This window comes from Rattus norvegicus, chromosome 5 (genome assembly GCF_036323735.1).
Source record: "Rattus norvegicus strain BN/NHsdMcwi chromosome 5, GRCr8, whole genome shotgun sequence".
Taxonomy (NCBI): domain Eukaryota; kingdom Metazoa; phylum Chordata; class Mammalia; order Rodentia; family Muridae; genus Rattus; species Rattus norvegicus.
This window is the reverse complement of record NC_086023.1, coordinates 32819810-33051060: the sequence shown is the minus strand read 5'-3', so window position 1 is coordinate 33051060 and position 231251 is coordinate 32819810. Positions and strand designations below refer to the sequence as shown.

Sequence of the window (231251 nt, the reverse complement as noted above, 5' to 3'; positions counted from 1 at the left end):
AAAATAGAAGTCTGTACACCAGGCAGAGTGAATACAGACATATATTATAGAAGTTATTAAAATATGAAAGTCTGATGCTCCAGGCAGAGAGCTTAACAGATAGATGTATTTTGGGCTAAAGTCTTAATTTGACAAGTTGCTTAGTTCTTGTTGGTATTGGTATTAATAGAAAGGTGATTAAATTGTTTTTTAAATTAACCCGCTAATGCCATATAGTTCGACGATGCTGGCTAGCAAAGGGTTTGTGGTTATTTTTGATATTTACCACAACAGGAGGCTCATATTCTTTTAACGTGGGCTCCAGGGGAATTTGAGGTTAATTTCCTGGCATAACACATGAGAAAAGACTAAACAGGCTCATACAGTACTGTTTAGCTTACTTCTTTCTTGTAAATTGCTTTGATTTTTCATAATGAGTGTGATTTTGAGTCTTGTAGTTATATTATTTCTCTGGGAGAGAGTGCAAGATACAAGCTTTTCTGATTGCAGACTAAAAAACACAGTATTTTGGGAGAAAGGTTTTGTCTTTGTGTTTTCAAAAAGGGTGATGAAGCTTTGGACACCTTCAGAATTATACTGATTAGATTTGATAAAGGTAAACCTGAAAAATTAAATTCAAAAGAATCAAACAAAAAGATATCTTGATTCTAAACTTCTGTTTTGAGAATTATATATTGCAGAATGTACTGGCTTGGATTCCTGATCTCTGGGACTTTCAGACGGGTTCAGTCAAGACAAACATCAGACTACAACAGTCGTTCCATTTTCCCTAACCCCTGCCCCCAAGAATATCTCAACACCCATGTACATCTTGAAGAAGTTATTGACGAGTCATTGCCCAGATTCCCTAAACTTTGGGAGGCTAAAAATGTTTTTTCTAAGGTTGTCTTTCTAAAGAATTTAGAAATGGTCATAATTTAACAGGAGGAATTAGCTAAAATTGACTGTACAGCCATAATCTCATTTGGTAGAAATCCTTATTTTTGTTACTAAGCTAAAGTTGTTATCTTTTACATTGGTACAGAATTTACTTGATACAAGTTTAGATTTTCTTTGATATGAATTTCTTATTGATTTAAAATTAAAATTTAAAATTAATATTGTTACTCTCATACAGAGGCCTTGTGCCTCTACAACACATTTAAGTATACAAAGCTTATACCCAGTTCTTTACTGCTATTAAAAAAATTAATCTGAGATGATTAAACATGCGAGTTAAGGGCCAGATTCCAAATTCATGGCTCTAAATTTATTGTTAGAGTGCTTTCAAGATAATTTATTAAGATAATTAATGGACAACAGTCCAGGTTACTTACATAGTTAAATGGTTTTCAAAAACATCAGAAATCAAAAAAAAAAGTGACACTTATTGTTAGTTATCATTTGTTGAGACATTGTCTGCTTCTAACAGCTCCCCTTTGGTGGACTCAAAGAAGAAATTGAACATCTTCCCCTCCAGGTGAGGTAATAATACATTTGCTAGGTAGCTACTGGGCAGAAATTGCCGGTTTCTTCTACAGAGGAAATACTGTCCAAAGAAGACACATTGCAGAATAGTTGACTGATAATTTCTGCCCAGCCAGAATAATCAGCCCTGCGCAATTCTGCATTTCAAAAGTCTGTCAGATGACCCTAGGCCAGAAGGCTATACACGTGCTCTCATGTGTTACTACAGGGGACTGTACAAGTAGACAGTTGTCTCTTCAACATGTCTCAGTTTGGGAAGCTGTGTTAGGCTTCCTATAGTTTCAGACAATATTGGTCATTCTCAGATTTCTGACGGGATCGAAACTAGTTATAGTCTTATAACCTAGACAGGCTGTTTAACTTTGAAAATACATATTTAATTAGATAGTTATCAGGTAGTATACAAACTAGCCAGGACATGACATGGATTTTAAGCCTTTCTTAAGCTGGAATGGATAACTAAATGTTCTGTTTAACTGATAAAATGTTGGACTGGGTGTTAGGTGTATTTTATACTTTTAAATTACCAAATGATAATAGTTGTGTTCAGCTTACATTTGAGAGAAAAGTGTTGTTTTGTTTTTAATTAGACAGAAAGGGTGAAGTGTAGGTTGATATCATTTTGCAGGAAGGCAGGTGCAGGATAGAACTAGGCTTGTCATTGGATGAGATGGAAGGATGGGTGGAAGAAAAGTTTTAGAAAGGAGAGAGAAGGCTGGAGTGAAGAGGGAGGAGCTGGGAGAACATGGTGGCAGATGTTAAGATTCTTCTCTGCACATAGATACAAATTGTTATGACTATTTTTTTAAAGATTTATTTTATTTATATAAGTACACTGTCACTGTCTTCAGACACACCAGAAGAGGGCATCAGATCCCATTACAGATGGTTGTGAGCCACCATGTGGTTGCTGGGAATTGAATTCAGGACCTCTGGAAGAGCAGCCAGTGCTCTTAACCATTAAGCCATCTCTCCAGCCCCCTGTTATGACTATTTTTAAGGGATGGGTATATGCAGGATTTTGTGCTGTCTAGGTGGGCAAATTACATCTTATCAATTGGATCAGAGGATATTGTGTGGTGTGTTCTTTCATGTGGTGACTTAATTGAATCCACAGTAAGAAAGCCTTGAGATAGGCAGTCTCTGTGTGAAAATGGCATGGCAGTGACCCGCCAAAAGAGCTGTGAGTAAGGACAGGGTGGCTTGGCAGGGTGCTGCACTGAATGGCTCTCAGACCGCCTGGGTCAGAGAGTATTTGGGGGCAGCGTGGAGCCGCTGAGATAAATTAGCACGATTTTCTTTCTTTTTTTTTTTTAAAGATGTATTCATTTATTATATATAAGTACACTGTAGCTGTTTTCAGATACACCAGAAGAGGGCATCAGATCTCTTTTACAGATGGTTGTGAGCCACCATGTGGTTGCTGGGAATTGAACTCAGGACCTCTGGAAGAGCAGTCAGTGCTCTTAACCACTGAGCCATCTCTCCAGCCCAATTAGCACTATTGTCAATGTCCTACTGGAGCCAAAACTAGTGAGAGAGCAATCACCACTGTAGGTGCAAAAACTGTTCTGCCCCCTTTTCTATTTTGCCGCAACACCCTACTTTTTTGCTACATAACAAACCACATCGAAAGCCAGTTGCTTTACACAGTGTGACTAGTTGTTCATGGTTGTTTGTAGGTTGAGTAGATGACTATTCAGTCAGACTTGCATCAACTTACCCAGCTGAGCTTACCTGGAAAGTTTGCGTATGGCTTGTTCCAGCTGAGACGTCTGAGGCAGTTGGACATCTCCTCATAATCCTCCTATGCCTGCTAGTATTAAAGCTATACGCCAAGAGGAAGTCAAAGTGAGTGCAGAGTTTCAAACACCATCACTTTTACAGCATCCTTAGGCCATCAGCTGCTTTCAAAGCCTACCTTTGGCTCTCAGTTGGACAACTAGTGATCTCCTTTCCTCTTTGAAGTTGCGAGGCCAGTAGAGGGATGTGGGCCCCCACATGCTAGAGGTTTTCCACGGAGATCTCTGGCCCAGCTAGGTGTGCGGATTTGGGCAAGGGGGAAAGAACTCAGGCAGAGAGGGGGAACAGCTTTCGCCCCCTCTGCTACTGGTCCTTCTCCTTTCTACCACTGCCACTTCAGTTGCTTGGGCCCAGCTGAGCCAGCAGGAGACTGATTAGCCTGCAAGGGGTACAGGGGAAATTCTGGCAGTGATTTCAGAAGAGCTGATCTCTTCCCTAAGCGGCAGTGTTACAGCTCTTGTGACAGAAGCTCTCAGACAATGGAATAATTCATGCACACCTTTAATTCTTCTGAACACAATTCTTAAATACAGTTTTTGGATGGGTCAGTGTCTGACAGCAGGTAGGTACTTCCTATTGGTTTGGCCTGAGAGCTTGGGAAGACCCCATCTACACATTCGGGGGCGTGGTCCTGCTTCTATGACTGATCTGTCTTGTGCCTATGTGACCTGTGGTCATGTCCTCACCTGTGGTAAAGGGGCTTGGGGCATTGCCCTATGTGAATTGTCTGTCTCAAACCTTTCTACAGGAGCCTGTGGGGGGCTGCAGCTATGTGAGATGGTCCTGATCTCCTAGGAGACTGGGAATGTACCTGCCAGCCCTTTTAGGGTTCCCAGGGATTCAACCTATCTCAACCCGGAATCAGCGTATCTTTCACAGCCTGCTGCCATACAATTCCCCCTTTAACTTTTTTTTTTAATGGAAGGTGTCATTTATAGTGAAATTTTTGGGTGGGATTGAAGTATCAAAAGAAAACACTAAACAGGCTGGAGGGATAGCACAACTAAGCTATAGTGGTAATGAGGGATCAGGGTGGTGGCTGTGAGGACGAAGGATCATTGAACCAAGTAATTGCCCCATGGGTTGTACAGTTTGAAGGTATTAATGTTGGTTTTAAATAACATTAGATTAATCTAGCTATACATCATATTTTCCTTAATATCATGTAACTTTCCCCAAGTTCAGTAGCCATTTGGTTTTGGCAAGAGAGTTCATCTGTAGCTGGAGGCTCCCAAGTCTATGGGTTTCAGCTGTCATCTTGGATCTCAGCGTGTGTCTCGGGAGTCTTCAGTCAGGTGAGGTGTCTGGAGGAAGCCAGCTTTGTTGTCCCGGTCAGGTCCGAGGACATAACATTTGGTCTCAGCTGCATCTGTGAGAACGGTACTGTAGAAAAACCTGTAGGGTGATCACAACAGAGGAGCAGAACCCTAGCAGGTGGGTGTCTGCATAGGATGGGTGACATATCTTAAGCCTGTGTTGGTTTGCTTGGGAGCACATTGGTCTACTGTTGTGATCCTAGAAAAGCAAGAGTGTTGGAGGAGTTTAGTCATGGAAGGCATCCTTTAACTCTGTTTTGGATGGCCGAGGGAGAAAATAACAGGTTAATTACGAATCTAGGACAGTCAGGGACAGAGGGAGTTGTTGGGTTAATGGTGGGGGGGTGGGGGGACGCGTCCAGCGTCTGCTCTACTACAGCTGGTAGAAAAACAGCACCGCCGCTGGGGAGGCAGGAAATGAAAATTTTGACCACTCTTGGCCCATGCAGCCAATGGGCGGATGTTGGGCTATGAGACACCACTCTGGGGTTGGGGAAGCTCGGGGAAAGATAACTGGAGCTGGCTTGGGGATCTCGGGACCTGAGACCAGACCAGGGCGGTCTGGTTCCCAGGCTCTTGGACACCCAGGCCCTGCTGGATGCTTCAGAAGAGCTGGGGACAGAATGGGGGCCCGCGGGTGAGATTTGCCCGGAGCAGAGAGAAAATGGGGGAACTCCATTTGGTCCCGTGGCATGAGTCCTTGGCTTGTCAGTGGTTGGCTGTAGGCTTGGGATTAATGGCAGCCGCAGCAGGGAACATAAGAGAGTCCTTCCATGGGAGATTAGTACGAGGCTCTGTAAATGAAGGACTTCTCTACAGCTACCGACAGCGGCGGGACCTCTTAGGGCAACCCTGAGTTTAAAAACCTTTTGCAGAGAGGAGTGTATGGGAAGAAAGGCTAAGCTGAGAATTGGCTAAGCCTCTAGGCCTTTAGGTATCTCATTATAATGAAGACCTGTCTATTGCTAATAGCGGGACATTGGCAGAGATGGCTGAGATGTGTGGTAACCCTCTTTGTGGTGAACCCCAGACTTGCATGGTTTTGTTAATTGCCAGCAAATATTGTAGCACCAGCTGTTTTTCTACCAGCTGTGTAAGGGCTCTATGCTTTTCCCTTGATAGGGGAAATCGTAGGGCAGCAGGCTGTGAAAGGTACCCTGATTCCTGGTTGAGATAATTCAAATCCCCTGGGACCCGAAAAGGGATGGCAGGCACATTCCCAGTCGTCCAGGAGACCAGGGCCTTTTCATGTAGCCCCAGCCCCCCCCCACAGGCCCCTGTAGAAAGGTTTAAGGCAGGTCATTTACATAGGGCAACGCCCCAAGCCCCTCCTCCACAGGTGAGGATGTGACCAAAGGTCACATATGTGCAAGACAGATCAGTCACAGAAGCAGGACCACGCCCCTGAATGTGTAAATGAGGTCTTTCAGAGTTCTCAAGCCAAACCAATAGGAAGTACCTGTTGTCAGACACTGACCCATCCTAAAACTGTACTTAAGAATCGTGTTCAAACTGATAGAGGGCTTATATCCAAAATATACAAAGAACTCAAGAAGTTAGACCGCAGGGAGACAAATAACCCTATTAAAAATGGGGTTCAGAGCTAAACAAAGAATTCACAGCTGAGGAATGCCGAATGGCTGAGAAACACCTAAAGAAATGTTCAACATCTTTAGTCATAAGGGAAATGCAAATCAAAACAACCCTGAGATTCCACCTCACACCAGTGAGAATGGCTAAGATCAAAAACTCAGCTGACAGCAGATGCTGGCGAGGATGTGGAGAAAGAGGAACACTCCTCCATTGTTGGTGGGATTGCAGACTGGTACAATCATTCTGAAAATCAGTCTGGAGGTTCCTCAGAAAATTGGACATTGAACTGCCTGAGGATTCAGCTATACCTCTCTTGGGCATATACCCAAAAGATGCCCCAACATATAACAAAGACACGTGCTCCACTATGTTCATAGCAGCCTTATTTATAATAGCCAGAAGCTGGAAGATCCCAGATGCCCTTCAACAGAGAAATGGATACAGAAAATGTGGTACATATACACCATGGAATATTACTCAGCTATCAAAAAACAATGACTTTATGAAATTCATAAGCAAATGGATGGAACTGGAAAATATCATACTGAGTGAGGTAACCCAATCACAGAAAAGCACACATGGTATGCAGTCACTGATAAGTGGCTATTAGCCCAAATGCTTGAATTACCCTAGATGCACAGAACACATGAAACTCAAGAAGGATGATCAAAATGTGAATGCTTCACTCCTTCTTTAAAAGGGGAGCAAGAATACCCTTGGGAGGGAATAGGGAGGCAAAGTTTAGAACAGAGGCAGAAGGAACACCCATTCAGAGCCTGCCCCACATGTGGCCCATACATATACAGCCACCAAACTAGACAAGATGGATGAAGCAAAGAAGTGCAGGCCGACAGGAACTGGATGTAGATCTCTCCTGAGAGACACAGCCAGAATACAGCAAATACATATGCGAATGCCAGCAGCAAACCACTGATCTGAGAACGGGACCCCCATTGAAGGAATCTTAGAAAGGACTGAAAGAGCTTGAAGGGGCTCGAGACCCCATATGTACAACAATGCCAAGCAACCAGAGCTTCCAGGACTAAGCCACTACCTAAAGAGTATACATGGACTGACCCTGGACTCTGACCTCATAGGTAGCAATGAATATCCTAGTAAGAGCACCAGTGGAAGGGGAAGTCCTTGGCCCTGCCAAGACTGAACCCCCAGTGAACGGGATTGTTGGGGGGAGGGTGGTAATGGGGGGAGGATGGGGAGGGGAACACCCATAAAGAAGGGGAGGGGGAGGAGTTAGGGTGATGTGGCCTGGAAACCGGGAAGGGGAATAACAATCGAAATGTAAATAAGAAATACTCAAGTTAATAAAGATGAAAAAAAAAAAGAATTGTGTTCAGAAGGATTAAAGGTGTGCATGAATTATTCCATTGTCTAAGAGCTTCTTTCATAAGAGCTATAACACTGCCGCTTGGGGAAGAGATCTGCTCTTCTGAAATTGCTGCTAGAGGCCCTCCTGCACTCCTTGCAGTCTAGTCAGTCTTCTGCTGGCTCAGCTGGGCCTGAGCAACTGAAGTGGCAGCAGCAGAAAAAAGGACGACCAGCAGCGGAGGTGGTGAAAAGTGTTCCCCTCCCTACCTGAGTTCTCTTCCCCTTGCCCCAACCCACACACCTATCCAGGCCAGAGATCTCCATGGAAAACCTCCGGCACCGAGGCTCACATCAGTCGCCCACCATGTGGGGCCCGAATAGCAACACAACTACATGGACAGATACTGAGGGAAGGTGAGCCCCCCTCTCCCAAATCTGGAGACACGCAACCTATACTTTCCTGCTGTGCTTTCAGTCAGCTTAGATTGGGACAAGCTGAAGGGGCAACTGAATCCTCCTGGCCAGAGCTACTCTCTGGTGTTGGCAGAAGGTTCCTCTAGTCCCTGTCTAAATCCTGACAGCCCGCAATGTGCGTTGGCAAAGACTCTCTATCTAGTCGCTCCTTAAAACAAACAAACAAACAAACAAACAAACAAGCAAAAACTGGTAATGCAGCAGCCACTTAAAAGCCAGGGCAGCCGCCAGTTCTTAAATCTGCAGGAAGTCTTAGCGTTTTGTACCTCTGTGGAATCCTCCGAAACCAATAGGCGAAGGGAATGTTCCCATTGCACAAAGCATTTCTCCACTTTTCTGTAATGGGCAATTCACCACAACTTTGAAAATTCCCCCAGTCTGTGCTTCCCCACCCCTGGAGTGGTGTCCTCCGGCTTCCCACAGCCCAACACCTGCCCAGCAGCGGTGTGGGGTGTGATCTAACTTCCTGCATCCTGCGTCCCCAAGTGGCCGGTCTCTGTGAAGGAGCAGTCTTAGGACACCACCCCCACCACCCCAATGCTTCAGAGTAGACACTAAACGAACTGTCTTGCCCCTCCCTCTCCCACCAAAGGTCAGGGCTCCATTAAAAAACAACGGGCGTCCACTGCCTCTCCCCTATTCCACCTCCCCCCATCCAACTAGGGAGATAGATCTTAAGGTCTTAGAGGTAGTTCTTCCCATCCAACCAGAAAGAGACCACATTATTACCTACAAAGAAAGTAATATCCAAGGAGACCCTAAAATCTCCAATTCTAGGGGCCACTGTTCGATTTAATGCTCTCGGCCTTGATTGGCTCTCCAACGAAGCCATCTGTGTCCAACAGTGGCCTCTATCAAGGGAAAAGCTTAGAGCCTTCATGCAGCTGTTAGAAGAACAGCTGGTGCTACAAGATTTGAGGGCAATTAGCAAAGTCATGTGAATCCGGGGCTCCCTATAGAAAGAACTCATCCCTGCCTAAGTTCTCTTCCCTTCTTCTGAACCCGAGCACCTAGCTGGGCCAGAGATTGCCGGGAAAGCCCACCGTGTGCAGCACCACAGAGGAATAGACACCGTTTCTTGGTGGGAGAACCAGCAGCCGCACTGCAAAGGGGCGTGGCACGTAAGAAGACACGATTGTTGAAAGCCGTTGTACAATTTAAACGATTGTTTACCCTTTTGTTCTAACGGCCTGTGTCCCCTTTCAGGAAAAGACCATTAGATTTCAACTTAGGAAATTTTGCTGTGCCCATATTATATTTTGAAAGTCCTTAAATTACTATGAGATGTCATTAGTCCCCATTGTGAGGTATACAACTAAAAAGTGGAACATTTAAGACGTTATGTAAGAATCCACTTATGAATTAAGGAGTTAGTGCCTTCTCAGGATTGGATCCTCTATGGAAGCCAGTCTAAATCTATTGCCCGTGACCTCGGTGATACGTTGTGCCATTTCTTAGACCCCCATAAGTTCCCACCAACCACGTAATCCACACCAGATAAGGGCCCTCAACTTCTAGCCTCAGAAACATGAGCCAAAATAAAAGTTTTGCTTTTTGTTCTTATTTTTGTTGGTTCGTTTGCCACCAGTTTTCCAGGTCAGGGTCCTTTGTTATAGCAACAGAAAATGAACTAAGGAAATTACCCAAATCGACTTTGCATATCGTGTCGCCTAATTCAAATCCAAGGCCATACAGAGGTCTTTGATATGATTTCACATGTTCAGCCCCGGGGATAGAACAGAATTCTGAAATGTACTGGGGAATAAGTCACTGCTCGCTTGCGTATAACAGTACAGGATTCTGCTTCATTAGGACACAATTCTGCTTGTTTTGGTATCTCATTTTCTGCCCTCACTCTTGGCCTCCCACTGAATCCACGCTTTTCTGAAAGATACGCCACCTACTGACAGCCGAGTAGCTTTTTCATCCTGCCTTCTGTCAAAAGAGAGCTGGAATCACAAAGGCCTCTTCACATTTGATATTGTTTCTTTAAGTCCACATTTACATAATTTCATTGAATATAAAATTCCATCCTGGTTACAAGGGGGTGGTGTTTTTTTTTTTTTTTTGAGAACCTTGTTGCGTATTCAGGAGGTGGCTCCTTGTTGGAAGAATAAGTCACTGGGGGCTGGGGGGTGGGGGTGGGAGCTGGGGGGTGGGGGTAGGGGGCAGAACTTGATGTTTTATAAACTCATTCTATTTCCTGTTCACCTTCTTGTTGGAAGCAAGAAGAGATCCTTGCACCCGCAGGTCACCAGGGAAACCAGGAATGTTAAGCATGCAGGATTGTCCTTTGAAAGGAAAGCCTGTATAACCTGTTTTTTTTCCCCATTCTGAAGGCTGGGGATGGGAGGTGACTAACACCTGGTGATTTGTGTTATCTGTAGAGCTAGACCATAGCAAGTTTCCACAAACAGGACCAGAAGTGCCAAGTAGCCTAAATGACTTCCATTATCTGTAGAACCAGGAGCTCCCCCAAGCATTCCCAAGACTGGACGTAGCTAGTCGTCTAAATGACCTCTTGTGCTATCAGTATGACAGGTCATTTAGCTAGTCGTCTAAATGACCTCTTGTGCTATCAGTATGACAGAGACCAGGCCAGATCCTCCCTGGGCCCTTAAGCAAATACATGTAGCCTATCTCTAGAAACCAACTTCATGGAAGAAATTGCATGTACTTTGGGTTGAGTTTCAAAGTAATTGTGTCTCCTTATGTACCAGGGGTTGTACTATACCAGGCAAAAACGTTTCCCTCCAAATTGTACTGGGTTTAAATATGCTTGCAATAAATCTCCTGACATTAGACTCCAAAAGTTTGCCCAGCCTAGCTAAATCAGGCTGAACTCACTTTCCTTCTTGCCTCTTCATGGATCACTTTGCTACTTACTGGTCATGATGCCTTGATGCTTTTCCGAACCCCCACACCCTCTGCTTCCTGACCTCAGTGCAATGTGACAGAAGTCTCCTGTACCTGTTGCCCTGCTTTCCCTATCTTGATAGACTGTGTCCCCTTGAATTGTAACAAAGTAACCATTTGTGGTTAGAGTGAGAAAAGTATCCCAGCATAAGAAAGTATTATTGAAAGTGGGATCATTGTTGTGATAAACCTGGTTATAGGGTTTTTAGCCTTCAGAACTTGTTTGCAGGAGAAACATGGTAGACTTTGGAACTTCACGCTAAGAAGAAAAAGTCCTTCCACGGGCTATTATCATTGGAATTTGAAAGGCTTAAAGGCTACAAAGACTATAAATAGTAGAAGGCTGGTTCCTGAGGTTTCAGACAGCAACAAAGACTCGTCCAGCAGTCATATAGGCTATTCTTGCTGACCTGTCATGAGAACCAGAGGGAGGGAGGTTTAATGTGCAGGCGTATGGGACTATTTTGCTTGGCAGAGGAAATTTCAAAGCAGGGCAGTACTCAAGCTGGGGAATGGCTGTTGCTCACAACCATAGGTCTATCTTTATAGTCCACCCTTGCTTCTTACTCTTTGCCTTCTGAGCAGAAGTAACGTGTCCAGCCTTCTTCTCATATCATGTCTTCTATGCCCACTGCCATGGCTTTCTTTACGTGACATATCCCAGAACTCTAATCCAAAATTAACTCCTTATCCTTAGGTTGCTTCTGTCACGACATTTTATCATAAGTATAGAAAAGAAAGCAAGTTCTTATTTTTTTTTAAGATTTATTTATTTCTTTTGTACATGAGTACACTGTAGCTGTCTTCAGACACACCAGAAGAGGGCATCGGATCCCCACAATACAGATTATTGTGAGCCACCATGTGGTTGCTAGTAAGCAAGTTCTTGAGAGAATCTATTATTTACTGTATGGGCATACCACCTGTCAATAAAAAAGCTTATGGCCAATGAGCTGAAACAGGAAATAGGTGATGGGAGTTCTAGGAGAGAGGAACTCTGGGAAATAGGCACAAGAGATTTGCCCAGACAGAGAGGAAGACAGTTGAATAAACCTGATGAGGGGTAACTAATCAGTAGAGGACTTTAGAATAAAGTGAATTATTGAGATACGAGTTAGTCAGGGAACAGAGCCAAGGTTATTGGCTTAGACATTTGTTCATAGATATGATATATCAGAGTTGTTATTTCTTTGAACAAAATGGATAGGAGGAAAAGAATAGTTACAACAAATTCTTGTATAGCTAAGGAAATGCTCTATATCACTTCTTAGTTTCTTGGAGGTTACCCTCCATATGAATTTTATCCTGAGGCCTTCATCTCCATTTAGAACCTGCTACTAGTTGAAAGACTGTTTCGGGCCCTATATATTTATAGTCTCTTACAAATGTTTTTCCTTTAGTTCACTTCAGTGGTAGGCAAAATAATGCCAAAGACGTCTGCCATCTAACCCCCAAGATCTTGTATCTGTTTTATCTCTTAAAGCAAAGGGTATTTTGCAGATCTGGTTATGTGGTACGGACCTACAAAAAGAAATCTGATCTGGGGGCTGGAGAGATGGCTCAGTGGTTAACATCACTGACTGCTCTTCCAGAGGTCCTGAGTTCAAATTCCAGCAACCACATGATGGCTCACAACCATCTGTAATGGGATCCAATGCCCTCTTCTGGTGTGTCTGAAGAGAGCAAACAGTATATGCATACACATTAAACAAATAAATCTTAAAAAAAAAAAAAGATTGGGGATTTAGCTCAGCGGTAGAGCGCTTGCCTAGCACGCACAAGACCCTGGGTTCGGTCCCCAGCACCAAAAAGAAAAAAAAAGTCTGATCTGAATGGTCCCTCCCTGCTAAGTCTAACCATGTGAGTCTTTAAAGGCTAAGTACCTTTTCCAGACATGGCCAGCTTAGAAGATGAGAGAGGAGTGGAGAATAAGGGTGGCCTTTACAAGTTAGGATCGACCTTCAACTAATGACAGCAAGAACACAGGGTCTGTGCTCTCAAAGAACTGGACTCAGCAAAGTACAAGAAAGCAAGGAACAAGGTTTTGCCTTAGCCCCCCAAACACCTTGTGTTTATCCAACAGAGCTGTGTTGGACTTTCACTTACAGTAACAAATCTGTATTATTTAAACTGCTGTATTTTTGGACACCAATAGAAAAGGCAACTTTTTCTTTTATAATACTTTATCAAATGTCATTAAAAAGTTGCAAATTGCCACCTTTATTATTCTTCATGGAAGTAATTTTAATGAAATCAGCAAGTTCATCTGGTACATTTTTCATTTTCCAAGTTACCACAAGCAATAGTTAACTGGCCATCTTATCTCTAGACTCTGTAGCATTTTTTCCCACTGATCTCCTGGTGTTACTATCTCTTCTCCATTCCTTACACTATTGGCCTGCTGCCTACCATACCGCGTTCCATATATTATAGATTTTATCACCAAATACCAGTTTTGGTAACATTTATGTTTGTTTGCACTTTACTTTCAATACCAATTTCCATTGAAGTCATATGTTACTTGGAACTTTCAGGAGTAGGTTAGTTTACAGATGACTTTGTAAGAATCTACTAGTCTAAAACAAAATGGATTAAAATGTAAAGTATTACTAGCCAAATCCTGAGGATCGGAAGTTAGCTTCGTAGTCTTAGCTGCAGATGCATCGGCAAATGTCCATTGGCTCAGTTGGGATACTCAATCAGAAGACATGGCTGTTCTAGCTTCTCCCTCCAAATTTGAGATGGGGTCCCAGAAGGATGATTAACAAGTGCTGCCTAGCCTCTTAAATCTAATGTTCTCAACCATGTATGAGGTTATATTTTCCATATTCTTTTGTTTTTTGTAAGTCACAAGAGTCCATTCAAGTAGCAGAAGGATAAAGCCAGTCTCTTCATGGAGAGCTTGACAATGTCACACAAATTGCCACATCAGTGCAGGGAGGTCTTATTGATTAAGGGTATTATAGAGTGATCACATTCACATTTTCATATATATACACACACACATACACACACACACATATATACACACATATATAGTATATATACTATATATATGCATACACACATATATACACACATACACACATATATACACACATACACACATATATATACACATACGCACATATATAGTATATGACTATATATGCATACACATATATATGCACATACACACATATATACACACATACACACACATATATATACACACATACACACATATATATACACATACACACATATATATACACACATACACACATATATACACACATACACATATATATACACACATACACACACATATATATACACACATATACACATTTATACACACACATATATACACACATATATATACACATACACACATATATACACAGATATATACACACATACACACATATACACACATATATATAGTATATATACTATATATACACATACATATATATGTGTACATACACACACGTGTGTGTGTGTACGTATACAGTATAAAACGTTTTTCCCATTAAGTTGCTTCTGTCAGATATTTTGTCAGTGCAACAAGAGCATAAATGGTCATAGCTAAGTAACTAAGATAACACATTAATTTGGCTAAAAATTGTTTTGCCTGTAATTCCAGGGCTTGGGAGGGGAAGATAAGAGGATCAGAAGGTCAAAGTCAGCCTTGGATGCACAGCAAGTTCAAGGCCAGCCTGGGTTACATCATAAGACATTATATCAAAACAAATCAAAACCAAACATGAACTAAACTATCCATTTTGTATGTAATTAAGCATTGTGACAATACTGTTGGCCTGAAGGATGTTTGTCAGGCACACTTCACCCTCAAACAACTTTCTCTGAGAAATTTGTGTTTATGCCTTATAATTAAGAGAGATTTTTGTTCGTTTATGGTAAGATTTCACTATAATGTAGCCCAGGCTGCCCTGGAACTTACAGTGTATGTTAATAAACACTGAATGTCAAGTATACAAGATTTAGAATCAACTATGAAACAAGCCAGTGGACACTGAAGCAAAAATTTCTGTTTTCTTTGGAGACTCCATTGTGTCGTGTGAGCAAACACATCGAAGGATGTTTTTGCTGAGGATGGGACAAGTAGTGTTTTTCTAAAAGCAGCCTGGAAAAAGGGCATGTGATGTTTAGCAAGGGTAAATGCTTGAGCAAACATGTGATGTTTGGACGACACTGTGTGGTATTTGTTCGCCTTACCACTCTTTGCTGGTCAGAGTTTGTCATGACTTCATAGAGAAAGACACGCCAGAGAACTTCTAGTGGTATTCCTGGGGCTTCTTGCACTGGTTGGCAGAGTCTCATGGTTTCTTCCGGATTGACCTGCCATTGCTGATTCATGAATGGTGTTTGTGAGTGGATTGAGCTGCTGCTGCTGATTTGTATGAACTACACTGTGGATATCCGGAAAACAAAGGTTGGATTTTGCTCTAAAGAACTATTTCTAAACAGGTCCACATCCTCCTCCTTTGCCCTATTAACCTTTCCTTTTTTCCTACCTTTGGTGAGTGGTGGTCTAGAGGGGAGGTTAAAGCATTTTAAGAGCCTTATTAAAAGTAGGTTTTGAGGGGCTGGGGATTTAGCTCAGTGGTAGAGCGCTTACCTAGGAAGCGCAAGGCCCTGGGTTCAGTCCCCAGCTCCGGAAAAAAAAAAAAAAAAAGAACCAAAAAAAAAAAAAAGTAGGTCTTGAAAAGTATAAGACTACAGGGCACACATCTGAGGGGTCATGTTTTGATTGGTTTAGCCACCGTGAATGTCTATGAGTGATTTTCTTGACTAGCTTCATTGAAGTACAAGACCAAACCTAAAGTGTGGTCCAGATATCCGGAAAGCCTAAGGAAAAGCATTTGGATTTTGCTTGCTTCCCTTTGTATCTTGCTGATGGTTTTACATTCTCTGCTGCTGCTGCTGTTCTTCATAGGCATTTGAACCTAGATTCTTGACCCCTGACTGATGAACAGTGGATTTTCAGGAACCCTTATAGCCTTTGGCACCAGATTCGAACTACTGAGGCATTAAGTCTAGTAGACTGATCAACTACCATGTTCTTAGCCTTTCCAGTATGAAGATATACATTGTTGGACAATCCATACCATATTGTGTAAACTAATCTAATAAATCCTCCTTCAATATACATTCATTTTATTTGGTTCTGTTTCCTTAGAGAGTTCTGACAATACACTGTCTAACTGTGGCTGGCCTTGAACTCAACAGCATTCTTTCTGTTTAAGGTAGCAAAATGCTGGGATTGTAGACATGTGGCACCACACCTTGCTTAAAAGAAATGTTAGGAAGAAATATTTTTCTTTATGAAGTATTTAACTTTATGAACAGGAGTTGGGGTGTTTTTTTTGTTGTTTTTGATTTTTTTGTTTGTTTGTTTTTTGTTTTTTGTTTTTTCCTCACAAATTTGATGCATTAACCACTCGGCCTCTTTGCTAGTGCCTCTATATAAATGCTCTCGATTGGCTGATATTCCTGTTGGTTATTTGTTTGCTTTGTTGTAGTCTCAGAATCTTTAGAAATACTTGTGAATTGGAGTTGGGCTGTCTTTGATTCTGTTGCCTGCCAACAGATTCCCTTATCATAGCTGGACTGCCTGGTTGGGCCTGAGGAGGAAATGATGCCCTTAGTCCTGATTGGATGCCCCAAGGTGGGGTGGTACTCAAGGGGGGTGAGGGGAGGTTTCCCTTCTCTGAGGAGAAGAGATGTGGGTAATGGGGGGGGGGATTTGTGGATTAGGCTAAAAAATTGTAATGCTAGTCAAGGAGGCATAACATTTGTTTTTATATAACCCACCCAGATACACTTCTGTATTACCTTGATGGCAAACAAAAATGTGATGTCCTGTGCCTCTAATCTCAGTACTGGAAAGGTGGAGGCAGGTGAATTAGGAGTTTAAGGTTATCTTCAGCTATAGACAGAGTTCAAGGCCAGTTGGGCTTCGTGAGACTTTGTCAAAAAATAAAAAAATGAAGCCCAACGAAAACCAGAAACTAACAAAATGAGGGAGGCCCAGTAAAAATGGTACTTTTAAGGGGCTCGAGACCCCATATGAACAACAATGCCAAGCAACCAGAGCTTCCAGGGACTAAGCCACTACCTAAAGACTATACATGGACTGACCCTGGACTCTGACCTCATAGGTAGCAATGAATATCCTAGTAAGAGCACCAGTGGAAGGGGAAGCCCTGGGTCCTGCCAAGACTGAACCCCCAGTGAACGTGATTGTTGCGGGGAGGGCGGCAGTGGGGGGAGGATGGGGAGGGGAATCCCATATAGAAGGTGAGGGGGAGGGATTAGGGGGATGTTGGCCCAGAAACAGGGAAGGGGAATAACAATTGAAATGTAAATAGAAATATTCAAGTTAATAAAGATTAAAAAAAAAAAGGTACTTTGTCTTGACTGACGTGCTGGTGATCCAAGTGACAGTAATAATACATTTCATGTAAGTGCAGATTTTGATTTGAATTTTCACTTGTATAGTAGGCATTCTTCTCTTATGTGGTTTGACTAATTTCGGCCTGCATTTGAAAACCTAACAAAATAGGTCCATGAAACTTCTCCAGGACACCACTAAAAATAGGTTTTTCTTTCTGTATAAAGAAGAAAGAGCTGTGACTGAACAATCCTCTCTCTCCACCAAATTGCCTCAATCCCATGCTGTACGTATTCAAACGGAGGGCATTCAGGGTGTGACCAGGTTGATGAGATAAGAAAGGTGGAGCCCTAATTGAACAGCACTTGTGTGTGTGAGCATGCATGTGAGTGTGCACGTGTGTGTGTGCTCGTGAGTGTGCATGTGAGTGTCTGTGCATGTGTGCGCATGCACGCTTGTGTATGCTGTGCTTGTGAGCATGCTGTGTGCCTGTGCGTGTGCGTGTGTGTCTGTGGGGGGCGAATGTGTGGTGCCGGGATACATCTACCTATCTGTGTGCATGAATGTGTGTGTAGATTATCAATTACAGCAGTCAATTGCCCCCCCCCCCCCCAGAGGTCTGGGGATCAAAGTCAGGGCCTCAGGCTTCTTGGCCAGTGTCTTTTCTGCTGAGCCACCTCTCTGGCTTCAATTAACATTCCTTTAAGAAGAGGCTTGAAGTGCTAATTAGCTTACTCTCTCATCAGGCGTGGGAGGGATGCCTCTTATGGGTGTCCTAACCGTGATCACTTTCAAGTCAGGAAGAGAGCTCTCACCTGCCCAGAACCTGCTGCCTTTATCTTGGTGCTGTGAGGAAATACAATTGTATTTTGTAAACTCTGCAATATGTTTCCTTTTTTTATGGCAGCTTAAACTAAACAACAAATCCCCAAAACTAAGATTAACATTACAAATTGTTTTTCAGCACTGGAGATCAAACCCAAAGCCTCACGTATTCTAGGTAAGTCTAATGCTTACGCCCAATAAAACTTAAAAAAAAAATTTACCTAGCACTTTGAGATGTATATGCAGACTATCATAGCGAGATATACACACATGAATCATAGATAAAAGGCTTTTGACAAAAGAAACTAATTGGCAAGTATTACCCTGTCCTTCCCTGTGATTCCCTAAACTCCGCTCAAAAGCCTGTCACCTCTTTAGAAGCTGGCATTCTTTGGATTTCCTAACACATTTTGAATCACACTTTGGACTTATTTTCTGCTTTCCATGTTCTCTTGTGTAACTGAGCCCTTAAATCATCTCAGAGTATTTAGCCGGGCGTCTGCTTCCTAACGTTTCAGAACCTTTGTACCATTTTACAACTCATTTTTTCAGCAAATGTTTCTGGAGCACTTTCTACTTGCCAAGCAATTGTAGAGTCCCAAATGCCTGCCTACAGAACAAAAAAGATGGATGGTTTCCTAAGGTAGGAAGGACACACACACACACACACACACACACACACACACACACACACACACACACACAGAGACACCATTAAATAAATACATAAAACAAAACAACTGAGCCTAATTGAGCCTGCTAATTTGGGAGAGGTATTTTTGTTAACCATTAATATTTTATCACATTTATTATCTACTATTTTCATATGTAATTATTTGGTCAATAAAAAAAGACTAACCAAGTCAACACTTGGGACATATTAGATAATGTATGCAGTGTGATAAGCACTGGCCTAAAGAGAATGAAACTAATTTACATATGCTGATATTGAAAACCTCCTAAATCATTAGGTGAAAACATGATACAGAAACTATCTCACTTATGTAAAATTAAATATAAACAAACCTTGCTGATTTATTTGACACAGACTATATGAATGCTTTTTAAGATCTTTGAAAGAGCTGGAGAGATGGCTTGGTAGTTAAGAGCATTGACTGGTTTTCCAGAGGACCTGAGTAAAGCAGGTGTGGTAAGTCAGACATCATGCTAGCAGGAATGTATGATGAAGAAAAGTTACTTGTTTCCTGCTGGTCTAAAAGGAGAGAGAGAGAGAGAGAGAGAGAGAGAGAGAGAGAGAGAGAGAGAGAGAGAGAGAGAGAGAACGAACCACCACAAAGTATCACATCCCACTCCCACAAAAACCTCTGATTAATAAATGACCTATTTTCAGCTAGCCCCAACTCCTCTTCCTCTTTCTCCTCCTCTTCCTCTCCCTTCTCCTCCTCTCCCTCTTCTTTTCCTCCTCCTTCTCCTCTTCTTCTCCTCCTCTTCCTTCTTCTTTCTCCTTCTCCTCCTCTTTCTTTTTTTTTAAAAAGGATTTATTTATTTTATGTATGTGGGTACACTGTCACTGTCTTCAGACACACCAGAAGAGGGCATCAGATCTCATTACAGATGGTTGTGAGCCACCATGTGGTTGCTGGAAATTGAACTCAGGACCTCTGGAAGAGCAGTCAGTGCTCTTAACCACTGAGCCATCTCCAGTCCCCCTCCTCTCTCTTTCAACAAGTCATTATCGATTCTCTGAGAATTTCACATCATGGATACTGTGGTAGTTTGAATAGGTATGGCCCCCATAAACTCCTGTGTTTGAATGCTTGGGCCCAAAGGGAGTGGCACTTTAAGGAGGTGTGACCTTGTTGAAGCGGCCTTATTGGAGGAAGTGTGTCACTGTGGGGGCGGGCTTTGAGGCTTCCTAAAGTTATGCCCAGCGTGAGTCTCCTCCTGTCTGCCTTCAGATCAAGGCGTAGAACTGTTGGCTCCCCCAGCACTGTCTGTCTGCGTGCTGCTATGCTTCCTGCCATGCTATAATGGACTAGAACCTCTGAGACTGTAAGGCAGCCTCAATTAAATGTTAGTCTCTATAAGACTTGCCTTGGTCATGGTGTCCCCAACTAAGACACATCCTGATTACACTTACTTCCCAGTCCCTCCGTGTCTGCCCCTCCACCCTTGTGTTATCTTTATATTCATTGGAGCATGGTCAAACTCTCAGCGGCCTGCCCCTTTAACAGAACTGAGTCCTTCCCCTCCCGCATGCCCACCAGAAGCTATCAGTTGTGGATAGATACACTTCAGCATCCCCAAATCAATTTTATAAGTCCTCTTAGGTGCTTTCCTGTCTAGGCTGTTACTTTTTGGGGGAGGGGAGTGGCATCAGGCGTAAGGGTGGGGGTTGTTACAGAAACTTTCCATGTCCCTCCCTCTCAACTGTGCATCTGCTGTCATAGGGATCACAGCAAATGTAGCTTCTTGTTCCAGCAGGAGCAGGGATCATGTGTTCCACAGGGTTTCTGGCAACAGCACAAACCACAAACACAGGCCTTGGCTGCAGTGGGACCATGAAACAAGCAAGACTCTCAGTGGGAGCTCAGATTGTGGACACCATCCTGTGTGACCCATCTTCTAAAGTTGCCACCACCTTTCCCAATTTAGTGATACCAGTGAAGTCCCAAGCCCTCTACACGTGAGCATTTAACGTTAAAGCTATAGCAGTCACTGAGTCAAGTAGAAAAGGCATGGCTCCAATTTCCTGAATTGGCATTAGTTCCCTAAAGGAGTTTACTTAATGTTTAAAACATTTATTCTAGTCTCTGCATTTGGAATTCTAGCATGAGAGTCCACATTAAAAATAACCTTTTGCAAATAGGTCTTAAACTGGGTCTCAAGAAGGCTGTGCTTTGGGCACAGCATGGCTGTCATCCTTTGACTCTCAGTAGCCATGACTGCCAAGGCTGATGCAAGATTGAGCCCAATAACACCCTATCACAACGGAAGATAAGATGAGATCCAGCCCCTTCTTGGGAATATTAAGCAGTTAACAGTTACTGGGAGAGAGATACTTTTACAGTAGTGTAGCCCATGGTCCTATAGATAACCTCTTGCCTCATGCTCCTATAAGTAACCCCAATTAAACTCATTGGTGCACCTAGCTAGGCTTGGGTAGGATTATTTCTTTGGTTTTTACTGGTGTCCTCTCTGGGTATTTAGACATTTATTAATCTCTCCATCCAACATAGCACTTGGTGCTGGAACATGGGCATGAGAGAATGGAAGATAAGTTTGGGAGGAGCATTTTTCTTGTTTCTGTTGTGTGTGATGAGACACATGATTAAAGCTAAGCTGTCTGAAGGTGGAGCATTGGCAGGGGGACCTTTTATGGCTGTCTTTCCCCTTGTGGTGTCAACTGATATGCCTTCTAGTTGCGTTGTCCTTGCAAAGGCTGGAGAGATGTACAAATAAGACTCGTGAGTCTAGAGTAGAGCCTCCATGAGGAGAACGCCATGGTGGTTCTCTTCTGTTTGTATGTGTTAGCATACCTCATAGATGAATGGCGTCTACCTCGTGAGTATGGGGATGACCCATTATGTGACACCGTTCCTTGGGATACGAGAGCAATTTTCTACTCACCACCAATAGGGAACTGGTGACAGACCTGCAGAAGGACACCAAAAAGGTCCCACTTGCCAAGCCAGTAAGACATATTGGGGTTATTAGCAGGAATATGGATGAGGAGTTACATACAGGAGAACAAATGACTCAATGACAGTTGCATCAGCAAAAAACCAACCCAGCATGCATGGCAGCTCATGAATGCTGGAAACCTGGAGCATACTAAACAGTCTTCAGGTAGTTTGACAAGTATATCAGTTGGTCTGAAGCTTCCCAGCATTCCAGTGTGTTTCTGCATCATGCAGGTGGCTCAGTCAGTAACTTCCTACCTTCTAGTGGCTAGGCTTGGCTGAAAGTGTCTCTCAATAGTACTTACTGTATATGCTTAGGAAGGGGGGAGCCTAGTGAATCTGGTCAGTTTTGGGGACATCCCCAACGAAACCTTCGAGTTGCTTGTATTTTGAGCTTAGTGAGTTCTCCCAAAGGATGGAAGGTTTGCACCCCCTTAGAAATCCTATATTGTTAGAAGCATCTCTCCAAGATGAAAGGTTGTCTCTCAGTGAAAATTGCTATATAATTGCTCAAATGGCTGACAGGTTAGAGGGCATATTGCGAATCCTCCAAGTACCATACATGAATAAAATCATAAACAGATTGTGGCCTTAGTTATGTGGACTTTCCTCTTGACCATAAGATCTGCCCACTAAGAAGAGATTGAACTGCCCGTCCAGAAAAACCTTGTGTACAGAAGTTACAATGAGAGAACAGGCCTGTCCTCTGCACAAGCCTGAGCCACTCAGAAGGAAATGCGGGTTGGAGTAGAATGGAAAATACAAATGAGGTCTGTGCTAAGCAGCTGCTGCCAAGACCCACAAACATGGAATCCATGTGAACAGTCAGGCATTAAAGAGGGACAGTATATGTAGAAGCGATTGGAGAAACTTTTCAGGTCCCCTCTTTATTATACAGGAAGGCAGCTCCCATGAAACGGCATGCAGGTAAGTAAGACCTTAATACAGGCAACTATGATAACCAGCGATATTCTGCCTCTGAACTCTTTAGGTTGGGAAATACTTCATTCTTTAAATTAAAAAATAGATTTTCTTTTATCTTTATGCCTGCGTCTCTGTATGCAGGTGTCCAAAAAGGCCAAAGAAGGTATCGATGTTCTCTAGAGCCGTTTCAGGAAATTGTGAGTTCCTAGTATAGACTCTCTGAACTGATCTCAGATCCTCTGGAAGAACCTCTGAGCCATCGCAACAGCCTCTGAGCGATACTTTCATATAGGAAGTAATCAAGGGCTTCACAGCCTGGATCATGAGGTTGTGGAACATGGAGTCAGGACAAATGTGTGAAAAAGCAAGGGTTGTAGAACATCCTACTCCTTGTTAAATCTAAGACAGCATAATCCGAAGCAATCTGAGAGGAACCAGTCCCTTATGGACTGACTCATAAAAGTGATCAGCGACATTTGCTTATTGCTGACAAAAGTCCCCATGAATATAAGGTGCTAGAGGATATTAGAGGAAGGACAGGGAGCTGGGCATATGAGATGTGGCATTTGATGGCCAGTCACTAGATCAGACAGGACTGCTGACAGGAGACTTATGAAAGGTTGCCTCACAACTGAGTTCAGAACCAGTGCAGCTGAGCCCCAGCCTGAAGCACCATCTTTATGAGGGAGGAGAGATACTGGTGGACCAGAATGAATTAGGCCGGCATATAATCAAGTTTGTAAAGTGCTAACACCATCAGAAGAAAGAGAAAGCCCACATATGATACCCTGTCTAGGTCACAGGAAAGCAAATGCAGAAAGATTTCCAACGTGCTTCAGGAAAAAAAAAAAAAGGCAACTAGAGTATGTCAGTCTCTGGAAGGCTTCAGTCCTGAGCAAATATTATTGAAGGGGGTGACTGATAACACAGTAGGAGTAAAGATGACTAAGCTTCTTCCAGGGATGGGCAGTTATGACCACTCCTCTGCTTCTGCTCCACCAGCCAGTCAGTAAGCTGTGTACATTTCTGTCCTGCAGGAAACTGTACTGGTTGTGGAAATGGTTTGCTCAGCCCAGGGTCCTCTCAGCAGGCAGGTAATCAATGGAGAATAATGCTGTGGGGTACTCACCAGAGAAAACTGCTCAGATATCAAAGTCTTTATTAGCCGGCTGGTGACTACAATGGGTATTTGAGGTCCAAAGTAGCCTTTCTCATGGTAGGTTTTTTAAGCACAAAAACCATGCCTTGAATTGACATACTTCAGTTAACAGGAAGTTAGCCCAAAGCAGAACTACAGAAGCCAAAAAGCAAGATTAGTACATCTAGAGACATTTGCATAATTGTGGATTTGGATGGATTAAGGTTTTAATCTTAGGGTTATTTATTTATTTATCTATCTATTTATTTATTTATTTGTTACATATGAGTACACTGTAGCTGTCTTCAGACACACCAGAAGAGGGCATTTGATCTCATGACAGATGGTCATGAGCCACCATGTGGTTGCTGGGATTTGAACTCAGGACCTCTGGAAGAGCACTCAGTGCTCTTAACCACTGAGCCATGTCTCAGCCCTTTGTTTCAGTTTTAATAGGTGGTGCTCTCTACATGCTGAGGTTCATGGCTTGAATGGTACAATCTTTCATCATGAAGTTGGTTGTGCTAAATTCTGAGGCCCTGTTCCAATAACATCTAGTTGCAGTTCAAGCCCAGAGACTATCAGACCAGGAAGTCTGTGGGGACACAGCAGGTGAAAGTGTGCACGCACTGCCCCTTGGCCCTAGGCCCTTGAGAGCAAAGATGGCTGGATGTAAGTATATCCTTCAGTCTCAGTCAGCTGCTGGTAGGAACTCTCAGAGGACAGCCATGCCAGGCCCCCGCCTGTAAGCACATCAGTAATAATGTCAGGCCTTGGTACCCTCCTTTGTGATGGATCCCAAGTTGGGCCAGTCATTGGATAGCCTTTCCTTCAGTCTCTTCTCCATTTTTGTCCCTGCAGTTCTTTTTTTTTTTTTTTTTTTAAAGATTTATTTATTTATTTTATATGATGACACTGTCGCTGTCTTCAGACACACCAGAAGAGGGCATCAGATCTCATTACAGATGGTTGTGAGCCACCATGTGGTTGCTGGGAATTGAACTCAGGACCTCTGGATGAGCAGTCAGTGCTCTTAACCGCTGAGCCATTTCTCCAGCCCCCCTGCAGTTCTTTTAGACAGGAACAGTTCTGGATCAGAAATTTTGATTGTGGTTTTATAACCCTGTCCCTCCGCTTGAGGCCCTGTCTACTGGAGGTGGACTCTTCAACTGGAGGTTCCCTCTCCCCAGTGTTGGGCATTTTGACTAAGGTCACCCTTATTGATTCCTGAGAGTCTCTCACCTCCCTGGTCTCTGGTGCTTTCTAGAGGGTCACCCCCTCCCCCTCCCCCATGCCGCATACCTCCATTCATTCTCCTGGCCCTCTGGGCTCCTCTCCTGCCACCCCCATACCCGATCCTGTTCCCATTTTCCCCTTCCCCTGCCCTCTCACACCCAGGTTCCTCTCTCCCTCTGTCTCCTGTGATTATTTCCTTCCCCCTCTAAGTGGAACTGAGCTATCCTCCCTTGGGCCTTTCTACTTGTTATATATACTTCTTATGGTCTGTGGGTTGTGTCCTAGGTATTCTGTACTTTTTGTCTAATGTCCACTAGTCAGTGAGTACCTACCATTCATATCATTTTGAGTCTGGGTTATCTCACTCAGGATGATATTTTCTAATTCAATCCATTTGCCTGCAAAATTCATGATATCCTCATTTTTAATAGCTAAATAGAATTCCACTGTGTAAATGAACCACATTTTCTGTATTCATTCTTTGGTTGAGGGACATCTGGGCTGTTTTCAGCTTCTGGCTATTATAAATAAGGCTGCTAGGACAATGATGGAGCATCTGTTCTTGGGGTGTGGTGGGGCATCTTTTGGGTATATGCCCAGAAGTGGTGTAGCTTGGTCTTCAGGTAGAACTTTTTCCAATTTTCTGAGGAACCACAGGATTGATTTCCAGAGTACTTGTACCAGTTTGCAATCCCACCAGCAATGGAGGAGTGTTCCTCTTTCTCTACTACCTCACCAGCATGAGCTGTCGCTTGAGTTTAGATCTTAGCCATTCTGATTGGTGTGAGGTAGAATCTCAGGGTCATTTTGATATGCATTTCTCTGGTGACTAAGGTCTGAACATTTCTTTAATGTTCATTTAAGTGCTTCTTAGTCATTCAAGATTTTCTTTTTTGAATTGTCTTTTTAGCTCTGTATCCCATTTTTAATTGAATTATTTGGGGTTTGTAGGTTAACTTTTTGAGTTCTTTATATATTTTATATATTACCCCTCTGTCAGATGTAGGGTTAGTGAAGATTTTTCCCAATCTGTAGGTTTCCCAATTTGTTTTATCAATGGTGTCTTTTGCCTTACAGAAGCTTTTCAGTTTCATGAGCTCCCATTTAGCAGTTGTTGATCTTAGAGCCTGAGCCATTTGTGTTCCATTCAGGAAATATCCTTCTGTGCCAATGAGTTTGAGACTCTTTCTCACTTTCTCTTCTATTAGATTCAGTGTATTGGTTTTATGTTGAGGTCTTTGATCCACTCAGATTTTGGCTTTGTGTAGGGTGATAGATATGGATCTATATTCATTCTGCTATATATAAACTGCCAGTTAGACACAGCACCATTTATTGAAGAGGCTTTCTATTTTCCACTGTATGTTTTTGGCATCTTTGTCAAAGATAATGTGTCCAGAGATGTGTGCATTTATTTCTGGATCTTCGATTCTATCCCATTGATCAATCTGTCTGTTTCTGTGCCAATAACATGTGGTTTTTAATTCAATGAAAATAAAGACACATCATATCAAAACGTATGGGATACAATGAAAGCAGAGTTAAGAGGAAGATTCATAGCACTAAGTGTCTTCATAAAGAAATTGGAAAGATCCCATACAAGCAACTTAACAGTACCCCTGAAAGTTCTAGAACAAAAAGAAACAAACACTCTCAAGAAGGGTTGAGGGCAGGAAATAGTCAAACTCAGGATGGAAATCAATCAGTTAAAAACAAAGAGAATGATACAAAGAATCAACACAACCAAGAGATAGTTCTTTGAGAAAATCAACAAAATAGATAAACCTTTAGTCAAACTAAATAAAGAGCACAGAGACAGTATCCAAATTAACACAATCAGAAAAGAAAAGGGAGACATAACAACAGAGAGTGAGGAAATTAAAAAAAACTCATCAGATCCTACTACAAAAGCCTATACTCAACAAAACTGAAAACTCTAGATGAAATGGATGATTTTCTAGACACATACCAGATACCAAAATTAAATCGGGGCCAGATAAATTAAACAACTAAACAATCTCATAACCCCTAAGGAAATAGAAGCAGTGATTAAAAGTCTCCCAACCAAAAACGCCAAAGACCAGATGGTTTTAGTGCAGAATTCTACCAGACCTTCAAAGAGCTAATACCAATACTTTTCAAACTATTCCAGGAAATAGAAACAGAAGAAACAATATCTAATTCATTCTATAAAGCCACAGTTATTTGGATTCCTAAACCACACAAAGATTCAACAAAGAAAGAGAACTTCAGACCAATTTTGCTTATCAATATATCGATTATGCAAATATACTCAATAAAATTCTCACAAACTGAATCCAAAACCACATCGAAACAATCATTCAACATGATAAGTAGGCTTCATCCCAGAGATGCTGGAATGGTTCAATATATGAAAATTCATCAACATAATAGACTATATAAACAAACTCAAGGAAAAAAGCTATGTGATCATCTCATTAGTTGCTGATAAAGCCTTTGAGAAAATGACACCCCTTCATGTCAAAAGTCTTAGAGAGATTGGGAACTTATGGCACGTAGCTAAACATAATAAAAGCAATATACAGCAAACCAACAGCCAACATCGAATTAAAGGAAGAGAAATTAGAAGCAATCCCACTAAAATCTGGGACAAGATAAGGTTGCCCACTCTCTGTATCTTTTCAATACAGCATTCAAAGTTCTAACTAGAGCAACTAGAAAACAAAACGAGATCAAGGGGATACAATTAAAAAGGAAGAAGTCAAAGTATCAGTATTTACAGATGATATGATAGTATACATAAGCGACCCCCAAAATTCCACCAGAGACCTCCTTCAGCTGATAAACAACTTCAGCAAATTGGCAGGATATAAAATTAACTCAAACAAATCAGTAGCCTTCTTTTATGATAAACAGGCTGAGAAAGAAATTAGGGAAACAAAACCCTTCACAATAGCCACAAATAGTACAAAATATCTTGGTGTAACACTTACCAACAAGTGTATGGTCTATATGACAAGAATTTTAAATCCCTGATAAAAGAATTAGAAGGAGTCCTCAGAAGATAGAAAGATCTCCCATGTTCATGGATTGGTATGATTAACATAGTGAAAATGGCTATATTACCAAAAGCAATCTACAGGTTCATTGCAATCCTCCTCAAAATTCCAACATCACTTTTCACAGACATTGAAAGAGCAATTCTTGGGTTGGGGATTTAGCTCAGCGGTAGAGCACTTACCTAGCAAGCGCAAGGCCCTGGGTTCGGTCCCCAGCTCCAAAAAAAAAAAAAAAGAAAGAAAAAAAAAAAAAAAAGAAAGAGCAATTCTCAACTTCATATGGTAAAACAAAAGCAAAAGCAAAAAAACCCTCCAGGATAACCAAAACAATTCTTAACAATGAAATAACTTCTGGGGGCATCACCATCCCTGACCTCAAGCTGTACTACAAAACAATAGTGATAAAATTCACTTGGTATTGGTGCTAATAACTTTTAAATTCCCTTATCTGGTAACACCCGAGACCAACTGGAATTTTTAAGGAATGGAGGGTTGTGGGACTTCATTTATTATAGTACGTGTGTGTGTGTGTGTGTGTGTGTGTGTGTGTGTGTGTGTGTGTGTGTGTGTGTGTGTGTGTGTCTGTGTCTGTGTCTGTGTTTGTGTGTCTGTGCCTGTGTAAGTCAGCTTTCGGGAGTCAGTTTCACCTTCTGCAGTGTGGAGGCAGGGCCTTTCTTGTTTCTGTCACTGTGCAGCCTACTTTCAAGCTGGGTGGTCTTCAGGCCTCCACTTCTCATTCTTGCCCCAGACTTTCATTTCAGTCACATACACATTTCATTACAGACACCTATCACCCCATCCAGCTTTTTAGTGAGTTCTGGGGATCAAACACAGTTCACCACGCTTATGTGGTGAATGCTTTTACACAGGCTGCAAGGGTTAGGCACATTGGTAAAATTCTTGGTAACATTATGGATGGAAAAGGCACAGAGGATATACAACAAGGTAAGCAAGAAAAGTCATCCAATGACTGGTGCCTGAAAATACTGAAACAATTGTTAAAGAACTGAAAGAAGTTGTTTTTGAGTAGGTAGAGTAAAGATGTTCTCAGAAACCATAAGGTTACTGATAGAAGTCCCAGGGCCCGGTGGGCTACTTTCTCTAGAGGTTTTGGCCATTGAGGCTGCTGTAACCACTGAAACAATCCAGGCTATTCCACTTGGGTTTGTTGCAAACCAGAACCAGATACTAAAACTCCATTGCTGGAAACACTGCATGCTCTGGCTACAGGGCATAGAGAAATGAAACTGGGATTTAACTGGAATCTTATTATCTATTGGCTAGCCTGTGTAGTGCCAGAAGGTGTATGTAGTGAGTTGGGACAAACTGCCATCAATAACCCCACTCCACCATGGACCCACTGTAGCTTACTATAAACACAAAGGGCTCAATGTAATAGGTACAATTTATATGGATACAATCAATTGCTTTCTATTTGGATCTTTTTTTTTTTTTTTTTTGAGACAGGGTCTCTCTAGGTAGTCCTGGCTATCCTGAAATTTGGTATGTTGGCAAACTTAGCTTTCGAGCTCACAAAGATCCACCTACTTCTGCCTCCAGAGTGATGAATTAAGGGTGTATACCACCATACCACCACATCCAGCTCTAATCAGATTTAAAGTCGGTTCCACAAGAGCAAATTCTTACCTGGTACTATCAACCAGGGCAACGGCCAGAGGATGGGAAGCCATAGGTCCTAGTGGTAAATATTGTTGTTTGCTAAATGGCTGATGTGTTTGTCAGTGCTTTCTGACTGTCTTGCTTATGCTCATGGAGTATTCTTGCTATCATCCTTGGTCAAGAGAAAATGTTCTTTCGGCGAGTGGTGCACAGATTCAAAACCAGTCAAAGTGCTGAGAATGACTGGCTGATGGTACCCACAGGAAACTGTACAAGACGGAGCCTACCACAGAGAAGCCGGGGTTTCACAAGGCTCTGCCCCTCCTGGAGGATACACATGCAGTGACAGTTGTCTGGGACAGAGATACTGTTTCCAGTAGTTAAATTGATCATGTTCTTATAAACAACCCATTTTTCTAAACAACAGAAACCCACTTTTCAAGGTCTCTGGGCAATGCTGTGTGTACCAGGGCAGAGTCCAGCCTGAGCCAAGGCCACTCTGCTTGTCTTGATTGCAGTCAGTTGGCCTGACCTTGTGGGGTGCGTAGGGCTTTTCTGATTGGACCTAACAGAAAACAAAACAGAAATCAAAGTGAAGCACATATAGACATTTCTGGGATATTTAAAACAATTTTAAAAAATTCTCATGGAACTATATATATTTGAAAAGCAAATAGTCCTAAGTCAATAGCCACAGCTTCTACTCTAAGAAACTAGATGTAGCAAAGTTTAAAAAAAAAAGACTGAAGGTTACTAATGAACAATACATGTCAGACCTAGTGTTTTCAGAGGAAGCACAGCCTTGCCAAAACCTTGATTTTGGGCTTTTGTATTCATAATCATGAGGCAATATATTTCTTTTTTTTATTTAATCATCCAGCTTTTGGCATTTATTTTTGCAGGCCAAACCAATACAAATTAATATAGTTGATGAGACTACAATGCTGCTAGTCCTAATATAAATCGATTTACATGGATTTGACAGTGATCAATCTGGGGACTGAAATTGGAGAAAAGAATGTTAAACACCTATATGAACTTCATTTATGAATAATGTTACTAAAATAAGTACTATGTAAAAAATTTTTAATGTAGTATTTTTCTCTTTCAGAAATAGATTATTTTTCATATACTATATTATGATTATGGTTTCCCTGCTCCGAGTTCCTCCTCCCCTCCTCTCCCACCTGGATCCACCCCCTTTCTGTCCCTCATTAGGAAGCAAACAGGCTTCTAAGGGATAATAATAAAATAAAATAAAATAAACCAAAGCAAACACATGAGAATAGGACAAAGCAAACAGAAAGAAAAGAGGCCAAGAAAGACACAAGAAACAGATACATATTCAGAGACCCGCTTATTCTCACACTGAGGGATCCTATACAGACAAAAAACTAGAAGCCATAATATATACACAAAGGACTAGTGGAGAAATAAAAGAAAAATTAAAATAAAAAATAATAAAATTTAGAAGAGAAAAAAATCCCAAACAGGATGTTATAAGACAAGGACCCTCCAACCACGTCATTGAATCAATGTTCTGTTAGCCATCTAACACTAGCTTACCCTTAAGAGTAGTTTATTTCCCCAGTGAGATTTCCTTGGAAAACCTAATTTTCACTTGCAAGTGGTTATCAGCTGGAGATTGCTTCTAGGTTAGTGATGGGAGCCTGTGTCTACTTTTCCTTTCAGCTCTACCTAACCTGGGAAGGCTGTATGCATGATGCCCCAGCCTCTGTTAGCTCATGCCTGTCTGTCCTGCTATGTTTACAGGACCTTGTTTCCTTGGTGTCCATCCCTTCTGATTCTTACCCTCTTTCTGCCTCCTTTTCTGCAGGGTCCTCTGAAACCCTGGGAGGAAGGATTTGATGGAGACTGAGTGTTCAGAAACCTCTCAGTCTCGGATTATTGTCTGGCTGTGGGTCTCTGTATTTGTTCTCATCTACTGCAGGAGGATGCTTCTCTGATGATGGCTGGGCAAGATCCTGATCTATGAGTACAAAAGAATGTCATTAGAAGTCACTTTATTGCTACATTCCTTTAAAACAGCAGTATTTGGCTTTACCCTACATCCCTGAGCTATTGGTCATTCAAGTAGCCTATGATTTTCATTCCGTGAAGTGGGCTTTAAGTCAAATCACATATTGGTTCGTTACTCCCGCAAGCTTTGTGGCAAGATTGCATTAGCGTATTGGAGCTGGGTTGCATTTTTCATTCCTCTTTTGGAGTGTGCAGAGTACCTTCAGGACCCAAGACCACTAGCCTGTCAGAACGATGGCTCTAGGGAGGCACCAGCTCGACTTTCTTTGTGTTCATTGAGTTCCGTACGTATTATCTTTAGCAATGGGGACTGGCCATCAGTTTGTGCAGAGCAACCAATAGCTTCAAGAGCGGCCTGGTTGTTTGGGGATTTCCTTGGATCCCAGTTGTGGATTGCTGTTTGTATTTTCTGCTCCCCCAAGAGGGATGTCCACACTCAGGTGAGGTCAGGTGAAATCTTAATTGGTAAGATAAGGCTGGAGTCTGTGACTGGGCAGTGGACGGAAAGGCAGAGCTGAAAGTTTTAGAGAGGGCAAAGAGGAAGAAGGAGACAAAGTGACGAGACAGAAGATGAGGAGATGAAGGAAAAGGAAGATGGACCAGAACATGGACAAGCCGCGAGTAGCTAGGGATTTCATAGATGGGAAATAAGCAGTGTAGGGCACATTTGCTCGATCTAGGCATGCAGCTTGTATCTATATCAGTTGAGTTTTACGTTCTTTGAATGGGCATTTTGGGATTGGAGGTTTACCGTTGCAAATCTGGCTGGCATATCACAAGTCTCTAGTGCTATCTTCTTATAGGGCTAAGGGCATCCGAGCCAGCGGTAGCCGTCTTTCTGCAGGCTGGCTACAGGGGGTAGATGCCCTGGGAAGGCGAGTGGTTTGACAGGAAGCTAACCATGGGGGTTGGTGAGACCTCCGTTGCAGTCTTGTGGATCGTTTATTAAAACTACACACTATAGACCCCTTTGGCTGATTACCCAATATAACCTATTCCTGGTCCTGGAAGCTTCATTTGGTGGCAAGAGATGTCCAGGTGGGGCTCTGTCTCCCCTGCTATTTGGCTATTTAATTTAGATCACCTTAGTAGATGTATATATTTTAGGAAGTTTCTACTATGTTCGATTTCCATTTTACCTCTTAAATGGTCCTTAATTTTAGCTGTTTCTTCTCATATTTCCCTTCTTACTCCCTCCTCCTTTCTTCTCCCCACTTGATTCTCCCATTCCAGTCCCTCCTTCATTCTCCCTTACTATCTACTCTATTTCCTTTTCCTAGGGAGAGCTATTTGCCTTCCCTAGTCCCTTACTCCATACCTACTCTCTGTGGGTCTAAGGATTGCAGCTTGGTTATCATCAACAGCTAATATTCGCATATAATGAATACAGCCATTTTTGTCTTCCTGGTCTGGGTTAACTCACTTTGGATGATATATTTTGTAGTTCCGTCTACTTACCAACTTCCCTGGGCAGTGTGGCTGGTGGGTTCTCAGGGAATCTCAATGTAGCATTTTATAAATATCTTAAATATTAAAGAGTTACAATAGTGACTCCACAAGGATGGAGTATAGAGATTGTCTAAAGAAATAAGTATTAAGAAAGTATTAACTAGGGGGTTGGGGATCTAGCTCAGTGGTAGAGCGCTTGCCTAGCAAGTGCAAGGCCCTGGGTTCGGTCCCCAGCTCCGGAAAAAAAAAAAAGAAAAAAGAAAAAAAAAAAAGAAAGTATTAACTAGACAAGTGATTATTTAAAAAGCTAATAGTTTAAAATGGCATAATCTTTATTCTTGTGTTTAGTAATTTATAATGTGTCTCTAAAAGTTAACTACTGTAATTTGTTGCTTGATTTTATGAGATAAACGTAATAAAATTGGCATTTTTCTCCTTTTCTCTAGAGCTTTCATTCTTACCTCTATTTACCATGTTACTTGAAATAAAGACCACTAGTGACCCATTTCAGTCTGGGTAAAAATCTACTAGTGAAGTAACCTTATGAAAACTCATAAGATTTCCAAAACCTGCTACCACGATATTATTTTCACAATTTAAGTTGAAAGATTTTTTCCAGCAAAATGAAATAAGAGCATCACATGACACCCTACACAGAAAATAAGAAACAGACATAAAAATTGTATTAGTCAGTCCTTGTCCTTACTATTGTACTTGCTCCAGAAACGAAGGAACTATTACAAGAACAAGTGGTGTTGACGTCCAACAGCAATTCCTTATTTCTCGTTAGTACTTTGCTACAATTCACTATGCTCCAGACTATGTGATCTAATGAATTCTGAGTCATCAGTTAAAATCTCCCAGGATCTTGGGTTTCTTTTTAATCTTTGTTTTTACAGTAATCTTCTTTTTACTAAGTGCTATAGTGCGGATGAAAGGCACAAACAAGCCTTGAAATCAGTTTGGTTTTGCTATTCATCAAGGGGTGCTAAACCAATTAACATTCTGAGCCTAATTTTCATGGCTAGTGGTTTCAGAGTATAGATCCTTGTCATTGTGTTACTTTCAAGTTTGGTACTAATTGGCAGCACCAGCAACATGTGATCTTGAAAGAAACCAATCCTAGGCTTAATCCAATCAATACCTGCATCTTAACAATAATCTCTTGCTAATCAATTGCATGCTAATACAAAGGTGACATCATCTTCAAGAGAGATCACTAGAGAATAGTATCAACCCTCACTGTATTACTACAGCTTATATTCTACTGGCAATGTTTTTATTTATCTACAGAGCCCAAATTAAATGATTAGATTATGCTTTGGGTGGCTTTATAGTTGGGTAATTGGTTGATTAAAATGGTGCAGTTGCAACAGTTTGGTTTATGAGAATAAAAACATATACTATGTGTAAGCAAACTGTAATGTTTAGTAACTTTTATTGAGCACTCCTAACACACAAGGCCCCGCACTAAAGGCAAAGGCTTGTAGATGCTTAGTAAGATTTTACCCCCCAATTCCATGATGTTATTGGTTTTGAATATTGTTTATCTAAGAAGTTCCTAGGCTGTACTGAGGCTGAGTTTCTGTGGACTGTATTTCTTAACAAGACTGCAAATCAAGAAGTCATATGGGCAGGTTTCAGATGCATTTGTTATGGGACCATGGCTGGGTGACCATTGAGACCCTGCAAAATCCTCACCCTAGGCTGCAGGAAGGCAGAAATCCCACAGTCTTCTTTCTGTGTCTGTGTCCTTTATCATCCCTCTACCGAGTCTATTCCACAGGCTCCATAGAGCACAGAATAAATAGGCAGGTAAGTCATAAATATGACCTATAAATAAAAGCACACACATACTTACACACCAGCCTTCAGACAAGAGACGTTACCTGCTGAGCCAACTTACTGGTCCTCAGTTTGTTCTTAAAGAGATATTTATCATGTTCCCATGACCATGCCCACAAACAACATGAAGTGGGTAGGAAGCAGTATGGAGCCTGTAAACTTGGGAATTTCAATGGCCTCAACCCCACCTGAATACCTCTGTCCTTTCCCGCTAATAATTCAAATCTAACAAAGATATCTATCTATCTATCTATCTATCTATCTATCTATCTATCTATCTATCTATCTGCCTATCTATCTATCTAATAATATGTATGCCTATCACTACATCACCACATGGCAAGAATAAAAACAAATTTATTTATGAAATATATTGAATGTTATGATCTTGAAATTAGAAATATATGAACTGAAAAATTTCACACCCATTTGCATTTAGTTTTATTATCCTATATGACTAAGGCAGTTCAAACAGTCAACAGGTTCTCCAGGGCAAGAATGAGGAATAAAAAGAAAAAGACAATTAGACAACATTGTAACATGACCCCAGCCAATTCTGAGTCTGAGGTAGGTTTATTTTTTCCCAATCTGCTTTTATACAATTTTAATTACATGCAAGTAATCTAGTCAGTTCTAGGTTAAGGACAAGCAAGACAGTAAACAAAGTCCTGGGATCACTGTTTCTAAGGGCTTATAAGGATGACCAAGATCTGCTGAGGCTACTTCCCTGTCCTAGGCCAAGTCATACGCTCAACTGATGCCTACTTTGTTCTAACTCAAAATCAGATTCCTGCCTGAGCTTACTTCCCTGTCCTGGCCTAATGATCCCTCCTAGGATCTGCCCCACAATTACCTGGCCAGGTATGCCTAACTCACTATAAAAGGGGCTGTTTGCCCCCTATTTTCTCTCTTATCCCCTTAGTATCTTACTGTCTGTCTCTCTTGTCCCTGCCCCTTCTCTTCCCATCCCTCTTCCCCCTCTCTCCAAGCATTCCACCTCACCTGGATCTACCAAACATATCCTTGGCTCCTCTTTCTTTCTTTTTTATAAAACACAACCCTATATACATCAATGCAAGCTTCATTCCTTCAAATAGTTTTTATACCATTAAATTTTTCATGTGACTTCCCCCCGCCCCCACTCCAGCCATTTCCATCGGTATTCTCAATTGGCTGCATCAATTAGCACTTTCTATGGTCTGTCCTCAGTAGAGCTGTAGCCATTTTGTCTCATGTCTGGCAGCTATTTCATATCGTAATATGCCTGCCACTCATTGACACAGAGAAGTGACTTAGCTCAGAGCAAGGACATGCTGACCACATACCCTATTTTGTCCGGTGTGTTCTGAGTATTCGATGTGAGGTTTGCTAATCTTAAGAAATTCACAAAGCTCTTGGTAGGACCTATGAAATCAAAGGTCAGTATGAACTGTTATGTCTAAAGTGGTTGGAGATAGAGGGGACCACTGGGAAGGACTTCTTACACCTGTGTATAGATGCATTGTGGTTTTTGTGTTTTTTTTCCTTTATAAACTGACAGAGATAGATGTCCATTGTCATGGTTCTGGACTATGTTCCTGTTCTGACCAGTATTAGGGTGTGTGTTCAATAAACCATTGCTGTCTGACTGAGACCCTTATTCATGTGGATGTGGTTTGTGGAGGGGTTATTAGACCACAACATCACTAAGCAAAAACATTATAGAGAAAGTTCTTTTTTTTTTCTTTTTTTTTCGGAGCTGGGGACTGAACCCAGGGCCTTGCACTTGCTAGGCAAACGCTCTACCACTGAGCTAAATCCCAATCCCCAGAGAAAGTTCTTTACTGACATATTTTCTTTTTTAAAAATGACTTTGTAAGAGATTTTATTCATTTATTTTATGTATGTGAGCACACTGTCACTCCCTTCAGACACATCAGAAGAGGGCATCAGATTGCCTTGCAGATGGTTGTGAGCCACCATGTGGTTGCTGGGAATTGAACTCAGGACCTCTGGAAGAGCAGTCAGTGCTCTTAACTGCTGAGCCAGCTCTCTACCCCTTAACCCATGAATATTAAATAATTTCTTCTAGTTGCTGTATTAGTTTAGTTCTCTGTTGTTGTGATAAAATACCACAACCTACAAAATAAACAACTTATTTGGCATAGTTGGTTTCCACAGGATTGGACTCCATGATGATGGAGTGGAAGCTGGATGGTAAGAGCTGAATCCAAGGGCTTATGCCTCCAAACACAGAGCTGAATCAGAAAAACAACAACCACCACAAAAAATCACTAAAAACCCCAAGAAAAGTGGGATGGCATATTTTTGGAATCAAAAGGCCCATCCCCATAAGTGGCTATTAGCCCAAATGCTTGAATTACTCTAGATGCATAGAACACATGAAACTCAAGACGGATGATCAAAATGCGAATGCTTCAGTCCTTCTTTAAAAGGGAAACAAGAATACCCTTGGCAGGGGATAGGGAGGCAAAGTTTAGAACAGAGGCAGAAGGAACATCCATTCAGAGCCTGCCCCACATGTGGCCCATACATATACAGCCACCAAACTAGATAAGATGGATGAAGCAAAGAAGTGCAGGCTGACAGGAGCCGGATGTAGATCGCTCCTGAGAGACACAGCCAGAATACAGCAAATAGAGGCGAATGCCAGCAGCAAACCACTGAACTGAGAACAGGACCCCCGTTGAAGGAATCAGAGAAAGAACTGGAAGAGCTTGAAGGGGCTCGAGACCCCAAAAGTACAACAATGCCAAGCAACCAGAGCTTCCAGGGACTAAGCCACTACCTAAAGACTACACATGGACTGACCCTGGACTCTGACCCCATAGGTAGCAATGAATATCCTAGTAAGAGCACCAGTGGAAGGGGAAGCCCTTGGTCCTGCCAAGACTGAACCCCCAGTGAACGTGACTGGGGGGGGGCGGTAATGGGGGGAGGATGGGGAGGGGAACAACCATATAGAAGGTGAGGGGGAGGGGTTAGGGGGATGTTGGCCCGGAAACCGGGAAGCGGAATAATAATCAAAATGTAAATAAGAAATATTCAAGTTAATAAAGATAAAAATAATTAAAAAAAAAAGCCCATCCCCAATGACATTCTTTCTCTAGCAATGCAATACCTCCTATACCCACCCATACAGCACCACCAACTATGGTCCTCGAATTCAAATATCTGAGCTTATGAGGGTTCATTCTCATTCAAACCAACTTCCACTTACCTGGCCCTCTAGCCTGAGGTCCATATCACAATGCAAAATGTATTCAGTCCAACTCCAAAAATTTCTAGTCTCTAAGTTTGGCAGGGTATACAGCTCTCATATAAAAACCACTTTTCTTTAGGATTTTATTGCATTGCTTCCTGGCATTTAGTGTTGGTAGAAAAACAATCTTAGATCATAACTTGATGTCTCAGTTTAAATCCTTATACACCACCCCCAACCTTGAAATTAAAACAAAACAAAACAGGATGCATTTAGACGATGTTTTCTCTTCACCAAAATTTGAATGCACCCCTTGTAGCTTTATACAGTTGTAGACCCAGCTCTTATTCATATCTGGAAATAAGCCTTCATTGAGTTTCAGAAGTATTATTCCAACTTCATTTGTTTTTGATCTGTCCCAGGCATTCATATAAAAAAAGAACACTTTATTTACTGATCTATTTACTTATTCTTCATTCATTCATTCATCCATCCATTTATTTGTTTTTGAGACAGGGTCTCACCTATGTAATTTTCTGCTTGTCCTGGAACTCACTATGTAGACCAGGCTGGCCTCAAATTCACAGAGATCTCCCTGTCTGACTTCTAAGTGCTACGATTAAAGGCCTGCACAACTACGATCAGCCCTAAAACATAGATTTCTTTTATTTCACTGAACCAGCACTCTGGGTCTTCCACCCCCGACCTGCTCCACCATTCCGTGAGAATTCTTGACTTTCCTAATTTGGTTTTGTGGCACATATGACTTACATTTGTTAAGTCTTGACTCGAATCTTCAAAACACCCTGACATCACTGTTATTAATGAATCTAGGTCTTACCATTGAACTTAGCAAATGGACTTTACGACGCTTAGTCCTTTTTTTAATCTTTATCATCACTTATTCAAGAGTAAGCATTTCTTACTTAGCTTTAACCCTTTTACCACGTTGTTAAAAAAACCAATTCGCTACTGTATGATTGATGCAACGAAGAGATCCTCATTGAAAACAACCCATGCTTTTATTAAAATTAAAAAAAAATCTTTTCAATGTGTCTGGGCAAAGGGAACAACTACATAGCGTTTCAAAGAGCAAATTGAAAGCTGTGCCAAAGAGTGTTCGTGACGTCATCTCTGTGAGCCGGATCAGGGCCAATCGCCTGGCGCGTAGCTTTGTGCTGAAGAAGCACCAGCGCCGGGTGCCTGCCCAGTCGCAGAGTCCCAGCTTCCGGCGCGCCGCCCAGAGCGGTCCGAGCACGCAGGCGCCCTAGCCCATGTCGGCTTCTCCGGGTTTCAGTGGTTAGACCTGGATCCGGAGCCGCCTTGAGGCGGGGCTGGGCCTTCCCGGCGGCCAATGGCGCCCCGGGTGAGGGTTGAGGGGTGGGAGGCGCTGGCCTGCCTGAGGTGCCGAACTCCTCCAGCGCGTGTTCCCGGCCACTTGGTCGTCATGGAGGAGATCTTGGCTGAAGAGCTTGATGATGAGGAGCAGCTGATGAGAAGGCATCGGAAGGAGAAGAAGGAGCTGCAAGGTGACGGGAAGGGGGCTGGGAATGTAAAAGTTGTCCACAGCCAGGACTGGGACCGTGACTTGTGCCCTCGGGAACCTGGAGGAGCACAAGCCATGGCTTCGTCTAGGCTTCCCCTCAGATAACTTTTGGTCTGTCCTGTCCAGCTTTTCCCATTTCCTCAACCCTCTTAATTTGCAGTCCTTGGAGATGTCCCCGTATGCGGCCTGCGGTGGACCCCAAGCCGGTGCGGCGCACGTGCTGCTGCTTGCTGTGCCTGGAGGCCAAAGTCTTGAACCTCTTCTGCCTCCCTTCCCATTCCTGCCCCAGTTCCCGACGCCTGGCCTTAGTGGTGTGTTCTGAATTGCTTTACCTTGGCTTGACGTCACAGAAAAGGGTGGGAATTTTATCTTAATATATATGTATTTTAACCTTGGTTTTGTCCTGTCAAACCAAACAAATTCAAGGTTGTGTTTACATTGAGTCGCAAGCCTCATCCAGGCCATTCTCCATAGCTGATTGTTGTGTCATGATTAATTGCTTCTATAATTACATTACATTCTATAATCATACCTCTTCCCACCCTTTTACTGCACTGCTTTTCCCTCTGGGGCTCTGACACGTTGCTTTTGATGACTTTTTAGCTAAAATTCAGGGAATGAAGAACGCCGTTCCCAAAAACGACAAAAAGAGGAGGAAGCAACTCACGGAAGATGTTGCTAAATTGGAGAGGGAAATGGAGCAAAAACACAGGGAAGAACTGGAGCAATTGAAACTGACTTTCAAGGACAGTAAGGTATGGGGAGCAAAGCTTGTCTTTGAGTCCGTGGAAACAACTGTGTAAATGTGTTGAACTGCTTATCGATTACATTCTCACAATTGGTTCTGAAATCAAGTCATCATGGCCTTAGTTTTTGAGACAGTCCAGGCTGTCACCCATGTGGATTTGGAGCAGAGGATAACTTTGAACTGTAACTTCAAATTCTACCACTTTGGTTTCACAAGTGCTGGGATTATAGGCGTGCACCACCACACCTAGCTTTACATTTCCTGAATATTTTTGTGACCAGGCTCATGGCTGGATTTTTTTTTCCCTTCCTTTTTTTTTTTTTTTTTTTTTTTTTTTTAAGAGAGCACAGTAAAGAAGTGCCTACTTAACCTAATAAACATGTAAAGTATAACATGTACTAGGTAAGGTTTCTCATGAGTGAAAGGTGGATTTCTCCACATGGGACAGTAAATCTGAAATTATAGTTAAGTAGAGAAGGGCTGTATGAACCAGTTGTACTGAATGAAGTAGTGATGCTTTAATGGGAATATGCTTACATGCATCTTTTTCAGTGTTTATCCTTCTGCTCATGTGTGCACTAGCTACTTCGTTGAAGGCATGTAGTTGTCAGTAACACTGTAAGATACTAGCTCTGAAATAGTGTAGATTATCACACGTTTCCAGTCGGAAACCAGCTTAAAGAGATTAAGAACTTGGCCCTGAAGTCATAATAGTTATTGAGGTGACAAAAGCTAGAATTCAAAACAAGCCCCATCGTTAGACCAGATGTCGTAAAGTAACTTGTTGAATGTTTTTTGGATATGAAGGGGTCATATATTATTCTACATCCTCAGTTAACTGTTGATAGGAATTTCTTAGCTTTGTGAGAGATCTCATCTTCCATAAATTTTGATTCATTTTTGTTCTGTTTACACGGAAACCGTTTCTGTGTGTCCATTTACACAGAGTATTAAATATAGTGTCAAAGTCTTTAATTTCATTTCCTAGTCATCATGTTCCTGGCCTTCCTTGCTATTAATATACTATTAAAAATCTCCAGCGTGGCTTGGTGATACATGCCTATAGTCCCAGCACTCAGGAGGCAGAAGCAGGGAGGTTGTGAGTTTGAGCCCAGCCTGGGCTTTATAGCAAGACCCCTATCTCAAAGCCCAACAGCAGCAACAGAAAAGAGAGTGACCAGAAAACTTTTTGGGGCTGCCAGGATGGTTCACCAGGTAAGGTGATTGCTGTTCTATCCCTGGAACCCAGCCTACGTGGAAGAGAAGATTGATTCACACTTGTTGTCCTCTGACCTCTGTGTCCTATTGTGGTGTGTATGAACATGCACACATGCACACGAGCACACACCCCAACCAAACAAGGTGTGCTGTTGTGTTTAGAAATGTTAGCATTATAGCATTATGGTAATTGTGTTTCTAATTGTCTCCTGTTTTCTAGTAGCAGGGTGTTTTGTTTGCTCTTTTAGGCCTTCAGTTTGAAGATTTTCTTCATAGGTTTCCAAAGAGAAAGAAAAGTTTGGTTCATTGTCCTTTGTTACTTACCTGCTAAGATGCTAAGAATTGTTCTCTTTGTCATTAAACTTGTTTTATTTGGCCTTTCCCCAAATTCTTCTGTTTTTAATTTGGCTGTTAGTTTTTATCAGAATCCCCCCTCCCCCACAAAAAAGGGGAAAAAATCCATAAGATCCATAGAGTTTATTAAGTCTATTGGAAATATTAATAATTTTTTTTTAAAGATTTATTTATTTATTATATATAAGTACACTGTAGCTGTCTTCAGATACACCAGAAGAGGGCATCGGATCTCTTTACAGATGGTTGTGAGCCACCATGTGGTTGCTGGGAATTGAACTCATGACCTCTGGAAGAGCAGTCGGGTGCTCTTAACCGCTGAGCCATCTCTCCAGCCCCCGGAAATATTAATAATTTATCACCTGGGATATCGTCTTTGGAGACTTCTGTGTCTCTCTCAGATGCTTTGGGTTGTTTTATATATTTATACTAAACAGTAGTTTGACTTTCAGTTATATTAATGGTAACTAAATAACAGTTATAATAAGGAGCTAATTATCCAAGTAGAAGGCTAACTTCTTTAGCAGTGTTAACATTTGGATCTATGAATCATTGTAATTATTAGTGAAATTACCAGTTTGTAGCTGGGAAAAGATAGAAATTGCTCATTTGTTCTAACCTGAAGAGCTAGTGCTCATTAAGCTCTGGCTAATTAACATGGGGAAGTGACTTGTCAGAGTTAGGATATGAAGGAAGCGATGAGCGCAAATGATTTTATATGTGAGCATTTTTGGACAGGAAGGCTGTCCTTGAATGAATGAAATAAGGTATTTGGAATAATGGAGTAGGTTCAGGAAGGACAGAGGTATGCAGGGTGAGCCTAGTATTTGTAGAGCTACGAAAAGCTTGGTGATTTTACAGATCCATGGATGTAGAGAAAGGTGACAAAAGCATGCTGTCTAGTCCTGTGCCTAATGCTGCCGCTCAAACTGGAAGTAAGGGGTTGGATACATTTTTAATTTTCAGTAACAGTTTAGTAACCTAACATTTTTAATAAATTAAAACATTTTTTAATTGATTTTTCTCTTTTGTCTTCCTCCTTTTTTCTTTTGTTTTTTTAATGCTTTTGTTCTTTCAGATAGATTCTGTTGCTGTTAACGTTTCAAACTTGGTACTTGACAGTCAGCCACCTCGGATTTCAAAAGCACAAAAGAGACGGGTATGGAAGTCATATCACCATGTATATAAGCTGTTGTGTGCTTTAATACTTTCTTAGGTATCACATAAGAAACGAATAGAAAAAAATTGGAGTTCCTTGTCAGGGAACTTGAACTAATAAGTCTCTACCACATATCAGATGATAGTCTAAGCTATTTACATTGAAATCTCATGTCCCGACAGTCTTGTGAGGTAGGGTTTTATTTTCTGGCCTTCAACAGAAATTAATAGGTATAAAGAATAAAAAGTAAGATATCTAGTTTGCAAGTCTTGTAAAAATCAGGGAGCTAAGAACTGTATTCTTCTTAGACAAATACTTTATTGTAGAGTTAATTTAAAAATTTCGAAGAGTGGGGTCATATGACTGATGCAAAACCCAGTTTAGTGCTCAGGCTGAAGCAAAGACTTGCACTTAGAAATGCAAGAAAACACACAGAGATCCAGAGTTCTCAGAAAATTATGTTGGTACTTATGTCATGGTTAATATAATGGTTAATGACATTAAAAATGCAGAGAAGGGGACTTCAGTGTTAAGGATGTGTTATAATTTGAAGGGAAGATAAATGTTTAGATAAGATTCTATGCTGGAGCAATAATGTAATAAAAACAAATGTGGAATGAGATAGCATTAGAGTTATCAGAAAGAATGAATTAATGATCTTAGCATAATGAAAATGGCAGGAGGTAGCTAAGTCATTCGACCTTAGAAAAGGAAGTTTAAAATTCAGAATTTTGGTTCTGAATACTGTTTTACTAATTGTTCATGCTTTCTAAGTTCTAATGTGTGTTTCAGAGTGTGTTTAGTACGTAGCATAGTGGAGCATGGCAGGCGAAGGTCTGACAGAATGGGTGCCCCACCCTCTTTTAAATTGTGCTGTTGAGGGTCAGGCAGGGCCTTAGGCTGCTCCCCAACCCCAGGTATGGTTTGAATTTCGTGTACTCTCATGACTTGCCACTCAGTTTCAATAAGAGGTAAGGGAAAATAATATTTATGAAGACCATTATGGGTATTAAATAATAAGCTGTCCAGAACCATAAATATAAGGCCTGGATAACTGAAGTGTCAACAAATAATTATATTTACCATGGTAGGCGTATCATTCCTTTTACAAAGGCCTAAGACAGTCTCCTTTTGTATGATAGCTAAATTGCAAATAATTAAATATTATGTTTGTATAAATTTTACTGGTGACTGATACTGCCATTGTGAATTTCAAAGAATCATTTAGAATGCATGCTGTCATGAAGGGTTCAACTCTTTATTTATGATAGGCATCCCTTTGGTCGTGGTCCCCCAGTTGTCACCTTGTTTCTATACATCAACAAATGTTTTTTTGCCAGTAAAGTAACAATTTTAAGAATTTATTGGTACCTATTAATTGCAGCATCTAATGGTAGCCTATTCTAAAAACGACGCTACCTAGACCTATCTTTTTAAAAAATATTGTACTTCTTTCCTATCTGAATTTAATTTTCCAACTAAACTCAGAAATTTCGTATGATTCAGAGCTGACTGCTTTATCACTTGGCAGAGAAAATGATCACTTAGTTAATCTAGTGGGCTTTTGGAGTAGAGAACATTGAATGTTCATAATGCTTACCAGAGTGGAACCTGGATGCCAGATAGGCAAATGGGACATTAAATTATTTAGAACTGTTCTTTTTGCCAAAGCACTAAGGACTTAAAAGCAAGTTAACCACTGATGGTTGTTATTGGTAGTGAGACAACTCTGGAGGAAAAGTGTGACGTATTTGTGGTGATTTAACATAAGACTCTTATGGGGTCTTAATCTTAAACTGGAGAAACATGGGAGAATTGAACTCAGAAATTTGTGCCTAAGAAGATGGCTCAGTGGATAAAGTTGCTTGCTGCCTAGCCTGAGAACTTGAGTTCAGTCCCTGGAATCTACACGGTGGAAGGAGAGAGCCAGCTGCTGCAAACACCCAAAACAAACAAACAAATCCAAAACCAAACAAACTCTCAGTAAATATTGGGGGGAGGAAAGAACTCGGAAGCTCTTTGTATTTTGGGAAAACAAAACTAAGGTAGAAATAAAATAATTGATTTATAAAGTAAGGAATTTGAGAAGTAGAATAAAATGTAATTTTTTTATTTTATGAGAAAGATGGGAGGGAAATTTTTTTGTTTTTAAAGATTTATTTAATTTATATGAGTACACCATAGCTGTCTTCAGAAGAGGGCACTGAATCCCATTACAGATGGTTGTGAACCACCATGTGGTTGCTGGGATTTGAACTCAGGACCTTGGGAAGAGCAGTCAGCGCTCTTAACCGCTGAGCCATCTCTCCAGCCCTGAGAGGGAGGATTTAACACAGCCCTGGACTAGTGCTCAAATCAACATGACTAGTTTTGCTAGCAGTGTGTTTATGAGTTGCATGCTCCTGCCTTTTACCTCTTTTAGACCTGATTGCCATTCTGTCTCTAGTACTAAACCTGTAGAAAAGTACCTAAAGAAGGAAACTCCCACAGAGACCAGGCTCCAATGGATTTCACACACCCGATTTACAGGAAGCAAACTCAATTGCTTTTTAACTGAAGCAGATCATTACGAAAAATAAGTTAATGTTAGAAGTTAGTATTCAAGAGACTTACAGGGCTTGGAAGATAGAATGAAGTTCCATTCTGACAGTGAAAAAGTGTATGACATTAACTCCAGCTGCCATCTGCTCCAACCTTTATTCTGATTCAGGTGCCTGCATAGAAGGAGCTCTGTGTGTTGTCCCCGGTCCCGCTCTGCTCTAACCAGCTGTGTGGCCTTTGGACATCTTTCTGCGTGCTGTTTCCTCAGAAGAGGAAAGTGAGGGGTTTTGGATTAGATGATGTCTAAGGTGCTTATTCTTCCTTTCCCCGATGAAACTGTTTTTAGTCTTTTATAAAGTAACAGTGCCATCTTGTGTTTTGAGATGTATGACCCAGACCCATAGTTGTAGACACCAGCGAGGTACACCATGCTACTTTTCTTGTGGTTAAAGGTGGTCTCTTTGTTGGAGAGCTATTTCCGCTTTCAGCTACTTAAACCCACAAAAGAACATTTGAAGTTCTCTCGTGGCACATTGTGAGACTCAGTTTATTGAATTTACTTCCTCTGCCTGGGAGTTGAAATTAGGACACCGAAGTCCCTACCTTTTGTGAAAATTGCTTTACCACTTTTCCTTCCTTCTGCAATTTACTAAACCAAGACTTTCAGGTGCTGGAAATAGGATTTGGTGGTTAAGAGCATTGGGTACTCATCCAAAAGACCTGGTTTGCTTCCCGGGTCCAATATGGTGCTTTCAATCATCTGTAACTTTAGTTCTGGGGATCTGACTGTCACACAACACACTTTCTGGATTGCGGGAACCCCATGCATTTGTTGCACAGACATATAAGGGGGCAAATACTGATACTATACAAGAAAATAAAGTTTTAAAAAAATTGCAAAATTTAGTGAGGGTTTTTTTCTTGGGTTGAAAGACAATTTCCTTCCAACTTGAGCTTATAAAGTCATAAAGGCATAGTGACAACCATCCAAATAGACTGTTCTGCCATCCAGAAAGAACAAACTACAAATGCTGTGTTTAGACCTCTACTTCTTAGTACTATGTTAGGATGAACAATATTTATTAGTGACAGACCTGTCTTTAAATTTAGCCAGCTACTTCATCTCTTGAAACTTTTGTATACTAGTTCTGTGAATTGTTTTTGGCTGTTAAACATGAATGTCCGCTGGCTTATGGTTCTTAGTAGTTCACATATGGGAATGTGTTCCTTTGTCCCCAAATTTCCCATGGGGACAAATCTCATGCTGACTCCATTGATTCCTAACCAGGCCTGGATATACAGCCATGAGGAAATTTTAAGCATTTGTATTTTCTTATTTAAGTAAGAAAGCATATTGTACTATATAAAAATGCTATTTTATTACAAAGGATGTGTCACAATGTCTGTAATTATGTGTTTATTACCATTAATCAAAAGAAATTCTCGGAGGATATTTACTCTGAGCTCTAGAGAGTTATAGAGGATCATGTGACTTAGGGATTTTAGTATAACTGTAATACTTGGATTGTTTGGCAAGTTTTTTTAAAATCTATTTATTAACTAACACTTTATACCCACCTTTAAAAAATAGATTAAAAATAGTATCTGTCAGCATCTTTCTAGTTGTTTTAACATAGTAAATCCACTGTAGTGGAGTGATACAACCTTGGAGTATTTTGGGATCAAATATATTCATGTAGCTGAGGAGAACTGAATTAATTAAGTAATTAATTAATTTATTTATTTATTAGATAGGATCTTATCCTGTAGCCCTGGCTGTCCAGGAACTCATTTAGTAGACCAGGCTCATCTTGCACTCACAAAGATCCACCTATCTCTGCCTCCCAAGTCCTGGGTTTAAAGGCATTGTACCAGTATGGGAACTGGACCACTGAATCTTAAGACAGTACTTTGAAGTTGGCCAGTCAAGTTGTTCACATGTTTTTAAATTGTTCTTATGAGGATAGTTGCCAATACCATTAATCCCAACACTTGGAAGTCTGAGGTAGGAGGTTGGAGAGTATAGGCCAGCCTCTGTTACCATAGTAAGGCACTGCCTCAAATAAGCAAACAAATTAGCAGATTTTTTAAAGAAGGTATCCCTCCCTGCTTCCCTGTCTCTCCATTTCTTTCCTTCTGTGAACCAAGCTCTCATATTGTGGCCAGGCTGGACTAGAACACTGCAGCTCAAGCTGTCCTTGGCATGCAATCCTTCTGTATCAGTGTCCAGGTCCACTTAGAGACCTAGGCCACGGCACCTGGTTACAGAAAGTCTTCTTTCTTTAAATGTTAGTACAGAGCGAGGGGCTCGGAACATAGCAGCTAGATGAGTGGGATAATTGTGCTCTAAGGGTTGTAGTTAGAGAGTGCTACAAATGGGGAGATGATCAAAATGGCAGCTCTTGTGGGAGCAGGAAATGGCAAAATAGACTGATGACTCCATTCTCATCAGATGTGAATTAACCCTAACTATCATCATTAATTTTCCTGTCTTCTTGTCCTAGGAGAAGAAGGCTGCATTGGAAAAGGAGCGGGAAGAAAGGATAGCTGAGGCAGAGATTGAGAACTTATCTGGAGCCAGACATCTAGAGAGTGAAAAACTTGCTCAGATATTGGCAGCCAGAGAACTGGAAATTAAACATATTCCATCTGACGGTCATTGTATGTATGGGGCACTTGAGGATCAGCTAAGAGAACAAGACTCTGCTCTGACTGTGGCTACCCTAAGGAGGCAGACTGCTGAGTACATGCAGAGCCATTCAGACGACTTCCTGCCATTCCTAACCAACCCCAACACAGGAGACATGTACACTCCAGGTAGTTTAGCTTGCTCCACTACATTCTGTTAGTGTTTCTGGTTTTCAAATAAAGTGCTTCCTGGGTGTAGCAAGACCTTTGTTAACACAGACAAAAGATTGTTAACATTTAGACAGATTTATTTTCTATAACTCGAATAGATGTAGATATATTTTACTTTATCTATTAAGTACTTAACTGTATTGTAGTTAAAATATATTAATTGCTGTATGTAAGTCATGAAGAAAAATAAGAGAAGTAGGGTTAGTCATTGAACAAATAACATTTAGCAAAGTTAGAATGAGGTGATGATTTGATCAGTCTTTGTAAAAGTGTGTGTGTGTGTGTGTGTGTGTGTGTGTGTGTGTGTGTGTGTAGCATCCAAGACCATGAGCAGAATATGATTATGAAACCTAACTTACTCATACTCAGAGAAGTATGTACTTTCAATAAAGTATAGCCAGGAAGCTTACTAGTTATATGAAATTTGATTTTGTAAATCCCATGAACAGTATTCCTTGTTATCATAAATTAATGATTAAGATACAGTTTTTATGATGAAGTTAAAAAAAAATCACACCACTTCCAAACAAGAATGAAACCAAGTCAGTATCTGAAGGGCTTCTGTGCTGCTGAGAGTAATGAAATGGAGGGAGGATCTCAGGCAAAGCAGTGACCACTGGGAGGGCCACATGGACAGGTGGCTTGGAGAAGGGATGGTGTATGGAGACTCCTTGGAGGGCTCTGTCCTCCATGGAAGAAGTTAGCACACAGCACAGGATGGACAGGGTGAGCACTGGCATTGAGTTGCTCATTTATGGTGAGTGAGGCAGGCCTTGGGAATCTGAAGAGATCTCAGGTGCGACTTCATGTATCAGAATCCTTAAGTTTGTCTACCCCACTCTACTAGATGTAGAATATTTAATTTATGCTGCATCAAAGAAACAAACAAAAGGATTTAGTTCATCCTTTCAACCAATTTTTATTGAAGGCCAAGGTGGCAAAGTATTTTAGGGATTGTTTTGAGCAATGAAGATTTAGTAGCAATGGAGATTAACATATGGTGCATATTATTATCTTTTAGTTTTAGCTTTTCTTCCCTTCCTTGGACAGGAAGGATGTTGGCCCCATTTTATTTTACTTATTTATTTATTTATTTTTTATTTATTTTTTTTTCCCATTTTATTTTTATTTTATGTTTATGTTGTTTTGACTGAATCTGTGTGTATGTACTATATCTTAGACCTTGGGGACCAGAAGAGGGTTACAAACGGATGTGAGCTTTGCGTGAGTGCTAGGAATTTAACTCCTTTCCAGGTTCTCTGAAAGAGCAAATGGAGCCATTGCGCCATCTCTTGTTTAGTCCATTTGAATGTGCTGCATTTACCAGTGCAGTAATAGCCTATTGTAAGTTCAGAGAGTTACTTGTTAGGCCCACTCAGTAAAGTCTCCTTGTCCAAAACTGACATTGATAAGTTCATGCAAAGATATGTAAAAGGACAAGCAGAGAAACCATTTGCTGCTGCCCTGGGGAGGTTAGGTTCATTCGTACTTTGACTCTTTCAAGGCTCTTGCAGTCGGCCTAAATATAGAGGGACTGCATGTTTTAACCTTGTGTGGCGTTTCGAATGCAGTTTTGGTTTTAGAACACTTCTCAGGATGGTGAGTATTTGACACTTAGGAGTCATTGCTTTAGATGGTGAAGAGAGCAGTTAATTACACGTGTGTCTGCATCTCAGGTGGAAGAGCAGAAGCAAAAGTGCTTTGCTCTTCCATAGAAAGATGGTGGAAAGGTGGGGTGGCGTGTTTAGTGTACTTCTAAAGGAGGTGGTGCAGAAGGGAGATGTTCTTGATCAGGGATGGTGGGAGCTGCAAAAGAGTGTGGTTTGAGAAGTTATTCTGATCTGTTTCCTACAGAAGAGTTTGGAAAGTACTGTGACGATATTGTAAACACGGCCGCGTGGGGTGGTCAGCTTGAGGTAAGCTGGTTCACAGTGATTGTAGGCATTAAGTTATTTCTGAATCCCACTATAGTTTTTACATGTTTTTTAGCTAAGCCCAATTTTCTTTGAAGATGTCCTTTTCTGTCTATATTTGCCATTTTTGTCCTGACAAAGAAATAGAGAACTATAAAATCTTATGTCTGTGATTAAACCATGTCCCCTTAGGTAAGTGAAGTATGATTTCCTCTTACGTAGCCCAGAGTTGGATTTATGACCCAACAGAAGCTGGTGTTTCGTTGGTGTGTTGTCATGTGAGATCCCAATCTGCTTGATTTTTCTGTATTTAAAAAAATGAAGACAATAAAATGAAGATTTGCTTAGTGTGGTGGTGCATACCATAATCTAAACTGGTGAAACGCCGTCTCAGATGTTAGCCTGTGCCACACAGGGAGGCCCTGTCTTACAAAAAAAGAAAAGGTTTAGATTTTTATTCCCTGAAAGTGAATTTTAATCTAGTAGTTCAGTGGTGCAGAAATAACTTCTTTATATCAGAAATAGAAATGAACCAGGGTTGGACCTCCTATGTGCCTGTAGTCCAATCACTAGGGAGACAGGGCAGAGGAGTAGTTAACACCAGCCTAGGCTATGCAAAATAAAACTATTTTGTCTAAAACTTATTGTAACACATTTGTTACTATTATCTTTGAATCCCTCCTTGATAGTGGATTACATGAAGGCAATAAATCAGTGCATCAGCCTTCTCGTGTAAGAAAACAATATACTCACACATGGAGAAACTTAACATTATTTCTTTGAGCATTAGTTTTTAAAATTTACTGTTTACCATGTTTAATTGCATCAAAACATCTATTTACTATTTAAGTCTGGTGGTGACAAGCAGTTTGAGGTGTTAGAGAACGGACAAGAAGGCAAATCCTAGGCTCATGTTCTGACTTTTCCTCTGTGCCTTGGGTGATTCTCCAGCATCATGTCCTCTAGTTTTCAGATGATTCAGTAAGACCCCTGGTAGAATATGCGTCTGACTGAGATGCCAGGCGAATGGCTCTAGCAGTGTTAGTATTCTCTGAAGGCGATTGGCTGTCTTTAGTGGTCTGTGCTTCTGAAGACCCTCTACACTGTTAGAAGCTGAGATGGAAATGTTCCTTAATACAGTGCTGTAGTTGGACCTCTCCACCAGAGGGAACCATCCCCATTGTTTTCTCTCCTGATTCAGACACAGCAAATGTTCCCCTAGTAATGACAGGGATAAAAAGACTTTAACTACTTTAATGTGAAGGTTCCCATAACATGATGATGTTGGATGCTTAATTCTGTTAAACTGAGATATTTTGAGACACTTTTAAAAACCATCTTTGGAAGAATATTTGCTCAATCATTGCCTGTGAATTTCTTTAAAGTACAAGTTATTTTTACAGCTAAATAAATGTATATTTTTGATTAAAACCAAAGCCAAAAGACAATCTTACCCAGTGTGTGGGTGTGTGTGTGGTCATATGAGAGCCACAATGCACTTGTGGCTGTCTGGAGATGGGTCTCAGGAGCTGATGTTCTTTCTACCATATGAATCAGATTGAGTTGTTGGGTTGGTGGCAAGGGCCTTAACCTGCTGTGCCATCACTGGCCCTATTAAATGGCTTTTCGAAGACATTGCTATTGCTTTGCACACTATTCTCTGCTAGTTTTTAAGAAAATTTTAAAACTGTTTCAGAGGAATATTTTTCAAAATAGAATATGGGCTTTTATTTTTTCATGTAGCATAGAATCCATTGTATATTCTTGAAGTAATTTTGGACATTCTTTCAAAGACTCCTAAAGGTTCTATGCTTGTGGTGTGAATTTTGTAGTTGGGGCAGACATATACATTAGGATGTTGGAAGGCTAGTACTGATGGATTTGGTTAGGAACTCAGGTTCTAGACTCAGGCTCAGTTCAACTAGGTCCTGAGATTTTCTGTTTGACCCACAGAAGTCTTATATCATCCTTTTACCTCAGGTTCCAAGTGTTAAAAAGTAACAGTAAAGCGAGGATGTTCCTTACTGGAACACTAGTTAGTACTTGGGAGGCAGAGACAGGAGGACTCCCAAAGTTGAGGCCAGCCTGCTCTACATAGCAAATTCTGAACTATCTGGGGTCATGTTAAAGGAAATTGATAAACAAACAAGCCCTCCTCAACAAACAGAAACAGGACAACAGTGACAAAAACCCTCAACTTACCAATATTTGTTCCATAAAGTTAGGAAGACTGGTTGAAATAATCCACATAAAGTACACACATGATTATAGTGCTTGGTCATGGTGTGTCAATAGTTGTTAGCATTACTTTATTACTGGCTGCTATTAGGCTTGAACCTAAGTTTTTATTGCATGTTATAAAATTAAAGTAATATAACTTGTGAGCACAGGGCAAAACAATTCACATACTTACACTTACCTTGTTCTTGCTAAAAGTTACAGAACCTGACTGCATCAGCATCTGAGAAGCTTTTAAAAGTGAACCTCATGATTTGCCAGACCTTGTTCCCTGTCCTTTGGCTGGTAACAGTTTGGTCTGATGCTTAGCCACTGGTACTTAGAAACCTGTAGCATTGTGAAAAATGGAACGTTTTCAACTTCAGAGACTGTAATGAGCAGTTCACTCTTCACCCACTCCACCAAGCTTGGCACTGGTATTTTTTACAACACTGTTGTGTGTCCAAGACAACTCCTGCCTTTGATCAGTTATATATTAAGTCTTTCTTACAGTGATTCACAAAACTAAGTGTCCATTTACTTAAGCTCTTGTGCTCATATGAACAGAGCAAATCTCTGCTCTAACTGCTGGCCATATTCTGTGTATGTACTTCATTCGTTTGTGATTTGAATAAGATTTAAATTTTGCTTTTCTTGCTGATCCATTTTTTTCCCTTGTAGCTAAGAGCTCTGTCTCACATCTTAAAGACACCGATCGAGATACTACAGGCAGATGCTCCTCCTATTATAGTTGGTGAAGAGTATCCAAGGAATCCATTAGTACTAGTGTAAGTACCTAGAACATTTTACTGTTTTATTTTTCATAATTAAAACAAAAAGGCATGTGAAAAGATATTAGATTGTATATACTGACTAATCAGAGTGCAGAGTTAATTCTGTTTATGTTAAGGGCAATCAATGAACTAGAAAACACCTGAATGTGTGATTTACATAACTGCTTAGACTACTGAGCCTTTTTTTTTTTGTATGAGTTAAGAATAAAGTTCTTCAAAAGGTTGTGAAATTTTAGGACTAGTTTTGTGTTGCTCCAATTGACATTAACAGCACTAAGTTTTAACTAGCTTAAAAGGTGAGGTCACCCTTAATGCTGTGAATGTATTTACATGATTGAGAATTGTCCCTTCATATTCAGCTTGGAGAAATTATTTCTCTAGTTTTTCTCTTTTGTGTGTGTTGTGTGTGTGTGTGTTTATTAGCTATTCCATTAGTGGTCTGAACTTCAGTGACACTTTGAGCTCATTGAGCCCTCAACATCTTAGCCTTTGCGTTTCTACTGACTGGACTCGTCACTTCCAAAACTTGTCACATAATGTTGACCTTTTAATGAATATGCTCATAATAGTCCATTAATGAGGTCTCTATGACCTGGGACATTCAGAGTGCTTACTTATATATGTCTGAATATTACATTTATAGATAAAAATAACTCATCAAAATGCAATTTCATTCTTTTCATTTCAGATACATGAGGCATGCGTATGGCTTAGGAGAACATTATAATTCTGTTACACGGTTGGTGAACTCAACTACTGAAAATTGCAGCTAGTTTACAAAATGTTACACTGTTTATAGAGTGTGCCCATCTACCAAGTGCTAGATTGTTGTAAATGCTACTGAAAAACACAGCTACCTTAAATGAGTTTTATGAATAAGCTTACTAACGGGCTTTTTACAAATACATTGGAGTGACTTTAATCAGTGCTCTCTTAGTGGCATTTTTACAACTTAGTCTATTGTGGAGAAGAATATCATTCACAGGCCAAGGCGTTACTCTTCCCACGAATCAGTTTTAATTGGCCTGCACATTCTAATTTGGAATAAATTTTGTTTAAAATTTTGGCCCCACAGCTTTATGTTCCAAAAGTAAGGATTTCAATTTAATTTTTCTTGAAAGTATGGAGACTCGGTCTCTGTCATCATAACAGCAGGTTATCGATGCTGATAAAGTGCTCGCCATCCCCGTGACTTTGGTCTCACTAGGGTCAGCCGTGTGTGCTGCTTTTTACGCAGCACGTCTCTGCTGCTAAGAAGAAATTACTTCAGTATAAGAATTTTTAATACTTACATGAGAATCAGTATAAAGAAATGAAGCAAAATCAGTGGAAACTAGGTGTTTATTGTGCCAATTTTGAATCTTTCTAACAAATTGGAGACTTCCCTTTAATGTATGTGTAGCTTAAAAAGTGTGTAACTCCTACATTGCTGGTTTTTCAGCCAGAGGCTGGAGTTAGAGTTGAACCTTGTTTCTTTATGACAACTGAGAAGTTTTACATTTTCCGCAACACTGCTCAGCTGCTTTGCCTTCCCTAGAACCTTTCCTACTGAGAGGCACCCAGTGGCCTCTCACCGCTCACCTGTGGAAGGGGGGCTGTAGTAATGCAGAAAGAAAGGCCGTGGCCACGCCCCCTGTTTAAGTCTTCCCAGCTGTCCTGACAAGGCCTCTGCTTGCTGCGCTCACTGTCTGGGATCAATGAAAATCCTGGCTACAGATTATTTCATTACATAATGTGTCACTTTTTTTTTTTCCGCTCAAATGTTTGATTATTCTATTTTATGTATAGGAAGAGTTGAAAGCCGCTGTTCAGAAGCACAGAGCTGTGTGGTAAAATCAGCACAGAAGACTTGTATGTGGAACGACTCATGTTAAATCACTTAGAACAGTATTCTTTGTGAGAGAGCTGCGCCCACACACACAAGTGTGGTTACTGTAACACAGGACCAAGGGCTGGGGCACAGCTTGAGTAGAGCACTTACTTGCCTATTGTGCATGAGGCTCAAGGTTCAATTTCTAGCACCAACAAAACAAACAATTTATGAAAAGGAAACTTTGTTGTGATCTGTTTTTTCCAAGTTAGAAGTATAACTAAGATTGAGCATCATGTTATAATATTTGGACTTTTGATCTATGTATTCTGTCTGTGAGTAAATAATGGGCTTATGATGTTAAAGCAGGTAACAGTGGCAAGCTGGCAGAGACTGGGGTCAGACCTTTCTGAGGTCATTCCAGCTTGACTAAAACATACTCTGCCTGTGACACGGTATATTCTGAAGGGTAGCTGCTTTGTAACTTTTGATCCTTTTTTATTCTGAAATTTATAAAAGCATGATATTGTAAAGTAACTGCTTTGAACTTACTTTGAAGTAATGCTATCCTCATCTTTTCAGTATCAGCCTTAAGGATTTATAGAACAAAACATGAAAAAGTTACTGAAAATTCTGCTTTCAACAGAGATTCTAAAGATAACTCAATGTTTTGTTGTTCTGTCAAGAATTCAAATGTACTTAATTATGTATTTCAAAATTTTGTTTATATGTTTTATTTTACAATGGCCAGTATATTTATGAATAAAATGTATGGCCTACTTCCACCATTTTAGCTATAAATGGAAAAGTCTTTTAAAAATGCTAGGTGTTGATTTAAGAACAATGTATGCAAATTAAGTTTGCTGCTGCTGGTCTGATGGAACTTCCACAAGCTTTCAGTCCTGATTGAAAACATGTCAACATTTTGAAATGTGTCATCAACCAAGAATTTTATCTACTTACATATATTTATAACCTGTAAAAAGTAAAACAAAGAATGTGTAACTATTGTGAGCAAGATAACTTTGCTCATATTATTTGATGTTTATCAAAAGAATAAATGATAAAGGAGTTGAATCAATATGTATATGTTCAAATTGTCATTTTTTTTTTTTTTTTTTTTTTTTGGTTCTTTTTTTCGGAGCTGGGGACCGAACCCAGGGCCTTGCGCTTCCTAGGTAAGCGCTCTACCACTGAGCTAAATCCCCAGCCTCAAATTGTCATTTTTTTTTTTAACAGTTTCAGAATTTAGCAGCAGAACTCATTTTGCTTTCAGGCTCTATCCAGCTTGTATTTTTTTTTTTTCACATATTGAAAATGTTACAATCACAGATTCTTGTACTTCAGGGCCTTTGAATAAATATGTGAGCATATCAGTATGCACAGAGTAGAGAGGGGATAAATAAGTGGTCAGTTAAGCTACTGCTTTTAGAAATAAGGTGGAAATTTAGGATTAGGTTGATCAATGGATGTTTATTTTGGATCAGTAAGTTCTAAAACCATTGTGTAAGATTTAAGAGGTTCTTTTGTTTGGTTGGTTATTTTGTTTTTAAAAGATGTGCATCAATAAAAGACACATCTGTGCCAACTGGCATCTACAATTTGGTACCTACCCACAAGCAGTGTCTTGGTCCAGTTGTCATGAACCAGTGAAAGAGCAGATCAGTTGATGAATGTATTTGCTGGTTTCACAACTTTAACTTTAGTTTTTAACATAAGTTGAACAAATGTTTTTTTCTTTCTTTAATTTATCTTATTTAAAATCCTTCTTCATCTTTTAACTCTGGTAACATAAATTCTCTTGAAACCATTCTTGTTTTCTCTGACTGAATACCCACCCTTGATTCTTGTCACTGATCCCCCACCTCTACTTGAATCACTGAACTCACCCTGACTCTTCCCTCTCAACACCCACTCCTGTTCTCTCCTCACTGAACACCTACCCTTCTCGCCTCACTGGAAACTGCTGAGCTTTTTATTCAGAGGCAAGTGCTTTTACCTGCTTCACCTTTTATCTGCTTTCCCCAGTCAAATGGACCCTTCTTAGGCACTCGTCTAGACCCTCACACCCAGGCAAGGTTGGTTAATGTATGACTCTTTAGTGCCTACACACTAAGAGAAATTGTTTGCATTAGGCTGGTTAATGTATGACTCACGTTAGTGCCTACACACACTGAAAACTAGTTACGTGCATTTGTTTATTTCCCCCTAGTTTAAGTGCTTAGAAATACCTTTTCTTTTCTTTTTTATTTTAATATTCTTAATTTTTCCCCCTTTCCAATCTCCCCTCCCTGAACATCCTATTTGCCTCTAAGAGGGTGCTCACCCACCCACTTCCACATCCTCCCTCTAGGGATCCCCCTTCTCTGGCACAACAGGACCACGCACCTCCTCTCCCACTGCTGACACGAAATGGGAGCTATGGACCCACTCATGTGTACTCTTTGGTTGATGGTTTACTCCGTGGGAACTCTGAGGGGTCCACTAATTGTTACTGTTGTTCCTCCTATGGGGTTGCAATTCTTCTGTTCTTCCCCTAACCCTTTCCATTGGGGTGGCTGGCTCAGTCCGATGGTTGGCTGTGAGTGTCTGCATCTGCCTTAGGTGGTGGTAGTGCCCCTCAGGACAGCCATACCAGGCTCCTGTTTGCAAGCACATCTTGGCATCAACAGTAGTTTGATGTCTGGATGGTATGGATCACTAGGTGGGGCTGTCTCAGGGTGGCCTTTCCTTCAGTCTCTGCTCCATTTGTGAGCCTTTGTTTCCTCTAGACAGGAACAATTGTAGGTTAAACATTTTGAAATGTGTGGGTGGCCCCATGCTTCAGCTGGGGGCCATGTTTATCTACTGGAGGTGGTCTCTACAGGCTTTATCTCCCTGCCTGGGCATTCAGCTGATGTCATCCCCATTGGGTCCTGGGAACCTCTCACATCCCTAGCATCTAGGATTTTCTAGTAGGCACACCCCCACCCCCACTTTCTATCCATTCTCTTGGCACTCTGGACTTCTCTTCCTCTACCTGATAGTGCCCCACCCCTTTTTTCTACTCCCTCCCCTCCCACCTAGCTCTCTCCCTCCTGTGATTATTTTGTTCTCCCTTCTAAGTAGGATTGAAGCATTCACACCTTGGCCTTCTTGTTAAGCTTCATATAGCCTGTGAGCTGTATCATGGGCATTCTGGGCTTTTGGTTTAATTTCTGCTTATCAGTGAGTACTTTCCATGTATGTCCTTTTGGGTTTGGGTTACTTCACTCAGGATATTTTCTAGTATCATCCATTTTTCTGGAAAAATTCATGAAATCATCATTTTTAATAGCTGAGTAGTACTGCATTTTATAAATGAACCACATTTTCTATATCCTTTCCTCTGTTGAAGGGCAGCTGGGTTTTTTTCCAGCTTCTGGCTATTATAAATAAGGCTGCTATGAACATGGTGGAGCATGTGTCTTTGTTATATGTTGGAGCATCTTTTACATATGTGCCCAGGAGTGGTATAGATGGGTCTTCAGGTAGAACTATTTACAGTTTTCTGAGGAAACTCCGCATTGATTTCCAGATTGCAATCCCATCAGCAATGTTCCTCTTTCTCCACATCCTCCCCAGCATCTGCTGTCACCTGAGTTTTTGATCTTAGCCATTCTGATTGGTATGAGGTGAAATCTCAGGGTCATTTTGATTTGTATTTCTCTGATGACTAAGGATGTTGAACATTTCTTTAGGTGCTTCTCAGCTATTCTTGTGGCTTTGTTTGTTTTATTTATATGAGTACACTGTCTCTGTCTTCAGACACACCAGAAGAGGGCATTGGATCCCATTGCAGATGGTTGTGAGCCACCATGTGGTTGCAGGAAATTGAACTCCAGACCTCTGGAAGAGCAGTCAGTGCTCTTAGCCTCTGAGCCATCTCGCAGCCTGCAGCCATTCTTGTTAACTACTGTTAAAAGATTTAGCTTGGGCTGGAGAGATGGCTCAGCTGCTCGTCCAGAGTGAGTTTAATTCCCACCAACCACATGGTGGCTCACAGCCATGTGTAATGGGATTCGATGTGTGGCTGAAGACAGCGATGGTGTACTCACATACATAAAATAAATCTTAAACATGTAGCTTAATTGGTACTTATTAAATGCTTGCCAAGTGTCCTTGGATATCATTTGAGAGGACAGATTTGAGAAGTTGTTGTTAAATATTTGGCGGCTATGAGTAGAGAGAGACTTGGGTTTGCTCATGAATAGAATGCTTTCTACTTTACCTTAACTTAGGTCTTTTGGTGATTAGAGAGGGGAAAAAGGAACAACCTGAGAGCATTTTCTTTTCTCCTGTTTTAGGTATCCCTAGTCTGAAAATCCCTGTAAATAGGAAAAGTGAAACCTTTAGAGCCACCATGTGATTGCTGGGAATTGAACTCGGGACCTCTGGAGAGCAGTCAGTGCTCTTAACCACTGAGCCATCTCTCCAGCCCCAGACGATGAACCTTGATTCTCTTTAAACCTCCTGCTTGTTATAAGTCAGGAACAGTATATCTCTACTAGAACTACCTTACTGTTCTCACGACTGCAGTAAAGTGCTTAAGTAAAAGGGAGAGAAAGATTTTCTTATCACAGTTGGAGAGTTTAGTTCATCGTGACAGGTGATGGATGCATGGTGACAGGAATGTGGGGCAGTGGGTCACATTGCTCCACTGTGGAGAAGATGCGTTCTGTTGCTGAACCTGCTTTCCTTTGAGTCAAAGACCCTAACCCGGGGAATGGAGCCACCTCTGCTCAAGGTGATTCTTCCCACGTCAGTCCAGTCTAGAAGTAACTTTAGAAGCATGGTCAAAGGTTTGTCTCCTAGATAATTCTAGATTCTATGAAGCTGACAGTAGCACAAGAACTATAATGAAAACGTAGGTGTGTGTGTGGTTAAAGAGATGGCTCAGTGCTTAAGGACTCTGTTCTCAAGGAGGACCAAGTTTCATTCCCAGCACTCGTGGGGTGGCTCACAACTGCCTGTAACTCTAGCTTAAGGGTCTTGTGTCCTCTTCTGGCTTCTGAGGGCAGTTGTACTCAGGTACACACGTCCTCACACAGATATGCATGCATTATTAAAAGACAAAAATAGAACTATAGTGCCTAAAGGCTTCTTGGGAAACTGTCATCCCTTAAAAAGGAAAGGAAAAAATAAGGTAATTTTCTGTAGCATTTTAGCATATTCTATCTGATTTATGCTTATGAGAATAGTTATTCTATAAATGATCTTTGTCTTTGATCTTTGGGAAGAGAGGCAGAACCATAATAAAACATTAATCTCTTGGAAAACTTAACCTCTCCAGACAGTTTATAAATCAACTTTGAAAGGCCAAGGGCAGGGAATGCTTTACTCTTGCCTCTGGTGGCCAGGTTGAGACCATCAGAGTAGTCTTGTAGTTTGTTTGATTTAGCAAGGTTTACAGTTTGGTTGTGACAGTACTCTTAAATGGGTTCTTAAATTGTGGCTATTGCACCAGTCAGCACAAATTGGGAACACACCTTTCCTGAGTTCATGTGCTTCTTAGAAAAACTTGCTGTATGCTGCGATAAATTGACAGTGCTTGTTTTAATTATTGTTGGATGTGACACAATTACACAGTTGCAAAACCAGTGGTTTGACTGTTTGGCTTTGAGTTTTTTACATTGCTTACTGATCTGAATGCGACTCCCACGACATACAGAAACGGTTCTAAAAACTACCAGATATTTTTTGTTTTTAGTGGAAATCACTATTTCCTTTAACCCCATGGTTCACCTCATTGAGATTCTCTGCTTCTTTAACTCAGTTCTCTCCTGGTCCTAACTCCATGAGCTCTATTCTGGTCACAGCCCTTTTCTCCACATTTTTCAGGGTATTATCCTTGACTCTTTCTCACACGACTGTAGAGCATCTAAAGTCCGTGTGCTGAATACAGCAGTTATATTTTGTTTGGCCCATGTAGTGATTTAATTTTCTTTAAAGGAAGGATTCGTTGGTAGTTTAAAAACAAGGAGATTTCACTCAAAAATTCTTGTACTCACCTTTTCAAGGAAAAAAGAATCTTCAAAGAGTTGATGCAAAGCCAGAGTTTTCTGGCTGGGCTTGATGGGAAGCTGGTAGCAGTTGTCTGCTGTAGTACAGGCAGTCTGCTTAGTGTCTGCTAACTTGTGTTTCTTGTCTCCATCAGACATGCCCAGTGTCCAAGCCACAGTCTTGGCCTTACTGGACACCGTTCCTTCCAGGGCTTCTTTTGTATTGTTTATTCCCCGCCATTGGCCTGCAGAGATGTTTAGGAATTGATTGGTCTTGGTTTTATCTCCGTGTTCTGTTTTTTAACTCCACCCTTTTATTGGCTGTTTCCTTCTGATCTGTATGTTTTTAATATTTGGTAGAAAATAGGGCTGTATCTGTTTGTATGGGGGTTTTTTTTGTTTGTATGTTTTTAAAATAGATTTTAGAGCAGTTCATCTCAATAGATGGTAAGTAAATTGTTTCTCTGGAATCAGGCCCCATTGGCAAAAGAATAAAACTTACTGTAAGACGGTAAGTTTTTGTGACACTTTCATGAACTTAAGGAAAGTTGCTTATCCTTAAGCAACTGATATCCTCTATCAGAGGAACTAAAATGTCCTTGTTTATGTAGTTATGCCAGTTGTAGTTGAGGATGAAACTTTAAATATGACCTTACTTAGCATTAAGAGTGGATAATTCTGTATTTTTTTCATCAGAGAAATGGTCTTCTAAGTTTTAGGAACTGCTCATAGAGATCCAATCTCCTAACCCTAAAGTTTTTGTGTACTGTTTCTGACAGATCATTATTTCGCCCTTCACTTGAACTGTAAGAAGGGTTACATAAGGCTCTCAGATATCTAATAAATATAGTAAAGTAGTGATGGATGAGGACGTACAGCCAACTGTGGTGGTAAATGCCTTTAATACCATCACTTGGGAGGTAGAGCCAGGTGGATCTCTGTGAGTTCAAGGCCAGCCTGGTTTACATAGAGAGTTCTAGACCAGTCTCAGTGCATTAGGGGACCACTTGTGGCATGAAGGGAGTGGGTATGGAGGAAGTATTGGACAAGACAGGGCAGTTGTCAGATATCTTAAAGAGGAATAAAGAAGAGGATGTTGTCCCGTGGATGCAGCAGGGGTGTGGTGTGCATGTGGTGTGCATGTGTTAACCCCTGTGTCATCAGAGTAGCGCTTAGATCTCAATGTTTAAGTAACAGTGGAGATCTTGATTTACTTGTGTATATGAGATAGCACAAAAGCAAATAGAACTTTTTTTTTGGATTTTTTAAGCTCTTTTTTTTAATTGGATTTTTAAGTTTGCATTACACATGTTATCCCCTTTCCTGTCCATAAACCCCCATCCCACCTTTCTTCTATGAGGGTGTTCCTGCACCCATCCACCCACCCCTTCCCGCCTCCCCACCCTGAAATTCCCCTACACTGGGGGGGGGGGTCAAGCCTTGGCTGGACCAAGGGCTTCTCCCTTTGGTGCCCAACAAGGCCATCCTCTGTTACAAATGCAGCTGGAGCCATGGGTCTGTCCATGTGTACTCTTTGGGTGGTGGTTTAGTCCCTGGGAGCTCTGGTTGGTTGGTATTTTTTTCTTATGGGGTTGCAAACCCTTTCAGCTCCTTCAATTCTTTCTCTAACTCCTGAAATGGGGACCCTGTTCTCAGTTTAATGATTGGCTGTGACCATCCGCCTATGTATTTGTCATTCTCTGGCAGCCTCTCACGAGACAGCTATATCAGGCTCCTGTCAGTATGCACTTCTTGGCATCAGCAATATTGTCTGGGTTTGGTGGCTGTATGTATATGGACTGAATCCCCAGGTGGGGCAGTCTCTGGATGGCCTTTCCTTCCATGTCTGCTCCAAACTTTGTCTCCGTATTTCCTCCTAAGAATATTTTTGTTCCCCCTTCTAAGAAGGACTCAAGTGTCTGCACTTTGGTCGTCCTTCTTGAGTTTCATGTGGCCTGTGGATTCTGTCTTGGGTAATGTGAGCTTTTGGCCTAATATCCACTTATCAGTGAGTGCATACCATGTGTGGGTTTCTTTTTTTTTTTTTTTTTGTGATTGGGTTACCTCAGGAGGATATTTTCTAGTTGCATTCATTTGCCCATGAATTTCATGAGGTCATTGTTTTTAATAACTGAGTAGTACTCCATTGTGTAGATGTACCACATTTTCTATATCCATTATTGGTCACTCACATTGTGCCAGGAGCTGTGCTAAATAGTTTACATGCATGGGTTTATTCACCCCCCCAGTGCAGGGTTTGGTGTTTTTATCCCTGTTGTAAAGTTAAGGGGAGGGGACTTGAAGAGACACGGGCTCTTTGTATGCCACCTGGCTAGTCATCAGTAAGTCTTTCACCGGAAGGCAGGCCTGTGACTGTACAAGGCCCTAATACCAAACTTTCTATTTCCATATTTGCTTTAAAAAGTGAACCAAGAGAAACCACTGCCATTTATTATAGGGCAGAGAATTACTATAGCAGTTTTGAGCATCTGAAGTATCTGCTAGTTTAAAAACTTTTAACCAAGTCCCAGACCACACTTGAATCACAAAACAAGCTTGCCAAAACAAGTCAAGTAAATGCATTGGTTTCTTTCATAATCTGTATTTATGAATTCCTGGCTTTTCATGCATTTTCCTGGCTTTCAGAAATCTGTCAGTTTTTCACAGGGGCCTTTGTTATATTGAGAATTAGCTAGGTACTTCTGTCTCATAGTATTTTAGTAAGTGCAACAAGCTCTCTCTCTATCAGTGAAATAAATGGCCTTTTCACTTTAAGGTCCTTGCCATCCTAGGATTTATAATTGAGCGTTCTCATGGCACTTTGTACGTCCAGAGTCATTTATAATCATTAGTTAGCTGTTTCCCATGTGTCTCTGTGGAATACACTCATATTCCCTCTTGTTGTTTTACTGATGAGAATGCAGATAGAGCCAGTTTGACGGACTTGACGTTCACACAGTAAGTCAGTAACTCTGGTCTGAATAAGCATCCAGCTTTAGCTCCGTGGTCCTGTACTGGGTTTACAGGCTGCCGTTTGAAAAAGCTGATGAGTTTTCAGTTTTCCTGCCCAATGGTTTGATTTCTGCTTCCTGGGAAAGCTCCTGATGCCAGCATTCCACGAGGCTGTGCAGCAGGCACAGAGCAACCCTCTCATTTGGAGCTGCCCACACACAGGGGTGTGTTTAAAGATACAGGTCCAAATCCAAAAATGTGAAGGCGCAAACGCATGGCCTTCTTCTATTCCATCTTCTAGGCTTCTGATGTTTATAGACATCAGACTGCACAACTGCCCTGTCTTGTCAGATATCTTCCCATACTCCCTGTGCGCCCTCTCCCTTCGTGCCACAAGTGGTCCCCTAGTGTACCTGCATTAGACCAGATGCAATCACAATCCTACCTACATCGATGGTCTGACTTCTTGTCTTTACCCTCCCTGTGTCTAAAACAGTACAGGAGCTGCCTCATGGAAGGTGGAAGCAACAGCCCTGTGCTAGGCACTTTGGGCCTCGCCTGGGAAGTCTCTTGATGCTTTAAAATTGTTGGACCCTCATTTTTGATTGTCCACCCAAGCTTAATGAACATCTATCTGTTGGGTGCCTGCTTTGCTGTTAGAGATTGTTGTTCAAATGTGGCTTAGTATACAAGAGCAAGGGAGAAACAAGAGCACAAAATAGGGGCTGGAGAGATGGCTCAGTGGTTAAGAGCACTGACTGCTCTTCCATAGGTTCTGAGTTCAATTCTTGACAACTACATGGTGGCTCATAACCATCTGTTATGGGATCTGATGCCCTCTTGTGGTGTGTCTGAAGACAGCTACAGTGTACTCACATAAAATAAATCTTTAGAAAAGTAATAATTCAAAATAGAAGATACAAAATGCTAAGTGCAAGTTGAGGTCTGCTTTATGGAATCTATTCTCCTTAGTACTAAGCTTCCATGGGCAAAATGAATAGCATGAGCAAAGGGGTAAGTGTGTCTGACATCCTTGCAATTGCTTTCCTGAGGATGTAAAAGGAATGGCCTCTTAGGTATATGACATTAGGCTTGGGGACATTTATAGCTCACTCTTGGGGATATTCTAATTGACAAGCAATGAGAGGCCATGGGGTATTTTACAGCCGATGTATAGATTTTATTACACAAATGTAGTTAATGCTGGGATGCCCAGCAGTAGACTGCTTACCCAGTATTTGTGAAGTTTGAGTTCAATCCGCAGCACTACACAAGATAAAGCGTGAGAGAAGACAGATGTGTAAGGACAGTAGTGGTTGAATCCGAGACTGTGGTACAAACATGAAGCAGTCCAGGTGAGAAGCTGTGTGTCTCTCTGTCCTTTTAGCAGTGGGAGGAGAAGTGGACAGGTAGGAATATGATAGCAGGGTGGCTTTGTGCTGAATAAACTTAGCAAAGCTAGGATTTTTTTGTGCAGAATCCTTGTAGTTTCAGGCACTTCTGGCTACAAGACACATTCCACACAACATTTAGAAGTCTTGGGGAACAGAGGAGCATTATGGTTCACTTGAGTGAATGTTTGATCACATTAGAGTCCCCTTACAGGCATACTTCTGAACACACCTGTGAGGATGTTTCTAGAGAGCATTGATGAGGGGCAAGACCTGCTTTCAGCATGGGTGGCACTTCCAAGAGTGAGGGCCCAGGAAAAAGACGTGTCTGTCTGTGTTTACAGCTCCAGCCTGCATTAGTACGGCTGTTGGCTCCCATCCTCCATCAGACTCCAACTTTCTCGATGTTCCTGTGTGAACTCTGTAACCAGCAATGCTCCACAGAGATTCCAAGCTGCCACTGCCAGACTGGAACACCTGAAGTGCCCTTCTCCATAAACTGAGTGGCTCCCTGGCTTCTTTCTCTTCATCTTGAAGACATTCAGTGTTAGACCGCCTTGCCCCTAAAGTATCAGCTGATGTATTAAATCCCCATATGTATCCCATGCACAGTTGCTGGTTTCTGTTTCTCTAGAGCAGCTTGCCTGAGAAGGCACCACATGCTGTTGCACCTTTGCTGGCTTTGTTGCATTATACTCGTGCTGAGCTTGCATTTCCTCTTAACTCCTGTCACATCTTCTGCAGCTTCTCATGGCAGGCACAGCACTGGTCACAGAAGCAGAGGGCTCAGGGGCTCCTAAATCACACAAGGCTAAGTTTATACAACAAATCCCATTTTTCTACACCATGCCTACTTTTGGGTTTATTTTCTTCTTTAAATTATTTGGCTGCTATAACAAAAATACCTAGGTGAGTTTTGGGAGTAGGCCTGGACTGTTAAGAGTCCTGTATAGACTATTAGTGGAAGACTTGTGTCATACTAAGAGGCTGTTTGGTGAAAGGTTCAAGAGCTGAGGAAAATATCAAGCTAAAGGAAAGGTAGGACATTTTGTATAGCTATTAGCCTTAACATTGAGAAATGAACATATGTCACCAATGCATGCTCTAGCCAAGTGTTTCTAAATATTCTGTCAAAAATGTGTCAGGACAATAGTAATAGGTGAGGGAAGATCAAGAAGAAAGTTTAGGTACAAGGGAGCCTGCATTTGTGAGTTTGAAGAGTACAACTAGTGGCTATAATTGGTTGTCAAATCAAGTACATCTGGAATTACTTAAAAGCCAACCTGCTGGGTGCACTTGTAAGGATTTTTCTGGATTGGGTCAGTGGAGGTGGGACGATCCACCTTATGTCTGTGCCATACCTTCTGGTGGCAGCCTGCATACAGGCTGGAAGAAGGAAGTTTTTTCTGTTTAACCTGCTTGACCTCAATCTCACTATCAAGGTATTAGACTTGTATTAGAGTCTACTTCTAAGGGATTCCCGCATGTACTGAAGACATCCAGTCTCGTGATGGATGAACAAGAATTGCATTCTTGGACTTTATGTTGGAAGACAGCCATTGTTGGAATAGTCAGACCATAGGCTGAAAGCCACTCTAATAAATGCCATGTATCATTCTGTCAGTTCTGTTTTTGTGGAAAATGCTAACTATTACACCTAGCCTCTCCAGATAGTAAATGATGCTCAAGTAAGAAATGTCTTCCAGAGAGAGCAAATCAAAGAAACTGTAAAGATAGTGCATGATGAAGCTGATGATATGTAGATTTTGTTTAGAACACAGGAAGATCGAAGATCCCAACTGAATGGCCGGAGTCTTTTTTTTTCCCCTCCCCATCTTTATTAACTTGAGTATTTCTTATTTACATTTCGATTGTTATTCTTCCCGGTTTCCGGGCCAACATCCCCTTAGCCCCTGCCCCTCCCCTTCTATATGGCTTCCCCTCCCCATCCTCCCCCCATTACAACCCTCCCCCCAACAATCACATTCACTGGGGGTTCAGTCTTGGCAGGACCAAGGGCTTCCCCTTCCACTGGTGCTCTTACTAGGCTATTCATTGCTACCTATGAGGTCAGAGTTCAGGGTCAGTCCATGTATAGTCTTTGGGTAGTGGCTTAGTCCCTGGAAGCTCTGGTTGCTTGGCATTGTTGTTCATATGGGGTCTCGAGCCCCTTCAAGCTCTTTCAGTCCTTTCTAAGATTGAATAGCTGGAGTCTTAAAGGCACAGTTCCATAGCAGTTTCACCTGGAAGTCCAAGACAGAGGGCTGGTGAGGAGGCTCAGCAAGTAAAGGTGTTTGTCACCAAGTTGGACCTGACTTTAGTCCCCGGATCTTACAGGGTGGAAGGAGAGAGCGGGTTCTTACAAGTTGGCCTCAGACCTTCACGTGCACACTGCAGCGGTTCTCACCCACCCAGTAAATATAATAAAAAAATGTTTAAAGGAATTCTAAGACAGAGGCTGCACATTCTGCAGGCAGCTGCAGATGGAGGTCAAGCTTGACAGAAGGTGGTAAGACCTGGAAAGACCCACTGAAGTGGTTTTTTTAAAAGAATTTTTGTCAGTTTGGATAGAAAGGAATAATGCTAATTTTTAAAAATAATGTCCTGTTGGTAGGATTGTATCTAGCACAATAAAATGGTACAACCACCCTGGAATACAGTGACAGTGCCTCAAAAGAGTATATGAACTGGTACTGTATGACGTAATGATCCCACCCCTAAGTATATTCCCTAGTTGAAATGTTACACCTTTAACTCCTCAATGTTATTTCTAAGAGCTAATGAAAGAAGAGCCCTAATGCCTTCATGAAGACGAAACGATGAGTAAAAAGTGGTATGTAGATATAATGGAATATTATTTGACAGTAAAAACTAAGAAATGGTGTATACCTTTACATGGATATGCCTTGCAAATGTTAGTCTCAGAAGCCAGTCATATAACTTCACCTATATACAATGTTCAAAATTTTTCAAAAAAAAAAAGGATCAGGGTGGGTTATGGTTGGGTTTTAGAACATGACCACATCATTTTATTTTTCTCACTTGCTGCCAAGAGGTAGAGAATTTAATTTGTCTCACTTGAAATGTGGGCAGACCTCAGTGACTTGCTTCTTTCTAATCAAAAGATTGCCAATTAGAATTAACAATCCAGCAGTGATGCCCATGGCTCCAGGCTAAGTCATGTAGGTAATGTTTCCACCCTTCTTTCTATCTGGAGATGCCCAAGCCACATGTCCAGGCTGACCACCTGAAGGTTCTAGTCGACAGTCCACATCTCTTGCCTGACACAGGAAGGTGAACTTTTAGGTGATTTTTGCTTTGCTGCCACAGTGGTCATCAAAGGGAGCAATTAGAAGCTTGGGCCAAATCAAGATCGGTGAATAGATTAATGTTTAAATCATTGTGGGGTGATTTTACAGCAATAGATAACCAGAGAAAGTTGGGTTTATACTTACAGAAGAAGGAATCCAAGTTTACAGTGCAATCTAGGTTTCTCAGAGCAGTAGGAAGCAGGATCAGGCTACAGGGTCCCCCTTCCTTCTCTAGGTGAGTAACAGATTTCCATTGTTTGGGTACCGTCTTGTCGGATTCTGGACACACAATAGTTGCTTAGAGGTGATGGTGGCACAGTTTTTTAAACGATTCCTTCTTGTGTATCTGTACATGTGTGATGGTCCACGTGTGCACGCATGTAGAGGCACAAGCTGCCTTTGGGAGTCTTCCTCTACTTGTTTCTCCCTCACTCATTGATGTAGGATCCACATGGCTACTTTGGCCAGCCAAAATGCTGTGGGGGTCCAAGTCTCGGCCTTTGGAGAGTTGGATTTGCAGGTGAGCTCCCAAGTGTATCCTGAGTTTCTGACTTGTGGCGATCTGAACTTTGGACTTGTGCAGCAAGTAGTTTAAGAAGCTTGTCTCCAGAGGAGAGATGTATACAATCTCAGGAGAAACCAGAGCATAGTTTTTCTAAATTTTAATTTTTACCGTGCGTTTGTATGTATGTGCATGCACACCTAAGTGCAGGTGACCTCAGGCAGCGTTCAGCAGAGCATGTTGTTGGATTATATAAAGCAGGTGGTCATGAGCTGTATGTAGGACATGGGTTTAGGGAACCAGACTTGAGTCCTAGCCACTGAGCCTTCTCTCTGGGCCCTAAGAATAAGACTTTCTAAGAATAAAACCTTTTGATTTCCGTCTTAATAGTTTTTGTTGCAAAGCGAGGGTGAAAGAAAAAAGGCAGTTCATATGTAGCTGGAAATGGTTTGATCTGTTCTAGCAACTGGAAGTCATTAGCGATAAGCTTGTCTTGTTATGATGATAGGTGACTTTCCTTATACTGTTGTAAGGGTACTGTTCCTATGTCAGAACTGTGGTGGTACCTGTTGTTCTCATGTTGGAAACTTCTTGCTTCAATACCACTTTCCAGTGACACTCTTTTCTATTTTCCTTAAAATATTATCTTCTTAGTTATTTCTCTTTCCTGGTTTTCTTTTTACCCATAGCGACTCTCCTCATCTGCTAGACAAGATAGATTTATATCATTATCATGATTTGTTTTCTACAACTGGATTGGAATTTCTTTGGGAGCAGAGTCTTTTAACTTTCTCATCTACTCCTTTATAAGCAGTTCTTGCACTGGAGTTGTGTTCTGAAAACTTGATAGGCTGAGTATCATTTATAGTATTTAAATATTTGGCAATCATAATCTAAGCTTGCAATATGTCTAACCAAAGTGCCTCCAAGCCTCCTCATATCTAGGTACAGATGGGGTTCTAAGGATTAAAAATCACTGGCCACAGTTTCCTCTGTCATAACCCCAGAACCAATAAGACTAGTATTAAGAACCCCCGTGTGCCGGTTACTCAGCATCAATAATGTCAGTAATCATCAATATCGTGTCCATCTTGCTGCTTTTCCTACTTCCTCCAGTTTCTGCATTTCTAAAGGTTGGATAGTTGCAGAACAAGTCCAATTGTTAATACTATTGTTTTATATAAGCAGAATCAAGGCTCACTGTTCTTGCAGCCAGCCCATCAATACCTTTCTCTGACCAACTGCTGTGCTTACCGAGATCTCAACCTGTGGATCACTACCCCTTTGGCAATCCTCTGCCTCCAAAAATATTTATATTATGATCCACAACCAAAGCAAAATTATAGCCATGAAGGAGAAATGAAAAATAAGTGTGTGGATGGGGGTCTCCACAACATGAGGAACCGTATTAAAGCCACATGAGGAGAGTTGAGAACCACTGCAGTAGAGCTTCCGATGTTCGAGATCTGGCCGAATCTTTTGCTGAGGGCAACCTCAGCTTGCTCTCTGGGCCTCCTATGTCTCTATGGAGTTAGCCTAAAGCCATGGTTAGATGTAGTTTTCTGTATGAGATTTCATCTGCGCTCTTGGCTGTATCCTATCAGGTACTTTCATCCCACGTGATGCTTTCAGTTGTAAGTGACTAGAACTGATTAATGGGTTACTAACCCTAATCCTACCAACTGAGCTCCTGTATTTCATTAGAACTTGGAGAAATGATGAATTTTCTGAGGCCTGCTAAAAGTCATTTATTAGCTCCAATTTCTGTATGAATGAAAACTATGAACTATTTGAATGTACTGGCATGCAGTTTGTATTAGAATAATTTAACACATGCTTGATTCACTTCTCCTTTATTAGTTTTTAGACTGAGCTGATGTCCCACCCACTCCAAGTATGATTAATGAGTTTTTTTCCTCCTTTTATAGAATTCTGTTATGAACTTCAAGGCTTCAGTATTAGGAAATGTTTGTCTACTTTACATTATTTTTTTTTTTCAGATATTTAGCCTTCCTCATCTCAAACTGGTGGAAGACTCCCAAAGCTGGCCCAGTGACCTGAAGTGATCTCAGTATTGGATGACGTCCATGTTTCTGGCATGGACAAGCTTGCTTACACAAGCCCTGTCTTGTATGCTTCTGGCCCAGCCTGCAGTGGCCATTTCCCCTCTCTCATTAGAAAATCATCTAATACCTCCTACCTTCATCATAATGGGCAGTGGTTTAGCATCTATGACACAACAATTCTGCAATTACATATTCTAAAGATATAGAATAACTCTTGCCCCATAATGGTTACCTCTTCAAAAATCATGACTGAGAGATTATTGCTAACAGCACTGAAGGGTGGCAAGAGCACTAAGATCCTTACTTTGAATGGGAAGAAGATGAGCAAGATGCCCTCAGCACTGGAAAAACTGCCTAATCTGAGGACTCTAGACCTTCAGAATAATCAAATCTCCAAAGTATGCCCTGAGCTAAGGACCTTGACCAAGGTGAGGAACCTTAGAGCTTTTGGGAATGAGGATAGAAAGTAGATATAAGTTGTGAGTGATGGAGCAGTGACACTTTAATCTCTGGAGACTTAGCTCTCTCGAGACAATATGGAGTACCCTTGGAGAGGGATGAGTAGCTGTTCTTGCTTAGGGCATTACACATGGCAGGAAAGATGTTGCAATTTACTCCTGTGCCCTTTGGCCCACATCTGGAATCCGAATTAGATCCGTGCTCTTCTTCCTTCAGGCTGTCATCTGGAAAGAGGTTGGAAGCCTGGGTCTAGTAGTCTTCTACCTTGGGGCTCACATCTGGAAGTAGGCTTTGAGGATTCAGGCAAGACTGTGCCCACCTCCCTGGGGAGATTGTCCCGAAGTCTTTACATATGGAAGTAAGACACATTAAGGGTGTTGAGGGAGTTACTTTTTCATTTCCTAGAACTGGCTGGAACTTCAAGTGGAGAGGAGGGTTGATAGGAATAGGAAAGGAAAGGAATTTCTCCCCCTAAAACAGCCTTTAGGAGACGGTTAATGTTTAAAATAAAGAATATCCGTTTAAAGAGAAGCAGTTGACATGAATGAGTCCCAGATGCATATGTTAAAGGTTTCTGCCTGATCATGTCTGACTGCAGCCATTAAAAATCTTGAGGTTAAGTGGGCACAAGGCAACCGTTTTCCTTTTGTTGATTTCTTCACAGTCAGTACCAAAAGAGCCTTTAGACAACTCAGCCATTGCCCCTTACTAAGAGTTAAAAGGGTAGACATACCATCTTCACACGGCCTCCTTTACCCGTTATGAAATCATAATATGCAATAGTAGTTAGTAACTTCCAATGGTGTGGCAGCAGCCATAAGACAGGACTTACACTTTTCTAAAGGACAGATTAAGTTTCTGAGCAAAAAAATTTGAGTTCTTGCTAAAAACGGTGAAGTGACTTGTTTCCTGCTTGACTTAGTTTCTATTTGTTGATTGTTGTTAGAAGAAAACGCCTTGTTTAAAAACTTACACTAAAATTATCTTTTATGACACTTTCAGTTCTAGAGTCCTCACTTCCATGTTTTAATTCTCCACTTAATTCTTTCTTTGTTGCGCCCATTTTAGTTACTACCTTTCAAATCCCTCTATGTTAAGTTTAGCTTCTGCACTGTTACCTTTTCAACTCAGCGTGATGGCCCACTTGGATGTTTCGGTAGCTGCAGCCTCCCTCTGCTCCCCACTGTGTATACTGCCCGCACCGCCATGAGCGGTCCACTCTGGCCTTGGCTTACGTCTTCAGTTATAACCATGTACAAGCCTTTACTTTGCCTCAGAGAAGTCTGCAGTGTGCATTGCTGATGAATGAGGGTCTTTTGCGGGGAGAATCAGTATATTTTTGTCCCTGGGCTCTTCTTGCTGTCTTTTCTTTGCATATAAAACCTTCCACACTTTATTTTACTCTGCCACATTTAATCCTTTAGTTCCTGCATCTTTTTTTTTTTTTTAATGCACCTGATATTTTCCTCCAGGACCTTCATTCTCCAGCCCTTAACTAAGCTGATTGTCTTCTGGTTTTGCTGAATACTGTCAGTCCAGAATGTCACTGACAGCCATCCCAAAGTGGACACAGGTTTCTGAAACCCGTTTTTCTTCTCACAACTCCATTCACCCTTTTTCTCCCTTTCCCGTATGTACCTCCTCTGCTGCTGCCTTTGGATTGCTAGAATTAAAAACATGTGCCTGCGTGATCATCAAGTTATCTTTTTTTTTTCATTGCAGTCTCTATATATCATGCTAGTCTGAGTATGTTGTATTTAATATTTAGGTCCCTTGAATCACCCCTTCATGTCTTGGAGAGCAGGAATTCATGGCACATACCTAAACATAATAAAAGCAATATACAACAGGCCAACAGCAAACATCAAATTAAATGGAGAGATGCTTGAAGCAATCCCACTAAAATCCAGAACAAGACAAGGCTGTCCACTCTTTTCCTATCTATTCAATATATTACTTGAAGTTCTAGTTAGAGCAACTAGACAACAAAATGAGATCAAGGAAATACAAGTTGGAAAGGAAGAAATCAAGGCATCACTATACTGGATGATATGATAGTAGACATAAATGACTCCCAAAATTCTGTCAGAGAACTCCTACACCTGATAAACAATTTCAGCAAACTGGCTGGATATAGAATTAAATCCATAGCCTTCCATTATACAAACGGTAAATGGGCTGAGAAAGAAATTAGGAAAATAACACTTCACAATAGCAATAAATATAAAATATCTTGGTTTAATTCTAACCAAGCAAGTGAAAAATCTCTATGACAAGAACTTCAAGTCCCTGAAGAAAAAATGGACCTCAGAAGATGGAAAGATCTCCCATGCTCATGGATTGGCAGGATTAATATAGTAATCATCTTGCCAAAAGCAATCTACAGATTCAATGCAATCCCTATCGAAATTCCAACTACATTCTTCACAGACATGGAAAAAGGAATTAACTTCATATAGAAAAACAAAAAATCCAGGGTAGCCAATAGAATTCTTAACAATAAAAGAACTGGGGAAATTACCATCCCTGACCTCAAACTGTACTACAGAGCAGTAGTGATTAAAAGCTGCATGATATTGATACAGTGACAGATCAATGTAATACAATTGAAGACCCATGTAGAGAGCTTCGACGTGCCGTGCCTCAAAGATGGCGCTGGTTTCCGCCTTCCACCCTCCCAACGGTGAGCGCTCCTTGCAGTAAACAAGTCCTTATTTGGCTATGTCTGCCTGGCCCGCTAACTTCCGAATAGTGACAGCCTATCTACATGACCCACATGGCTTGCTAGGACTGGCCAGTGCTAGCTATTTAAGTGTGGTGCAGGGCGTTCCCCGGGAGGACAGAGGGGGAGAGAGTCAGGAGAGTGAGAGACAGAGAGAGAGAGAGAGAGAGAGAGAGAGAGAGAGAAGAGATAGAGGTCAGAAGATTGTATCAAGGTTCCTGAGTAAAACTGCTTGAAGACGATCTCCTGTGGTCGTGTCTTCCTTGCTGGTCGAGGTTGGGCGCGGCAGACCCAGAAATAAACCCACATATCTATGGACACTTGATATTTGACAAAGAAGCCAAAACCATACAGTGGGGAAAAAAAAACCAAAAGCATCTTCAACAAATTGTGGGGGTCTAACTGGCAAGCTGCATGTAGAAGACTGCAAACTGATCATACTTATTGCCTTGTACAAAGCTCAAGTCCAAGTGGATCAAGGACTGCCACATGAAACCAGATACATTGAATCTAATAGAAGAGAAAGTGGGAAAAGAGCATTGAATGCATTAGCACAGGGGAAAATTTCCTGAACAGAACTCCAATGGCTTATGCTCTAAGACCAAGAATCAACAAATGGAACCTCATAAAACTGCACAGCTTCTGTAAGGCAAAGGACACTGTCAATAGGACAAGTCAGCAACCTATAGATTGGGAAAAGATCGTGATCAGAGGGCTAATATCCAAAATATACAAAGAACTCAAGAAGTTAGAATCCAAAAATCCAAATAACCCTATTAAAAAATAGGGTACTGAGCTAAACAGAATTCTCAGTAAAGGAATCTCAAATGGCTGAGAAGCACCTAAAGAAATGTTCAGCATCCTTAGTCATCAGGGAAATGCAAATCAAAACAACCCTGAGATTCCACCTCACACCAGTGAGAATGGCAGGTGACAGTACATGCTAGGGAGGATATGGAGAAAGAGGAATCCCATTGCTGGTGGGATTGCAAACTGGTACAACCACTCTGGAAACCAATCTGATGATTCCTCAGAAAATTGGAAATAGGTCTACCTGAAGCTATACCACACTTGGGCATATATCCAAAAGATGCCCCATGATACCACAGGGACATGTACTCTACTATGTTCATAGCTTTGTTTGCAATAGCCAAAAATTGGAAACAACCCAGATGTCCCTGAACTGAAGAATAGGTAGAGGAAAAAAGTGGTTTATTTATATAATGAACTACTATTCAGCTATTAAAAATGAGGACATCATGAGTTTTCCAGGCAAAATGGATGGAACTAGAAATTATCAACCCGAGTGAAGCAATCCAGATCCAAAAGGATATATATGTGCATGGTATGTACTCACTGATAAGTGAATGTTAGCAAAAGTGTACAGAGTACCCACGATATACCCCACAGACCACAAGTTAAAAAAGAAAGGCCCAAACCCAATTAAGTTACACTCCAGAGAATCAAATAGCCCTGTTAAAAAAGGGGATCCAGAGCTAAACAAAGAATTCTCAGCTGAGGAATATCAAATGGATGAGAAGTACATAAAGAAATGTTCAACATCCTTAGTCATCAGGGAAATGCAAATCAAAACAACCCTGAGATTCCACTTCATACCAGTGAGAATGGCTAAGATAAAAAACTCGGGTAACAGCAGATGCTGGTGAGGATGTGAAGAAAGAAACACTCCTCCATTGTTGGTGGGATTGCAGACTGGTACAACCATTCTGGAAATCAGTCTGGATGTTCCTCAGAAAATTGGACATTGAACTGCCTGAGGATCCAGCTATACCACTCCTGGACATATACCCAAAAAATGTTCCAACATATAACAAAGACACATGCTCCACTTGTTCATAGCAGCCTTATTTATAATAGCCAGAAGCTGGAAAGAACCCAGATGCCCTTCGACAGAGGAATGGAAACAGAAAATATGATACATCTACACAATGGAGTACTACTCAGCTATCAAAAACAATGAGTTCATGAAATTCATAGGCAAATGGATGGAACACAATATCATCCTGAGTGAGGTAACCCAGTCAGAAAAAACACATGGTATGCACTCACTGATAAGTGGATATTAGCCCAAAAGCTCAAATTACTCAAGATAGAATTCACAGACCACGTGAAGCTCAAAGCTCAAGGACGGCCGAAGTGTGTATGCTTCAGTCTTTCTCAAAAGGGGGAACAAAAGTATTCATAGGAGGAGATATGGAGACAAAGTTCGGAGTAGAAACTGAAGGGTTGGCCATTCAGAGCCTGCTCCACCTGGAGATCCAGCCCAAATACATACAGCCACCAAACCCAGACAATATTGCTGATGCCAAGAAGTGCTTGCTTACAGGAGACTGATACAGCTATCTTCTGAGGTTCTGCCAGAGCATGACAAATACAGCTAGCAGCCAACCATTGAACTGAGAAAGGGGTCCCCATTGGAGGAGTTAGAGAAAAGATTGAAGGAGCTGAAGGGGCTTGCCACCTCATAAGAACAACAATACCAACCAATCAGAGCTCCTAGGGACTAAACTACCACCCACAGAGTACACATTGCTTTACCTGCCTATGTAGCAGAGGATGACCTTGTTGGGCACCGATGGGAGGAGAAGCCCTTGGTCCTGCTAAGGCTGGATTGCATCCCCCCCCCCATCCCCTCCCAGTGTAGGGGAATGTCAGGGTGGGAATGCGGAAAGGGGTGGGTGGATGGGTGGGGGAACACCCTCATTGAAGAAGGCAGAGGGGGATGGGATAGGGGGTTTATGGACCAGAAACCAGGAAAGGGGATAACATTTGAAGTGTAAAAAAAAAAAAAAATCCAGTTTAAAAAAAAAAAGGAAGCCCAAGTAAGAATGCTTCAATCCTGGTTGGAGAGATGGCTCAGCAGTTTAGAGCACTGGTTGGTCTTCCACAGGTTCTGAGTTCAATTCCCAGCAACCACATGGTGGCTCACAACCACCTGTAATGGGATCTGATGCCCTACAGTGTACTGATATAAATAAAAATCAATCCCACTTAGAAGAGGGAACAAGATCATGTGACCTGGGTGGGAGAGGGGAGGCAGAGGAGAAAAGGGAAACAGGATCAGGTATGGGGGAGACAAGAGAGAAGCCCAGAGGGCCAGGAGAATGAGTGGAAATATATAGCAGTGGGAGGGGTGGCAGAAGGGGGGACCTCTAGAAAGTCCCAGAGACCTGGAATGTGAGAGGCTCCCAGGACTAAATGCGGGTGCCCTTAGTGGAAATGCCCAATAGTGAGGAGACAGAGCCTGAAAAGATCAGGCCAGTATGATCAGATACACCAGTATGCAAATAGGGCCCCAGTTGGGGCATGGGGCCACCCACCTGTAGGCCCTGCTCCAGGCGTCTGTGGGCCTGTGACTAGGGGGGTTCTCAGACACTTGTACATCCAGGCGGTGTTGGGAGTCTTGGAAGAGCGAAAAATGGAGCGAGCTCCCCCCCATCCCCCCCCACACACAGTGGGCAGGGAGGGAGCTCCAGCTTGTCTCATGAGGTGATTGTCCCTATCTTGGTGGTGGCAGACTTGGTGGAGGTTTGGCTTAGCAAAAAGAAGTAAGAAAAAGGTTTGGTGCCCATGTGGTTTGAACCAGTTCCTGGACAGATGTACTTGCAGTAATATTTTTTTTTTGCGTGTAAAGTTATGTTTTGTCAAGGTTGTGATTATAGTAGAGATTTCTGTTTAATTAAGCATACATGTTCTGTATAATGTGGCATTGTATAATCTCCTAGTGATGGTTTTGAATTGAGCTTTCTTTTTTTTTTTTTTATTAACATGAGTATTTCTTTCTTTTTTTTAGGTTTCTATTTCTTTTTTTATTGGATATTTTTTTATTTACATTTCAAATGTTATCCCCTTTCCCCCACCCAACCACCCACCCCTTTCCACCTCCCTGCCCTGACATTCCCCTACACTAGGGGTTCTACTTTGGTGCCCAACAAGGCCATCCTCTGCTACATATGCAGCTGGAGCCATAGATCTGTCCATGTGTACTCTTTGGATGGTGGTTTAGTCCCTGGGAACTCTGTTTGGTTGATATTGTTGTTCTTATGGGGTTGCAAGCCCTTTCAGCTCCTTCTAGATTTCTGTTTCTAAAGATAGAAACTCACTTTTGCATTCCCTAACTGCAAATACCTTTGAGAAGCCCTGACTGTACCTCAGGTGCCTCAGCCCAATGTCACTTGATGAGTAGTCACATTATTTTGCAGTTCCCTAAATGATCTGGCTATATCAAATGGGTATCTCCATTTCCCTTGTTTCCCTTGGGTCACAGGAATTACACAGGCACTACATGAATGCCTAAGGGCAATCGGTGATCTATAATAATTCAAACACACAACCACAAGTCTAATTTTAGTCTGTCCCAGGATAGGGACCATTCTAGGGGCCTAAAATGCTTCCAGGCTGGTTTCTGGTCTGTAGCTTCTTGTTAATTAGAAGAGTTGGCTTAAAGGTCACCCAGAGCAATCAGCTTCTTCCTCTGGAATGATAGAAGGATGGAAGTAGTGAAAATAATTCAAGCTGTTTTCATTTTACCTAACAAAGTCTATGAGTCTTTTTTTTTCTTTGTATCATTCTCTTTATTTGGTTGATTTCAATCCTGAGTTTAACTGTTTCCTGCCTTCTACTACTCTTGGGCGAGTTTGCTTCTTTTTGTTTTAGAGCTCTCAGTGTTGTTGAGTTGCTAAGATAAGATCTCTCCAGTTTCTTTACAAGGGCACTTAGTGCTATGAATTTTCCTCTTAGCACTGGTTTCATTGTGTCCCATAAATTTGGGTATGATATGTCAACAGTTTCATTAAATTCCAGGAAGTCTTTAATTTCTTTCTTTGCTTCTTCTCTGACCAAATTATCATTGAGTAGAGACTTGTTCCATTTCCACATGCATGTGGGCTTCATGTTGTTTTTGCTGTTATTGAAGACAAGTCTTAGGCCATGGTGGTCTGACAGGGTGCATGGCATTATTTCAATCTTCTTGTATTAGTTGAGAGTTGTTTTGGGACCAACTATATGGTGAGTTTTGGAGAAGGTACCATGAAGTGCTGAGAAGAAGGTGTATTCTTTTGTTTTAGGGTGAAATGTTCTGTAGATATCCATTTTATTCATAACTTCTATTAGTTTCACTGTGTCTTTGTTTAGTTTCTGTTTCAATGACCTATCCATTGGTGAGAGTGGGGTGCTGAAGTCTCCCACTACTATTGTGCATGGTTCAATGTGTGCTTTGAGCTTTAGTAAAGTTTCTCTTATGAGTGTAGGTGTCCTTGCATTTGGCGGATAAATGTTCAGAATTGAGACTTTTCTTGGTGGATTTTCCCTTTGATGAATATGAAGTGTCCTTCCTCATCAAACTTGATAAGTTTTGATTGAAAGTCTATTTTACTGGATATTAGGATGGCAACTCCAGCTTGTTTCTCAGGACCGTTTGCTTGGTATTCCTTTTTCCATCCCTTACGCTGAGATAGTGTCTGTCTTTGTTATTGAAGTGAGTTTCTGGTACAGAGCAAAATGCTGGATCTTGTTGGCATGTTCAGTCTGTTAGCTTTTGTCTTTTTTTTTTTTCATTTTTAAAAAATGTTTTCTTACGTTTATCACAAAATAATCGATATGACCTTTATAAAAATGATTTCTTTTTCAGATTTTACATGCATTTTTTTCTTGAACTGCATCATCTGTTGTATCACCTAGAAATGGAGTTACAGACGGCACGAGCGGCCTTGTGGGTGCTGGGAATCGGAAGAGCAGCCAGTCCCCTAAACCTAGGCGCTACCTCTCTAGACTCCATTTCTGAAATAGGATGTTCTTTTTTTTTTTCAGTTACTACTGTACTTTATTGTGTTCAACCAAATCACCATGTTACAAAAATAGCAAGCTGCCATAATAAAAAATAAGGCTCCTCTATCCAGCACCAGATAGCATCATTTTACTTTCAAGCCTAGAAATTGCACACTTGTATATAAACCAACCGAAGATGAGGATTGAGAGTTCATCTTGGTGGATTTTTCCTTTGATGAATATGAAGTGTCCTTCCTTATCTTTTTTGATGACTTTTAATTGAAAATTGATTTTATTTGATATTAGAATGGCTACTCCAGCTTGCTTCTTCTGACCATTTGCTTGGAAAGTTGTTTTTCAGCCTTTCACTCTGAGGTAGTGTCTGTCTTTGTCTCTGAGGTGTGTTTCCTGTAGGCAGCAGAATGCAGGGTCCTCATTGCGTATCCAGTTTGTTAATCTATGTCTTTTTATTGGGGAGTTGAGGCCATTGATGTTGAGAGATATTAAGGAATAGTGATTATTGCTTCCTGTTATATTCATATTTGGATGTGAGGTTATGTTTGTGTGCTTTTCTTCTCTTTGTTTTGTTGCCAAGACGATTAGTTTCTTGCTTCTTCTAGGGTATAGCTTGCCTCCTTATGTTGGGCTTTACCATTTATTATCCTTTGTAGTGCTGGATTTGTAGAAAGATATTGTGTAAATTTGGCTTTGTCATGGAATATCTTGGTTTCTCCATCTATGTTAATTGAGAGTTTTGTAGGATACAGTAACCTGGGCTGGCATTTGTGTTCTCTTAGGGTCTGTATGACATCTGTCCAGGATCTTCTGGCCTTCATAGTTTCTGGCGAAAAGTCTGGTGTGATTCTGATAGGTCTGCCTTTATATGTTACTTGACCTTTTTCCCTTACTGCTTTTAATATTCTTCCTTTATTTTGTGCGTTTGGTGTTTTGACTATTATGTGACGGGAGGTGTTTCTTTTCTGGTCCAATCTATTTGGAGTTCTGTAGGCTTCTTGTATGCCTATGGGTATCTCTTTTTTTAGGTTAGGGAAGTTTTCTTCTATGATTTTGTTGAAGATATTTACTGGTCCTTTGAGCTGGGAGTCTTCACTCTCTTCTATACCTATTATCCTTAGGTTTGATCTTCTCATTGAGTCCTGGATTTCCTGTATGTTTTGGACCAGTAGCTTTTTCTGCTTTACATTATCTTTGACAGTTGAGACAATGATTTCTATGGAATCTTCTGCTCCTGAGATTCTCTCTTCCATCTCTTGTATTCTGTTGGTGAAGTTTGTATCTACAGCTCCTTGTCTTTTCTTTTGATTTTCTTTTTTTTTTTTAAGGACCTTTATCTAATGAGCCAGTTTATCGGCTTACAACTATATGTTCTTCTTCTTTTTTTTTGTTTTTTTTTCCTTTGTTTATTTCGATATATTTTTTTTTATTAACTTGAGCATTCCTTATATACATTTCAAGTTATATTCCCTTTCCCGGTATCCGGGCAAACATCCCCCTCCCCCCTCCCCTTCCTTATGGGTGCTCCCCTCCCAACCCTCCCCCCACTGCCGCCCTCCCCCCACCAGACTAGTTCACTGGGGGCTCAGTCCTAGCAGGACCCAGGGCCTCCCCTTCCACTGGTGCTCCCACTAGGATATGCATTGCTACCTATGAGGTCAGAGTCCAGGGTCAGTCCATGTATAGTCTTTGGGTAGGGGCTTAGTCCCTGGAAGCTCTGGTTGCTTGGCATTGTTGTACATATGGAGTCTCGAGCCCCCTCAAGCTCTTCCAGTTCTTTCTCTGATTCCTTCAACGGAGGTCCTATTCTCAGTTCAGTGGCTTGCTGCTGGCATTCGCCTCTGTATTTGTTGTACTCTGGCTGTGTCTCTCAGGAGCGATCTACATCCGGCTCCTGTCGGTCTGCACCACTCTGCTTCATCCATCTTGTCTAATTAGGTGGCTATATATGTATGGGCCACATGTGGGGCAGACTCTGAATGGTTGTTCCTTCAGTCTCTGTTTTAATCTTTGCCTCTCTCTTCCCTGCCAAGGGTATTCTTGTTCCCCCTTTTAAAGAAGGAGTGAAGCATTCACATTTTGATCATCCGTGTTGAGTTTCATTTGCTCTAGGCATCTAGGGTAATTCAAGCATTTGGGCTAATAGCCACTTATCAATGAGTGCATACCATGTATGTCTTTCTGTGATTGGGTTAGCTCACTCAGGATGATGTTTTCCAGTTCCAACCATTTGCCTACGAATTTCATAAAGTCGTTGTTTTTGATAGCTGAGTAATATTCCATTGTGTAGATGTACCACATTTTCTGTATCCATTCCTCTGTTGAAGGGCATCTGGGTTCTTTCCAGCTTCTGGCTATTATAAATAAGGCTGCAATGAACATAGTGGAGCACGTGTCTTTTTTATATGTTGGGGCATCTTTTGGGTATATGCCCAAGAGAGGTATAGCTGGATCCTCAGGCAGTTCAATGTCCAATTTTCTGAGGATTCTCCAGACTGATTTCCAGAATGGTTGTACCAGTTTGCAATCCCACCAACAATGGAGGAGTGTTCCTCTTCCTCCACATCCTCGCCAGCATCTGTTGTCCCCTGAGTTTTTGATCTTAGCCATTCTCACTGGTGTGAGGTGAAATCTCAGGGTTGTTTTGATTTGCATTTCCCTTATGACTAAAGATGTTGAACATTTCTTTAGGTGTTTCTCAGCCATTCGGCATTCCTCAGCTGTGAATTCTTTGTTTAGCTCTGAACCCCATTTTTTAATAGGGTTATTTGTTTCCCTGCGGTCTAACTTCTTGAGTTCTTTTATATTTTGGATATAAGGCCTCTATCTGTTGTAGGATTGGTAAAGATCTTTTCCCAATCTGTTGGTTGCCGTTTTGTCCTAACCACCGTGTCCTTTGCCTTACAGAAGCTTTGTAGTTTTATGAGATCCCATTTGTCGATTCTTGATCTTAGAGCATAAGCCATTGGTGTTTTGTTCAGGAAATTTTTTCCAGTGCCCATGTGTACCAGATGCTTCCCTAGTTTTTCTTCTATTAGTTTGAGTGTGTCTGGTTTGATGTGGAGGTCCTTGATCCACTTGGACTTAAGCTTTGTACAGGGTGATAAGGATGGATCGATCTGCATTCTTCTACATGTTGCCCTCCAGTTGAACCAGCACCATTTGCTGAAAATGCTATCTTTTTTCCATTGGATGGTTTTGGCTCCTTTGTCAAAAATCAAGTGACCATAGGTGTGTGGGTTCATTTCTGGGTCTTCAATTCTATTCCATTGGTCTATCTGTCTGTCTCTGTACCAATACCATGCAGTTTTTATCACTATTGCTCTGTAATACTGCTTGAGTTCAGGGATAGTGATTCCCCCTGAAGTCCTTTTATTGTTGAGGATAGCTTTAGCTATCCTGGGTTTTTTGTTATTCCAGATGAATTTGCAAATTGTTCTGTCTAACTCTTTGAAGAATTGGATTGGTATTTTGATGGGGATTGCATTGAATCTGTAGATTGCTTTTGGTAAAATGGCCATTTTTACTATATTAATCCTGCCAATCCATGAGCATGGGAGATCTTTCCATCTTCTGAGGTCTTCTTCAATTTCCTTCTTCAGTGTCTTGTAGTTCTTATTGTACAGATCTTTTACTTGCTTGGTTAAAGTCACACCGAGGTACTTTATATTATTTGGGTCTATTATGAAGGGTGTTGTTTCCCTAATTTCTTTCTCGGCTTGTTTCTCTTTTGTGTAGAGGAAGGCTACTGATTTATTTGAGTTAATTTTATATCCGGCCACTTTGCTGAAGTTGTTTATCAGCTTTAGTAGTTCTCTGGTGGAACTTTTGGGATCACTTAAATACACTATCATATCATCTGCAAACAGTGATATTTTGACTTCTTCTTTTCCGATCTGTATCCCCTTGACCTCCTTTTGTTGTCTGATTGCTCTGGCTAGAACTTCAAGAACTATATTGAATAAGTAGGGAGAGAGTGGGCAGCCTTGTCTAGTCCCTGATTTTAGTGGGATTGCTTCGAGTTTCTCTCCATTTAGTTTAATGTTCGCAACTGGTTTGCTGTATATGGCTTTTACTATGTTCAGGTATGGGCCTTGAATTCCTATTCTCTCCAGGACTTTTATCATGAAGGGGTGTTGAATTTTGTCAAATGCTTTCTCAGCGTCTAATGAAATGATCATGTGGTTTTGTTCTTTCAGTTTGTTTATATAATGGATCACGTTGATGGTTTTCCGTATATTAAACCATCCCTGCATGCCTGGGATGAAGCCTACTTGGTCATGGTGGATGATTGTTTTGATGTGCTCTTGGATTCGGTTTGCCAGAATTTTGTTGAGTATTTTTGCATCGATATTCATAAGGGAAATTGGTCTGAAGTTCTCTTTCTTTGTTGTGTCTTTGTGTGGTTTAGGTATAAGAGTAATTGTGGCTTCGTAGAAGGTATTCGGTAGTGATCCATCTGTTTCAATTTTGTGGAATAGTTTGGATAATATTGGTATGAGGTCTTCTATGAAGGTTTGGTAGAATTCTGTACTAAACCCGTCTGGACCTGGGCTCTTTTTGTTGGGAGACCTTTAATGACTGCTTCTATTTCCTTAGGAGTTATGGGGTTGTTTAACTGGTTTATCTGTTCCTGATTTAACTTCGGTACCTGGTATCTGTCTAGGAAATTATCCATTTCCTGAAGATTTTCAAGTTTTGTTGAATATAGGTTTTTATAGTAAGATCTGATGATTTTTTGAATTTCCTCTGAATCTGTTGTTATGTCTCCCTTTTCATTTCTGATTTTGTTAATTTGGACGCTCTCTCTGTGTCCTCTTGTTAGTCTGGCTAAGGGTTTATCTATCTTGTTGATTTTCTCAAAGAACCAACTTTTGGTTCTGTTGATTCTTTCTGTGGTCCTTTTTGTTTCTACTTGGTTGATTTCAGCTCTGAGTTTGATTATTTCCTGCCTTCTACTCCTCCTGGGTGTATGTGCTTCTTTTTGTTCTAGAGCTTTTAGGTGTGCTGTCAAGCTGCTGACATATGCTCTTTCCTGTTTCTTTCTGCAGGCACTCAGCGCTATGAGTTTTCCTCTTAGCACAGCTTTCATTGTGTCCCATAAGTTTGGGTATGTTGTACCTTCATTTTCATTAAATTCTAAAAAGTTTTTAATTTCTTTCTTTATTTCTTCCTTGACCAGGTTATCATTGAGTAGAGCATTGTTCAATTTCCAAGTATATGTGGGCATTCTTCCTTGATTGTTATTGAAGACCAGTTTTAGGCCGTGGTCGTCTGATAGCACGCATGGGATTATTTCTATCTTTCTGTACCTGTTGAGGCCCGTTTTTTGACCAATTATATGGTCAATTTTGGAGAAAGTACCATGAGGAGCTGAGAAGAAGGTATATCCTTTTGCTTTAGGATAGAATGTTCTATAAATATCCGTTAAGTCCATTTGGCTCATGACTTCTCTTAGTCTGTCTACATCTCCGTTCAATTTCTGTTTCCATGATCTGTCCATTGATGAGAGTGGGGTGTTGAAATCTCCCACTATTATTGTGTGAGGTGCAATGTGTTTTTTGAGCTTTAGTAAGGTTTCTTTTACGTATGTAGGTGCCCTTGTATTTGGGGCATAGATATTTAGGATTGAGAGTTCATCTTGGTGGATTTTTCCTTTGATGAATATGAAGTGTCCTTCCTTATCTTTTTTGATGACTTTTAATTGAAAATTGATTTTATTTGATATTAGAATGGCTACTCCAGGAATAGTGGTTATTGCTTCCCGTTATATTCATATTTGGATGTGAGGTTATGTTTGTGTGCTTTCATTCTCTTTGTTTTGTTGCCAGGACTATTAGTTTCTTGCTTCTTCTAGGGTATAGCTTGCCTCCTTATGTTGGGCTTTACCATTTATTATCCTTTGTAGTGCTGGATTTGTAGAAAGATATTGAGTAAATTTGGTTTTGTCATGGAATATCTTGGTTTCTCCATCTATGTTAATTGAGCATTTTGCAGGATACAGTAACCTGGGCTGGCATTTTTGTTCTCTTAGGGTCTCTATGACATCAGTCCAGGATCTTCTGGCCTTCATAGTTTCTGGTGAGAAGTCTGGTGTGATTCTGATAGGTCTGCCTTTATATGTTACTTGACCTTTTTCCCTTACTGCTTTTAATATTCTTTCTTTATTTTGTGCATTTGGTGTTTTGACTATTATGTGACGGGAGGTGTTTCTTTTCTGGTCCAATCTATTTGGAGTTCTGTAGGCATCTTGTATGCCTATGGGTATCTCTTTTTTTAGGTTAGGGAAGTTTTCTTCTATGATTTTGTTGAAGATATTTACTGGTCCTTTGAGCTGGGAGTCTTCACTCTCTTCTATACCTATTATCCTTAGGTTTGATCTTCTCATTGAGTCCTGGATTTCCTGTATGTTTTGGACCAGTAGCTTTTTCTGCTTTACATTATCTTTGACAGTTGAGTCAATGATTTCTATGGAATCTTCTGCTCCTGAGATTCTCTCTTCCATCTCTTGAATTCTGTTGGTGAAGCTTGTATCTATAGCTCCTTGTCTCTTCTTTTGGTTTTCTATATCCAGGGTTGTTTCCATGTGTTCTTTCTTGATTGCTTCTATTTCCATTTTTAATTCCTTCAACTGTTTGTGTTTTCCTGGAATTCTTTCAGGGATTTTTGCGATTCCTCTCTGTAGGCTTCTACTTGTTTATTAATGTTTTCCTGTGTTTCCCTAAGTGTGTTCATGTCTTTCTTGAAGTCCTCCAGCATCATGATCAGATATGATTTTGAAACTACATCTTGCTTTTCTGGTGTGTTTGGATATTCCATGTTTGTTTTGGTGGGAGAATTGGGCTCCGTTGATGGCATGTAGTCTTGGTTTCTGTTGCTTGGGTTCCTGCGCTTGCCTCTCGCCATCAGATTATCTCTAGTGTTACTTTGTTCTGCTATTTCTGACAGTGGCTAGACTGTCCTATAAGCCTGTGTGTCAGGAGTGCTGATGACCTGTTTTCCTCACTTTCAGTCAGTGATGGGGACAGAGTGTTTTGCTTTCGGGCGTGTAGTTTTTCCTCTCTACAGGTCTTCAGCTGTTCCTGTGGGCCTGTGTCTTGAGTTCACCAGGCAGCTTTCTTGCAGCAGACAAGTTGGTCTTACCTGTGGTTCCGAGGCTCAAGTTTGCTCACAGGGTCCTGCCCAAGGGCTCTCTGCGGCGGCAGCAACCAGGAAGACCTGTGCCGCCCCTTCCGGGAGCTTCAGTGCACCAGGGTTCCAGATGGCCTTTGGTGTTTTCCTCTGGCGTCCGAGATGTATGTACAGAGAGCAGTCTCTTCTGGTTTCCCAGGCTTGTCTGCCTCTCTGAAGGTTCAGCTCTCCCTCCCTTCTTTTGATTTTCTATGTCCAGGGTTGTTTCCATGTGTTCTTTCTTGATTGCTTCTATTTCCATTTTTAATTCCTTCAACTGTTTGATTGTGTTTTCCTGGAATTCTTTCAGGGATTTTTGCGATTCCTCTCTGTAGGCTTCTACTTGTTCTCTAAGGGAGTTCTTCATGTCTTTCTTGAAGTCCTCCAGCATCATGATCAAATATGATTTTGAAAATAGATCTTGCTTTTCTGGTGTGTTTGGATATTCCATGTTTGTTTTGATGGGAGAATTGGGCTCCGATGGTGCCATGTAGTCTTGGTTTCTGTTGCTTGGGTTCCTGCGCTTGCCTCTCGCCATCAGATTATCTCTAGTGTTACTTTGTTCTGCTATTTCTGACAGTGGCTAGACTGTCCTATAAGCCTGTGTGTCAGGAGTGCTGTAGACCTGTTTTCCTGTTTTCTTTCAGCCAGTTATGGGGACAGAGTGTTCTGCTTTCGGGCCTGTAGTTTTTCCTCTCTACAGGTCTTCAGCTGTTCCTGTGGGCCTGTGTCTTGAGTTCACCAGGCAGGTTTCTTGCAGGGGAAAAGTTGGTCCTACCTGTGGTTCCAAGGCTCAAGTTTGCTCGTGGGGTACTGCCTAAGTCCTCTCCGTGGCGGCAGCAACCGGGAAGATCTGCGCCGCTCTTTCCGGTAGCCTCCGTGCACCAGGGTTCCAGATGGCGTTTGGTGTTTTCCTCTGGCGTCTGGACGTGCGCAGAGTGCAGTCTCTTCTGGCCTCCCAGGTGCGCCCGCCTCTCTGAAGGTTCAGCTCTCCCTCCCACGGGATTTGGGTGCAGAGAACTGTTTATCGGGTCTGTTTCCTTCAGGTTCCGGCGGTGTCTCAGGCGCAGGGGTCCTGCCACTCCTGGGCCCTCCCCTACGGGAACCCAGAGGCCTTATACAGTTGCCTCTTGGGCCAGGGATGTGGGCATGGGTGGGCAGTGTTGGTGGTCTCCTGCGCTCGGCAGCCTCAGGAGTGCCCACCTGACCAGGCGGTGAGGTCTCTCTCCCACGGGGTTTGGGAGCAGAGAGCTGCTGCAGGCCGGGATGCTCGGGTGTGGGACTTCCGGTAAACACAGGAAGTGCCCGGTCCTAGAGGAATTTTGCCTCTGTGTGTCCTGAGTTCACCAGGCAGCAACATGAGTATTTCTTATTTACATTTCGAGTGTTATTCCCTTTCCCGGATTCCGGGCAAACATCCCCCTCCCCCCTCCCCTTCTTTATGGGTGTTCCCCTCCCCATCCTCCCCCCATTGCCGCCCTCCCCCCAACAATCTAGTTCACTGGGCGTTCAGTCTTAGCAGGACCCAGGGCTTCTCCTTCCACTGGTGCTCTTACTGGGATATTCATTGCTACCTATGAGGTCAGAGTCCAGGGTCAGTCCATGTATAGTCTTTAGGTAGTGGCTTAGTCCCCGGAAGCTCTAGTTGCTTGGCATTGTTGTACATAAGGGGTCTCGAGCCCCTTCAAGCTCTTCCAGTTCTTTCTCTGATTCCTTCAACAGGGGTCCTATTCTCAGTTCAGTGGTTTGCTGCTGGCATTCGCCTCTGAGTTGAGCTTTCTTAAAAGACATGTACAGGCCTAGCATATCTATGAAAATATGCTGAGCATTATTAATTTGCAAGGAAATGCAAACCAAAGCCAAAATGAGATGTGACTTATATATGTTAGAATGACCACAGTTCAGTGAGATGTGACAAGTGTTGTGAGGGTGTGTGTGTGTATACACTGTATAGTCATTGTGGAAAACACTGTAGCGTTTCCTCAAAAAAAAAGAAAATGAAACTAGCTTATGATCCAGTAGTCCTGCTCTGAGTGTGTGCACAGAAGGAATAGTATGAATGACGAGAAGAAACATCCGCATCAGACCATTTTGCAGCGTTATTCATACCATCCATGACAGAAGCACCTGCAGTTTCCATCAGTGTATGAATAAGGGACGGGTGTGCTCATGCACTTACAATGAAATGTCATTCAGCCTTAGAATGGAAGGAGTCCTGCCACCCTGACAGCACATGAGCTCTACAGACACACTAACTGAAATGAACGGACATCAAAAGACATGTTGCCTATTGACAAGCAGATGCTATGTCATTCTAGCACTTGGGGACTATAGAAGCAGGAGGGTCTGGGTTCAGAGTCATTCTCTGAAACAACCAATTCTAAGTCATCTTGGGCTACAAGAGACCTCATTTCAAAAATAGATGGATGGATGAACTGAGACAAACAGACGATAAAACAACAATATTCTTTCTAAAGCTATCCATCTTAACCCCCCCAGCCATGCATTATACACATCACTTTCTATGACATCTGAAATGGAAACTCATGGAAACAGATATGGAATGGTAGTTACATGGGTTTGTTGGGGTGGGGGGAGAGATGATAGGGAATAAGTCAAGGGGTACAAATTTGTTAGGAAATACAAACAAGGAGGCAAAGTTTAGAACAGAGGCTGAAGGAACACCCATTCAGAGCCTGCCCCACATGTAGCCCATACATATACAGCCACCCAATGAGATAAGATGGATGAAGTAAAGTGCAGGCTGACAGGAACTGGATGTAGACCTCTCCTGAGAGAGACGCAGCCAGAATAAGGCAAATACATAGGTGAATACCAGCAGCAAACCACTGAATTGAGAACAGGACCCCCCGTTGAAGGAATCAAAGAAAGGACTGAAAGAGCTAAAGGGGCTCGAGTCCCCATATGAACAACAATGCCAACCAACCAGAGCTTCCAGGGACTAAACCACTACCCAAAGACTGTACATGGACTGACCCTGGACTCCAACCTCATAGGTAGTAAGGAATAGCCTAGTAAGAGCACCAGTGGAAGGGGAAGCCCTTGGTCCTGCCAAGGCTGGACCCCCAGTGAACGGGATTGTTGGAGGGAGAGTGGTAATGGGGGGAGGGTGGGCAGAGGAACACCCATATAGAAGGGGAGCAGGAGGGGCTAGGGGGCCTGGAAACCAGGAAAGGGAATAACATTTGAAATGTCAATAAGAAATACCCAATTTAATAAAGATGGGGAAAATATAAAAAAAGAAATGCTTTTAAAATATTAAAAAAAAAGAAATACAAACAAGTTCGAGAGATTGAACACGTAGTAATGTGACTATAGTTAGTATGATATCCTTGCAACTTCCTGAGAGCAAATCTAATGCCATTTTTAGCAGAGAGGGAGAGAGAGAGAGAGAGAGAGAGAGAGAGAGAGAGAGAGAGAGAGAGAAGAGAAGAGGAAAGAGAGAAGAGGAGAGAGACAGAGAGAGAGACAGAGAGAGAGACAGAGAGAGAGACAGAGGAGAGGAGAGAGAGAGGGGGGAAGGAGAGAGAGACAGAGAGAGACAGAGAGACAGAGAGAGACAGAGAGACAGAGAGACAGAGAGAGAGAGACTATACATCCTTGATAGAGACCATCTAGCCATTCTAGCCAGTACTTAGTTCTAATGGATTGGTGTCCCAACAAAATCATGCATTTAAAGTTTCTGTTAGGAGTGACACTTTTTAAAAGTACTGTGTGCAAGCAAAATCCAGCCTTTATGCTTTAATTTTAGGTTTAATTCAGTAAACAGAATCAATTGCGTTGTAAGTATTTGAAGGATGCAAGAATTTTCCTCTCAAGCACTGTTTCTTAACCTTCATTGGGGGCGTCAAAGGATCCTTCCACAGGGGTCATATATCTGATATCTTGCATATTGATACTTGCATTATGATTCATAATGGCAAAATTACAGTTATGAAGTAGCAACAAAATAATTCATGATTGGGGGTCATTACAGCATGACCAACAGTATTAAATGGTTGCAGAATTAGAAAGGTTGAGAACCACCGATTCCATTTTAAAATGTTTAATTATCTTTTAGTGCCAATTAGACATTTTTCTTTTTAAAACTTATAAAGCAACATGACATTATAAGTCCGGTCAAATATTAAGAGAAAATGGACTGGTTTTATGAACTGTGTCCCCATTACTAACACTACCCTGTACTTAGAGAGTTTATGACTAAGGTGATGGTGGGATAGCAAGTGCCCTCAAGAATGTCTACATCCTGGAGCCCATTATTGACCCGGACATGAGAATAGTGCAGACCCTTCTGAGTTGTCTCACATAGGACTCCTGTAGCTAACTCTCATGGCTAATGAATGTATGTTTGCAATTTAATCATGTTTTAGTCTTATTAAGCTCAGCGCCCCAATGTCTTATAAAAAAACTGGCTGTGATTATAGAAATATGTGAAAAGATGAGATAGAATTATAAAGTATTATAAATAAGTTTAAAAACTGAAAGTCATTGTAGCTGTCAACATGTGTATATGTGTATTTATTAATCCTCTGGTGCTTTTTTAAGGATCGTGCATTGTCTTCTGGGTGTGAACAATTATAGTTAATGGTAAAATGGTAAATAATTTATGTCATCACTGAGCATATTATTGTCCTAACCTTAGTCCTTAAAACAACTTCAAGAAGAAGAATAAACACCATTATTTCCATTTAAAAAAATGGAAGTTTAGAAATGTGAGTGGCTTTCCTTAGGTCATAAAGTAGACAGTTTCAAAGCCTGCATTTTACTTACTGCACTACAGTAAAAGGTGTACACAAACAGAACAAAACTTCCAGATGAGAATTTTACATTCAATACATGAAAATTATATACATTGTGCATGCATGTGCATTGTATGTGTAATGTGTAATGTGTATATGTTTGGCTATTATGGACAATAGCAATTAAACATTGTTGTATGGGATGTGAAGTCATTTATTTCACCACACATAATAACACGGACCTTAGATTCCCTTCTCTGCAAAGCCAGGCTATGATTGAACCACGGTAGACAGGAGTCAAGATTGCCAGTCATGCTGTTTGGTATACATTACATTCTATTGAAATGCTAGCCATTGGTAATTCTACTAATCACTTAGTGGGTTTTTCTTTCTTAAGTTCCATGTCCCTTTTTTCTTGTATGCTTACAAAGAAATGTTGCTATAGATGGCTTGAGCTTAGATGTTTAAGTCCCAAAGCATCACTAGACACTAGGGTGCTGACCTCATATCCACTTCAAAAAGAGGAAATGAACACACTTACTTGAAGTCAGGCCACAAGTAGGGTTTAAAAGATCTCAGTGGGGGTTGGGGATTTAGCTCAGTGGTAGAGCGCTTGCCTAGCAAGCGCAAGGCCCTGGGTTCAGTCCCCAGCTCCAAAAAAAAAAAATCTCAGTGGGTCTAGGAAAAGGCAAGAGAAATGGTGGCAAATGTACAAAGGACTGAAAAGGCTGCACGAAGTTGGAAAAGGATACCTTTTTTCTTTTTCATAATTGGAAAAGTTCATTTAAGTGCTTAGAAATATCTCCAATAAGAAGCCAGAAACGTTTTTTTTTTCTTACCAGTATTCCCAATTTCATGTTGCTTCAATTGAAAATGCTGAGTCCCTTGTTGGAATACAATTTGGATTGACACTCAAAGCCCTTGTCGTGTAGTCTCTGATAAGCCTCACTGTAACATTATTGCCCTGTTCTACTCTATATTTCCAATGCTATACTAGAAAAACTCACCACACCCAGCGCTTTGAAAGATGGCTCAGACAGTAAAATACTCGCTGTACAACACACACAGAAAAGCTGGGCATGGTGTCACACACTTGTAATTCCAGTGCTGGGGAAATGGAGACTGGTGGAATCCTGGGGTGTGGTAGCTGGTCGGTCCAGCCCATTTGAGGAGTTCCAGTCCAGTGAGAGGCTCCCGACAAAACAATCAAAAACCTCAAGGTGGATAGTTCCCAAGGAGTAACACCTGAGGTTGGCCTCTGACCTCATTTCCCTCCCTCCCTCCCTCCCTCCCTCTCTCCCTCTCTCCCTCCCCCCTCTCTCTTTCTGTCCTCCTTTCCACCCTTCCTTTTTTCCTTTTGTTTTCTTTTTGTTGGAAATAGATTCTTTTTTTTCATATACTATATCCTGATAATGATTTCCCCTCCCCCTACTCCTCCCAGTTCCTCCCACCTTCACTTCCATCCAGATCCATTCCCTTTCTGTGACAGACTTCTAAGAGGTAATAATAAAATACAACATAATAAAATATAAAGATAAAACAAAAAACTATCAACTCTGTTACTTGCACTCCGTTTTCTGGCCCACACCTCTGCTTGCTTTCCCAGAGGCCTGCTGGCACCAGAGACAACCAGACAGGCACCTAGCATAACCATCATCAGAGAGGCTTCACCCAGCAGCTGATGGAAACTGATGCAGAGACCCACAGCCAAACATTAAACAGGTCCTGGGGAATCCTGTGGAAGATGGGGAAGAGTGTTGAAGGAGCCAGAGGGCCAAGAACACCACAAGAAAATCTACAGAACCAACGAACCTGGGCCCATAGGGGCTCTCAGAGACTGAACTCCCAACCAGAGGGCATTCCTGGGACTGGCCCTCTGGACACATGTAACAGTTGTGTACCTGGGTCTACGTGTGGGACTCCTAAAGTGGGAGCAGGGGCTGTCTTTGACTGTTTTGCCTGTCTTTGGATCCCTTTCTCCTAACTGTGCTGCCTCATCTAGCCTCAACAGAAGACCTGCCAGTCTTGCAACTGGATGTGCCTAGGCAGGTTGATATCTGTGTGAGAGGCCTTCCCTTTTCTGAGAAGGGTAGGAGGGGTGGGTGGGCGAGGGAGGAGACTGGAAGAGGATGAGGGAAGGGGAGGTTGGATCAGGATGTAAAGTAGCTTATAAGTAATTTACAGAGTAACTTATAATGTATAAAACAATGGCAACAAAAAACCCCAAACCAAAAACGCACACCAAGGGGGCTGGAGAGATGGCTCAGTGGTTAAGAGCACCGACTGCTCTTCCCGAGGTCCTGAGTTCAAATTCCAGCAACCACATGGTGGCTCACAGCCATCTGTAATGAGATCTGATGCCCTCTTCTGGTGTCTGAAGACAGCTACAGTGTACTCATATATAATAAATAAATAAAATATTAAAAAAAACCCTCAACGGTATTTAAAAACGCACACCAAAGTTAGAGAAGACAAACGAACCAACAGTAGGAACAAAGTCCAAGAGAAGGCACAGGAATCTGAGAGACACACTTGCTTTCACACTCAGGAATACCATAAAAACACTAAACTGAGTCATAACATAAGCACAGAGGACCTGTGCAGGCCTGCTGTCTCAGTCTCTGTGAGTTCATATAAGCATTGCTCATATTGATTTAGGGGCCCCTGTTTTCTTGATGCTTCTGGTTCTTACTCTTTCTGCGTCCTCTTCATGGGGTTCCCTGAACTCTGAGGAGAGGGATTTGTTGAAGATAATCCATTTAGGGCTGAGTGTTCCAAGATTGGTCTGTTTGTCTGTCTGTCTCCTCAGCACAACCCCCGCCCCCCATAATATCTGGGTCTCTGTATTTGGCAACAGGATTTGATGGGCAAAAACTTTCATGGACTGACTGTTAAAATAGTTGTCTAGACATAATTGAGTAGGATTAGAAGAGGGGTTTAAGCAGTGTAACAGCACATTTGTTATAAATTCAGCTGAGCAGTCTGAGAGGCAGGCCATAACTAAGGACTAACAGTGAGTAAGTACTGACAGGGTGACTAGAGTGGAATATGAGACTGGCAGCTACTAGGAACTTCGATGCTAGGATCTAATTACTGACAAAAATTCTAGGTGACTCTGCAGTTTGGCCCCCACAGGAATATCATAGTGTTAGGTGTATTGTCAAAAGTAGAGAAAGGAAAGCTGGCCCACTTTGTTCATGGGTAATGCCACGTTTTAGAGTTTGGTCTAAGCGTGATCCACTGGAGATATCTTAGGAGCCAAGACCAACAAGATGTAGTTTTTACAGGGATAAATGTAAATTCCTCCATTTAGGTTAAGAAAGGAACTCATTGCACAAGCTCAGGATGTGGGTTATATGCTTGACAGTTAATGTAGGTTTGTTATTGTTATTCTTGGCAGGGGGGAGGGGGAGCTGCTGGGGGGACTTATGCACAAGTAATGTGCCTCATTTAAGTTAAAAAAGAAAACAAAACAAAAACTATGTCCTAATAGTTAAGGGGGAAAATGGATCAAATTCGGGGGAGCATGATAACCATTCTTCAAACATTTTAAATATTATGAAAGCAGAGCGGGAATAGAACTGTTGTTTCTGGGTGCTGTGGGAAGAACTGGGTAAGAGGTACAGAGGGCTATAGCTTAGCCATGAAGAATAACAGATGGGGCAGTGAGAGGCTCAGGAAGTGAAGGTGCTTGCCACCAGGCCTGGCATGGGATCCATGTAGAGAAGGAGAGAAGTGACTCCAGAAAGTTGTTTGCTGACTTTCACAATGACTCTGTGACATGTGCACCCCCTCCCCCAATTAGAACAAAAGTGTGACGTATTGTATGTTGTGTTCGTCAGGAAGGAATGAAATGCTTACTTGGGTTTATGGTAGACTAGGTTTACCCAAGCTCTTTCTAATTGTTGGATGCACTAATTTCTATATGATGTGCTATGAAATATGTAAAAATAGTAGTGTTGTCACTTGGGGTTTGGCACCACATTCGATTGCAGAGAGAGTACCAGTAGAACTTCCTTTTGGAGATCATTATTGAAGTGATATAAGCCGAAGAACTTAAAATTCTCTGTTGTATGCTTAAAATGCCTTCTTTAGGAACTGTATGTAACTATGGTGTGTTATTGAAAACCCTGCTAGGATCAGCCTTGTCAAAGGAACCCCCAAATTTTCACCTCAAAGAACCCTATAACAAAGAGACCTTCCTTGATGACCCCAGTCTGACTCCCAATTTGCTGAGCATCTCATCTTCTTGGTTTCTTCATATTTAGTACTTAAAACTAATAGAAATAAAAATTTAAACCTGTGGTCTGTCTTACCTCCCAACACTCGATGATGAGAGTTCTTAAGTACCTTATTCATGCATGGTAACTCTGCTAGCATTGAAGAGAGTGAGGAGTACAAATACTGCAAATAGAATAAAGTAACCAATACAAATGAACTTTCTAGATGGGGAGGCATTTCTTAACCATAATTCAGTCCTTGCCTCAGTGTTTGGAATTTTTTATATAATTTCAGTAACTTATGCTGACCCTTCGCGTATATGCATGGTGGCAAAGGATGGCTGTTGCTGCCTGGAGTTGAGGAGATGGTTTAAAAGCAGCTAGAGACTTCCTTTTGGGCAGACAAAGTGGCTCACACTTCCACCAGCATTCCTTTTTTTTTTTTTTTTCCCGGAGCTGGGGACCGAACCCAGGGCCTTGCGCTTCCTAGGCAAGCGCTCTACCACTGAGCTAAATCCCCAACCCCACGTGGCTCACACTTCCAATCTCCTAGACTCTAGGAAGCCGAGGCAGTAAGATGACAACGAGACCAGCCTGCTCTACATGGTTATAGGCCAGCCTGGGCTACAAAAGCCCAGCAAATGCTTTTAGTCAGAGCCATCTCATTGGGCTTTGTTTCTTGCGATAACAAAAGTATCTTAAAAGTCATTGTCCTTGCTCCTTTGTTTTCTCCACAGCCCATTCCTGTAGGCTTTCTTCCCCAGTCCTCCTTGCTCCCCTCCTGGCTATCATATTCTTTAGTGACTCTTGTGTTGATAAATCCTTGACTATTTCTACTCTGTGAACCAAGTTCTCCTACCAGGTGAGCTTCAGTTCATACCTTCCTTCTTAGAAGAGCTTTCCTTTTCTTTTCCCTTGACTTCTGTGGCACTGTGTATTTTGGATAGCCTTAGACACAGACTTCTGGAATTTACTGAGGGGGTTCTCTTGGGGGACCATGCATGGGGCTGCCGAGGCAAGGAAGAGCCCAGGCAAATCTGTGTGGAGATACTGAACAACACTAGTAAGAGAAAACTAACTCAGCCGCAGACTGTTTAATCTTTCCCATCAGACTGCTAGGTGAGTATATTTTAACTCTACCTTTAGAATAGACAGTCTTAAGGTGGCACATATACTTTAAAAAGAAAAGGATAATTTAATTCTCAGGGGAAGACATATTGGGAGGCAAATCCTTTACTCTGAATAGTTAGCATATGAAATTTCACTGCAGTGTACATGGATGTACGAACAAGTGTCTAGTAAGTTAAAAATTGAGTGGTGGAGAGATGGTTCAGAAGTTAAGAGCACAGACTGCTCTTCCAGAAGACCCAGATTCAATCCCTAGCACTGACTTGTTGACCCACAACCATCTCTAACCTCAATTCTAGGAGATCCAACGCCCTTCTTAGTCCTCTGTGTGTACAAATATCTGTGTATCCGTGCAGGCAAAACAACCGTATGCATACAAATAATTAAAAAATAAAAAATTCAAATGATTTTTATTGAAAACATTTTATGTAGCATATTCTGATTACATTTCTGCCTCCCTTCACTCTTTCCCATCCCCCCTCCCCTCCTGTCCCACCCAGCTCCACCTCTGTTCTGTTTCTCATTAGGAAACAGACAGACACCTAAGGGATAATGATAGAATAGAATAGAATAAGATAAAGTCAGATGATACTTTTAAAGTTCATAGTTTTTATACAAGAAATTTTATCGTGAGGACTCTATGGGCACTTCTCTATCTTTATTCACACCATTAAAAGAAGTAAAAAAAGTAACCGTCAGAGTGGGTAGATAGATCCCTAGTAAAAAATTCTTCACTATGGCCATTCAAGAGGCCTGCAATATTAGGTGGCATATGCAAATTATAAGCTGTCTAAATTTTTCCTTTGATGAAAATCTAGAAAAAAAACTGACCAATTCTTAGACATGTAAGGCCTACCAACTTCATCCAAGGAAAATAAATGAATCCACTACAGACTGGCCTGGATCTCAATGTAGACCAGGCAGGCCTCAAACTCACAGTGATCACCTGTCTCTGCCTCTCAAGTGTTGGGGTTAATGGGAGATACAACGTCATTCTTGGCCCAGTGCTTAGAGTCTTAACAGACCACTAAAACAAGAGAAGAGAAAGAAATCAAAGAGATACAAACAGAAAAGGAAGAAGTCAAAGTGTTCTTATTTGCATGACATTATTCTATGCATAAAATATCCCTAATGACTGAGTCCACCAAAACCTCTTAGACTCTTAAATATGTACAGTGAAAGACACAATCATTGGAGTGAAGAGACAGCACATCAAACATGGGATAATATCTAAAGTGTATAAAGAACTGTAAAATCAAACACCAAACACCGAAACAAATTCAACCAATAAATGACTAATGAACTGAACAGACACTTCTCAAAGGAACAAACTCAAATGGATGATAAATATTTGGAACGTCTTCAAAAAGTATGGAAATTAAAGCTGTTTGGAAAGTTTGGTTTACCTCATTCCAAGTGGCTATCACTAAGAAAACAAATCAGACTACTTGCTGGCAAAGATGTTGTCAGGGTGGGGGTGGGGGAGATACTGATTCACTATTGGGAGTATAAAATGGTGTAGCCATTATGGAAGTGCATATGGGTTGTTAAAGGTAAAAACATAAGTAGAATATGTCTCAACTATATTACCACTTGATATATCCCCACAAGATTGTAAATGAACACAGCACAGGAACTGCACACCTATGGTGATTGATGCATTACTGACAATACTGAAAAAAAAAAGGAGCTATCCCGAGTGTCATCAACTGGTGAATGGGTAAAGCAAATGGATTACAAAGAAAACAACCCACAGATTCAACTAACCAGGGTTCATGGGGTTCATGGAGACTGAATCAGGAAAGCTGTGCAAGTCTGACTTAGGTCTCCTGCATAAATATTATATATGTATGGTGGTTGTATAGTTTTTGTAGAACACCTAAAAGTGGGAGTGGGGGCTGCTTTTGACTCCTTTTTCTCCTTTTAGAACACTTTTTCTTTTACTGTGTTGCCTCATCCAGCGTTAATATGAAGGGATGTGCCTAGTCTTATTGCAACTTGATATGCCGGTTTTGGTTGGTATTCCTGGGAGGTCTGGAGGGAAAGGAGGAGTGGTGAATTTGGGCAAGAGCGGAGGTTGGGGTGGGGGGAGAGTGGAGGAAGGTCTGGGAGGAGTGGAGGGAGGAAATAAACTGCGGTTGGGATGTAATACATGAGAGAAAAATAAATTTTAAAAAGATACATGTTGTATGCACAATGAAATTTTATTTCATATAACATTTTCAGAAACATGAGTGAAGCTAGAGATCATTAAGTGAAATGAGGCAGCCTAAGAAATGACAAATATCACCTTTTCTCTCAGAGGCAGAATCTAGGTTTCAGTGTGTGTGTGTGTGTGTGTGTGTGTGTGTGTGTGTGTGTGTGTGTGTGTGAGAGAGAGAGAGAGAGAGAGAGAGAGAGAGAGAGAGAGAGAGAGAGGAGAGCATGAGAAAAGATCAAGCTGTAAGGCGGGAACAACTGGGGTTGGGGGAGCCTGTAATAAAATACATGTGTGTGTGGGTAGGGATTCCCAGGGTTGTAGCTGGTGGGGATGGGACACAGGGGTCTGGAGAGGAGATGAGGAGTAGTCAAGGGGAGTGAGTCAGACAGGATAGTCAGGACAGTCAGGGGAATCTTACAGTTCTCTGACTGACTAGCTAGCACTTCTGTGCTTCTTTATTTATAAAAAATTGAGGGAACAAAGACGGACTAATGATTTTCCAAATGGTACAGATATGCGTTTGATTTCTTATTAAATGTCCAGGGTTACAAGCTTCATTACCATTAGAAAATACAAACAGAACACATTTTATTCTTGTCATCAGCCCTACAACTCCAATTTAAAGAATCTAAAGAATGTCTCCTCTAAAGCAAACACATTTGTCATGTGACAGCCTGCTTTTAGTCTGGCAGTGTGTGCAGTTTTAAAGCACTCCACACAGAGAATATCTGAACCAGTCTTTTAATGAATATCAAATACTAATACCTAACTTCTTTTACTATATGTTTCATCACCTATGCTATAAAATAGGATAAGTTTATTTTAGTTAATCTATCTTATTAACTGAGTTTTACTCTTCCAGGGTTGTACCCTGTATTACCCTCTGTCTTTCAACTACATTTTCAGAGAGCTCTAAGCCTATAATAAAAAGAGGCCTTGAATCTGTAACCTATTCTCCTGGCCAGTTGGAGTTTGTCCGTTGTCTCTGTTTACCCTGTACCAGCTATGCTGTTTGAGTTTGCTCAGGGGCAGCTACCCCAAGAAGATCCCTGGAGGAATGGCCTCATTGAGCTATATGCTTTTCTGAATTTACTCATTTCCAGGGCACAAGGAAGACTTCCAAACAGTGGCCCGATAAACTTAAGGATTTTTTTCCTAAAAAGAATCAAACATTTTCCTCAGCAAAAGACATAAAACAAGTCAGAATGCAGAAAGTTCCCAAGAGTGTAACACACAGAGACCAAAACCCAAAAATGAGAGACAGAAGGACAGCAGTTGTAGCATTCGGCTCAGCCTTGCTGGAATGATGTCACGCAGTCATGATGGCTTCACCACTCTAACCATTTCCAGTGGATATGGCTGTACTGTGTATGTAACGTAGAAGCAGAAGGGAAAATACATGCTGGCGCTAGAGACAGCAAAAAGGGAAAGAGAAGAAATGGGAGACTGTGTGAAGGAGGAAGAATGAGAACTAATTAATATGACATTTGCATGAAATATAATAAAAACATTATGTGCTAGCTTAAGAAAATGGATAGAGATAATATCTTTATGGTTTCTTAGGTTATATGGGCAGATAATGTACAAATACCTTATATCGCTATATGTTTACAGTTGACATTACTAAATCTGGGAAACAACCTTTTACAAGAAGTTCCTGAAGAGATAAAATACCTTACCTCCCTGAAGAATCTTCATTTATTTGGAAACAGGATTTGCAGAATTGCTGCTGGAGTCCTTGGTAAGTTAGTTATGGACTATGACATTGCGATTAACCTCTAGTATCTAGTAATATAGCACAAAATAAAAAGGATTTTATTGTGCTGAGACTAAGGGATTTCTGAAGTAATACTTAAATTTATTTAATCTATTTTATTTTACTTTGGTTTTTCAAGACATGTTTCTCTGTGTAACAGTCCTGGCACTCCTAGAATTTGCTTGGTAGACCAGGATGGCCTTGAACTCACAAACATCTGTCTTTGCCTCCTGACTGCTGTGATTAAAGGCATGCACCACCATGACCAGCAATTCTAATTAAAAAAATTACTCTTTGAGAATTTCACACATGAATATGTGCTTTGATCAAATATATCCTCCATACCCTCTTCTTCAATCTCTGTGTATTATAATCATATCCCCATTGAGCAGAGCAGATTCACCAAGGTCACAAATGGATTCCAAAGCTAAATCAACCATAAGCTTTCTTTAGAATCGTGATAGACTAAAATGGTTTAACTTTTTATCTGAAAAAAAAAATACACATGAGACAGGACAAAACAGACCCATAGGATATGTAGTTCATGAATAAACTGCTTTTGTTCTCTTGGCCTCTCTAATATTTTGATTTGGATGCCATAATTTTCAAGTTGTAGCAGCGAGGAAAAGCAGCCTTTGTTTCAAATAAAGATTAAGCCAAAGTCAAAACGAGGTGGGTCTTAAATTGCAACAGTTTCCAGGAGCTGTTTGCACGGTAGCGGGCCTGGGTGCTAAAGCTTAGGAACGTAATGACTCAGTGGGGGAATCTTGACTGAGAACTTCTCCATGTCTGAGCAGGAACTGTGAGGTGGCTTCCCATGTGTGGAAAGTAGAGCCAGAAGCTTCAAAGGAGGGAAACCAATCAAGGGAAGCAAAGGCTGTGTGGCAAGAGAGGCTCCAAGTGTAGAAACTTTGATAAGAAACTCAACTCCGTTTCTGGCTCTGCTGTGTAGTTCTTAGGTGCAGTTTGTGACCAGCAGGGGTCTCTTCTTGTCCTCAGCTTTGTAACTATGCAACGACACATTGCTTCTTTTTGCCTTAACTAGTTTACTAGAGTATCTGTCTTCAGCGACCAACAGAACCTTGGCTGAGGCAAGCATGCACAAGGAATTCAAAGGTGTATAGAAGGACTAAAACTTATTTCCTTCCAGATGGCTAAAGTGACGAATTATTTTCTAACAGATGGCCTGGGAGACTTGGTTCTACTTAATCTGAATGACAACCAACTTAGCAGTCTTCCTCCAGAAATTGGCAGGTAATTCTGATTTAGAGTGAAACTTGGCTAAATATTGCGTTCCTCTCCGAGCCCAGACTCCGTCTCATTCATTTGATGGTTTTGGCCTAGCATCCAGTAGTTAGGGTGGTTACAGATAGCAGAAGTGGGAAGCAAGCCACTGATATTTTTTTCCTCTTTTGTGTGTACCATCTATGCATGTACGGAGAAGTGTGAGGTATGTGGAGAGACCACAGAGTGACGTTGGGATGACTTCCTCAATCGCTTTCTACTTTATTTACGGAGACAGCCTCACGCTAGACCTGGAGCTCACACTTTGGGCTTGACTGGGTAGCAGCAAGTCCCCGTGATCTTTCTATCTTTGACCCCTATCTTTGGGTTTACAGACATGTGCCACCATGCCAGGCTAGAGGAGGTCACCTCCAGGTCCTCCTGCGGGCAGAACAAACATTTGACCAACAAAGCCTTCCCTCGATCACTAAGTTTAAGCAGAGGATTCCTCAACTACTTGAGAGAAACGAAGAACAGCAGGGAATGTAAGAGTAAAAGTTGGGGTTTGAAACATAAGGCCCTAAATCTCATGCTATTGATGAGCTAGCTCAGGGGTTCTTGGGGCTTGCTCAGCCAGATTGGGGACATTAAATTTTATTTCACTAGTGTCATAAACCACTTTGAGCTGTATGGGAAAAGGTCATATAAAAGCAAAGGATTTAAAATTACGATATCTTTATTAAATAAAAACCCGGCACATTTTATTATCATTAGCCACAACCAAACTATGTTGTTTTCCCTTACCCTGCACATCTGTGCAGACAGGCTATCATTAGAGTGTTTTTTCTGGAGCCAACTTACGGCCTTGTCCTTCTGAGGCAGTACACAGTCTTTGAGCTGTTTCTCTGACAGATGGAGAGAGCTCTGCTCAGGTCTCCTTTGGGGACTCTTTATTGCCTATTGAACAGAAACATATCAATTAAAAAGAGAATGGGAAACTGCGAGCCATCCTCAACACAGGGCAGTTCGGAGAGTCTCCTCTGTTCCAATCACTTGCCTATACCTCTTTCCAAATACTTTCATAGGAAATACCTTTATAATACTTTAAATGGAAGAAATAAAAACCCGAAGCAATCTAATTTCTGTGGAAGAGAAATACTAGGGGTAACTGAAACGCCAGTAGTTGCTTGCTTGCTTTTCCAGTTTTGATTTATCAGTCGTTAAGAACTGACGATCATACAATGAACAGAAAAAGATCTGTTGAAGAGATCTGGTGAATCAGGTTCTGGATACATCTTTGTGCAACCAGCCTCAGATCAGTTAGTTAGTTGTCCTAGGAGAATTTTGAATAGCCGAACTTCACACCATAGTGATGATATGGTTTTCCAGTTTGAGAAGCTGTCTTTTTTGGAGTGGGGTGTGCACTGTCTAAGGAAGCATATAAATGTAGGGATATACAAGATGAAAGGACAGCTTTCATTAGGAAAGGTAGGGTCGCAAGTAGGCCCCCATTGTTTTTATAGCTAGCTCTAGGCTGTCGGTGTTCCGGCCAGGTCATAGATACAAGCTAACTGTCCATCTCCCATCCTGGAGAAGTTTCATTTATTTTCAGGGTTTAAATTTTGTTTCTAAAGGATGTGTACACTTGTGTATGGTAGCGTGTTTAGAGATCACAGTCCACCGTTTGGGATGTATGTATGTATGCATGTATGTATGTATGTATGTATGTATGTATATATGTATGCATGCATATAAGCATCAGGTTCTTGGGGAAACCTTTAAATAAAATGGGATTCTCTGAATCTGGAGTCACAGGAAGTTGTGAGCTGCCGGATGTTGGATACTATGAACCGTATTTGGGTCATTTGCCAGAGCAGTATGTGAGTGTTAACTACTGGGTCATCTCTCTAGCTACACTAGACAAGATTTCTTTATCTTTCCTTAATGGTCAAGGGTTAAACCGTAGTGGTCTCCATGTTGGCAGTGAGGGTGAGAATAGAAGGTGGCTTTGTGGTTCAAGATTCAGCAAGTTCTTGGGGTCTGGAGGGACGGCAGAAGACCTGGGTTCCCACTTCAGCAGCTCACAAAGTACCTGTCGTTACTTCAGTTTAGGGGGTTTGCCTTCCTGCGGCCTCTGTGGGTACCTGAATGCATATAGTGCTTAGGCATGCAGCTAGGGCATGTGCGCGCGCGCGCTCACACACACACACACACACACACACACACACACACACACACACACACACACACACACACTAGAAATGAATAAGTTTTCAAAAATAGAAATGAGAGGAAAAAGCTAAGAGTTCTCAGTAGGATTTTCATGATCATTTTAGGAGTTGCTTTTTATTCTAGTGTTTTACGCTCTTCACGCACATTCCTCCCTAGAGGTGAAAGGCTGAGTATTTTGTGTGTGAATTTCGGGAAAATCGTTAGCCCATGCAGCATCCTCCTTTTGTCCTTCCAGAAATCGAGCAGCAGTGTCAGCAGGAAAGGCTATGAGTCAATACACTAATCAAGAAGGGAGGACGGACTGTGTCGACTCTGTATGGATTGTCTTCTCAGTTTGTTCGAAAGTCGGCAGGGTAGAGAAGAATTTGTTGGTTAAGATATCTTAAGCCTCACAGCTTATGATTTTGGAGTGTGCGAAACTGCTGGGAGTGGGGGTGCATAGCTGCATAGAGGGCAGTAGAAGCTTCCTGCAGACAGACTCTCTGAAACAGGGAGAAAGGAAAGCCTCAAAGACTCATCCCTTCTCATTTGCAACCTAGCGAAGCTATTTTGTGAAGTTATCTGCCAACCCTCTATGGAGGAAAGAGATCGAGGAGAAGCTGCAAGTGCGGGACTCCCCTGGCTCCTGTCTGAAAGGCGGCTGACTCTTTCTTTGTTCTTGAAGGGAGAAGGGTGGTAGATTGCCAATTCACCCCTGTTCTCCTGACTCATCCAAACACTGGACAGATACATTTGCCGTAAGCTCTGAGCTTGTTATAGAGTTTGGAGGAAGAAAAACAGAAGAGGAAAAGAAAGCCAACTCCCTATGGTAACACAGCGCGCTCAACTGAAACAAGACTTATGATTGGCTACTGAAGAAAAGCTGCATGTCTTTCGCCATTTCCGTTACTTTCCTTTTCATAATTTTTACCAATTATTTCTGAAGTTTACATCATGCACCCCAATCAGACTCACTTCCCCAGTACCCCCATGCATCCTTGTAACCTACCCGCATCCCACCCCCACCCTCAGGGAAACAAAAACAAAAACAAAATCTCATAGTGAAGTCTGCAGTGTGTCACACAGTATGCCCCTTTGTCCAAACAGCTTCTTTACTCGCAAATGTTCATTGCAAAGAGACATTGGTCTGGTTCAAGGCTTCTGGCTTCTGCTACGCTATAATTACTGGATCCTCCTCACTGGGACTCCTCTAGGATATCTTGTTGTTGCCTTGTGTTTTGGGGATCCTCTAGCTTTGGAACAGCAGGGTGGACCCTTTTGACTGCTCTAGCAGTTCAGTTCATAGGACGGATAGATGTTGGGGTGGGCCAAGTGAAAGTCCTAGATCTGGGCCTCCGTGGTAGCTGATCTGGTCAACGCACCAGCTCTTCTGGCCTGTGTCACCGTGGCCCGCTCATCAGCACTGTCCCGCGCTAGCTCACTCAAGTGCTGCAGTCGTGAAGTAATATACCTTTTCCTACCTCTGCACTTATATTTGTTTATAGCACATATAGTTATGTGTATGTATGTTTATGTCCTTCTTCGGCCTCTGGCTTCGTCTCTCATATGGCCAGTGTGTGTGGATAAGGAAAGAATATAGAATCTGGGTTTGGTGAGGGACTAAACCACCAACCAAAGAATACACACGGAGGGACCCATGGCTCTAGCTGCATATGTAGCAGATGATGGGCCTTGTGGGGCATCAATGGGAGGAAAGGTCCTTGGTCCTGTGAGGGCTTGATGCCCCAGTGTAGAGAAATGCCAGAGTGGGGAGGAGGAAGGGAGTCAGTGGTGGTGGGGAGCACCCTCATAGAAGTAGGGGGAAGGGGGATGGGATTGGGGGTTTCCGGAAGGGAAATAGGGAAAGGGGATAACATTTGAAATGTAAATAAAGAAAATATCCAATAAAAGAAAAACAAAACAAAAAGCTTGGGTTTTTTTTGTTGTTGTTTTTGTTTTGTTTTGTTTTGTTTTTTGAGACAGAGTCTTGCTATGTAGCCTTGGCCGGCCTAGAATTCAGTAAGTAGACCAGGCTGCCTTGAACTAACAGGATCCACTTGCTCCTGCCTCCGCAATATGGGGAATGTAGGAATGTACCATTATACCTGGAAGAAGTCTCTTTTGCTCAAACCTAGATATTATATAGCTTTCTAATTATAAATTATTTTTAAAAACTAAGTTTCAGTAAAGATCTTTTATGCTCAAAAGAGTCTCAGTAGTTTCAAACACTTGGCAGGATTCAGAGGGCCTCTAAGAAAATAGGCGTCCCTTTCATAGTGGACTTTCTGTGGGATGCTTTTGAGTGACTCGCTTTTCTTGTTTGTTGTCTTAGATTACAGAATCTCACCTTCCTAAGCCTCAACCATAACAAGCTCACCGTGATTCCCAAAGAGATCTGTTTCCTTGAACATCTTTCGGAACTTCATATTAACTACAATCGGATCACGCGCATCCCTGAGGAGATCAGGTTCCTACAGAACCTTCAGCAGCTTTCTCTGGTCAGGAACAACATCGAAGAGTTGCCAGAGGTAAAGAAAACAGGGCCATTGTTTTTGTTTTCACGGATGTTAGAGAAGAACTCATTCAACAATTGTTCATTTCAGCCTGCATTACAAATGACACAGCACTTCAAAGTTCATTTGTTTTGATAAACAAAAAGGTATGAATCACTTCCTAGGACATTATGAATTATGTGTATGTCTATAAACTGTCTATGAATGTATATTTTCTGTCTATATTTTGTGTCAGAATCCCAATGGGCTCCAATTTAATTTCTCTGAAGAGGTCCTGGGGATAGAAAAAGAGCCCTTTGAGTCCAAGATAGACTTGGGGCTTTTGGAGTATAGTCTTTTTTTTTTTTTTTTAAAGATTTCTTTTTTTTTTTCTGGAGCTGAGGACCAAACCCAGGGCCTTGCGTTTGCTAGGCAAGCGCTCTACCATTGAGCTAAATCCCCAACCCCAAAAGATTTCTTTATTCATTTTGTATAAGAGTACACTGTAGCTGTCTTCAGACACACCTGAAGAGGGCATCAGATCCCATTACAGATGGTTGTGAGCCACCGTGTGGTTGCTGGGATTTGAACTCAGGATCTTTGGAAAAGCAGTCAGTGCTCTTAATCACTGAGCCATTTCTCTAGCCCTGGAGTATAGTCTTAACATAAAATGTTCACTGCTTTTGTGATAGTTGAAGTCTAAGAATAACCATCTTGGTCTTGAGTATGTGAGTGGGTAAGAAGAAGGTGGAGAGAAACAGCACGAGGTTGGGGTTTGTACAGAAAGCTTCTCTCTAGTTTTAAGTGCTTGCTTTCATGAAGCAGATCCAGGAGATAGGGCGTTGATATTGGGATACTTACTACTTAGGCAATACATTGGATCTTATGCTCAAATACAGACGACTATTTCTTGCGACTGGAGAAGTAAGGCTGCTGGGTCTGTGAGCTAGTCAAAATGGTATCAGCATTTCAAAGGGCATAAAAAAACTTCAGAACTCATAGAAGAAGGCACTCAATGAGGAACTGGAGGGAAAGTGGCAGCATGTGGACTAATGTGTCACTCGCTTCCCAAAGCTGTCTACTAAGAGCATTAATCCAGCACAGTCCCATGGGGCTCTATATGGACCAAGAGGCTCATTTACAGCCAATGACTCACAGCCTTAGTGTGATGTAACAGGAGGCGGCAGTATCTCGAGGGTCAGTTCCTCATGAATAAAACTGTCACTCTTATTAAAGAGATCCAAAATTAGGCATGCTAGTGCAATCCTTCAATCCCAACACACAAGATCCAAAAAATGCTACAGCATCCTTAGTTACAGGACAAGATTGAGGCTGGCCTGGTGTCAGACATGAGATCCTGTCCTAAACCCAAACCAAAACTAAGCTAAGCCAAAACAAATCAAACCAAACAGAACAAAGCACCTTAAGAGGCTTCATAGGGACAAAGGGCCTTCCCCAGTTTGCAGTGTATAGCAAGAAGTTGGCAGTTTCTAACCTTGAAGAGGGCACATTATAGCCCCACCATGCTTAGATCTCTCCACTCTGTGACGGTGAGAATGCATTGTTTGTTAGATATCTACTTTATAGTTCTCTGTTGTAGAAGACCAACTTACCTCCTCTTCTTGACATTTACAATATATGTACATATTAAAAAGTATGGACATATCATGCTGCCAAGCTTCTTTGTTAAATTAGAGTGTCCCAAGTCAATGCCTTGGCATTTGACCTGGTCATAGTGGCCAGATGAAATTTACTGAAGATTTCAATATAATTGACACTCTCCATAGTCATAAGGAATGCCAACGGTATTTAGCTTTGTGCCTATGGTATAGTTGGTTATGTTGGCTTTTCTCTGTCTAGCTTCTAGGATCTGTGTTGTAGCCTTGTAAGTTCCCTCCCCCTGTATGTCTCTGAGCTTTGGTTCGTCTTGTCCTATTCTTGTCTTCGAGCCAACTTAGAATATTCCTTCACACTGGACATAGTGATTTGCCCGGTGACAGGCTTAAGACTTAAGCTAGGTAAGTGGGATAAGGTTGATGGCTTGATGGGGATCAATTAGTTTTTCTGCCTGTTAAACAGGGAGAAAGAAGATTCACATCCAGGGATTGGTTCAGAGCACTTACAGAGGACCCAGGTTCACGTTTCAGCACAGGCATAGCTCACAACGACCCGTAACTCCAGACACAGGGGATCTACTGTCCTCTTCTGGCCTCTCTGTACGGTGCGCACGCATGTGGTTTACAGACGTGTGTGTTAGCAAAGCATTAATATAATAATCTAAAAAACATGAAAGAATTCCCGTATCTTGATGTCTCCTCTGTCGATCTTCTTTGGTTCTTTTCTATTGTTTTAACAATCTACTCTCCCTACAGTTCTATCCCAGTCACCATGCTCTCTTCATGGGACAGTTTCTGTCCAAGTCTACTTCTTGACCGGCTTTTACAAAGCTGGAAATGGGTATCACCAACTCAGCATCCGCTTCCAGACAATGCAACATATGATAAAAGATGGAGACCTCTGGCTATAGCTAAAGAGAAATACCATTTCCCGAGGGAGAAAATTTGCCACCAAGATAATAGTAGCACTTCAGAAGCATTTTTACAATACTTGAAGTCACTTAATAAATTCTCTTCTCATTTTTCAATTTCAATTTGGTTTTGAAGTTTCCGGGTTTTAAAACCTTGGTTTACATTTGCTTTTTGATAGAAATACTAGAAATAAGATGTTCCGGAACAACCACGTGGAAACTATGGCCATACCCAGTTGCACTGACCCTGCAGATATACTTCTGTGTTTTATTTCTTTTGTGAAGAAAGGGTTGCTTTGTCATGGCGCTAAGCAAAAGGTAGATGTGCATTAACTTCTGCTGAAGTTATCATTATGGGAACATTCCAAGATCATATGTTTTCTGTTTCTCAAGGTTTCTATTTTGGTAATAGATGATGTCTAAAAGTGCTCACTGGATAGTAGGCTGCTTGAATTTTAGCTCAGCTAATCCACTTAACAATCACAAGCACATGTCATTTATGTTTCGTAGAAAATGGAGAAATTGAAATACAAAGGTGCTTAGGACGTTGCATATGATTACACTTAGTAACAGCGAGAGGTTTAGACCTAGAAATAGTTAACTGAGGTATATTATGTTGCTCTGGCATACATAGAAGAAATAAGGATTCACAGTTATTGGGCCATCCACAGAGATTTCCTTAGGGAAGACTTTTGATTGAGGGACACCTCTATCCACTCTGAACCCAGTTACTACTTACAATTTATGTTACAAACTCTCTCTCTCTTTTTTTGTCTTCTGACACAGGAAGTTTGTCAGCTTACAAAACTAGGAGTCCTGGACGTAGCTGGAAATGTAATCCAGATATTTCCAGCAGGCGTAAGTACTATCAATTGTTATTGTAATTAAAAATCATCCTGTTTAATCTATTGGGAATATAAAGTACAAACAGCCAGCAAAATCTGGAGTAATTGGAGCCTTGTACAATGGCTCAAAAGTTTGCTTTGGTCTAGAATTTCAAAACCCATTCTTTTGCATCCTTTTCCTTGTGTTTTGTGCCTGCAGAATACATTTGAACCAATGAAGTCTGATTGGTATTGTAAGTATTTACTCCATCAGTTATGATTAACTGTTTTTGGTTATTACACACTGCTTTTGGTCTCCCCTGACTTACCCCAAATAGTGAATCCAGAAGTGACACTTTTGCTTGCTGCTTTCAGGCTATTAGCTATGAAAATGCACTCTTTCACATTTGGAAGTGAATTTGGTTGTGCTTATTTCAAATCACAGCGACAGTTCATTTTGGCAACTTGTAACTTTGGGGAAAATAATAGTTGTTTTTTTCATATTGCATTTTTATATCCAAGTGAACATGCTGGAACATTCACGTAAATAATTACCAGTCCATTCATCTAGAAAGTATTCAGTAAATACCTGTGGATCCATTGATTTTATTCTTACTGATTTATTCAAAATGTAGGTTTTAGACATTTTAATCTAAGAAAATAATTTTATACCAGAAAGGATGAAATATTTCGATTGTGGTATATACATCATAAAAGGTTTTTTTGTTTTTGGAATTTTCAGACACGTGTTTTTTTTTTTTTTTTTTTTTTTTTTTTTTTTTGTAATAGCCCTGGCTGTCCTGAACTTGCTTTGTAGACCAACCTGGCTGCAAACTCACACACACAGATCCACCTGCTTCTGCCTCCTGAGTTTTGGGATTAAAGGCATGTGCCACCATGCTCAAAAGGCTTTATCTTTTAAGAGGACATTTTTGACACCAAGTACTTTGATATAATCCATCAACACCACCTACCTCCAGAACTTATTTTGTTATCTTACGAACTGAAATGGTGCCATTAGACAAATTCACAATTAGATTAATTTTGTAATTCTCTTGTTAGTATCTCTCACAGCATTTCTCCATTTTTTTAAAACTATATGTTCTGTCTTTATTTATTTGATGACTCTGTGCACTCCACAGATGACATCAGCTGACAGTTGTCCTTCTGTGACCGGCTTATTTTACGTAGCACAGTGTCATTCAAGTTCATCCCTGCTGTCAAGAGTTGGACTTTTCTTCTTTGTCCTAGGCTGATCCATAGTCACTCATACCACATGCATGTGTTCTTTCTGCTTATTCATTGTTCTGGGATCGACACTTGGGTGCTTCATGTTTTTGCTTATTGTGAGCTATGCTGTTGCAAGCTTTGTTGGACAAGTTTGAGTTTTCACTTTCAATTTCTCTAGATATAGCCTCAGAAGTAAAATTACCAGATTATTAGCCCTTTCCTATCTTATTTCCTTCTCTTTATTTTATCTTATTCTCTTATCACACCTGACAGAAGCAGCTTAAGGAAGGGCTTGTTCTGGCTCAGTTCAAGGCAGATTTCATCATGGTGGGGAAGCTAAGACATCAGGCAGGTGAAGCAACTGGTCATGTTTGTCCAAATTGAATTCTGGGGCTCAGCTCTCTCATGTATTATGGGACCCAGCCCATGGAATGGTTCTGCCCACATTCAGAGTGATTCTTCTCAGCTCTCTTAACTAGATCTAAATAACTCCTCACAAAAATGTCCACAGGCTAACCAGTCTAAAGAACCCCACGGGGGCATGCCCCGAAGCTTGCCTTCTGGGTGATTCTAGAGCCTAGCAAATTGGCAATAAATATTAATTAACTTTTTAAAGGATTTAGTATACTCTTAAAATTTTTATAGTTCAAATTATAGGAAAGAATAAATATTTTCTGCAAGACCTGGTAAAGATTCCATGATTTTATTCATACTGTGGGTTGGATTTAAATCTGTGTGTGATAAAATCTTAATTGCCAGAACATCCTTCCAATGCCACCTCTACCACGGTAGCATGGAGCACAGACCATGTAAAGGAACGATCCTTTTCAAGTCTCTGTTGATGTTAGAGTGTTAAGTTTATTAGCAAACATATCTTGATTTTCAACTTAATATTAAGTGAATTAACATTAATGAGTAAACCTAAATAATGTTCTTCAACTCCACTTGGCACCCACCTTGGTATTGCCAATTGTCTTAGTTAGGGTCTTATTGCTGTGAACAGGCACCATGACCAATGCAAGTCTTATAAAGGACAACATTTAATTGGGGCTGGCTTACAGGTTCAGAGGTTCAGTCCATTATCACCAAGGTGGGAGCATGGCAGCATCCAGGCAGGCATGGTGCGGGGAGGAGCTGAGAGTTCTATATCTTCATCCGAAGGAAGTCAGGAACAGACTGAACATCCACAGGCAGCTAGGATGAGGGTCTCTAAGCCCACCCCCACAGTGACACACTTCCTCCAACAAGGCCACACCTTCTAATAGTGCCACTCCCCAGGCCAAGCACATGCAAATCATCACACCAATAATTCACAGTTTTCTCTAAAAAGTGATTCTGTACCAACAGTTATGTTTGCATACCCCTGCTTCCATTAATTTTAGCATGCCTTCGATATCATCTCTGCCAGGTTCATGTTCAGAAAATTCTGCAAACCTTATGAAATAAGATAGTATACAAACTTATCTGAGCTTTGTCCCCAAATTTACCTCGGAATTTTAAAAATGGTTTTCCTGTCTAAAACAGTAATGACATTTCGCAATTGGCATGAAATCTATTTTCCACAGTTCAGAGTTTGGGCAAGCTGATGGAGCACATGGCAAGTGCAGAGGTGAATTGCTGGCTCTGTAGTATAGTTATACTATATAAGTATGTAAGTATTACAGAGTTCAGTTTCAATGTAAGGGATATGAACATGAACAACAATGAAGGACACAGACTTTAACAATGAAGACATAGACTTTAACTATGAAGGACGCAGACTTTAACCATGAAGGAAGCAGACTTTAACAATGAAGACCAAAGACTTAACAATGAAGGATACAGACTTTAACAATGAAGACCACAGACTTTAACCATGAAGTACGCAGACTTTAACAATGAAGGACACAGACTTTAACAATGAAGACCACAGACTTCACTATGAAGGACACAGACTTTGAAGTCATACATACATTAGTTTTAATTCCTAAGTTCTTATTTATGAAACTATGATTTCAGACAAGTTGAATTGCCACTTAAAACCACCAACCTCATGAGCACATTGAGTTAGTCAATGATTTATAAAACACTTTATAGAGATTGTCCAAAGACTGGAAGTTACTTTGCTGATGAATTATATGTGAGCTGTTTGGTAATATTAAAGTATTGCTGGAAATGCACAGTCACAGCACTTGTAGTGACCCTTCACTATCTGGGTGGTAGTAGACTTTCTGAAGGATGGGTTTTACAACCTGTTCTTACTATAAAATGTTGGATGCTGTGAAAAATAGAAGAGCAAAGTGAAAGCCGTGTTTTTGTGAAGCAGACTATGATCTCCAGCACAGGAATTATGGTCTGTAGTATAGATTTCATAGTTTATTTTACTGCCAAGCTTTCGAGGCAGGGTTTGTCTGTGTAATAGTACTGGCTGTCCTGGAACTCCTGTTGTAGAACAGGCTGCCTCGAACTCACAGAGATCCACCTGACTCTGCCTCCTGAGTGCTGGGATTAAAGGCGTGAACTACCATGCTCTACCATTGCTGTTCTCTTAAAAATGATTTTTATTTGAGTTTTATTGCCTAAAATTTGGTGTGTAACTTCGAAAATGTTATTTTGCAATACTATATAATTTTTATTGAGGTAACTTTTAAATATTTGAAGCTGATTCTTAAAAATTTATTTTGTGAATATGTGTTTTGACTCCGTGACTTTTGGGGACCCTCTGTATATCTGGTGTTTGCAGAAGTCAGAAGAGGACATTGGACCCCGTAGAACTATGGTTAAGAATATTTGTGAGCAGCCACATGGGTGCTGGGAATCAATCCTGGGTTCTCTGCAAGAACAAGTGCTTTTGACTGCTGAGCCGTCTTTCCAGTTCCTCCCACCTGCAAAGCTGATATTTTAAATCAGGAGCTCTTGTACAAGTAAGAATGTATGTTAACGGGGTTGGGGATTTAGCTCAGTGGTAGAGCGCTTGCCTAGGAAGTGCAAGGCCCTGGGTTCGGTTCCCAGCTCCGAAAAAAAAAAAAAGAACCAAGAATGTATGTTAACTGGAAACATGATTACAAGTGGGTGTCACCATAACTTGGTTAGCATTTTTCTGGTTATAGAAGTAGTTGGGACGGAGGCTCTAGTGCAGCTGGTAAAGTTCCTTTTTTAGCATGCATGAAGCCCTGTTTGAGCACCAGCACTTCCTAACCTGGTGTGGTAGCACATGCCTGTCATGCTCACGGAGCAAGGACAGTCAAACATTTGGAGACCAAACTCTGGCCAGCATGGGGTGCAGGAGAGCTTGTAAAACAAAAATAAAAACAAAACAAAAACAAAAACAAGAAACAAAGGGTAAAGTAATAAAAGCAGGAAGCATTCATTGTATAAAAGGTATATCCATATATGGATGTTTCAACGATGAATGAAACAAATGAGTTTGAAAGAGAGCAAGAGGGGTATATGGGTGGGCTTGGGAGGAGGGACAGGGAAGAAGTAAATGATGTATGATATTATAATATATAATAATACATTATATATAATGTATAATTTTATAATATAAATGTTATATTAATATATATTATAATATATGTTATATATTACATTATATTATAATAAATATAAGACATTTTGAAAGTGCTTATAAGATTTTAAACTAGAAAGTATAAGGTGGCTTTAAGCTTATTTTTCAGAGACAATGTTATTTTTCTGTCAGTATTTAATTTTTACATATTCACTTTAGGATGAATTGAAATTACACTTCATAAAAATCTTTTTCAGTTAACATTATTTATTGCGTACTCCCCTTCAAGCAATATATCTCAGATATTTAGATTGAATCTTTAAAATCATGTCTACTTTTTTATACTCTCATTTATTGGAATAAGCAGGCCTTTGAGGGAAAAGATTATCAGAAATTGATATCTTTTATTTTAAACTTTCTTTGACGGAGTGAGATTTCCAAAATGTAACCCATGATTCACAGTGAATGGCCGATGTGTAGAACAATGGCAGTTATGGTAATGGCTGGTTTAGTAGTTTCCTGTGCTTGCCATAACTGGGACTGAAGGTCACATTTCTGAAGAGAAGGTCTCTATTTCTTTTTCTCTTAGAAAGATACAAATTATTGGACTTTTGTCAACCCTGACTCACTATGACTTCATCCTAGCTAATTATATCTTTACAATTCGTAGACATGCTGTTTTTGGGTGGGTGGCACTATTCAACCCAGTATACTTTGGTAAAGTGTAAAACTTAGTTTAGATCTAGAACAGATTTAACTGTACTATGTGAGGAGAGATCGGTTCAGCCAACATTTGTTGAATGTCTCCTCTGGCTACTCCCTCTCAAGTGCTCTTGAATACTGGAGGAATTCCGACCATCAGAAGGTACCCAGCACCCATATTAGGCAACTCTGATGTCACCGGCCCCTCAGCTTCTACAATCGCAGGTGTACATCCCTGTACATGTACACATAATTAAAATCTTTTCTTGAAATTGAGTGAACCAACTAATTGGTTATTTTATTTAGTGTTTGTGTGTGAACCATCACACATGTGTGATGAAGGCCACGGAGCAGCCTTTGACTCTCTGTTTCAGCTATGTTGGTTCTAGGTCCTAACTCAGGTTATCAGGCTTGGCAACCAAGTATGTTGCTCACTGAGCCGTATTGCTGGTCTTCAAACAACAAAACTGAAAATGGAATTCTTACCACCAGAATATTCTAGTGAGACAAATGAACAGTGATGGATATTGCTTGTGTGGAAATGTCACGTTGGTTCTCATAAAAGCAAGAAATACAGACAAAAAAAATTAGGAACATTGAAAAAGTAGAAATTAGCTTGGGAAGAAAAGGGGCCAGGCAGGTAGTAATTCATGATGTCTCCAAAATATCAAGATAAAAAGTGGCCAGATGCACTTACAATTTTTGAGAATGGGGAAGGAGAAAATATTACTGTTACTTGCTACTGAGAACTTTGGATGACCTACTCGTGGGGCTTGTGAGAGTCAAGAGCTACTGATATTTTAAAAGGAATAGAAAACTCAGTCTCTAGAGAAATAGTGGCTATATCCCTATATAGGGCGAAAAGTGAATTCCTTAGATTTTTAGTCCCTTTGAAATAATTTTAAAAGACCTTTTTATATGCATCTTCTTTCACTAGCTCTTCTGGACCCAAACTTCAGTGATTTGAAATAGAGGTTGGCCTAATCAAAATAACAAAAACGTCTTTCGAGACAGGGATTCTCTATATAACAGCTCTGGCCATTTGGAAATGGAGCTGTAGACCAGGCTGGCCTTGAACTCACAGAGATCTATCTGCCTCTTTCTGCTTAGAGGTGGGATTACAGGCATGGGCTGACAAAAAGTTTTAATAACTATCACCAGGAAGCATCATGAGGTCTGTCTTTGATGTGAAATTTAGAACAAAACCTCATCTTTGAATATTGTAGAACCAGCAGCAAGCTTTGTCCTTTAAAGTAACACTCTTGTCCGACTCTATTAGCAACCTTTCTACTCATTCATGACATCATGACATTTTAGATCTAGAAATAAAACGTGTTATTTCTTTGCATCAGTACTATATAGTGGTTCAGTAATTTTACAAGTTTTTGATGCAATGTTTCATGGAGTAAAATCTGTTTGCTGTTGCACAATTCCCCGGAGAAACAGACTGGACCTTAGACCTATTTAATGCTAAATGTATTGAGACTCCAGAGAAGTAATTAGCTAGTAGAAATTGCCCTCCATTTTGAGTACACAATAGAATCCTTTGGATAGCTTGTTAAAACCCAGAATGCTGGGCTTCACTCCCAGAGTTTCTGAGTCAGATGGCCATGGAGCCCAAGAATGTGCAATTCTATTAAGTTCTCAGGTGTTGCTGATGCTGCAGGTGTGGGGATCATACTTGGAGAACCACAGACCTGAATTACAGAGCGATGTGGATCTAGACCTGGAATTCCAGACTTTGCCAAAAGCCCAGTCTCCATCGATCTTAGTACAGAGCCTCTGAAAAACCTATTCTTCGTCTTAGCGGTGAAAAGTAGGGGGTGTCCCTGCTATTCCACAAATAACATTTCTTTTCTTACATTGGGAGGTCAGATTCTGAGAATGTCACTGTGTCCTTGAGTCCAGTGATGCTGAAGGAGCACTGTTTGAACAATATAGTTCCCGTGTATGAGGAAAAGGCTTCACATAGAAACAGGGTTTCAGTATGTGAACACAGGGACACAGAATAGTGGGTTTTGGGAATTGAGATTGTCATGTTGGCCAGTAGAGTTAACCTTATTCTTCTAAGCTACACACATTGTAAATGTATGTGGTAATTCCCTACTGCTGATAAAAATGGATGATTATTTATTTTTTTACCCAATTTAAAAATAGGCCAGAGAGTTTAGTATGCGAATTGAACACTAAGTTACTCTGGAGGATTTTTGGGAAGGCCAAATCTGTACCAGGTTATTTATTTAATAACTTGAGAGTTTTATCTTTAAAGAATTTCCCATTTACATTAACTGGATGCAATTTGGATGTGGACAATTTATCTTAAACATTTCTATGGCTACAGGTCAATGTGACAATGCGTGTTGTCACATTGACCTGTAGCCATAGAAATGTTTAAGATAAAATGCTTTGCTAAGAGCACGCTCTCTATTTTTCCAGAAGCACAAATCATGTGGACAGTGAAGAGGTTTGAATCCACCGTTCCCAAACACAATCCCCCCCCCCCCCAGCTTAATAGTTATTGGTGTTACGTCCTTTGGCGCCATAGTGTGTTAACTGTAATATTAATCTTTTTCCCTCTATGCAATTGGTGGTATTAAACACCTGTATTAAAATACTCTTTGCACTGAACCCCCCAGTGAACGTGATTGTTAGGGGGAGGGCGGCAATGGGGGGAGGATGGGGAGGGGAACACCCATAAAGAAGGGGAGGGGGAGGGGCTAGGGGGATGTTGGCCCAGAAACCAGGAAAGGTAATAACACTCGAAATGTAAATAAGAAATACTTAACTTAATAAAAAAAAGTAATAAAAAATACTCTTTGCAAGGTGCTTAGCATACAGTTGGTGGTCAGCAAAAATAGGAACAGTGAATAATTGAGATACTATCTATTATTAGTGCACTGGCACATGCTATGTAGTAAATGTTCTTTTCTGTTTTGGGGTACTGACTGGTTGACCCCAGGTTTTTATGCTCACCAGGCAGGTACCCTTCCTTCAGGCTTTCTTTAAGGGTTGGTTTGAGTTGTCTGTCCCTCACCTCATCCTGTACTTAGGGATGTGTATGCAGACCTTCAAAAGCATATGGTGAGGTGCTGGGCTGTAGCTTGGTGACAGAGTGCTCGCCCAGGAAATCCAAGGCCTAGGTTCAATCCTCAGTAACACAGACCACAATAAAAACTTAACTGAGCCCAATTTGATTAGGGACTCCATTGATTTGTACTCCAGGGCCACTGTGATGTGTACAACCTCAGTAGCACATACCACACCCTAGACCCCTTGACTGAAGTCTAAATAATGAGTTTCTCTGAAGATGCATTTGCATTCCTCTGATCTAACTCAGCTGTGTAATAAGAAAGAAGCAGTCAACTGTGCTTCTGAAAGAGCCCTGATTCTCAGGATCTGTAACTTTAGTTCTGCTTCTGTAAGTCACTTTCCACCCTCTAGTAGAACACTGGGTTTCTAAATGGAAGACTGTCTCTGAAAATAGAGCCCTATGTCATTGACCTTGGTTCCTTAGACCCTTGTCAGATTGTTGGTAACTAGTTATCTTGATGTCATTTTTTTTTTTTTTGGTTTAGGTCAAACATATTTAATGATTTTCTTTTTTTGTTTTTTGTTTTTTTATCTTTATTAACTTGAGTATTTCTTATTTACATTTCGATTGTCTTTCCCTTTCCCGGTTTCCAGGCCAACATCACCCTAACCCCTCCCCCTCTCCTTCTATATGGGTGTTCCCCTCCCCACCCTCCCCCCATTACCGCCCTCCCCCCAACAATCACGTTCACTGGGGGTTCAGTCTTAGCAGGACCCAGGGCTTCCCCTTCCACTGTTGCTCTTACTAGGATATTCATTGCTACCTATGAGGTCAGAGTCCAGGGTCAGTCTATGTATAGACTTTAGGTAGTGGCTTAGTCCCTGGAAGCTCTGGTTGGTTAGCATTGTTGTTCATATGGGGTCTCGAGCCCCTTCAAGCTCTTCCAGTCCTTTCTCTGATTCCTTCAATGGGGGTCCTGTTCTCCGTTCAGTGGTTTTTAATGTCATTTTCTGTTTTAAAAAGTGACTTCTGGGTGCACGGCCAATGCTGGCTGTTTTTGATCATTTCTAGTCTCAGAAAATCTTGTTGAGCTGCCTGGACCCCAGATTCTGGCTTGACTGGTAGATGGTATAGATGATAAACTGTAATCTCTACCTGTTGCTTGTCTGATTCATGAAGCCTAAATGTTTCATGAATGATTCCAATGTCTTTAGTCATTTTATACTTTTGTGCTTATGCAAAATAAAGAAATGTGTCTTATTAATGCATTTGTATACATGTGCACACATGTGTGCATTTGTGTACCTGTGAATGGATGTGTGTGGAGGCCAGAGATTGAAGTTAGATGCCTTTCTCTGTTATTCAAACCTTATGTGTTGAATCAATTTGTTTCATTTGAACCAGGAGCTCACACAAAATTTGGCTATGTTAGCCAGCCAGCAGGCTTTGAAGAGACCTGGTCTCCATCTTTTACATGCTGGGATGACAGATAGGTGGGTACCGGGGATTCTACCTCTGGTTCTCATCCTCATGCTACAAGCTCTTTACCTGCTGAGCAATCTTCAACACCTACTATTTTATTTTTTGTAGGATCCTTATTATTTCAAAATGAGCTTACATACCTTCATTAGAGTAATTTCCACATAGGCAGTTATAGACAAATATTCATGCACACACATGAATTTCCAGGAAGACCATTTAATTTTAGTTTGTAGTTTTATAAGGAACTATGACCTGGAATGCTTGGAGAATAGCTATTACATTACAAATATTACCATGCCCCTGATCAAACATGTCTAAGTAGTCTAGGAAACACAACTGAGTTATGGGAAAGAGACTTATTGACAGAGTGAAATTGCAGTGTTTACCTCATATCCAAACTACCATCTGAAGCTTAAAAGTTTTTTTAGAACTGGTTTTAAATATAACCTCAGAATGAAAGAGAGATATGCAAGGAAATATCCATAAAGTTGTGGGCAAGAATGCCTCTGAATCTGTCCATGATATGGTGGCTGGCATTGAAGGTTCAGTTTGCTCTGGGCTGTGAGAGATTTCAGCCACATACCTTGCTCACTATTTATTCTGCCTCTATGTCTCTGCAATAGTAGTCTTTGGGATCCATTTGTTATTTGGTATCTATCCATCTGTCTGTTTGTACTGACTGGTTTTGTGTGTCAACTTGACACAAGCTGGAGCTATCCCAGAGAAAGGCATTGTCTCAATTAGTGATCAAGGGTGGGAAGGCCCATTGTGGGTGGTGCCATCTCTGGGCTGGTGGTCCTGGGTTCTATAAGAAAGCAGGCTGAGCAAGCCAGGGGAAGCAAGCCAGTATGCAGCACCCCTCCATGGCCTCTGCATCAGCTCCTGCCCTGTGTGACTTCCTGGTCTGACTTCCTTTTGTGGTGAACAGCCATGTGGAAGTGTAAGCTGAATAAACCCTTTCCTCCCCAACTCGCTTCTTGGTCATGATGTTTTGTGCAGGAATACAAATCCCGACTAAGACTATTCTTTGTCTTAGCAGTGATAAGTATGGGGTGTCCCTGCTATGTTACACAAATAACATTTCTTTTCTTACACTGGGAGGTCAGATTCTGAGAATGTCACTGTGCCCTTGAGTCCAGTGATGCTGAAGGAGCACTGTTTGAACAATATAGTTCCCGTGTATGAGGAAAAGGCTTCACATAGTCTACTTTTTGCCTCTCAAATATTAAAGACAGATATGTTCTGGCCTTGAATCTCTTTGATTTGACCTTGATTTGAAAAGAACATATATTTTTTTCAGTTGTCAGGGTTCCTTTCCACGTATCAATTTATTAGGAGATATACATTTAAAACAGCATTCTGTGACCTGTAACAGACACAGGACATGGGCCAACGCTTTGCTAATGCAAAGCCCTTGTGGGATCTGGTTTTATGTGAATGATGTAAGCTTAGCTAACATGGGCTAGTGAACTCCAAAGCTGGACTGGATGCTTTCCCTGTCTTCGCTTTTACGAGGCTGAGCTCATGTTCTGCTGTTCCTTGGGTGGGGGCGGGAGAAAATGAGTGTGCTGAATTACATGCTGTTGCTTCTTTTACTGTTCCAATTCTAACATTTCATGAGATAGCCCTTTTGAGATGAAAGCATAAAGAAAATTCATAAAACATTACTCTAGAGACAATGATCATTTTGTTAAAACTCAGGTTTAAAATTTGAGTGCCCAATTAAATTTGGTGGTATAGCTGTTTTTCACTGCTTAGCTGAACTTAAGATCTGGGTTTTGACTTTTTCTATCTATATGTGATTTTATAGGAATTAAAGACAGGCTGGTGCTGGGCGCCTATAAAATGGAAATCTGTGAAAGGATCCTGTTCCAAGGGACATGGTGCTTGAAGGCCTATGTTTATCTGCCATTAGTTAAACACTTCAGAATATGAGTTTTCTTACTAGGTTGTAATGGCCTGACTTGGGAGAGTGAAAAGATGTCCCACTTGCTTCCATAAATGGAGATTCCAACATTTAAATAGCTCTTATCTTTTCATTGAGGAATGAGGATAGGGTACTCTACTTAGAAAAGCAGAGCTGTTTCTTCTCTTCCTCCTCCTCTTCTTTCTCCTCTCCTCCTCTGCTTCAGTCTCTCTTAGAAGGGGGAACAAAATAATCATGTGAGGCAGAGGGAGGGATCCGAGTGGGAGAGGGAAGGAGGAAGGGAAAAGGGGGGGGAGGACAAAATTATATATTGGGGGGGGGACAGGCCAGAAGCCCAGAGAGCCAGGAGAATGAATGGAAATGTGTAGTTACCAGGGGAATGGATGTAAGGTGGAGTGGGGAGAACCTCTAGAAAGTCCCAGAGACCTAGGATGTAAGAGGATCCCAGGACTCAATGGGGATGACCTAAGCCAAAATGCCCAACAGTGGGGGAATGGGCTTAAAACTTTTTAAAAAATGTATTAATTTATTTTATGTGTGTATACTGTTGCTTTCTTCAGTCAAGCACACCAGAATTGGGTGTCAGATCCCATTAACAATGGTTGTCAGCCACCATGGGGTTGCCGGGAATTGAACTCAGGACCTCTGGAAGAACTCTTAACCACTGAGCCATCTCCCCAGCCCCAGGGGAAATGGAGCCTGAACAGTTCACCTACAGTAGTTAGGCATGGACCCCAGTGGAGGGATGGGGACATCAACCCACCTTCAAAAGAAATGCAGGGACAAAAATGGAGCAGAGACTGAAGCAATGGCTGGCCAGCAACTGATCCAACTTGGGATCCATTCTAAGGGTAGACACCAAACCCTGATGCTATGTTGTGCTTGCAGACAGGAGCCTAACATGGATGTCCTCTGAGAGGCTCTACCAGCAGCTGACTGAGACAGATGCACATTCTTATAGCCAACCATTGGACTGAGGTTGGGGACCCCTATGGAAGTTAGGGGAAGGAATGAAGGAATGAAGGGGATGGCAACCTCATAGGATGACCAATAGTGTTAGCTAGTCAGGACCCCTAGGAACTCCAGAGACTGGCCACCAACCAAACAGCATACATGGGCTGGTCTGAGGCAACCTGGCACATATGTAGCGGAGGACTGACTGCCTTGTCTGGCCCCAGTTGGAGAGGATGTGCTTAGTCCTATAGAGACTTGATGCCCCAGAGAGGGGAGCTGCTGGGGTGGGGCACCCTCTCAGAGGCAAAGGGGAGAAGGGATAGTGTGGGGAACTCTGGGAGAGGGGACATGGGAGCACCACTTGGGATGTAAATAAGTAAAATAAATAATTAAAAGAAAAAGAAAATGAGGGTCAGTATGTTTAGGAGACTAACCCTGGTCATAAATAAGAAGGATCTTCAAGTCTTTAAAAGCTTTGGGAACTTGAGGTGTACAGATCAGCTGTAGACTGTTTCCTCATGTTTATACGATCTCCTGTATATCATAAACTAGTGGGAAAGAGTCCCTCAAATCCAGTAAGTGGTTCTCCTTAAATCACATTACTCAGGTGATAAGATCTCTCTTCCTATCTGCCGGCTCTTCCTCAAGAAAACTCAATGATTATCGGCATATTTTGTTTTGTCAGTGATGCATTTTCAACACTAGAACAGTACCTGACACATAGTAGACAATAAAACCTGTCCGGGGACAATTTTATTTGCACGAATGGAGGAGCAATACTGTTGGTATGCCAGGCTAGCCAGAAATGTTGCTAAACCTTGTGTAGAACATCCAACAGTTCCCTCAGAGGTTACCTGGCTGGAATGGCCATGCTGAAGTTGACAAGCCCGAGTCCACGGCATTTGTGACTTATTTATTTCTAGGCTCCAAGCTTTTATTCCAGAAATTGAAAAGTATTTATTATAAACTGTGTGATTGTCAAATAGCTTGCAGAGTGCAGAAAAATAGTCAATGGTGATAGCTAAAGTTCTTATGTCTCAGCCCATGCTCACATATCCTGAGTCATAGCCACTCAGCTTGCTGTTCCCAACACTGTAGTAGTTTTGCTTTAGTTCACGTTTGCATGATGTACTTGTTATCATTCCTTTCATCTTTTCTGTAGCCATTCAGTTTACATACATATTACATATGCTATATGAATTCATTTAAAAACATCCAGTATAAAATCCTCAGTCTTCAAGTTGTAGCATTTAGTTTACCTTGATGTATTGCTGAATTAATTGGGGCCAACTCAGCATCTTCCTATGAATTTCTACCTTCTTCTCCTTCTCCTGTGCTCCTTTCCCACTCCCCCTTTTTGCTTAAATCCGGAGAATTTTATAATTCCATTTTTATAAATTTAATACTAAAGTTTTATATGTTACTGTTACATTTGCTTAAACGTTAAACATTTACTTGCTTTATGGGGGTTATTAATTTATGCTTCTAGGGAGTGTAAGAACTTCAAACTTATTTTCCTCATGCTCCGTTCTGAATATTTTTTGAGTATTGTAATGACTTTTGCACTTTAAGGCTTTACTGCTCTGTGACACACATAGACACACATAGACACACATAGATGGAATTCCTTTTCATTGCTACAACTTCTTCCCTTTTCTTTAACCTCTGAGAGGAATCCTATTTACTGCCAGGTCAAAACATCTTCTTGCCTTTCCTTTCAATGAATTTACATTATTCCGGTTTTAACCTAAATCCTTTATTTGTTCCTGAGGAATAACTTTTTTCTGTGTGTGTACGATCCAAATTAACACTATCATTTCCCTCTCCCTCAGCATTTCAAATTCTATCTACTGTTTCCCAGCATTCATTGCTGCCGCCGAGTGTCTTGCCATTCGCTTGCTGCAGGCTCATACGCCGGCATGTTGCCTTCCTCAGGAGCAAAGCAAATCTGTTTTTCTCTTCCTAGAAGCTTCTAAGATTTTTTTTCTCATAGTTTCATTATTAATGTCGATTACGTTGTTTCTATACATTTATTTCATTTTATTTTTCCCACCTGGAATTTATCAGACTGCTTAAATGTGTGGATCAATGTCGTTCTCAGTTACACACAACCAACTTGACACATCGGGGAAAAGGGAATGGAGGGATTGCCTCCATCCTACTGACCCATAGGCAGGTCTTGGCGGCATTTTCCTGATGAATATAGGAGGGCCCAGACACTGTAGGAAATGCCATCCCTGGACAGGTGACTCTGGGTGGCAGGAAAGCAAGCGAGTAACTATGGAGCCTGAGCCAGTAAGGAGTATGCCACGGTCTTTGCTTCAGTTCCTGCCTTCGGGTCTTAAATTCCTGCCATGACTTCTCTGATAATAGACCCTTTTAATGGGACCAGAGACATTGTTTCCCACCCCAGCTGCTTTTGGTCACGCTATTTATCAAAGCAATAGAAGTCAAACTAGGACAATATGATATTCATTATGTTGAAAAGCGCTAGTCACTTTCTTTCCAATATTGTTTGGTCTCTCTTTTTTTCCTCCTGTAATTTAATTTCATATACTTTGTAACTTTTCATTGTATCTACTTTACATGTTATTCCAGTTCTGTATTTCATTCTTTTTTTCTCTTTGCACTTCATTTTACATTTTCCTCACATGTTTTTACAATCCTGTCATTTACTTTTTGGTGACAATATTTAAATATTGTTATGTTTACTCGTTTTCTCCCTAACTTTAGTCATTGTACAGTGCCTGGTTGGTTCTTTTTTCAAATCTATTATGCTACCATTCACATTTTTAACTGGACTTTATTTGCTAAACATGGTAATTGTAGTGACTTTAATATCTATGTCTAATAAAGGCAATAATGGAGAATATTTGGGGTCCATATTGAATACACTTGTCTTATCTGTTGTTAGTGCAGCTTTATTCATTCATAGAAGTGCTGTTCAACTCAGAGCACCTTTCCTTAGATAGTTGGTTAGTCTTGATTATATATTGAAAATTATATTTGAATAATTTTTTGGAAAATGCCTAGAAGTCTCAGATGATGTAAAGTTTTAGATGTATGTCTGTTTACTTTTACCATGCCAAACAATATGGCACTTATTAATTCAAATGAAAGGTTAATTATATATTTCACTTCCTAAGGATTATCGAGAAAACTTTGTGTTTCTGGGACTGGAAGATTTTTATTATTAGATTAAAAAATATGCACATTGGTTAGTCTTTGTTTGTCAGGTTGACATAAACTAAACTCAACTGGGAAGAGAAAATGTCAGTTGAGAAGTTGCCTCCATCAGAAAGTTTACATGGCACACGCCTTTAATCCCCACACTTGGGAGGCAGAGGCATTCGGGTCTCTATTAGTTCAAGGCCACCCTGTTCTATAGAGGGAGTTCCAGGACAGCCAGGGCTATACACAGAGAAATCCTGACTCAGTGCTACCTGACACCCCCGCCACCCCCACACACACAAAGAAGAAAAAAAAAAAGAAAAGAAAGTCGGCATACTAGTAATTGTAACTAGGCTAATATATTAAATTATTTCTGAAAAAATGTTTTCATTGTGGATTATTTGAAAAATATAGACAAATGAAAAAGGAAAACAAATTTACCTGAAGTTACCAGCATGATAGAGCAGGATCTGTCCCATCAGTGCACTGTTTTAGTTCTTTACTATTCTTCCAGTTAAGACCATGTTACCAGAAGCCTGCTTTATAACCTCCCCAGGTAGGCATGGAATATTCACAGGTGTGTTATTAGAATTAAGACATACAAATTGCTGTTGTAATATATACATGTTTTAAAATGTGCATTTAGTTAAACATACATATTTCCTCCTGATTTAATTTTCTACATCATTATTTATAATATCTGTGAAGTATGTATGTATGTATGTATGTATGTATGTATGTATGTATGTATGTATGTATGTATGTATATAATTAAGCCATCTCTGAGCTTTTGGACACGTGGGGGCATATTTCAGACTACTTACTTAATACAAATATTTCTACTGTTCTCATGCAGTTTATCTTGGTACATACCAGGTTTTAGTCCCCTACAAAGACTTCTGGAAGTTATATTTCTTGAGTCAAAAAATTATACATATTTTCACACAGTATATAATTGTCTGCTTCTGTTTCCTCTGGCATGGATTTTTCTGTTGTCCCTAATGGTGTTGGCCTCCAGTGATGGTCAGGCAACTTCATTTAAGAAGTTGATTGTTTAATTTGAGAGTTTCTGTAAAATCGGCAGCTTTCTCTTTTTTAACCCACTGTGTAGGAATGGATAAAATTCTGACTCAAAGTGAAAATGCCAGCTGGTATTAGGAATTCTGATGCTTCCCTGAGGTTGCCCACCACTAGGACAAAAATCAACTCCTCTTCCTGTTCGAGCACAGGTTTTGCTAGGCTACAAAGGCTATGTAGTTTGGAGGTTAGGGGAAGAAGGTGGGGTGCGGGAATTGGAGAGTACACATAGGGTAGAGTGTGGGTCCTTGACTCCACAGTGCTGCCTCCCCTGAGTGTACAGCGGTGACACTGTCCAGTGTGTCTCTGTCACCTTCTCTGAAGTCTCTTTTACCTCTCTGGGTTGAACTTCCTCAACTGATTCCAGATAGCAATTCTTCCCTACTTCCATATTCACTTTGCTTGATGCTTCATCCTTTGCTTGAGTGTCTACAGCTGCATTCTAGTCCTGTGAGAATTTCTCTGAGTCTTTGAGCAGCTAATTATGTAATGCTATTTATCATGGAATCATGCCTAGGATTTGTAACGGAGAAGGAGACTACTGAGTGTGCTCTGCCTTTACATCTTGAAGTCGGAAAGAAGCACCTTTTACTGGGACATCTGAAGTGTAGGAAATTACTGTCACCCCCTGTCTGGTGGGGATGAATTGGGGAAGTCAATGTTTATAGTCTGTTCAACCCGCTTTAACAAAATACCTCATGAGGATGATTGGTAAGCAACAGAAGCTATTTTTACATTTAAGGTATCCTGGATCAGGTTACCAACAGATTTGAAATCTAGAGAGGATTCACTGTGCTTTAAAGGTGATGCTGTCTAGATTGGTCCTTATGTGTCAAAAAGATACATATATTCCCATGCACCTCTTGTACAGGGCATTTATGAGATCAGACCCTTAAGACCATTCACTTCCCAAAGCCTCATGCCTTTTAATACTATAAAATTTAGGATTAAATTTCAACATAGAAATTTTGGAAATAAGATCACAACAATAATAAAAAGGAAGAAAAAACTTAATTCCAACAAGACGTTCCTGCTGAGGAAAAGAAACCCACAGTTTGTTTATGCTAGACACTGGGCTGTGCGTTGATTGATTACCTCCTTTTTCTGGAAAGATGTAAAGATTACCAAGTACTTTACACATTCTTCATTGGACTTATAAAGTTCCATGAAGTGAATGTTAGTCTATTTATAGAAACAGACTCAGATACTTTAAATGATATTTCAGGTTGTGTGGAAGGAAAGGATATGTCCTTAGCCTTCACCTTTAAACCTATCAGTCTCTCCAGTCCACTGTTACATATAGATTAAGTTAGTTGAAACAGTAAATGAAGTGTTTTTATGGTCATACCTGAAAACATTCATACAAGTAACAGTATACAGATGGAGTAGGTTGTACTTAAACACACACACACACACACACACACACACACACACACACACACACACACCACACACACACACACACACACACACACCACACCACACACCACACCACACACACACACACACACACACACACACACACACCACACCACACACACACACACACACACACACACACCACACCACACACACACACACACACCACACACCACACCACACACACACACACACACACACACACACACACACACACACCACACCACACACACACACACAGAGGCTACAAATTAAAAAAATGGCAAGTAAGAGTATATGGTAGGTTCTGGAGCAAGAAAAGAGAAGGGGAAATGTTTTAATTATATTAATCTCAAAAAAATAAACAATTAAAAATTACTTTGAGTCAAGCTCAAAACATTCTTTTCCTTTTAATCGTATTTGAGATGTAGGAAACCTCAGTCAAAGATATTCAAGGATCCTTTGAAACACTTACTTAGTTTGAACAAAGAACAAAAAGGTCGCCGACGGAAGTTAAAAGTTCTTTGCTTTTAAGGGGCTTTATTTAAAACCACATTGGGGCTTGCATGGTTGAAAACCAATTTAGAAGCTGCAAACTGACATTCCCTCCCTCCCTGCTCCCCCCTTCCCTTTGTGAATCTGGCCACTCAAGTTTTAATTTCCTGTCAGGTTCAGAGAAATGGAAGAGAAAAGATCCACCATCAGTTCTTAAACCAGAAACAGGTTTTGCAGAACCCTTGAATGTTTTCCCTATTTCCCTCTTGTGAATCATTGCCTAGATTGGGCAAGTTTTATGATGGAATTGGCCAGTTTTAGTTCCAGACGTTCCAGAGCAGAGGGGGAGGACTTCCACCACTTTGACTCCTCACGAAAGCCCTGTGTGGGAGGGAAGAGTGTCTAGGAGTATGGTTCCCTCCTCCAGTTGAAAGGGTCTGACTATGCAACTAGCTACGAGAACTTGAAAAGGATGACTTTCTAAGGGGTAATGAAGGAAAGGAAAGGTTAGCTCTAGATTAAAGAAATGGAGTAGCTTTCTTAATGTGTTCTTAATGGAGAAGTCATAGAAACACACATATTATAAAGGTTCTTTGGAGTGATTGAAGGATGGAGAGCTTTGACTGCCATGGATGAGACAAGAGAGCTTGTCACGTATGTAAATTGCTATACAAGTTTTCTCTTGCCTCCTTCCTTGCAAGATAAAGGGCCCTAACGAAGTTTCAACAGGGATGAGTACAGAGAATCATGGTAGGCTGCTGGAGGTGATTTAGTAGTTGAATGATTACTTGCTATTCTTTTAGAGTATCTTGGTTCAGTTCCAGCACCCACCTACCAGCTCATGTAATTCCATTACCAGGGCATCTGATGTTTTCTTCTGACCTCTGTGTTGCCATACATGTTCTTAGGCACACATACATACACTTAAAAATGAAATATTACAAACCGATTATATATATATACATACATATATATATATATATATATATATAATCTCAACTGTAATAGGACAAAATAAGTCAGAAAAATATTTAAAGAAAAAGCCTAAGAAACAGAGGGCGATGCAGAGACACACAACTTCATACACATGGAAATTTCATAAAAACACAAAACCAACAAAGGTCCTATAGGTTAAAAAATAATAATCAAAAATAAAAAAGGCCCTAACAAAACATTATGAGACAAAGAGTCTTCAAAGATGCCGTTGAGGCCATTTTGTCTACTTACTTAGCATGAGGACTACCTTCAAGAGCTGTGCAAGAGCAGTCAGTGCTCTTACCTGCTGAGCCATCTCTCCAGATACGCCCGCCCCCCTCAGATGCTGTTTCTGAGTAGGTTTCTCAAGGTGTCAGCGAGATGTTTGTGATGGCTGCTACTGACATAATGGTCATCCACCTGGCTCTTAGGCTGAGAATCTTTTACTCAAGGCGGCTTGAGTAACAAGAGCGTGTTCAGTAGATGCTCATTAAGGAGCCACAATGCCCTTATTCCTAACAACCTTGCTTATTTATAGGAAATTCTACAACCCAAAAAATGTTTACAAGAACTTATCATTCACAAATAGCAATTTTTACAGTGTTCTAAAAATGCTTACCTTTGTCCAGTGTCTAGGGACAGGTAAGAACATCCTAGTTTTTCTTGTAACTTTTTGCTGGTGATTTCAGATACTATTCTTCTCCATGTAATTTTAAATTTGATAAAGATTCTCCACAGACAGTCTATAGGATGTCTGTCTTTCTATCAAGATTTATTATAATACCCATTTAATAATAGAAGCTGAGAGTTCCTTTATTTGCCATGCAGAAGTTGGAGATGTCCAAAAATCCAGTATTGTTTTAGTTGGGCCCATAGTATCTAAGAAATAGTGCAGTCAGTGTGGTGGAGTTTGAGTCAGGTATATGGAAAGATCAATATGCTGGTTCAAACAGGTAAAGCAGGCCATTTCTTCTTGCCACCTTTGTTCTATTTGGCTTTCAGTGGATTATATGATGCCCATCTACATTGGCATTGATTATGGTCATCTGCTTTACTAAATGCCAGTTCCATTGAGAAACACCCTTACAGCCCTCATAATTTAATATGCGAACATTGTCCCCTTACTGAAAAAAAATGTTAGACAAATATATAAGTACCTCATGGCCCAATCAAATCATCGTAGAAAATTAGCATTACACTAAATAGAGTTAAGTATATTATTTACAATACTAAATCATCCTATTATCTTGTTTACATACATATGCTTATTTTTATTAATTATGAGGCCACCCCTTTAAATGGCAGGTATTTTGGGGAGAGGGATCATCAGATCTGAAATGCTTACTTTACACATATAGTATACACTTGTTAAGAACATGGATATATACTAGATGAACGTGTGTATATACTATATGAATAACAGTTTAATAAAAGTTATAAAATGAGTAGGTATTACCAAGTTTTGAGAAAATTACTTTGGTAATTTTAAATTATTAAATTATTTGTGACAAAGGTGGCCCATTAAAGTCTGACTATTGATTATTCTTCTCTTCCATTGTGCTTGTGGCTTAGAGATGATCTCAGATAAATACTCCATTGACCTTTGAATTTTATTTGGCACAACTATGGCTGGAACCAATTATTCTTATTTAGATACTCTTAACAAGAATCAAATCTTAAGATAATTAGTTGTTATGTAAACTTATGTTGTTAAATTCATTGAATTTAAAGAGCAAGCAATTAGGGTCTTATGTAGGCTCATTAGTCATGTTTATGAAACACTGATTTAAATTTTCTCTACAAAATCAGAAAATATAGCGATGAGAACAAATTAAGTGGTCTGAGGTTTCTAGCAGAAAAGGGTAAAACCCCGTGTTGCTTTCCCTTTGAATTTCACCTATGTGCAAACGTTGTCGGCCCTGCCATCTTTCAACAGGAAAGATCCTCTGCTTCTCCTCCCCCTTTATTTTTCCCTGAATTCATTCCATTTCTGTGGTAAAACAAAAACGGTTATGAAATATGAGGGCTGAAAGAGTAAAGTGGGTTTAAAAGAGTTCAGGACTAGAGACTTATTTTTCTTTGCAAGCTGAAAGGATACAAAAGCAACGGACCCTCCTTTCCCTGGGCCATTTAAACCAAACATCTCTGAGAGCCATTAATGTGCTCTATCTGGGTGATTTTATTCTCCGTAGTTAACTCAGATGGCTTTCTGTCTAAGAGAAGGATGAGATTTAAGGTCAGTGCAACAACAGAAAAAGAGTTTCTGATTTTGCTGACTACAAGGTTAATGCAGATGTTGCTCAACTTATAATGCAGTCACCTCATGATCAACTCATCATGGGATCAAGCAGCAGAAGTCAAAACTACGCTTATTGTCCCAAACTATTGAACATTGTATCTTTGAAAAACCCATCATAAATGTATTCAAAACATAAATTTAAGTCTGCTGTTGGTCAAATTATATATCACAAATCCCATTTTAGAATTTAAAGTAAATCATATAATTGATTTAATACTCTCCTAAAAATAAAAAATGGCTATGGAGGTGCACATTCATGCCGTTGTAAGCTGGAAAGTATCTTCTTTTGAGCCACTGTTATGCCATGGACCATCTGTCTATAATTGAGGCGAATATTTTGGTAACTAGAGATTTAGCTTTTTGTTTCTTTGCCATTTGCGTGAGGATACTAGGATTTGGGTGGATGCTTAAAATTTAGATATTCTTAGTGAAGATAACATAAATCTCTGAAAAATGTTTATAAATGATTCCCTTGGACATCATTTTTACATTTTAAGGAATGTTTGGGGAACTTTTGGGATAAATGTTTTCAGACATTTGAGGTTGGATAGTTAAGTCATTTCACGTTATATAATGTTAACCCAGACGCAGGTTCCTCAATAAACCTTTTCCTAATTGTGACCTCTAGGAACCATCCGAGAAAGTAGTTTTGAGATGTGACGTCTGGGGTCAGAGATAACTGCAGTTTTAGATAACTTTAAAAGAGCACACTTTTCATATCCCGGGATACTTTTTCTTCTCGTTTTTAAGAGCCAGAGGAATTATTTTCTCATGTAGACTTAGAGCTTAGAGCTTAGAGACCATACAGATCTCACATTCTGCACCTGTATATAGAAGCTAGTGATGTTTTCCTGGAGGATTAAGAATTTGGGGGTAGAACCTGGGTCTAGGTTACTCCAAGACCTGTTCCAAAGCTGAATGCAGTACCACTCATACTGTGTGGAATCACTGCCCTCTTCTCTGTGTTTGTTCTGCCTTTTGTCTAGCAAACATACTTTTCTTAAGGATACAACTTGCCATCTGATTTGATCTTTTGACTTTCCACATTCACCTTATTGATTAATATTATTATATTAATACTATATTATTATATTAACATATTAATATCGTTGATATTATTGATACATAATGTATCTTACTAACTATGTTTTGGCCAACATGTTTTGAATGCATCTTATGCTTACCTTTTGCTACATCTGGAGTTATAGTGAAGAATTAGAAATTTTATAAATTAAAATTTAAAATTAAAAATCCTAAACTCTCATCATTTTATATGTTGTAGTTAAAATGGAATTACATTACTTTTCTCTTTCTCTTTCCTCCCTTCATTCCTTCCCATGTGACACCCACTATCAAATTGATAGCTGTTTTTCATAGATTACCATTGTTAAACACATACATATGTATTCACATATATCTGAGCATAGCTTGCTGAGTTGTTTTGTTGTGGGGTCAGGGTTGGCCATGTTGTACTGGGTAACCATTAAAGGGCTTCATCCCTGGAAGAGGCTAATTCATTCTTACAGCAGTCAGTACTCACTAGTTCTTTGTCTACAGATGTGACTCCACAAAAATTCCCCTCTTTCGTGTTAACATACCCATAGATATTGCTATTTTTTTCTGGTCTTGTTCATACACTCATTTCTAGGAGAGAGTGCTTTGCAGCAGACTTCCTGATCTTCTGGCTCTTTTCCCTGTCCCCTCTTTTTTTTTTTTTTTCCGGAGCCGAGGACTGAACCCAGGACCTTGTGCTTGCTAGGCAAGTGCTCTACTGCCGAGCTAAATCCCCAACCCCCTGTCCCCTCTTTTGAAATGGTCCTTGAATCGCAGATGGTAGGAACCGTGATGTTGATGTATCTATTGAAGCTGGGTTCCCCATGATCCATAGATCTCTGTATTGTGCCCAGCTTTCTTCTTGCTGTAAAGGAAAACTTCTTTGATGAGAGATGGGAGGCATACTATCTGCGGATATATAAATAACATTTAGAACGTAGCAAGGGATTTTATTGGCCTAGCAATAGAGTAGTAGAATCTTTTCTAAGGTGCAGGTTTCAGTACCAAGCCTGATTTCTGTTCTGTTGAGTGGGCCTTAATTCCAATTCGACAGCTGTTGGTTGGTTCCCCCCAGCATTGGAGTGCCACTTACTGCACCTGTAGCCTCTGTTTGGTTCATAGGTGTTGCAGAGTGAGTAGGCAATTATTTCCTTCCCTTGGCTGCTTGCAGTCATATATCTGGTACTGTGGAAGCTAGACAACAGGGAAGAGTCAGGTTAGGTAAAGCTTGAATCACCTGAGTCCTGTGTCTTAAGTGGGCTATACTTCAACAACCAGGGCTTATCTCCATCCCTGAGAGCCAACCAAGGGCTACATCAATAATCTATAAGTTTTGGGAGCCACTTGAACTATACTAATAAACTATTTGAAAGGGAGTTTCTCATGCCTGATACTGAGTGTTTTTTGCTGGCCCAAGTGGGGTTATTTGTCTCTCTTTCCCTGCCCTGCTATCCATTTGAAGCTCCCTCTCTGGTTTTCCATTTTCCACATCATATTACCTCTATCCTGCTATTTTCCTCTCAAATCCCACCCTCTCAAACTTTCCTAGTTTCTGTGGATACTCTATGTTGTATATTTACATCAGAAGGTTTGGAACTGGGTACCTCAGATAAGAGAGAACTTGCAATGTTTGTCTTTCTGGGTCTGGGTTACTCCACTTATCTATAGACCATTATTTTATTCTTCTTTACAACTCAGTAGTATTCCACTGTGTATATGTACTGCATTTTCAGTATCAGTTCTTATATGGAAAGACATTTAGGCTGTAGCTATTGTGAATAGGCATCCAGGAAGTGTGAGTATCTGCGGAGTAGATCCTTTGGGTGTATGCCCAAGAGTAGTATGCCTGGATCATTGGGTAGAAGATATACTTTTAGTTTTTGAAGATTCTACATATTAAAATTCAGAGTGGCTGTACCAATTTGCATTCCTCCCAAAAATGAATGAAGGATCCTCTTTCCCTAGAACCTCACCAGCACGTGTTGTCAGTGGTTCTGTTGATCTTTGCTATTCTGACTGTGGGAAGATGTTTTAATTTGCATTTCCCTGATTTCTAGGGATGACGAACACTCAAGGTAAGAGGGAAATGTAAGTTAGGCCATTACAATGCAATGTGTTCAGTGAGTTCTAGATCTTCACACTGTGCTCGTTCTGACTTAGTGGTAAGCATTGGAGGACAGAATTCAAACTTCAGGTCAATCTACTTTACGATGATTTTCTTTCACTTTTTGCTTGGAGTCCCATTCTTCATAGATGCTAGGCATTACCAGTAAGTTTCCTGATTTGCTTATTAAAATAGATGCTATCTATAGTAGTTACCTGTGGCTGTGGGACAATGTGTAGCTATTGAAAGGAGCTCTGATGGATTAATTTTACCTAAAATCTGCTGGTTACAAAGTTGAGAGGAGTTAGATGTGTTGTTAAGGTTTCTCAAGCTGGGACTGCAGTCTCAAGGCTTGCCTAGGGCGAGAGGACCTGTTTCCAAGATGGCACACTCACAAGGCTTTGGCACAAAACCTAGATTTGTTCCCATGTGAACTGCCTAACAGTACTCACTTCATGGCAATTGGCTTCTTTCAGAGAAAGTGATGTAAGAACAAGAGGACCATAAGGAATTGCAGTGATTTAATCTCTGAAGTTATATGCATTTCTGGTGCTATATTTTATTCATCAGAAGGGAGTCTTGAAGCCTAGCCCATAGTCAATGGAGGATAATTAGAACTTCTTAGAATCTCTTAAAGTTGGAATAGTAAAAAAGTGACATTCTGTAAACCCTCCATAATGGACTAATAGCACAGAACATGCTCTGTCCTGTTTTGTGAGCTTTATAGACTGACAGCACAACTCAGAAAGGATATGGGAAGTGAGGGAAGAACAATAAGAATTGGGAAAATGTGTAAGTGTTTATGAGTTCAGCATAAGATAAAGATGTCCACGGCTTGCAGATGTTTTGTACTGTGGGTACAAACCAAAGAGTTTTATATTGTAGGATAATATTGTAGAAATTACGAAGAATGGAAAAAAGAGGAAAAGGGAAAAAGCAAATGATATTTTAAATATCTTTGTGTGAACAGCAAGAGGATGAGAAAAGGAAAGAAAATACTCCAAGGACCAGGCTTGAAACTAGTCAGTTTGCTGCCATGTTATAAATGTGAACTCATTTCAAGTATGCAAAGATGGATACAGAAAATGTGGTACATCTACACAATGGAGTACTACTCAGCTATCAAAAACAATGGTGTCATGAAATTCATAGGCAAATGGATGGAACTAGAAAATATCATCTAGTGTGAGGTAACCCAATCACAAACACATATACATGGTATGCACTCACTGATAAGTGGATATTAGGCCAAAAGCTCGGAGTACCCAAGATATAATTCCAAGACCACATGAAGCTCAAGAAGAAGAAATACCAAAGTATGGATGCTTCAGTCCTTCTTAGAAGGGGGAACAAAAATATTCCTAGGAGGAAATATGGAGACAAAGTTTGGAGCAGAGACTGAAGGAAAGGCCATCCAGAGACTGTCCTATCTGGGGATGCAGTCCATATAAATACAGCCACCAAACCCAGACAATATTGCTGATGCCAAGAAGTGCATGCTGACAGGAACCTGATATAGCTGTCTTCTGAGAGGCTTTGCCAGAGCATGACAAATATAGAGGAGAATGCTAGCAGCAAACCATTGAACTGAGAAAGGGGTCCCCGTTGGAGGAATTAGAGAAAGGATTGAAGGTGTTGAAGGGGCTTACATCCCCATAGGAACAACAATATCAACCAACTAGAGCTCTCAGATACTAAACCACTACCCAAAGACTACACATGGACAGACCCATGGCTCCATCTGCATATGTAGCAGAGGATAGCCTTATTGGGCACGAATAGGAGGAGAAGCCCTTCGTCCTGCCAAGGCTAGACTCCCCAATATAGGGGAATGTCAGGGGGTAGAGGCGGGAAGGGGGATGGTTGGGGAGGGGGTACACCCTTATAGAAGAAGGGGAAGGGGATGTGATAGGGGGTTTATGGATGGGAAACCAGGAAAAGGAATAACATTTGAAATATAAATAAAAAATATCCCCGAAAAAGTATGCAAAGGAAGGATTTTCAAAGTCTTAGTGGTATAATATCTGGATATGATTATTTTAATGCATATTTATAGTGATTCAAGTGTTAATGCTGAGTGGAATGAATTGAGATTGAAGACTAAGCAATTTATGATTAAGCAGCTGGAGAAAAGCAATTTTGGTTTTTTTTAAGCTAAGTTATTTGGAAACAAAATAGTTTTTACAGACAGAGTATATCACTGAGTCATTGATGATCAAGCTATATACAGAATGAAGCCATTAAAAAGTAGACTATAAATGTCTAATACCAAAGAAGACATATTTGAAATGGTATCTATCTCCCTTACTAAAGTTGCTTTTATAGAATAAACAGAGAGATATTTCTTAACAGGCTTGTCTTATGTATACATACCAGAAGCTTAATTGCAGGTGAAGGTGACATACTAGACCTGTAAACTATGTGATAAGATGTGTGTGTTGCTGTATCTGTATAGGTCAGATCAAGTCTATAACTAAAGATAATATAGCTCAAGTATGGCTACTTTATCACTTAGAAGTTAGAGTTGATGCATTCAAGCAGAATATATAGAATATTTACATTTATAGTGCTCAGATAATGTAAAGACTAAAAAGAAAGAGGACTACTGTAGGGAGACAGGTAGAAGAATCAGGTAAGAAGAACCATGTGTCAAATTAGCTGTGACTGTCCCCAAGGGAAATTTAAAAATGGCAACTAGCTTGAGAAAGGCAGAAAGAATATAGGCTTTCAAGAAAGTTAGTGGAGGCCTTGCATAGGAGTCTGGATTTACTCTCCAGTTTTAAAGGTGAAGACTACTGATGGCTGTTCCTAAACAAAACAAAACAAAACAACCCTTCACCCCAAACAGAAACAAAACAAATAAAATAAAAATATGAGAGTTGATGTTTACAGAGGAAGTTTTATTTATTTTTTCATACCCAGGAGCTGATTTTTGATCTGCTTTCCAATACAAAAAGAATCTATATTCCATTTTTAGGTTGGATTATTTAGTTTGTTGATTTCTAATTTATTGAGTTATTTTATACATTTTGGATATTAGCACTCTGTCAGATGTAGAGTTATTGAAAATCCTTTCCTATTTTGTGAGTTACTGCTTTGTCCTAGTTATAATATCCTTTGCCTTTCAGAAGCTTTTCAGTTTCATGAGGTCCCATTTATTGATTGTTACTCTTAGTGCCTATGCAATTGGTGTTCTATTTGGGAAGTTGTCTCCTGTGCTAATGTATTCATGACTCTTCCACACTTTCCCTTCTATCAGGTTCAGTGTATTGGCTTTATATTGAGGTATTTGATCCACTTGGATTTAAGTTTTGTTCAGGATGATAAATATGGATCTGTTTGCATTCTTCTACACATAGACATCCATTGTTGAAGATTCTTTTTTTCAATTGTATGTTTCTGGCTTCTCTGTAAAAAACCAGGTGTCCATAGATGTGTAGATTTACACCTAGGTCTTCATTTCAATTCCTCTGGTCAACTTGTCTATTTTATGCCAACACCATGCAATTTCTATTACTGAAACTCTGTACTAGAGTACAGCTTGAAATCATGGACGGTGATACCTCTGGAAGTTCTTTTATGGCATAGGATTGTTTTAGATAGTCTGGGTTTTTTTCTTTTTCAATGTGAAGTTGAATATTGTTCTTTCAATGACTGTAAAGAACCAAATTGGAATTTTGATGGGGGGAGGTGCATTGAATTTGTAGATGGGAGAATGGCCATTTTTGCTATGTTAATCCTACTTATCCATGAGCATGGGGGATCTAAACAGAATTCTCAGCAGAGGAATCTCAATTGGCCAAGAAATACTTAAAGAAATGTTCAACATCTCTAGCCACCCATAAAATGCAAATAAAAACTAATGACATGCCATCTTATAACTCTCAGAATGCCTAAATCAAAACCACAAGTGACAGCTCATGCTGGTGAGGATGTGGAATAAAGGGAACTTAACTCCACTGATAGTGTGATTGCAAGCTGGGATAAAAAGGGTACAGACACTTGGTAAGTCAATATGGCTGTTTCTCAGAGAATTAGGAATCATTGCACCTCAAGACCCAGCGATACCACTCCTGAACGTATACCCAAAGGAAGCTCCATTATGTCACCAGGACACTTGCTCGACTATGCTTATAGCAGCTTTATTTATGATAGCTAGAAACTGCAAACAACTACATGGATAAAGAAAATGTGGCACATTTATACAATGGAGTATTACTCAGCTGTTAAAAAGAATGACATCATGAAATTTGTAGGCAAATTGATAGAACTAGGAAAAAATTATCCTGACTGAGGCAACCTAGACTTAGGAAGACAAAACATGGTATGTACTCACTCATAAGTGGATATTAACTATAAAGTAAAAGACAGTCATGCTACAATCCACACACCCAAAGAGGCTATGTAACAAGGAGAGTTTAAGGGAGGATGCAAGGATCTCCTTGGGAAAAGCAAATAGATTCATCTGGTGGATTATGGGTGTATGGGGTTGGGAACATGAAAGATCATGTTGGGGGTGGGAGGGAGAAAATACTGGGAGAGATCACTAGAATTAGGAAGAATTTTGGGGTGAAGCGTAAAGCTAAAGTAATGGAAACTCTATGCAATCTATAAAAGTAGCCCCAACAAAGACTCATAGGAATGGGAGACATGGATACTGAACCAGCCCAGGTAAGGCCTCAAGCGGAGGGATTGGGACAAAACCTTCAACCTACAGTTTGTCTTGCCTGCAGGGTATTTTGGTACCAGAGCCTAGGAGATTCATCATCAAAGAGACCAGAGAGATTCCATCCAGCAACTGATGGGAGCAGATGCAGAGGAACATAGCTAAATATTAGGTGGAGCTCCAGAAGTCCTTTGGAAAAGGGGAGGAAGGATCAGATGAACTAGAGGGCCTGGGACACCATGAAACATGCTCACAGAGTCAACTGACTGAGACTCATGAAAGCTTGAAGAGATCAGGGCACCTGTATAGGTCTGACTTAGGTCCATGATATGGCCGAGTAGCATGGTGTTCTTGTGGGAATCCTAACAGAGGGAACAGAGGCTTCCCTGACTCTTTTGCATACTCATGGGACCCTTTTCCTCCCATTGAGTTGCCATATCCAGCCTGATGGGATGGTATGTGATGGTCTTTATTGTAGCTTGCTATGTCGTGTTTGGTTGATGTCCCTGGGAGGCCTCCTTTTTTCTGAGGAGAGGCAGAGATGAATGGTTCTAGGAGAGAGGGGGTTGGAGGGGAGAGAGTAGGAGTAAGGGAGGGAGGGGAAACTTCAGTAGGGATGTAATATATGAGAGAGGAATAAAGAAAATCTACAAAACCAAAAGAAAGAACGTCAGTTTTTATTATAAAAATAATAAATTTAGAAAAATGTAAACTGTGCAAGGAACAGTGGGGTCAAGGACTCAGTTCAGAGGAAGGGCGCTGCCTATGATGTGTAAGGTACAGAGCAGGGCCCCCAGGTAACCTAAAGCCACAACCTAAGCACAAAACAATAAAACTCCACTGTCAGAAGTAACGTTTTAACAGTCATGCTTTACTATTTATGCACATGCTTAAAATGGATCTTTTGAAAGTAACTTCACATACTGCTTATCATATTGGATATTATAGCATGATTTTTGTCATTAAAGATGCTTTGTGAGCATCATTAAAAATATTAGCTAGGATTTTTTTTGCACCTAAAGGAGTATTCATTTTTGATATAAATATCTACTGGATTATATTATAATACAAATGTAAAATAGATAATACATGCATACATTTTTGATAGTTAAAATGTTTTACATTCTATGCTTACCTATTCTATCACAGAAATTCTGCTATGTGCTTTGCATAAATTATAATTACACTTACAAGTAGCCTCTTATTATTGCTGTTATATTCATCCATTGATAAACAGCCCACGTTCTACTAGGTGCTAAGTTTGGAACTGGAACTCAAACAAGGCAAATGACTCGAGTCTTCCTTCTTTAACCCATACATTTTACATTATATACTAAGTCATGCACTGGTAGGTAAGTGGTAAAAATGTCAGCCAGAATCTCTGTCCCCTCTAAGCTATAGTGTGATAATGAAAGAGGTCTTAACCAAACAACTATTACCGTGAACATATAATTACAAACTGAAAGCAGTGTATTCACAAAGACATGGGCCTATCAGGGACTGAATAAGCAGGTTGGGTAAGGCTCTGAAGGAGTGGTGACACAATCTAAGGTCTAAAGATTGATGGAAGGGAAAAAGATGTGCCTTAGACAGAGGAAGCAGCCTGGGGCAAGGCCTTAGGGTGGGAGGACCAGGTATACTCTGGCACAGAATGCAGTATACTGTTAAGACTCTTGGGGATGGGGCTGGTGAGATGGCTCAGTGGTTAAGAGCACTCACTGTTCTTCCAGAGGTCCTGGATCCAATTTTCAGCAACTGCATGGTGGCTCACAACAATCTGTGATGGGATCTGATGCCCTCTTCTGGTGTGTCTGAAGGCAGTGTGCTCATATACACAGAATAATAAATCTGGAAAAAAAAAAGATTGATGGGGATAAGTTGCGGCTAAGTCTGTGGGATATGCCGAGTATTTTTATCCTTACTTAAAAGACATCAGGAATCTCAAAGGGAGGAGATGTACTAGCTTTGTACCTTTTTACTTTTTTTTTTTCAGAGCTGAGGACCGAACCCAGGGCCTTGCACTTGCTAGGCAAGCGCTCTACCACTGAGCTAAATCCCCAACCCCAGCTTTGTACTTTTTAAGACGTCTTTCTGCCATGTGGCAGATACACTAGATGGTCTCAGAAGGTAGGTAGGGTAGAATTCTTTGAAGACTTTAATGAAGCCAGAAATCAATAATAGCTTGATCTAATGTGTGGGTAGAAAGACCTGACTGGATTCCATAACTGTTTAATAGGTAAAGTTGGAAATAGCGATTGTACCATTTACTTTTCTGTTGCTGTGACAAAACACCATGACCAAGGCAACTTAGAGAAGCAAGGATTTATTTAGTGCTTACTGTTTGACAGGGCTAGGAGTCCATAAATGTTCTGGTTGGGGAACACGGCAACAGGCAGGCAGGCATGAAGATTAACACTGGAGCAACAACGGAGGAAGCAAAGAGAGCTGACTTGCAATGTCTTTTGAAACCTTACAGCCTGCACCCACTGACATGCTTCTTCCAGCAAGGCCTCACCACTTTATACTCCCCAAACAGCTACCGATTGCTTATTAAATATTCAGATGCCTGAGTCTTATTGGGGCCGTTTCATTCAAGCTACCACAATGATGTAACTCATTGTGTGAGATGCTCTGAGTTGTGATACAGAACGTCGTAAGAAGACATGGCTAACATGGCCATGTTTTCTCCCTTAGACTGGGGAGATGATGAATACTTACTGAAGGGCTGAGTGCACGGTTGGCTGTGAGACATGGGGCAGTAGTCATTTCCATAAGACTTCCTCGGTGTGGATGAAATTGTCCTGGGTAAAGATCAAGTGTAAGGGGAATGTGGCTCCGGGGAGAACAAGGTCATGGGAAAAGAATTAGAGTTTGGAAAAGTTGTTGCAGTCAGTGTTCCTTAGAGGGCATGTTGGCTGCAGTCAGCGTTCCTGAGGCCACTGAGGGCACCTGGAAGGTGGCGATGAGGAATTTATGGAGAATCCGTGAGCTCTGGGGTACAGCTCTGCAGTCGACACCTGTTGCTGGAGACAGGGAAGGCTGAGCACTGTGTGGACCCATGGTTAGGATTACAAGGCACATGAGGTGAAAGCCAGAGAGCCAGATGTAGATACACAAGTAGACAAGCACAGTATTGTAAAAATATAAACACTCGCTTCAAATCCCAGGGGTGCATTTTACTCATAAGCATCTGCTCTCATTCCCACTGTTTGTTTTGGATGGTCTCCTGGAAGAGCTGTCCCATCACAGTAAGGGTAACTTTCAGGCTTTTTCTTGAAACTTAAGTTTTCAAAGAGGTTTCTGTAATCCTATTTTTTTTTCAATATGAAAGAGGAAGCTCTAATTTTTTGTTCTTTGCATTTTGACAAGGAAGAGAAGGCATCCATTCATTTCTTGCAATGTATTACCCTTCCAGCTGCGCCATGTTGTGAGTGATTTTCCTTGGTTGAGATCCACAGGATAAGACTTCCTCATTGCTTCAGATTAGTTTTGAGATTTTTGTCTGGTTTTCCCATTTGGGGATCTAAAAGAGACTTCCTCTGGCCAAGCACTAAGACGTTATTCCATATACTCTCATCTTAAGGGAGTGGATAACTTTGGGGTCAAAGAGTCACAAGAGGAGGGAGATGCCTAGGGACAAAAGAAACAGTCTTACCCCCAGTGGAGGGAGAGAGAATAGAGGAAGAGTAAAAGCAAGCTTTAGGGCTGAGATACAGTACAGGGTACACATAGCAACAGCCAGAAAGCCATAAGGAAGAATATCATTTCTGGTGTTGTAAGTAGCTGCAAGATAGTTCTGGGCCATAAGTGATGGGATCTGAATGTCTTTGTAAAGAAGTCACCCTGCGGGTTTGGGGATTTAGCTCAGTGGTAGAGCGCTTGCCTAGAAAGCACAAGGCCCTGAGTTTGGTCCCCAGCTCCGGAAAAAAAAAAAAAAAAGAAAAAAAAAAGAAGTCACCCTGCTTTAAGTGGCACTGATAGGACAGAGAGAAGCTGAGCTACTAGTTCTCAGTTCAAAGGGCAGAAGTGGGTTGTAAAGCAAGGACGTGCTGGGGACAGGGAGGTGATGGCAGCAAGCCCTTCAATCAGTTCTTGCTATACTGATGTTTAGAGAGGTTACTGGAGACACTGTAGAGTGCCTGAGGCATCACATGGACTCAGAGGTAGAACTGGTAAGTAATCTACATTAATTACAATGTGTTCCTCAAGGCTAAGAGTATTGAAGGCTGGGGAGGAACTAGGCTTAGGTACTTTGAGAACCACCTCTCTGGTCTGAAAAAAGTCTTCCCCTTACTCTCTGTATGTGTTTATAGGCTGTACGTCCAGGTTTCTCCTGTCTGTCAGGCTTGACTCCCAGCCTTGTCTATTTATTCCCTCTAAGGATCATCTCTTGGGGCATATATTTTTGGCAGATATGAAGAATTAAGACTTTAGATCACTCTCTGCCTCTTTTCCTTTCTACTACTTATGGAGTGTGTGAGAGGGGTTTCCAATATATTTTTTTTTTTGCATTCTTATCTACAAATGATGTCATCAGACAAATCACTCCACAATTTTGATTATATATATATCAGGTTTATGATTCTGTGATTAATTTCCCAGTGGTTGCCAAATCTTATTCATATTCAAAAAAGAATGTGTTTTTTAAATTTAATTTTCTGGATGTCAGAGCTCTTGGACTTAAGTTTTATCCTCCTCCCAACTGTGTTTATTTAGAAATCCCAGTTCTTATTACAAGTTAGCCCCATGAGCTTTGAGATGCTCTCGAGTGTATAGTAATTTAATGTAGATTTCTTATCTTTGAGTCTGTGTGAGACCTCAGTCCCTGCTGTTTACATTAAACACTGTTTCTGCACACCCCCACTGCTGAGCTCTCTGTGGCTGTAGGCTACTCTGAAATGAACTGTTGCATGGAATTGCTGCAGCACGTGACTTTGTGTGGGTCCTGTTAGGAATTTTTTAGTCTGACAAAGGACTTTGCGAGTTGTGAAAGCCTGGGTAGAGCTGCATTTCTTTGCAGTTTATCAGTTATTTACTGAGCATTAGTGACAAGTTACCTCGTACTCAGTAATCACTGTTTACTGAATTTAGAGCTTGCAACATGTAGTTACTTAAGACGTAGTTTTTTTGTTTTTTGTTTTTTTTGTTGTGAATGTTTTGAACATTTTTATTTTTTTATTAACTTGAGTATTTCTTATATACATTTCGAGTGTTATTCCCTTTCCCGGTATCCGGGCAAACATCCCCCTCCCCCCTCCCCTTCCTTATGGGTGTTCCCCTCCCAACCCTCCCCCCATTGCCGCCCTCCCCCCACCAGTCTAGTTCACTGAGGGTTCAGTCTTAGCAGGACCCAGGGCTTCCCCTTCCACTGGTGCTCTTACTAGGATATTCATTGCTACCTATGAGGTCAGAGTCCAGGGTCAGTCCATGTATAGTCTTTAGGTAGTGGCTTAGTCCCTGGAAGCTCTGGTTGCTTAGCATTGTTGTTCATATGGGGTCTCGAGCCCCTTCAAGCTCTTCAAGTTCTTTCTCTGATTCTTTCAACAGGGGTCCTATTCTCAGTTCAGTGGTTTGCTGCTGGCATTCGCCTCTGTATTTGCTGTATTCTGGCTGTGTCTCTCAGGAGCGATCTACATCCGGCTCCTGTCGGTCTGCACTTCTTTGCTTCATCCATCTTGTCTAATTGGGTGGCTGTATATGTATGGGCCACATGTGGGGCAGGCTCTGAATGGGTGTTCCTTAAGTCTCTGTTTTAATCTTTGCCTCTCTCTTCCCTGCCAAGGGTATTCTTGTTCCCCTTTTAAAGAAGGAGTGAAGCATTCACATTTTGATCATCCATCTTGAGTTTCATTTGTTCTAGGCATCTAGGGTAATTCAAGCATTTGGGCTAATAGCCACTTATCAATGAGTGCATACCATGTATGTCTTTCTGTGATTGGGTTAGCTCACTCAGGATGATATTTTCCAGTTCCAACCATTTGCCTACGAATTTCATAAAGTCGTTGTTTTTGATAGCTGAGTAATATTCCATTGTGTAGATGTACCACATTTTCTGTATCCATTCTTCTGTTGAAGGGCATCTGGGTTCTTTCCAGCTTCTGGCTATTATAAATAAGGCTGCAATGAACATAGTGGAGCACGTGTCTTTTTTATATGTTGGGGCATCTTTTGGGTATATCCCCAAGAGAGGTATAGCTGGATCCTCAGGCAGTTCAATGTCCAATTTTCTGAGGAACCTCCAGACTGATTTCCAGAGTGGTTGTACCAGTTTGCAATCCCACCAACAATGGAGGAGTGTTCCTCTTTCTCCACATCCTCGCCAGCATCTGTTGTCCCCTGAGTTTTTGATCATAGCCATTGTCACTGGTGTGAGGTGAAATCTCAGGGTTGTTTTGATTTGCATTTCCCTTATGACTAAAGATGTTGAACATTTCTTTAGGTGTTTCTCAGCCATTTGGCATTCCTCAGCTGTGAATTGTTTGTTTAGCTCTGAACCCCATTTTTAATAGGGTTATTTGTTTCCCTGCCGTCTAACTTCTTCAGTTCTTTGTATATTTTGGATATAAGGCCTCTATCTGTTGTAGGATTGGTAAAGACCTTTTCCCAATCTGTTGGTTGCCGTTTTGTCCTAACCACAGTGTCCTTTGCCTTACAGAAGCTTTGCAGTTTTATGAGATCCCATTTGTCGATTCTTGATCTTAGAGCATAAGCCATTGGTGTTTTGTTCAGGAATTTTTTTCCAGTGCCCATGTGTTCCAGATGCTTCCCTAGTTTTTCTTCTATTAGTTTGAGTGTGTCTGGTTTGATGTGGAGGTCCTTGATCCACTTGGACTTAAGCTTTGTACAGGTTGATAAGCCTGGATCGATCTGCATTCTTCTATATGTTGACCTCCAGTTGAACCAGCACCATTTGCTGAAAATGCTATCTTTTTTCCATTTGATGGTTTTCGCTCCTTTGTCAAAAATCAAGTGACCATAGGTGTGTGGGTTCATTTCTGGGTCTTCAATTCTATTCCATTGGTCTATCTGTCTGTCTCTGTACCAATACCATGCAGTTTTTATCACTATTGCTCTGTAATACGGCTTGAGTTCAGGGATAGTGATTCCCCCTGAAGTCCTTTTATTGTTGAGGATAGCTTTAGGTATCCTGGGTTTTTTGTTTTTCCAGATGAATTTGCAAATTGTTCTGTCTAACTCTTTGAAGAATTGGATTGGTATTTTGATGGGGATTGCATTGAATCTGTAGATTGCTTTTGGTAAAATGGCCATTTTTACTAAATTAATCCTGCCAATCCATAAGCATGGGAGATCTTTCCATCTTCTGAGGTCTTCTTCAATTTCTTTCCTCAGTGTCTTGAAGTTCTTATTGTACAGATCTTTTACTTGCTTTGTTAAAGTCACACCGAGGTACTTTATATTATTTGGGTCTATTATGAAGGGTGTCGTTTCCCTAATTTCTTTCTCGGCTTGTTTCTCTTTTGTGTAGAGGAAGGCAACTGATTTATTTGAGTTAATTTTATACCCAGCCACTTTGCTGAAGTTGTTTATCAGCTTTAGTAGTTCTCTGGTGGAACTTTTGGGATCACTTAAATATACTATCATGTCATCTGCAAATAGTGATATTTTGACCTCTTCTTTTCCGATCTGTATCCCCTTGATCTCCTTTTGTTGTCTGATTGCTCTGGCTAGAACTTCAAGAACTATATTGAATAAGTAGGGAGAGAGTGGGCAGCCTTGTCTAGTCCCTGATTTTAGTGGGATTGCTTCAAGTTTCTCTCCATTTAGTTTAATGTTAGCAACTGGTTTGCTGTATATGGCTTTTACTATGTTCAGGTATGGGCCTTGAATTCCTATTCTTTCCAGGACTTTTATCATGAAGGGCTGTTGAATTTTGTCAAATGCTTTCTCAGCGTCTAATGAAATGATCATGTGGTTTTGTTCTTTCAGTTTGTTTATATAATGGATCACGTTGATGGTTTTCCGTATATTAAACCATCCCTGCATGCCTGGGATGAAGCCTACTTGGTCATGGTGGATGATTGTTTTGATGTGCTCTTGGATTCGGTTTGCCAGAATTTTGTTGAGTATTTTTGCGTCGATATTCATAAGGGAAATTGGTCTGAAGTTCTCTTTCTTTGTTGTGTCTTTGTGTGGTTTAGGTATAAGAGTAATTGTGGCTTCGTAGAAGGTATTCGGTAGTGATCCATCTGTTTCAATTTTGTGGAATAGTTTGGATAATATTGGTATGAGGTCTTCTCTGAAGGTTTGGTAGAATTCTGCACTAAACCCGTCTGGACCTGGGCTCTTTTTGGTTGGGAGACCTTTAATGACTGCTTCTATTTCCTTAGGAGTTATGGGGTTGTTTAACTTGTTTATCTGTTCCTGATTTAACTTCAGTACCTGGTGTCTGTCTAGGAAATTGTCCATTTCCTGAAGATTTTCAAGTTTTGTTGAATATAGGTTTTTGTAGTAAGATCTGATGATTTTTTGAATTTCCTCTGAATCTGTTGTTATGTCTCCCTTTTCATTTCTGATTTTCTTAATTTGGACGCACTCTCCGTGTCCTCTCGTTAGTCTGGCTAAGGGTTTATCTATCTTGTTGATTTTCTCAAAGAACCAACTTTTGGTTCTGTTGATTCTTTCTATGGTCCTTTTTGTTTCTACTTGGTTGATTTCAGCTCTGAGTTTGATTATTTCCTGCCTTCTACTCCTCCTGGGTGTATTTGCTTCTTTTTGTTCTAGAGCTTTTAGGTGTGCTGTCAAGCTTCTGACATATGCTCTTTCCTGTTTCTTTCTGCAGGCACTCAGCGCTATGAGTTTTCCTCTTAGCACAGCTTTCATTGTGTCCCATAAGTTTGGGTATGTTGTACCTTCATTTTCATTAAATTCTAAAAAGTTTTTAATTTCTTTCGTTATTTCTTCCTTGACCAGGTTATCATTGAGTAGAGCATTGTTCAATTTCCAAGTATATATGGGCATTCTTCCTTGATTGTTATTGAAGACCAGTTTTAGGCCGTGGTGGTCTGATAGCACGCATGGGATTATTTCTATCTTTCTGTACCTGTTGAGGCCCATTTTTTGACCAATTATATGGTCAATTTTTGAGAAAGTACCATGAGGAGCTGAGAAGAAGTTATATCCTTTTGCTTTAGGATAGAATGTTCTATAAATATCCGTTAAGTCCATTTGGCTCAGGACTTCTCTTAGTCTTTCTACATCTCTGTTTAATTTCTGTTTCCATGATCTGTCCATTGATGAGAGTGGGGTGTTGAAATCTCCCACTATTATTGTGTGAGGTGCAATGTGTGTTTTGAGCTTTAGTAAGGTTTCTTTTACATATGTAGGTGCCCTTGTATTTGGGGCATAGATATTTAGGATTGAGAGTTCATCTTGGCGGATTTTTCCTTTGATGAATATGAAGTGTCCTTCCTTATCTTTTTTGATGACTTTTAGTTGAAAATTGATTTTATTTGATATTAGAATGCCTACTCCAGCTTGCTTCTTCTGACCATTTGCTTGGAAAATTGTTTTCCAGCCTTTCACTCTGAGGTAATGTCTGTCTTTTTCTCTGAAGTGTGTTTCCTGTAGGCAGCAGAATGCAGGGTCCTCGTTGCGTATCCAGTTTGTTAATCTATTTCTTTTTATTGGGGAGTTGAGGCTATTGATGTTGAGAGATATTAAGGAATTGTGATTATTGCTTCCCGTTATATTCATATTTGGATGTGAGGTTATGTTTGTGTGCTTTTCATTCTCTTTGTTTTGTTGCCAAGACGATTAGTTTCTTTCTTCTTCTAGGGTATAGCTTGCCTCCTTATGTTGGGCTTTACCCTTTATTATCCTTTGTAGTGCTGGATTTGTAGAAAGATATTGTGTAAATTTGGTTTTGTCATGGAATATCTTGGTTTCTCCATCTATGTTAATTGAGAGTTTTGCAGGATACAGTAACCTGGGCTGGCACTTGTGTTCTCTTAGGTTCTGTATGACATCTGTCCAGGATCTTCTGGCCTTCATAGTTTCTGGCGAATAGTCTGGTGTGATTCTGATAGGTCTGCCTTTATATGTTACTTGACCTTTTTCCCTTACTGCTTTTAATATTCTTTCTTTATTTTGTGCGTTTGGTGTTTTGACTATTATGTGACGGGAGGTGTTTCTTTTCTGGTCCAATCTATTTGGAGTTCTGTAGGCTTCTTGTATGCCTATGGGTATCTCTTTTTTTAGGTTAGGGAAGTTTTCTTCTATGATTTTGTTGAAGATATTTACTGGTCCTTTGAGCTGGGAGTCTTCACTCTCTTCTATACCTATTATCCTTAGGTTTGATCTTCTCATTGAGTCCTGGATTTCCTGTATGTTTTGGACCAGTAGCTTTTTCCGCTTTACATTATCTTTGACAGTTGAGTCAATGATTTCTAGGGAATCTTCTGCTCCTGAGATTCTCTCTTCCATCTCTTGTATTCTGTTGGTGAGGCTTGTATCTACAGCTCCTTGTCTCTTCTTTTGGTTTTCTTTATCCAGGGTTGTTTCCATGTGTTATTTCTTGATTGCTTCTATTTCCATTTTTAATTCCTTCAACTGTTTGATTGTGTTTTCCTGGAATTCTTTCAGGGATTTTTGGGATTCCTCTCTGTAGGCTTCTACTTGTTCTCTAAGGGAGTTCTTCACGTCTTTCTTGAAGTCCTCCAGCATCATGATCAAATATGATTTTGAAACTAGATCTTGCTTTTCTGGGGTGTTTGGATATTCCATGTTTGTTTTGGTGGGAGAATTGGGCTCCGATGATGCCATGTAGTCTTGGTTTCTGTTGTTTGGGTTCCTGCGCTTGCCTCTCGCCATCAGATTATCTTTAGTGTTACTTTGTTCTGCTATTTCTGACAGTGGCTAGACTGTCCTATAAGCCTGTGTGTCAGGAGTGCTGTAGACCTGTTTTCCTCTCTTTCGGTCAGTTATGGGGACAGAGTGTTCTGCTTTCGGGCGTGTAGTTTTTCCTCTCTACAGGTCTTCAGCTGTTCCTGCGGGCCTGTGTCTTGAGTTCACCAGGCAGCTTTCTTGCAGCAGAAAAGTTGGTCTTATCTGTGGTCCCGAGGCTCAAGTTCGCTCATGGGGTGCTGCCCACGGGCTCTCTGCAGTGGCAGCAACCAGGAAGACCTGTGCCGCCCCTTCCGGGAGCTTCAGTGCACCAGGGTTCCAGATGGACTTTGATGTTTTCCTCTGGCGTCCGAGATGTGTGCACAGAGAGCAGTCTCTTCTGGTTTCCCAGGCTTGTCTGCCTCTCTGAAGGTTTAGCTCTCCCTCCCACGGGATTTGGGTGCAGAGAACTGTTTATCCGGTCTGTTTCCCTCAGGTTCTGGTGGTGTCTCAGGCAGGTGTCCTGCTGCTCCTGGGCCCTCCCCCACGGGAGCCCAGAGGCCTTATACAGTTTCCTCTTGGGCCAGGGATGTGAGCAGGGGTGAGCAGTGTTGGTGGTCTCTTCCGCTCTGCAGCCTCAGGAGTGCCCACCTGACCAGGTGGTGAGGTCTCTCTCCCACGTGGTCTGGGAGCAGAGAGCTGCTGCGGGCCGGGATCCGCGGGTGTGGGACCTCCGGCAAACACAGGACGTGCCCGGTCCTAGATGAACTCTGCCTTTGTGTGTCCCGATCTCACCAGGCAGCTCTCTTGCAGCAGACAAGTTGGTCTTACCTGTGGTCTCGAGGCTCAAGTTTGCTGGCAGGGTGCTGCCCAAGGGCTCTCTTTTTTATTGATTCTTTGTGAATTTCACATTATGTACCCAATCCCACTCATTTCCTTGTACTTCCATATCCATCCTCCAGTCCAGTAACCTCCTCGCAAAACAAAACAAAACAAAACAAAAAAAATCAAAACAAAACATCTCATTTGGGAAGTTGCTGCGTGTCATGGTATGTCTCATAGTACACCTTTTGCCCAAACATCTGCACTTGCAAAGGTTCATTGCAAGGAGTCATTGGCCTGATTCAAGGCCTCTGGTTTGTGCCACACTATCAATACTGGACTGTCACTGAGACTCCTCTCGTATATCCTGCTGTTGCCCTGTGTCATGGAGATCCTGTAGCTTTGAACCTGTAGGGCTGTCCTTTTTACATGCTCCAGAAGCTCATAGATAGGATAGATGTTGGGGTGGATTAACTCACAGCCCTGGATCTGGGCCTGAGTAGTAGCTGAGCTGATCAGCAAACCAGTTCTCACTTATCCTTATTACCAATGGTGCCACTTTCAGTGGCTGGTGAGAGGCAGGGGCAGCTCAGCAAGGTCCTTGGACATCAACATGGCCTCAAGGACATCTGCATGATCTTTGATGGTACCATGGGCCATGGGTACCAACACAGACCTCTGCTGCTATAGGTCTCTCACCTAGACATGGCCCTCAGTATGGTCTCAGGTGGCAGTGCAGGCCTCTCACATTAGGCTGTTCCTCACCACTGTCTCCAGTTCTTCTTCTCTTCATAGTGCACAAACCACTCTGCTTCTCTTTCTCTCTCATCCCTCTACCACATCCCAGAGCCCTCCCTCCCCCACCTGCACAGTGAGGCAGTTGGTGGCCTCTCCCACCTGGCTGCACCACCAAGACCCAGTTCTTAAAGGTAACAAAGCCTGAAATAGTTTTCAGTGGTGATTGTCCCTGTTCTTTATAGGACTGATTTATACATAGGGCAAGAACACGTGGTGAAGGCAGGGGGGACACAGATGGCTGTTGTTCTAGTCTCAGACAGATGGTGCATATTTGAGTCAGAACATAAAACGAGTGATAACAGCTAAGACAGAGTTAGTGTGAACTCAATGACAACAACAAAATAGCCTCTTCAGTATGGGGAGTTCTTACCAGGTTACATGTTGGAGAACTAAGCTGAAGAGAGCCACGTATGAGACGTTAGGACTTTGGAACATACTCTGAATAGGTTGTATTATAGCCACCTGCTTAGGAACAAAAGCTTGTACTAATTCCAGATTATTATTTCAGTAATCTACATAAGAGGAAACATCCATCAAGGCTCAGATAGAGAGTGGCTGTGTCAGGTGGGGGGAGGTCGTTATGCAGTGATAGCAAGTATTAAGTACCCATTGATTCACTCATAGGACACAGTGACATAGTTAATGTGGGTGAAGAGGAAAGGGAAAGCAAAACTTAGAATGAGCTCGACTTCATGTGTTTGTGGGACTTTTACTTACATGTCCCAGAGAGGCCAGATGTAAGAGAGTCCTGAGGAAGTAGTTGATACAAACATCGTCCCTTGAGTCTCTCTGCGATGGTTTGAATAAGAATGGCCACCCCTTAGGCCCATAGATTTGGGTAGTTGGTCACTAGGGAGTAGCAGTATTTGAAAGGATTCAGATGTGTGGCCTTGCTGGAGGAAGTGTGTCACCCGGAAGTGGGTTTTCAGCTTTTCAAAAGCCCAAGCCAGGCCCAGTGGCTTTCCCTTCTTGCTGCCTGTAGATTCTGTGACCAAGACACCCTGGTTCCATGAATTTTCTCTGTTCACTTTCCTAAACCAGTGCTAGCTTTTATTTTATTTTGAATATCCAATATTGCCATTCCCTTATTTTCTGCTATTTCCTTCCTATAAATTCTTAGTGTGGACTAGGTGTGGAAGTGCTAAAAATGACGGCACCACTCCACATGCATGGCCCACCACTACTGAGTGAATTCAGAGTATCTCTTTGAAATCCTGTGTAATATGTTTGCACATTCCTACAGAGGTTCTGGTGAAAACTCTCTTAAGTGCCCCTCCCGCCCCAGCCAGGGAGTGCTTACCAGGTTACATGTTGAAGAATAGGCTGAAAAGAGCTATGTATGACATGTTAGGCCTTGTGAATATAGTCTGAATAAGTTGCATTATAGCCATATTTTAAAAAAAACCTGCTTAGGAACGAAAGCGTATACTAGCACTCTCCCCACACCTGAGAGTTCCAGCCTTCATCACTTTCCTCCTGTCTTCTTTCTTATTGGTATCTTGCCTCAAAACTCAGTTGGCAGATCATCTTATTCTCTATTTCAAAGAGAAAACAGAAGAGGTTGTGTCTGGGTCCTTTGTCTATGCAATGCATGCCTTCAAATATTTATGGAAGTTGCTACACTTCCTTTCATCTTACAACAAAGAAGACAGGAATACTCAACAACTGTTCTGTGTTCCTCTGATCATTTCTCTTCCAACTCTTTCCCATTAACATAGTTTTGATATGGTCCTTTACATTCTCCATTTCACTATTGGGAGGGGGTGTTCATGTGTGTGTTCAGGTCACTGTGTGCAATGTGCCTTCCTTAATCTTTCTACCTAATTTTCTGAGACAAGGTCTGTCCCTGAACCCAGAGCTCCACCAGTCTAGGCCGGATGGCCAGTGAGCTCTAGAGAACTGCCTGTCTCTGTCTTGAGCATTGGGTTTAGAGATGCATACCACCAGCATGGTACTAACCAACGTCAAGTTCCCATGTGTGCGTAGTGGCACATTACTGATGGTCATTGCCTATAGCCACCACAAATCTATTTATTTATTGTTTCAAATCATGTGTATGCATGTGTGGATATGTACACGTGAGTCCAGGTGTCTTAGTGCAGAACAACATGTCAGATCCCTGGGGCTCAAGCTGCCTGACATGGGTGCTGTGAACTGAACTTAGGTTTTTATTTTTTTTTGTCTTTGTCTTTGTTTTTTTTTTTTTTGTTTTTTGTTTTTTTTTTTGTTTTTTTTGTTTTTTGCCAAATAAATGCTCTTAACTACTGGGCTATGTCTTCAGGCCTCAAACTTTATTTAAAAAGTGAAACTCATTTGCATTTCACCAATACCTTCCCTTACTAGCCAATCCATTCTCCAGACCAGATAGTTTATGACATTTTATGTTTTGATGTTTTAATTTTGGATTGATAAGCGTGAGCACTATGGATGTGTATGGCTTGGCAATTCCTTGTCTAGAGTTATATGGTACTGTAGAATGTTTGACAGCATATTTGACCTTCTCTGACTACTTGTCTACTGCATCTTCTCTGTTGTGTTAAAGGATATGGGCAAACCCAGCATAGGTTAGGGAGGAGTGAAACATTGTATCAATATTGACTAAACTTGTAACACTGATGGTTTGAACGGGGACACACTGAGACGCTGAGAAGCTGTTCTAAATTTTGTTAATGCAACAAAAGGTAGTTGACTTTCCTAGTGGAGTAACAATGGCAGCCAAATAATTACTTCTCTGAAGAAGCTAGGCTGAGGACACCTCTTGAACTTATTTTGAAGAATACTTATTGTACATTGAGAGTGTGTGTGACTTTAGGTTAATAACATTTTCCTATTTGACATGTGCTATTCAATTTTCATTCCATTAAGGTAATTTCTTTCTATCCAAGCACGGTGGTACACACCTTTGATCCCAGCACTTGGTGGGCAGAGGCAGGGGGATCTCAGAGTGGTTGATCTATTATATATATGAGATAACGAATTGGAAAACCTGTTATCATTTGATGGAAGTAGAGTGACAAAATTGAAGTGAGCATATAGCCCCTGAACTGTTTTTTGTGGATGCATTTATTTATTTTTATTTTTCTTATTCACTTTACATTCTACTCACTGCCTTTCCTGGCCACCCCCTCCCACAGCCCTTCCCCAATACCTCTCCTCTTCTCCTCTGAGCAGGTGGGGATCCCCCCAGGTCCCTCCACTCTGGCACTTCAAGTCTCTGCAAGGCCAGGAGCATTCTTTTCCCCTGAGGCCAACCCAGGCAGCCCAGCTGGTAGAACATATCTCATTTATAGGCAACAACTTTTGGAATAGCCCCTGTTCCAGTTGTTCAGGGTCCACAGAAAGACCACGTTGAACATCTTCTATGTATGTGTGGGGAGGCCTATGTCCAGCCTGTGTATGTTCTTTGGTTGGTGGTTCAGACTCTGAGAATCCCAAGGGTGCAGGTTAGTTGATTCTGTTGGTCATCCTGTGGAGTTCCTGTCCCCAAATCCTTCCTCTAACTCTTCCATAAGAGTCCCCAAGCTCCATCCACTATTTGGCTGTGGGTGTGTGCGTCTGTCTGGGTCAGCTGGTGGGTGGATCTCTCAGAAGACAGCCATGTTAGACTCCTGTCATGCATGTCCTTTGGGACTGGGTTACCTCATTCAAGATCCATCTGTTTGCCTGCAAAATTCACAGTGTCTTTGTTTTTAATATCTGAATAGTATTCCATTGTGTAGCTGTACCACACTTTCTTTATCCATTCATTAGTTGAGGGACATCTAGGTTGTTTCCAGTTTCTGGCTATTACAAATAAAGCTGCTATGAACATAGTTGAACAAGTGTCTTTGTGGGATGGTTCTCCACCTTATCTTTTCAGAGAGGATATCTCACTGAACCTGGAGCTTGCAAACACAATCTAGACTGGCTTGTCCGGGAGCTCAAGAACATTTTCCATCTCTGTTTTTCCTGTTCTAAGATCAGATGTTTAATTTTGTGCTTGCTTTTTTTTTTCCTGAGACTCAAAACTCAGATACTCACTTGCTTGTGTGCAAGTACTTTGCCTACAAAGCCCTGTCTACAACTCCTCCTAAAACCATGACTATGAGTTTTGGTGCATGTATGGATTGCTATTTACTACGATAGAAAGAAATAAAAAAAAAAACCACCCAACGATTGTGTAGAAAATTAGGGAAAATACATTCTATTTTTTATTTTCTCCTGCCTGGCACCCACTTATTTCTGACCTTGGCTCCAACTCTTAGAGTAGCTCCTTTGCAATGGACAATGTTTGAAACTGAATAGAGAAGGTTGGAATGTCTTTGGTGTGGCCAGGTCTCATTGAGAGAGGCCTTGACTTCTTCATCTAAAAATATTATATATATATATATATATAAACTTTATTGTAACATTCAAAATTTAATGACATAATTCTCCAGAAAGATGAATTAAATCAATTATTTTTAATTTGACTAATCATTGCTATCTTTAAAATCCTTGGCTTGAAATGACATCAATCTCTCGTTCTCCCATAAATGTCATGGAATACTGTGGTGTGAGTGAGCCAGTTTCTTCTGGCTCATAAGAGTTGATTTTTCTTCTCACCTCTACAGCCAGTGAATTGAATCGGCCAAGACAGGGGTGTTTATGCTTTAAACTCAAGACACACTATGAACCCTGGCTCCCCCCACCTCCCTTCTCTCTTCCAGTCATTTTGCCTCAGCTCAGCACCCCTTCTCTCTGCTCCTCTCTTCTCCCATCCCTGCTTTTACTGGAGTACTTCTGAAGATCTGTTCTTTCCTGCCCTCTTTTCTACCTAAGGAGTAGTTCTAGTGAAGGCAATCTACACAGACTACGAATACAAAGATATTTCTTGTCTATTTCAGTGGTACATTCCAGTAGGATTTGGATTTTCTTTATAGATTAAGTGTCCCTGTAAACACCCTGCTTCCCCACGCTTTATGCGGTTTCATTTTGTACTGCCGAGGCTGTCACGAGGTCTTTCACGTTTGGCAGTCGCTGCACTACTGAGGCACTTCCTTCTGTCGTTGTTTTTCCTCATAAGAGTTTGTAATGAGCTTTTTAGAGTTCTCTTATCTTCATTAAACGAAAGTTGATTTTGAGGCATTTGTTAATATTTTTTACTATGTTTTAGAATTGTTTTTTTTTCATGCTTGGTTTTCTACCACATACTACAAATGTTTCCAGAATTTGATTTGGTAAGCTTTATTTTGTTATTGACTCTGTGACTGTAAGCATGTTTCCTTGGCTATTCATGATAGGGGATCTAATCAGTGACTTTAAAAATCTTAATGCTAAGAAAGAAATCTTAATGCTTTTATCACATAGAATGTCTCCTATTCATAAAATACTCATGTAGCACGTACATCCTAATTATAATGAACTTTAAAAAGTTTACTGTCATGTTTGCAAAAGATCTTTTCTTTTACCAGTTTCAGGATCTAAAGCTGAGGGAATTCTACTGTGAGGGAAACCCACTCTTCCTGAAGAATCCAATTTTTGCTCCACAACCTAAAGATCTCTGGACTCTACGGGTGAAAGTTTAGCTCATAAGCATCAATCTTCATACTAAACACTTGGCCGACGATGTAAAGCATTCTGCACAAGTCTGTAAATGTGTAACACTGGTTCGTCACGCATGCAGATCCTCCATGGAATTTGTTTGAGTTGCTCACAGAATTCAGACGTAACCGCTGAGATTTCCAAACTGACTCAACAGCACAGAGAAGTAGAAAGTTTTGTTGGATGAAAAGAAAAAGGGAATTTATTTTTACTTTAGCATTCTGAATATTTTTTTTTCTGCTAGTGGGGTCTTTACTGCTTCGGCCTCATTTCACCTGGTGCCTTCTTGACGAGAGTATGGATATGATCTGGAATTCACCATGTCCGATCGGCAGAGCTAGTTATTGAAACCAAAGGGGGGACCAGGGAAGCAAATGATGGACTCCTCTGCTCTCAGACAAGATAAAGAGCACAGGTCCTCCCACAGTCGATCATGAGTCTCTAGCATGAATGTTGATCTACCAGTTTTGTTTGGATCTAAGGCTGAACATACAAGATTGCTTCAGATAGAAATTAGTTTTACTGCTTTTAAAATTGTTTTCTTACCATGAAAGTAATATAGATGCAATATAGGAATAGGTAAAAGCCAGACAATGTTACTGGGTAAAAGGACTGAGAAATCTAGTTAGCGAGGCATTACTACACTATTCTGTGACTCTCTTGTGTATTTACAATATATTTTAAGATGAATTTACACTTTATATGTTACTTAGAGACTTGGGCTTTTTAGTCCCTTTTTTGGTGACTGTCTTTTTAATCAGATTAAAAACATTAACACATCTTTTTAAGTGAATGTATGATATTCTGTTACATCATAATATTTTAACTATTTTCTCATTGCTAGATGTTTAGATCATTAAAATGATCTAAATTTTTGACTCTATGAATTAGGCCTTTCTAGTAAGTAACACAATTTTGAGGTTCACAGTGTGATCAAATATCCTGCAACAGAGGCTAAACTGATCATATTCATAGGAAATTTCTCTCGTGTCCATATTATCTCCATGAATAAAATTGTAGGGGAAAAGAACTGATTTCATTGAAGATCAGCTCTTCTTCAAACTCCTTTCTGGATATTATTTTCTTGTATGCTATTATTTTCTACTCTTGTATAGAAAAAATTGTACTTGAAATTTAAATCGATTAAAATTATTTAAAACTGACACATTACATTTAAGCCTCCTCAACTTGTTCTTTTTTTCCCCTCCTGCATCAAGCATATCAGATTAATGAATCTAGCTACTTATTGTAAGGTTTCTGTGGACAGGTACTGTGCTTATGAACAAGGTAGTTGTTTGATAACCATCAAGAGGTAGGTATCAAAAAAAAAAAAAAGAGATAGGTATCTTTATTGTACCCTTTTACAGGTAAGGAAACTGAGACCCAGAAAGTCTAACTAACTTTGTGAAGTCACCAAGACAGTTTTCGGGATTAGGTGTTGATACTTAACTTCTACAGTCGACTTTGATGCCACACAGTGTAATGTTCCCAGGAGAGAAGATGTAGAGGGTGCTTGGGATAGAAGACATGAGGTTCTTGACTGAGGAGGAGGCAGACTGAATATTTAATTTAAAGATATGGTATCTTTACTTCAAGAACTCTAAGACTAATAGAAGAGCATTTCTTTCTTTTAATTTTCAAAATAGTAAAGTGGAGCACAGACTTAATTTTATGCATATATTATCAATAAATGTATGCATGTATAGATATATAGTATAAATGACTAGTTTTACTTATATAAGTGATTTACGTGGTTTTGAAAGTACTTCTATGAATTTTTCCTCGAATGGTGACTCAAACTGACTATATATTTCTAGGTCATTTCTAGTAAACATGTGGTTAACATTGTTGGTTAGCAGTTAAACTACTTTGGGTTTCAATGAGCCAAACTATCTTTGCCTTAGTAAAGAATTTCTAAAGGATATACTTAGTTGTTTAGATCTGTAATCCTAGCTACATTGGTCCAAGGTCTGTCTGAGTTATGGAATGACTTCTAAGTGGGCTTGAATGACTCAGTGAGACTGTCAAAAATTAAAAAGTAAAGCAAGGGTTGGGGATATAGCTCAGTGATAGTGTGCTGGCAGTACTAACAAAGGGTTTTAAGAACCTTCCTCACCTCAGAAATTTATTCACTAGAATTTGATGCTGGTAATTCAGTACATCGACAGATGCAGGCCAAATGCCTTGCCAGTATTATCTCAGCTCTATAAACTCTGTCATAGTAAAACTCTCCTTTTACACATGAGATACTTGGGACCAGATGACTTAAAAGCTTGTCCAAACAAAGCCATATAGTCAATACCTTATTGAACCAGTGTGTGAAACGCTGCACATGATGGACTGAGAGTCTTTCCTATGGACTCTGCCTCATGTTCAATCAGTAGCAGCTCATTATACAGTCATTTCTAAGTTCTTTTTATAATTTTAAACCTATAGAGATATAGTTTGTTGACATTTAATTTCAAATGATCATATGTAAGAAAACTTAAGAATGGACGTGAGTTTACTTTCAATTTATAATGGATCAGAAATTAGAATACCATATGACCTACATAAAATATTATAACAAAATAGCATATAAGTGATTCAAGATAAACAACTCATTTATTTGTAAAAGATTTCTTAGATTTAAAATACCACTGCAATGATGTCATAATTACATGCTATATTTTCAGAATAATTTATGAAATGTAAACTCTAAAAGATACTATTGTGTTCTAAAAGATACTATTGGTTATATCAATTGTATCTTTCTTTTTGCTTACCCATATTTCTGAGTAAAAACTTTAATTTTCAATCACATCCATTATTCTTCCAAAGTAATATGTTGGCTTCAAGAAGAAAATAAATAATTAGCTGTCAATCAATGATTGAAATCAACAAACATGCTTGAGTTCAGAAGTCATAAATGGTAAAAACAATTTTATGGCTTAATATATGGGTCTGTGAATTCCATAAAATGCTTTTGTTTCTGTTCAGACAGTGTATCCTTGTCTATGAGTTTCCTGCATACTAGAGCTAGCCACCCAAATTTGTCTACTTAGGTAATAACATACTTCTTTTTTTTTTTTGTTTTTTTTTGTTTTTTTTGTTTTTTGTTTTTTTTTATTAACTTGAGTATTTATTATATACATTTCGAGTGTTATTCCCTTTCCCGGTTTCCGGGCAAACATCCCCCTCCCCCCTCCCCTTCCTTATGGGTGTTCCCTTCCCAACCCTCCCCCCATTGCCGCCCTCCCCCCATAGACTAGTTCACTGGGGGTTCAGTCTTAGCAGGACCCAGGGCTTCCCCTTCCACTGGTGCTCTTACTAGGATATTCATTGCTACCTATGGGGTCAGAGTCCAGGGTCAGTCCATGTATAGTCTTTAGGTAGTGGCTTAGTCCCTGGAAGCTCTGGTTGCTTGGCATTGTTGTACTTTTGGGGTCTTGAGTCCCTTCAAGCTCTTCCAGTTCTTTCTCTGATTCCTTCAATAGGGGACCTATTCTCAGTTCAGTGGTTTGCTGCTGGCATTCGCCTCTATATTTGCTGTATTCTGGCTGTGTCTCTCAGGAGCGATCTACATCCGGCTCCTGTCGGTCTGCACTTCTTTGCTTCATCCATCTTGTCTAATTGGGTGGCTGTATATGTATGGCCCACATGTGGGGCAGGCTCTGAATGGGTGTTCCTTCAGTCTCTGTTTTAATCTTTGCCTCTCCCTTCCCTGCCAAGGGTATTCTTTTTCCTCATTTAAAGAAGGAGTGAAGCATTCACATTTTGATCATCCGTCTTGAGTTTCGTTTGTTCTAGGGATCTAGGGTAATTCAAGCATTTGGGCTAATAGCCACTTATCAATGAGTGCATACCATGTATGTCTTTCTGTGATTGGGTTAGCTCACTCAGGATGATATTTTCCAGTTCCAACCATTTGCCTACGAATTTCATAAACTCGTTGTTTTTGATAGCTGAGTAATATTCCATTGTGTAGATGTACCACATTTTCTGTATCCATTCCTCTGTTGAAGGGCATCTGGGTTCTTTCCAGCTTCTGGCTATTATAAATAAGGCTGCGATGAACATAGTGGAGCACGTGTCTCTTTTATATGTTGAGGCATCTTTTGGGTATATGCCCAAGAGAAGTATAGCTGGATCCTCAGGCAGTTCAATGTCCAATTTTCTGAGGAACCTCCAGACTGATTTCCAGAATGGTTTTACCAGTCTGCAATCCCACCAACAATGGAGGAGTGTTCCTCTTTCTCCACATCCTCGCCAGCATCTGCTGTCACCTGAGTTTTTGATCTTAGCCAATCGCACTGGTGTGAGGTGAAATCTCAGGGTTGTTTTGATTTGCATTTCCCTTATGACTAAAGATGTTGAACATTTCTTTAGGTGTTTCTCAGCCATTCGGCATTCCTCAGCTGTGAATTCTTTGTTTAGCTCTGAACCCCATTTTTTAATAGGGTTATTTGTTTCCCTGCGGTCTAACTTCTTGAGTTCTTTGTATATTTTGGAAATAAGGCCTCTATCTGTTGTAGGATTGGTAAAGATCTTTTCCCAATCTGTTGGTTGCCGTTTTGTCCTAACCACAGTGTCCTTTGCCTTACAGAAGCTTTGCAGTTTCATGAGATCCCATTTGTCGATTCTTGATCTTAGAGCATAAGCCATTGGTGTTTTGTTCAGGAAATTTTTTCCAGTGCCCATGTGTTCCAGATGCTTCCCTAGTTTTTCTTCTATTAGTTTGAGTGTGTCTGGTTTGATGTGGAGGTCCTTGATCCACTTGGACTTAAGCTTTGTACAGGGTGATAAGCATGGATCGATCTGCATTCTTCTACATGTTGCCCTCCAGTTGAACCAGCACCATTTGCTGAAAATGCTATCTTTTTTCCATTGGAGGGTTTTGGCTCCTTTGTCAAAAATCAAGTGACCATAGGTGTGTGGGTTCATTTCTGGGTCTTCAATTCTATTCCATTGGTCTATCTGTCTGTCTCTGTACCAATACCATGCAGTTTTTATCACTATTGCTCTGTAATACTGCTTGAGTTCAGGGATAGTGATTCCCCCTGAAGTCCTTTTATTGTTGAGGATAGCTTTAGGTATCCTGGGTTTTTTGTTATTCCAGATGAATTTGCAAATTGTTCTGTCTAACTCTTTGAAGAATTGGATTGGTATTTTGATGGGGATTGCATTGAATCTGTAGATTGCTTTTGGTAAAATGGCCATTTTTACTATATTAATCCTGCCAATCCATGAGCATGGGAGATCTTTCCATCTTCTGAGGTCTTCTTCAATTTCTTTCCTCAGTGTCTTGAAGTTCTTATTGTACAGATCTTTTACTTGCTTGGTTAAAGTCACACCGAGGTACTTTATATTATTTGGGTCTATTATGAAGGGTGTCGTTTCCCTAATTTCTTTCTCGGCTTGTTTCTCTTTTGTATAGAGGAAGGCAACTGATTTATTTGAGTTAATTTTATACCCAGCCACTTTGCTGAAGTTGTTTATCAGCTTTAGTAGTTCTCTGGTGGAACTTTTGGGATCACTTAAATATACTATCATGTCATCTGCAAATAGTGATATTTTGACCTCTTCTTTTCCGATCTGTATCCCTTTGATCTCCTTTTGTTGTCTGATTGCTCTGGCTAGAACTTCAAGAACTATATTGAATAAGTAGGGAGAGAGTGGGCAGCCTTGTCTAGTCCCTGATTTTAGTGGGATTGCTTCAAGTTTCTCTCCATTTATTTTAATGTTAGCAACTGGTTTGCTGTATATGGCTTTTACTATGTTTAGGTATGGGCTTTGAATTCCTATTCTTTCCAGGACTTTTATCGTGAAGGGGTGTTGAATTTTGTCAAATGCTTTCTCAGCATCTAATGAAATGATCATGTGGTTCTGTTCTTTCAGTTTGTTTATATAATGGATCACGTTGATGGTTTTCCGTATATTAAACCATCCCTGCATGCCTGGGATGAAGCCTACTTGATCATGGTGGATGATTGTTTTGATGTGCTCTTGAATTCGGTTTGCCAGAATTTTATTGAGTATTTTTGCGTCGATATTCATAAGGGAAATTGGTCTGAAGTTCTCTTTCTTTGTTGTGTCTTTGTGTGGTTTAGGTATAAGAGTAATTGTGGCTTCATAGAAGGAATTTGGTAGGGCTCCATCTGTTTCAATTTTGTGGAATAGTTTGGATAATATTGGTATGAGGTCTTCTATGAAGGTTTGATAGAATTCTGCACTAAACCCGTCTGTACCTGGGCTCTTTTTGGTTGGGAGACCTTTAATGACTGCTTCTATTTCCTTAGGAGTTATGGGGTTGTTTAACTGGTTTATCTGTTCCTGATTTAACTTCGATACCTGGTATCTGTCTAGGAAATTGTCCATTTCCTGAAGATTTTCAAATTTTGTTGAATATAGGTTTTTATAGTAAGATCTGATGATTTTTTGAATTTCCTCCGAATCTGTAGTTATGTCTCCCTTTTCATTTCTGATTTTGTTAATTTGGACACACTCTCTGTGTCCTCTCGTTAGTCTGGCTAAGGGTTTATCTATCTTGTTGATTTTCTCAAAGAACCAACTTTTGGTTCTGTTGATTCTTTCTATGGTACTTTTTGTTTCTACTTGGTTGATTTCAGCTCTGAGTTTGATTATTTCCTGCCTTCTACTCCTCCTGGGTGTATTTGCTTCTTTTTGTTCTAGAGCTTTTAGGTGTGTTGTCAAGCTGCTGACATATGCTCTTTCCTGTTTCTTTCTGCAGGCACTCAGCGCTATGAGTTTTCCTCTTAGCACAGCTTTCATTGTGTCCCATAAGTTTGAGTATGTTGTATCTTCATTTTCATTAAATTCTAAAAAGTTTTTAATTTCTTTCTTTATTTCTTCCTTGACCAGGTTATCATTGAGTAGAGCATTGTTCAATTTCCACGTATATGTGGGCATTCTTCCCTTATTGTTATTGAAGACCAGTTTTAGGCTGTGGTGGTCCGATAGCACGCATGGGATTATTTCTATCTTTCTGTACCTGTTGAGGCCCGTTTTTTGACCAATTATATGGTCAATTTTGGAGAAAGTACCATGAGGAGCTGAGAAGAAGGTATATCCTTTTGCTTTAGGATAGAATGTTCTATAAATATCCGTTAAGTCCATTTGGCTCATGACTTCTCTTAGTCTGTCTACATCACTGTTTAATTTCTGTTTCCATGATCTGTCCATTGATGAGAGTGGGGTGTTGAAATCTCCCACTATTATTGTGTGAGGTGCAATGTGTGTTTTGAGCTTTAGTAAGGTTTCTTTTACGTATGTAGGTGCCCTTGTATTTGGGGCATAGATATTTAGGATTGAGAGTTCATCTTGGTGGATTTTTCCTTTGATGAATATGAAGTGTCCTTCCTTATCTTTTTTGATGACTTTTAGTTGGAAATTGATTTTATTTGATATTAGAATGGGTACTCCAGCTTGCTTCTTCTGACCATTTGCTTGGAAAGTTGTTTTCCAGCCTTTCACTCTGAGGTAGTGTCTGTCTTTGTCTCTGAGGTGTGTTTCCTGTAGGCAGCAGAATGCAGGGTCCTCGTTGCGTATCCAGTTTGTTAATCTATGTCTTTTTATTGGGGAGTTGAGGCCATTGATATTGAGAGATATTAAGGAATAGTGATTATTGCTTCCCGTTATATTCATATTTGGATGTGAGGTTATGTTTGTGTGCTTTCATTCTCTTTGTTTTGTTGCCAAGACGATTAGTTTCTTGCTTCTTCTAGGGTATAGCTTGCCTCCTTATGTTGGGCTTTACCATTTATTATCCTTTGTAGTGCTGGATTTGTAGAAAGATATTGTGTAAATTTGGTTTTGTCATGGAATATCTTGGTTTCTCCATCAATGTTAATTGAGAGTTTTGCTGGATACAGTAACCTGGGCTGGCATTTGTGTTCTCTTAGGGTCTGTATGACATCAGTCCAGGATCTTCTGGCCTTCATAGTTTCTGGCGAGAAGTCTGGTGTGATTCTGATAGGTCTCCCTTTATATGTTACTTGACCTTTTTCCCTTACTGCTTTTAATATTCTTTCTTTATTTTGTGCGTTTGGTGTTTTGACAATTATGTGACGGGAGGTGTTTCTTTTCTGGTCCAATCTATTTGGAGTTCTGTAGGCTTCTTGCATGTCTATGGGTATCTCTTTTTTTAGGTTAGGGAAGTTTTCTTCTATGATTTTGTTGAAGATATTTACTGGTCCTTTGAGCTGGGAGTCTTCACTCTCTTCTATACCTATTATCCTTAGGTTTGATCTTCTCATTGAGTCCTGGATTTCCTTTATGTTTTGGACCAGTAGCTTTTTCCGCTTTACATTATCTTTGACAGTTGAGTCAATGATTTCTATGGAATCTTCTGCTCCTGAGATTCTCTCTTCCATCTCTTGTATTCTGTTGGTGAAGCTTGTATCTACAGCTCCTTGTCTCTTGTTTTGGTTTTCTATATCCAGGGTTGTTTCCATGTGTTCTTTCTTGATTGCTTCTATTTCCATTTTTAATTCCTTCAACTGTTTGATTGTGTTTTCCTGGAATTTTTTCAGGGATTTTTGCGATTCCTCTCTGTAGGCTTTTACTTGTTTATTAATGTTTTCCTGTGCTTCCCTAAGTGTGTTCATGTCTTTCTTGAAGTCCTCCAGCATCATGATCAAATATGATTTTGAAACTAGATCTTGCTTTTCTGGTGTGTTTGGATATTCCATGTTTGTTTTGGTGGGAGAATTGGGCTCCGATGATGGTATGTAGTCTTGGTTTCTGTTGCTTGGGTTCCTGCGCTTGCCTCTCGCCATCAGATTATCTCTAGTGTTACTTTGTTCTGCTGTTTCTGACAGTGGCTAGACTGTCCTATAAGCCTGTGTGTCAGGAGTGCTGTAGACCTGTTTTCCTCTCTTTCAGTCAGTTATGGGGACAGAGTGTTCTGCTTTCGGGCGTGTAGTTTTTCCTCTCTACAGGTCTTCAGCTGTTCCTGTGGGCCTGTGTCTTGAGTTCACCAGGCAGCTTTCTTGCAGCAGAAAATTTGGTCTTACCTGTGGTCCCGAGGCTCAGGTTCGCTCGTGGGGTGCTGCCCAGGGGCTCTCTGCAGCGGCAGCAACCAGGAAGACCTGTGCCGCCCCTTCCGGGAGCTTCAGTGCACCAGGGTTCCAGATGGTCTTTGGCTTTTTCCTCTGGCGTCCGAGATGTGTGTGCAGGGAGCAGTCTCTTCTGGTTTCCCAGGCTTGTCTGCCTCTCTGAAGGTTTAGCTCTCCCTCCCACGGGATTTGGGTGCAGAGAACTGTTTATCCGGTCTGTTTCCTTCAGGGTCCGGCGGGGTCCTGCCGCTCCTGGGCCCTCCCCCACGGGAGCCCAGAGGCCTTATACAGTTTCCTCTTGGGCCAGGGATGTGGGCAGGGGTGAGCAGTGTTGGTGGTCTCTTCCGCTCTGCAGCCTCAGGAGTGCCCACCTGACCAGGCGGTTGGGTCTCTCTCTCACCGGGTCTGGGAGCAGAGAGCTGCTGCGGGCCGGGATCCGTGGGTGTGGGACTTCCGGTAAACACAGAACGTGCCCGGTCCTAGAGAAATTCTGCTTCCGTGTGTCCCAAGCTCACCAGGCAGCTTTCTTGCAGCAGAAAATTTGGTCTTACGTGCAGTCCCGAGGCTCAGGTTCGCTCGTGGGGTGCTGCCCAGGGGCTCTCTGCAGCGGCAGCAACCAGGAAGACCTGTGCCGCCTCTTCCGGGAGCTTCAGTGCACCAGGGTTCCAGATGGTCTTTGGCTTTTTCCTCTGGCGTCCGAGATGTGTGTGCAGGGAGCAGTCTCTTCTGGTTTCCCAGGCTTGTCTGCCTCTCTGAAGGTTTAGCTCTCCCTCCCAATAACATACTTCTAAAGCAAGCATTTTGAACTTGAATTACAAACTTCTCCTTGGAAACAGAGAGAAGGTGACTGTAAGCATGTGATGGTGGAATTCCTGACAGTATTAGTGCTTTCACATTTGTTCTCTCTGTTTACTTTGCCATTTTCCCACTCAGAAGGTTTTGCATGTCCCAGGATGCTTTGCTCTGTGATAGTAGTCTTCCAAGACACTTGTTGTCTGGGTAGCATGGGCATAGAAAGGAGCAGGTCTACAGAAATATGTAGGAATGATATGTTCTTGAGATTTTTAAAGACATCAATTAGCATGAATTAGAGGGAGAGTTTTATTTATTTATTTATTTTTTTTTTTTATTAACTTGAGTATTTCTTATATACATTTCGAGTGTTATTCCCTTTCCCGGTTTCCGGGCAAACATCCCCCTTCCCCCTCCCCTTCCTTATGGGTGTTCCCCTCCCAACCCTCCCCCCATTGCCGCCCTCCCCCCATAGACTAGTTCACTGTGGGTTCAGTCTTAGCAGGACCCAGGGCTTCCCCTTCCACTGGTGCTCTTACTAGGATATTCATTGCTACCTATGGGGTCAGAGTCCAGGGTCAGTCCATGTATAGTCTTTAGGTAGTGGCTTAGTCCCTGGAAGCTCTGGTTGCTTGGCATTGTTGTACTTTTGGGGTCTCGAGCCCCTTCAAGCTCTTCCAGTTCTTTCTCTGATTCCTTCAATAGGGGACCTATTCTCAGTTCAGTGGTTTGCTGCTGGCATTCGCCTCTATATTTGCTGTATTCTGGCTGTGTCTCTCAGGAGCGATCTACATCCGGCTCCTGTGGGTCTGCACTTCTTTGCTTCATCCATCTTGTCTAATTGGGTGGCTGTATATGTATGGGCCACATGTGGGGCAGGCTCTGAATGGGTGTTCCTTCAGTCTCTGTTTTAATCTTTGCCTCTCCCTTCCCTGCCAAGGGTATTCTTTTTCCTCATTTAAAGAAGGAGTGAAGCATTCACATTTTGATCATCCGTCTTGAGTTTCGTTTGTTCTAGGGATCTAGGGTAATTCAAGCATTTGGGCTAATAGCCACTTATCAATGAGTGCATACCATGTATGTCTTTCTGTGATTGGGTTAGCTCACTCAGGATGATATTTTCCAGTTCCAACCATTTGCCTACGAATTTCATAAACTCGTTGTTTTTGATAGCTGAGTAATATTCCATTGTGTAGATGTACCACATTTTCTGTATCCATTCCTCTGTTGAAGGGCATCTGGGTTCTTTCCAGCTTCTGGCTATTATAAATAAGGCTGCGATGAACATAGTGGAGCACGTGTCTCTTTTATATGTTGAGGCATCTTTTGGGTATATGCCCAAGAGAGGTATAGCTGGATCATCAGGCAGTTCAATGTCCAATTTTCTGAGGAACCTCCAGACTGATTTCCAGAATGGTTTTACCAGTCTGCAATCCCACCAACAATGGAGGAGTGTTCCTCTTTCTCCACATCCTCGCCAGCATCTGCTGTCACCTGAGTTTTTGATCTTAGCCAATCGCACTGGTGTGAGGTGAAATCTCAGGGTTGTTTTGATTTGCATTTCCCTTATGACTAAAGATGTTGAACATTTCTTTAGGTGTTTCTCAGCCATTCGGCATTCCTCAGCTGTGAATTCTTTGTTTAGCTCTGAACCCCATTTTTTAATAGGGTTATTTGTTTCCCTGCCGTCTAACTTCTTGAGTTCTTTGTATATTTTGGAAATAAGGCCTCTATCTGTTGTAGGATTGGTAAAGATCTTTTCCCAATCTGTTGGTTGCCGTTTTGTCCTAACCACAGTGTCCTTTGCCTTACAGAAGCTTTGCAGTTTTATGAGATCCCATTTGTCGATTCTTGATCTTAGAGCATAAGCCATTGGTGTTTTGTTCAGGAAATTTTTTCCAGTGCCCATGTGTTCCAGATGCTTCCCTAGTTTTTCTTCTATTAGTTTGAGTGTGTCTGGTTTGATGTGGAGGTCCTTGATCCACTTGGACTTAAGCTTTGTACAGGGTGATAAGGATGGATCGATCTGCATTCTTCTACATGTTGCCTTCCAGTTGAACCAGCACCATTTGCTGAAAATGCTATCTTTTTTCCATTGGATGGTTTTGGCTCCTTTGTCAAAAATCAAGTGACCATAGGTGTGTGGGTTCATTTCTGGGTCTTCAATTCTATTCCATTGGTCTATCTGTCTGTCTCTGTACCAATACCATCCAGTTTTTATCACTATTGCTCTGTAATACTGCTTGAGTTCAGGGATAGTGATTCCCCCTGAAGTCCTTTTATTGTTGAGGATAGCTTTAGCTATCCTGGGTTTTTTGTTATTCCAGATGAATTTGCAAATTGTTCTGTCTAACTCTTTGAAGAATTGGATTGGTATTTTGATGGGGATTGCATTGAATCTGTAGATTGCTTTTGGTAAAATGGCCATTTTTACCATATTAATCCTGCCAATCCATGAGCATGGGAGATCTTTCCATCTTCTGAGGTCTTCTTCAATTTCTTTCCTCAGTGTCTTGAAGTTCTTATTGTACAGATCTTTTACTTGCTTGGTTAAAGTCACACCGAGGTACTTTATATTATTTGGGTCTATTATGAAGGGTGTCGTTTCCCTAATTTCTTTCTCGGCTTGTTTCTCTTTTGTATAGAGGAAGGCAACTGATTTATTTGAGTTAATTTTATAGCCAGCCACTTTGCTGAAGTTGTTTATCAGCTTTAGTAGTTCTCTGGTGGAACTTTTGGGATCACTTAAATATACTATCATGTCATCTGCAAATAGTGATATTTTGACCTCTTCTTTTCCGATCTGTATCCCTTTGATCTCCTTTTGTTGTCTGATTGCTCTGGCTAGAACTTCAAGAACTATATTGAATAAGTAGGGAGAGAGTGGGCAGCCTTGTCTAGTCCCTGATTTTAGTGGGATTGCTTCAAGTTTCTCTCCATTTAGTTTAATGTTAGCAACTGGTTTGCTGTATATGGCTTTTACTATGTTTAGGTATGGGCCTTGAATTCCTATTCTTTCCAGGACTTTTATCATGAAGGGGTGTTGAATTTTGTCAAATGCTTTCTCAGCATCTAATGAAATGATCATGTGGTTCTGTTCTTTCAGTTTGTTTATATAATGGACCACGTTGATGGTTTTCCGTATATTAAACCATCCCTGCATGCCTGGGATGAAGCCTACTTGATCATGGTGGATGATTGTTTTGATGTGCTCTTGAATTCGGTTTGCCAGAATTTTATTGAGTATTTTTGCGTCGATATTCATAAGGGAAATTGGTCTGAAGTTCTCTTTCTTTGTTGTGTCTTTGTGTGGTTTAGGTATAAGAGTAATTGTGGCTTCATAGAATGAATTCGGTAGGGCTCCATCTGTTTCAATTTTGTGGAATAGTTTGGATAATATTGGTATGAGGTCTTCTATGAAGGTTTGATAGAATTCTGCACTAAACCCGTCTGGACCTGGGCTCTTTTTGGTTGGGAGACCTTTAATGACTGCTTCTATTTCCTTAGGAGTTATGGGGTTGTTTAACTGGTTTATCTGTTCCTGATTTAACTTCGATACCTGGTATCTGTCTAGGAAATTGTCCATTTCCTGAAGATTTTCAAATTTTGTTGAATATAGGTTTTTATAGTAAGATCTGATGATTTTTTGAATTTCCTCCGAATCTGTAGTTATGTCTCCCTTTTCATTTCTGATTTTGTTAATTTGGACACACTCTCTGTGTCCTCTCGTTAGTCTGGCTAAGGGTTTATCTATCTTGTTGATTTTCTCAAAGAACCAACTTTTGGTTCTGTTGATTCTTTCTATGGTCCTTTTTGTTTCTACTTGGTTGATTTCAGCTCTGAGTTTGATTATTTCCTGCCTTCTACTCCTCCTGGGTGTATTTGCTTCTTTTTGTTCTAGAGCTTTTAGGTGTGCTGTCAAGCTGCTGACATATGCTCTTTCCTGTTTCTTTCTGCAGGCACTCAGCGCTATGAGTTTTCCTCTTAGCACAGCTTTCATTGTGTCCCATAAGTTTGGGTATGTTGTACCTTCATTTTCATTAAATTCTAAAAAGTCTTTAATTTCTTTCTTTATTTCTTCCTTGACCAGGTTATCATTGAGTAGAGCATTGTTCAATTTCCACGTATATGTGGGCATTCTTCCCTTATTGTTATTGAAGACCAGTTTTAGGCCGTGGTGGTCCGATAGCACGCATGGGATTATTTCTATCTTTCTGTACCTGTTGAGGCCCGTTTTTTGACCAATTATATGGTCAATTTTGGAGAAAGTACCATGAGGAGCTGAGAAGAAGTTATATCCTTTTGCTTTAGGATAGAATGTTCTATAAATATCCTTTAAGTCCATTTGGCTCATGACTTCTCTTAGTCTGTCTACATCACTGTTTAATTTCTGTTTCCATGATCTGTCCATTGATGAGAGTGGGGTGTTGAAATCTCCCACTATTATTGTGTGAGGTGCAATGTGTGTTTTGAGCTTTAGTAAGGTTTCTTTTACATAAGTAGGTGCCCTTGTATTTGGGGCATAGATATTTAGGATTGAGAGTTCATCTTGGTTGATTTTTCCTTTGATGAATATGAAGTGTCCTTCCTTATCTTTTTTGATGACTTTTAGTTGGAAATTGATTTTATTTGATATTAGAATGGGTACTCCAGCTTGCTTCTTCTGACCATTTGCTTGGAAAGTTGTTTTCCAGCCTTTCACTCTGAGGTAGTGTCTGTCTTTGTCTCTGAGGTGTGTTTCCTGTAGGCAGCAGAATGCAGGGTCCTCGTTGCGTATCCAGTTTGTTAATCTATGTCTTTTTATTGGGGAGTTGAGGCCATTGATATTGAGAGATATTAAGGAATAGTGATTATTGCTTCCCGTTATATTCATATTTGATGTGAGGTTATGTTTGTGTGCTTTCATTCTCTTTGTTTTGTTGCCAAGACGATTAGTTTCTTGCTTCTTCTAGGGTATAGCTTGCCTCCTTATGTTGGGCTTTACCATTTATTATCCTTTGTAGTGCTGGATTTGTGGAAAGATATTGTGTAAATTTGGTTTTGTCATGGAATATCTTGGTTTCTCCATCAATGTTAATTGAGAGTTTTGCTGGATACAGTAATCTGGGCTGGCATTTGTGTTCTCTTAGGGTCTGTATAACATCAGTCCAGGATCTTCTGGCCTTCATAGTTTCTGGCGAGAAGTCTGGTGTGATTCTGATAGGTCTCCCTTTATATGTTACTTGACCTTTTTCCCTTACCGCTTTTAATATTCTTTCTTTATTTTGTGCGTTTGGTGTTTTGACAATTATGTGACGGGAGGTGTTTCTTTTCTGGTCCAATCTATTTGGAGTTCTGTAGGCTTCCTGTATGTCTATGGGTATCTCTTTTTTTAGGTTAGGGAAGTTTTCTTCTATGATTTTGTTGAAGATATTTACTGGTCCTTTGAGCTGGGAGTCTTCACTCTCTTCTATACCTATTATCCTTAGGTTTGATCTTCTCATTGAGTCCTGGATTTCCTGTATGTTTTGGACCAGTAGCTTTTTCCGCTTTACATTATCTTTGACAGTTGAGTCAATGATTTCTATGGAATCTTCTGCTCCTGAGATTCTCTCTTCCATCTCTTGTATTCTGTTGGTGAAGCTTGTATCTACAGCTCCTTGTCTCTTCTTTTGGTTTTCTATATCCAGGGTTGTTTCCATGTGTTCTTTCTTGATTGCTTCTATTTCCATTTTTAATTCCTTCAACTGTTTGATTGTGTTTTCCTGGAATTCTTTCAGGGATTTTTGCGATTCCTCTCTGTAGGCTTTTACTTGTTTATTAATGTTTTCCTGTGCTTCCCTAAGTGTGTTCAGGTCTTTCCTGAAGTCCTCCAGCATCATGATCAAATATGATTTTGAAACTAGATCTTGCTTTTCTGGTGTGTTTGGATATTCCATGTTTGTTTTGGTGGGAGAATTGGGCTCCGATGATGGCATGTAGTCTTGGTTTCTGTTGCTTGGGTTCCTGCGCTTGCCTCTCGCCATCAGATTATTTCTAGTGTTACTTTGTTCTGCTATTTCTGACAGTGGCTAGACTGTCCTATAAGCCTATGTGTCAGGAGTGCTGTAGACCTGTTTTCCTCTCTTTCAGTCAGTTATGGGGACAGAGTGTTCTGCTTTCGGGCGTGTAGTTTTTCCTCTCTACAGGTCTTCAGCTGTTCCTGTGGGCCTGTGTCTTGAGTTCACCAGGCAGCTTTCTTGCAGTAGAAAATTTGGTCTTACCTGTGGTCCCGAGGCTCAGGTTTGCTCGTGGGGTGCTGTCCAGGGGCTCTCTGCAGCGGCAGCAACCAGGAAGACCTGTGCCGCCCCTTCCGGGAGCTTCAGTGCACCAGGGTTCCAGATGGTCTTTGGCTTTTTCCTCTGGCGTCCGAGATGTGTGTGCAGGGAGCAGTCTCTTCTGGTTTCCCAGGCCTGTCTGCCTCTCTGAAGGTTTAGCTCTCCCTCCCACGGGATTTGGGTGCAGAGAACTGTTTATCCGGTCTGTTTCCTTCAGGGTCCGGCGGTGTCTCCGGCAGGGGTCCTGCCGCTCCTGGGCCCTCCCCCACGGGAGCCCAGAGGCCTTATACAGTTTCCTCTTGGGCCAGGGATGTGGGCAGGGGTGAGCAGTGTTGGTGGTCTCTTCCGCTCTGCAGCCTCAGGAGTGCCCCGAGAGTTTTATATATATTGATATGTATAGATTTTCAATAATGATGTACAGAGCCGATATGAACTATTAGAAAACCCCTTATTCTGGGCAGGAAAATATGTCCTAAATACATTATCCTCAATACTGTTTAAATTTCAAGCAGAAATATTTATACAGGACTGCCATGCAATATAAACACACATTGCTTCATAAACACAAGGATTGTTTTTGCCATGTTGACTTTCTGGATTGGGGCACTTTTAAGGAGTGAGGCAAATGCCTGTTTCCTTTGCTAGGTCAGTGGAGACTAAAGTTTATATATCATGTGCTGTGTTTTACTTGAGTTGATGATGTTGATGGTACTGACAGAAGGCAACTTCTTTTTCTTCATTACCTTTTGATCATTTAGTGTTATCTTCAGAATTAGTCCTATTTTCTCTAGATCAACATGGTGAAGCTTAACAAAGATTTACAGTAGAGATTAGCTTACAGACTCTAGTACCCCTTAAGTGACACAGATTTGACTGGTTTATGAGCTATGGTTAGGATAGGAAGAATTTACAGCCTAGTAAATACAACTGAATATTTTTTAATGTCTGGGTAGCCCCTGCTTATTGTACTAATATTTAAAAAAATGAAGTAAAAAACTTCTAATTTTATTAAACAAATAATGTTTATTTTATTAAACAGATAATGTAAATTTATTATGACTTTATATTATTTTTTATATTTAAGAGAAAAATATGGTAGAAGATATCCATTTTTCTTCTGTGAAAGACATTTTTTTTGCAATGAGCCATATGCAAGTCATATATATGTCCTTATATAGTGCTGTAGAATCTTAGATTAATAAACAAAGAATTAAGCATGATTTTGAACTAATAAAATAGAAATTAATGTAATGTATAGAATTTGAATTAATTTGAAGAACTATGGTTTTTCTTTTTAATTTAGGAAATAGCAGCAAGATTTGTCCTCTCTCAATTAGAAGAATACAACCCTTTGATTATGGATGCCATAGAGTGTTACCCAGAGGTCAAGGACAAACTCTCCAAAGCAAAAAAATGTGCAATATGCAGAAAACCTTTTTTATCTGAGTGGCTGGAATGCGTTTACTTTGTTCCTCCATCGAAGGTAAACTGTGCTTTTATTGTGGGAAAATGAGCATAAGGACTCCCATGTTTGTCCTTACTAATGATATTTGTACCCATCGTTGGTAGGATTTATGATAAACACATTCAGAAAACTGTGTTATAATCATTATTCCTTCTTCCATTTGAATTCAAAGTCTTTATCACAATACATACACTCCACCAAAATTCCATGAACACAGGGAACGGCAGCACTGACCTTTTGCTGTTCAGCACGTGAGATGCATGGGTTAAAAATTCACTAGTTCAGTTTGAGTTTCAATGGAAATGTAAAACACCTTACCATGCTTAACTCTCACTGCTCTAGAGGCAGTGGGGACCTGGGAGAATGGAGCTGATAAATGAGGCAGACTTGTGTAGTCTCGTGTCATAAAGTCTCGTGTAACAGCCAACATTATTCAGAGCATCGGACCATATAGAGTGTTAGGGAAGGTCACATGAGTAAAGTTCTCATGAGTCCAAGTTGTGTACAATCACAAGGACAATCTGTGTATGGCAAAACATCTTTTTCTGTAGAGGCAGGTCAAGGAGAGTTTACCTGAATAACAACAGGCAATAAGGAGTAATCTGAAGTAAACTCGATCCTCTCTGGTATCCCCTGGAGGAATATGAAGATACATTCCAAGAATAATTCTGTGTTTTGAAGAAGCTGAGGTCACACAACCCTATTGTTTTTTGGGAGTGTTAAAAGAAACCACTCTGAATTTTCATAGGACTCCATTCCTGGACCATGTCACCTGGAGCAGTTCTCAATAGGCAGCTGACATAGCTTGTGATGTACATTTTACCCAAGTGTTTAGAAGACTTCTTTTCACTTCAGATGACCAATTAGCATTTTACTTAGGCAGTACAGTCTTTATCACAACAGTGTTATAACTGTTCTGTAGCAGGAAGGCATCTGTAAGCAATATATAAAGGAATGTGAACCTTACCTTTAAATTTTGTATAATGTGAAATGTATTATTTTTCAACACTTAAAAATATTAAAGCACCTGTCGGTCACATGTCCTGAGAACAGTGTGGACCAGGCAGTGTCTGGAGAACCTCAGCTTGCTGACCCCTGTTCGAATGGACCCAGCATTTGTTCTTGACGCTATAACTTCTCGTCTGGCATTGGTGAGAAGTCTGGAGAAGGGAGCAAAACACAAAAGCAAATGAGCACATGCAAATATAAACCATGCATATGATAATAGGAAAGAGTGATGTATGTTTTTAGTTTGTTGGGACTTACGTGACATTACTGCTAATTGGATATTTTATGTATTTACATTTCAATGGTATCCCTTTTGCCCCCTCTCCCATATCTCCTCCCCCTCCCCCTGCTTCTGTGAAGGTGCTCCCACTCCCACCTGCCCACTCCCACCTCAACACCCTGGCATTCCCCTACACCAAGGGCTTCTTCTCCTATTGATGCCAGATAATGCAGAGGTGCTACATATGTGGCTGTAGCCATGGGTCCCTCTATGTGTACTCTTTGGTTGACCACTGAGTTACAACACAGAATCTCACTGTCTTGTAACTCTGGAGGCTAGGGGCTTCAATGTCAAGTTCCTTGGCACGACCAGTGCTTTTTGTTTGTTTTGTTTTGTGTTTTGGATTGTGGAGTAGTCTGTTTTACTCTACTCCTATTGCCCTTTTAATGTTAGTAGTCAATTTGGACCTGGAATTTCCCAGAAGACAAGCTTCCAGACACACCAGTGAGGAATTGTCTAGCCTCTGACCATGCCTGTAGGGGTTATGTTAACTGTATTAATTGGGATTGGAAGATACACACTAAAAGTGGGAATCGCCATTCCCTGGGCCAGTGCGTACAGACATATAATGCAGCAAGATCTCCTTCCTTACACACATTGTTTCAAGATATTCTTACTGTGGCCAACAGGAAATTTTCTACAAGGTTCAAAAGACCTTTTGGGGAGTAATTTGGAGAAAATGGGATAATATTTTCCCTTTTGGTCCATCTGTGAACGAATTCCACTTATAGTAGGCATATCCACTTGTGATTAGGAGAAACAAAGGAAATAGTTAATCGGAGACAGTACCCTCAAATCATGTACATATTTTATTGTGCTCTAATGCCTGTAAATGCCTCCAAAAATCTATGAATTGGTAACATCCATTGCAGTTTGTCTGGCTAAGTCAGTGTTTGTATTAGAAAGTTTTAGTCTTCAGTGCATCTAGCAAATTTTGAAATTATTTACCTACTCGATGTTCACTGTCTTTCTCCCACCAAACCTAAGTGCAACAGATTTCAGTTGTTTTCTAGGGAAAAAAAAGGCCCAAAGCACCTGATGCTAAGTATCAAGAGGAAAAAGAGATCATCTCTGGGAAAATGAGGAGAGAGATGTACCCTGCTGCTTGGGATGGGAGTGGCATCTGCTTGTGTGTGTAACCTGTTTGGAAGAGCTCACAGTCTCGTCTGGAATGGATCACCGCAGTCTCGAGAACTCTAAAGAGTAAAACTTGCCAAATTACTTAGCAAAAGTTGCCCAAGCAGCCTGCTTCTCCCTGGCCACGTTTGCTGCACCTGGGACAGCTTGCCCTGTTCATTTTTCCCTTGGACAGATTTCTTTGCAAAACCATCCGATGAACTGTTAGCTTCATTTCAAAACTTTTTTTGGGGAGAAATTGCCAGCTAATAAAAATAACCGTAGCCAACTCTGTGCTGTCTGTCACCTGGAATACCATAGTTAGGTAATATCTAAAACACCCCAGGACACTGATGAGAAATCCTAAGTTTAAACAAGCTAGGTAACTTTGCCAAACTCTCAAAGTTTCCAACTGGAGACCAGGGGCAGAAACTCATGTGTGCTACTCCTTATATTCAACCTCGAATGAAGAAAATAGCCAGTCCAACTTAGCCAGTCTTCATCTATTTAATTGGCTTTTAATAGAATCAAGTTGAAGAGCCATTTATTTACTTCCTCCATAGTATTCCCTCATGGTATTCCATATATTCTCTCTCTATAAAACTTCATCAGCTGTTGGCAATGTAGACTCCTGGTCTGGAAAGAAATCACATATTCCCAGGAACATCAGAAATTCACAATATAGATATGATGATGAGTCTCAGAACTTACTGTCTATGTCACCTTAATTTCCTCTTTAAGGATATGCTTCCTTAAAGGCAACAATAATAGCTCCCATCTTACTGGGCTGTGGCCAAGGGCTCAACAGACTCTCAAGTATTACTTAGCATAGTAGGTGCTTGTTATTAGGCACAACAGGATGGTTACATTCTTGTAATAAGTAGAGTGATTGTGTGTGGGTTCTGTGAGGAAATGGCGCTGCAATTTTGGAGCCCTAGTATGGTGTTTGTTTTCGGGGCATGGAGAATTAATACAATAATAAAGATTATTATCCGCTTAAGATGTATAAGACAATTAAGGGGGCATTAGACATGAACCAGTGTGCAACAATACAGGTGAAACCGTACAAATAATTAGCTCACTCAGAACTGTGAACACACAAGCTAAGCTAAGGGAGACACAGTGAGAGGTAGTGTGAGATATGCAAGCCATTCAGTATGAAGTTTGAACTTACTTTTGTAAGCTGTTGTACTAGTTCAGCATGACTACTGAAAAAACAAACAAGCAAACAAACAACACAAAGGAAACCAAAGCTACTCTATAGGCCTGGGCTTGGAGAACAGCAGTTCATTTTCTAAGACTGCTGAGTGCTAGAAATCGGAGAGTGTATCCAAGGCTTGGCTTGGCGGCCATACTTCCTATCCTGTAATGGGATGGGCAAAGGCAGGGCTCAGTAAAAAAGGAATGGGAGAAAAAATATCTGAGACAGAACCAGATAATGGAATCACATTTTTTTCTTTTTTTCTTTATTAACGTGAGTATTTCTTTTTACATTTCGATTGTTATTCCCTTTCCCAGTTTCCGGGCCAACATCCCCCTAACCCCTACCCCTCCTCTTCTATATGGGTGTTCCCCTCCCCATCCTCCCCCCATTACCGCCCTCCCCCCAACAATCACGTTCACTGGGGGTTCAGTCTTAGCAGGACCAAGGGCTTCCCCTTCCACTGGTGCCCTCACTAGGATATTCATTGCTACCTATGAGGTCAGAGTCCAGGGTCAGTCCATGTATAGTCTTTGGGTAGTGGCTTAGTCCCTGGAAGCTCTGGTTGCTGGGCATTGTTGTTCATATGGGGTCTCGAGCCCCTTCAAGCTCTTCCAGTTCTTTCTCTGATTCCTTCAACGGGGGTCCTATTCTCAGTTCAGTGGTTTGCTGCTGGCATTCACCTCTGTATTTGCTGTATTCTGGCTGTGTCTCTCAGGAGCGATCTACATACGGCTCCTGTCGGTCTGCACTTCTTTGCTTCATCCATCTTGTCTAATTGGATGGCTGTATATCTATGGGCCACATGTGGGGCAGGCTCTGAATGGGTGTTCCTTCTGTGTCTGTTTTAATCTTTGCCTCCCTATTCCCTGCCAAGGGTATTCTTGTTCCCCTTTTAAAGAAGGAGTGAAGCAATCACATTTTTATCAATGGAAGCACATTTTGCAACTTAAGAGCATAGCTGTGCACTATGCAGGTTTCACGTTGCTCTTCTTTGACCACATTGTTGTATTTTCATTTATTTTGCTCAAATGTTCTGAAAAAAATTAGCGAAGGAAGTATGGGGCTCATTAATCTGATTCTTCCAGTCGCAGTCCATCACTGAGGGGGATATCAAAGCAGGAACTTCAGTAGCTTTGCACACCATATTTGCAGTGAAGAGCAGAGAAACAAACACACACATCTTTGGTCACTTGCTGGGTGACAGCTCGGCTAGATTGTGCTTCGTAAACGTGCCCTAAGGATGATGTCACACAGAGTGGACTGGGCATTCTTATATCAACCCATATCCTGAATGGTCATTCTGTTACAAAGGAACGGCCCTAGCTCTTGAAAGAAGGATTTTCCTCTGTGGACATAAAGCCATGGGGTATTTATGACAGATAAATCAGATAACTTTATAGGATCCTAACACACATTATGCTAATGTTGGAGATCACAAAAAATTAAAAGGAAAGAATGAGTGGAAGAAAAAAATTGACACATAAAATTTCCATGAAAATGTTCGATGGTCTGTGAGAATTCATTTTCCCCAGTGTATATATGCCTAAGGGTACTGTAAATTCCTATAGAAACAACAACGGGGGTATAAGAATACAGTATGGGTTAAAAATATAATGACTGAAATGTAAACTGGAGGCTTTGATTCCGGCTGATGGCAGAAAATATTCAAATAGCTAAAGTCATTGTGTACTTACTGAGTGACTGACTAGTCAAATTAAAAAAGTACAAATCCACATACAATCATATTTTGGTAAAATTATACATAACCACAGTAGATGAGGAGAGCTAATTATGAATGAGAAAAAAATCACAAAGAAATGGCAAGGGACTAAAACAGATTTCTTATGAACCAAGGCAAATATGGAATGATGTTTTCAGAGCAAAATGGGGAAATAGGTCAAAGTCTAGAATTACTGGAGTTGTTGCTGTTGGCATTTGTTTGTTTGAGGCAAGATCTTAGTGTTTAGCTCTAGCTCGCTTTGTACTTGCCGTATAGTCCAGGCTGATCTCGAAGTTCCTGCCGTCATCCTGGTTCAGCCTGTTGGGCACATCACCATGCCAAGCTAAAATCTGGTATTACATAGCTAGATATCCAGATATGTGAATAGATAAAAGGCATGGGGACGTCAGAAGCTTTGAGAAAAGCGGAAAAGAAAATAATTTGTTTTGTTATGAAACAACCATCGATTTTAATGCTCTTAAAAGTTAGGAAGTGGTTGGGTGACATGGCTCATTAAAGAGCTCTTGCCTAGTGTGTGGTCTCAACAACTGTCATATATATATATATATATATATATATATATATATATATATATATAATAAAACTCATGCTCTTAAGTATTCTATAGTGAAAAAGTATATGTTTATTGTTTTTATTATGAATTAAATAATCATTATACACAAAATTTTAGGGTATTTAAGGTTAAATTTGAAAAATCAACTTGACATTTGAGTGCACCTGGCCAGTTGGACAATCGAAACCTGTATTATTAGTATCTCACTGTTTGTTTACAGTGTAGAGTGTGTGCAGAATACCCGGGGGATGATAATGAAGTTGCCGCCACAGTGTTGGTTTGAGTAGGACTGGCTCACATAGGTTCATATATTTGACTATTTGCTCATTATGCTACGAGGTGACAGGAAGTAGGAAGTATAGCCTTGTGGGATTAGGTATGGCCTTGTTGGAGGAAGTACGTCACTTGTTTGGCCTTTGGAATTTCAAATGCTCAAGCCAGGTCCAGTGTCTCTCTCTCCCTGCTGCCTGTCAGCCCAAATGTAGAACTCTTAGCTGCTTCTCAGCACCATGTCTGCCTGTCTTGCTATCATGCTCCTTGCCATGATGACAATGGACTAAAACTATGAAAAGTAAGCCATTCCCAATTAAATGTTTTTCTCCGTAAGAGTTGCTGTGGTCATGGTGTCTCTTCATAGCAATAACACATGGATTAAGATAGTAGACAATTGCTCTTAGTCAGACTCCAAGTTTATGCTGCTTTTCCGTGTAAGTGGGCTAATATTCTACATAAACTTGATCACCCAGAAGCCTCTTTTTCTTTTTATTAAAAAATCAATTATTTAATTATCTACTCAGGACCTAATCTTGGAGAGTGCTGTCCTTCATAGTAAATACTTCATTACGATTCGAAAACCTGTTTGATAATGCTAGTGTCCGGCTGCTGCTGTGCTACACTGAATGTTCTGCTTCAAGCAGGATTTGTATCAAAAAGAGGGAGACATTCAGTGAAAATAAAAGAGTCTTTATTCCTGACATAAAACAGAAAAAGGAAAACCAAACAACCCCAAAATTTCAAATTGAGGTGGCTTCTGTTCAGGTGAATGTAATATTATGTCATGCTTGCCTTCTAAACTAGTGAGAGGGCCATCGAAAGTAATGGATGAAAAGGATCACTTGGCAATTTACTCAATTTGGTGTTTTTAAAATGTTATAATTATTTGACTTGTTAGCCCTTAGGAATAAGACTTTTATGTTTAATTGCTATTTCAGCAGGAATCTTTGAAACAGTAACAGAATCAATCCTGTTTAGTTACTAGTAACTTGGGCCACATTTGATCATCAAGTAACTTAAATATTCTTGTAAACTTCTTTCCAAACTCTTGAGTGATCCTGTGCCCAAAATATTCTTATGAGGGTTTTCATTTTGAATCGGTTTGTTAGTTAAACGTAACATTTCCCCAGATTCCTTTAAAGTTGAAGAGTTTAGGCAAGGATTGGCTTGGAGCATAAACTCTCAGCACTGTATTGAATGATGTAATGTAATTAAAACTATCCTCAGAAGAGATTAATGTGAGGAGGTCTCAGCATAAATGAGTGAAAATGCTCATCTACTTTATGAAAATAAATGAAACTTTTTAATCTTAATTCCTTTTTATGACAACCTGCTGGGAGTGAGACATAATATAATATTACATCTAATTTACCCATTACTTACAGAGTAAAATCTTACTTTTCTATAAAAAGTTATTGCTGTTAAGATACCACAGACATTCATTTGTGAAGCTGATCATTTCAACTAGTCAGCTATGAAAATGAATGCTGGTCTTAATACATTTGTGCAGTGGTTAGTCAATTTAATGTACATTAGACAGAGAGAAGATCAGAAGGCATCCCACTTCAAGTTCTAAATGGTTGTGAAAGTAACAAGTATTTATTGTTCAGAAAACTGAAATGATAATGCATGTTCCATGTTACTGTAGTCACAAAATAGAAGACAATCACGGCATAAATGAATCCACACACTGCTTCGGTCTCTCCAGCTTCTGGTAACTCTGTCCCTTTTCCCTTTTAGAGATTTCTACCTTTAGTTCTTAAACTGGGGACATAGAATTATAATTACATTGGAATCTCTGATTTGCTTCTTGTAAAGGTCTGAAATTGTAATCAACTTTATTTTATTCACCCAAAGATGCTCATTACTGCAAACTTTGACTCTCCCCCGAGAAAGTTAAAGGCATTCGTATGCAGCAGAGACTGACTGGGAGCAGGATCGGAATGTAGTAGAAAGAAGGCTCGTTAGCTCAGCAGATGGCTTGACTCTGTTTTTGGTGGTGTTTGTTTCCACTTGCTTGCCTTCACAACAGTCCAAAATATCTTAGCAGAACAACCATAAAGACTTTTATTACAGAGAGATAATTTTGAGAGTAAAAATGAACATTCTTAGGAGCCAAACAACAACAACAACAACAACAACAACAACAACAACAACAACAACAACAACCCTAACAGGAAACCAACAACAACAACAACAACAACAACAACAACAACAAACCTAACAGGAAAACAACAACAACAACAACAACAACAACAACAAACCTAACAGGAAACCACCACCACCACCACCACCACCACCAACAACAACAACAGCAGCAACAACAACAAACCTAACAGGAAAACAACAACAACAACAACAACAAAACAACAAACCTAACAGGAAAACAACAACAACAACAACAACAAAACAACAAACCTAACAGGAAAACAACAACAACAACAACAACAACAACAACAACAAACCTAACAGGAAAACAACAACAACAACAACAACAACAAACCTAACAGGAAAACAACAACAACAACAACAACAACAACAAACCTAACAGGAAACCAACAACAACAACAGCAACAACAACAACAAACCTAACAGGAAACCAACAACAACAACAACAACAACAACAACAAACCTAACAGGAAACCAACAACAACAACAGCAACAACAACAAACCTAACAGGAAACCAACAACAACAACAGCAACAACAACAACAACAACAACAAACCTAACAGGAAAACAACAACAACAACAACAACAACAACAAACCTAACAGGAAACCAACAACAACAACAACAACAACAAGAACAACAACAAACCTAACAGGAAACCAACAACAACAATAGCAACAACAACAAACCTAACAGGAAACCAACAACAACAACAGCAACAACAACAACAACAACAACAACGACAAACCTAACAGGAAACCAACAACAACAATAACAACAACAACAGCAAACCTAACAGGAAACCAACAACAATGACAACAGCAAAAAGTCTATCAGGAAACTAGACCTATCCTTGGCTTATGCTGATGGTTCCTAGATGGCATAGTTGACTTCAGAGCATGCCAAATGCTAGGGCAGTCAATACTGGTTTGGAAGAGTTAATGTTCTGACTATACATCCAATTTTAGGAATTATTTTAGTCAGTCAGTAAATATTTGAGAACATACTATAAGCAGGAAGTTCCTGGTGCTGTACGTAATGCAGTTTTACAGGGGACCTTCTCAGTTCCCAATGGTTTAAGGTTTGAGTTTAAACTGTAAAGATGTAAAAGGCCCTAGTACTAAAGGATAACGCTGCATGAGGGCCAGAGATCAATCATACAAAAGTTTCAATGTGGATGGTAAAATCATTGCATAATGTCTGTCCTGGAAAGTGTCCTGGATGTCTCCTCTTAAAATAGGTAGAATTCAGATATATGACCAGAGAACAGCACAGGAGCAAAGAGGAAAACAACAGGGTTGATTTGTAGAGTTGGGAGGAGGAGACATTATGAACAATTGGCGCAAAATTCTATAAACCCGTCAAAGAGTAGAGTAAGAAGAATGAACTAACTCAGTGTAGGTAGCTACGAGTCGGTGCGTATGCTATGTTTTAGGATTGTTTGGCAGCGTGTACTGGATTAATTAAAGCTGAAGAAGAAAGGTGCTAAAAACACTGAAGGGAGAACATGGAACCAGCATTTTACAGCCTCCACCTGTACATCCCTCTAAGACCTATGTCATTAGCCTATTGCGCATGGGTGGTCCAAATTTCTCTTTAGTGAAGGTTGCTTGGAGCCATATTTTTTCCTCCAGGAAGAGAAATGCTTTTTAATTAGAATGACTGAAGGGCCACAGAAACATGGAAGTGAGACTGCATGTGTGGTGTGGGATCTTGAGGATATAGGGGAAGGAAAAGGGGAACTTTGGGGATGAATAGTCCTTTTGTTTTATTGGATATTATTTTACATTTCAAATGTTATCCCCTTTCCTGGTTTCCTCTCTGCAACCCCCCTATCCCATCACCCCTCCCTCTGCTTTTATGAGGATGCTCCCCCCACACCCCCACTCCCACCTCACTGCCTTGGCATTCCCTTATAGTGAGGAAACGAGCCTTCACAGAACCGAGGGTCTCTCCTCTCATTGATGCCAGATAAGGCCATCCTCTGCTACATATGCAGCTGGAGCCATGGGTCGCTCCATGTGTACTCTTTGGTTGGTGGTTTAGTCCTTGGGAGCTCTAGGGGTTCTAGTTGGTTGATATTGTTGTTCTTCCTATGGGGTTGCCAATCCCTTCAAATCCTCCATTCCTTTCCCTCACTCCTCCATTGGGGACCCCGTGCTCAGTTCAGTGGTTGGCTATGAGCATCCACCTCTGTATTTGTCAGGCTCTGGCAGAGCCTCTCAGGTGACAGCTATATCAGGCTCCTGTCAGCAAGTACTTTACAAATCTACAATTTAGTGGCCTTGGATTCTAATCCTCTGTGGCCTGTAGCAATGAACATTCCCTAAGTCATTTACTTTCTCAATATATAGACTGTTTTCCTCATCTAATCAATTAAAGGGTTAAAGCAATGTAGCAATGTATTTTCTAGCTCCAAAGTATGTGGATTCTGTGGGGAGAAAGGTTTTATGGCTTTTGCAAATTCTGTTAATTTGGAACACCAGACCAGTGTCGTGAAACTGTAGGCTTTTATACCCATGCTTCAGTTCTGAAAATAATGACTCTGAGAGAGAATTTTGTTCTTCGACTATCTTGTAACTTAATGTGTTTATTCTATTCTATGAATGATACATAGATGGTTACCTCTTCTCAGTTTCATGCATCTGACTCCTCAGAGTCCTGAAGACTCTCCTCCCATGCCTGACTCTATCCCAGAATTCTGCTCTCTCTACCAGAACTCCCGCCTCCTATTTCCTGCCTCAGCTCATTAGTCAATCAGCTTTTTATTGACAGGTGATGCTTCCATTCAGTACACAAGAGATTCTCTCTGCAAATCCCCCTTTTATTCTAACAAAAGGCTCTTTCTCTTTCAATAATAAACTATAAACAATAGTAACAATAATGAAAATTACCAGGTAAGATTACACTGATAATGTCCAGTCCATATGTACTTGGCAACCTTGGAGAAAGTATTCTATCTATCCTATCTTGGGGAATTAAGATTTATGTTCCTCAGTCAATTTCTGTCATAACTTGCATTACCAACCTGCAAATATCTTCTTGACCTGAAAACATTTTCCTAAAGTCCTAAACAATTTACGATTAATTGTGAGACTATGAGCATCTAGTCTTCAGCTCCATCAGAAACCTGAGAATACATGTTACCTGGGTGTGCAGGAAGCTCGGGCAAGCAGCTTCCTGTGGAAATGACTGAGAAAGCTGTCTGCCTGCATAGTCTGCCCAAATTTCTCTGTATTTTTGGAACCTCATCTTTGGCCTTAGGGCTCAGAACACATGACAGATTTTTCTGAGAGACAGGAAATATGAAGGACTGCTTACCCTGTCTCGGTCAATCTCAGCAGTCGACTTCCCTGCATCTCTCTTGTCCAGTTCAGAGAGCTTACTGTCAGCAGCTGAAGCAAGGGCAGTTTCTAGTTTGCCACATATGAAGGAAACGCCATAAGGAGGTTCTTTGACGTTCATCTTCTTCGAAGTAGAATTGGGGTGCTGCCAGGAGCAAACCTGTCTCATTGTCAAAAAAAAGGAGCCTTTTGTTAATAAAATATCTTTAAATGCCATTTTCTGTGGATCTCTGTAGTTTTTGAAGACCGTGTATACACTATACCCGACTAGGTAAATGTTGCTTATTTTTGCTGTTACTGTGTAAACATCTTACTGTACTTAGCTAGACTGGTGTCTAACATGACCATGAGTTCGGTTATCTGACTGCTAATTTGCATTTCTTAATTATTCTAAACAGTGTGTAATAGCAGCTATCAAGGACTAGAACTTTATATTGCACTTTAAAGTGAATTTTATAGGATCATTCCTTGTAAAAGAAACACATATGCACATACATAAAATATAACCTTAACTGTATCAATGTGCAAAAATCTATACCAATGGAAGACTTTTTGGCTAGTTGTATTTCTATAGTTTAAGAGTAAATTCAATTCTCTATCCTTTATTCCTACTATTCCTATATTAATCTTATATTTACTCTTTTTCCTTTCATCCCTTCCTCCTCTCTTCCTCTATACTAGATGGGATAGAAAGGATAGAGGAAAGAAAGAGAAAGAGAAGAAGAAATTCCTGAATCTAATCTCTCTTACTTTGTTTCCTTCCTGTCCAAGACCATAACAACTTGCAACCAGCTCTTTTTAAATGATGACACACATCCATCAAGTATTGAATGATCAGAAACTATTTACCCTGACTCTCGGGAATGAGGGGTGTTGCTCTCAATATTACTTTCTGCTGATCGGGGGGCATCATTTTCTTTTTTGTAGGTCCAAAGAAAACTGGGATATTGGTTACTCTTAAGAAAGCTAGCTGTAATATTTGCAGTCTAATCTCTGTGCTGAAGAAAGTTTGGGGCTCAATTGAAGTCTTCACTGGAATAGTTTGTGATGCTGGGTCATCTAGCTAGTCATTTTGAAATTTCCTGGATTTAGATTTTTGAGGAAAAACATTGAGGCAGTCTGAGGTATGATCATGCAGAATGCTGGAACAAACATGCCTCAGTATTTCAACATCCTTCTCAGCATCTCTGAGGGTAAAATCTTGTCAGGGCCTCTTTAACTTCATTGGTGTGTATAAACATATAAACTTTCACAAGTAATATACATCTCTGCATTAATATATGAGTGGAATGTGCAATGTGCACAATTCAGTTAAAGATGATGCTTGCTCTCTGTTAGAGCATGTAAAGCATCTGTCTTTTCTTTATAACTGTATAACCAAACTGTATTATAAATATCTATCTATGTCATTTGAAGGGATGGTATCATAAGTCCAGAGAATTTTGTATCAAACAAGATTTATTGGCTACACCTAGCTGAAGTTCTCACTGGAGACATTTTTATGTCCCAGTTTCAGAGCTATTCCCACATAGAAGGATCAGCGATGCAAGTTACCTGTTTTGTTAGTCTTCATGATCTTTTTCCTTTCTGCTTGCAGCCAAGATCTTCAAGGGATCCTTCCCCTGTCAGATGTGGTTTTTATCACTTTGGAAGAAATCCACTCATAGGTTTTCTTCCGTTGAAACAAAGGCAAAGATCGCACTGCCAAAATAACACATTTTCTTCCTTCAGTTCTGAGGTTAGAATATCCTTAACATAAACAGGATGATTTCCTTCAGCAGTTTTTCCCATAACCCATTGTCTCTCATCAGCTTTGTTATCTGTCATTGACATTTAAAATCTTAAAGTCAATAAAACATTATTTGATCCATCTCTGGGCGACGCCATATTCCCCTTTTGTTCTATGAGCATTTCCTTTAAAGTCCTGTGAGAGCTTTAATAACTGTTTGACCTGTAAATTGTAAGAATTATCTGTAATAGGTTTTATTCCCCAATATCTCAAAATTGTTATATTCTAATAGATACATATGTTGAAGTATCATCAACTTCAGTCTGCAAAGGCATTTTTCAAGATGGCCACCATCTCTGACAAATGTACAATCTCAGAATCAGCCTTTCCAGGATTTAAGGTAGAAGCCCATTGGAATTCCGAGTATGTATCAGTAGCATGGTGTATGAACATGGGTATCTATCCTACTTCTCCAAACTCTACAAAGTGAAGCATAGAATCTGTTGTATAGCATTGTTTTGAGGTAGCATTAAACATAATCTTACTCTTAATTCAATACATAGCATCCCTGTGAGTGACTATTGTAACCCCAAACCCCCAACCTGTGTGGATTCTTCTCATCTGGGACCACCTTTTTGTGCTGTCCTTGTAGATTCCAAATTGGATTCTTCAGAAGATTCTTTATTCTGATTTACAGAATTCTCTGACCTCTGCTTTATGACCTCCACTCCAGCATTTCATCTTTCAGTCTCCTTATCTAAGTCAGTTTTATTCTGATCACTCTTAAAAAGGATATATAAAATTATAGTTGTTACTAAATAGATACCTATTTGTGTGCTGATAAGTGAGTCAAACTCATCTGGGACCCATATGGATGTGTCATGGTCCCCCCCCCATTTTTAACATAGAAAATATTTTCCCTCTAATCTCTTTTTCACTTTTATTGTTTTCAAACTTAATACTTTACCTGTTCATAAGATTGGGGCATTTTCGTCTCACAGCAGCTCTGGAGGAAAATCTGCAGGCTCCTCAAGCAAACCTGTGTCTATAGCTTTACTCTGAACCCTTGGCTTTGGTCGAGCAGGGTCGAGCAGGCTGCCTTGTGTTGAGCAGGCTGCCTTGCAAGTTTCGGGCAGGAGCTGCAGTTTGCCCTTCTGTGAGATCCAAGCCTCATACTCACAGGTACTGACTGGGAGTTGAGCCTATCTGCCCCATTTCTGGGAAGCTTTCTTTCTTCTCTCTCTCTCTCTCTCTCTCTCTCTCTCTCTCTCTCTCTCTCTCTCTCTCTCTCTCTCTCTCTCTTTCTTTTTTTTTGCCTGTGAGGCAAGCCCAAGGCTCTGGTTCCCTGCTCCCTATTGCTCACTAACTGCTGCTCATAGGTGTGTCCACTCGTTCTTTCTTAAAAGGATTTAGTCTCCCCCCCAACGCCACGCCCTTGCTAGGAAACTGCATTTAGCTCTGGGAGGTGCTTGTTTCCCACCTTTCTGCCTGTGGCTTTTTCTAATACCAGGATCTTCTGTGCTCAAAGTTGGATCCATTTGTAACCGTGGGCTTTTCCTCTCAGGCGCCTGTTCCTGAAATAACAACTCCGAAACTTAATTATATATGAATAAATTCCTGGGCTGTAAGCTTGGGCATGCTGTCTAACACGGAACTTAATTAAGGGTTCAGAGTAAAGCTATAACCCGTTTATTCTATTCTGTGAGTGCCACATGGTTGCTTACCTCTTCTCAGTTTCATGTGTCTGTTTCCTCGGGGTTCAGGGCAAATCTCTTGTAACTGACTCTGTCCCAGAATTCTACTCTCTCTACTGGAACTCTAACCGTCTATTTCCTGCCTCAGCTCATTGGTCAACCAGCTCATTATTTACAGGTGATGCACACAGTACGTAAGATTCTCTCTACAGTGTTGGTCTCTATTTTATGTCAGATTACCACAAACTGAGCATCTTAACAAGATGCATTGTTTTATAAGCTATAAATGTAATATGGGTCTCATTGAACTAAAACCAAGGCTATTTGGGTCAGGAAAAATGTCTACTGCTGTGCCCTTATAACTTCTGGAGGATTTTCCCAATTTTTGGCTCCTGGTCCTTCCTACGTTTTCAGGCCAATGTTGGTAGATCTTGTCCTTTCTTTTTGCATCATTTGGACCTTCTCTCCTATCTCCGTCTTTTACTTTAAAATTTTTTGGGGGTATTTCATGCATGCATACTGTATTTACATAATTTCAGTGACACTCTCCTCCTCTGATTCTAGGTCGCCCCTCTCCTCAAATTCGTGACATCTTTTAAATTATTATTGCTAGTTCTATGTATTATCTATTATGTATGTATGTACATACATATCCATCTATCTATCTATCTAGCCATATGTTCATGCATGCCAACCTCTTGAGTTCATTTAGCAGAGTTCAGATGTATATGTGTTTGAGGCTGACCACTTGTGGTTGAATACCTATCGGGGTGCTTGTACCTAGAGAAAACTGATTATATTAAACCTCTCTGGATAGTTCAGGAGAAACTGCTTATACCAAAGTTCTTCTTCTTTTTTTTTTTTTTTTTTAAAGATTTTTCTTTTATTGGATTTTTTAAATTTACATTTCAAATGTTATTCCCTTTCCTGGTTTCCCGGACATAAGCCCCCTGTCCCATCCCCCTCCCCTTCTTCTATAAGGGTGTTGTTCTCCCCATCCACCCCCTCTTCCCTCCTTCCCTGAGATTCCCATACACTGGGGAGTCCAGCCTTGGCAGGACCAAGGGCTTCTCCTTCCATTGGTATCCAATAAGGCCATCCTCTGCTACATAAGCAGCTGGAGTCTATGGATCAGTCTTTGGGTAGTGGTTTAGTCCCTTGGAGCTCTTGGTTGGCATTGTTGTTTTTATGGGGTTGGAAGCCCCTTCAGCTCCTTCAATCCTTTTTATTTTTACTCGGTTGATTTCAGCCCTGAGTTTGACTAGTTCCTGCCTTCTACTTCTCTTGGGTTTATTCGCTTCTTCTTGTTGTAGAGCTTTTAGGTGTGCTGTCAAGATGCTGATGTATGCTCTCTCCTGTTTCTTTCTGCCAGCACTCAGAGCTATGAGTTTTCCTCTTAGCACAGCTTTCATTGTGTCCCATAAGTTTGGGTATGTTGTACTTTCATTTTCATTAAATTCTAAGAAGTCTTTAATTTCTTTCTTTATTTCTTCCTTGACCAGGTTGTCATTGAGTAGAGCATTGTTCAACTTCCATGTATATGTGGGCGTTCTTCCCTTATTGTTATTGAAGACCAGCTTTAGCCCGTGGTGATCTCATAGGATGCATGGGATTATTTCTATCTTTCTGTATCTGTTGAGGTCTGTTTTGTGCCCCAATATATGGTCAATATTGGAGAAAGTACCATAAGAAAAAGGTATATCCTTTTGTTTTAGAATGGAATGTTCTAAAAATATCCGTTAAGTTCATTTGGTTCATGACTTCTCTTAGTCTGTCTACGTCTCTGTTTAATTTCTGTTTCCATGACCTGTCCATTGATGAGAGTGGGGTGTTGAAATCTCCTACTACTAGTGTGTGAGGTGCAATGTGTGCTTTGAGCTTTAGTAAGGTTTCTTTTATAAATGTAGGTGCCCTTGCATTTGGAGCATAGATATTTAGGACTGAGAGTTCATTTTGGTGGATTTTTCCTTTGATGGATATGAAGTGTTCTTCCTTATTTTTTTTTATGACTTTTGGTTGAAAGTTGATTTTATACAATATTAGAATGGCTACTCCAGCTTGCTTCTTTGGACCATTTGATTGGAAAGTAGTTTTCCAGCCTTTTACTCTGAGGTAGTATCTGTCTTTTTCTCTGAGGTGTGTTTCCTGTAGGCAGCAAAATGCTGGGTCCTCTTTACGTATCCAGTCTTTTTATTGTCTATTTACGTATCTCTGTGTCTTTTTATTGGGGAATTGAGTCCACTGATGTTGAGAGATATTAAGGAATAGTGATTGTTGCTTCCTGTTATTTTTGTATTTGGAGGTGGGATTATGTTTGTGTGCTTCTCTTCTTTTGGTTTTGTTGCAAGGATATTACTTTCTTACTTTTTTTAGGGTGTATTTCCCTTCTTGTGTTGGGCTTTTCCATTTATTATCTTTTGTAGGGCTGGATTTGTAGAAAGATATTGTTTAAATTTGGTTTTGTCATGGAATATCTTGGTTTCTTCCTCAATGTTGATTGATAGTTTTGCTGGCATTTGTGTTCTTTTAGGGTCTGTATGACATCTGTCCAGGATGTTCTGGCTTTCCTAGTCTCTGGTGAGAAGTCTGGTGTAATTCTGATAGGTCTGCCTTTATATGTTACTTGACCTTTTTCCCTTACTGCTTTTAATATTCTTTCTTTGTTTTGTGGATTTGGTGTTTTGAATATTATGTGACAGGAGGAGTTTCTTTTCTGGTCCAATCTATTTGGAGTTCTGTAGGCTTCTTGTATGCTTATGGGCATCTCTTTCTTTAGGTTTGGGAAGTTTTCTTCTATAATTTTGTTGAAGATGTTTACTGGTTTTTTGAGTTGGGAGTCTTCACTTTCTTCTATACCTATTATCCTTAGGCTTGATCTTCTCATTGTGTCCTGGATTTCCTGTATGTTTTGGGCTAGGAGCTTTTTCCAATTTACATTATCTTTGATAGTTGTGTCAATATTTTCTATGGTATCTTCTGCCCCTGATGTTCTTTCTTCTATATCTTGTATTCTGTTGGTGATGCTCACATCTATGACTCCTGATCTCTTCCCTAGGTTTTCTATCTCCAGGGTTGTCTCCCTTTGTGCTTTCTTTATTGTTTCTATTTCCATTTTCAATTTGTTCACCTGTTTGGTTGTGTTTTCCTGTAGGTCTTTAAGAGATTTTTGTGTTTCCTCTTTAAGGGCTTCTATTTGTTTACCTGTGTTGTCCTGCATTTCCTTAAGGTGATTATTTATGACCTTCTTAAAGTCCTCCATCTTCATGTAAAATGTGATTTTAAATCTTGCTTGTCAGGTGTGTTTGGGTAACCTGTGTTTGCTTTGCTGGGAGAACTGGGCTCTGATGTTGCTAAGTAGCTTTGATTTCTGTTGCTTGGGTTCCTGTGCTTGCCTCTCACCATCAGGTTGTCTCTGGTGTTAGCTTGTCTTGCTGTTTCTGACGGTGGCTTGATCCTCATGTGGGCCTGTGTGTCAGCACTCCTGTAGACCCGTTTTCCTGTTTTCTTTCAGTCAGTTATGGAAACAGAGTGTTCTGTTCTCAGGAGTGTAGTCGCTCCTGGTGGCTGGCTTTCAGCTCTCTGCAAGGGCAGCACCTGGAAGGGTCCTGCCCCTTCTAGTTGCCTGTGTGCACAGGGCACAGATGGCCCTAGGAGTTTTCCTCTTGAGTCAGGAATGTGGGCAGAGAGTAATCGCCTCTGATTTTTCAGGAGTGTCCACACTTCTGAGTGTCTAGCTCCCCCTCCGACCCCCACATGGGATTTGGGTGCAGGGAGCTGTTTGATGGGTTTAATTCAGATCTGGGCGCAGATCTGGACTGCAGGGTTCCTGCAGCTGACTGCTCTTATATTCCTGTGTCCAGAGGCACTGTGCAGTTTCCTCTTGGGCCAGGGATGAGGGCAAAGGTGGACAGAAGTGGCTGTCTGTCCTGCCCGGCAGTCTCAGGATTGCCCACACTTCTGGGTGTTCAGCTCTCTGTCCCAAGTGATTTGGGAGCAGGCTGCCCCTGAGGGTTTTAATTTAGTAAGATAAATTGTCCAGTCTGGCATTTTATTCTTCCTCATATAGTGATGTTTTGTGTTTTAATTTTTATCAGCTGGCCACCAAAGTGGTAATTATTTTTGACCGAGTCATAGATTTTTAATTCACATGTGTGGAGAGGGGTCCTTTCTAGGAGGGAGAACGGCCGCTTCATTGCAACATGGCCATTTTATATGGCATGTGCCATACCATAAAAATAGCTACTATGACGATGCAGACAGGTAGAAATTTAAATGGGCATTTATTAGAAATATGTTGGAGAACTTTGTTTCACAAAACAGAATAGAAGATGATGATATTATATGAAAAATTGTAGTACCAGAGAATTATGTCAAGTTCTTTTCCTCAGTGTAATTTCCAGAAATCAGTCCACACCCCTGAGAAATGTTGTATCATAAATAGAAATTAGAGTAATGAACAGCAAAAAAGGTGAACAATTAATTCTATTGCAAACAACTAGACAGTAAATAAGGATCCCCTTGAGAAGGGGTAAAGAAAGTTTGCACTCCTGCTTGTGGCGGGAGCCAACCCACATTCTTCCCTTGGCAGTTTCTTAATGACACAAGGGAAATGCAGAAGCCACAGTGGAAGAGGAAACACCATGAAGTTTTTGTATAAACTTTTCACCTCATGGAAAAACTTGAGCAAAGTATCTTAGATAGACCCACAATATAGCTTCCCTGATTTATGTTGTTTGTCTGATTGTCTCTTCGTTCATGGCTTTATTTCGGGTCTCAAATACATGCTAATTAAAGAAGACATGGGATGGTTTATTTTTAATATACCACAATGGAGCAGAAAATAACTGTTTTCTTTAGATGAGAGGATTGTCTACTTTATGAAAGGCACATTTAGTTTTGATTTTTTGCCATTAGATCTCACATCATCATTTCAACATTAAGCTTACACCATCTAACATGATATGTCATCCCAGAATCTCCTGAAAACCTTCTATACATCTATCATCACAAGAAGAATAATTCCTTTTATTTTTGATGTAGTATATTATTGAGAGCACATGATTCAATATTTTATGATTCATTTATTGCTTTCCTTGTTTTGTTTCCCAAATATGCTAAGTACATTTTTGAGTTTTTGTTTTGAAGTTTACCCTTAGAAATATCCTTTTGTCTCTCCTGCAGTTAACCATAGCCTAAGTCATCCTTCTGAAACCAGTTCACCTTTTCTTCATGCTGTAAACTCTTGATTCATCCATAGCTTGGCATGGTACCTCCCTGTGGCCATATAGTGCTTACTACTTGACTTTGCCACATGTTTCTAGTTTTTTGTGTTTATTTATTTCTTATCTTTCCAACTAAATCCTGAGAAAATTCTTGGAGGCAGAGGTTATGTGCTACGCATTTTTATATTCTTGGCACTTTGTCTAGTGCATGCAAATTTTAGATCACTTATAATTTATCTATATTCTTGTTTTTGGGTCTGACCGAATATGCCTAGATTAGGATCTCAAATTTGTCCATCTATTGGTTATTATCTGTCATTTAAAAATTATATTTCTCTTGCGTATTCTTCCTCGTGCCTTTATTTTTTGTGTAGGAACTTCCTAAACAGCGCCCTTCAGAAGAGGGAGTGCTGCTCTTTCAGGGGTCCCCGAGCCCAGAGTTGATGGCTTTGTTGGTTGGTTCTGTGCTATGTGCTTATGCTAGACTAATCATAGTGGTCAGAGTTTGTTGATTCACGCTGGCTGAGTAGTGGAATGGATGGCTCTCTCCCAATGTATGTATGTATGTATGTATGTATGTATGTATGTATGTATGTATGTATGTATGTTTGTAAATATGGAGGTTGGAAATGAAAGAACTACTTGTCCAAAAAAGAATTAGATGAGCTCTTGTGCCCTTGGTGTGAGAAATTAGCACCTGAAAGGCAAACTAAAGATGTTCACCAGGGAGTTCAGGAAATACTTACTGATTGATTAACAGCTTTATGGGAAAACATTAGCCTTCTATGTCCAAAATAATGTATGGTCATGATATCACTGCCTAGTCATTGTTCTGGTAGGGATGATAGTACTATGACCCTTGACTTCTATTTCTCACTCATACATGGTCAGCATCAGAAGGCTGCTTAAGTGTGGATGGTAATCTTTCAAACATCTAAAAAGGATTTCAAATTTCTTTGGTGGAAAAGTGAGCAGAACAGTAATCAGATATCTCATGTGGTTTGTGATGATGTTGGGCAAAGGATTTGTTTTTGACAAAAGTAAGTAGCGTATCATTGACCAATTAAAACCTCAAGTCACATTTTTCTGCTTTGGATTTCTTCAATGAATGCTATGCTCACTTTAAAACTTTTACTCTCCACAGTTTTTGACATGGAGGGGATCAAAGGAGGTCTTGCAAATGTTAGGGCTGTGATTGTTTAAGATATGTCCATTTAATTGGCTGGCAGAATTTTGGCTACCTATTTTGTGCATAGAGAAGTATGACAAGAGATATCTGAAGTGTAAAACCTTACCTCATATATTGATTTGCTTGATTGAGACCCAGACAATGATGATCTTAATGGATATTACAGAAAATGAACAAACAATAATAAGAATTTCCATATAGGAAGTGCATAGAAGACAGGCAAAATCAAGAAGCTGGTACTTGCTGGTTGATAATTAAAACCTTTTTCAAATAGGAATCAAGTTCCTGTAGCATGTATGATTTTCACAGGAATCCCTAGTATTAGATGGTCAAACTATGTACTAGTGTTTGGATAAAGCACACATAAAGTTTTATCATTTAAGTTTTGTTTAGTGTTAAATATGCCTTTGTCATCTGGTTAAGCTTCTTTATTTGTGTGTGGTAAAAGAATAAATTGTCTATAAATGGAATCATGTGTTCTTTAGAAGTCAATGTTCTGAAACTTCTGAGAAAGTGACTATTTTATTTAAAAAATACTAGAAAAACCAGGCTTAGTGATGGTTGCCTGTGATCCTAAAATTTAGGAGGTAGATGCAGTAGAATCAAGAGTTCAAGAGCATCCTAGCTTTCTCAAATACAAAGCAAAATAATCCCACACCTAACCCTACTGCTTGGGACTATCTTAATTTGACCTTTAATCTTTCCTTTTAGAACTGGAAGATAAGCAAAAACCTACAGCTGATTCCTCTCCAGACATTAGTCTGTTCCTACCAATGCTTTGACCGGCGTGATCCTGATGTCTTTGGAATTGCTAAAGAATAGAGCAGGTGAGATAGTCTTCAGAGCCTCACTGGGCCAGTCATCTGTCCTGCCTCAGGCCAGCTCATGCCCCACTTACGATGCCATTCTCTATCTAGTCGCTTTCAATTTATTAAGCCATGGAAGATGAGCCATTCAATTATAAAATTTATACTATAAGTACTTCAGTCTACATCTAGATGGTTCTGTTTTTAGATGCTTTTTTCCTCTTTTTTTTTTTTTTTTTTTTTTTTTTTAATTAACTTGAGTATTTCTTATATACATTTCGAGTGTTATTCCCTTTCCCGGTTTCCGGGCAAACATCCCCCTCCCCCCTCCCCTTCCTTATGGGTGTTCCCCTCCCAACCCTCCCACCATTGCCGCCCTCCCCCCATAGACTAGTTCACTGGGGGTTCAGTCTTAGCAGGACCCAGGGCTTCCCCTTCCACTGGTGCTCTTACTAGGATATTCATTGCTACCTATGGGGTCAGAGTCCAGGGTCAGTCCATGTATAGTCTTTAGGTAGTGGCTTAGTCCCTGGAGGCTCTGGTTGCTTGGCATTGTTGTACTTTTGGGGTCTCGAGCCCCTTCAAGCTCTTCCAGTTCTTTCTCTGATTCCTTCAATAGGGGACCTATTCTCAGTTCAGTGGTTTGCTGCTGGCATTCGCCTCTGTATTTGCTGTATTCTGGCTGTGTCTCTCAGGAGCGATCTACATCCGGCTCCTGTCGGTCTGCACTTCTTTGCTTCATCCATCTAGTCCAATTGGGTGGCTGTATATGTATGGGCCAAATGTGGGACAGGCTCTGAATGGGTGTTCCTTCAGTCTCTGTTTTAATCTTTGCCTCTCCCTTCCCTGCCAAGGGTATTCTTTTTCCTCATTTAAAGAAGGAGTGAAGCATTCACATTTTGATCATCCGTCTTGAGTTTCGTTTGTTCTAGCGATCTAGGGTAATTCAAGCATTTGGGCTAATAGCCACTTATCAATGAGTGCATACCATGTATGTCTTTCTGTGATTGGGTTAGTTCACTCAGGATGATATTTTCCAGTTCCAACCATTTGCCTACGAATTTCATAAACTCGTTGTTTTTGATAGCTGAGTAATATTCCATTGTGTAGATGTACCACATTTTCTGTATCCATTCCTCTGTTGAAGGGCATCTGGTTTCTTTCCATTTTCTGGCTATTATAAATAAGGCTGCAATGAACATAGTGGAGCACGTGTCTCTTTTATATGTTGAGGCATCTTTTGGGTATATGCCCAAGAGAGGTATAGCTGGATCCTCAGGCAGTTCAATGTCCAATTTTCTGAGGAACCTCCAGACTGATTTCCAGAATGGTTTTACCAGTCTGCAATCCCACCAACAATGGAGGAGTGTTCCTCTTTCTCCACATCCTCGCCAGCATCTGCTGTCACCTGAGTTTTTGATCTTAGCCAATCGCACTGGTGTGAGGTGAAATCTCAGGGTTGTTTTGATTTGCATTTCCCTTATGACTAAAGATGTTGAACATTTCTTTAGGTGTTTCTCAGCCATTCGGCATTCCTCAGCTGTGAATTCTTTGTTTAGCTCTGAACCCCATTTTTTTAATAGGGTTATTTGTTTCCCTGCGGTCTAACTTCTTGAGTTCTTTGTATATTTTGGATATAAGGCCTCTATCTGTTGTAGGATTGGTAAAGATCTTTTCCCAATCTGTTGGTTGCCGTTTTGTCCTAACCACAGTGTCCTTTGCCTTACAGAAGCTTTGCAGTTTTATGAGATCCCATTTGTCGATTCTTGATCTTAGAGCATAAGCCATTGGTGTTTTGTTCAGGAAATTTTTTCCAGTGCCCATGTGTTCCAGATGCTTCCCTAGTTTTTCTTCTATTAGTTTGAGTGTGTCTGGTTTGATGTGGAGGTCCTTGATCCACTTGGACTTAAGCTTTGTACAGGGTGATAAGCATGGATCGATCTGCATTCTTCTACATGTTGCCCTCCAGTTGAACCAGCACCATTTGCTGAAAATGCTATCTTTTTTCCAATGGATGGTTTTGGCTCCTTTGTCAAAAATCAAGTGACCATAGGTGTGTGGGTTCATTTCTGGGTCTTCAATTCTATTCCATTGGTCTATCTGTCTGTCTCTGTACCAATACCATGCAGTTTTTATCACTATTGCTCTGTAATACTGCTTGAGTTCAGGGATAGTGATTCCCCCTGAAGTCCTTTTATTGTTGAGGATAGTTTTAGCTATCCTGGGTTTTTTGTTATTCCAGATGAATTTGCAAATTGTTCTGCTTTTTTCCTCTTATTGACTTAAAAACACATGTAAAAATGTGAAAACGTTAATCTGGATGACACATGAATGTTGATCTTTTCCATCCCTTTATGAGTTCATCCCCTTTTTAGAAAATTTGAACAAGAACTTAATGGAAAAAACAGGTTTCATTGATAAGCATTTCATAGTTGAAAGATAGATACTCATTTGAACTGTATTGTATTTTCAGGATTTCACTCGAGCCACTAATATCTGTTGATAAGATATAGAATGTTCATCCAGCTTAAAAATGAGGAGAAGGCTGGAAATTCAAGGGCAGTAGCTCCCAGTACCATTACTCTTTACAGAGTTCTGAAGAATACATTTAAAAAAATCTTTGGCCAAGAATAACTGATCAGTGTGAGGAAAATTACTGAAATGAAAATATGGATAATTTCCTTTGAGGAAATAGAGAAAACTAGGAAACTAACTTATGACAATATAAATGTGATTTGCATTTGGTGCCATCCAGAAAATGGTCTGGCCTTACCCTAGGACCATTGAAGCAGAAACGGTGAGTATGCTGGGCAATTTCTGAGTCCATAACCTTCTGGGTGATTTTTCTGTGTGTGTTCAAGTTTGAGAACTACAAAGGTATCTAGTTTGTAAAAATGTTAATCATAATTTTACATTTAATCTCAGCTAAAGATGCATTACTTCATGTGACCATTTGATGGTCTTCTTGCTAAAGGGCCGAGTAGAGCCTCTTCTGTACTTGTCCCACTGCTGCTGTCCTTGTAAGGACTTTATAGATTCAATTCAGGGCACTTCTTTACACATTCAAAATACCCCTGGCATAATTGCCAAGTGAGATCTATGGAGTAAGATCTAAGGTTCTCAGTTCCAAAGAATAAGTCTCAGGTTCCACTCAAACAGTTTCTTCAAGATAACTTTAAAAAGGCTCCATTAAACAGGAATGTACCTTAAACCAAAATAAACAGCTGAGAACAACACAGAGCTCACTAAGCATGAGTCAGTAAAACTCACTATGCATGCTTAATGAGAGAAAAATGACCTCAGTAAATTGTATTTGATTAGGGAAGTACTTTTTATCTAGTTTATATTGTATAAACATAGTTTGTTTGTCATTTGACTCCTATGAGTTCAACCATAATCCCCTCCTCATCTTGTTCCTGAATATAAAATTCTACCCACTCATCCATCTCTATACTTCAATAGCAGTTCAAGTATTTTCTTGAAGTTCATGTGATGTTATAGATAGGCTCTGGATCCCATTCTCTACCCTTGCTGCCATGTTTAATTCACAGGTGAAGGTCACTGCAGTCTGGCTTCTCTTCAACATTCCACAGCAACCACCATTCCAAGGTCATTGCCTACTTCTTCTGATTACCCTTCTGACTACCCTACTTCTCTCAGAGGCTGCTCCTTTCTGCAGATTTGGTTTTCACAAAGCATTTGTTTTCCTGGAGTTACAGACTTAAGTTAATCTATTTTCTCTATGCATTTAATTGAATTATTTTATGTGCTCTTCATTAAACAAACAAACAAACAAACAAACAAGCAAACAAACAAACTGGCATTCTGTGAAACTCTTCAGCAGTGGTCATTCTCTTCTCTTCAGGTACTTTTTGTTTAATGAATGATTCCATCCACTTCTAACGATTCAGTTACTTTCACTCATCACACCAAGACCATCAATGAGTGACTCAGCCTTTGCCTTCACCTTTAACCTATATCTCCAAGTTTTCAAATTTCAACATACGTAAAAAAGAACAGAAGTTTTTTTTTTTTACAAACTTTTCTTTTCCTATTTTTATATTAATTATTTGCTGAGTGGCTGCTATCTATTGGGTAGGATAGTTCTCTGTACTAAATCTGTAATAGTGAACAAGATGAATGGGGTCTTTGCCATCATAAAGATTTCTTTCTAATATAGAGGCAAGTGAGAAACATTACAAACATTACAATTTGCAAACAATATTCTAAATAAAATAGGTTTAGAAAGATATAGAATGATTAGAATAATATTTATGTGGGAATATTTACCAATGATCTCAAAGGAATAAAGCATTATAAGTAACAATTGGTTGATTGAGGATATGGAAGGCTAACAGCCCAGCCCAGAATTTACTGGAAAGCATCAAATAACTAATATCATTGTTTTGGAAGCATAGCTCTGTCATCATTGTTTGGATATAAGAATTCTGATATCCAGATCCAGTGCTGGTGGATACATAAGCAGGTATCACTTGTCACCAGGGAACATTTGGAAAGGATGCATCTGCCTATTCCATGGGGCTGCTCAAGGCTCTGAATCACTAGTTAAATCTGGAACTTCTTCCTCTGCATGAGTGTGATGCATGTGAGGATGATGAATCCTTCTGACAGTTGTAATGCATCTAAAGAGATGCTGGGATTTGAAACACTGCATACTGTTTTCACTTTCTAACAGCTATGGTCATTCTATATCCAAAGTTGAAGCACTGGAACATGAAAATATTGCAAATTACCTAGATTCATTTTCCCCTTTGTTTGTCTCTCTCATGGATGGTCTTTAGGATTTACATTTTCACTCATATTTACCTCAGAAGGAGAATAAAAATGAGAAGGAAGTCTCCATTGTTTGTTCTAAACTCTTTCTTATTGCCTGTGTTTTGGGAAACAGAAGTGTATTTTAGGATCATTAATGAATTGTGTAGAGGACTGTAGTAACTAGACATAGTTCATGTAGCATGTCTGATTCTTTTTTTTTTTTTTATTAACTTGAGTATTTCTTATATACATTTCCAGTGTTATTCCCTTTCCCGGTTTCCGGGCAAACATCCCCCTCCCACCTCCCCTTCCTTATGGGTGTTCCCCTCCCAACCCTCTCCCCATTGCCGCCCTCCCCCCACAGTCTAGTTCACTGGGGGTTCAGTCTTAGCAGGACCCAGGGCTTCCCCTTCCACTGGTGCTCTTACTAGGATATTCATTGCTACCTATGGGGTCAGAGTCCAGGGTCAGTCCATATATAGTCTTTAGGTAGTGGCTTAGTCCCTGGAAGCTCTGGTTGCTTGGCATTGTTGTACATATGGAGTCTCGAGCCCCTTCAAGCTCTTCCAGTTCTTTCTCTGATTCCTTCAACGGGGGAGCATGTCTGATTCTTATTTTGTGTACATACATGTTTTCTCTCATTAACTTGTCAATTCTTTCCTTTTCCTATTCTTGCTTTCTTATCTTAACCCTATTTCTTCTTCTGTACACCCTTCCATCACCCTCCCTCAGCATCCCAAAGCTGTGACTGCATTAACTGTTCAAAATTTCTAGTTGTGCTCAATATTTCTGACAAGTTTATAAATTGGTTTAAGATGATTTAGAGGACAAAGACCCAATTAATTTGATGAAGGTATTGCTTTTTATAATCAAAGTAATAAATCATTAAAGGAATGACCTGTTTGGAAGATTCTGGGTTAAAACATCATCTTGTGAACTAATATATTTTTGAAACTGGAGATTTCATTTTAAACTAAGGAAGTTTTAATAAAAACAGATTTTCTATGCATTGATAAAACCTCTAAAAGCCATAAAATAATATTGCAAATATTCTTGGTATGTCTTCTTAAAATACCTCTTTGTATGGCCCTTGTCTAGCTTATTTTTCTGTGAGAAAAATAAATGGCCAGAAGTTGCTTGGTCTTGCTAAATAACTGTTTCTTGATTCTGAGAAAGTCCCAGGGCAGCATACTCCTCAAACCCACCATGGGAACATTGAGAGCCTTCTCAGGCTACAGGGCTCTCAGTTGTAGGAGGCTAAAGTTCAAAAAATAACCTTGAGACTCCTATGGCAACCCTGTCACTAAGGGATCAATGAAGGGCCACTGTGGGATTAGAACACATTGACCATCGTTATTTTGAGTTGCAAGAGGAGAGAGAGGGTTCCTGGGCACCCCTGCAGACTCAGGTGAAGGATATGAATAAGACAAATTATATGTTGCTAGCCAGAGTAACCACAGGCTTCTTTCACAAGGGCTTCTTAAGGGACATTCCCTTTTATTCCTGGGAGTTGGTAAATGTTTGGGGAGAGGAAGAAACAAGACAGGAAGTGGGAATACTAAGACTGGGTTGTAGACAAATGCCTAGGAAAGTTAGACAAACTGTTCTTCTGTTCATTGTAATCATAATAAAAGCGTATGAGTTTTTTCTGAGCCAAGGAAATTAGCAATTGCCTGTGGCTTGTTCTATTGAAGACAAAAATGAATTTATAGTACTTTAAAATTGTTCAATTAAAATGTGTCTGTCAGGTAATACTGGCCTAAGGAAGAAGGTACTTTACAAAGATATCCTCTTCTGAAGTATTTCTATTTTGTGCCAAGAATTATACCTCCAAGAAATATATATTGTTACCTCCCACAGGGAAGACATTATCCTAACGTGAATGTGGACGGGGTCTCAGAGAACTGCTGCCTGCTTTTGGGGTGCTTTCTATTAGGTCAGAACAGCTCTTCTCTGTTCAAAATCAAGAATTTCACTCTATCTCTCTTGGCTAGCATTTATCATTGTACATGTTTTGTGATATGTTATACCTTGCCAGGATGAGCTGATAGAAGCCATGCAGGAGGAGCTACAGTGGGCAAGTGAGCTTCCTGGGGATGGCTCACCATTTTGTATCACTGTGATGGTAAATTCTGGACAGGCACAGCCCCAGGTCCCAGGTTCTTCACCACCATACTGCTTCTTGCTGATAATATGTTTTTTAATGGCTGTCATTGTTGTATTCCTAATTTTTATGATAGGGTGTGATTGGCAAAGAAAGATCCTTTCTGTCTATAGTCTGTTATCATTGCTTTGCTGGGTATTAGCTCTCTGTTGGGCAAATTTTCTTCAGATCAACATGAAGATGAACTTTGATGAATCAATGATTTTATAGAATTCCTGATTTGATTCAAATAGTTTTATGAAGTTAAGACAGTTGATAGAAAGTTTACAGTTAGAAACAGAAGTAGAATGTGCCTCCTCCTTATAAAAGTGGCATAGGTTAGAAAAGGAGTTCAATGAGCTTTCGTATGTTCTAAGCACTTAAATTGCTCAAAGAAGAAGAATAGTCTGGGAACAAATTTAAGGATGGAGGAAAACATTCATTCTAGGTCCAGGGAGGAAACCAAGGGTTCAGTGTGCAAGGTCACCAACAAGGAGTGGGTAATTTGATTACATAAAAACTATTATTTTGAACTTATAATGAGCTCATGGAATGAAAGGTAGATAAAACTACTGCTTTGAATGTATAATCAACAATCCTGTTCTAACTCCCTATTGTGTAACATTTTTATCTGTTTTTGAATGAGATAATTCTTCCTCTTATATAGACAACCTTGTCTTAGGGGAAATAAATGTGCTAAAGGAAAAAAAAACAAATTTATTAGAGCTTGCTTGCTAGAGCATTGTTCTATTCACATTTATATATATGTATATATATTTGTGTGTGTATTTGTGTATGTGTATGTGTATGTGTATGTGTATGTGTATGTATATGTATAAACTTGTTGGAGGCAGCTCATTGGAGTTTGCTCCATTCACAGAATGTGTGTGTGTGTGTGTGTGTGTGTGTGTGTGTGTGTAAAATGATGTTTGGAGCCTGCTTTGCTCCATCCACCCAATCTGTGAATGTGTGTCTGTCTGTATATTTGGCTGTCTGTATGTACAAATGTATGTATGTATGTAAGTATGTATGTATGTGTATGTGTGAAACTGTTGGGAACCTGCTTGGTGGAGCCTGCTTTGCTTCATTCACTCAGTTTGTATGTGTGAATGTGAGAACTTTCTCTCAGTTTAAAGAGTTCAGAATTTCTCGCTGGTCATAGAGAGTACTGGTTCCAGATAATTATGTTTTGCTCCCGACAGTACCACCAGTGTTCAACACATAGAGTACCTACTTCTCTCAGTGGGAGTCTCTGTGGGTTGCTTGCTATCAGCACCAACCCCAATCATCATCTCTATGCAGTACTCCTCAGTTTACCCTGTGGTGTTGGAGCTAGCTGTTGACACATAACAATTGATGTCAGCTCTCTAGTAGTTGTTTCCTCACATTCTTCAGAAAGCCCTTCCAGCTATCATATTTAAAATTGCAGGTCCCACCAGCAAACACTAAAGTTTCTCCTTTCTGTTTCTCCATTCCTCTTCACCTTCTATATCACTCTGTAACTTAATTGTCAACCCAAGTGGCATAACTTAATTGAAACTATGTATGTATACACATATACTTACATATAATATATAATTTGTATAAATTTAAAATAGAATAATATCTTATGGCTTTTTCAAACATCCTTAGTGTTAGTGAACCTAACTTTTTATACAAATATTCAATGTATCTTTGTCATATCTATCCTACAACCCTCCTTTTTCACTACTTCTGGATTCTTTCACCTGCTACCCCCTACATCTTCATGTCACCATCCTTGTTTACTTTTATAACTAACTGGGTCTAATTAATGAATCTTGCATGAGCCTGGATAACCTATTAGAGAATACATCACTGAAGAAAAATGATTCTACTTTCTCCCATAGCAATTAAATTCCAATACCTTCTCAACTAGGTATGGAGAAGCCTCATGAACATTCCCTATCCCCATTGGATTTGTTGGCTAGCTTTTCTTGTTCGGATAACTACAAATACTGTGAGTGTACATTGGTACAACAAGTGTTTTGGTGCATTGTGTTTGTTTATGTGTATGCATATGTGGGTATGTTTGTGTGTATGTATGTGTGTATGTGTTTATCTGTGTGCATTTAAGTGTGTGAGTTTATGTGTACATGTGTTGTATGTGCATGTGTGTGTATGTTTGTTTTTGTGTATGTATATGTGGGTATGCATTTGTATATCTATGTATGTGTTGGTATTTGCATATGTATGTATGGTTATATGTATATATGTCTGTGTGTACATTCATATGTGTCTATATGAATTCTAAGTTTTTCCCTCTGAAAAATGCCATTGCAATATGATGGAAATTTCATTGCCTTTTACGATTGTTTTTGCTAGTGAAAACATTTTCTTTTTTTCTTTTTTCTTTTTAATTTTTTATAAGATATATTTCTTTACTTACATTTCAAACGGTATTCCCCTTCCTGGTTTCCTGTCCATAAGGCCCCATTCCCTACCCTTCCTCTCCCCCATAAAGGGATTCCCCTTATATGTCCCCCTTGCTATCCCCCCATATTCCCCTGCACTGGGGGTCCAGCCTTGGCAGGAACAAGGGCTTCCCCTTCCACTGGTGCCCCAATAAAGCTATTCTCTGCTACATTTGCAGTTGGAGCTCTGGGTCAGTCCATGTACAGTCTTTGGTTAGTGGTTTAGTCCCTGGAAGCTCTGGTTGGTTGGCATTGTTGTTTTTATGGGGTTGCAAGCTCCTTGAATTCTTTCAATACATCCTCTAATTCCCTCCAAGGGGGTCATTTTCTCAATTCGGTGGTTTGCTGCTAGCATTGACCTCTGTATTGGACATGCTTTGGATGTGTCTCTCAGGAGAGATCTATATCTAGTCCCTTTCAGGGTGCATTTTTTAACTTCATCAAACTTATCTAGTTTTGGTGGCTGTATATATATATTGGCCACATGTGGGGCAGGCTTTGAATGGCCATTCCTTGAGTCACTGCTCTTATCTTTTCTTCTATATCCCCTCCTATGGATATTTTTCCCCTTTTAAGAAGGAGTGGAAGCATCTGCATTTTGGTCATCTTTCTTCTTGAGCTTCCTGTGGTCTGTGGATTGCATCTTGGGTAATTCGAGCTTTTTGGCTAATATCCACTTAATGAGTGCATACTAAGTGTGTTTTTCTGTGATTGAGTTACCTCACTCAGGATGATATTTTCTAGTTCATTCCATTTGCCTATGAATTTCATGAAGTCATTGTTTTTGATAGTTGAGTAGTACTCCATTGTGTAGATGTAACATATTTTCTGTATACATTCCTCTATTGAAGGGCATCTGGGTTCTTTCCAGCTTCTGGCTATTAAAAATAAGGCTATGAACATACTGGAACATATGTCTTTGTTGATGTTGGAACATTTTTTGGGTATATGCTCAAGCTGGGTCAGGCTCAAGCTCAGGTAGTGGAATGTCCAATTTTCTGAGGAACCTCGAGACTGATTTCCAGAATGGTTGTACCAGTTTGCAATCCCACCAACAATGGAAGAGTCTTCCTCTTTCTCCACATCCTTGCCAGCATCTGCTGTCACCTGAGTCTTTGATCTTAGCCATTCTGACTGGTGTGAGGTGGAATCTCAGGGTTGTTTTGATTTCATTTCCTGGATGACTAAGGATGTTTAACATTTCTTTAGGTGCTCTTTGGCCATTCGATAATCCTCAGCTGAGAATGTTTTGGTTAGCTCTGTACCCCATTTTTAATAGGGTTATTTGGCTCTCTGGAGTCTAACTTCTTGAGTTCTTTGTGTATTTTGGATATTAGCCCTCTATCAAATGTAGGAATGGTAAAGATCTTTTCCAAATCTATTGGTTGCCATTTTTTCCTAATGACAGTGTCTTTTGCCTTACAGAAGCTTTTCAGTTCTATGAGATCCCATTTGTCCATTCTTGGTCTTAGAGCATAAGCCATTGGTGTTTTTTTTCAGAAAAATTTCCCCAGTGCCCATGTGTTCGAGATGCTGCCCTAGTTTTTCTTCTATTAGTTTGAGTGTGTCTGGTTTGATGTGGAGGTTCTTGATCCACTTGGACTTAAGCTTTGTACATGGTGATAAGAATGGATTGATTTGCATTCTTCTACATGCTGACCTCCAGTTGAACCAGCACCATTTGTTGAAAATGTTATCTTTCTTCCATTGCATGGTTTTAGTTCCTCTGTCAAAGATCACGTAACTATAGGTATGTGGGTTCATTTCTGGGTCTTCAATTCTGTTCCACTGTTCTATCTGCCTGTCTCTGTACCAAAACCATACATTTTTTTAATCACTATTGCTCTGTAATACTGCTTGAAGTCAGGGATGGTTATTCCCCCAGAAGTTCGTTTATTGTTGAGTATAGTTTTTGCTATCCTGAGTTTTTTGTTATTCCAAATGAATTTACAAATTGCTCTTTCTATCTCTATAAAGAATTGAGTAGGAATTTTGATGGGAATTGCATTGAATCTGTACATTGTTTTTGGCAAAATGGCCATCTTTACTCTATTAATCCTGCCAATTCATGAGCATGGAAGATCTTTTCATCTTCTGAGATCTCAATTTCTTTCTTTAAAACTTGAAATTCTTGTCCTATAGATCTTTCACTTGCTTGGTTAAAGTCACACCAAGATAGTTTATATTATTTGGGACTATTGTGAAGGGTACCATTTCATTAATTTCTCTCTCAGCCTGTTTATCCTTTGAGTAGAGGAAGGCTACTGATTTGTTTGAATTAATTTTGTACTCTGACACTGATAAACTGAAGTTGTTTACCAGGTTAAGTAGTTCTCCAGTGGAACTTTTGGGGGTCACTTAAGTATACTATCATATAATCTGCAAGTAGTGATGTTTTGATTTCTTCCCTTCCAATTTGTATCCCTTTGACCTCCTTTTGCTGTTTGATTGCTCTGGCTAGGACTTCGAGTACTATATTGAATAAATAGGGAGAGAGTGGGTAGCCTTGTCTAGTCCCTGAGTTTAGTGGGGTTGCTTCAAGTTTCTCTCCATTTAGTTTGATGTTAGCTACTGGTTTGCTGTATATTGTTTTTACTATGTTTAGATATGGGCCTTGAATTCATGATCATTCCAGGACTTTTATCATGAAGGGGTGTTGAATTTTGTCAAATGCTTTCTCAGCATCTAATGAAATGATCTTGTGGTTCTTATCTTTGAGTTTGTTTATATAGTGGATTACATTAATGGATTTCCATATAGTAAACCTTCCCTGTATCCCTGGGATGAAACCTACTTGATCATGATGGATGATTGTTTTGATGTGTTCGAGGATTCGGTTTGTAAGAAGTTTATTGAGTATTTTTGTGTCAATATTCATAAAGGAAATTGGTCTGAAGTTCTCTTTCTTTGTTGGGTCTTTGTGTGGTTTTGGCATAAGAGTAATTGTGGCTTCATAGAAAGAATTTGGTAGTGCTCTGTCTGTTTCAATTTTGTGGAATAGCTTGGACAGTATTGGTATGAGGTCTTCTATGAAGGTCTGATAGAATTCTGCACCGAACCGATCTGGACCTGGACTCTTTTTGGTTGGACTCTTTTAATAATTGCTTCTATTTCTTTAGGAGTTTTGGGGCCGTTTAGATGGTTTATTTGTTCCTGATTTACCTTGATACCTGGTATCTCTCTAGAAAATTTTCCATTTCCTCCAGATTTTCCAGTTTTGTTGAATATAGGCTTTTATAGTAGGATCTGATGATTTTTTAAAAATTTCTTCAGATTCTGTTGTTATGTCTCCATTTTCCTTTCTGATTTTGTTAATTTGGATACAGTCTCTGTGACCTCTGGTTAGTCTGGCTAAGGGTTTATCTATCGTGTTGATTTTCTCAAAGAATCAACTCCTGGTTTTATTGATTCTTTATATAGGCCTTTTCATTTCTACTTGTTTGATTTCAGCTCTGAGTTTGATTATTTCCTGCCTTCTACTCCTCTTGGGTTTCTTTTTTTCTTTTTGTTCTAGAGGTTTTAGGTGTGCTGTCAAGGTGCTGATGTATGCTCTCTCCTGTTTCTTTTTGCAGACACCCAGAGCTATGAGTTTTCCTCTTGGTACCACTTTCGTTTTGTCCATAAGTTTAGGAGTGTTGTATCTTCATTTTCTTTAAATTGTAAGAAGTCTTTAATTTCTTTTTTTTCCTCTTTGACCAGGTTATCACTGAGTAGAGCATTGTTCAATTTCCATGTATATGTGTTCTTTCTGTCATTATTGTTTTTATTGAAAGCCAGTCTTAGTGTGTGGTGGTCTGATAGAATGCATGGGAATATTTCTATCTTCCTGTATCTGTTGAGGCTTGTTTTGTGACCAATTATATGGTCAGTTTTGGAGAAGGTTCCATGAGGTGCTGAGAAGAAGGTATATCCTTTTGATTTAGGATGGAATGTTTTATAAATATCTGTTAAATCCACTTGGTTCATAACTTCTGTTAGTTTCTCTATGTCTCTGTTTAATTTCTGTTTCCATGATCTGTCCATTGATGAGAGTGGGGTGTTGAAATCTCCTACTATTATTGTGTGAGTTGCAATGTGTGCTTTGAGCTTTAGTAATGTTTCTTTTATGAATGTAGGTGCCCTTGCATTTGGAGCATAGATATTTAGGATTGATAATTCATCTTGGTGAATTTTTCCTTTGATAAATATGAAGTGTCCTTCATTATCTTTTTTTAAGGCCTTTTGGTTGAATGTCAATGTTATTTGATATTAGAATGGCAACTCCAGCTTGTTCCTTCAGGGCATTTGCTTGGAAAGTTGTTTTCCAACCATTTACTCTGAGATAGTGTCTATCTTTGTCTCTGAGGTGTTTCTTGCATGCAGCAATATGCTGGGTCCTCTTTACATATCCAGTATGTTTTATTGGGGGAATTGAGCCCACTGATGTTGAGAGATATTAAGGAATAGTGATTGTAGCTTCCTGTTATTTTCATTGTTAGAGGTGGAATTATATTTGTCTGTCTCTCTTTTGGTTCCATTGCAAGGAAATTATATTCTTGCTTTCTGTATGGTGTAGTTTCTCTCCTAATGTTGGAGTTTTCCATCTATTATCCTTTTAGGGCTGTGTTTGTAGAAAGATATTGTATAAGTTTGGTTTTGTCATGGAATATCTTGGTTGCTCCATCTATGTTAATTGAGAGTTTTGCTGGATACAGTAACTTGAGCTGGCATTTTTGTTCTCTTAGGGTCTGTATGACATCTCTCCAGGATCTTCTGGCTTCATAGTCTCTGGTGAGAAGTCTGGTGCAATTCTGATAGGTCTGCCTTTATATGTCACTTTATATGACCTTTTCCCCTTACTGCTTTTAATATTCTTTCTTTGTTTTGTGCATGGTGTTTTAACTGTTATGTGACAGGAGGAATTTCTCTTCTGGTCCAATCTACTTGGAGTTCTGTAGGCTTCTTGTATGTTTATGGGCATCTCTTTCTTTAAGTTAGGGAAGTTTTCTTCTATAATTTTGTTGAATATATTACTGGCCCTTTAATTTGGGAATCTTCACTTTCTTCTATACCTATTATCCTTAGGTTTGATCTTCTCATTGTGTCCTGGATTTCCTGTATGTTTTGGACTAGGAGTTTTTGGTGTTTTACATTATCTTTGACAGTTGTGTCGATGTTTTCTGTGATATTTTCTGCCCCTGAGATTCTTTCTTCTATCTCTAGTATTCTGTTGGTGATGCTCTCATCTATGACTCCTGATCTCTTCCCTAGCTTTTCTATCTCCAGGGTTGTGTCCTTTTGTGCTTTTTTTATTGTTTCTATTTCCATTTTCAATTCACTTACCTGTTTGGTTGTGTTTTCCTGTAGTTCCTTCAGGGATTTTTGTGTTTCCTCTCTAAGGGCTTCTACTTTTTTTTTGTGCTTTCCTGCATTTTTAAAGGGAGTTCTTAATGTCTTTCTTAAAGTCCTCCATCATTATCAAAAAATATGATTTTAAATCTAAATCTTGCTTTTCTGGTGAGTTTGGACATCCAGTATTTTCTTTGGTGGGACAACTGGACTCTGATGATGCCAAGTAGTCTTGGCTTCTCTTTTGTAGGTTCCTGTGCTTGCCTCTAGCCATTGGGTTGTCTCTGGTGTTTGCTTGTCTTGTCGTTTCTGAGAGTGACTTGACCCTGTTGTAGGCCTCTGTGTCAGCACTCCTGTAGAACTGTTTTCCTGTTTTCTTTCATCCTTTCCTGAGAACAAGTTTTCTCATTTCAGGTGTGGCAGCACTTCTGGAGATTGTCTTCCAGCTCTAGGCATGGGCAGGAATCAAAGGGTTCTGCCCTGATTGTCCCTAGGTCCTTGCATCCAATGGGCACAGTTGGCATTATGTAATTCTCTCTTGGGTCTGAACTGTGGGCAGAGGGTATTCTCCTCTGAGTTCTCAGGAGTATCCACACTTCTGAGGTTCCAGCTCTCTCCCCCATGGGATTTGGGTGCAGGGAGCTGTTTGGCAGGTTCAGTTTGGTCCTGGGCACAGACCAGAACTGTGGGTACCTGTGGCTGTCTGTTCCTATATCCCTGTATCCAGAGGCACTGTGCAGTTTCCCGTTGGACCAGGGATGTGGGCTGAGGTGTGCAGAGGTGTCAGTCTGTCCTGCAGTCTTAGGATGTCTGCCCTCCTGGGTGGTGAGCTCTCTTCCCCATGGGATTTGGGTGCAGGGAACTGTGGGATGGTATCAGTTCACTTCCAGGCAGAGCCAGAAACAGGAAGTGCCCTGACCCAGAGGACTTCTGCCTCTGTATTCTGAATCCACCAGGCAGGTCACTTGGTAGCAGAAAAGTGGGTCTTTCTTCTACTCTCAGCTGCAGCGGCACTTCTGGAGACTGTCTTCCAGCTCTAGGCATGGTCACGCATCAAAGAGTCCTGTCCCTGATTTCTAATGTAGGTCCTTGCACCCAGTGGGTACAGTTGGCACTATGCGATTCTCTCTTGGGTCTGGACTGTGGGTAGAGGGTATTCTCCTCTGACTTCTCAGGATTATCCACACTTCTGAGGGTCCAAACATTTTCATAATATTTATTCTGTAGATCCATAGTATAGGATTTGCAAAATTAATGTTATTCCTAGTGTCTTCCTTTCTTTTTTTAGTGTTTTAGAAGACGTTTAGTATAGTGCTCCTTCATTTCATTGACAAGCATGATGCTAAGGAAATTCGAAAAGGTACTGTGAATGGGATTGCTTTATTTCTTCCTTAACATATTGATTATTGATATCTAGAAGAGATGTTGAGTTTTCATGTTGATTTTGGATCTTGTTACTTTACAGAAATAATGATCAGTTCTAAGAATTTTCTTGTGATGTCTTCAAAGTTTTCTATTTTACTTTCCATAGAAACGAGTGTTTTCCTTCATCTCTCGCTTCATAGGATAGCTGTTCTTAAACTATCCCTATTTTCAGAGACTCTGGCTGTCTATGCACAATTGTCATGCATCATCATTTTACCAATATATCTCACTTCTGATGCTTGTTAAAGTAACTTTCAGAGCTTATCTTATTTCTCATCTAATAGGTTCGCAATTATCACTAACTTGAGTTCAATACTTTTTCCATTGTCTTTCTCACATTCATGATTTTTTAAGATTTTTATTTATATGAGTAGACTTAGCTCTCTTCAGATACGCCAGAAGAGGGCCTTGGATTCTGTCCAAATGGTTGTGAGGTTGCTGGGATTCAAACTCAGGACCTCTGGAAGAGAAGTCAGTGCTCTTAAGTGCTGAGTCATCTTTCCCGCCCAACGTTTGCATTCCTAAATCTACACATCTTTCGCAGATGTATTCTGAAGCTCTGACTTAGCTATGCTGTATCACCACTACCTTAGAAACTTTTTATACATTTCACAGGTGCAAATACATAGATCATATTTATATTATACTAGAAAAAAATTGTTGTTGATATGAAATTTTAGGTTTTGTTGCTTGTATTTTAGGTGGCAGCCCTACTTTATAATAAATTTTGACTTTGCTCTCTTTAATCAGCCAGCATCCTGATATTTTCCAGCATAGACGTTTCCTTTTAAATAAATCCCACATATACCACTATGTAAAAGACATACTATTTTCATTTCCTAATGCTATTCTTTACCACAACTGTAATAGTGTATTATAAATTCTCCATATTGATTTTTCTCCAATGTTAGTCTGTTACAGATAATTCACTATGCACAAAAGCACAGAGACATTTAATGGATAGCTTTCAGTTAAGTTCTGAACAAAGTCCGTATTTCTTAACATTTGTTTGTCCTTCTTACAGGTCTCTGATCTACCTGCCTCTCCCTCTCCTGATACTGTTTCTTCATGGCTGCCTTTATCTAGTCACTTTCTGCATCAGTTACTTTTCTTGTTGTTGTGGCTAAACCTATGACAAGGAACAAATTAAGGGAGAATTGGTGAATTTTGGCTTCGAATTTGAAGACATGCTGTTCATTCTACCAGGGAAGGCAAAGTGGCTTGAATGTGAGGGGTCTGGTTCCAGTGCATCTGAAGTTAGAAAGCAGAAAGTAGAGTTGAGCTGTGCTGCTCTTGAATGTCTGCCTCACTTCTTCAGCAAGGCTTCACCCCTCAACGTACCACCAGTTAGGGACCAAAGGGTTGAAGGACATAACATTTCCGATTCAAACCACACCACTCTTCTGGGTCCTGAATGTCCATGCTGTACTTCCTGGTATTTATTATCAACTCATTAGAGCACTGTTTCCCCCTACTAGCTTCTGGAATGTTTTGCTCACACACTGCAGTGCAGACACATGCATTTTCTCTAACTCTCAAGGCTTCTATCTGACACCCCTACATCTGTGGCACAGAATAATTTCTTTCTCAGAGAGGTGTTACAAAGATGAAGTGAATTGCTAAGTGGAAGCATTTTAGCTTGGCACAGCGAGGCTTAGACAATGCTTGTGTTGCCATGGGAGTCCCTTGAATGTCTAGAAGCTTAGACTAGTTGATTTATAATGAATACTAAGAGGAAAATCTGATCTTAACAGCAACATAGTGAGAGATAATAGAGGGAAATTTTTAAGCAGGGAGGAAAAGATCCTCGCACGGTCCCCACAAGTGAGATAAATGGCAGTCGAGATAGCACTGGCTGGAACAGAACATGGGAGATAAGATTCAAAGGACCGTTATTTTAGAAGCCACGGCATGGATGATTATGTAAGAAGAATAAATCATATCATTGACTATCGTGTCAAATAGTTTGGTAAAAGGCTCAGAACATCGCTTGGCTTTGGTAGGAAACAGAACTAGTTTTAGATCTGGAAAATTAAAGATGCTAATTCTATGTTATTGGAATCACCCATTAGGCTACCCTAATTCTTTCTCTTTTTCACTGCTAGGCAGGAACTGGGGACTAGAGAAGCATCTGGTACCAACACCACAGACTTCTCATGGATAATTGAAATTTCTTAGTCAAATAGTATTGGAGCTTTGCATCGTCTTTTAAAACAAGATTGGGCAGACTCAATCTTCATCTACTATGTTATACTCTATAACAGGATAATCTAATATTTCCAAGCTGAGAAATTACTATCAGACTAAACTTACACACTGGGACAAATAAATTGATTTCAACTTACTCTGTTTACTCTGAATGCATTTTAGAAGTTGGGCAATGGGGAGAGTAACACCATTCTGATGCAGATATTTATACAACTAACGACTCTAATAAGTTTGATTTTAGGCGTTAATTATGTCTAACCAAATGAACCAATATTTTTTTTAATTTTCTTGAGTATGACAGTTTGTATTAAGAGCTAGTTATGATCCATTATGTTTTGATATAGGTATTTATGGAAGTTTAATCTGTTATGAAATTCATAGCAAGTACAGCTGCTCTCTACAAACTATGCTTTTCCACAAAAAGTTTGTTTAAAAAATTTTTTTATTAGATATATTTCTTTACTTACATTTCAAATGGTATTCCCTTTCCTAGTTTCCTGTCCATAAGCCCGCATCCCCTCCCCCTCCCCTATATGAGTGTTCCCCCATCCACCTCCCTTACTGCCCACCTCCGACATTCTCCTGCACTGGGGGGCCAACTTTGGCAGGACCAAAGTCTTCCCCTTCCACTGGTGCCCCAACAAGGCTATTCTCTGCTACATATGCAGTTGGAGCCCTGGGTCAGTCCATATGCAGTCTTTGGGTAGTGGTTTAGTCCCTGGAAGCTCTGGTTGGTTGGCATTGTTGTTCATATGGGGTCTCAAGCCCCTTCAGCTCTTTCAATCCTTCTTCTAATTCCCCACAGGAGGTCCTGTTCTCAGATCAGTGGTTTGCTGCTAGCATTGACCTCTGTATTGGACATGCTCTGGATGTGTCTCTCAGGAGAGATCCATATCCGGTCCCTTCCAGCACGCACTTTTTAGCTTCATCAATCTTATCTAGTTTTGGTGGCTGTATATATATATATATGGGCCACATGTGGGGCAGGCTCTGAATGGCTGTTCCTTCAGTCACAAAAAGTTTTTAAAAGTTCTTTTTCATGATGCTTACAATACTGAGGCTTGTCCTCCCTGCTTAGTACATTGGATTTTCCAGGCACATGCCACATGGTCAGCATGTCTGGTTGAGCATGTTTTGCTAAACTTGAGAATTGTTTAAGAAATCAAAGTGGCATGATCTAGACAACAGAGTACCAGAATGCTTGAGGAAGCAAGAGGAGAGAAATAACCACTGAGACGCTGCCAGACATGGCCTGTTTGGCCTGTTCTGTGAAGTCATGGCGTCTGCTAGTGAGATGTGTACATGCTTCTAGTATTCTGTGAAAGACACAGGCACTCCCCGGGCCACAAGGCTCCCAGAGAAACTGCATTCTGAATGAAATGCTCTTTAAAAAAATCAGTTAGAGAATACTGATGATTGAATGAGGTGATCTCTGGGGACTCTTTAGTTTTGTGATTCCAAGAAAGCTGGTCATTACCAACAAATTAAGGCTTGTTGGATCTAGCCAAGAATTCCACTTAATGTTCACAGGGAGAACTAAGGAATATTGTGAATGGTTCCAAGTTAGTGGAGAGGGCCTGTGGTTTGCAAGATATTTCCTCAGTCTTGACTGATTTTATTTAATTAGAATTTCTTTTTTGGTACCCTTGTGGGACTCTAATGAAGAAGAAACCATCAAACAGAGGCTAATTTATTTCAGCCTAGTTAGGATTCATCAGACTGGTTCTCGCAATAATTCAACCCAAGATGAGCCCAGAAGGGGAGACAGGAATCATAAAGGGAAAATGAAGTGAATTATTTGGCTGCTGAAGAGAGAATGGGAAGGGATGGTAGGGATTTCCCTTTAGGGTGTGCTAGAGAGTGCCCTGAGACCTAAGGCCTTCTCTCCTCTTATGCTAACATGTTTCTGAGATTTCCAAAGGCAAACTGACTGTCCCCCAGTCACAGCATACATAAGTCGCAAAGCAAAACCCCCCATTTTTTTTACTTGGATGTGTTATATTTCAAATATATCTGGCCTTTCTCAGTGAGTTTCTACTGTGCTCATTCACTCATCACTGCCTCAGAAGTACTGTTGTAGAATCCAAAAGGGCAATGCACTCCCCTTTCCTTTACCCTCCAGCTCTTCTCTTTCCCGTCAGTCAAGGATATTTGAAACTTTGACATTGGAGTAACATCTTATTTAAACACATTAATAGGCCTAAAAGAGAATGGATTTAATGCTGATTTGCTGTGAATTTCGAATTCCTTTTCATGTTTTACTTTAATTTTGTCTCTGTCAGTACAATCTGCAGTACTCCAAAAGTTCCAGTAATTATTCTTCCTCTTCTAAAATTGCCATCTAACCCTCGCAGTCAGGATGCCATTTTGGAGCTCATGAGCTCCATGACTTCATTGGCTTTAATGAGACTTGTTGGTTATGAGAGAAACTTTCCTTTTAAACTCTTACACCAAGTGCAAAGCCCACTATTTTTAGGATGGGCTCCAGAAAGATTCAACGATTGGTTTCTGTGTTGGGGATCTATGTACACATGTTCTTGTGTGCTTGAACTGTCTGCAACTCTTCTGTTACATTCTGTAGAAATGCTGCAGATAGACTTGGACATGATGGTCACCCACTTTCGCCTCTCTTTCAGTTTCATAAAATATCTGGTCCACTCTCAAGTTCCACGAGGGCATGGAGATGTTAAGTGTTGAGACGTTAGATACTTTAAAATGAAACAGGCAAACCTGAACAAGAAGCCTGTTTTATCATTTCAGATGAGAAATGATTGTTTGAAAGGATCCAATGACTAGACATGCTTTGCTAAGAACTTTGCACAGCTGCTCAATTTTCTCATCTATTCAACTCGAAAAGCTCACCACGACAGAGCCATTATTTGGTCCATAGACGAGCTCAAGAGGTGCTGCCTAACATGGCCTCTTCCTAGTTCTTCATGTTCATGCCCATTGATACCTTGCAAGCAGGCACAGGCTCAGCATGAGCCCATGGCCTTGTTTCTCACAGCTCCTTTGGGCACTGAACTCCATTATAGGTGTTGGAGCATCTAAATGGAGGGATTGTATCTCTGTTTCCTTCATTTAGTCTTAGCAGAGTTTCTTAATTCTTAACCTTGAACATCTAGAGGAAAAGAGGCCTTCAAGAAGTGGAAAGAAATATTAGTGGAAGATAGTCTTGCTCATGTTTAGGGCTAGCTTCAGAAATGCTAGCCTGCCTTTTCTAATAAAGAAACCACATTCAACTCCTCACTCCTCCCTGTCTGGAGAAAACAAAAGAGGGAACTTAGAATTCTCAGCATCTAGGGATATTGTGAAACAGTGTCAACTGCACGAAACTCATAAATGATTTAGGTGAAGGGAAGCCTGGGATGGAAAATAAAAACACAAAAATGCTGCGAGATGCAGAAATATGCAGCAACTGAAAAATCACTGAGAATTTAAAAACATACCTAAAAAAGTGCTTATCCTTTAAGAGGAATGTTCCTGGACTATTTTTGATATATTTCTATTTCCCACAAGCAAACTCAGGAAATATTTTTCTAGTCATTGATTAATAAGTCTCAAGGCATACCAGAGCTGTCATAGAATCAGTTCCAGTGCAATATTTACTTAACTGTCTGTTGATCATTAGTCTATGGGATTCTCACCGAGAATCTATAGACATACACTGAAGTTGAGCCTATGTAAAAAGTCGTCCAGAGGCTGTTTCAGATTGTTCACTTCTTATATTTCTCTGCTCTATTTATTCTTTTTTGAAAACACAAAATTCTTTTCATCGAGAAGTCGTCAGGACAGAAGCCGCAATAAAATATCAAGATGTAGACATTGGTCTTAAATGAACACAGAAGCAAAATTTGTACTAGGATTTACAAACTATAAATTAAGACATTTATCTTAATTTACATTCAGGATTCCACCCGCCTCAAAATCACATAGTCTCTTGGCAGTGTGAGAAAGAAGATAGAAACTGCTAACCTAAATAGAAGGGAAAGATTGAAGCTGGCAATTGAGGAAAACCTCAAGATTCATATTTCCAGCTCGGCCCAGGCCTCCTGCTCTTTCTGCCAGTTTCCAGAGAGTAATATAGTTAGTAAAAACTATGAAAAAAAATCCTCAACCCTCATGGCTAGTTTCAGAGTCAAAATCACCTTTATCCAGGTGACTTTAGCTGTTCAGTATTGGCTATGTAGCCACTAGGTGACACTGTTGCTTCAAGAATTAGGGTAGGAAAAACTTAATCCGTTTACAGGTTTGGATGTATTTTGCCAAAGTTGTTGATCATCACAATGCCAAGCAGTGGCAGAATTAGAACTCAGACCTTACTTGATATCATGTCATTGACAGAGGTGGTTCCAAAGCATGCTAGTAGTTAGTAGAGGACCTGCACTGTGCAATTCTACTTCAAGTCCAGTTTATTATATAAGAATGCTGGGACACACATTTAAATTTGTGTTTCATATAAATGACTTTTCAAAACAGTATAGTCAGTACAAATGTTTGAATTTCAGATCGACCACCAATGCATTTGGTTTTTTTGGGGGGTTGTTTTTGTTTTGTTTTTGTATTTATACATCTCATAATTTCACGAGACATTTCTGACACAAACTTATTCTTTGCATTTTTTTAAATCTTATTTTTCTTGGATATTTTATGTATTTACATTTAAAATATTATCCCCTTCACCCCTCTCCTATACCTTCCCTGTCTCTCTGAGGGTGCTCCCCCACCCATCCACTCCCTCCTCAATGCCCTGGTGTTTCCTACACTGGGGAAACAAGCCTTCACAGGACCAAGAGCTTTTCCTTCTATTAATGCTGGACAGTGCCATCCTCTGCTACATATGCAGCTGGAGCCATGGGTCCCTCCATGTGATCCCTTTGGCTGGTAGTTTAATCCCTAGGGGCTCTGAGAGGTCTGGTTGGTTGATATTGTAGTTCTCCCTGTGGTGTTGCATATGGTTCAGCTCCTTCAGTCCTTTCTCTAACTCCTCCATTGGGGTCCCCTTGTTCAGTCCAATGGTTAGCTGCAACCATCCTCATCTGTAGTAGCAGGGCTCTGGCAGTCTTTGTGTTTTTCAAATTCAAATTTCACTAGGTATTGTGTATTTTACGTGATCTGAAAACGATCATGTATTTTCTATTTTAACATTAACTATTTTCTAATTAATCTCAGAAGTTTAAGACAATCTCATTTTTTCCTGCTCCGTCTCTCTCTGTTCTCAGTTGTTTCTCCTTGTCCACGCAAGCCAACTGCCAATCACGAGCATACCGCCAATAGGACATTCTTGACCCTCCATCTTTTTCCTTCTTCTTGTGTCCCCAGCATCGCTCCCTCATCACCCATGTGCTTGCCGCGTTTTCCCTGTTTTCTTTGTAATTGAAATAACAATTATAGACGTCTGTCTTAAAAATCCTCCAGCTTCATTACATTCATGGAAACAAGTCATTATGTTTTAGCACTCATTTCTCTTCAGCCAAAAGAGATCTATTTTCTTTACCCATTACACTGTAAAACTGCTTCCCTCAAGATCCCTTAGCAACTTTCTAGTCGTTAAATTCCATGTTTCTTTAATCATCCATCTTTTCTACTCCCTCCCTTTTTGAAAATACTCCATATCAAAGCCCTGATTAATATCATTTCTCTTGGTAATACTTCTCATGGCTTCATCATCCTTTTCTTGGGAGTGATTGTAAGGTTTCCAGTTTCTCTCATAAGAGTATCATCAAAATCCAAGCCATATGGACACAATCCTCATTAACATTCTCTGACTGCAAATAGTTTGCTATGAGACTGAGTCTCTGTTCACGAACTTCTCGACTCCTTTTGGTTTTCAATCTGATTGTATTATCAACTGAATGAATAAGTGTGTCTTCAAGAGACCTAGAGATTAACAGAAAAGGGATTATATTCCATTCTTCCTAGCTTGTTTTCTTGAAATGAACAACCTCAGACTGAAAAAATAAAAAAAAGTACATTCTCATGTTAGGATTAACCATCCCTTCCTGGATTACATGCACACTCATTAGATAAACTGCCACCAACCTGGTGATACTCGTCAGTGCTCCTGGGAATGGAGGTTGAGTACAAAAAGGTTTTCCTTATCTCATATCCAGAGCGGGCCAACATGCTCTGAGATAACTTTATTCAGGACTCTGATATAGTCACTTTTATTCTATTCTCATTTTGGAGCATTTTTTATTGAATATATGGACTGGAATGTAGGAAAGTTAATGCTTACATTGAACCATATTCTTAAGTTCAAGTATCAATTCTTTGAGGGTCAGTTTAGAATTGGAGTTCTTAGCCTTAGGTTTTAATTACTCTTCAGATCTCCCCTGTGTTAAATTTACTAAACTATAATGTCTCTTCATTCTTGGGACTTCTGTAGACTTGGGTACTCTATAGAAGTTCATAGACAGCTTATATGTTATAAAACATTCTGATCATTCTGAATACGAATAAAGCAGCCAATCAGAACAATAGCTTCAAATATAAGAATATTCATAGTCTAGGATATATCAAGAGTAATAATATTTAGTTAAGTTGAAATTTTCTTTGAGCACAGGTTAGTAGATGGCCAATACAATTCTCTGTTGGCATCCAGAAGGATTGGTAGATGTCTGAACAATGGGCTACTGAACATATACATTTTTTTTCTCATGTTGACACGTCTCAAAGTGCATTAGCCTGCCATTTTCCCTGAATGGATAAAGACTCATAATTTGTTAAAAGTGATTTATAGACTAGATGAACGAGAATATTTCTGCTAAGGCAATTGTTTAAATTAAAACAATCAGAATAATAACTGTAAATTCACACTACTCCTGTGGTCACTCCTCCTAATTCCCATGAAGACACCTTTAATAGATTTATGCAGATTTTTTAACTGAGCATGAGTGATTGTTTTAGCATTCATTGAAATCATATATTTCAGATTTCCATATTAAGAACTAATTCATTTGCATTAACACAGATGGAAATATTTGGGATGTCATTAATTTCAGGGGCTAAGTAGATAAATTTACAGAAAATTACAAACTAGGTAAGATTGTTTACCCGAGGGCTGGAGAGATGGCTCAGCGGTTAAGAGCACTGTTTGCTCTTCCAGAGGGCCTGAGTTCAAATCCTAGCAACCACGTGGTGGCTCACAACCATCTGTAATGAGATCTGATGCCCTCTTCTGGTGTGGTCTGAAGACAGCTACAGTGTACTTATATATAATAAATAAATAAATCTTTAAAGAAATTACAATATTCTCTTCTGGGAGCTGAGGTTCTCTGGCAGTGATGATTGGTTGGGGTTACTTGGTAAGACCGCATGCACAATGTGAAGTGTGCCTGTTTGTGTAAAAATAAAAAAAAAAGGCTTCAGGGAACTTACACAATAAAAAAAACATAGGTGAGGTCTGCATTCATTACAAGTTAAAAAAAGATTGTTCACTCTAGAAGAAGAAAATATTTCTTTCTAATTGAATAATAATGGTAAATAAGACATTTATGGTATTATGTGTTTACATATTAATATTAAAGGCACATTAAAATCTCATTTTGAAACTGCTGAAAGTCTCAGACATGATTCAAATTATCTTAGCAAACAGTGAAAGAAATGTGATAGGTAACAATTAGAATTTATCAGTGCCTTTGCCATATGCCAAGCATTGTCTTTGGTGCCCACTTATCTCAATGTTCCTTTCAAAGACCTTGAGAAGTTGGCATTTAGTTTTAGCTTTGCTTGCCAAAGCTGTACAAGTTGATAGTGTGGCTCCATAACATAACACTTTAAATATTTCTTTTCCGTATGCTCCTCTGACAAATGAACAGCGATGTTTCCTGTGGGTTGATTTATTGCCTAAGCAGATGAATTTTCACTACCAGTAAATATATGGGATATTGCAATCAACATTGCTGCTTACATGCAGTGAAAACTTTGAAATTTTTTGGAGTAAATTTCAGTTGTGCCATTAATTAATGAGGGAACTAAAATATCTGGCGCTTTACCTATTTGCTATTTCATTGATTGACATGAATAAAATTCTTTGTTCAAGGTTTAAAAGTCCTTGAGTGCATTGATTTTTTTTATTGTTGAACTTAAAATGCCTTGAGGATGTTTCTATATTTTAAAGCATCATTCACTTATTATTGTTTTAATTTTGCATAGATGTGTATGTGCTTCTGTAAGTTCATGTACATGAAGGTGCCTGTGGAGGTCAGAACAGGGTCCCCTGGAGCTGTCATTATGGGTATCATAAGAAGCTTCAAGTATGTGCTGGGAAATACAACTGGATCCTTTGGAAGAGCAGTGCATGTTTGTAACTGCGAATGCATCTTCCCAGCCTGCTCCACCCTGTGAACTTAGATAATGACTATAACTGTGCATGTTCCCTTTTTATATCACATTTGTCTCACTGTCCCCCAGTTTGACTTCTATAGACAAGTATGAGTTGCTGAGAAGCTCTGCTTATTGGTTTAAGTATCGTTTGGGGAATTAGCTCATACCTGATTTATGTTGACAATTGTGGAATTGAAATCATCAAGAAAAAACAAGCTCAGAAGAAAAAGAAATACATTTTGTGATGTTAGGGTCTCAGTAAAGTCTAGCTGTAATGCTAGAACCATTTACTAAATAACTAGTCTAGAAAGCTATACATTCCAAAACTGTAAGTCAACACACAGAGGTAGAAGGTAAGACTACTCAAAAGATGGATTTGTTGTAAAATTTGATCCAGAAAAACCTCTTGGATCAAGGGAAAAATAGCTGCCAAAAATGGCATCATTCAGAGTGGTTCATTGGCACTGGGGCTCTAGCAATTTATTTATAAGGGAGTAATAAATATGGGTTTAAAACTTACACCAAGACTTTCCTCAGTGTTATCTGTAGTAATAAAAATCTCGGTAACTAGATTGTTCATTTCTAAAGAGAAGTGCATCTCTGAGCAAGAGGCTGTTGATGCTGTAGCAAATGCTTCTGATGAATTACTAGATATACACATAGTGGACCATGGTGCCCAAGCTATGCAAAGTAAAAACATTTTCAAAAAGGAATAAGGGTAGCATATGAAAATTGAAATTAGTGGTATAGAACACATTTTCTTATTCAGTACTTCTTTGTTCTTTCAGAAATGTATTTTATGATCATTATTTGATGATTTAGTAATCAGGAAAATGAAGAAAAATATTGGCGAAAGTAAATAGTTACTGGAATTCTTATCTAAGCATCAGCCCTCTGTATTTTTCACTTACCTTGACCCAAAGGGTACAGAACCATCAAGTTTTCAAGTCAAACCAGGATCTTTAGCTCTAAATGTTTGTTTTTATTGATTGATTGATTGCAATACTGAGTGTTGAATCTAGTGCTGAATCTCTTTACTGAGCAAAGAGTCTACCACTAAGCTGTATCCATAGGTCTCTTTTTACGTTTCTATTTTGAGAGAAGGTCTATCTCAATAAATTGTCTAGGCTGGATATCTAATTGTCATCGTCCCGTTTCAGTCTCTCAATGACTGGAGATTAGAATCTTAAACCACCAGGCCTGCCTTGAACTTTGCTTTTGACACTGAGACCTAGTGCTATAGAGCTATAGTGCTATAGTGCTATATATAGCACTATATATATATATATATATATATATATATATATATATATATATATAGTGCTATAGTGCTATAGAGTATGTAAGAGATTGATTTGGTCAGGGTCAACTCTGTAAGTCACCTTTTGGTCTCCAGATGGAGCTAGTCATGCTGGAAGGAGGAATCGTAAGAATTTAATGTCCCAGTTCTTAGCACTGCCTCATATCTGCTATGTTAAACTCAAATCATCTTCCAGAAAGTTGTGAAAATGATAACTATGTTGTTTGAGTCCTCTTAATTAGGGCTGGGCCACTAGGTGCTATTTCAAGTTCCTGTGCTAATGAGGCAAGATTCATATTGATTTTGAATTTCCCTTAAACATAAGTCAAAACACTATTGTGGAGGGGAATTTATGTTGGGGAACTGATCCTTGTGAAAAATACAAGATTTTTGGAGTATTTTTATCTAGTTCCTTTTGAGTAATACTAAGTTCCAAATAATATTTTTTTCATGATTACTGTTCATTCCAAATGGAGGATATGTATCGAAGTAGAGTCAATGAAGTGATCAGAGAAATTTTACTCTCTTTTTTCTGTATTAAAGTTATATGACAGTTGAAGACAGTATACTTGATTTGATATGAATCCTTAAGATTCATTTTAGACATTATAAAAACATATTTGATCATCCTTAATTTCTTGCAAAGAAATTTTATCATAAATTATAGTGGCTTTTTTTTGCATGTAGTGACTGGAGAAGGATGTCAGATGTCCTGATTTAAACAAGGTCTGTCCTTGAACTTGAAGCTAAAACCTCAGTAATCTTCCTAATTTTCCCTTCCTATAGCACCAGGGTTATAACCACAATCATCACATAAAACAAAATTATGGCAGAATGAAAAAATTAAGGTAAACGAACAGGTTGGAAAGTTCTTCTTAATCAAAGACAGCTAGTTAAGTGTGTCAGGGATCATTCTTGCTATCAGTCTTGTGCATTGTTGGTGGGCTCAATGTTGGACTGGCTGGTTATAAGAAAACATTGTAGAATTCAGGATTGCAATTTGTTTACATGTGTCATGGTATTTAGGAAATGACTCACTCCTAGGAAAGACGAAGAACTATTTTCAGAAATTGCAGCATTGAATGAATTGGGCAGGAAGGTGAGAGTCTATAATATAGTACAGAAGTTAGGATAAAAAGCAAGGGGTAGAACTCTTAAATAGTGGATCTTGGCTTACCAATTAAGAAAAAAAATGTTCTAATAGGTCCAAAAATTGGAAGAGGTTGTTTTTCTAAGCTTGTTAATTTAAGTTATTAGACAAATTAAAACTGAACTTAGAGGGTCACACCGATCTGTATGAAGTTTGCATTAGTTAGAAGATGGTACCGTGTATAATTGATGTAATGAAAGCTCGCTCTGTATGTGGATGCATCTCAATGCTGGCCCTACGGTTTGGTGAACAGAGGAAAGCTTTAATCTCTGCTTCCTCTTTCTCTAGCCGATCGAGCCTTGTGCTCTGTCTTTTTATTAGAAATACTGAATACCCACCTCATGTGGTAGACATGATTATAGACTGCTGTGACCCAGGCTTGTGAGTCTATACTTCCCGTATAACTTGGATGGATAGCTCTCAATGCTTTGGTGTTCTGTCCCTGCACAGGTGAGGCATCATGCTGAAATCAAAAGTTATGTGTCAACCTTCACTCATGTCTCTCAGGGAATGTGATCCAGTCTATAGCCAACTTAATATTTCCCTGAAGACTCTGACCTCACTCAAGTCTGGCCCAGTTCCCTTATACGCCATAACCTCCTTGAATGCTATCAATGCCAACCCCCCAACTCTGTGAAGTCTCAAGCCAGGAGGGATGCTACATCACTTGTGCCTTCTCCCTCTGTACACGTCCCATTCAGTTATTTCTTAGATTTTGAAAGGGCATGGAAGAATTGAGCAAGCAAAGTCAAAAGCTCTCCCTATTTTTTCCCCTACGACCTCCACTTGTTTTCTCCCTGCATACTACCTTTGTTCATTTAGAGCACAGTGTGCCAATTATGCTGCCACAGGCTAAGTGATCCTTGAGCCATTTCAGGAGGACTATTGCTTTCTTAAGTATCTAGTGGATGACACATCTGCAGTTTCTTCTAGTAGATCATAAGGGAAAAACAAAGAAAATGGTAGGAATAAGCCCTACTCACAAAGAATTTAAATTTGAGTGGGTCAGAAGAAAATTGTAAAGCCAGAAAAAAAATCATGAAAATCACGTTAGCTCTATATCTGGGAAGGCTACCTGAATACTAACCCTATAGCATGAACAGAGTCCTAGTGATCCAGGAAAGTGTTCATGGAAGATGTAGATTTTCATAAATATTTCAAAGATGTGATGTCAGTATGTGGCAGGTCATTAACTGTTTCTTGCTGGAACACAAGTGTTTGGGCAGGATGGAATGAATTTACCCTTGGTGGTAATGAAATTCCCCGTTCCTGAGCGTCCAACTCTTTCTGCGTGACTCCATTATTATTATTTTTTTTAAAGATTTATTTATTTATTTATTTTGTAGATGAGTACACTGTAGCTGTCTTCAGACACACCAGAAGAGGGCATCAGATCTCTTTACAGATGGTTGTGAGCCACCATGTGGTTGCTGGGATTTGAACTCAGGACCTCTGGAAGAGCAGTCGGTGCTCTTAACCACTGAGCCATCTCTCCAGCCCATGACTCCATTATTAATTTACCTTTTTTTCTTGAGAGAATGTTAGTTATACCGTTTCCTACTTCCTTCGTTAAATATCTCCTAAAGTACAGGCAATGCCTACTCTCTCCTTCCTCTCCTCAGTGATTGATTAATGCACACTTGTTGGGTGAGAGTTTATAATCTAGTGGGGAGTAGCAGGTGGGACAGGAGAACTACACTGCTTTCGTTAATAGATTTGAGTTTAACGTTTGAGATTACAGGAATTTAGACATGTTAACGATATCATCCAAATGATGTTTTAGGAAGAAGAGCTCTCCTGTTGGTCCATATCTGAAGTGGAAGACAGTCAGAAAACCTTTTGATGTCTATAGGTGTTCGCTGGACATTCAAGGCTGAGATGGTCCATGTGGGTGGTATACATTATTGAACATCAAAGAGCCTTCAGTCACTGGAACTTTCAAATAAATGTTATTAATCTTAAACTTTATGGGTTGGCCTAGTCATTTTGAGAATTTCACGTGTGTGAAGAAACTCCTCATAAAGCTTTCTTTGTTTGGCGTTACTGATTATAAATCAGACTGATATCGTGCTGTGGAGTGAGGTTTTGGCAGGCTTTAAATAATGTGGCTGCACACGGAATTGGAAAAAAAAGGAAGTTGAGCTCCAGAATTAAACTTTAGGATTTTTAGGAAAACTTTATTCTCTTAGGAACTGTCTGATGAGCCATCCAATTTTTCTTCTCATTTATTTGCAGCCTAGGTTTGAATTTATCATCTAGAATTATTTTTTAATTTCATGTTTATCCTAAGAAAGTAATTCACAATGAATGTATACATAATTCTTGACCCCTGGGCACATATACCGAGTAGAGTACATGTAACAAAGGGAGAGATAGTCACTCATGAAGGAAAACCAGCCTGCATTTCATATTGTATGGATTTGTGTTTATCTTCTCAGGTATTTTTTATAAGTTGAAAATGGTACCATTTGCAGCACCGTCTCTGATTGAGATCCTCTCCTCCTCCCTCTGTTTTACTAGGGAGTGAACCAAGGTCCTCATGCGTGGTAGGCAGAAACTATTCCACTGAGCTTCGCTTGGCCATAATAAGACTCCTCTACAAACCTTTAGCCTGACCTTGAGTGAGAAATTTATTGAAGCGTTAGGAATTTAATGTGGTGAGAATAATGGAAAAGTACAGAAAAACAATCTCATACACAAAATGTTCATACATATAATGTTCATAAAAATGTACATCTCTCAATGTATTTAGGATTCATGGAATCTGAAATAAGTGTTGCCAAGGATTCACATATTAAAAGTATTACACACATTACAAGCAAGGGGCAGCATATGTTTGAAGCTGAGAAAGTAGCTCTTTCTTTTAATGTAATTAATGGGAAAACGTGTAGCAGGGATCCTTTAGAGAATAAAGGATCTAAATCCTTACTGTTGTAATGGCTCCAGCGTCTGATGCCTCGTCTCTAGACAGATGGACATTAGAAGGCACTG

At 40.3% G+C, this 231251-nt stretch overlaps 2 protein-coding genes across 13 annotated transcripts; both read left to right on the top strand.

Annotated features, from left to right (window-relative positions):
• The first annotated feature begins 39279 nt into the window (after nt 1–39279).
• On the top strand, nt 39280–71871 carry Otud6b (OTU deubiquitinase 6B). 5 transcript variants are annotated; one of them, XM_039109423.2, is made up of 8 exons: nt 39280–39788; nt 40409–40560; nt 43204–43284; nt 48330–48642; nt 50539–50600; nt 53496–53602; nt 54297–54347; nt 71595–71871. In XM_039109423.2, exons 1-8 carry the CDS (start codon nt 39614–39616, stop codon nt 71653–71655), a joined length of 1002 nt encoding a protein of 333 aa, XP_038965351.1. In that variant the 5' UTR covers nt 39280–39613; the 3' UTR covers nt 71656–71871. The 5 variants fall into 5 exon arrangements, with proteins under 5 accessions (XP_038965351.1, XP_006237976.1, NP_001100109.1 ...); XM_006237914.5 differs by lacking the exon at nt 71595–71871 and adding an exon at nt 55397–56499; NM_001106639.1 differs by lacking the exon at nt 71595–71871 and having other exon boundaries at nt 39493–39788; nt 54297–54608.
• Nucleotides 71872–71884: 13 nt separating this feature from the next.
• On the top strand, nt 71885–230221 carry Lrrc69 (leucine rich repeat containing 69). Of its 8 annotated transcripts, XM_017593569.3 has the most exons (9): nt 71885–72088; nt 101736–101862; nt 103059–103131; nt 107645–107840; nt 111118–111189; nt 159104–159205; nt 176681–176860; nt 199076–199191; nt 230044–230074. In XM_017593569.3, exons 1-8 carry the CDS (start codon nt 71885–71887, stop codon nt 199184–199186), a joined length of 1065 nt encoding a protein of 354 aa, XP_017449058.1. In that variant the 3' UTR covers nt 199187–199191; nt 230044–230074. The 8 variants fall into 8 exon arrangements, with proteins under 8 accessions (XP_017449058.1, XP_038966469.1, XP_038966472.1 ...); XM_039110541.2 differs by lacking the exon at nt 159104–159205; NM_001134624.1 differs by lacking the exon at nt 199076–199191 and having other exon boundaries at nt 71889–72088; nt 230044–230221.
• Nucleotides 230222–231251: the final 1030 nt, after the last annotated feature.

Bases quoted from the DNA above. Each gene is read 5' to 3' on its own strand.
- Lrrc69 (XM_017593569.3), top strand. From the start codon at position 71,885: ATGGTTACCTCTTCAAAAATCATGACTGAGAGATTATTGCTAACAGCA. The intron at 107,841-111,117 runs GTAAAGAAAACA...CTTCTGACACAG, and splicing joins ACATCGAAGAGTTGCCAGAG to GAAGTTTGTCAGCTTACAAA. The intron at 111,190-159,103 runs GTAAGTACTATC...TTCTTTTACCAG, and splicing joins TCCAGATATTTCCAGCAGGC to TTTCAGGATCTAAAGCTGAG.
- Otud6b (XM_039109423.2), top strand. From the start codon at position 39,614: ATGGCGCCCCGGGTGAGGGTTGAGGGGTGGGAGGCGCTGGCCTGCCTG. The intron at 39,789-40,408 runs GTGACGGGAAGG...ATGACTTTTTAG, and splicing joins GGAGAAGAAGGAGCTGCAAG to CTAAAATTCAGGGAATGAAG. The intron at 40,561-43,203 runs GTATGGGGAGCA...TTGTTCTTTCAG, and splicing joins TGACTTTCAAGGACAGTAAG to ATAGATTCTGTTGCTGTTAA.